Here is a 243,793-nt window from a genome sequence, read left to right as displayed (position 1 = left end):
TGTCTCTAGATTCAGTGACCTCAACTCCATTCGCTACTCCGCACAATGGTAACACACTGGATTAGCACACTTACATTTTTACACTAAATTACTAACATTTCAAATTAGATTTGTAATCGACACTCATAAGGGATTAATTATTAATATTCCTTTCAACAACTCCCCCTCCCCATCCAGATGCTGAAGGTTTGTTGTTTGTTGCTTTGACCACGTTGATACTGGTCCTCACTTTGTGGTCACCCTGCCCCCTCCCAAGATCTTTCTATGCCAAACCTTGGTCATTCTGGTCATTCTTCATTTTGTCAGTGTAATGAATTTGGAGGTCACCGGGGTTTTATTGTAGAAAATCCACAACAATCCATGGATAATGTTAAAATGTTTTTAAGAATAAGCTTTAAAATAATTAGCCATTGATCATTACATAAGGCAGACATACCAAATAAATTTGTGTTCATCTTTAAAAAACAAAGTATTGTGAAATAGTTGTCACTGGGCATTAATTAGCATGTGTAGGAATTATAAGATGTGAAATTAACAGGGACAGGCCATCTCTACGGTCATCCTTTCGGTGAGAAATTACGTCTCCAGCATCTAGCTGTCGTCCACCACCATCATGGCTATGTAGTCCTTGTAATGAATGGAGTTCGATTCTGGGTCAATGGCAGCAGACAGCATTTCTTCCATTTCTTCCTGAGAAAAAGGCTCACCTGGGAAAGATAAGAAGGGAGATTCATCACTGACAATCTTCTGATCGTTTTCTTTCTCTTTCCACCAGCCAGCTTCATTGCCCTGCAGCTGCACAGGCCCCCGCTGGGTCGCTGGCTCCCCTCCTGGGGCCCTGGGGTCAGCACATCACGCCAGTCCAGTGGTTCCAAGAGCATGCTGCCGTGCCCCTGGCAGATTTGGGGCTTATTTTACCTTGCAGATGTCATAGCTCAAGCAACCTATAAAATTGATCACTTGAGCCAACACAGCAGGAGAGCATTAAGACATCCTGAACAAGGTTGTTTCTTTAAATTAAGGCTATTGGGATTGCCTAAGGATTCACCTGAAGTCCTAGTTTTCTAGGGAGTCTAATCATTACGTTCACAAGGGTGTGAGGAGGGGACCACATGGTCTCGATGCAATTGCTGAAGAGCAGAGGCTCGAACTGCAACAACTGTGTCTCTGAATAGTCCCTAACCAGGTCCGGGCAACTTCATGATGCCAGCTGAGCCCAGGAACAGATGCCATTCATCCACTGTGTCTAAACAGCCCTCTTTGTTATAGTTTGGCCCAGTGTTGCTGTAAAACGAAACCAAAAGTGGCATAGAAAAATCTGTGGCTTTCGCTGGATTCAGAGAGCAGCTGAGGATCATCTTGGACATTGGTTTCACCAAGATGAGAAGCAAACTCAGGATGAATGTTGGAAATGTCACCGACTATGTAAGAAAGAACTTTGTCCTGATATTAAGCAAAAATACAGAAACATCCAAATTGCCACCTTCCCCCCTAAAGAGTCTTCTCTGAGCAGATGAGTTACCAAGGCCTGAGGATCACTTACCTTCTGAGCTTGTCACCTGCCACCATGAACAATGCTTTCTAGGTTGGAATTCAGCTCGTACTACAGAAATTATTCAAGTGGTGATCGTGATGACAATGATGACAGACTATCAAACAAGGGGAGTGTGTCAAGTTCTTGAAACCATACTTACATCCTAAGAAAAGAATGCCTATAGAGCCTATGGAGACAGATTCTGAAACTTTCTTACACCGGGCTAAATCCACTGCCAACGAATTCTGATGGGCACCATGGAAGTCCTTAAAAGAATACTAATAACAACCATTTATTGAGAGCTACTGTGTTCCAGACACTGACCTGTGTGCTTCAGATACATTAACTAAGTTAACCTCCCAGGCACCCAGTAAGAACAGCTATCCCACTTACAGAAGACACCAGGAGCACCTGGAAGGCTCAGTCAGTTAAGTGTCTGACTCTTGATTTCAACTCAGGTCATGATCTCAGGGTCATGGGATCAAGCCCCGCACAAGACCCACATCAGGCTCCCTGCTCAGCGGGCAGTCTGCTTCTCCCTCTCCCTCTGCCCCTCCCCCTGCTCTCTCTCAAAAGCCCCAGTAGCCCCCCCTGTCTCGTCAGGCACACCTCTCTCACTCCTCTGATGAACTGCCAGCACCAGACAGACCTTCCAACAATCTCTCCTGCACCGCGAGGCCCATGTGCTCAGCACCCTCCAAGGTTTCTGCGGTGCCCACACAGTGACTTCCAACCCCCAAGCCCACACCTCAACAGGCCAGCCCACAGATCTCCCCAGATTCGTCTCCTGGTGTCTGCCAGCAAGACCCTCTGGGCCTTCTCCCCTTACAGACTCTGTGATATCGCGATATCACACTCACCCTTGCTTCCCTGCTATTGTTCACACTGTGTGATCAAGATGCATCTCTCTCCATCGGCCCCTTCACACATTCTTCGTTCACCTGCTCATTCATTCTTTCATTCGTTCATTCAACACACATTTGTTGAGACTGACTGGGTGAGGGCTGGAACGCATAGGACAATCTGCTCTCAGTAACTCACCCATACAAAGTCTACCATCCTGAGAATCCACTGTCTTATGTTGTGAATTGTCTTACGTCACTTTTCTTTCCCCCAGTAAAATATCCTGGAGAAATGGAGATTTTAGTACCTCTCACTGCCCTTAGTGCCCCTCACCTCCGCACAGCAGGTCACCATATTAATGACAATGAACTCTTTCTGACCAATTCATATTGCCTAATATAATCCAGGATTCACTCCCCTTAAAATGTGAACTCCTAAGTGAACTCAAAGTGAACTCCTAAGACATCTGTTACAGTGTCACAAGAGGTTGGTGGCAGCTGTGACAGCCATGTCATTCTTGCCCTCGCTGCCTGTGGCTCCACATCATAGTGAGTCAGGCAGACGTGGTCCAGTCAGCTGCGCAGGTGAACGCAGTGTTGGTCTCCCCTCCTTGCAATTAGTTGCACTTCGATTCCATCTCAAGTGATTACAACTCTGAATCACACTGGGCTCGATCTGCAAACCAGTGAACTGAACAAAGGATGGGAGATTGGGGAGGTGACCAAGGGAAGCATGGTTTCAAGAGAACCCACCCATTAGGCCACTGACATTCAGGGAAAACAAACTTACACATCAGCCGAAGCAGAGAGAGAGCGCCTCAAGGAAACATGGCGGCACGGATAGGTGTGCCAATACGATGGCTGAGTGTGTGTGCGTGTGTAGGTCAAGCTCAAAGCAAATACAGAGTTCCACCAGCATAAAAAGCTGTAAGTTTTTGTGTGGATTCCATGCAATGGAGGCCGTATTATCTGTAAGTTCATCAACTGAAAAGCTGTTTAAAAAGGAATTTTTATATAATCCAGTTCAAATCTTCAATCTAGTAACAGGCATTGATTTATAATGATTGACAGTCCATGTTTTCCAAGAGGCATAGCTTTTATTCTGAAAAATACTCTAAGTGAATGGAGTGGCTTCAATTTACAGAAGTATCTTTAATCGTTACAAAATCCTATAAGGCAACAATCAATCTTCCTTAACCTACCCTTTGTCCACTTAACCCCACAAAACAGAAACCACACCAATACCAAAATAATAGGAATAGTAAATAACTCTTTGAACCAGAATGATTGATTTAAGAGTGTCTCCTAGAATTTTTCCATAATTGTTGTTAAATTATTTATCACTTAAATAAGTCACAGTTATAAAATAAGGAATAAATTACTCTTACCTTCTTCAGTCATATACTTGATCAGTTCTTCCTTAGTCAGAAATCCACGTTTAGATGGATCTAACACCTAAGAGAAAAGAAAGGGCAGATATTATAGCTTTTGTTTGGTGAATAAATTCTACAGGATGAATTTTTCATATGCATACATATATATAAAATCTGGAGCTTACGTACCTCAAACGCTCGAAGAAGGGTATCTTCTGGACTTGGTCTGTATCTAATTATGCAGTAAAAGGGGCACATACCACAGTATTTAGCTCAGTCTCTACACAATAAATGATCACATAAAATGAAATAAAAGCTGCTAAGATACAAGGATAATAATATTTCCCTCACTGAAACATGTTTGGATTTCTAGATCTGAAAGTCGAAAGTACTCCACACCCACAGAAGTTCAAAATCACTGGCCTATGTGATATCTATTAGCCTTTTTCATCGTTGTGAAAATCAACTTATTTGGAAACAAAATTTCTACAATAAACCAACTGTGGTAAGGTAACATTACACGTCCCTTAGAAAAAGAGGTAGGGTGAATTCTCACTGATAGCTCACAATAGAAGATAATAAACATGTTGTTGACTTATGACTTTTGTGGCATTTTTGCTCTGTAATTACACTTTGCTTATAAGATTAATACAAAAGTAGTTGATATTTCTAAGCACATTTCACCTGGCAGTTCAGAGGTATAGTGAAAAGTCAGAGGGAGCTATCCCAGGATAAATATTTGGTTGAGTATAATATACAAAGTGAAAAAGCCAAGTGTTTTGAAATTAATGGAATTCTAATCATTACTTTCCCTTAACAATTGCATGTACCTTCTTACCTTCTTTCCAGTAGTACTTTGGTCATCACTGGAAGAAATTTTTCAAATCGAATGTATCCAGTGGGTTCTTCTTCCTCTACCTAAACATTCAGCAAAATATAGCCACATGTTACTTCAACAAGTATATTGAGCAACTCCTTTTCACTATGCCAAGGGCTAGGAATTTGATAATGAGCATTCTTGGGCATGGTCTCTGCTCATAGAGTTTCTATTTGGTCGTGGAGACATAGATTAACCAAAAAACAACAGAGCTGAGTGTCTAATTATAAACACAGTGAAGTGAAGGAGCTTGGGTCTATTAGAGTGGAGAGCAAAGGAAAGTTCTAGGCCAGATCAGGAAAGGCACTCATGGGGAAATCACACCAGAGCTGATTTATAAAGTGTGAGTAGAAGCCAGCAGGGACAAGACTCCAGGCAGAGGAGGCCTTGGAGGCCAGGAGGCTAGGGGGCGTAGGGAGCAAGGAAGAGAATGTTTCCAGATGAGGCTAGAGGGAGAGAGAGACACCAGACCTTGCAGCGCCTTATGGTCCATGAAAGTGGCTTTGGTTGTTATCCTAAGACCAATGGGAGATCCCTGAAACTCTGGTAGATGTGCGTGTGAAAGATCACACTGGTTGTGGGCAAGGCGGCTTCTGTGGTGGACTCAGCAGCTGTGATAGAGCTTGGATTAGAGTGGTGGCCATGGGGAAGAAGTGAATGATTTCAAGAAATATTTAAGTAGTAAAAGCCATAGGACCCAGGGACACCTGGATGGCTCAGTCTGTTAAGTGTCCGACTCCTGGTTTTGGCTCAGGTCATGATCTCAGGGTCGTGAGATCGAGCCCCGTGTGGTGTTCCACGCTCAATGGGGAGTCTGTCGGAGGTTTTCTCTCTCTCCCTCTCCCTCTGCCCCTTGACCCAGTCATGTGCGCATGCTCTCTCTCTCTCTCTCAAAATAAATAAATCACACACACACACAAAAAAAGGGCAATAGAACCTGGTGCTGCATCTATTATGGGCAAGGATGAGAAAGAAGAGAGGAGTCAAGGATTCTGACTTGCACAAATGGGATGGAGTAATGCTTTTCCCTGTGATAAGGAACATGGGATAAGGGACCAGGTTAGGGGACCAATCATATCTCAAGGACAAAAGTACATATCAAATCACTGTAATAATTACTAAATGCCTACATGGTTAATGGAACTTTGTTATACCACCACTAAATAAGAGAATACTACACCTGAGAAAGAGAAATTTGGTATCTAGCACTGTTAGATGAGAAGGAGAGACTCCTGCCCATAGGTTCACTTTGATGGTGTGGTTGAATAAAACACTATTGATCTGAACTTTCATGTCAGGCTATTTACAAGGAGCTAGAAAATTTCTACTCCCTTTCAAAAATCCCATTAAAAGGCTCATCTATCCCAATTCAACAGAGGACCTTTTAAAAGATTTATTCTTTGAGCAAAATATAAGAAATCTGTAAGTTGCTGCTAAGTGGAATACTCTGTTGTCCAAATGACTGTTTTCCAGTATTTATACTGGATGCTCTCACCTAGAATGAGCAGAGCCCTCGGATTCCACTATCAACAGAAATTGTCATCCATCTAATGACGGAATGATACTCCAGAATCTCTGAGCCCATCAATACATGAACAATTGTTTCAGCTGCCTCTACGTATGAGGCAAGATTTTGCAAATTAATGTTCATCTGGCTCCGATGTGCTTGAGTCACACTCTGTAACTACCTACACAGAAATGTGCTCCAAAAGCTAGAGCAATGGTTCCAAATCACCATGGAGCAAACAGTCTTGACCTTGAGAGATCAAAACCCCTCTGTATTTTATGAGCATCCTCATCAATCTACAAATGGTTTGTAGTGTTTCCAAAGGGAATCCACCTCTCTAGCACTCTCTCTACCACGCAAGAATTCACAACACATAGTATGTGCCTTGTGATGCTCCCCGAGCTCCCACAGGACTTCCACGAGCCCCCAGGGCTCTGAACGCCAGGGTGAAAATGGCAATCATTCTTGCCCCATCTATCTGTGAAGAGCCAAAACTGCACAAAAACAGCAAGTTAAAGCAGATCTCCAGCTAATCGGGATAGCAGAGGAGGCATACATTTTCTTTGACTTTTTTTTAAAGTCAAAGAGAAATAATGAATAAACAGAGGGCTTGTGGTTACAAAGGAATAGGAAAAATAAGCAAATCCACCTTCATCTTGGGCAGATTGTGAAAATCTTTCTATGACCCAACACTGTCCTCTAGAGGCCACATCTAATCCCTTCCTCTGTACAGAAAGACATGCAAGGGCATAAAACCAATACAACTATATGGCCATTCTTAATACGGTGTTAATAACCTGTTTAATATATACTAGAAAATATTTTATATTATAAAAGGTTTCTTAGGATTTAACCTTTTGGGGGCGCCTGTGCGGCTCAGTCGGTTGAGCGTCTGCCCTCAGCTCAGGTCACGATCCCAGGGTGCTGGGATTGAGCCCCGCATTGGGCTCCCTGCTCAGCGGGGACTCTGCTTCTCCCTCTGCTTCTGCCCCTCCCCCCTGCTTGTGCTCGAGCACACTCTCTCTCGAATAAATAAAATCTTTAAAAAAATAACCTTTTTATTTTAGAATAGTTTTAGATTTAGATTTAGAAAAGTTGCAAAATAGTGAAGAGTTCCCATTATATCACCTACCCAGTTTTCCCTGTTGTTAACCCTTAGATCACTATGGTACAACTTTAGTTGGTTTGTTGTCACAATTAATGGAGTGATATTAATACATTAGTATTTACTAAACTCCATGATCTATTTGGATTCCATTTGTTTTTCTAAAAGACATTTTTCGGGATGCCTGGGTGGCTCAGTCAGCTAAGCATCTACCTTTGGCCCAGGTCATGATCTCAGAGTCCTGGGATTGAGTCCTGTGTCAGGCTCCTTGCTCAGCTTGGAGCCTGCTTCTCCCTCTGTGTGCAGCTCCCCCCTGCTTGTGCTCACTCTCTCTCTGACAAATAAATAAAATCTTTTTTAAAAAAGTCATTTTTAAAATATGGTAATTCCTCTATCATAATGAGGAAACAAGATTCTGGGAATCTGGAAACAAGAGTGGGGACAGGGAAGGATAAGATGTGATTCTATTATTTCTGGTGCAGACAAGCTAGTTAACCTTATGAGGCCATAGTAAGACAAGACAAAAACACTACTTTCCAGAAATGTTACACAATAATGGCTCAATGGTTATTTAGACCCATATATTAAAATGCCTTTAAGGGGCACCTGGGTGGCTCAGATGGTTAAGGGTCTGCCTTCGGCTCAGGTCATGATCACAGGGTCCTGGGATCGAGCCCCACATCGGGCTCCCTGCTCAGCGAGGAGCCTGCTTCTCCCTCTCCTTCTCCTGCTCCCCTGCTTGTGCTCTCTCGCTGTCAAATAAATAAATAAAATCTTTTAAAAAAATAAAATAAAATGACTTTAAGATTTCATAGAAATGTATCACGTATCGAACTATATTCGTGTGTGTGTGTGTGTCGAAGGGGGAGATGTAGGGAGAGAGAGTGAGTTAGGGGTTGAGGGTGTCCTCCCCAAACTCGTATATTGGTGTCCTAACCCCCAGTACCTCAGAATGTGATTTATTTGAAGAGAGGTAATTTACAGAGGTAATCAAGTTAAGATGAGGTAATTGGGGTGGGCCCTAATCCAATATGACTGGTGTCCTCGTAAAAAGGGGAAATTTGAACACAGAGACATGCACACAGGGAGAATGCCATGTGAGCATGAAGACAGCCAACTACAAGCCACAGCAAAAGGCCTGGAACAGATCCTCACAGACACCAGAAGGAACCAACCCTGCCTGTGCCTTAACTTTGTACTTCTAACCTCCAAAACTGTCAGTTAATAAATTCCTGTTGTTTAAGTTATTTGTGATACTCTTATAGCAGCTCTACCAAACACACACACATACCCACACACACATACATACACACACACACACACACACACACACATTCTAAGTATCCATGACACATTGTAACCCAAAGACTTTGAATCACTATCAAGCTTAAGTCCCATTAATTACCAATTGGAGATTAACAAAGCAGATATTCGAAATTCAGAACTGATTTTACAGAATTGATACAGAGAAAATAATGCAGCCCGGATCTACTTTCTCCAAGAAAAAACTCAATTAACCGACTTATAACGAAATGAACTCAAGAAAGACCCCCAGGTAATAGGGGACATGTTGGAAAACACTAGGAATTCATGGCCATTTCTTCACTCTGAGCAAAGCCATAGTGGGAAAACCCACTTCTACCCTGTACTGGAGAGTTTCTTTACAAAAAATGGATGTTGCCTTTCTCATGGAAAAATATCACAATCTATTCAGCATGTCAGACCAAGAACAGTTTATAAAAGATTCTGACTAATCTGCCCCCCTCGCGTCCTTCTCGGTAGCAGGTCTACCCGACGCGGCTGCCGTGAGGTTCACATGAGACATGACAGGAGGTTCTGTGAACTGTGAGTCTTTTGTTATGATTATGATGATTTCTATCAACAGTGCACACACACCTGGTTCTCTATCGTGCAATGACACCTCCTCCCGAAAGAATCAATCTCTGGTGCTGAAATTTCCAACACAGCCTCCTGGACCCACCAAATGGACCTAACTTGTGTCTGTAAATGCCACACGGCCTGTGGCGAGAACGTGCTTCATTGCGGGGCCGATCTACTACCCTGTGCCTGGCCCTGGCCCCGGCCGGGAGGACAGGGCATGCGCCTCCCCCTCCGCCACCTCCCTCTGCCTCCCCCTGCCTCCCCCTGCCTCCCCCTCCGCCGCCTCCCTCCGTCTCTCCCTCCCCCGCTTCCCCCTACCTCTCACTCCGCCGCCTCCCCCTGCCTCCCCCGCTGCCTCCTCCCTGGGTGCCTCTTTGGACTGGCTGATCCGACACGGGGGAGTACCAGCTGGCCACCAAACACACCCCTCCTGTTCAAAAGACAAAACCAAGCCAACCAATAGATCTTGTTACCGCCAACAGGAACGAGGCAAGTACATTATAATCTGGTTTGCTTCAGCCACGAGGAGGGATGAGGTGCTGAAAAGGAGGTAACAATTGGCAAGTAGCCTCGGCAGCATTTAGGAATGCAGAAATAATAAGCCACTTTGCAGGAAGACCCCCCCCCCCAGCTCCGCCTTCAAGTACCCCACTTACAGTGAATTCATCTTCCTGGCAGCTGTTCGCCTGGCCAACCAGGGCCCTGACCCGCGGGGCTGCTCCCTCCCAAGAACCCGGGCGGAGCAGGCGGCCTGAAGAGAGCACACCCATTCCCGGCCCCACAAAGGGCCCCGTCCTGGAGGCCACCACAGCGGCCGCTGACACACCAGTCTCTCTGCCCCCTCTTCCCAGCATGAAGGCTGCTCAGTAAATATATATGGTGTGGGATTTTTTAAAAATATTTTTAAAAAATCAAAGCCTGATTCTCACTCCACTTTGGCAAAAGTCCATTTTCTCAATGTTTTGCTTCTGCTGAAGTCAGGCACCGGAGGTGAAGTGCCCACCTTGTCTGTCAGGTGTTTTGATGGGACCACGGCCCAGAGTTCTTTACCCCATTCCCACGGTGAAATCATCAGGCCAACTTTTCTCATTAAAGCATTATTTTAACGCCAAACTCACTGAGTAGGGGCAATAAAACACGCAGTGAAAATTCATTTTTCCCCAGTGACACAACCCTCAGTCAATAAATTGAACTATTTCATGCTTCACAAATGCAAGATAATATCAGTAGTTAAGATGGTTTATAAAGCATCTACATTTCAACTAGTTCCAGGTCACCAAATAAGATATACATACCATTTTTTAATTATTTGTAGTAAAAAAAAAAAAAGCTATGAGATATTTCAAGTTAGACTCTAAATAACATATTCAAATTTTGACATAAATCATGTTTCAAAATGAAAACAGGACAATTTAGAAAATACTTCTCTACCTTGGATGGAATAAAATAATAACAAAAATTAATTGGCATTTGCCAAAAAAAAATTACCTTTACAAATGAAAAATCTTTTTTTTTTTTTTTTGAGATAGAGAGCGAGCATGAGCAAGGAGGGGCAGAGGGAGAGGGAAAGAGAATCTTAAGCAGGTTCCACGCTCAGTGCAGAGCTCGACAAGGGGCTCAATCCCAGGACCCTGAGATCATAACCTGAGCCTAAATCAAGTGTACAACGCTTAACCAACTGAGCCGCCCAGGCGCCCCCAAATGGAAAATTTAAAAAGTCACCGACTTTAGAAAATTTATTTACTACAGACATTGCAGAGGCTGTTGGACAAAAATTAGGATATGTGATTCTTTCAGGTTAGAAGTCCCTTTTATTAATATAAGTATCAAAAAAAAGTTTGAATCATCTCTCAGCTAGACCATCAGAGATGCTAAGAACCAACAGGTGGCTAAACCAGATAATTGATAATGTCCCTTCCACCTGTGAGTTTCTACACCTTGAAGCTATGGGGGAATTGGTGGCTGTCAAGCCATTAATTTCCCTATTTCATCCTCTTGTGGGGGGAAGAAGTCAAGGGGTTCCAGCTAAACTAACTATACTATAAGATTACAATCATGTTGAAAACATGCACAGGAAAATAATATGGAAGGAAGTGCACTAAAATATTACAATGGTCATATTAAGATGATGTATTATTGGAAAGGATTTTTCTCTATTTCTTTAAAGATTTCCTATATTTCCTATATACATAAAAATTTTGAAATAAAAACATATTAATCTCCTGTTATGGCTGTTTTATATAAAATTATGAAATGCATTTATTCATAAATACTATGTATTTATGTGAGAGGGAAAACCACTTTTATAGATTTCCCTGGGTTTTGTTTCCTGCTGCTGATCGCTGCTTTAGCACCATTTAGTGTTTTTCTTCTAACTACAGATATTTTCCTTGTACAACACAATCCCCTCAACACCCCTCCCCCAATTTACCTATTTCCATTTGGAAGTCATGGCTGGTAGCCATCACCAGGTAATCTCCAAAGTACCTCTTGGTCTACAGTTCTTTTTTATTTATTTTTAAAGATTTTATTTATTTGAGAGAGAGAGCAGGAGGAGGAGCAGAGGGAGAGAGACAAGCAGACTCCCTACTGAATGCGCAGAGCCCGAGGTGGGGCTTGATCCCAGGACCCTGAGATCATGACTTGAGCCGAAATCAAGAATCCGCTGCCTAACCGACTGAGCCACCCAGGTGCCCCAATCAGTCTACAATTCTTTAACTCCAGCATCTAACATCCGCACAAATTAGAACAGATCTACTACATTCTCCCATCTTCTCCCATGCCAGGGTGCTTAGGAAAAATAACAGACAACAATGTTTCACATCACCTGCTGCTTCAAAACCAGAACATAATTACCTCACCCTTTCCCAATCTCTGAGAAGCTTGGCACAGTTGGATTCTGAATGCTGTGACATCTCAGGGCTCATCTGGAACCAGGATGATGCAGTTATGGTTCAGACGGACGGACACGGCCACTTTACAAGTGTGTGGATTATATAGATTTTACTCTACTAACTAGACAGCCATTTCTGAAGTTTCAAAGACAAAAATTTCTGAGAATACTTAACCAATTAAAAATGAGAAACTGTGATTTGGGACCTCTGGGGCTTATGGTATGTCTGGTGTGGTATGATATTTTTCATCCAAGATGAAAAATGCAGGAAATGACTCAGTAGAATCATTACATTGTTTTAGCTGGTTACTAGGGAATATTGAACACGTTGACATCATAAAGGCTTCTCACCACTATTAATTTAACATTAAATCATTGACCACAGAAATGCAACTGAACTTTCATTTGTGGGTGAGTTTCTTCATTTAGTTAAATGAATGAGACTGAACACAATCTCAAATATTTAAATGCCTATGTATTTAAATTTTTGATCTTCACAATTTTAAAGTGTTTGAAACTATCTTGAGCCAAATCAGGATGGAGTTTTTTCAGTGTTCTTGTGTCTCTGAATGCCTGGTACCTGGCACATGGTAATTGCTTGATAATTATTTGATAAATGATTGATTACCAGCTTGCAATAGTTTTTAACTACTTTTACTACTGGAAACTTGGAATTTTTGAGCCCATGAATCAGATCTATTGTAAAACTCTTCTCTCAAGTGTCTGCAGTGCTTTGCAAGCCTGAATTTTCCACTATTCTCATAGTAGGTCTTGCAAGAGCAAAAAGAGACATTGTAAGAACCGTAATTATAACCAGAATATTGCTCGGCCCACAGGAAATGGTACAGCATGTTCTTGAACCAGAATATGTCAGACTTTGTTCTTGGTGCTAAGGATGCACTGATGTACAAAGCATAAATCCTTGCCTTCAAGGAGTTTTTATGACAGAAGGGAGTTTTAAGACAGAAGTAATCGGTAATTTCAGATTATGTTGAACACTACAGATGAAACACAAAGGGTTGTACTGTCAAATCAGATTTGCCAGAATGAGAGATCTTACCTAGTATCAAACCTCCAAAGATAAAGAGTCATAAGACACCAGTGAGGCATGGGGCAGTTCGGGATGGCAACATCATCACCGAGATGCTTTCTTGCCACATTAGGACTCACTCTGGCCCAGATTTAAACGTCAGGTCTCTAAGTGCTGTGGATACTTGGAAGAAGAGCAGCCCAGAGCATGGGTAAGGGCAAGAACAAAGACTTTGTGTAGAAGTATGCAGGACATATTTGGAACCAACATGTGAGCAGGGACAATGGCAGGAAGTGTCAGGCCTGACCACCTAGAGCCTTGTCAGCTGTGGTAACAGTACTTTGGGCCCTTTTCCTGAGTGAGTTGGGCACCTCAGAAGTAGGGTTCTGAGCAGTGGAGTGGCGGGCTCTGACTTAACCTTTTTTAAAAGCATCCTTTTTGCCCCTCGTGTGACAAGTAGACTGCAGAGGACCAAGCGCAGGAGCAGAGGGTTCAAAGACCGCCATGGTAGTTCAGGGAGATGGGACAGTGGCTTGGACCAAGGTGATGGGTGTGGAAGTGGTGAGAAGGGGTCAGTTTATCATCTGAAGGCAGGATTCAGTGTCAGTACACATACAATGGATCTTTTTAAAGTCCAATTTTACAATCTCTGGTTTCCAAAACCACATGTTATAGGGATTTATCTTCCCATGCTTGTCCCCTGTGCCTGGGGTCCCAAGGGTGGGGGTCTGCTCCCTTCCCTCTCTGCACCCAAAACATCCCTCCCTTCCCTGGGTCAGTCCCACAGCTCCACTTGGCTCTCGATCATGTCTCCCTCCTTCCTACCCTCTTGGATGTTGCCTCTTCTCTCTGGTTAGCTAGGGAGAGTCTGTTCTACCAGTTTTGGGGCCATTTTCTGGGCTTTTTACATGGATATGTGTGTTATCTAGTTGTATCTGTGGGACGAGGTGAGCTTAAGGTCTTCCTACTCTGCCATCTTCCTCAGAAGTCCCATGTTTGACTTCTTTTGCTTAACATGTTCTTGTTGAAATTCATCCATGTCATGCGTGTATCATATTTTGTTCCTTTTTATCACTGAGTAGAGTAGTGGTCCATAGGATTTATCCATTCCCCAGTCGATGGACATTTAGGTTATTTTCAATTTGGGGCTGTTATGATTAGTGCTATCAAGAACATTTGGTTACAAATCTCGTGTGGACCACAGACTTTCATTTTTCTTGGATAAATAGTTACCAGTAGGATTGCCAGGTCATATAATGAGTGTATGTTTATCTTTATAAGACACTGGCACAGTTTTCCAAAGTGATATTCCTACCAGCAATGTGTGAATTATAGCTGTTCTAGAATTTGTGTACTAATATTAAACACTGTGCCAGTGTTTAATATTTTCAGAATTTAAAATTTTAGCCATTCTCGTGGATGTGTATGGCACTTCATGCTCCCCAACAGGTACAGATGTTCATCATTTTTTATGTGCTTGTTAGCCATTAATACATTTTCCTTTATGAAATGTCTATTCAAATCTTTGGCCAGTTTAAAAATTGGGTTGATTGCCTTCTTAATATTAGTTAAAACAGATGTTAATATATTCTGGATACAATGTCAAATAAATTATTTGCAAATATTTTCCCTCAATCTGTGATCTACATTTACTTGGTTTGTTTTTAACTGTGTCATTTGATTGGGCAAAATTTTTTAATATTGATGAAGGTAATCGTTATTTGTTGTGCTTTTTTTTTTTTTTTTTATGGTTCATGCTTTCTGTGTCTTATCTAAGAAATGTTTGGCTGACCCAACATCACATGGTTTTCTCTCTGTCTTCTTCCAGAGAAGTTTATAGTTTTAGCTCATCTATTCAGGTCTATGATCCACTTCAAGTTAACCTTTTTGTGTGGAGGAAAAGAGTGCCGAAGTTTGTTTTCTTTCTATTCAGATACCCATTTGCTCCCATACAATTTATTGAAATGATGATCCTTTCTTCGCTGGATTACTTTGGCACCTCTGTCAAAGATATAAGTATGGTTCTATGTCTGGATCCTCCAGTTTGTTCCATTGGTCTACAGGTCTCTTGGTACACAAATATCACACTTGTCAGGATTATTGTGGTTTCATGGTAAATTTTGCAGTTAGTAAAAGGCCACCCTTGCCCTTCCTTTCCAAAATTATTTTGGTTATTTTAGCTCCTTTGCTTTTCCATTCAAATTTCAGAATCAGCTCATAAGTTTCTTCAAAAAATCCTGCTATAATTTTGATTGAAAATGTACTGAATATATTAATCAAAGAATTACCCTCTTAACAATGTTATCTTGCAATCCATGAACACATATATTTATCCATTTAACTCTTAATTTCTCTTTATAGTGTTTGCTGTTTTTGGTGAATAGGTCTTGCCTTTATTTTGTTAAATTTATTCATTATTCTATTTTTAAGCTTTTTTAGTGGCGTTGTTTACTTAATTTCATTTTTCTTATTGTTGATTTCTAATTATAGAAATAAAATTGATTTTTCATGTTGACCATGTAGGCTGTGATCTGGCTAAATTCACATACTAGTTCTTGTTGTGGCTTTTTGGTAAGTCTCTTAGGATTTTCTACGTGAAAAATCATGTCTGAAACAGAGTTTCACTTTTTCTTTTCCAAACTGCATATCTTTTATTATTTTTTCTTACCTTATTGTACTAGCTGGGGCTTCAAGTAAATGGTGAATAGGAGTGATGAACGCAGGCATCTGTGCCTTGTTCATGATTTGAGTATGAGTATGATTTTAGCCTTGAATTTTCGTAGCTGCCCTTGGCTGGCTTGACAAGTTTCCTTTTATTCTTCGTTTGTTGAGTATTTTTCTCTTCAATGGGTACTGAATTTTTTCAAATGCTTTTCCTATATTTACTGAAATGATCATATGGTCTATCTACTTTGTTCTGTTGATGTAATAAATAATAAAGTACATTGATTGATGTTGAGCCAACCTTAAATTCCTGAGATAAACTCCACTTGCTCATGATGTATTATCCTTTAAACATGTTGTTGAAATTGATTTGGTAAAATCTTATTAAGGACTTTTTACATCTATGTCAGTAAGCTCTGTTCTTTTTTGTAATAGGATTGTCTGGCTTGAATATCAGAGTAATGCTGGCCTGGAAAGTGTTATCTCCTGTGATGTTTCCAAAAAGAGTTTTGTGTAGAATTGGTATTATTTCTTCCATAAATGTTTTTTTTATTTTTTATTGTTATGTTAATCACCATACATTACATCATTAGTTTTTGAGCTTCCATAAATGTTTGAGAGAATTCTCTAGCAAAGCCATCTGAACTTCTAGTTTTCTTTATGGGAAAGTTTTTTAATTATAAATTTAATTTTCATAATTGATTCAGGGCTATTCAAATTCTCCAGATTTTCTTGGGTCAGTTTTGGTAATTTGTGTGTCTCAGGGAATTTGTCCATTTCATCTAAGTTGCCAGGTTTATTAGCATAAAGTTTTTCTTTATTATCCTTTTAAAATGTCTGAAGGATAATGATAAACCCTCCTTTAATTTTGATGTTGGTAATTTGTCTTGATTACCTTAGCTAGAGGTTACTCCAATTTTATTTGAAAAGACTAGTTTTTTGCTTTTAGTGATTTTCTCTATTTTCTATTTCACTGATTTTTGCTCTTCATAATTTTTTTTCTTCCATTTATACTAGGTTTATGTTGCTCTTCTTTTTCCAGCTTGTTAAGATGAGGATTTAGGCAATTAATTTTAGGTCTTTTTTTCTTTTCCAGTGTAAACATTTAAAGTTCTAAATTGGTGTCTAAGCACTGCTTACCTGTATCCCACAAAGTTTGACATGTTGTATTTTCATTAACATTCAGGGCAAAATATTTTCTAATTCCCCTTGTGATTTCTTCTTTGATTCATGAATTATTTAGAAGAAGGTTGCTTAATTTCAAGTATTTGAGGATTTCCTAATTATCTTATTCTCAATTGATTGCTAACTTAATTCCTTTTTTAATTTTTTTAATTTACTTTTTTTTTAGAGAAAGAGAGCATGAGCAGTGGGGAGAGACAGAGGGAGAGGGAGAGAGAATCTTAAGCAGGCTCCACACTGAGCACAGAGCCCGACATGGAGCTTAATCTCACGAACTTGAGCCTAGATCAAGAGTCAGACACTTAACTGACTGAGTCACCCAGGCGCCCCTCAATTCCATTTTTAAAATCAGAGAACATATCCTATATGATTTTAATTTTAAAAATTTACTGAGACTTGTTTTATGGCCCAGCACTTAATCTACCCTACTGAATGAATATTCCCTGTACGCTTGGAAAGAACATGTATTTTGCATTTGTGGGTGTATGTCCTATAAATATCAATTAGGCCAGAGTGACTAACGGTTGATCATCTATGTCTTTGTTGATATTTTATGTAGTTGTTCTATCAATTATTTAGGGAGGGTTGTTATAAGTTCCTTCTATGATGATGGAATTGTCTGTTTCTCCCTCTCATCTGTCCATTTTTGTTTCATGTCTATTGCAGCTCTGTTATTACATACACAGACATTTAAAATTTTTATACCTTTCTGATAAATTTACCTTTTTCTTTTCCTCTTTTTATTTTTATTTGCATTTATTCTGTGCAAAATTTACTCCCGGGCCATAAGTTTTTGTTTCTTCAGTTTCTTCTGGGATATGTTTTTCTTCTGTGCAACCTCCTCTTCTGGTTTAGGAACAATCTGCTCTTTTTCAGTAAGGATCATCTCAATGTGGCAGGGAGAGCTCATGTACAGGTTAATCCGACCATGAGCCCTGTATGTTCTATGCCGCATCTTGGGGACTTTGTTCACCTGGATTTGCTCAATGACCAGAGAATCAACATCTAAACCCTTAAGTTCAGCATTACTCTCTGTATTTTTAAGCATGTGCAGTAAAAATTCAGCACTCTTCTTGGGCCACCAACCCTGTGTCCAGCCCCACTGTGTGGCCTGGGCACACCTACCAACTCCACCACTATAGCAACGGAATGGCACACTGCTTCTGTAAAGTGACGTCTTTCAGATACTCAGTGGCCTTTCGGATATGCATACCCTTGATGGCCTGGGCAGTTTCACATGTGTTCTTAAAGTGAACAGTAAGATTTGAACCTCTTGATTTACATGATTTCGTAGGGTTTTCTGGGTCAAGCGAATAGCGAACCATTTTCAGAGGTCACCTCAGGCCACTCAGGGGAAGAGATAAATGGACCTTTTAAAAAAATCACTGTACAATGTCAAAATCTCACCAACATAGGTCTTATTTTCCAAACTTTTTTTTTTTTAGCTCTCCTTTCTAATTAGTTTAAATTCTCCACAATTCCATTTAGGTTTGAACTTCAAAGGCTGTCGACCTCTCCACGCCCTTCCCACTGGTACTGAGATGCTGTCATGTCCTCCCAGCTCCCACATGGAAGATCCTGGAAGGATATAACTTCTTAGAAAAGGAAGAATTGTTTGTAACCTGTATGTCAATAAAATTTGGGTATTAACCCTTGTCACAGTTGTTGAGTTTTGTGATATTCCAAATGTGCAGAGATTATTTGGGGCAAGTTGGTAATTGTAGAATATGAAGTAGAGGGATCAATGCTGAGCGATTTTTAAATGATCTATTTCAAGAGCAACATCAGATCTCGTATCGCTCTTTGGAAGTGAGGGGCTGAGAGTCAGTATGTACTTCGACTAAAACTCAAGTAAATGGCAACTAGAGACCTGCACACAGGTTTTAACGTTTTATCAAAGAATTTTATTTTATTATTTATTTATTTACTTATTTGACAGAGAGAGAGATGTCGAGAGAGGGAACACAAGCAGGGGGAGTGGGAGAGGGAGAGGGAGAAGCAGGCTCCTGGCTGAGCAGGGAGCCCGATGTGGGGCTCGATCCCAGGACCCTGGGATCACGACCCTAGCCAAAGGCAGACGCCTAATGACTGAGCCACCTAGGTGCCCCATTGAAGAATTTTAGAGAATTATCACATTATTGCATTTTAAAGCAAAAAAAAAGCAGAAATAGTTTCATTTCTGAAACGACTACAGAGCACTTAGCAATAGGACATTCACCCCTAGAGCTTTACTACCTGGAGCTCTGATTTTGTAAATGTATTCAATACCTACAACTATCTATGTGCTTTGTTCCCCTCACTTATTTGGGAAACCACAAAAAGGAGAGTCACGCCCAAAACTTCTTATGCATATCGCTATAATTTAATTTGAATAAGTTGTGCACAAGGACAGAAAAATGTGTATAGGGCTTAGATAGCACAGTGATCCCTACTGGTACAACTGCTCTAATCGTGTACAATTTTCAAAGGTTGTGTCAGTATGTCTAAGAAAGGGGCAAAGACAAATTAAAACGTTGGTACCCAAGCATCTACTGTGATTAACTGCGCAAACCCGTGGGGTTGCTTCAGCAGACAGCCACCTATAAAGCAAGCAAACCCAAATATGTATTGAGAGCCCACCAAGTAACACATGAATCCTGACAGTTATTAGATTTAATCCTCATAAAGATACACTTTACTATTGTTGCATTCCTTTTGTGGCTGTGGAACCAGGCTTTGAAAGGCCACATAGCTGTAAGTGGTACCTATGGGCCTCGAATGTAGACCTCCTGACCCAAGATGTGGTATTTATTCTAATTTGCCACAGAAACTTACAGATGAAGAGTTGGCAAACTTTTTCTGCAAAGGACCAGACAGTAAATATTTTAAGCTTGCGAACCATATGTTCTCTGTCGCAAGGACTCTCAACTCCTCTTGCAATGAGAGCACAGCCAGAAACAATATGTAAATAAATGAGTTTAGCTGTGTTCCAATAAAACTTTATTTATAAAAACAGGTGGTGGATGGGGTTTGGCCCAGGGGTTGTGGTTTGCTGATTAAAACAGACAAAAGGAATTAGGCTCTAAAGGTTCTGCTTTTTTATTCTCTGGAGGCATTTTTCCTTACTCTTCCACCTACTCTACTGAAGTATATGCAGTAATTATGATTTCACTGTAAGTTCATCTTCCAGTTCCTATCTGCTCCATGGTGCCAACTCTCCTCTTTCACTAGCACAAATTCTAGCTTTGTCGATAAACACTGTCAAGCAGTGATCAACACCTTTTTTTAAAAATGTGAGGACCAACTCAGGAAAAATAAGATTTTTCTCCTCTGAGTAAAAATAGTTTTATTGGATCCCCAAACAGAAAAACAATGTAAAGATTTTGTGCTTTACTGAATATTTTTAAATGCTAATGAAAAACCAGTCCTGCTTTTTAGTTACAAGATGCTAATACGTGGGCAACAGAGTCCTCTTTTCAATCTTCCACTTCTTAACTGTATATAGTGCTTTAGGATTCAAAACAAGTCTTCTACATTACTTCATTTACCTTTGAAGTAGGTGTTCTCATGGAGAAACTGACGCGGTTAGGTAACTCACCCCAATGCCATGCTGGGCACAAAAATCAACCAAACCCCCACTTCCTTGCCTGCCTCCCGTCTCCTCCTGCTCGAAGCCTGGCCTCCACCAAAACCCACACACCTAGATCAGCAGTTCTGAACAGATTCTTCTCCTGGTGGGGGCCCAGGTAGCTTTGTTCCCTTCAGGCCTCTGCTTTGTTGAACTGAAAACTGCACTTGATATTAGACCAGACGCTTTTCTGGAAAACCAAACAGGGCATGGAGCTCTCTGGTCTCGGGCCACTCATCACTGCTTTTTGGGGTAATTCTCTCCAGAGACTCATCTATACTATTACAAATAACCGTTTTTAAAATTCTTGGACCATTCCGTCAATATCAAGTTAGTTCTTATTATTTCATTATGTGTACTATTTCTTCTGAAAGTTAGTTTTATTTCCCCTCAATAAATATAAATCTCTTACAGTCTCTACTTCCCTTTCCATCCCCTCTGAACTGACATTCTTCACTATGTTCCTTCCATCTGTCAGTGTTCTCTCTGCAGTCAGTCCCCTGCATCTGATGGCCTTTCTCCAACTAAGTTTTTTTTTTAAATATTTTATTTATTTATTTACTTATTTGAGAGAGAGAGAGAGAAAGCTCGAGCAGGGGAGGAACAGAGGGAGAGGGACAAGCAGACTCCCCGCTGAGAGCAGAGCCTGATGTGGGGCCCCCTCCCATGACCCTGAGATCATGACCTGAGCTGAAACCAAGATGCTTAACTGGACTGAGCCACCCAGAGGCCCTCTTCAATTAATTTCAAAGAGTGTAAATAATATCTAAGGCGGGCTCCTTACTTGAGCCATTGCATTACTTGGTCAAAGCCATTTCTTCCAGATCTGATACTGTTTCAGAACTGTTGCCTGGCCAATCTGCAAAGCTGCCCCAATGTCTTCATCAAGCACATTCTTTAGTTTAGGACACGCCCAGTTGCAGTTAAGGGTTTTAAGATCCAAGGAGCAGGGGGAGTAGAGAGCCCACCGCACGCAGCCCTGCTGCCAGCCGGCTTACCTCTGCGAGCAGGTCATGCAGCTGTCCTTCACTGGGGCAGCACCCTAGCGACCTGACAATTGTTCCGATCTCTCTGTGGGAAAAAAATGGTCAATAGTTTCAGAATTTAAACTTTGAAAAGCAAGTGCGGTGTCTCTCTAAAGGACTTCAGGGCGGTTGTAGCCCAGCAAACAAAGTCACTCAGTAAGTACTGCCTTGTGAGGATAGAAGATACTTTCTGGGGAAAGGAAGAGGCAGACAAGCGAACCAAAGGGAGAAAGAAGTGTGTGCATTGATTAGCAAACGCAAGGCCTGCCTGAGCCAAAACCCAGAAAGTTCTAGAAAACGGAAAGAACGGAGGAGTAAGAAAAAGAAATGTCAGCCACTTACTAGCCGAGTTTAAGTTAGTTAACTGTTTTGCACCTCAGTTTCTGCGTCTGTAAAAGGAGGACAGAGGTTTGTGCTGAAGTTCACGTGGCCTCTAGTGCGCGCTTGCTCGAGTTCAGATCCCAGCTCTGCATGGCGCGAGGCAGGTCGGGCTAGTCTCCGACTGCATAAGCCTACCTGGTGGGCAAAATGTAGCGTCTTCCTTCAAATACTTAGAATGGGGCTGGGAACACCCTCAGTAAAATATAAGAACTATCGTAATAAAAGCATAGCTCTTGGAGGAGTAGCCACTCCATAGATATTAGTTACTCTCCTGCCCCCCCATAACAATGTAATTTAATTCGGCAAATAACCTAAGAAGAGTCTGAATTACATTCAGTATTCTCTAGATGCTAAGACAGGATTTGTAATAGATTATTAAGTATTTCCACTTAAAATTATTAAAATTAAAGTTGTAGTATTTGGATGTGTACTTGATTTCACAAATATTCACTCAACTAGGATATTTCATTTCTTTACCATTCTGGATAATATCGGTGGTGTTATATTTACTATTTTACTGAGAAAACATTTTAAATAAGAATGTCTAGGTTCTTCACTTAAAGAGGTTGCAGGATGAATATCAAGAGGAAAACTGAAAGTCAGTAACTGTGGAGGATGGGATTAACTTTCATTTATTGGTTTTCCTTCACAATAAATGAGGACCAACTTAACATGTAACGTCTTCCTGTTTCCTACCTGCCCAAGCACCTCAGTCCTAACACTTGTGCACTGTTGTTCACGCCCACATCCCTCATGAAGGCAGGACGTGAACATGATGGTGGGACTAGACGCTGAAGCATTCTATAAGACTATACTTCCAAGAAGTCCCTAAAGATGTCCCATGAATCTGGCTAACACCACTGTAATAAATATATCATTGTAACATCAGACTCCTGCTGTATACGTTCCAACTGATAGTTAATGAGGCAGGAACCAAAACATGATACGGTCAGTATTCACAGATTTAGCCCCTCCATAACCTTCCAGGCCTCTCTATGTGCATCAGAGAACCACAGGAAGTCCGGAATCAGAGGGATCCGAGGAAAGGCTGTCACCCTGCAGGATGGGGAGGGCGGGGAGGGGGAGCACGGGGCTGGGGGGCACAGGGCGAGGTGAGGGGACTGGAAGCCTTTGCAGGCACGCATGCAGGACAGTGGTCCTACTGAGCACTGGGCAAGGGACCAGCCCAAGTGACAACAGGCGGTAAGTGTAAAATACGCACGAATTTCAAAAAACCAAGTACGGAAAAAAAACTGTCAAATATCTCATGGATAATTTTTCAATTGACACATGTTGAAATGAAATATTTTAGACATACGGGGTTGCATAAAACATAGCATTGAAATTAATTTTACCTGTTTCTCTTTTACCTTTTTTTAAATATGGTTACTAGAACATTTTAAATTATAAATCCAATACCCCCCATTTCTGGAAATGGCTAGGAATAGCTGCCATCATGAGTCAGCCTGTGAGAAGAGAGGTATGTAGACAGAAAAGAAGAATGACTTTGTGCTGTGTCAGCAAGGTAATCAATCCCCCTGTGCCTCTCCAAGAAATGGTAAACCAGTTTGAAATGAGCCCTTTGTAGCTGCCAACACCCAGGACATGGGAAGGGCTAAGGCACTAGCTGCGGGTGGGGCATGATCCACCCCCAGATGGCGTGGGCAGGAAGAAGGTCTTAGAAGAGTGTGCTGACGGGAAGAGACCAGCCAGGGGTCCAGCAAGAACTCTCCAGAGACTGGCCCTGACCCAGCGGTCCAAGGAAGAGGGCCTGCATTAGACACGAGGGAGAGGGGCCATAGGGCTAGGCGAGAACTCCACAGATCCACAGAGGGCCGTGTCAAGGGAACTAAGGAAAGACATGGGGGAAAAGTGGGCATCATCTTGGTGTCACATGCTGCTGAGAAGTCGAGTAAGTTCTGAGAGACGCCCATTGGATTTAGGAAAGGAGACTGGTGGTGATTTTTTTTTTTTTTTTTCACTTTTCCAACGAGTATTTATTATTAGTTAAGCCATGATTCAGAATCCCAGGGTGGGGATCACCGTGCACCCAGGTCCCCCTTCACCTCCCTGGGAGAAGGAGGGAGGACAGAGGAGAGGTGGGTGAAGCCAGTTCAGATCTTCCCAGGAAATGTGCCTTCTGCCCGCCGGTCGTCCCAGGCTGATACCCAGGATATGGGGCAGAGGGACTTGTACACACGACGGTACCATTCGCACACGGAGACATCACCCCCTTTAGCAGTCATTGCCTTCTCACAGCGGTGGAAGTCCAGGTAGTTCTGCCAGCAGTTCCTGGTCTGGTTCTGGTTGGGGAAGCGGCTGTCAAAAGGGGCGGTCTGGTAGTTCTTGATTTTGGTCTTGATGTCTTCTGCCATGGTGCTGATTCTAAACACACCACAGCAGCACCTCGCAGCTCAATGTGACCCCTGGTGGTGATTTTTTGACGAGGGAAGCTGCCGTCGAAGATGGTGGAGAAATCTGATTGCACTGGGTTCAGGAGGATGGATGTGTGAAGTGAAGGGGAGGAAGGGATGTCTGGAGGGGACATTGGGTCAAGGAAGATTTTGTAGGACCAGAGAGAGGGGAGCGCGCTTGGATGCAGATGGGCCTGGCTCAGGAAGGTGGCTTCCTGGGGAGATGGGAGGGCTGGTGCTCGGCACTCAGTGTGCACACAACCACCTGCGCACCCCCCACCCTCCAGGTCCTGCCACCACCGGCAGGCATCAGAGGGTGGCAGGTCCTTCCTTTCAGCCAGAAAATTCTCCTCTCTCCCCTTCGGCTCCCCTTTGAAGGACCTATCACCCTCCTCGCCTCTCCTGAGTGACTCCAGCTAGACTGTCTCACTTTGCTGAGGGAGACCACAGAAAACAAAGCTCGTTTGATGTCCCTCACGCACCAAGCTGCTTCTTTCTCTCTAGTCCTAAAACACGAAGGCCTGACTGATGTAAGAGGAAAAGGCAAAGCTTCTTTGGCTGACAAGTCCACAGTGGCCTAAAGAACAATACAATAACTCAAGAACACACCTGTACCCCTACAAACTAGCCCTCGAGCTGTGTTTAGTGGTTAATTCATCTACACGCAGCTGCTCAATATTCTTCGTTAACCCTTCAAAATGGCCATTTGCCCCATCGTAGATTCTGGGCCCCTTAACTTTCCATCCTGCTCGCTCTATCCATCTATCATCCCTTGCCTCAAGCTCCATACCGTGGATACACCTAATCTCAGCAGAAGAGCCCCCAGACCTGTCCCTTACTTCCCAGAACAGACGCCGATTGTTTGGGCACCACGGCTGACCCTCCTACCACCTGCTGGGGCAGCTCAGGCTGCAAGCTACACACCACAGCCTGGGCAGATGAAAACATGGCATGATTGCACACAGTTCCAGAGGCTGCCAAGTCCAAGACCAGGACGTCATCAGGTGTCTGGTGAGAACCCTCTTCCTGGCTTGCGATGGCCACTTTTCTCTGTGTCCTCACATAGCAGACAGCGAGCCTGCTCTGGGTCTCCCTCTTCTCCCTCGATAAGTGTACTCTTAAGCCCCTCGGTCTTGGTTCTTGTTCTGGACACACTTGCATTCCACTCAGCATCTTCATCCTCTCCTCTACTAGTTGCTTCCTCTTTTGCCCTAAAATATTCAGATATCTTCCTTCCTTATGTTGAAGACATTCTGATAGGTGCCTTAGCACCTTCGAGTATGCTCCCTCTGCTTCCTTCACTACTCCTTGTTCTAACTTACTCCTCTTCCAACTGTCAGCCCATTGCCTGCTGTCCATTCCAGGCCCAGACGCTCCGCAGACCTGCCATGCCTAGCTCTCTGCCACTCACTCAGTCTGTCCTGCCTCCGTGAGCCTCTCCACTCCTCTCTGCCCCTCAACTGCCCCCGGCCTGGACCCTGCTTACAGGATGACCTCACTGTTAAAACCGTTCCCAGAGCCTAAGAGAAGAAGCAGCACCTCAGGTCCAGACAGAGAGAAGGCCACTGGTGATCTCAGCAGCAGCACCTGCAGGGAGGGAGGGACAGAAAGCCCGCGGGGTGCCAGCGGCAGTGGTGGGGGGACTTGAGTAGCAGGCACAGAGAACACAGCAGGGGAAGGTGGCAGCTCTAGAGGGGCACCCACAACTGCTGGCCAGCACTCTCTGCACTCAAACTCTGCCCCCATGGATGCCTTTACTCCTTGCAACGGCCCCTTGCAGGGGGGGGTGCCTCGTTCTCTCCATTCCACAGATAAGGAGACAACCCTGGGATATTCAATAACTTGCCCGGGGCCACATACGGCCAATCCCAGCAGTGACCCCCCGGGAGCTGAGGGCCAAGGCTGCGGGTCCGACCACGGGGCAGCACAGAGGGACGGCAGAACCAACAGCTCCTCTGGGACTTGGAGAAGGAGTCGTCCCCGCAGTTCACTCATACCCTACTACCACCTGCAGGCTGCAGGGGAGCGTTGGCCGCACACAGCCACGCAAGGGTTTGGCTCTGCTCTCAAACGCTTCAAATATTCTCACCCACTTACTTCTGACAACAGCCCCGGGAGGACGGCGCCTACTATTATTCTACCGATGAAGAAAATGGGAGCACAGAAGGGGTAGGTAACTTCCCCGTTAGCCTAGTAATTCATGGCCACGGGATTCCCACACGCAGGCTGGACCCCACCCTCTTCACCCCTGCGTGCTGCTGCCCCTCAGAAACCTGGCCGAGGATTTCGTGAGACTTACAGGAGAACTTGACTATAACAAGACGCTTCCAAAGAAAACCGGAGGCTCCACCCTATGGGAGCCTTGAAGACAGATCCAGGGCTCAAAACTGATGACCCGAGGGACAGATGTGGCCAGTACATAAGGTTACGTTCAGCATAGCATTGGTCTCTTCATTTAGATGGGGCCACTCGTACGCGTCCTCAGAACTGTCCAAGCCTGTGCGCCTCTCACATTCAGGTCACAGGCCTGGTCCCTGGGGAATCTGGGTTTATCACTCCTGGAAAACAGCTATTTACTCTAGGAATTTACCAGCAAGAAGCCTGGGAAGGAGCCAAATGACCTCTTCAAGTTCTCCCCAGCTGCTCTGATTCTATTATATTTAAACACACACACACCTCTGGTTTATGTAAGTGAATGTTCTAGTTCTTAGAACATATACACTGGAGTATTTTGGGGAAAAGTCATAATGTCCAAAGCTTACTTTCAAATAGCCCAGCAAAATTAAAATAATAATAAAATGTGTAAATGTGTATACAATGTAAATACGTGTGTATATATATTATAAAAGAGAGAGAGAACATAGGCAAAAGCAAATGTGGCAAAATGTTCATAATTGGTACATCCCTGTGACCACACACAACAGTTCCGTGGGCCACTCTTACTATTTGTCTATAAGTGTAAAATTTTTTCAATAAAAAGTTTTCATTGAAAAACAAAACAAAACAAAACAAACAAGACATGGGCACCTGGCTGGCTTAGACGGAAGACCGCACGACTCTTGATCTTGGGGTCATGAGTTCGAGCCTCACACTGGGTGTAGAGATTACTAAAAAATAAATGAACTTTAAAAACAAACAAGCATATGTGGAATGAAAATCAAAGTAGTAAGAAGTAATAACAGAAATCCTGCCTCATATAAACTATTTAAAACAATTAGGCATATACCATCTATCATTTTGGCTTCAGAACAAGTAAAAGTATCTGGAGAAGACGAAGCCCTGTACGGTAAATTGCTCCGGGCAGGTACAAGACAAGAGGAGGGAGGGGAGGGAAATTATAGGAGAAGCAAAGACGCCTCTGAGCTCCTCTTGTTCTTACTCGTTCCAAAATACAAGGCCAGAGGCACAGAAGACAGATGATCCCAAGAGTTCCTGTGGCGTTAGGATTCTGGTGCCAAGTACACAGGAATGCAAGCGGGGGGGGGGGGGGGGGGGGGGGGCGGAGAGGGGCACGTGGGCCTCCAGAACCCCAGATGGTGCCAGGATGGGGCTGGGGTTCTGGCTGTAAGGAGGAAACCACGTAGCTAACCTGTCAGCCTCAGGAGTAGTGAGGCTTCTAAAGGTGAGCTAAGAAAAACAGGAAGAGAGAGCAAGGAAGAACAGAGGCCAGAAAACCGTGAGGCCATGAGTTCCTGAGAAAGGGACAGGGGTCTAGAAAGGAGGAGAACTGAAAAGGAAATGGGGAGAAGGAGGCAAAACTGTAGCTTTCAGAGACAAGCAATAGAAATTCCAAAACTTCACGATGAAAATAAAAGTTCAGAAATAAGAAATAACAAAGATACTAGACAACTGGAACATTAAACAAAACTATGAAATAAAGCGACACAATTACACACATTAGGGCTGATTAACCTATTTCATTCTACTAAACGGGATTTTGAATCAAGTGAAATGATTGAAAGTTATTTTAAAGTATCTTTTAAGGGGCTCCTGGGTGTCTCAGTCAACTAAGCATATGACTGGATTTCAGCTCAGGTCATGATCTCAGGGTCGTGGGACTGAGCCCCACATCAGGCTCCGCACTCAGTGCGGAGTTGGCTCGAGACTCTCTTTCCTTCTGCCCCTCCCCCTGCTCGTGCTCTCTCTCTCTCTCTCTCTCTCTCAAATAAATAAAATCTTAAAAAAAATAAATTTTTACAATGCTTGTAACATTTTTAAATCATTAAAGTATTTACAATTATTAAAGTAACCTTTTAAAGCAACCAGTTAGAAACTTCCCAAAGTCAATGTAGTGAAATAAAACTAAAATAGTTTCTGAATTTTAATAATTCCTTCCTGAAGTCTTTTTATCAAGCTTTTGGAAGAGAGCGCGGAGAAAAGGCAGAAACAAACTCATTTGTGTAAGGTAGTGGGTGTGCTGTTACCAACCGGCTCCTCAGGAGAGAAAAGCCCTGATTAGCAGCATTTGCATTTCCACCGAGTCAACACAACCACAACCACAGGGCGCCAACTTCAAGCTGCCCAAGTTGCTGGGGAAGTCGCTGGGGAAGCAGGTGGGAAGAGATGCCTCTGGGATCCCCAGCTGCCGGGAGGCCCCCCACGTGTACTAACTGCCTCCCAAGCATGAGTCAGAGTAAACCATGGTACTGCAATCAGGTGGAGGTCAACTTTGAGTATTTAGTACTTTTTTATCATTCATAAACACATTCATGTTTCATTTTACACAGAACAGCCTGAAAAAGTATAGATCACTGCATGAGTTTGCCCGTCGCCCTAGCTCAGGGGTCAGGTGAATCTGTGTGCCGGTCCAATGTCACTGTAAGTGCTGCCCAAGTGAGCGCCTTGGGTTTTTAGTATAATTTCCTTGTAAGTTTATGCAATTTACTTTTTATAGAAATTAGTTGGTAACAGTAGCTTGCAGAATTCCTGAAAACATAACAGTCCGCTCTTGTGCCAGTCAGCATGATTTGGCTCCAACACTGATTCTCCAAGTCCCGACCACTTTGCTCAGACAGCTCCTAGCCCTGCGGTCCCTAGGCAGGTTCATCTTCTGAACAACCCACTCAGTGTTCTGCTGTGCCTACAGAACGGAAGTTAAATACATTCCTTGTAAAAAACAAAACAAAACAAAAAAACCCACAGTTTTCCTTGGGAAAAATTTTTTTCTTTTAAATCAATTTCATGGGATTTTCTTTTTTTTTAATTGATGACACCTCAATTAAATCAACTACTTCTTATAAAGTCTTTAACATCTGCAGAGCCATTCCCTCTGTCGGAGTGGATGTGGTCTTATATTGATAAGAACTACAAATGAGGGGCGTCTGGGGGGCTCAGTCGTTAAGCGTCTGCCTTCAGCTCAGGTCATGATCCCAGGGTCTTGGGATCGAGCCCCGCATCGGGCTCCCTGCTCAGCGGGAAGCCTGCTTCTCCCTCTCCCACTCCCCCTGCTTGTGCTCTCTCTCTTGCTGTCTCTCTCTGTCAAATAAATAAAATCTTAAACAAACAAAAAAGAACTACAAATGAACTCCAGAAGTCTTTATGGTTCAATACTAAGAATCTGTTTCTGCACTTGCACTATATATAACGTAGTAAACATGGGAACAAAATCACTTCAGAACACATGAGTCACAATAAGGTTGCCCAATAGAGGTATCTTGCTTTAATTCATGCACAGCTTGTGGGTCGGGCCCAGGCTGGTTCCCCGCAGGCCTTCGGCGGGTGCAGTATCACGTTCCTGACACGAGGTGGCGCCAGTGCCACGGAGCTAGGTGGTGAGTCCTCCGTTTTAGGGCGGTCTAAGGTCAAAACCATTCCAAGTGAAGACCTGACTCAGGACAATGGACGCAATTCTCAGGGAGAAAAGAGCAGGCAAAATACTTTACCTCTCCTATGATATTAGCTGATATTCATCTAAGTATAAGAGAATGTTGAAAACAAGTCAAAAATATCTGAGAAGAAACAAAAGCAGGATTTGAAAATGACTTTCATTTATTTCATAAATATTTGCCAAACACTACCGTGCACCAGGTACCATTTACAGCACAGCAGACAACAAAAAGACCTTGTCCTCGCAGAGAGCGTTTTCACAGATTGATCTCCTTTCGCAAAGCCATGAAATGAAACCGAAATAATGGCTAAACCTCCTTATTCAGACAAGGGCTCTACTCAAAAAAAAAAAAAAAAAAAAAAAAAGCCTTATTTTTCTGAAGGTCCCTCTAATCAAGTGCGGATCATTTTTCCACTGCTAAAAGATGCTTTCCAAAAAGCTTTGGGTTCTAACTTGTTACGGTATTATTTCTCATACCGTCCTATGTGCTAGAGTTTACAGCCTGAGGGAAGAACTCGGTTTCCTGTGTATCTCAGAAAAAAGCTCTATAAAATATCGGACACTACTTTTACCCTAGGCAACCAAGTGGGGGAGAAAGCCTGCACACACACGTCTATGCACGAGCTTCAGGCAGTGGTAAACTCTACGAAGAAATCACCCCCACCATCATTATTACCATAACTGCATTGGTCTGCTGGGGCAGCCGCAACAAACCGCCACCGCCACAGCCTGGGGCGGGGGGGGGGGGGGGGGGGGGGGGGCTGAAACAACAAGGATTTATTTGTTCACGGCTCTGTAGGCAGGAAGTCCAGGATGGAGATGGCAGCAGGGCGGGTTTCTTCTGAGGCCTCTCCCCTGGGCTCGCAGATGGCCACCTTCTCCCTGTGTCCTCACACTGTTCTCTGTGTGCATGCGTCCCTGGTGTCTCAGTGTGTCCAAATTTCTTCTTACAAGACTCCAGTCAGACTGGGTTTTGTCCTGCTCCAGTGCACTCATTTTACCTTAATCCCCTCTCAGCAAATCAGACTATATGGGGAGGTGCTGGGCATTAGGGACATGACTTCCGGGGGACACATCTGGGCCCATCACAGTACTATACACCTACCACCACCACCTTTCCTGGCCACCACTTCTCACCTGGACCACAGAAGTCACCCTCATGTAGTCTCTGCTTTGGCTCTCACCAGCCACCTGAATCCACTCTCAGAACAATCTTTAAAAAAAATTTTTTTTTAATTTTATTTATTTTGACAGAGAGAGAGATAGGGAGAGCAGGAACACAAGCAGGGGGAGTGGCAGGCAGAGGGGAGAATCAGGCTTCCCGCTGAGCAGGGAGCCCGATGCAGGACTCGATCCCAGGACCCTGAGATCATGACCTAAGCTGAAGGCAGGCACTTAACTGATCGAGCCACCCAGGTGCCCCCAGAACAATCTTTTAAAAAATGAAAATCATAGTATGTAATTCCCCTGCCTAGAAGCTTCCCACTGCACTAATAATGTCTGTGAGGTTCTATCTAATCTGGACCTGCCAACCTCTCTGACTTGGTCTCACACCCTGGTCTACAGCCGCCCACCTTGCCACTCCACCCTCCTGTGCTGGTCTCCCACACACTAAACCCTTGCCCCTTCAGAGGACCTTTATATTTACTCCCCAGTTCTTCACATGGTTGGCTCCTTCGAATCTTAAAGATCTTAACTCAAAAATGACCTCCAGAGAAACTTTCCCCGACCAGAGGTCTACACAGTTTTATCCCACCTCACTACACCCTCATTTGCTAATACATCATCCTCCTCTATCTTCCTAATAGCATTTTATAACACTGTCCTGTTTTATTTACTTGATAGCACTTATTACTATCTGAAATCTGTTTACTTGTATATTGTCTGTTTCTTCACTCTAAAATGTAAGCCCCAGGGGGCTCAGTCAGTGAAGCAGCCAACTCTTGATTTCGGTTGAGTTCATGATCTCAGGGTTGTGGGATTGAGCTCCCTTCCCCCTCCCCCACTCTCTCTCTAAAAAAATAAAATAAAATAAAATAAAATGTAAGCTCCATGCGGACCGAGGCCCTTCACTGCTACATTCCAACACTTAAAAGGAACTCACACATAATAGGGGCTCAGTATACATCTGTTGAGTAATACATGAATTTGTAGAACACTTTGCAGTTTGAGAAACGCCTTTCAATTAAAAAGAACTTTCATATGTATTCACTCATTTAATTCTCACGTCAATCCATTTTATAGTCCCTATTTTAAAAATAAGGAAACTAGGACTTGGAGAAGGCATTGGACTCACCCTCTAGGAACATAACTAGTATATGGAGCAAAACTGGAAGTTAGTTCCACTCTCTGACTCCTGAGATTCTGTCGCTCAGGACTCTTTGCAATAACATCTTCTTAGGACAAATCATGGTGGTTAATGTGATTTGAGGTGAAAACAGTGGCAGAGAAAAAGACCCGGATGCGAAACAGAACAAACATGGCTTCTGCATATTTCTCATGGATGTTTTGGTTATAACAAGAGTTTAATAAATGCTTACTAGATTCATTAACTAAAACATTTTCCATTGTTGTGAAAGGTCTAAATAATTCCAAGTTCTACATTGCCAAATGGCTGCTCACTGTCCAAACAAAACCAACAAAAAACTCACTGTCCTGGAGTTTTCAAGAAATAACACTGAAACATTTGGCAAACACAACAGTAATCCTTGTTATGAGTAAGATCAATCAATGAATGCTAAAATCAGTGGGCAAAGTTTGAGGAGAAAGGATATTTTGCATCGTCTTGCAGTATCTCCCCCAAGATATTTACTAGTTACAAAGGGAAAAATAGTAACTTTATAGTGGGGAACCTTGATAGTGGGAAAACTTAAACAAGTGAACAAGGTTAACATCACCAGTAGTGAAACCTAAGCACATCAAGTACCCCCTGACATGATGCTCTGAGAATACTCCTCTGGTATTCCTGCCCAAAATGCCTTACCTCAATGTGTGCATGAGAACACATCAGACGAGCCCAACCTGAAGGGCGTTCTCCAAAATCACTGAGCAGGGCTTTTCAAAAGTATCAAGGTCACAAAAGAGAAACACTGGGGAACTGTCACAGGTTGGAGGCCTGAAGACCCTTGACAACTAAATGCAACCAGGATTCTGGGTTGCCTCCTGGAGAGGTCATGGGAAAGCCGGTGAAAGTCCCAGATCTTCACTTCGGTAATTGTGGGACGTCTAGTAAGGACGTGAACATTAGGAGAAGGTGGGCAAAGGATACACAGGAATGCTCGGCACTATTTATTGTGTTTCTGTAACTCTAAAATTAATTTCAAAATAAAATGTTTTTAGAAACACTGAGAAGTTTTAAAATAACTTTGATTTAAAATTTTTGAAATAAAAAGTTTATTTTAAAATAATTTATGACTTTTTCTCTATGATCAAAGAATGGAGAGTTCTGGTTCATCAGATATATTTAAAGACTTACCAGTTTTACACCTCAGAGATATTAGCCATTTGCAATATAAGTTTTCTCAGATAGTCGTTCATCTCTTGATTTTTTTTTTTTTGAAGGTATTTTTGCTTGAAATTTTTGGGATGTGGCTGAGTGGATCAGTCTTTTTACTTTAGGATTTTGTTGTGAGTCATTTTCCCCATTTCAAATTCATAAAGAAATCCACCTGTATATATTTTTAAAGATTTGTTTGTTTATTTAAGAGAGAGCGCACAAACGGGAGGAGCAGAGGAAAATAGAATCTCAAGCAGACTCTGCGGTGAGCACTGAGAGCAAAACCCAATGTGAGGCTTGATCTCACGACCCTGAGATCACAACCTGAGATGAAACCAAGAGTCTGACGCTTAACTGACTTCTTCCCTGTTTCATAAGTGAACTCTCCATATGCACTTGGGAATATTTCTGGGTTTTCTGTTCTATTTCATTTTCTTTTATGCCACATTCTTTTCAGTGTAAAGGATCTGTAATGTTTTACTATCAAATAAAGCTAAACTCACCTCCTTTCTCTTCTTTATCAGCAATTTCCTGGCTATTCTTGCTTATTTATTTTTCATATGAGCATGACATTCACTTGTGTAGCTCCAGAAAAGACCTACTGGTATTTTAACTGTGGCTATGTTGTATTTGTAAGTTGATTTAGGATTACTTGACATCTTTATGAGTTCAAGTCTTCCTGTCCAAAAAACATGGTACATCTTTCCATTTGTTCAAGTCTATTTCTGTATCTTTCAGGTTTTCCTAAGCTAGCATTTGTAATTTTTTTGTTATATTTATGTCTATAAATTTTAGCTTGTAGATGGGTCTTATCTTCCATTATATATCACCTGACAGGTCATTGTATAGTTGTAGGCTCTTGATTTCTGTCTATTAGTTTTATTTCCTACTACTCTATCAGACTTTTTTTTTCTGAGATAATTTGGGTCTCTTGGGTTTTCTAGAGATTTCATGATTTCATATCTGCAAATAGGGACAGTTTTCCTTCTCTCGTCTTTAATTTTTTTAAAGATTTTATTTATTTATTTGACAGAGAGACACAGTGAGAGAGGGAACACAAACAGGGGGAGTAGGAGAGCGAGAAGCAGGCTTCCCACGGAGCAAGGAGCCCGATGCGGGGCTCGATCCCAGGACCCTGGGATCATGACCTGAGCCGAAGGCAGACACTTAAAGACTGAGCCACCCAGGCGCCCCTCATCTCTCTTTTCTACCTTTTACCATGTCATGTCCAATATTTATGCCTCCATTATGACTTACCTAATTGTGTTAGCTAAAACCTCTAATACTAAATTGGGGGTTCCTGAGTGGCTCAGTCAGTCAAACGTCCCACTCTTGATCTCAGCTCAAGTCTTGACCTCAGGGTTTTGAGTTCAAACCTCATGTTGGGCTCCATGCTGAGCATGGAGCCTACTTTAAAAACAAAAATAAAAACTAAATAATAATGGCAAATATGGATATTCTCGTTTTGTTCCTGACTTTAACAGAAATGTTGATTGTCCTTCCTCATTAAGAAAGAAACTGGATTTTAGGCTGAGATACACATATTTCATGTGAAGATATACATATTTCCAGATCTACTTTACTGAGTGTGATGGTTAATTTTATGTGTCAGTTTGATTGGGCTTCAGGGATGCCCATATAGCTGGTAAAATATCATTTCAGGGTGTGTCTGTGAGGCAGTCCAGAAGAGATTAGCATTTGAATGGTAGACTGAGTAAAGAAGATTGCCCTCACCAATGTAGGTGGGCATCATCTAATCTGATGGGGGCCTGAGTCGGAAAAAAAGGCAGATTTGCTGTCTTTGCTTGAACAATCTCCATCTTCTCCTGCCCTTGGACATCGGTGCTCCTGCTTCTCGGGCTTTTGGACTCAAACTTATACCATCAGCTCCCCTGGTTCTCGGGCTTTCAGACTCAGACTGAATTACATCAATGGCTCTCCTCGTTCTCCAGCTTACACCCAGTAGTCATGGGACTTCTTGGTCTCCATAATTATGTGAGCCAATCCCTATAATAAATCACGTTCCCCCCTCTATATAGATACAGATGCAGATACGGATGTAGGTATAGATGATACAGACGTATCCAGCGGCTTCTGTTTCTCTGCACAACCCCAACACATTGAGTCTTTAAAATTATGAATGTGTGTTGAATTCTGTCGAATGCCTCTTAAGTGTCCATAAAGATGATCCTATGATATTTCCTCTAGGGTTTATTAATATAATTAAATATATTAATTCACTTCCCAACATAGTACTGTTCTTCCACTCCTGGAATAAATCCCATTTTGCTTTAATCTGATCTTGCATTTTGTTGCTGGCATTTCACTTATAATCTTTATATAGATATTCATAAGTAAGATTGTTCTGGAGGATATTTTTAGTTAAGTTGTTGTTATCTGTATTATACTTATCTCAGAAAAAGAATTTGGAAGTTTTCATTCTTTTCTTATTTTCTAGAAGAACTTGGTACAAAAGTTTTTTCCGGGTTTGATAGAATTCTCCTATGAAAGTATCTGGATGGAAGCCTTTTGGTGAGAGAGCTCTTTGAAAACTTCCCTATCCATTCTATGGAATTTAGTATGTTTCGATTTTCTATCTTTTTTTTAAATTTAATTTTATTTTATTATGTTATGTTAGTCACCATCATTAGTTTTTTATGTAACGTTATCAATTTTCTATCTTTACTGGGATCCAGTTTTTGTTCATTTGTTTTGCTTTATTTTTTGTCAATTAACTTTTTTAAAGGGTATAATTCGGTGGTTTTTAGTAAATTCACAATAGTAAGCAGCCACTACCACTACCTAATCGTAGAAGAGTTCCGTCACCCCAGAAAGGATCCCGGACCTGTCAGTCCCTTCTCGTTCCCCTCCCCTCACCTCCTCGGGATCACTAACTACTGCCCCTCTCTATGGATTTGCCTACTATGGACATTTCCTAGAAGTGTCATACCACACATGGCCTTCTGTGTCTGGCATCTTCCACTTGGCATAATATCTCCCAGGCTTACCCACCTTGTAGCACATGTCAGTTCTTCATTCCCCTTTGTGGCTGAAGAATATTCCAGTGTATGGATACACCACATTTTGTTTATCCATTCATCAGTGGATGGACACTTGAGTTTCTCCTTTTTGGCTATTCGGAATAATGCTGCTATGAACATTCATGTGCAAGTTTTTGTGTGAACATAATTTTTCATTTCTCTTGGGCATATGCCTAGGAATGAAATTTCTAGGTCATATGGTAACTCTGTATTTTAACTTCTCAAGGAACTACAAAAATGTTTCTGAAAGTGGCTGCACCATTTCACATTCCCACCAGCAGCATATGAGGGCTCTAATTTCTCCACATCTTCACTAACATTCACTATTTTACATTAAAAAAAATTATAGCCACCCTAGTGGATCTGAAAAATTATAGCCACCCTAGCATTTCTTTATGGTTTTGATGTGTATTCCTTTAACAACTAATGATGTTTGGTATATTTTCATGTGCATATTGGCCATTAAATATGTTCTTTGGAGAAAGGTCTATTCAAATACTTTATCCACTTTTTAATTGAGTTATTTGTATTTTTATTGAGTTGTAAGAGCTCTTTGTATATTCTGGATGCTGACATATGATTTGCAAATATTTTCTCCCCCTCCTGTGACTGACTTTTTATTTTCTTTAAGGTAAAAAACAAGTTTTTAATTTTGATTTAGTCCAATGTATCTATTTTTTTTCCTTCGGTTACTTATGCTTTAGGTGTCATATCTAAGAAACCACTGACTAATCTTTGGTCACAAAGACCTACACCTATGTTTTCTTCTAGAGTTTTATAGTTTTAGGTCCTAGCGTAGGTCTCTCATCTACTTTGAGATAATTTTTGTATATGGTATGTGGCAGGTGACCAATTTCATTTATTTGCATGGGAATATCCAGCTGTCCTAGCACCATTTGGTGAAAATATTATTCTTTCTCCATTGAATTGACTTGCCAACTTTGTTGATCAATTGACCATAAATGTAAAGGTTTACTTCCAAACTCAACTTTGTTCCATTGAAGTACATGCGTAAACCTCATATCACAGAGTCTTGATTACTAAAGTTTTGTTTATTTTTTTAAGTTTTTTTAAAAAAGACTTTATTTATTTATTTGACAGAGAGAGATAGCAAGAGAGGGAACACAGGCACGGGGGAGCTGGAGGTGGAGAAGCACGCTCCCCGCTAAGCAGGGAGCCCGACATGGGGCTCAATCCCAGGAGCCCAAGATCATGACCTGAGCCGAAGGCAAACACTTAACCAAATGAGCCACCCAGGTGCCCCAGCTATAGCTTTGTTTAAATATTGAAATTGGGAAGTGTGAGTTCGACTTTGCTCTTCCTTTTTGAGATTGTTTGTGGCTGTTCTAGGTGCCTTGCAATTCCATATAAATTTTAGGATCAGCTTGTCGATTATTGAAAAAAAATTAAAAGGCAGCTGGGATTTTGATAGGGATTATGTTGAATAAGCTGGTCGATTTGGGAAATATTGCCAGCTTAACGATAGTAAGTGTTCGAATCCAGGTGTACAATTATATTTGTACAAATTATATTCTACTAGAAAATTGCCCTTTACAGCTAGATTTTCAAATGTGCTTATATAGACTTGTACAAACTATTCTCATGATATGTTTAGATTTCCTGTTTTGATTGTCATTTCACCCCAGTCATTGGTGCCTTTTTGTGTTTTCTCCAAAAAAAAAAAAAAAAGCCAGTGAATTTCTTTTTTTAACCTTTCATAAAGAACCAGCCTTTCATTTTATTTATTAGTTCCTACTGTTTCCGTTTCCCAGCGCCGTTATGCTTTTATCTTCACCAATCCCTCCCTTCTGCTTTCTCTCAGCTTATTCTTTTTCCCTAGCTTTCTGAACTGAATATTCTATTCATTTTCTTATGCTGTTATTTTGCTTGATATAGGCATTCATGAGTTTTGATTTGGTTGTATCTCATGGATTCTAATGCCATTTCCATTTTCATATCTCATTTCCATTATAGTTACTTTCCAGAAGTTTTCAATTTCATTGTCCTAAAACTTTTTTTTTAAGATTTTATTTATTTATTCATGAGAGACAGAGAGAGAGAGGCAGAGGGAGAAGCAGGCTCCCAAGGAGCAGGGAGCCCGATGCGGGACTTGATCCCAGGACCCTGGGATCATGACCCAAGCCAAAGGCAGATGCTTAACCATCTGAGCCACCCAGGCACCCTCATTGTCCTAAAACTTTAAGAGTTGTTATAGACTTTAAAAATTTTTTCCAGATTGAGCTCCAGATTTGGATGTGGATGAGATTTCCCAAGAAAGGGTATAAAGTGAAAAGAGGGATGGGGATGAACCTCCAGGGGACATTAATAAGTCATCCAGAGGTATAGTGTCCCCAAAAGGAGCTGAGAAGGAAGAACTGGAGATGTTGGATGAAAACAGAAGGTGAACTCAGGGAAGACAAGGGAAGAGACAACTGGTGGCCTCAGGAGACAACAGTGTGAATGGGAATGGGGATGGAGGTAGAAGTCAAATTACAAATTGCACATGAAGAATGAACAGAGTGAAGGTTCTCAATAAAAGCAAACTCTTTTTCTTTTTCTTTTTTTAAAGATTTTATTTATTTATTTGACAGAGAGGGACACAACAAGAGAGGGAACACAAGCAGGGGGAGTGGGAGAGGGAGAAGCAGGCTTCCTGCGGAGCAGGGAGCCCAATGTGGGGCTCGATCCCAGGATCCCAGGATCGTGACCTGAGCTGAAGGCAGACACTTAACAACTGAGCCACCCAGGTGCCCCGCAAACTCTTTTTCTTATCAAGATTCTTAACTGTGAAGAGAAAGACAGTGATAGGGCATTAGCTGGGGGGTTTACTGGGTAGAAGTTTTTTTGTTTTATATGAAAGACATGTATGTAGTGGGATATTTTGCAATGACAATGAAAGCCTTTCCATCCAATTCATGGTACCCTCTCCCCCCAAACCAAGGTGGCTAGCGCATTCCATGTTCGCTGCTTCAGGGAGAGGAGAACTCGGCACAATACAGAGATCAGGGTGAATGCCGAGGAAAGCTGACTTACTCGTGAATGTGTGGCTAGGCGCTCATACCATCCATGCCTGCCCCTCTGCAGACTTCCCTGTTTCTGCTTTGCGTTAGGCTGTGGGTTCAGGAGAGCCAATGGGTCTCCTTAGGTTGGAGAGCTCTCGGTGCTCTAAGAGCCGCAGTCCTGCCGCTCTTCTGCATGCAGTCTGGGACTATCTGGGTGATGTGGCAGCTCTGTGAGGCCACCACACACACGCACTCTGTTAGCCAAATTTTCCCCAACCTCTAATTAAGATTCCTTTGAGCAGAGCATGGGAATTCCTCTTACCCCATATCCTTGTTTGTACCTGCTACTGAAAGAATTTGTGTCACCAGGTGGCGCCTGGGTGGCTCAGTTGTTAAGCGTTTGCCTTCAGCTCAGGTCATGATCCCAGCCAGGGTCCTGGGATCGAGCCCTGCATCGGGCTCCCTGCTCAGCGGGAAGCCTGCTTCTCCCTCTCCCACTCCCCCTGCTTGTGTTCTCTCTGTCAAATGAATTTTAAAAATCTTAAAAAAAAAAAAAGAATTTGTGTCACTGAAGCTTGTTGGAAGTCCCTGTTCAAGTCTTTGCTCATTTCTCTCTTTATGGGGTTTTTTTTAGAAGGTCCCAGGTGATTCTAGTATATGCCCTCAGAACTGGAAACCATTGCTCTAGTCTACATGCCAATCTATCCACCATCCTATAGCTACAGTTTTCTTTCTAAAAGCCCAAATCTGTTACTTCTCTGCACTTAAGGATTTCTAAAGCCCACATAACAAAACCCAGGCTCCGTAGGGCACAAACAAGACCATTTGCTGAATGGCCCCAACCCACCTTTACACATTCATTTCTAATAACTCCACAAATGAGTAACATACACTCTGCTAACACTATTGGCACTGACTATAGACAAAAGACGATGTTGTGCACATTAAAGAATCCAAACATTAAATACATTTTGTCTTCAATACGTTTTTAACTTAGGAGAGGCAAGAAAAATAAGCTCTTAGTGAAAAACAAAAACAATTTTAGAGTTGGGTGAGCAAAGGAAAGATGGCCAAAATGAGCTGTCAGTGAAAGGCTGGAAACTATTACAAAATGCACCGGTAGTTTTCAGGAAAAAAAGTAGACACTTGAGTATCACCTCTCAGTAATTCAGAAAATGAAACAGAAGAAGGCTATGGGTTAGGAGCTGGTGTAGCTACCATGCCTTTAAATTAACCAGAAGCCGACTTGAATTACAGCACTTGCAGCCTGGCTTCTGGCCTGGTTTCATCACTGCATTATGCAGTGACACTTCTAAACACTTGTTTCGGAGTCCCTCAAAGACACAAATAATGAATTCCCATGCTCCTGGGGACCCTGCTAACGTAACCAAATCTCCCTTTCACAGCCACTCGAATAGCATCCAGAACAGTCCCGTCTTTCTCACCTCCCCCAGGGAAAGAACAGATTTAGACATCTGGCCATACTGTCTCTATAGATGAGATGGATGAAGTTTCTGCCGCTCCCTCTGTGTAGAATTTGTAGAACACTGAATTCCATGGCCACAATTGTGGCCACAGTGGTCAGGACGGAGTCACTTGCACTGTGTATGACACAGAACCCTTGGTTACTAACCCCTACTGCCCTCCTCACTTCCCCCAAGGAGATCTGGGGCAATTTCAAACAACTCCCAGACTTTTTTATGCAACCACAAATATATCTGATCTCCATAGCCTCTGATTCGTAGGGTAGGCCGTAAAAGGAGACATTTTTCACGTCATGCTTGACAGGAGTAGTAAACAATGATGGCTCTTCCTCTAGTCATCATCAGCCCTCTTCAACCAGCTACAACCTAGGACATAGCTTGCTAAGATATTTAGGGGTCCCAAACCCTTCCTTGGGTTCCTGTGGAGAAAACTCAATAATGCTACTCTGTGAGGATAATGGCCACCACTACAACAAACGTCAACACCCCGTGGCTTACTACACTTATGAAGGTGGCTTCTGTCAGATCCAAAATGGGTTTTCCTGATCGAAGAATGGCTTTGCTCCAAATAATCATTCAGGGACACAGCTCCTTCCATCTTGTGGTTCCATCAATTTCAACACACGGTTTCCAACATCACTCGGCTTGTATGTGTCCAGCCAGAAGGGGAGAAAACATGGAGGACCACATGGGAGGTTTTTAAGGATCAGGTCTAAAAGTGGCACACTTCACTGCCACCTCCATTCCACTGGCCAAAACGCTACGTAAACCATACTTCCCAGCCTCCCTCTATCTTCAAAGGAGTGTGGGAATTATAGTTTAGCTATGTGCTCAGGAAGAGAGGTAATAAAATTAGACTACCCGATCTCTACCACAGTCAACCACCGTGGCATGAATCACTAGCACTACCAGGGACGAGGAGAATTAGTAGCACTATTGGCCTAGATATTGGGTTGAAATGGCCTAATATGAGGCTTATACAACCTCATCAGGATTTGGGGGTAACTGTACCAGATAGGGAGCAATCTGTAGTCCTTGTGAGAGTTCCTTAACATGCAGGTTGTGGTGCTTTGTACCATTTGACCTGCTTCCCTAGGCACAGCTGTTTTAACCAGAGATGGTGACTTAGCCAAATATGATATCTCTCCACAGACCTACAACAGAAAGCCCTATGACACTATCATTAGCACTCTGCTCCATCATTATTGTATTTTACCATATTTTATTTCCTATGTTAAGGGGAACAGGTTGAGGCTGCAGGAATATGAACCAGGAAGCCACAGAGGGTACACACCCAGAGGCCCCAGGAAGTACACCCCCTGAGACCACCAATCCTCAGCTGACTATATGGCTGGCTCCTGATGTTTATGGCCATACACCAAAATTCGTACTTGATCTAGACAATACGATAAACACAACAGACAGATATCTATAATCCAGAGTCAAGCAAGTCAGCCTCCCAAGCTATTAAATACAGAAAAGGTCCTCTTTATCACACAGCAAATGAAGTGTCTTAACAGGGTAGTCCGAATCCAAGAGTTATTTGTCTGTCACGTGCTATCCTATTAATCAACTCCCATTTATAAAGCCCGGGGTATGGTTTACTGAGCTTTCTGATGCCCTCCAATACACTAAAGCTTAGTGCATTTATGCACTTAGACTAAGAATAAACTGGAAAGCTACATCCATTCTGGACTCCTGAATGCTACTGAGAAGTCATTAAAATGAACTTCATCACGGGCTTGATCCCAACCCAAGGGAACAGTACCATACAATGAAAGTATGCAACCATTTGAGTAAAAAAGGGGGGGGGGTAAGAAAATGATATATATGTATGCATAGAATATTTCTGGAGTGATTCCTAGAAATTAGTACTTTAGTTGCTAGTACTTCGGAGGGGTCCTGGATGGCTGGTGGAAGGGAGTTAGATAGACTTTTATCTGTACTTTGTTCTCTCCGAGTTTTTAACCATATAAATATATTATCTATGTAAAAAATGTTTTTTTAAAGATTTATTTATTTTGAGAGAGAGAGAGAGAGAATGAGCAAGGGGGGCTGGGGGCGGGGACAGAGGGAGAACTTCCTGCTGAGCGCAGAGCCCCAGGTTGGGCTCCATCCCAGGACGCTGAGATCAGGACCTGAGCCAAAATTAAGAGTTAGCCACTCAATCGACTGAGCCACCCAAACACCCCTAAAAAATGTACTTTTAATTTTAATCCCCTTTACTGATTACTCCCTTCATATCCTGTCACCAAGATCCACTATTCTCCCTTGCATCTTTCTTCCCGCTTACCATCTTTGACCAGCTCCCCTTCCTGTGACAGTGAGAGTGAGTTTCTGAGTCTGTTCAGGCTGCTCTAACAAAATACCATAAACTGAGCGCTTATAAATGACTAATATTTATTTCTTTTAGTTCTGAAGGCTGGGAAGTCCAAGGTCCTGGTGCAGGCAGATTCGGTGTGGTGAGAATGCGCTCCCTAGATAGCGTCTTTTTGCCAGAACCTCACTTGGCAGAGGAACAGGCTAGCTCCCAGGTCTCTTTTCTTAGGGTGTTAATCCCACCAACAAAGGCTCTGCTTTTATGACCTAAGCACCTCTCAAAGGCCCCACCTCCTAATACTATCACAGTGGGGGTTAGGATTTCAACACATGAAACTGTGGGGGGGGGGGTACAAGGATTCAGACCATAGCAGTTTCTTATTCACCCCACCCCACCACACCCCACCATTCGACTATCAGAACCTAATTATGTAGATTGAGACACCCTATCTCCCAACAAGAAAAAAAATCTTCTTCTTCAGGAAAAGGTAAGAGAAAAGAATTTGGGCTTACAGGATTTATTTTCTGGCATTCTGAGAAAGGGCTACAGTCTTTGTACAATTCCACATTAATACCTTTAGCCCTGACATAACAGTAGCATCATATTATAAGCAACCCAAATGGCCAAAATTAGGAGATATGTTAAATTATGGTATAGTGATACATCGCAAGGTGTTCACCTTGCAGCTATTAACAATGATGACATAAACTTATGTCATTCAAGTACAAAATATCTGAATATAAAGCAAACATCTTTTTTTTTAAGCCAGGACATTTTTTTTAAAAGATTTTTTTATATTATTTTAGAAAGAGAGAGAGTGAGAAAAAGCACGAGAGGGGAGACGGTCAGAGGGAGAAGCAGACTCCCCATTGAGCAGGGAGCCCGATGTGGGACTCGATCCTGAGACTCCAGGATCACGACCTGAGCCGAAGGCAGTCGCTTAACCAACTGAGCCACCCAGGCACCCTAAAGCAAACATCTTAAACACTAAAGAACTTGCAAAAATACCCAAGAGCCCTCTCTGAAAAAACAACAACAACAACAACAACAACAACAACAAAAACTGACAAGATGAGAATCCAGATGGCAGATACAAATCAAAGAATACCTGAATGGAGGGGAAATGGTGGTCAGCAGTAATTTCATTCAAATATAGACAAAATATACTTTAAAATTTTGTTAATACTAAACAAAGTATGAGTATTCTACCTTAGTGTAAAAATAATAATATAACTGAGATACATGGGGGGACTGAGAGAGGGAAAAAAATGGAAGGAATTTTAAAAGTGCTAATGTCGGCATCCTCCACAGGAGGGAGTCAACTGACACTTTTTACACACAGTATGGGACGCCTGGATGGCACAGTCGGGTGAACATCTGACTCTTGATTTGGCTCAGGTCATGATCTCAGGGTCATGAGGTCCAGCCCAGAGTCGGGTTCCGCGATCAGTGAGGAATCTGCTTGTCCCTCTCCCTCTGCCCCTACCTCCCCATTTCTCTCTCTAAATTAAAAAATAAAAAATAAATTTAAAGAAAGAACACACACAGTGACTACAATCTCTTAATGTTTTCCTCATTATCTTCTCTGAATTTAAAATAATGTCTCTCATGACCAGGAAACACTTGAGAGTCCATAATTTCTTTAAATTTATTTTTTTCTTTTGTTAATTCAAGTAAAATTAAATTAATACTTTTTATTTTTTTTAAAGTAGTATGATCTTACTTTTATAGGCTAATCTCTTCCTTCGTGCATTTAATAAATGTATGTATACTGGGCACCTACTATGCACCAAACACAGTCTTAGGTCCTGAAATATAGCAGTGAGCAAAACAGACAGAAGGTCCTGCCCTCAGGGAGATTATATTCTAGATTTTTTTCTTGCATATGTTTTCTTTTTCCTTTCTTCCTATTCCTTCTCCTTCCTTTCTTATCAACTCCCCACCCTTCTAACCATGTATCTTATTACACATGAGTAAAAAGACATCTAGAACTACACTTGTCTAACATTAACAACTGTTCTTTCAGGAGGTAGGATTTGGGATGATTTTTTAAACTTTAAGTGATTACTTAATCACAGTTCGTCAAAAGGGCCATTATAAGCAAACCAATTTTTTTAAAGATTTATTTATTTAGAGAGAGAGAGACCACTTGTGCTGGTGAGCTGGGGGAGGGGCAGAGGGAGAGGGAGATAAGCAGACACCCTGCTGAGCAGGGACACCCCCCGCCCCCACACACACACTCAGGGCTTAATCCCAGGACCCTGAGATCACAACCCGAGCCGAAATCAAGAGTCGGACACTCAACACACTCGACCAACTAAGCCACCCAGGTCCCCATAAGCAAACCCAATTTTTTACAAAGCAACTGGTAAGTGAGATGGTGAAAAGACAAGGTATAAACCACTCTTGAAAAAATATTTATTTTTATGAGTAATTGTGAAATATTACAGAAAAAGTAGAGAAAAAATATAATGGCCATATATCCAATACTGAGATTTAACCAATGCTAACCTTTTGCCACATTTGCTTCAGATATTTTCCCTAAGAATAAAACATGACAGAAAACAGCTAAAGTCCCACTCTCCATCCCTTCCCCTTGTGTCTTCAGATGCCACCACTATTCTGAGGATAATATTTATCATTCCCATGCATGTCATTGTACTCATAAACAAGAGACACTATTATTTTATAGGTTTAAGACTTACATATATTGTATTAGAACGTTTGCTTCCTTCTGTAATTTTTTAACTCAACATTGTTCTTAAAATTTATCCAAGTTATAATCTAGTCTAGTTCATCATACATCTCACTCATATGTGTGAACTATGAATAAATGGACCCCAGTTTTTACAATTAATTCCCTATCAAGGGGTCTATGGGTCCAACAATTCCATTCCTCTTTTACACTGTTTTTCCATCACATAAATACAAACCCATTGACCTGTACAGTTTTTCAAAAGCTCTTTTGAGTCTCAAGCTTTCTCAGGTAATAATTGTTTAGGGAAACTGCCCATGCAATCTCTCCATATTGCTCACCCTTTTTACTACCTGATTAAATGTATTGTGAAATGTTGTTATTAACTTATCTTCAAACATAGTATTAAATCTGAAGAGGTAGAAATAATATTTATGGTACCTCCAGTCTTCTTTGGAAGAGTGATCCCTAATCCATCACAAAGAGATTCTTATTACCTACTTCTTACTGAATTTTAGACAAGACCTAATACACTCAAAGTTCCTGCCAACTGCTTAAGAAACTCAAGACTCCTTATCAGTGTAAAAAATGAACAGTGGGTGTTGTGTGCCTCAGAGACTCATGTTGAGTTGAGATGGAAGCACTGGAAAAGAGACTCACTGCATTAGCAGGAGGACACCTGGGACAGCTGGGCTACAAAAAATTTGCTCAAAGACTAAGAAAACAACAAGAAAATATTAGGAAAAATCTCCTATAGTGGAAGCAAGAATAAAGTAAACACAGAATAGTCTAGAATACCAATGACGTCACTGTGCAAAGGCACTGAAACATAGCAAGGGCACAGATGGGTGTAGTTGGGGAAAGGGGGATGACCAGCACTTTTATTCCAGGATTGGATCCTACATCATCTTGGCGCACCAAATTCTTGAGGATGAATCCATTCTGGAATTGATTAGAATGGAGTGTTAAAAACATATATAACTTGATCTGACCTTATATACTTTTCAAAAACTCTTACATATTTTTCCATTTGCTACTCTTAACACTCCTGTGGTTTAAGTGATGCAGGTATAAGGAAAATGAATAAAAAGAGGGTGACACATAAAAATCCAATCATAGTAATCAAAACAGTATGGTACTGGCACAAAAACAAACACATACATCAGTAGAACAGGATAGAGAGGCAAGAATATGCGATGGAGAAAAGACAGTCTTTTCAATAAATTGCATTGGGAAAACTAGATAGCTACATGCAAAAAAAGATGAAACTGAACCACTTTCTTACACCACATTTAAGAAAACCCCCTCAAAATGGATTAAATCTAAATGTAAAATCTGAAACCATAAAACTCCCAGAAGAAAACAGAGGCAGTAATCTCTTGGACATTGCCCTTAGCAACATTTTTGTAGATATATCTCCTCTGGCAAGGGAAACAAAAGCAAAAATAAACTATTGGAACTGTGCCAAAATAAAAATCTTTTTCACAGTGAAGAAAACCATCAACAAAAACAGAAAGGCAGCCTAGCGAATGACAGAAGATATTTGCAACTGACATATCCAATAAGGGGTTAATATCCAAAATATATAAAGAATGTATACAATGGAAAACCAAAAAAACCCCAGGTAATCTGATTAAAATGGGCAGAGGACCTAACTAGGCATTTTTTCCTGAAGACATACAGATGGCCAACAGGCACATGAAAAGGTGCTCAGGGAAATGCAAATCAAAACCACAATGAACTACCACCCCACACCAATCAGAATGGCTAGTCTCAAAAAGACAAAAAAGGACAAGTGTTGGCAAAAAAGGAGAGAAAAGGGAACCCTCAGGCAGTGTTGGTAGGAATGTAAATTGGTGCAACCACTATAGAAAACAGTAAGAGACCCTCAAAAAATTAAAAATAAAAATACCATATGTTCCAGCAGTTTCACTACTGGGTATTTACCCAAAGAAATCAAAATACTAAATCAAAAAGATATCTGCACCCCCATGTTTACTACAGCATTTTTTACAAGAGCCAAGATATGGAAGCAACCCAAGTATCCATCAATAGATGAATGGATAGAGAAGATGGGATCACACACACACACACACACACACACACACACACACACACACACACACACACACAGGAACATTTCTTAGCCATAAAAAAAAATGAAATCTTGCCATTTGCAACAACATGGATAGACCTAGAAGATATTATCTAAGTGAGATGAGTCAGACAGAGAAAGACAAATACCATATGATTTCACTTATATATTGAATCTAAAAAGCAAAGCAAATGAACAAACAAACAAAAACCAAACAGGCTCTTAAATACAGAGAACAAACTGGTGGTTGCCAGAAAGGAGGTGGGGGGGAGGGTGGATACAACAGGTGAAGGAGATTAAGGGGTACAAACTTCTAGTTATAAAATAAATAACAAATGAAAAGAACAGCATAGGGAATTAGTAATAAAGTAAAAAAAAATCAAAGATAGAGCCAGCAACTGACTCCACCAACTTCTAGTATACTTTTATTCTGTTAGAGTCAAAGATGAAAGAACATATATTAAAAAAACTAGACTGGTTTGTGATTCAGATTTGAGTGACATTCAAATTAAATTTATCAGCTTCATGGAAAAATTAACTCACTTCTTTACTTTAGAGACATTCCTTGTGGAATGTTGTTTTTTTCTTTTTTACCATACTAGCTTTATTCAGGCCAACTTAAATTTATTCTATTAAAACTACTCTGATGATTTTTGTTTGTTTCCAAAAGTCAAATCCATATTCATTTTTTTAAGATTTTATTTATTTATTTGACAGAGAGACACAGTGAGAGAGGGAACACAAGCAGGGGGAATGGGAGAGGGAGAAGCAGGCTTCCTGCTGAGCAAGGATCCCGATGCAGGGCTCAATCCCAGCACCCTGGGATCATGGCCTGAGCCGTAGGCAGACGCCTAACCACCTGAGCCACCCAGGCGCCCTCAAAAGTCAAATCCATATTCAAATGGTGTGTAATTTAACCATTTTTTTTAAATTTCTGAACACCAGAAAGTAAAACCAGTCAAAAGACAGGTGGCATACATTTCACACACTATGGCTAAGATCTTTAATATATAAAAAGATAAACAATTCAATAAAAAATGGGAAAGGCCATGAACTGCCAGTTCAAACAAAAGGAAATATAAATCACTTTTATTTTTTTTTTTAAGATTTTATTTATTTGACAGAGAAAGACACAGCAAGAGAGGGAACACAAGCAGGGGAAGTGGGGGAGGGAGAAGCAGGCTTCCTGCAGAGCAGGGAGCCCGATGTGGGGCTTGATCCCAGGACCCTGGGATCATGACCTGAGCTGAAGGCAGACGCTTAATGACTGAGCCACCCAGGCATCCCCATAAATCATTTTTAGATATACAGAAACATGTCCATAATTAGAGAAATGAAATTAACACTGAGCTTCTATTTTTCAGGTATCACATTAGCAAAAATTCTAAAGTTTGATAATTAACTTCCTTTGAGAGAGAGCAGGAAAATAGGCACGCTCATAAAAGGAAATGAGAGCATACATTGTCAATATAGCAACCTCTAGCAAAAATATTCATGCACTTTGATATACGTAGAATTTATCCTAAAGAAAAATTCTTACTTTTGAAAATAAGATGCAGAGTAAGATATTCTCAGCAACATGGACTAGCATAACAAGAGCCTGAAAACAACCTAAATACCCATTGAGAGGAGATTAAGTAAGTATATTATGTTTCATCCATACAATGAAATGAGGAAACTCTTATGTACTAATAAAGAATAATCACAAAATTATGATAAGTGAAAAAAAGCAAAGTACAGAATAATTTAGTTTCTCACCACTTATGTAAAAACATACACACACATCCTATAACTCAACATCAAAAAAAACAAAAACAAAAGCAAACAATACAATTTAAAAATGGGCAAAGGGCTTAAACAGACATTTCTCCACAGAAGATGTACACATACAAAATGCTCAACAACATTATTCACTAGGCAAATGCAAATCAAAACCACAACAGGGGGACGCCTGGATGGCTCAGTCGTTGAGCATCTGCCTTTGGCTCAGGTCATGATTCCAGGGTTGTGGGATCGAGCCCCACATCGGGCTCCCTGCTCAGCTGGAACCTGCTTCTTCCTCTCCCACTCCCCCTGCTTGTGTTCCCTCTCTCGATGTCTCTCTGTCTCTCTCTCTCAAATAAATAAATAAAAATCTTAAAAAAAAAAAAAACCCACAACAGGATACCACTTTACACCCATTACAATAAAGATGGAAAACAGAAAATGACAAGTGTTGGCAAGGACATGGAGAAATTGGAATCCTTGTGCTTTGCTGGTAGAAAGGTAAAGTGATGCAGTTCCCGTGGAAAACAGTATGGTGGTCTCTTCGAAATTAAACATAGAATGACTATATGATCTACCAATTCTACTGCTGGGTAGACATCCGAAAAACTGAAAGCAGGAACCTGAACAAATATCTGTTCACCAATGTTCATAGCAATATTGTTCAAAAAGCCAAAAGGCAGTAACAACCCAAATGTCCACGAACAGAGGGATGGATAAACAAAATGTGGTATATATGTACAGTAGAGTATTACGCAACCTTAAGAAGGAATGAAATTCTGACTCATGTCACAACATGGATGAACCTTAAAGACATTATGCTAAAAGAAATAAGCCAGACACAAAAGGGCAAATGTTGTATGACTTCACTTATATGAGGTACGTAGAACAGTTAAACTCATAGAGACAGGAAGCAAAATAGTGGTTACCAGGAGTGAGGGAGAGGAGGAATGGGGAGTTATTGTTTAAAAGGTACAGAGTTGGGGCACCTGGGTGGTTCAGTTGGTTGGCTGCCTGGGTCTTGGTTTCAGCTCAGGTCATGGTCTTGGGGTGGTGGGATCGAGCCCTGCATCGGGCTCCATGCTCGGCACAGAGTCTGCTTGTCCCTCTCCCTCTGCTCCTCCCAACCACTCACACTCTCTCTCAAATAAATGAATAAAATCTTCAGAAAAAAAAGTTAAAGGGTACAGAGTTTTGGTTTAGGAACATGAAAAAGTTCTGGAGATGGAGAGCAGTAATGTAAATGTACTAAAGTCACTAAACTATACACTTAAAAATGGTTAAAATGTTAAATTTTATGTTATATATACTTAACACAATAAAACACACACACACTCGTATTTGCACGGACTTTCTCTGGAAAAAACCTGTAACAACTCTTGCCTTTAAAAAGAGGAGCTGGAGAGGGCACTTGGGTGCCTGAGTCAGTAAGTGTCCGGCTCTTGGTTTCCGCTCAGGTCATGATCTCAAGGTCCTGAAAGGGAGCCCCCACGTCAGGCTCCACGCTCAGCATGGGGTCTGTTTGTCCCTATCCCTCTGCCCTTCCCCCTGCTTGTGCGCATGCTCTCTCTTAACGCTTTCTCAAATAAATAAATAAATAAAATCTTAGGAAAGGAAAAGGACTGGATAGCCAGGAGTTAGAGGTGAAAAGATCACTACTTTTTGTACCTTTCGGATCTTACCCCACGTCTATATATTATCTATTCAAAAACTTGATTTTCAATCAGTCTTTTGATTGAAATCTCAACACAGAGCAGGAAAATGTACGTAAGTCAACAGGTATTATGTTCCAGGTTTTACATGAGACAAATTAAAATGCCCCCAATTACTGTGATTTTTTAAAAACCTGCCTCGATGTTTTTCAAGGTGCCAACTTTCAAAAACTATTTAACAAGGAGAATGAACCACTTCAAAACTTAAAAGATCAAAACAGAATGCACAGAAATATGTAAAAAATTCTTATGAGAAGTTTGTTATGTATAATTACTAATCCAGAGTAAACAGAAGAAAAACAACTCTAAATTGTTGACTTTAAGATTATAAAGTATACTACTACTAATAATACCTAATTTGTTCTAAGTTTTAAATCCCAAGCTAATTTGTTCTGAGCTAATATTGTTCTAAGAGCTTTAAAAATGTCCACTGACAACAGTGGTTCTCATATTTTTGGGTTTTAGAACTCCTTTTGCATTCTTAAAAATGGTAAGAAATCCTCAGAAAGCTTTTCCTTATGTGAGTTGTATTTATCTATATTTGCCATAAAAGAAATTAAACCTCAAAAAATTTTAAAATATTCACTTAGAAATCTTTTTAAAATACTTTAAATTTTTCTTTCAGAAATAACAAATAAATCCATTACAAGTGTAGGTCAATAACATAATTTTATGAAAAATAACTATATTTTCCACAAGAACAAATTTAATTAGAAGAATGGCACCATTTTACATGTTTGCAAATCTCTGTAATGTCTGGCTTAACAGAAGACAGCTGGATTCTCCTATCTGGTTTGGCAACCAATCTGTTGCAATATCACACATCATGTAACTTTTCAAAAACTCCAATATATACTTGTGAAAAAATGAGAATGAAAATAGCAAATACTGCCTTAGATTTATTGTAAAAAATAGTTTTGACTTCTCAGACCCCTGAAAGGAGGTGAAGGCGAAAAGTAAGTTACTTAGAGAGCCAGGAGTGGAGCCCAGGGGGTCTGATTCTGGACCCCGGCGGGGGGGGTGCCCCTCGGAGCCAGGAGGAGAGCAGCAAGGAACCCTTTCATGATGTTTTACGTAGTGGTACAGTTTCAAATTCAATCTTTCAATTCGTGCAAAGCAGAGGTTGGGAGAAGGGAGAGTAACAGCCACAAAATTGATCTGTAAAGGGGCCCAGGTCTGTCCTACAAGGAAAATGGCATCTTACCTACAGGGTAGGGGAGACACAGCCAAACGTGCTGGAAGCCCCTCTAGGAACAGCTCTCTCCTGCCCAAACCAAGCCATTATCTATGTCTCTGGACTCCCACTCCATCCAACGCTTCTCTACACCACTTGAATTCTGCCTTCAATTCTTTTTTTTTTTCCAGTTTTCTTGAGAAAAAAATCAACATATATCGATTGCTGTGTAAGTTTAAGGTATACAGCATGATGGTTTGATTTATGTAGGTTGGGAGATGATGACCACAAGAGGTTCAACTAACATTCATCTGCTTATACAGACACAATTAAAAAATAAGTAAGGGGGAAAAAGGGTCTCCTTGTGATGAGAACTCTTAGGATTTACTTTCCTTGCAGCTTCCCTATAAACCATACAGCGGCGTTAGGTGTACTCATCCTGTTGTACATTACATCCCTAGTACTCACCTTGTAACTAGACGTTTGCATCTTTTAACCAGCTCCCTCCAATTCCCCCTCCCCATCCTCCACGCCCAGTAACCACAAGTCCCATTTCTTCTTCTGAGTTTGTTTTTTTTGATGGTTTGTATTTAGATTCCACATACATGTGAAATCATAGGTTGTTTGTCTTTCTCTGACTTATTTCACTTAGCATATCCCTCAGGATTCAACCATGTTGTCACAAACGGCAGGATTTCCTCATTTTTATGGCTGAATAATATGTGTATGTGTGTGTGTGTGTGTGTGTGTGTGTGTGTGTGTACACCACAACTTCCTTATCCATTCATCTGTCAATGAACAATTGGGTTGTTTCTATGTCTTATTTTTTTTCAATTAAATGTTTTTCAATTAATTAAAATGTTTAAAAAGAAGAGTAATAAAGAGCCTAGTTCTATCAGATACTAAAACACATTTTAAATTTACAGCAATTAGGGGCACCTGTGTGGCTCAGTTGGTTGAGCGTCTGCCTTTGGCTCAGGTCATGATCTCAAGGTCCTGGGATCAGCCTCACATGCTCAAGGAGGGCATCTGCTTCTCCTTCTCCCTCTCCCTGCTGCTCCCCCTGCTTGTGCTCTCTCTCTCTCTCTCTCAAATAAATAATAAAATCTTTAAAAAAATAAATTTACAGCAATTAGTATTGGACTGACCTAGCAGAAGATTGAAAAGTAAAGTGATAGATCAGAATACATAGCCCAAATTAGATTCAACTATAGAAAATGCAGTATATTATAAAGTAGGTGTAACAATTCATGATGTAAATAAAATAAACTGTTTAGCAATTTGGAGGGGGAAAAGGTCTATATTTTGACCTTCACTTTTAATCACACGCCAAAATAAATTCTAGCTAGATTAACTGTTTCTACAAGAGTGGGCAGAGGCTGGGAAAGGCAGGACCAGATCTCATTCATCACTGCGCTCCCGGGGGCTCGTCCGGGGCTGCTGGGCAGCTGCCCAAACACAGGGAACTACCTCGAGCTCCGACTCTGCTGCTAGCCCCTTGTGCCCTCTTGGGCAAGTCACTTTGCTCCTCCGTCCCATAAAGCGTGCACAGTAATGACCCCAGCTGCACGAGAACACCCATTACGAGCTTCAGAGTACTATACAAATTAACAGAAGGAATGAAGACTAGGAAGCTACATCCATCCCTGTTGCTATGATTCGAATATGCGTAGCATTAATATTTTAGAAAAATAATGCCAATTTTCTTTGTAATCTTCTTTACTTAATAAAGTAGACAATTTAGGTTGTAAAAATATACACTTTCCCTTGGGGTCTCAGGAAAATTTTTAAAATTTTGAATGGGAAAAAGATGCATCCCATAAGCATGTCTATTTTTCCTGAATTAGCACTTTTACCCAAAAAAGACCTGGCATCAGTGCTCTAAGAGAGCTGGGAGGTTTTCTTTTCACTGCTTCTTTCATGGGGCCCAAAGGCAGGAGACAGGTCCAGGAGGTCCGCGAAGGGTGAGGAGGGGTGGGGGAAGGGGGGAGCGGGGCAAGGCAGAAGACTTAGAATTTTAAAACCCTGAAATGACCTTGAGCAAGCTATTTACCTTTTCTTCGTTTCCAGAAACTGGAGATGCCAACTCTTACCATACAAATAAAAAGACTAAGATGAGGTCATACACACGAGCGCCCTGCACCCAATTACAGGTCTTTTGTCGGCCAGCAAGCCTTGAGTAAATGCTGGCTTCTCTTCTCTGCTGCCCTTCTCTCTCATAAGCTCTCCTGGTCCTCCTCCCACTTTCCCTGGCCTCTCTCACAGTCCCTCTCTTCCCTGCCCCCAGGAGAGCTCTGCAGCTTCAGTGAGGGGTCTGAGGCAAAGGCCATCCAGGGATTTGGTCGCGCATGTCAAATGCTCCCCACCCCATCCCAAACCCTATCACGGCCACCAAATCCCCTCCGCCCGGTCATTTTCGTCCTCAGGTACTCGCACTCCACGGTCGCTCTCTCAGCCCGCACCAGTGCCTGAGCACCTGGAGCCCCGCACGTGACCCGCACACTTCCTTGGCAATAGCTGAGCCAGGGCTTACAAAGGGCCGAAGACAGTGATGGTTCTGGAACGTAATTCTCAACCTTATCCCCTGCTGTAAGGCCCATAAACACAGACGAGGTATAAAACTCAGCTTTATAAGGTGCTACTATAAAGTAATCAACTGGACTGCACCTCTCAGTCTCCTCTCCTGCAATCATACCTTGTGCCTCCAGGTGTAAGAAACTAAACAACATGTATAGTGACAATATGTCGCAAATAAAAGAAAATTGTATACTGTTCCTCCAGTTTAAAGCACTTAGGCCCTTGACCAGTCCTGGAAGTGAGGGCACCAAACTGTCCCTCTCCAGTTCCACTCCGTCTCTTCCCACAGCCCTGCTGGCCTCTGTGTACTAGGCTCTGAGTTTTGAGACTGTAATCCCACCAAATGTTCCTCATTCAGCTCGCTGCTCTTCTGGAAGAACCGTTTCATGGCTGCTCCGTGGATCCCACAACTTCTGTTCTTCTCCTGGATCATCTCCCTCTGCCTTTTTTTTTTCTTTCTGGTCTCGAACTATTCCATCCCCTTTACTCCATTCCTGATCTACCAGTATTCATGTCTCTCTCTCATCCTTTATGTTCTTTTATTTGGGTTCATTTTGTTATTTCACTTGGGGAGTGCATCATCATTTAAGCATAATTAATCTTTCTAATTCATGGCTTGATAATACATATTTATTTTATCTTAATTTTTAAAGATTTATTTATTTATTTGAGAGAAAGAGAGCACAAGTGGGAGGGGCAGAGGAAGAAGGAGAGAATCTCAAGCAGACTCCACACTAAGCACAGAGCCCAGCACGGAGCTCAGTCTCACAACCCTGAGATCACAGCCTGAGCTGAAACCAAGAGTCTGAGGTTTAACCAACTGCACCATCCAGGTGCCCTATACTCATTTTAAAAAGAAATTCTGCTCATTCACTCAACAATTATTTACTGAGCACCAACTAAGTCTCTAGCACTAATGCTCCAGCAGAGTTCACCTCCCTCACAGAACGTACAGTCTACAGGTTGAAATGGCCAATGTGGATATCCTTTTCACCAGACTATAAAGAGTAAGAAACAGTATTGATTTGAAGCAATCATAGGAAAATAAAAAATTTAAATAGCATAATAAGGGGCACCTGGGTGGCTCAGTCGGTTAAGAGTCCAACTCTTGGTTTCAGCTCAGGTCATGATCTCGTGGGTCGAGGGATCAAGCCCCACGTTGGGCACCACATTCAGCAGGGAGTCTGCTTGAACATTCTCTCCCTCTGCCCCTCCCCCTACTCACATGCCCCCACACACTCTCTCTCTCAAATAAATAGATATATAGCATAATAAATCCAAGGACTGAAAAACAGACAAGAGCCCTCTTCTACCGTAAGAGTTGTATCAGTAATTTAGAATTAGAACAAAGAAAACATTGCCAAACCTCACATCCACTGTATTATTCGCCTCATGGTCAAACACTTCAAAAGCCTCCTTGATTTTTTTGTGATATTCTGCTACGGCTATCTCTGCAAAAGACAAAGTAAATAAAAAGTGTTTTACTTTACCTTTGAATTCAAAACAAAAATTTCAACCACTAAGCTAGAAGTTCTCAGTGAGGAAGAGCATGTAGAACTCTTTCCTAATCTTAGCATCATGTAGCATGTTCATCTTCGTCTAGAGATAGCAAGGAATGGACAGACTCTCGTTTCCTGAGGCACGAAACACACATAACACAGTACCAGAGGTGCACTACTCTTGAGTACACAGTGCCATGGATTTCGTGTGTATGTAGTCATGAGGCCACCACGCAGATCAAGGTATAGAATGCTTCCAACACAGCCTATCTTTTGTCACAAGTAGTCTGGGCAGAGTCCCAGCCCAAGAGGCAGAAGGAGTCCAGCTCTACGGATAGAGTGTGGCTCACTGGTGTGCCTGCCTGTGCACTTCAGGAGGGCTGAAGTTGGGGAGTGGGAAGCATGCAAAAGCAACACAAGACACTCTCTCAAAGGGCTTTCAAACTAGTTTTGAGACTAAGACTTACTTATAAGAAACGATTAAAAAGTCATTTATTCAATAAACATTTATTGAGTCTCTGCTAGGTGCTAGACACTATTCTAACTGCTAACATTATAAGAGGGAAAAAAACAGACAAAAATGCCTACCTCCACAGAGCTGTTTTTATTGAGGGAGATATATAAGCTTCTACATATTTGGTAAAAAATACACTGTTAAGTCAAATGGTGCTGGAAAAAATAAAGCAGGTAAGGGACACAGAGTGCTGGGCGGGCGGGGTCTTGAGAAAGGAGTGGGGTGGTGGTTTCGGAAGGCCTCCTTAGTGATAAGGTGTCTTCTGCACAGGGGGGAAAACCCAGCCTTATGAATATCTACAGGAGGAGTTTTTAGGCAAATAGAACCGCAGAGGCAGAATGGTAGAAATAAGGTCAGAAAGGTGTGATTTTAGGGGGGGGAGGACAAGTTCTATATGGTCTCTGTATACTGCTTTAAAGATTTTGTCTTTTACTTTAAATGAGATAGTGAACCACCGGAAGGTTCTAAGCAGTGACGTGACATGGCCTGGCTTATATTCACTTCAGTTATAATGTTAAGAATATACCAGAAAGGAACAAAGGTGGAAGGAGAGACCGGTTAGGAGGTTATTGCAGTATTCTAGAGAGAGTCTAATGGTGACAGGACAAGGATGGAAACAGTTGGAGATGGTGAGAAATGATAGGATTCTGGATATATTCTAAAGGGCAGAGTTGTCAAGACTTGCTGATAGGTTTGATGTTAGATGCAGAGGAAAAGAAAGGGGTTGAGGTTGACTCCAAGGTGTTTGGCTGAGTGGAAGAATAAAGGGAAAAACAATGCAGTCAAGTCTCAAAATTTATTTTTCAAATAATAAGTAACATAGGACGCCCAGAAAGGGAGAGATTGAGTTCATATACTCATTTTAATTATAAATATATTACCATCAAATTGCAGAAAATGGGAAAAAATTTACTCATATTCCCTACAAGTAACATTACCCTAACATAACCACTCATCACTTTGCTATATTTTCCTCCAATCTTTCTTCACACACAACTTTTTATATGTATCATTTAAGAACTACCATTCATTCACTCAACAAAAACTTACCGAATGAAACACTATGTACCAGATTCTGTGTCAGGTGCCGTACCTACATTTATAACCAGAGATAAGTATCGATCAAAACTCAGAGAGGTCTGGAGTGCCTGGGTGGCTCAATCAGTTGAGCATTAGACTCGATCTTGGCTTGGGTCATGATTTTGGGGTCGTGGGATCAAGCCCTGCCTCAAGCTCCTCGCGCTGGGCGTGGAGCCTGCTTAGGATTCTTTCTTTCCCTCTCCCTCTGCCCCTCCCCTCACTCGGGCTCTCTCTCTCTCTAAAAAAAAATAAGACACACACACACAAAAACAAATAAAATACAATAAAGCTCAGAGAGGTTAAGCAACTGGTGCAAGATCACAGAGTTGCCAAGTGGCAGAGCTGGACTGAACTCGATCTATCTCACTTGAGAGATCCTGCTCTCTCCCACACTCTACCCCCCACTTCACTAACTGCTAGTACTCATTAGTTTAAAAACCATAACTCTTAATCACTTCATAACCTATATAACCTTCCATTTTAACAGTACGAAAGGAATATACCACAATTTATTGATATTAATTTTTCTTTATCATAAAAAACATGACAATGAACCATGTCTGCTAATTTAATAAGCAAAAAAATAACTGTTATCTCATTATTTAAATTTATACTTCCTTGATTACAAGTGACTCTGAATGATGATCCATATGCTTGTATGTGACTTCTTCTTTCTATGCTGTGAGCTATCTGTTCCTGCTCTCTGCTCACCCCTACTAGGATCTTCCATTTTTTTCTTAGCAATTTGTATGTGCTCTTTAAATAATGAAGACTTAACCCTGTGTCATAATTACTGCAAACAATTTTTCAGGTTAGTTGTTTGCATTTGTTTTCCTAAAATAAAACCAGTTTCATATCCTTGCTGATCATCAATATCATACATGATTACTGGAGGAAAAAAAAAGGATATGCAAGAAAGAGTTTAGATTAAGTAAAAATCACTTCAAATCCTACCATGCAGAGTTAGCTACTTTTATTGTTTTCTCCTAATCTAATTTTCACTCAACAATAAATTGGGAGCATCTTGTACTCTCAAAAGAATATTGATTACATTATCATTTTTAGTGACTGTTTGGTATTCCATTATAGAGCTTTATCATAATTTAGCCAACCCTCTAATTGTAGACTTTCAGTTGTCTCCAATTTTCCATTGTTATAATTATTCTTTAGTGAACAAGCTTGCCCAACTCATCTTTGTGAGTTTGTCTTATTATCTCACTGAAATACAATGAGTTGAATACAGCTGGATTTGTGTGGGGTATTGGGAAGGTTCTAATTAGTCATCATATTGTCTTAGAAGGGGCGCCTGGGTGGCTCAGTCGTTAAGTGTCTGCCTTCGGCTCAGGTCATGATCCCAGGGTCCTGGGATCAAGCCCCGCATCGGGCTCCCTGCTCCGCGGGAAGCCTGCTTCTGCCTCTCCCACACTCCCCCTGCTTGTGTTCCCTCTCTCGCTGTGTGTCTCTGTCAAATAAATAAATAAAATCTTTAAAAAAAAAAAATTGTCTTGGTAAAGTCTCACTGGTTATAACACTGCCAATGCACAAAGCTGATATCTGCTTTTTAAATTTAAGGTCATTTCATTTATTTTTTAAGTTTTTATTCAAATTCCAGTTAGTTAACATGCAGTGTAATATTAGTTTCAGGAATACAATACAGTGATTCAACACTTCCATACAACACCCAGTGCTTATCACAAGTGCCCTCCTTAATCCCCATCATTTATTTCACCCATCCTACTGCCCTGCCCGCCCCCCACTCCCCTCTGGTAACCATCAGTTTGTTCTCTATAGTCTGTTTCTTGGTTTGTCTCTTTTTTTAATTTTCCCTTTGCTTGTTTGTTTTTTAAAGTCCTAATAAGGCTAAAATCATATGGTATTTGTCTTTCTCTGACTTATTTCACTTAGCATAATACCCTCTAGTTCCGTCATTGCAAATGTCAAGATTTCATTTAAAAAAAAACTTTTTTATTATTATGCTATGTTAATCATTTTTTGATGGCTGAGTAGTATTACATTGTGTATATATACCACATCTTCTTTATCCATTCATCAGTCAATGGACATTTGGGCTGTTTCCAAGATTTGGTTCTTGTAAATTATGCTGCTATAAACATCAGGGTGCATGTATCCCTTTAAATTAGTATTTTTGTATTCTTTAGGTAAATACCTAGTAGTGCAACAGTTGGATTGTAGGGTAGTTCTATTTTTAACCTTTTGAGGAATCTCCATACTGTTTTCCAGAGTGGCTGTACCAGTTTGCATTCCCATCAACAGTGCAAAAGGGTTTCCTTTCTCCACATCCTTGCAAACACCTTGTGTTTGTTGTGTTTTTTCTTGTGTTGTTGAGTTTAGCCATTTTGACAGGTATGAGGTGGTAACTCATTGTGGTTTTGATTAGTATTTCTCTGATCAGTGATGTTGAGCAGCTTTTCATGTGTCTGTTGGCCATTTGCATGTCTTCTTTGGAAAAATGTCTATTCATTTCTTCTGCCCATTTTTAAATTGGATTATGTCTTCTGAGTGTTGACTTTTACAAGTTCTTTATATATTTTGGATACTAACCTTTTATCAGATATGTCATTTGCAAATATCTTCTCCCACTCCAAAGGTTGCCTTTTAGTTTTTTTTATTGTTTCCTTCAATGTGCAGAAGCTTTTTATTTTGATGAAATCCCAACAGTTTATTTTTGCTTTTGTTTTCCTTGCCTCTGGAGACATATCTAGAACGAAGTTGCTACAGCCAATATCAAAGAGGTAACTTACCTGTGTTTTCCTCTAGGATCTTTATGGTTTCAGGTCTCACATTTAGGTCTTTCATCCATTTCGATTTTTTTTTTCTGGTGTAAGAAAGTGGTCCAGTTTCATTCCTCTACATGTTGCCGTCCAGTTTTCCCAACACCACTTGTCTTTTTCCAACTGGATATTCTTTCCTTCTTGTCAAAGATTAATTGACCATATAATTATGGGTTCATTTCTGGGTTTTCTATTCTGTTCCATTGATCTATGTGTCTGTTTTTGTGCCAGTACCATACTGTTTTGATCACTACAGCTTTGTAATATAACTTGAAGTCCAGAATTGTGATGCCTCCAGCTTTGCTTTTCCTTTTCAAGATTGCTTTGGCTATTCAGGGTCTTTTGTGGTTCCATACAAATTTTAGGATTGTTTGTTCTAGCTCTGTGAAAAAAATGCTGCTGGTATTTTTATAGGGATTGCATTAAATGTGTAGATTGCTGTGGGTAGTATAGACATTTTCACAATATTTGTTCTTCCAATCCATGAGTATAGAATGTCTTTCCATTTCTTTGTGTCCTCTTCAATTTGTTTCATCAATGTTCTATAGTTTTCAGAGTACAGGTCTTTCACTTCTTTGGTTAGGTTTAGTCCCAGGTATCTTACTGGTTTTGGTGCAATTGTAAATGGGATTGATTCCTTAATTTCTCTTTCTGCTGCTTCATTACTAGTGTATAGAAATGCAACACATTTCTGTACATTGATTTTGTATTCTGTGACTTTACTGAAATCGTGTATCAGTTCTAGCAGTTTTCTGGTGGAGTTTTTCAGGTTTTCTATATAGAGTATTATGTCATCTGCAAATAGTGAAAGTTTTGCTTCTTCCTTGCCAATTGGGATGCTCTTTATTTCTTTTTGTTGTCTGATTGCTGTGGCTAGGACTTCCAGTATTATGTTAAATAACAGTGGTGAGAGTGGACATCCGTGTCTTGTTCCTGACCATAGGAGAAAAGCATTCAGTTTTTCCCCATTTAGTCTATTAGCTGTGGGTTTTTCATAGATGGCCTTTATTATGTAGAGGTATGTTCCCTCTAAACCTACTTTGTTGAGGGTTTTTATCATGATGTTTAATTTTAAGGTCATTTAAAAAGTATATTATCTTTTATTTTTAGGTAGTCACATCAGATGAGTTTTCTTCTTATCCTTTAAATTTTTGAAACTTATCCTTTGAGGACCTTCCTTGTGGAGGTCCTGGGACAGTGGCCCACCCAGAGAGGGTACAGAAGTTGCACACCCTTGCCCTCATACCTCACCCTATGTATCTCTTTCATCTGGCTGTTCCTGGGTTAGGAGCTCAAGAAGAATATTGGAGGTCAGTCTAACTCTTGAATGGAGTTAAATACTTCCTACAACGTGTGCAATGTGTGGTTCTCTAGCTCTCGCCTGATGAGTTCTGCAAGGCAGAGAGCCCCACTGTGGGCAGCCAACCTCAAAGCCAGACAAACAGTTCTAGTGTAAAATCTGCTCTATATTATACTAGTGTCACATCCCTAAGTCAAGTACAAGTGATTTTCATACCACCTAAAAATTCTTCAGTGGGGAATTATTCTAACATTTAATCTGCGTCTAAATAAAGGATACATGCACCCCAGTGTGCATGCAAGACAATTCTACAGGTGTGAAGAAAACATTACAATTACATTTAGAAAGAAAAAGAAAGGAAAGGAATTTATACTTTGAAAGGACCAAGAAGGAGAGGGAAAATCATCCTTTTTCTGGAGATTTGGTGAATACTCAATTCTATTTTTTTCTACTATTTAAAAATACATCTTACTCTTTCATACATATGAAATTTATTTTGACTTGATTCAAAGTGACAGACTAACTTCTAATCTTAGTTTAGTAATTGCTAATTTACTAAGCATTTGATTTATTTCCTCCTACTTTATAATGTGATCTGGTGTCCTATTTGATGGAGACTACTTCTATGGACTATTCTACTGATTCCATTCTGATCTGCATTTCCAGTCTTATGCAATTACCATACTATTTTATTTGTTGCCACTGCATTGGTCTTCTTTTTAGGAATGTTCATTAATATTTTCACCAGTTTATTCTTCTAAAAGAAATTTAGAAATTCAAATAAAATTTAGAAATTCCAAATAAATATCATTGGGAGTTGTACTACTATTGCAACAAAGTTTTATGTTAAAAAAGAATTAACATTTTTATATATGTCATCTTCCATCTAGGAGATATATATTAGGTATATACCCCTTTTTATAAATTAAATAAAAAATTAAATATTGCACATTAAGGTTTTCCTCATATAAGTCATATACAATTCTCCAAGAAGACTATACCTGAGTATTTTATGGGTTTTGAAGATATGGTGAGGGAATCTTTTTTTTTCATTTAATTCTTTATTATTTTTGGGACATTCTTTTTCCTTTGATAAAAAGAAGAGCAGTGACTACTGGTAGAAAATAAAGAGCCTTTCTATAAAATGCGACAAAAAGAAATTGTAATTATTACTGAAAATGCCAATTCGGTTTAAAATATTCAAGAGAAGCCAGACAATAGTCTTCACAATCTTGAAGCAGACCCACTTCCCTCTGAACCAACGATCTGCTGTACCTCCCAGATAATCCTTCAGAAAAGTCTTTCCACATCTTAAACTGCACAGCTGAGAACACCAAGATGTATGTACAGAACGGGAATGTGAGCGGGGCCCCCTGTATCTGGTCTTGCTCCCCAATTACTACAATGCAGTCGCAGGAAAAGGTAGGGCAGGAAACGCGATCCAGTGATGCCCGGGTGTCTGGAGGGCATCTTTTTTAACTGTAATTTCTGGCAGTTGAGGTAAACGTTGAGTGTTTTGTTGCTGCTATTTATGTAATATGCACCTATTTCCTGATACTTTTTATTATAATCCTTTTTCAGGTAATTAATTTATATTTTCTGATAATACATTTTGTCTCTTCCTTCCAAAATTTATACTTTTTATTTCCTCTTCATGACTTATGGCACTGACCAACTACCAAAGCAACTTTAATGCATAAAGCGGTAATGATAATTTTTGGTTTTTAAAAACATTATTACTTTTAATAGATTCAAGAGCCAGTCTTTGACCAGCAAACCTTGTGCTGACTTGTGTCCCAAAACAGGTATCACTTACAACTGAAGGCAGCATCTTTCTATTTCTCCATCTAACTTTGCATATTAAGAATGGGCACTAACTTTTAAATCCCTCTTTTCGATATTTTCTACAGTGTGCTCTGTTTCACACCCATTCCTCAAGATGCTTCTAAGTCCTTTGAGAATGCACCGTTCATTCTCCCTGTCAACTATCTCAGGGATTTAAGGAATATTAGCAATATTTTGCTCCCCATTTTTGTTCACAGTCCCTTACTCCTCGCCCATTATATTTTTTCCAGGTCCTTTAATTAAGAAAAATTTCAAACATTCAGAAAAATTGAAAGCTTGAGGTAGGGGGATGGGTGAAATAGGTGATGGGGATTCAGGAATGTACCTGACATGATGAGCACCAGGTGATGTATGGAAGTGGAGAATCACTATATTGTACACCTGAAACTAATATAACACTATATGTTAACTAACTAGAATTAAAATAAAAACTTTTAAAAAAACACAAAAGTTGAAAGCTTAGTACTGTAAACAACTCTACAGCTACCACCTGCATTGAACTATTGCTAATATTTTGCCATTTGTTTGTCCTCCTTCTGTCTCTGTCCCTAAATAAAGAGCAAACATTACAATACTTCATCCCTACATGCTTCAGCATGCATCTCCTAAAAATAAGGACATTCTCCTCCATAACCCCAATATAACTGTGACATTCTTTAAAATTAACAAAAATTCACTAAGATCATCAAATAACTATTCCATTTTCAAATTTCTCCACTGTACCATAAATTGTCGCTTTGAGTTTTTTCAACCTAAACTCTAATCAAAGTTTGTGTACTGCATTTGGTTTTTGTTTTGGTTTTAGGGGGTATTTTTGGTCCCTTCTAAAGTGAAACAGTCCCCCATCCTTCCCTAACCTCCTCTCCTTCCCACCATGAAATTAGCTTGGTAAAGAGACCAGGCAATGCAATGTCTTACAAAATGCCCTACATCCTGGACTTACCTAAGAGCTTCTTTGCTTTATCCTGTTAAAAACTACTACTTCATGGGCGCCTGAGTGGCTCAGTTGGTTGAGCGACTGCCTTCGGCTCAGGTCATGATCCTGGAGTCCCGGGATCGAGTCCCACATCGGGCTCCCTGCTCAGCGGGGAGTCTGCTTCTCCCTCTGACCCTCTTCCCTCTCGTACTCTCTGTCTCTCATTCTCTCTCTCTCAAATAAATAAATAAATAAATAAATCTTTAAAAATAAAAAATAAATAAAAACTACTACTTCATTAAGTTTCATTCCTTCAGGACATGTCACCTACTACTAACTCCTTCTCATTGCTGTCTTCTACTGATTCTCTGATCACCGTCCTTCAAAGTTCACACCCCAACTAATTCATTTTCCAACAACCCAACCTTACAGTCCTATTTTATCATCAACACCCTCTGATTTTCTGTATGAAACACTTCTGAAATCTGTGTCTCTCCTTCCATTCCCACTGTCGATGCTTAAGTACGGATCCTCATCACTTCTGGCCTGGATAAATATCGTCATTTCCTGTCTTTTTGCCTTCAGGCTCCTCTCCCTCCCTTCCCATTCCATCCTTCAAACCATAGTCCACACTTTGTTAGAATGATCTTTCTAAAATAAAAATTTGCTCATGCGGCTCTACAATCTTTCAATGATTCCTGGGATCCATGCTCGTGGACTGGAAGACTTAATATTGTTAAGTTAAGGGCGCCTGGGTGGCTCAGTTGGTTAAGCGACTGCCTTCGGCTCAGGTCATGATCCCGGAGTCCCGGGATCGAGTCCCGCATCGGGCTCCCCGCTTGGCGGGGAGCCTGCTTCTCCCCGTCACCCTCCCCCCTCTCCTGTATTCTCTCTCTCTCATTCTCACTCTCTCAAATAAATAAATCTTTAAAAAAAAAAATATTGTTAAGTTAAGCTACTTATTATAAACTTGGATTGTGGCCCCCAAAATTCATATGTTGAAGTCCTAACCCCCTAAACTCACAATGTGATCTTATTTGGGATAGGGTCATTGCAATTGTAACTATTAACATGATAAAGTCATACTGAAGTAGGGTGGGCTACTAAGCCAATATAACTAGTGTCCTTATAAAAAGGGGACATATAGACAGAAAGATAGATACATACAGAGCAGAAACACCATGTGGAGATGAATACAGATATCCGAGTGTTGCAGCAAAAGCCTAGGAACACCTGGCCAGCAACCCATCATAAGATAAGAGAGAAGCATGGAAAAGACTCTTCATCACAACCTTCAGAAGGGAACCAATCCTGCCAACATCTTGATGTCAGACTTCTAGCCTCCAGAACTGTTAGACAATATATTTCTGTTGTTTAAGCCATGCTGTTTATGGCATTTTGTTACAACAACTCTAGCAAATTAATATACTACCAAAGTGATGTACACATTCAATCTAATCTTTATCAAGATTCCAGAGGCACCTGGGTGGCTCAGTCGTTAAGCGTCTGCCTTCAGCTCAGGTCATGGTCCCAGGGTCCTGGGATCAAGCCCCGCGTCGGGCTCCCTGTTTGTTGGGAAGACTGCTTCTCCCTCTCCCACTCCCCCTGCTTGTGTTTCCTCCCTCGCTGTATCTCTCTCTGTCAAATAATAAATAAAATCTTAAAAAAAAAAAGATTCCAGTGGTGTTTTTTGCAGAAACAAAACCCATCCTAAAATTCATATGGAATCTCAAAGGACCCAACAATCTTGAAAAAGAAGAACAAAGTTAAAGGACTCACACTTCCTGATTTCAAAACTTACTACAAAGTTATAGTAATCAAAACACTGTGGTACTGGCATAAAGACAGACATATAGACCAATGGAATAAAATGGAAAGCACAGAAATAAACCCTCACATATGGTATATTGATTTTTGACAAGGGTGCCAAGAAAACTGAATGCAGGAGGACAGTCTTTTCAATAAATAGTACTGGGAAACCTGGCTATCCATATACAAGAGAGTGAAGTTGGATCCTTATCTTGCACCATACACAAAAATTAACTCAAAAGGAATCAAAGACCTGAATATAAGAGCTCAAACTATGAAACCTTTAGAAGTAAACAGGGAAAAATCTTCCTCATATTGGATTTGGCAATAGATATGACCCCAAAGTCATAGGCAACAACCAAAAAAATTCATAAACTGGATATCATCAAAGTTAAAACTTTTGTGAATCAAAGTTGCTATCAAGAGAGTGAAAAAGACTTTAAAATTTTTGAGGAACTTCCACACTGTTTTCCAAAGTGGCTATACCAACTTGCATTCCCACCAACAGTGTAAGAGTGTTCCCCCTCTCCACAACCTCTCCAACATTTGTTGTTTCTTTCCCTGTCCATTTTTGCCCTTCTAACTAGTGAAAGGTGTATCTCAATGTGGTTTTGATTTGAATTTCCCTGATGGTTAATGACGATGAACATTTTTTCATGTGTCTGTTAGCCATTTGTATGTCTTCTTCAGAGAAGTGTCTTTTCATATCTTCTGCCCACTTTTTGATTATTTGGTTTTTGGGTGCTGAGTTTGAGAAGTTCTTTATAGATCTTGGATACCAGCCCTTTATCTGTAGTGCCATTTGCAAATATCTTCTCCCATTCTGTGGGTTGCCTCTTTGTTTTGTTGACTGTTTCCTTTGCTGTGCAGAAGCTTTTTATCTTGAAGTCCCAGAAGTTCATTTTTGCTTTTGTTTCACTAGGTTTTGGAGATGTATCTTGAAAGAAGTTGCTGTGGGCGATGTCAAAGAGGTTACTGCCTATGTTCTCCTCTAGGATTTTGATGGATTCCTGAAATAGAGCTACCCTTTGACCCAGCAATTGCACTACTGGGTATTTACCCCAAAGACACAGATGTAGTGAAAAGAAGGGCTATATGCACCCCAATGTTCATAGCAGCAATGTCCGCAATAGCCAAACTGTGGAAAGAGCCGACATGCCCTTCAACAGATGAATGGATCAAGAAGATGTGGTCCGTATATACAATGGAGTATTACTCAGCCATCAGAAAGGATGAATACCCAACTTTGACATCAACATGGATGGGACTGGAGGAGATTATGCTAAGTGAAATAAGTCAAGCAGATAAAGTCAATTATCATATGGTTTCACTTATTTGTGGAACATAAGGAATAGCATGGAGGACATTAGGAGAAGGAAGGGAAAAATGGGGGTGGGAATTGGAGGGAGAGAGAAACCATGAGAGACTATGGACTCTGAGAAACAAACAGGGTTTTAGGGGGGAGAGGGGAGGGGGAATTAGTTAGCCTGGTGATGGGTATTAAGGAGGGCACGTACTGCATGGAGCACTGGGTGTTATATGAACACAGTGGATCGTGGATCACCACATCAAAAACTAATGATGTATTGTATAGTGACTAACATAACATAATAAAATTAAAAAAAAAAAAGAGTGAAAAAGACAACCCACAGAATGGGAGAAAATGTTTGGAAAGCATATATCTGGTAAGGGATTAACATTCAGACTGTATAAAGTACCCTTATAACTAAACAACTAAAACAAACAACCCAATTTAAAAATATGCAAAAAAGTTGAATAGATATTTCTCAAAAGAAGTTATACAAATGGCTCATAAGTGCATGAAAGGATGCTCAATATTAGCAGTCATTAGATAAATGCAAGTCAAAACCACAATGAGATACCATTTTATACCCATGAGAATGGCTATTATCATAAAAATGAAAAATAACAAGTATTGGTGAGGATGTGGAAAAATTGGAACCCTCGTGTATACTGCTGGGAATGTAAAATGGTACAGCCACTGTGGAAAACAGTATGGAAGTTCCTCAAAAAATTGAAAATCAGATTACCATATGATCCAGCAATTCTACTTCCGGGTATACACCCAAAAGAACTGAAAGCAGTGACTCAAGCAGAACCTTGTATCCCAATATTCATAGTGGCATTATTCACAATAGCTCAAAGGTGGAAACAACCTGAATGTCCACTGACGGATGTATAAACAAAATGTGTTTACACACACACACACACACACACACACACAGTGGAATATTACTCAGCCTTAAAAACGAAGGAAATTCTGACATGCTAGACATGGATGAATCTTAAAGGCATTAAGCCAAGTGAAATAAGCCAGACCCAGAAGGACAAATATGACTCCACTTCCATGAAGTACTCAGAATGGTCAAACTCATAGAGACATAAAGTAGAGTGGTGGTTACCAGGAGCTGGGAAGAATGGGAAGTTATTATCTAATGGGGAGTTTCTGTTTGGGACGATGAAAAGTTCTGAGAATAGATGGTGGTGATAGTTGCACAGCACTGTGCATGTACTTAATGCCACTAAACTATGCACTTGAAAATGGTTAAAACGGCTTAAAAAAAGTTCTAAGAATGAAAGTTAAGTAATTAACCTCTCTAATGAAATTGTTCTAAAATTGACAGTGGTGGGGCACCTGGGTGGCTCAGTCAATTAAGCATCCAACTCTTGGTTTCGGCTCAGGTCATGATCTCAGGGTCAGGATTGAGCCCCAAGTTGGCTCCACACTGGATGTGGAGGCTGCTTAAGATTTTCTCTCCCTCTCCTTCTGCCCCGCCCCCTGCTTGTGCATGTGTCTGTGTATGTGCTTATGCGCACATGTGTGCTTTCTCTCCCAAAATAAAATAAAATAAAAATAAAATTGACAGTGGGGATAGCTACATACACCTATGAATAGACTAAAAACCACTGGATGCACACTTCAAAGAAATGAACTGTATGCATGTGAATTGTATATCAATAAAGCTGTTATAAAAAAGAGGAGAGGGATATTATAATTCTTAGAGAAGATAATTATGGAAGGAAACATTTCCCTTATTCTAATGAGTAGTGTGTATGTCTTTAAAAAAACAACAAAGTTATTGAAAAATGAAAAATAAAAATATGCCAATAGCTTCAGAAGAATCCCAATAATACATTTTATATATGAAGGCAATCCATTTTATTTTTTCCTTCCCAATCTGTATACCTTTTATTTTTCTTCTAGTTGTCTTAGTCTGGGCTGAAGAACAAAATACCACAGACAGGGTGGCTTATAAACAACAGAAATGTATTTCTCACAGTTCCAGGAGCAGGAAGTCTGAGATCAGATGACCCACACAGTCCGGTGATGAATGCTGTCCTCCAGGTTACACACTTCTCACTGTATCCTCACATGGTGGAAGGGGCTAAGAGGACTCCTAGGGTCTCTTGTATAAGAGCACTAATCCCATTCATGAGGGCTCCACCCTCATGACCTAGTCATTCCCAAAGGCCCCCACCTACTAATACCATCACCTTTGGGGGGTGGGATTTAACATATGAATTGGGGGGGCAAACATTCAGAGCATAGCACTAGCACATACAGTGCCATGTTGAAAAGAAGTGGTGGGAGGGGACACTCGCCCTGTTCCTGATCTTCGTGGGAAAGCCTTGAGTTTCTCACCATTAAGTATGTTAGTTGTATGTTTTTGTAGATATCCTTTATCAAGTGGAAGAAATTTCCCTCTATTCCTAGTATACTGAGAGGTTTTTTTTTTAAAGATTTATTTATTTTAGAGAGCACAAGAGAGAGCGAATGGGGGGGGCAGAGGGAGAGACTCTTCAAGCGGACTCCCCGCTGAGCACAGAGTCCGACTCGGGGCTTGATCCCATGACTCAAGAGATCATGACCTGAGCCAAAACCAAGAGTGGAACGCTTAACCGACTGAGTCACCCAGGCGCCCCGAGAGTTTTTTTTATCATGAATAGGTGTCAGATTTTCTCAAACACTGTTTCTACACCTATTAACATGATCATGTGATTTTTCTTTTTTGGCCTGTTGATGTGATGAATTACATTAATTGATTTTCGAATACTAAACTGGCCTTGCATACCTGGGTAATGGTGTATAATTCTCTTTGCACACTGTTGAATTTAATTTGCTAATATTTTGTTGAGGCTTTTGCATATATGTTCATCAGAGGTCTGTAGTTTTTTCTCCTACAATGTATTGGCCTGGTTTTGATATTAGGGTAATGCTGGCCTCATAGAAAGAGGTAGGAAGTATTTCCTCTGCTTCTAGTCTCTGAAAGAGATTGTAAGAATTGATATAAATTCTTCCTTAAATGTTTGGCAGAACAAACGAACGAACACAATCTAGGCCTGGTACTTTTTGTTTTGGAAAGTTGTTATTGATTCAGATATAGGCCCTTTTAGGTTATCTATTTCTTCTTGGGTGAGTTTTGGCAGCTTGTGTCTTTCAGGGAACTGATCCATTTCATCTAAATTATTAAATTTGTGGGCATGGAACTGTTTATATTATCTTTTTATTATCTTTTTAACTTCCATGGGATCTGTTGTGATGTCCCCCCTTTCACCTCTAATCTTAGTAATTTCTATTTTTCTCTCCTTTTTAATTAGCCCTGCTGAAGACTTACTGATTTTATTGATCTTTTCAAAGAACAAGGTTTTGGTTTTGTTGATTTTCTCTACCGATATCCTGTTTTTTATTTCATTGATTTCTGCTTTAATTATTATTTCTTTTCTTCTTCTTACTTTGGATTTAATATGGTGTTCTTTTTCTAGTTTCCTCAGAAACTTAGATGATTGACTTTAGATCTTTCTTCTTTTCTAACATATACATTCAATGCTACATATTTCTCTCTCAGCACTGCTTTCACTGCATCTCTGGTAAGTGTGTATTCTGATAAAACTGTGGATTTATTTTCACGTAGTTCAAAATACTTTAAAATTTCTCTTTATATTTCTTCTTTGACCCATGCATTATTTAGAAGTTATGTTTAATCTCCACATATTTGGGAGATCTTCCAGTTATCATTCTGTTATTAATTTCCAGCTTAATTCCATTGTGGTATGAGAACAGACACAGTTATGATTTCTATTCTTTTAAATTTGTTAAGGTATGTTTTATGGCCCAGAATGTGGTCTATGTTTTTCTTTTTCATTCATTCCAGAGAGAAAGAAAATCCCCAAACAGACTCCGCACTGAGCACAGAGCAGGGCTCGATCCCAGGACCCTGAGATCATGATTTGAGTTGAAGCCAAGACTTGGCTGCTCAGCCAACTGAGCCACCCATGTGCCACCCAGGTGCCCCAGTGGTCTATCTATGTTCAATGGGAACTCAAGAAGAAAGTGTATTCTGTTGTTGGATGAAGTAGTCTATGGATGTCAATTATATCCAGTTGATGGATGATGTTTTTGAGTTCAACTAACCTCCTTACTGATTTTCTGCCTGCTGGATCTGTCCATTTTTGATAGAAGGGTGCTGAGGGGTGATGAATAGTAGATTCATCTATTTCTTTTTTTTTTTAAGATTTTATTTATTTATTTAAGAGTGAGAGAGAGAGAGTGAGAGAGCATGAGTGGGAGGGAGAGGCAGGAGAGGGAGAAACAAAGTCCCCACTAAGTGGGGAGCCCGACTCGTGGATTGATCCCAGGACTCTGAGATCATGACCTAAGATGAAGGCGGATGCTTAACTGACTGAGCCGCGCAGGTGCCCCGATTCATCTATTTTTCCTATTAAATTTTTCCTATTATTCATCTATTTTTCCTATTAAAAATTAGGCACATACATGTTAAGAATTATTATGTTTTCTTGGAAAATTGACCCCTTTATCATTAATATAATGTGCTTCTTTATTCCAGATAATTTGCTTTCAAGTCTCCTCTGTCTGAAATTAACATAGCCACTCCCAATTCCTTTTGATTCATGTTAGCATGATATATTTTTCCATCTATTTACTTTTAATCTATGTCTTTATATTTAAAGTGGGTTTCTTGAGGACAACATATAGCTGGTTCTTGGTTTTTCATCCACTTTGATGATCTGTCTTTTAATTGGTACCTTTAGACCACTGACATTCAAAGTGATTATTGATATAGTTGTGTTAATAGCTACCATATTTGCTGTTTTCTTTTGTTGTTCTTATTCTTTGTTCCTGTTTTTGTCTTCCCCCCTTTCCTGCCTTTTGTGGTTTTTAGTGAGCATTTTATACGATTCCATATTCTGTCCTTTGATAGCATATATATTATACTTCTTTTTTTAAATTCTTCTTAGTAGTTGCCCCACAGTATGCAACATGCATTTACAACTAATCCAAGTCCACTTTCAAATAATACTACCATTTCACAGGTAATATACCTTATAACAAAATAATCCTAATTCCTCCCTCCTATTCCTTACTTATATCATTGCTGTCATTCATTTCACCTTTATATAAGCAAACATGAGCATGCACATATACACATACATAAGACATATACATAAGCACACATAATCAAATATATTGTTGCTATGATAATTTTGAACAAATTGTATCTGTTAAATTAATTAAGAATAAGAAAAACAAAAGTTTTATTTTACCTTCACTATTTCTTCTTCAATGCTCTTCCTTTTATATAGTTCCCAGTTTCTGATGTATATCATTTTCCTTCTCTTTAAAGAGCTTGTTTTAACATTTCCTGCAATGCAGATCTACTAAAAACAAATTCCTTCAATTTTTGTCTGAGAAAGTCTTTATTTCTCTTTCATTTATTTGAAGCATAATTTCTTAGGATAATCAATTCTAGGTTGGTGGGGGTTTTCTCTGAACACTCAAAATATTTCACTCAACTCTCTTCATACTTGCATGATTTCTGAGCAGAAGTTGTATGTAATTCTTATCTTTGTTCCTCTATGGGTGAGGTGTTTTGTTTTTGTTTTTTTTTAACCTCTGGTGTCTTCCAGGATTTTTTCCTTATTTTTGATTTTCTGTAGTTTGAAAATTACATGCGTAGGTGTAGTCTTTTTGGCACTCACCCAGTTGGTATTCCATAACTTTCCTGGATGTGTGGTTTGGTGTCTGACATTATTTAGGGGAAATTCTCAGTTATTATTGTGTCAAATATTTTTTCTGTTCTTTTTCTCCTTCTGATATTCCCATTACGTGTATGTTACACGTTTTGTAGTTGCCCCACTGTCCTTAGATATTCTGTTTTTTTTTCAGTCACTGTTCTCTTTTCTCTTTTTACTTTTTAAAATTTTTTTGATACAGTCTCAAGCTTAGAGATTCTTCCTTCCTCGTGTCTACTAATAATCCCACTGAAGTCATTCATTTCTGCTACAGTATTTTTGATCTCTAGCATTTCTTTTTGATTCTTTCTTAGGATTTCCTTCTCTCTGCTTATGTGGCCCGTCCGTTCTTGCATGCTGTCTAGTTCATCCTTTAGAGCCCTTAATATATTAATCGGTTTTTCAAAAAATTCCCTGTATGATAATTCCAACATCCCTGCCCACGTCTGATTCTGATGTTTGCTCTGCCTCTTCCAGTGGTGTTTTGTGCCTTTTAGGATGCCTTGCAGTTTTTTCTTTATAGCAGGACATGATGTAGCACGTAAAAGGAACTACAATAAGTAGGCCTTTAGTGATGTAGTGGTAAGGTGGGGGAGTAGGGGGAGTGTCCTAGAAGTGCTGAGATTAGGGCTCAGTCTTTTAGTGAGCCTATGCTTTTGGACTATGAGCTTCACAAGCGCTTCCCTGTTGTTTCTTCTCCCATTAGGTGGGACAATGGGATGAGATGGCTAGAGTGAGCTGGAGTTGGGTATTTCCCTTCCCCCAGGTCAGTTTAAGCTCTGTTAACACCCCAGCAGGTTGGGTTCTAGTTAACTAGCTTCTTCTTGTTAAGAACGGAGTGCTCTGGAGTATTTCAAAATGGTTCCTTTTTCCCTCCTCTTACTGAAAGCACAAGGGGATTTTTCCCTGATATTTACTATAGGAACCTGTCAAGCTCCTGGAGGTAAAACTCATAAAGTGTGAGGTCTCCCTATGACTTGTCCACATTGCACCTCCAGTAGTTCATCAGTTACAGTTCAGGTTGTCCTTCCCCAGGACTTGTTCCCACAGCAGTTTCTACTTAGGAGTCTCTGCCCTGGAGTCTTAAGCCATGACTCTCTGTATTCATCTGTCTGTCTTTCCAATCTTGGGGGCAGCAGTTTGCCCAGTGTCTTCTCCTTTCTCATGGATGCAAGAAGAGTTGTTAATCTTTCAATGTGTTCAGCTTTTTACCTATTGTTAGGGCAGAGTGGCCAAGCAATCTATTTTATTATGGCAATATATACACTGGCATTAAATCGAACACATCCCTGTAAAATAAACATTTTATTTGGCAGCATCTTAGCTGCTCAATGGTAGATTTCCAGACATTTACTTCCCTGGCAAGAAATCCCAGCATGAAAATGTTTGCTTAAAATTTTGTAGTGATATTTAAAAAAATTGTAGTGATAGCTTGTTTTAAAGCATTAATAGCCCAAAGTTTCTCACCCTTGTCTATGATAATTCCCTTTCCCAATCTTAACTTTCCCAAACTAGATTGCTTAACTATTGACCAGAAAACCTGTGTGAATTGCCGTAATTCAGTGGTAGAAATATTCTCAAAAGCCTTAGTATAGGAGAGATAGAGAAGAATTTTCCAAAATACTATCTGATAAATATGGTGCCATTATTTCACACCCTTCCATCATCTGTTAATATACGTGCAGCCAAAAGATATTAGCTCTGAATAAAAATTGCTGTACGACAGCTTAACAAGAGGTTCTTAGCTACCCTGCCATGAACCAGTAAATTGAGAGAAATATCTCATCAGAATTCTTTATATGCATTCTATTCTACCTTTCCAACACTGAAAGAGAAAGTTACATACCATATTGTAGGCCCTGTCTCTATCGTGCTACTTATCATGTAGAATACATTTTTGTGCCATATGCTGCAAATCGTAAGTTTAAGCTGCAAACATATATATGCTGCCATATCTAAAGTACAAAGATTAAGGAAGAATTAACCTGAATCCTTTACAAACTCTTCCAAAAATGAAGATGAGTAAACACTTCCAAATCATTTATTATGAGGTCAATATCGCCCTGATCCAAGCAAACAAAGACATCAGAAGAAAACTACAGACCAATATCCCTTATAAGTATAAACACAAAAATCTTCAACACAATACTGGTGTACCAAATCCAGCCACATATAAAAGGGATTGTACACTATGACCAAATGGGATTAACCCCAGGAACTCAAGGTCAATTCAATACCTGAGGAATTCCAGGTAGTTAAGCCAACCAGCAAGCAAAAGCAAACTAAAGCATTGCTTTCCCCTTTTTGCCCTTTTCTGGCTAGTGTTTGTTTTTGTTTTTTTACTATCCCTGACTTCTTTAACTACATTTTTCATCATAAAAAGAAAAAAGCCTGATTGTGTATATTCTTTTTTTTAAAGATTTTATTTCTTAGAGAGAGAGAGCACAAGCAGGGGCAGAGGGAGAGGGAGAAGCAGACTCCCTATTGAGCAGGGAGCACGATGCAGGACTCTATCCCAGGACCATGGATCATGACCTGAGCTGAAGGCAGATGCTTAAATGACTGAGCCACCCAGGCGCCCTGATTGTGTACATTCTTGCCAAAATATAAGACCTATCTCCTCATATTTGGCTAAAATACCATGATAACATGTCAGAAAGCTATATTAACCTATTAATATTTTCATGTTAACCTAATGAAAGCTTTAGAAAATTCCATTGTTGTCAGTAAAAATATAAACTATTCAAATAAAGTATAACAATATGTCTTTCCAATAATGGATGTGAATGTTTGCAAAACGTATTTGGCAACTTACACTGCTCAAAGCAACATTTTCAAAATAACAATCAAAAATGCATCTGATTTTTAAATATTTGATGAAAAAAACTTTTATCTAGAAAAAATCTTGAGGATTATTGGAATATAACAAATGAGGTACCTGAAGAAATAATTCTAAGAAATATATTTTTTATCTATAAGTTTATTAGAGTGATCAAATGTGTTATTGCTAATTTTTTAAAGTATTTTGGTAATCAAAGTGCTTTTCTCTATTTGTATATATGTAAATTATTATAAATTGGTACTAACTGTGGTCCATTATATCTTCATTAGTTATTAATTAACACACAACAGATTAAGATTTTATACACATTTTGAGAAATTACCATGAAGTGTTTGGCTGATGACATAGGTCGGTAGAGAAAAGATCAATTAAAAACAACAGAGTCCGAGTTGAAAGAGAATTTAGAGTCAGTTAGCCCTTTCAAACCAATGAAAGGATCCCCTCTGAAACATGCTTATGTGGTCATGGATTGGGGTTTGGTTTATTGTTCTCTACTTTAAAGACTGATCACTTGTTTTTGTTCTTAGGAAGCCCTGTATTGACTATAACCACCATTAATGAAAAATGTATTTACTGAAGTCTTAGCAAATTTTTAAAAATCCATATTCAGTCCCTCTTCACAAAGCACAGTCTTATTTATATTTAACTCTTGTTAAGTTATAACATGTTAATAGAAATAAAGCCATAATTAATAATGTGCTCTGGAAATAATAAATTTCTTGCCACAGAACATGTTTAACCTACAACCTTCACATGTATGAGAAAATGGTTGATAACTGAAGTAATTCTATTTAATTCATGGTTACATCTAATTCAGTATCAGAAGTGTTATCTCAAAAATTAAATACAGCTGAAATGAATATGTAAGTTTTCAGTAAGGTATATGCAATTTTGCCCAGCTGAGGGGAAAATATTAGCAATAACATATTAAATTTCACAGAAATGTCATGTTCAGCAGGTGTTCTAGAGAATGTTACCTTTTATAGAATGCCCATTTAGCAAAAAATGGAATGACCATATGTGGAAATAAGCACTTTTACAAGATGGTCAGATGGTGAAATTATACCAGAAATACCAGTTAACAAGCACATGTTTATGAAAGAACCACCACGATATAGGCCTCATTTCAGACTATATTATAAATTTTTAAGTATACTGTATACTGATTGAAGGTTTCTCTGTTTTGATAAAATAAGAATCTTAAAGGTATTTTTTGAGAGTGTTAATAAACAGGAACACTTTTTGATTATAGTGTACCCCCCTTCCCTCTGCATTCTTGGGGGGGTGCTTTCAAGGTACTACTTCTTCTTAAGTGTGCTTTTAAAAAATTACATCTTTCACAGGAGCCTGGGTGGCTCAGTCGGTTAAGCAGCCAGCTCTTCTGCTGCCAGAGCCAGCCAGACACCCTGTTTGGGCGCCTGGGTGGCTCAGATGGCTAAGCGTCTGCCTTCAGCTCAGATCATGATCCCAGGGTCCTGGGATCGGGTCCCGCATCGGGCTCCCTGCTCAGAGGGGATCCTGCTTCTCCCTCTGCCTCTCTCTCTCTCTCTGTCTCTCACGAATAAATAAATAAAATCTTAAAAAAAAAAAAAAGAGCCAGCTCTTGATTCTGGCTCAGGCCATGATCTCAAGGTCCTGGGATTGAGCCCCACATGGGGCTCCGTGCTCAGTGGGGAATCTACTTGAGGATTCTTTCTCTCTCTTCCTCTCCCTCCATCCCCCCGCCCCACTTACATGCTCTCTCTCTCTCAAATAAATCTTTTAAAAAATTATGTCCTTTACATTAACTTGATCATTTTTTTCTCTTCCTTAAAAAATAATTCAAAATTATAAAAAGCAAAATTGTACTATAATGCAGGTTCAAAAAAGAAACTAAAAAACATGAGGAAAAGTTCAAGTTTGAGCTCCTAAACATCCTTACATTGAGATAAGACAGAATGCAAGGTAGGGACAGGGTCTTTTTTTGTGTGAGACACATTAAAGGAATTTGGATTTTATCCTAAGGGCAATAAATATCAACTGAAGATTTATAAAGCAGGGAGTATCTAGCCAGATTTATAATCAAGGAAGATCATTCTTCTGCTATGAAGGTAACTCAGCTGGAGGCAGAGATCGTTAGGGGATTCCTGTAGTGATCCTGAGGAGAGGATGAATGCCTCCCCACTGTACCTTCTGCTTCCCAAAGCGTCTTAATTGCTGACTGTTTCCTTCCCCCACCCTTATTAGACAGTAAATTCAATAAAGTCAGAGGCTTCATCTGTTCTCAACACTCTTAGGTCACTAGGATACATAGCTTCCTAAGCATCAAAGCAGACACAAAGCGAGTACTTAGTGCTCAATAAAATTTGTTGTATGATCAAATGATAAGAAAATAAATGAAAAAACCACAGGGACGCTCAACAGTGTGAATACCCACGAAGCACTGCCCACAACAGCCCAGGGCAAGTTTCCAGCCTCGTTCTCCCAAGCCCCACAACAACAGACCTACACCACTGTATTTAGCCATATGTGAGAACTTGGATACAGCAATTCCATAATTCTTGAGTGGAAAGAAGGAAGAGGATCATGGGGAAGAAACAGTAGCTCAGACCATTTCAGATGGTGGTACCAGTAAGTTAGTTACTAACGGAAGGTGTGGTGTGAGAAGGGTAAAGGAGACGTCATGCTTGCTTCATTCATTAGTTCATTCATTCCTTTACTCAATTAACAAATATTTGTTGAGTAGTCACTAGGCACTGTGCTCTACAAAACATATAGAAAAAATGTGGCCCATATGCTCTGGACTCACTGCTCAGATCCCAGCTTTCCCAGGTGCTGTGTGATCTGTGTAAATTACTCAATCTCTCTGTGCCTGAGTCTCCAATCTGTCAAATCACGCTAATGATAGTTACCTATACTATAGGGCCCTTGTTGTAAGCATTAAATATTATATGTAAAGTGCTTGGCGCATAGTGCTTGGCAATAACGTAAAAACATAAGCTATTTTTATTATGTTAAATTGGGAATTTGTAACTTGGAGATGGCCTTTACTTTGTATCCTAACATGTGAAAGATGGGCATATTGGTTTCGTTTCCAGGATGGGTGTGGGGAACACGTCTGAACAAACCAATTTAATACTTGTACTGCATGCCAGACACAAGGTTAAGTGTGACATCTGGGAGGATTTCATTTAAAAGCTAAAGATCTGAAGTCAGACAAAACTGATTGAATCCCCCCTCCACCAAAAAAAAACAAAAACAAAAACAAAAACAAAACAAAACAAAACTGATTGAATCCTCGAACTTTTTTTTTCTTTTTTTTTTTCAGTAGGCTCCACACCCAGCATGGAACCAACTCAGGGCTTGAACTCACGACCCTGAGATCAAGACCTGAGCTGAGACCAAGAGTCAGATGCATTACTGACTGGGCCACCCAGGCACCTTGAATATTCAAACTCTTATTAGTTTTAGCAAATTACCAAATCTCCCTAAGTCTAGTTGACTCATCTATAATATTGGGATAATAATAACAATGATAGTAATACTAGCAGCTACCTTGCAAGGCTGCTGTGAGGATTAAGAGAAACAATGTATGCAGTGACCCTGGCACATAGAAATGCTCATTAGATGGGAGCTGCTGTTATTATTTCTAACAGAAATCATCTAGACTACCCTTTGATATCCTTACCTCACATATGAGGTTACTGAGGCTTAGAAAGTCAGATAAGTGACTTGACAAATACCTAGTAAGGGGGAAATTGAAGATTCAAGCACAACTCTGTATGGCTTCAAAGATTCTATTTTTTTAACTACGTTATGCTGCTTCTCAATGCTTTGAAAAAATTGCTTGGATTATAAATATCATATAGTAGAGTTGACATTTAAGATTGATATATATGTAATTCTTCATAAAAAGCTTTGAATCTTTGAAATGTTTATAAGTTTCCTAATACTTGTATATAGTTGTAAAAAAAAGGCACAAAAGAATTGTTTAACTTTACATTAAACAATAACGGCACATAATAAAATAGGACATGGGTATCCTAAATTTTTGTTTTCTACTGAAGATAACTGCCCCAACTATGGCCAGTTTTATGGCCTATTTTCAATATGTTCCCCTCATAGAGTCTTAAAAATTCTAGGTCATGCAATGATACTGAAGAGTTCTACCCAGACATGAAGGTTTGCAAATAAGTCTGATTACATTTACACTTACCCAGCTTCAGGAAACATTTCATAACAATAATGATATCAAACAAACCAAAAGCAGTAAAAATTTGATGCAAAACTTTAACAAACAAAATAGGTTGATTTTCATCCTTTATTGAGACAACTTAGTGGGGAATAAAGCAATAAAAAGAAAAATAGCGTGAACAGAAAGAATAAAATGAGGGACATACAACTTGAATTGAAAACAGAAAATGAGGGGAAGGAGTACATAAACTATACAAAAAAAAGAGTACTTTTTTATTCTACTAAAATGCAACCATTTGGGAGGTTCTCATACGATTATGATCCAAATCTAAAAGTCAAATTGAATCCTTGTGTCATTTTAAACTCTAGTACATCAAGATAAACTAAATCCCTCATGATATATTTGCCATCCTTTAGCAGAAGAATTTGTCTCAAGAGATAACAACTACAAAGATACAAATTATTATAAAAACATTTCATGAATTTAATGCAGAACACACTGAGTTTTACCACTTCATGTTGTGACCTACCACATCCATTTGTCTAGCTTTAAGCCCTTTCTCACCCAAGTGACAGTCCTATATTTCTACTACAAATCTCACCTCCTCAAACTCAGCCTATCCAAAACCAAAGTAATCTTCCATCAGACCCTTCATGCGTCTTCAGATGGAGGTCCCTCTGACTTATAGTTGCGAGTGGGCCATCTGCTCGTGCCACTGGCTCTGGGACAGGCTGGCACACGACTCTGTTGACATTACTCTGCCACTGGCCCACTCTCTCTACTCCTTTAGATCCCTTTCTTAGATCACAGGTATTATCATTTTGACCCAAAATCTGAGAAAGGACCATGCTTGAAAATAACATTAAGTATTTGTTGAATGAAAGATGACCTTGGAGAAAGCGTAGGACAAGGGAGTAGAAGCTGGATTGTTAAGGGTGAGACAGCAATGAAGAACACACAAAGTAGTATTTCTTGACCTAACTGAAACCTGGCATTGAGTACAGCTGTTTCTTTTAAGAATTTAGCAAGGAAAAGGAGGAAACTCACATAACTGAAAGACTGGCAAGACTACGAGAAAAAAATGTATAGAGATTTGAAAATGTTTGTGGGCAAAAAGGAAGGAATCAGTTAAGGCAGAAATCTAAAATTAAATGTTCTTATTGCTTGCAATCTTGTACCTTCAACTTCATCTTTCACATGGTTGCCAAAGTGGCATGCAAAAATGTGTATCTGATCACATCACTTTCCAGCTAAAATCCTTCAGAAACTCCCCCATTACCTGCAGGATAAAGTCAAAGACCCTTAGGAATACTAGAGCTCCATGGTCTAAACAATAACCTGGCTCTCTTGACACCAGATGCCGTGATCCTCAAGGATGAGAGAACCAGGACCAGGCCAGTTGTATGGCAAGCATCCAAGACCTTGATAATAATACGTATCTATAAGCTCTGTCCCTGGAAATTCGGATTCAGTATCCTGGGGTAGAGCCAGGAATCTGTATTTTTACAAAGCTCCTCAGGGGATTTAATGTGTGGCCAAGTTTGAGAACCATCTCATTAATATAACAGGGTAGTTTTAAGGAACACCAGGCTTTGCAGCCAGAAAGAATGCAAAATAAATCCCTGCTCTAACCTTCATAGACTAAGCGGCCATGTGCAAGTGATATCGTTTCCCTAAGAATCGAAGTTATTTTTCTTCTCTACAATGGGAATAATACCTTACAGAATACTTAGAATACGTATGTAAACACTCCATAAATGTTAACTGTTAATAACTATTTAACACATAATTGCTCAAGCCACCCACCTCCTCCTCATTCCCTCCTCTGTCCCTGCTCCCATCTCTGCCTGGTACTCTCACCTCATTTTCTCCCTGCTGACCTTAAACCTTGAAGATGCTGCTCCTGCAGTTTCCTCCACACCAAGCTTCAGTCCTCCCCCTCCCAGGCCCAGTCTTCCTTCTTTCATTCTCTAGGCTGGGCCAACCACCCATCCTCTGTGATTCCTAGCACCCTGTGCTTACTTCTCATCACTCATGCAGTATTTACTGAGCACCAACTATGTACCAGATGCTGAAGACCCAGCAGAGAACAAAGGTATGTTGACATTCTAATGGATAACCAGAAAGTAAACAAATTACATAAATAATTCTGATTATGATTAAATAATTGCACTGCAACCAATTCTTTGTGTCTATTTTTCCCTATTAAATACTAACTCCTTCAAAACTGTATCAAATTCATCTTTATATCTCTAGCATTCAACAAGGTCTGGCATAAAAGAGCTATTAATAAGTAATCTTAACAAAGAGGTTCAGTCAGTGGAGCGTGTGACTCTTGATCTTGGGGTCGTAGGTTTGAGCCCCATTTGGGGCAGAGAGATTATTTTAAAGAAAATTTTAAAAAAAGAGAGAGAGAGAGAGAAGGCTTAATTAATGAAAAAAAGTCCTGGAGAAGACAACAGTGGATGAGATCATGAATACAAATAAGAAAATCAGGGGCACCTGGGTGGCTCAGATGGTTAAGCGTCTGCCTTCGGCTCAGGTCATGATCCCAGGGTCCTGGGATCGAGTCCCGCATCGGGCTCCCTGCTCCTTGGGAGCCTGCTTCTCCCTCTGCTTCTCTCTCTCTCTCTCTCCCTCTGTCTCTCATGAATAAATAAATAAAATCTTTAAAAAAAAAAAACAAATAAGAAAATCAGCCTTGAACAAGAGCAGGAACAGCTAGCTCTTTTACTAAAATAAAAAGAACAGCATGAAAGGAGAGTGTTGAACATGTGTCTAAAGGTAGAAGCAACAAGTTAGGGGTTCGGGCCTTATGGCTACCATTTCTGAAATACAAAGCAAGATCCTCTACTGAGAATCAGGGGGCTGATGCTGGAACAGACAGCTTTCAGCAGACAGCCCCCCATCCCCAAGCCATGAGGGGCTAAAGGAGACATCCATGGATGCCCCTCCTTCCTCTTTTTCCTCCTCCTCTTCTCCCCCCCTTTTTTCTCTCTTCTTCTCCTTCCTCTCCTTTTCATTCAGTTCTTTTTTGGCACTCAGAATCCAAATACTCTTCCTATTTGGATGGAATCGATGTTGGGTATATTAGTAGAATACAATGCCCTCTCACTAGGTAAGCTGAAGAGGCTAGATCTTCCCACTCTGTCTTCTGGTGCAACAGGCATGTGAACCAGCCTCAGCCAATCAGATGTTCTTGTGCAGGATTTTGAATCTTAAGGAGGTAATACAAAAATGAGGGACAATTTTTAAATTACCTGTGGGGCTGATGGAACCGATAACAGCAAGAATTTAGTAGCAGTGGTCCAGAGCAGTGGTACCAGCAGTGGCATAGTAACTAGACTGTCCTTATATCATTTACACTTTAGCTCTAGTACAGGATGCTGAACCTTCTTGGTTCTTGCCTGTTTTGTGAGCTCCCTGCTATTGTCTAATAAATTCCTTTTCTTCTTACATTAGCTAGAATCAGTTTTGCTTGATAAACTGGGAGTGAGAAAGAGAGGAGAGGGATCAAGGAAACTAGAGCTCTTGGTAAGATTCAATAGCATGTATTTTATTTATTTTTTTAGAGGGGGGAAGGGCAAAGGGAGAGGAAGAGAGAATCTTCAGCAGGCTCCATGCCCAACGCAGAGCCCAACATAGGTTTCGATCTCATAAGCCTGAGATCACGACTTGAGCTGAAATCAAGAGTCAAATACATAACCAGGTGTCCCCAGTAGCAAGTATTTTATATGTGAGGAAGCAGAGCACCACTGGAAATCTAGGAGATTATAGTCAGTCAACGGAAAGAAAGAGCAAAGATTTCAAAGTGGCTCGTAAGATTTAGCCAGGAGAATAGGATGTTGAAAAGGAGTGGGAATTAAGGTCATCGAGGTTGAAAAGAATAAGGAATTATGAAACTAGTGTGTTGGATGAGTGGTCTAGCTGGTCACTAAACTCACCCAGAATGATGGTGGAAATTTGGGATGAAGAGAAAACTGTTCAGTACCAAAGGCTTTGATCAACAAAGAGCAAGTTAGAGGGAGATGATAAATGACAGTGACAAAAAGAAGTGAGTAAGATGGGATAAACTTCAAATGAAAAGAATTTTTTTTTAAAGATTTTATTTATTTGTTTGACAGAGAGACAGCAAGAGAGGGAACACAAGCAGGAGGAGTGGGAGAGGGAGAAGCAGGCTTCCCACTGAGCAGGGAGCCCAATGTGGGGCCCGATTCCAGGACCCTGGGATCATGACCTGAGCTGAAGGCAGACGCCTAACACCTAGCCACCCAGGCGCCCCTGAAAAGAATTTTTATATAAGAATGAAAGAACAGGGGCGCCTGGGTGACTCAGTCGGTTAAGCATCAGACTCTTGGTTTCTGCTCAGGTCATGATCTCATGCTCCGCACTGGGCTCCGCACTGGGCGTGCAGCCTGCTTGAGATTTTCTCTCTCCCTCTTCTTCTGCCCCTCTCTCCAGTTGTGCTCTCTCTCTCTCAAATAAATAAAATACATAAAAATAAAAATATGAAAGAGTAGTAATTTGGAAGTAAAAGTGGGCTAATTCATCTCATTACATGAAGACAAAAAGACATGGGAGAATGAATAGCCCTTACTCAAGATGGCACCAAAACAAGTGGTGTTCCAGAAGGAAAGCCAGGGTTAATTAAGAAAAAGAGATGAGGGGAATGTTCTAGAAGAGAGGATTTGTAAAGAAGTTTGTTCACATTAGACTAAATCTGAAGTTCCAAAGGACTCCATGGAAAGTGACAAGAAGAAAATCAGTAGGAGGATGAGGAGGGCAGGTAAAGGTCAGAGCTATGTGGAGAAGGAACTACAAGAAAAGATAATTGGCGGGCGCCTGGGTGGCTCAGTTGGTTAAGCGACTGCCTTCGGCTCAGGTCATGATCCTGGAGTCCTGGGATCGAGTCCTGCATCGGGCTCCCTGCTCAGCAGGGAGTCTGCTTCTCCCTCTGACCCTCCCCCACCTCATGCTCTCTATCTCATTATCTCTCTCAAATAAAATAAAATCTTTAAAAAAAAAAAAGAAAATTGGCCAAAGATGTCCACATATGAAACAGTGGCCATATAGCTAAACGTAAGTACACTGAAGAAAATTCATGCTTAAAACAAAAACAATAATCCTATGGAATATTTATCCACTCTCTTACCCAAGGCCTGGGCTCCCAAGTCTTTTTTTTCCAAACTTAGGTTCAAATCTATGTTCTCCGGTGAGTTCTGGAACAAGCTATTTGATCTCTTTAAGCTTCGATTGGAGGTAGCAGCTCCTTTCAGGGGTGAATATACAAGATGAACAGCATGTGATAGTCTCACACGATGCTTGGAACCTGTAGGCACTGATAAATACTCACTGGCCTGTGGAATTCCTAAAGGCAGGAGGAACAGGGCAAACAACCTTTCCCATTATACTGGGGCTCATCGTGTGACTAGAATATGGCAGAAGTAATGATACATCACTTTTAATGTTAGGCTTTTGTCTTACTGTCTCTCTCTCTGTGTTCCCTTCTATCTCTATCTCTAATAATTAATAGATAATACAGAATTTTGGTACCTGTAAGTGAGATGCTACCAAAACAAATCCTAAAAATTCAGGAGAGGTTTTGGAGTCAGGTAGTGCTGGCCTTTGAGCAGGCTGTTAGAGCTTAAAGGAAAGTGAGGAAAATCACATTGGCAACTACAAAGGGGGACCCTTTTTATGAACTGCAGAAAAATTCCTATTAATATGGAAAGTAGAAAACATGCCTAATGAACCTAGTGGTTGAGATGAAAGGATCTCAAGGAAAAGTATTGAAGGTGCTCCCTGGTTCTTTCTGGCTGCATGTAATAAAATGCAAGAGGAGGAAGATAACCCAAAGGAAAGCCTGTTAAATAAAAAGGAGCCAGGAATTGCTAGTTGTGAAAATTCCCTGCCTCTCCAGATGGCAACAGATGCTAAGATAAGAAATGGCTTCTGGGCAAAAATCAAATTTGGGGCACTGCCAGGAAAACACAGTCTAAACATGAAACAGAGTATGTGGCTATAAAATCCTTTGTTAAGACCTCAGAAAGATCAAACATAGTGTCTCGGGGCTCAATTCAAAATGGCAAAAAAAACATTTCAAGGGTTCAAGGGCATGTCCCACAGACGGTTTCAATCAAACAGTAGGGTTTCATGTTTCTTGACTGTGTCAGCAAAGGCCCAAGGGAGAGAATGGCTTGTCTCAAATAAAGTTGGGTATGGGTTTTTGTCTAAAGGAAAACAAGATTCATAGGAGACCCATGAAGATTCTAAGATTATTATATTTCAGAAACACCTTCAGCTTGGACTGACAGAGGATAAATGGTACAAAATGCAAAAAGTCTTTGGACTCCCAAAAATTCTATCAGCAGGAAACAGGTTTAGAAAACTACTCAACTGAAAACATGTACTATTTATCATAAAAGAGAGAGAGGGTAGACAGAGCCCAGACAGTAGAGCTAAAAGCCACCTAAGAATAATTTGTGAACAGTAGAAACAAGTCCTGGTCAAGAACCTTCCAACATTCGTGCAGCTGGCTTTTATCCACCAGTAACTCCTGTGTGCCTCCTATTTTCCCCCTTTTTTTATAGAAGTGTCCATGGAGGTTATCCTTACCTATGCTGCCACTGCACGTGGGATGGTAAGTGGCAAATAACTTGTCTCTTTAGTTCACAAATCTACAGCTCGAGAGAATCCACTCAAGAAGCTATACTTAAGTAGCCACAGCCAAGGAACCTCAGCCACACCCAAGACTAGATTTAGATATGACATTCTGGACTTTTACCTCATGCTGTAATGGGATGAGACTTTGGCGGGCCTTGGAAGTGCGTGAGTGTACTCTACATGTGGGAGGAATGTGGATCGTTGGGAGTCTGAGGGAAGTCTGTGCTAGCTAGCCTCTGAGATGGTTCCCAATGACTCCAACCTCTTGGTATTCACACTATTGCGCAGTCACCTCCAATATTACATCAGTGTTAGTTTATGTCACCAAAAAAATATGGCAAAAATAATATGTCACTTCTGAAATTAGGTTATACAAGATATTGTGGCTTCTGTCTGGACCTCTATCTGTCTCCCTGTCTCTCAGATGATTCTCTCTGCCAGATGCCAGGTTGTGAGGACACTCAAATGGCCTATGGAGAGTCCCATGTATCAAGAAATTGAGGCCTCTGGCCAACAACCATTAAGGAACTGAGGCCTCCTGCCAACAGCCATGTCAGTGAGCCCCAGACTTATAAGAAAATCTGAACCAGAATCACCCACTAAAGCTACATCTGGAAACTGTGTGAAATGGTTAAGTGTTTGGTGGCTTAAGCTTCTAGGTTTGGGGGTAAATGGTTGCATGGCTATCTTTAACTAATACAAGGACTGTGTCAAACTCATTCTTTGATTTCTGTATTTGTAGTTGTTTAACAAATTTTGCTAAATCAGGTTAGTTTTCCTTTTCCTTCCCTCTCTCATCTGCATTTGCCACTTTCTCAATTTTATAAAGAATTCAAGGTTTGACAAATTATTTTGGAAGTAGTATTTACAAACTTCTCCTCACTAAACAAAGGCTTCATTGTGTTCTACCGTGGCTGTTGTCTACACTTCTATGGAAATGTGGTCCAATAGAGCTCCAAAGTGAGCTGGGTAGGTTTCTGTCTTGTTATAGTTTGCTATTTTACTGTAAACAGCTTTTATAAGTTTTACAGAAAGGTTTTCCTCGATGAAAAAATTTTCATGCCTAAAAAAAGTGTGCAATCACAGACATGTCTATAAAAAGATGTCTGTCAACTACATTTTATGGTTTAGAAGAAAGCTTATTGCAGTTTTCAGCTCCCCACCAGCTTTTCCTATCTCTGTTTTTTCTGTGGTTTGAAACACACAGTCACAAAATGTGAAAGGTCTTCTATGAAAACCAACTGATTTTCTTCTTGAATTAATCAGCCCAGAAAGTCAATTTTCATAACTTCTTTACTTTCTGCACCACGAAAACCATTAAAAAAAAAAAAATCTCCCTTTTTTTTCTATAAACTACATGAAAATGATTTGAAAAGCACCAAAAGTGAAGAAAAAAACAGTTTCCTTATGGATTCTTGTTTACGGATTTTAAATAAATGTTAAAACGTTTACATAATTTTGCAGAAATTTGGAACATTAAGTTTAAATAGCAGGTAACAGGATAATGTTGACCAAACAGGCCCTACCTCCTACTAATCTATTTTTTCATCTGTAAAGTAAGAATAATACCTCATAGAGTTGTTATGAAGATAAATGTAATAATGTATATAAAAGGATTACCATTTAAAAAAGGAACCACTCATAAAGTTTGTTCATAGTAATTAAGCTCTCAATAGATGCAACTAGAATGATAATCAGGAAGACTAATACTAAAAAGAAATTGTTCATTAAAAATTATTTTATTAACTCCACAAGAAGGAAACTAACAACCCAAGGTTAAAAATAGGCATTCTCAGGGTGCCTGGGTGGCTCAGTCAGCTAGGCATCTGACTCTTGATTTTGGCTCAGGTCATGATCTTGGAGTCCTGGGGATGAGCCCCACATGGGGCTCCACGTACAGCAGGGTGTCCACTTGATGATTTCTCTCCCTCTCCCTCTGTCCCTCAGCCCGCTCTCTCTCTCTCTTGCTCTCTCTCTAATGAATAAATAAATCTTTCGGGGGGAATAGGCATTCTCACTACACATACACACAAACAGACAAATGCACACACACATATGTAAGTGGGTGATGGTGTTCACTGACTAGATGAGAAATATCCTTTCACAATGTATATATATATATCAAATCATCTCAATGCATATTTTAAATATCTTATCATTTTATTTGTCAACTATACCTCACTAAAGCTAGGGTGGGGAATGGGCAAAAGTTCTGAACAGATACCTCACTGAAGAAGATATACAGATGGTAAATAAACATATGAAAAGAGGCTCAACATCATATGTCATTAAGGAACTGAAAATTGAAACAACAATGTGATACCACTACTCACCTACTAGAATAGCTAAAATCCACAAAACTGGTAAAACCGAATGCTGGCAAAGGTGTGAAGCAACAGGATATCTCATCATTGCCTGTGAGAATGCAAAATGGTATAGCCACTTTGGAAGGCAGTTTGGTAGTTTCTTACAATGGTTAACACAGTCTGAACATACATGACTCGTCATACTCCTTGATATTTACCCATATGAGTTGAAACCTTTTGTCTTCACAAAAACCTGCACTTGGATGTTTATAGAAGCTTTATTTATAATTGCCAAAAATTGGAAGCAATTAAGATGTCCTTCAATAGGTCAATGGATAAACTGTGACCCATCCATTTATTATAATATTATTCAGGGATAAAAAAGAACTATCAAGCCCGGAAAAGACATGCTGAAACACTACATATTTCTAACAACCAGTCTGAAAAGGCTATGTACTGTATAATTCCAATAATATGACATTCTGGAAAATCAACAATATAGAGGCAGGAAAAAGATGAGTAGCTGTAAAGGGTGTGAAGCAGAAGAAGACGACGGAATATGTGATGGAATTTTTTAGGGTGATGAAACTATTCTGTATAATACTACCCCAATAGATACATGACATTGCATTTGTCAAAACCCATAGAACAAAGAGTGAACCTTAAGGTATGCTAATTAAAACGAAAGTCATTTAGGAGGTCAAGGCAGTCCCAAGTCCCAAGAAACTACCTGTATAACAAATGTATGAGACAATCTCACTGAAGGAAGAGGGAGAGGAAAGTTCTGACCTAAGTAACTTTGGAAATGAGTGGGATATGTAAGACTAAAGGCAAAAGGAACTGCACATAAGAACTGTGCTCTAGTTGATAATGCTGCTTCCCACAGGGGCATGCGTTAACAATTCTGACCCTGCTATACATGTATACTGGAACTGAACAATAAAGTAAATGTTAGGTGTGTGGTGGGAGCCAGGTTTCTCACTGCCAGAGTGAAAATTTACTGATAAGCAATGGTAGGCTAGAATGATCCATGTAATCATGGATTGGAGCTGGAGATATCGTTACGAATTCATGTTCAGCTAAATGTTGATACTGATGGCTACAAAGATAAATCTTTTTAGATATGTGTATATACACACGTTAGTAGGAACACATATTTTATTGATCTGTCAGCAGGGAGCACCTAGAAGCAATAACATTCCAGTAGCAGTGAGCAAGCCTAGCACCCAAATCTTGGTTTCTAGTACCATTCTCCAAAAAAAGGAACTAGGGCTTTTTGAGAAATGGCTGGTCCTAGGACTAGGGCAAGAAATATAAAGAATGAGCCCAGAGTATCTTACTGCCAGAAAATAAGGAAATACTTTTAAATATTTAAATAAATATTTAAATACTTTTAAAAAACAAATTACAGGGGTGCTTGGGTGGCTCAGTTGGCTCAGCGTCTGACTGTTGATTTCAGCTCAGATCATGATCTCAGGGTCCTGGGATCAAGCCCCACATTGGGCTCTGTGCTCAGTGGGGAGTCTACTTGAGATAATCTCTCTCCCTCTCCCTCTGCCCCTTCTTCTGCTGGTTCTCTCTCTCAAATAAATAAATCTTTAAAAAAAAAATTACACTGATGGTACTATATCAAAGGGATACAGAAGCCAACTGAAAGAGCTCCCAATAGCCAAAACTGGGACAATTTGAGCAACAAAATAAAGTAGTACTGGATTATAACCCAGAGTATAAAATAAATATCCATGAGTCTATACTGTATATATATATATATATATTATATATATAAATATCCAATGATCGAGTAAACAAATAAATAAATGAGACAAATCTCTTGTGCAGAATGATTCCAAATAATTTATGTAAATTCTCTACCCTCAAGGAGGCAGAGCAAAACTCCCCACTCTTTAAGTATGAGCTTTGCGTAGTGACTTCCTTCCAAAGACTACAGTAGGGGAAGGAGGAAAAAAGAGTATCTTTACAGTGGAAAAACCTGACAAACACTTACCTCAGCCAAATGATCCAGGTAAATATCAACAGTGACATAAACTGAGACTCTGTACTCTTGATGCAATGTTAGGGAAATGGCACTTTACCTCTGTGGTTTTCCTCCCCAAATCCCATAACCCTGATTTAATCATGAGAAAAACATTATACAAATTCCAATAGAGCAGCATTCTACAAAACAGTGGACCACTAATCCTCAAAACTGTCAAAAACAAGAAGAGTCTGAGAAACTGCCACAGCCAAGTGGAGCCTAAGGAGACAACTAAATGTAATGTAGTATCCCAAACGGTATCCTGGAACAGAAAAGGGACATTAGGTAAAAATTAAGGAAACTTGAATAAAGTATAGGCTTTTTTTTTTTAAGATTTTATTTATTTGTCAGAGAGAGAGAGGAGAGAGTGAGCACAAGCACGGGGAGTGGCAAACAGAGGGAGAAGCAGACTCCCCACTGAGCAGGAAGCCCGACGTGGGACTCGATCCCAGTACCCTGGGATCATGACCTGAGCCAAAGGCAGAGGCTTAACTGACTGAGCCACCCAGGGGCCCTACAGCATAGGCTTTAGTTAATTAAAAAAAAAAAAAAAAAAAACTTGTTAACACCTTACTTTGAACAAATTTTGCCACCACTTCTAAATTGCAGCACAGTGTGGTTGAGATCATACACTCTAGAGCCAGCTGGTTTAAAGAACAAATGCACCACTTATTAGCATTGTAACCTTTTGAAAGTTACCTAACTGCTCAGATATTCCGTTTTTCTCACCTGTAAAAAGGAGAATATCAAGAATATTTATCTCACAAGGTTATTTTGAAATGTACTATCGGAACTCTAGTAATATTCAATCAAAGTTACCCATTATCATTTCTAAGTTTTTCTAATTTGGGGAAGTTGCTTAGTATCTCAGGAAAGTAAGGTTTACAGATTTGATTGAGAGAAACTAAGTTTTTTTTATTTAAATTCAATTAGCCCACATATAGTACATCATTAGGTTCAGATGTAGTGTTCAATAATTCATCAGTTGCCTATAACATCCAGTGGTCATCACATCACGTGCCCTCCTTAATGCCCATCACCCAGTTATCCCATCCCCTCACCACCTCCCCTTCTGCAACCCTCATTTTGTTTCCCAGAGTCAAGAGTCTCTCGTGGTTTGTCTCCCTGATTTCATCCCAATCAGTTTTCCCTCCCTTCCCCTATAATCCTCTGCGCTATTTCTTATATTCCACATATGAATGAAACTATATAATTGTCTTTCTCAGATTGACTTATTTCACTTAGCATAATACCCTCCAGTTCCATCCACGTCGATGTAAATGGTAGGTATTCATCCTTTCTGATGTCTGAGTAATATTCCATTTTATATATGAACTACATCTTTATCTATCCATCTGTTGAAGGACATCTTGGCTCCTTCCACAGTTTGGCTATTGTGGACATTGCTGCTATGAACATTGGGGTGCAGGTGCCCCTTCTTTTCATACATTGTTGGGTCATAGGGTAGCTCTATTTTTAACTTTTTGAGGAACCTCCATACTGTTTTCCAGAGTGGCTACACCAGCTTGCATTCCCACAAACAGTATAAGAGGGTTCCCCTTTCTCTACATCTTTGCCAACATTTGTTGTTTCCTGTCTTGTTAATTTTAGCCATTCTGACTGGTGTAAAGTGGTATCTCATTGTGGTTTTGATTTGGATTTCCCTGATGCCAAGGGATGTGGAGCACTTTTTCATGTGTCTGTTGGCCATTTGTATGTCTTCTTTGGAGAAATGTCTGTTAGTGTCTTCTGCCCATTTCTTGACTGGATTATTTGTTTTGGGGGTGTTGAGTTTGTTAAGTTCCTTATAGATCTTGGATAACAGCCCTTTATCTGATATGTCATTTGCAAATATCTTCTCCTATTCCGTAGGTTGCCTTTTAGTTTTGTTGACTGTTTCCTTTGATGTGCAGAAGCTTTTTATCTTGATGAAGTCCCGCTAGTTTGTTTTTTCTTTTGTTTCCCTTGTCTTTGGAGACATGTCTTGAAAGAAGCTGCTGCGGCCAAGGTCGAAGAGGTTACTGCCTGTGTTCTCCTCTAGGATTTTGATGGATTACTGTCTCACATTTAGGTCTTTAATCCATTTTTAGTTTATTTTTGTGTATGGTGTAAGAGAATGGACCAGTTTCATTCTGCATTTGGCTGTCCAATTTTCCCAGCACCATTTATTGAAAGGACTGTCTTCTTTCCATTGAATATGCTTCCCTGCTTTGTTGAAGATTAGTTGACCATAGAGTTGAGGGTCCATTTCTGGGCTCTCTATTCTGTTCCACTGATCTATGTGTCTGTCTTTGTGCCAGTATCATGCTGTCTTGATGATTACAGTTTTGTAATATAGCTTGAAGTCAGGCATTGTGGTGCCCCCAGCTTTGGTTTTCTTTTTCAACATTCCCCTGGCTATTCAGGGTCTTTTCTGTTTCCACACAAAGTTTAGGATTGTTTGTTCCAGCTCTGTGAAAAATGTCGATGGTATTTTGATAGGGATTGCACTGAATGTGTAGATTGCTCTGGGTAGCATACACATTTTAACAATGTTTATTCTTGGGGCATCTGGGTGGCTTAGTTGGTTAAGTGTCTGCCTTCAGCTCAGGTCATGATCCTAGGGTCCTGGAATGGAGCCCCACATTGAGCTCCCTGATCACTGAAGAGTCTACTTCTCCCTCACTTTGCCCCCAACCCACTTGTGCTCACTCACTCTCACTCTCTATCTCAAATAAATAAATAAAATCTTTAAAAAAAAACGTTTATTATTCTTTTGATCCATGAGCATGGAATGTTTTTCCATCTCTTTGCATCTTCCTCAGTTTCTTTCATAAGTGTTCTGTAGTTTTTAGAGTACAGATCCTTTACCTCTTTGGTTAGGTTTATTCCTAGGTATCTTATGGTTTTTGGTGCAATTTAAATGGGATTGATTTCTTAATTGAAAGAAACTAAGTTTTCTATTACTCACTCACATGAAACATATATAGAAAGAGAAAATTGGCAAAAATTTAATTTCACACAGAATTATTAGCATTAGTTTCCATGAAGTCATAAACCATATTGGAATCTGTTGATATTTCACTATAATACTATATATTATTATAGTGATCACTATATAATACTACATATATTTTAATACTATAATTCTTGTATTGGGTTAAATAAATCATCTTTCTTAAAATATTAAATAAAAATGTATGTTTTATACTCCTTTAAAAATACATTCTTTATATTTTTTAGTTGTCTCTACTCCATTAGGTTACATAAACATACAGAAGACTTGTTTATTATAAAAGAAATATAGCTAAATTAATATATCAATATAATATAAAATGCATTTTATTTGGTGAAATTGCAGTTAGAGGCAAGTTAAGACATTAGATAGTAATTCCTTTTTCTATTTAATCCCATATTAGGTGTTACCAACAAAAAGAAATAAAAGGCATCCAAATTGGTAAGGAAGAAGTAAAACTTTCACTATTTGCAGATGACGTGATACTATATATATAAAGAAAACCCTAAAGACTCCACCAAAGAACTACTAGAACTGATAAATGAATTCAGTTAAGTTGCAGGCTACAAAATCAATGTGCAGAAATCTGTTGCATTTCTATACACTACCAAAGAAGCAATAAAAAGAGAAATTAAGAAAACAATCCCATTTACAATGCACCCAAACCAGTAAGATACCTAGGAATAAACCTAACCAAAGAGGTGAAAGACCTGTACTCAGAAAACTATAAAACATTGATGAAAGAAGGACACCTGGGTGGCTCAGTCAGTTAAGCATTTGCCTTCGGCTCAGGTCATGATACCAGCATCCTGGGATTGAGTCCCATGTTGGGCTCCTTGCTCAGGGGGGAGGCTGCTTCTCTCTCTGCCTGCTATTCCCCCTGCTTGTGTGTTCCCTCTCTCTGACAAATAAATAAATTTGAGAGACACAGCAAGAGAGGAAACACAAGCAGGTGGAATAGCTGGGAGAGGGAGAAGCAGGCTCCCCGCTGAGCAGGGAGCCGGATGCGGGGCTCGATCCCAGGACCCTGGGATCATGACCTGAGCCAAAGGCAGACGCTTAACGACTGAGCCACCCAGGCGCCCCATAAATAAAATTTTTAAAAAATGGTGAAAGAAATTGAAGAGGACACAAACTATGGAAAGACATTCCATGCCCATGGATTAGAAGAACAAATATTGTTAAAATGTCTATACTACCCAAAACAATCTACATATTTAATGCCATCCCTATCAAAATACCAACAGCATTTTTCACAGAACTAGAACAAACAGTCCTAAAATGTGTATGGAACCACAGAAGACCCCAAATAGCAAAAGCAATCTTGAAAAAGAAAAACAAAACTGGAGGTATCACAATTTGAGGTTTGAAGTTATATTACAAAGCTGTAGTTATCAAAATAGTATGGAACTGGCACAAAAACAGACACATAGATCAATGGAACAGAATAAAGAGCCCAGAAATAAACCCACAATTACATGGTCAATTAATCTTCAACAAAGGAGGAAAGAATATTCAATGGGAAAAAGACAGTCTCTTCAATAAATGGTGTTGGGAAAACTGGACAGCAACTTGCAAAAGAATGAAACTGGACCACCTTCTTACACTGTACACAAAAATAAACTCAGAATGGATTAAGGACCTAAATGTAAACCATAAAACCTAGAAACCATAAAAATCCTAGAAGAGAACATAGGCAATAATCTCTCCGGCATTGGCTGTAGCAACATTTTTCTAGATATGCCTCCTGAGGCAAGGAAAATAAAGGCAAAAATAAACTATTGGGGCTTCATCAAAATAAAAAGCTTCTGCACCATGAAGGAAGCAATCAACAAAACTAAAAGACAACCTAGTGAATGGGAGAAGATATTTGCAAATGACATATCTGATAAAGGGTTAGTATCCAAAATATATAAAGAACTGATACCACTCAACACCCAAAAAATAGAATTCAATTAAATATGGGCAGAAGACATGAACAAACATTTCTCCAAAGAAGACATCCAGATGGACAACAGACACATGAAAAGATGTTCAACATCACACACCATCAGAGAAAAGCAAATCAAAACTACAATGAGGTATCACCTCACATCTATCAGAATGGCTAAAATCAACAACACAGGGACGCCTGGGTGGCTCAGTCGGTTAAGCGACTGCCTTCGGCTTGGGTCCTGATCTCAGGGTCCTGGGATCAATCCTGCATTGGGCTCCCTGCTCAGAGGGGAGTCTGCTTCTCCCTCTCCCTCCACTGCTCCCCCTGCTTGTGCTCTCTCTCTCTGTGTCAACTGAATAAATAAAATCTTTTAAAAATAAATAAATAAAATAAAATCAACAACACAAGAAACAATAGGTGTTGGCAAGGATGTGAAGCAAAAGGAACTCTCATACTCTGTTCATGGGACTGCAAACTGGTGCAGCCACTCTGGAAAACAGTATGGAGGTTCTTTTAAAAAGTTAGTAAATAGAACTACCCTACAACACAGTAATTAAGCTACTGGGTATTTACCCAAAAAATACAGAAACACTAATTCAAAGGGAGACATGCACCCCTATGTTTACTGCAGCATTATTTATAATAGCCAAACTACGGAAGTAGCTCAAGTGTCCATCAATAAATGAATAAAGATGTATATATATGTATATATGTATATATATATATGGAATATGTACAATGGCATATTATTCAGCCATTAAAAAGCATGAAATCTTGCTATTTGCAACAACATAATGAAGATAGAGAGTATGATGCTAAGCGAAATAAGTCAGAGAAAGACAAATACCATATGATTTCACTCATATGTGGAATATAAGAAACAAAACAAATGAGCAAAGGAAAAACGAGAGAGAGAGAGAGAGAGAGAAATCAAGAAACAGACCTTAACTATAGAGAACACACTGATGATTACCAGAGAGGAGGTGGGTGGGGGGATGGGGGAACCAGGCGATGGGGATTAAGGAGGGCACTTGTGATGAGCACAGGGTGATGTATGGAAGTGCTGAATCACTATATTGTACACCAGAAGATAAGATAACACCGTATATTAACTATACGGGAATTAAAATTAAAAAATTAATTTTAAAAAATTCCATATTAGACACTACCAACGCCAACGATTTGACATTGTATTTGCTTTTCAGCAATGGGAATGCAAACGCTAAAAATTAGCTATCGTACCAAATTAAAATCAAACCATAGAAAGAAAAAAAAAGTTACATTTAATTTCAAAAAAAGAAACTAATGATAATAAATACAGAAGGAGCTGTCATAACCAAAATAAAAGTCATATCACTTAAGGTTATAGAGCAGAGTATTTTGTTTGTTTGTTAAGTGGGACTTGAACTCATAACCCCAAGATCAAGAGTCACACACTCTAATGACTGAACCAGCCAGGTGTCTCTATAAAGTGGAGTTATAAACAAATAGTACAGCTCAGTTCTTTCCTAAACCTAAGATGTCTTATACATACTTAAATATTTAACCAGGTGCTCAAAGCCCCAGCTACAGAAATTAACATGAAATAATAAGTCCCAAGAGGAATCCTTACCATGAGAACTGTATAAAACATACAGCAAAGTAGGTAAAGAAATGCCCCTAAGGTTAATTAACAAGAAGCACAAATAACATTATTGTTCTGTTTGTCTCAGGTACTGCCATACCTATTCCAGAGATACTCTGTCTTTAAAAAGTCAAGAACCCAATTTGTCCTTTTTTTTTTTTTTTGAGGAGGGGAGGGAGTAGTTCTTACTGAATTCTTATTTTATAATCAACTTGATCCAAAGACACTATACCACTAAAACACCTGGCTTAAAACTGTCATACTGTATTTACTCATCTAGCTTTCATTTAGCAAATGTTTTTTTACCGTATTTTTTTTTAAGATTTTATTTATTTATTTGAGAGAGAGAGAGCATGAGCGGGGTGAGGGGCAGAGGGAGAAGCGAACTTCCCGCTGAGCAGGGAGCCCCATGCAGGACTCGATCCCAGGACCCTGGGATCACGACCTGAGCCGAAGGCAGACGCTTAATCTGACTTAGCCACACAGGCGCCCTTAGGAAATGTTTATTGACCGTCTACTACAAATATGTTCCAATTTAAAAGGAAAACAAACCAGCTACAGCAAACTAGCAGTAGATGTGCTAACACTGGGGGCAAGCGCTCAGCACAGTACTAGGTAAGCACAAGGGGGCATCCAGTCTAAGGTAGACATCAGAAGGAGTCAGAAGTTGAAATGAGGAGGTGCTAATTCACCCATAACTCTGTCCTCCAAATCTCAACAACCAATACAAAGAAATTAAAAATCTTTAGACTCTAAAACCTTTGTCATTGCCTCTGCTGTCACCTAGTCCAAAGCACCACCACTGTCCTCTGCTCCCATCTGCCAGAGTACAGGCAAGGGACCTTTTATTTATTTATTTTTTTAACGGTTTTATTTATTTATTTGAGAGAGAGAGAGAGCACGCACAAGCAGTGGGGAGGGGCAGAGGGAGAGGGAGAAGCAGACTCCCCGCTGAGCAGGGAGCCTGACACTGGAGCGATCCCAGGACTCTGAAATCATGACCTGAGCCCAAGGCAGGCGTTGAATGGACTGAGCCACCCAGGCGCCCTAGCAAGTGGCCTTTTAAAAACATAAACCAAATGTATAATCTCCCTGTTTAAAATGCTTTAATGGCTTCCTTTTCCTCTTTAATAGAGGTTAGCACCCACTCCCCTCCAACCTGGGCATCAAATAGGCCTGGCCTCAGCCTACTCTGCAAACCTCAGTTCCCATCACTCCTCACCACGTGACTCCATTCCAGCTACCCTGGCCTTCATTCAATGCCTCTAATAAGCCAGGCTCCTTTATTGCTTCGGCCTCTTGAATTTGCATTCCTTTTGCTGAAAACTAGTAAGAGGGACTGCCACACTCAAAGCCCCTGAAGAAAAAATTAAGTGTCCCTCTTCTGGAACCCTGAACTTTTTTGACATACTTATCCCAAATGCAGTTAAATAATTATGTTATTATAGGTCTTTCCTCTACAGTAATATCGTCTCTAAGAGGGCAAGGCCCACATCTAATTCTTCCCCCAATGTAGAGCACAGAGCCTGACATGGAAAGTAATGATTGATAAAACACGTATAGAGTTCTTACTATACGTGAAGCTCTCTGCTACATGCTTTGCCACCATATGAGGTAGGTTCCACTTTACTCAGTTGACTTGTGAAGAAATTAGAATAGATCAGTACCTACCCAGAAGTTACCCGGCTCTTAAGTGGCAGAGTTAGAATTTGAATCAGTAAAGATTTACTATAGACTTCATGGTTTTGTTTGTTTGTTTTTAAAGATTTATCCATTCATTTTGAGAGAGAGAGCAAGAGCAAGCTGGGCAGGGAGAGGAGGAGAGAGAGAGAATCTCAAGTAGATTCCCCAGAGAGCCTGACTCGGGGCTCAATCCCATGACCCAAAATCAAGCAACTGAGCCACCCAGATGCTCCTAGAGTTCATATTCTTAGCCACGAAGCGACACAATTTATTAAATGAAGCCCACGATGAGGAAACATGTGCACAGGCCTACCACTGCCATGATGGGAACAACAAACTGTTCATTATGAAGAAGTGTAGAACGCGTGGAGGGTGGTGCCAGACATGTGATCAGAAAAGGACCTGGCCCTTTCCGAGCTACCCGGGGAAGGGTCCATACGGCGTTGTTTTGCGTTCCCGTCGTAACTTAAAGGGAAACTTTCACAATGTCCGGAGCCCTTGATGTCCTGCAAATGAAGGAGGAGGATGTCCTCAAATTCCTTGCAGCAGGAACCCATTTAGGTGGCACCAACCTTGACTTTCAAATGGAACAGTACATCTACAAAAGGAAAAGTGATGGTATCTACATCATAAATCTGAAGAGAACCTGGGAGAAGCTTCTGCTGGCAGCTCGTGCCATTGTTGCCATTGAAAACCCAGCTGATGTCAGTGTCATATCGTCCAGGAATACTGGCCAGCGAGCTGTGCTGAAATTTGCTGCTGCTACTGGAGCCACTCCTATTGCCGGCCGCTTCACTCCTGGAACCTTCACTAACCAGATCCAGGCAGCCTTCCGGGAGCCGAGACTTCTGGTGGTTACTGATCCCAGGGCAGACCACCAGCCTCTTACAGAGGCGTCCTATGTTAACCTGCCTACCATTGCTCTGTGTAACACAGACTCTCCTCTGCGCTATGTGGACATTGCCATCCCTTGCAACAACAAGGGAGCTCACTCAGTGGGTCTAATGTGGTGGATGCTGGCCAGGGAAGTTCTGCGCATGCGTGGCACCATTTCCCGAGAACACCCATGGGAGGTCATGCCTGATCTCTACTTCTACAGAGATCCTGAAGAGATTGAAAAGGAAGAGCAGGCCGCTGCTGAAAAGGCTGTGACCAAGGAGGAATTTCAGGGTGAATGGACAGCTCCAGCTCCTGAGTTCACTGCTACTCAGCCTGAAGTCGCAGACTGGTCTGAAGGCGTGCAGGTGCCCTCGGTGCCTATTCAGCAGTTCCCTACTGAAGACTGGAGCGCCCAGCCGGCCACTGAAGACTGGTCTGCAGCTCCCACTGCTCAGGCCACTGAATGGGTAGGAACAACCACTGAGTGGTCTTAAGCTGGTCTTCCACAAAGGCACACAAAATGGAAATAGAAATGTAAAAGGTTGACGGAAAATAAACAGTTTGTGAAAAAAAAAAAAAAAGAAAAGGACCTGGAGAAACAAAATATCCTAGTCTACTCTGTTAGAGTTTAGTCTGTCCTGAGGCAATGGGAAAACATTACAGGGTTTTAGGTAGAGGATTCATAACCAGATAACCAGATTTTCAGTATGGGAAATGAAAACAAGTAAACCATTTCGGAGGCTTTCACAATCCAGTAGATACAGATAAATGTGTATGTGTCAGGAAATTGAGAGAATTTCTATCTTATGGCTTATACCTTCTCTGCCATATAGGAAGTGAAAAGGTTTGCAGAGTGAATAGGGAGCTGAGGGGATTAGAGAGATGAGATCATGAAGCCATGCAGATGACCCAAACCCTTTCTGAAGCAATCAGGGCCAGGATAGACAAAGAGAGACTGATGGACTGGTCTAGATGAGAGACTAGAGGCCTGAGAGTCAGTGCAGTATGTGATCCGGACCAAACCTGTAGTGGAGGGGTAATGTTAGTGCAGGCACCCTTGACTGCTGGGGCAATGGACAAAATTGGGATGTGGACTGTAGAATTCGATGAAAATATGGTGTCTATGTTAAACTTTGTAGAGATTTTACAGAACAGGCTACCTTTGTTCCTAGAAAATACACACCAAAGTATTAAGGGATAAAGTTTCACAATGGTATGTAACATATTCTCAAAAGTTTCAAGTAAAAAATACACATATATATAACATTATCATACAGATATTACAATGTATATCACAACATACATTATTATAGTATATATGAGAGACTGATAAAAATGTGGCAAAATGTTGAAATTTCTGAATTTGGGTAAAGGGAATGTGGGTATTCTTTGTGCTATTTTTGCAATTTTTCACCAAGTTTGAATTATTTCAAAAAATTACAAAGTTATTTTTTAAATAATCAATATTGAATAAGATACCGTCCAAGAATTTAAGATGTCAAAGGCGTCACAATTCTAGATTATGGCGGTCTCCGGTTTAGCTATGGAGGTGTGCAGCCAAAGTATAACAGATCGAAGTCACTGAAACTGAGGCCATATTTGAGATAATTCCCTCTCATTTGATTATATCCCAGTTTCATATGAAATTCCATCTTATTTACTGATTTCTCTTGAAGTTTTTTAATCTCTGGATTCCCTTTCACTTTTCTTTTGAAGTTTTTAGTACTTAAACTACTTTATAACGTAATCATCAGTACAAATCTGAGAATTTCAAATCCCCATCTCTTTGACAACCTATTCGACATACTACTTTTCAGGTTTATTATCTTGGGTTCTATTCAGAAGATTTAATCTATCTGATGATAACTGAGTTTCACACAAACTTTAATAATATTTCAGCTACTATATCAAACATGGTAAATAATAATAATGATGGCACATCACCCCCTACCATCCACAGTGCTGGCATCCCTAAATCCTGTCTCTCTGATTTGAAGTCATCAGAGAGGGGCACCTGGCTGGCTCAGTTGGTTGAGTATCTGATCTTGATTTCTGCTCAGGTCATTATCTCAGGGTCATGAGACTGGGCCCCGTGCCCGGCTCCGTGCTGAGCAGAGAGCCTGCTTAAGATTTTCTCTCTCCTTCTCCCTCTGCCCACCCCTACCTCTCTAAAAAAAATAATCAGAGAGTCTCCTGCATGGGTGGAAGGGAAGTGATCACCTGGTTATTCCAAGGGATGCGAGATCCAACCACTTGCCTAGGGCTTCAATCCAAACCTCCCATAATTAGCCTCACACATGCCTTCAGTGATGGTTGCTGCTGCCAATCCTGAGCCTCCCCAGGGTCCTACAGCTCCACTTGGTTTGTTCCTTTTTGGCTCCTTCCTCTATAGACTTACTTTTCTTTCCTTTGGTTCTGCTAGGCTAGTGGCCACTCGTCCATCCATTTAATAATTTATTATGCCCGGGGCGCCTGGGTGGCTCAGATGGTTAAGCGTCTGCCTTTGGTCAGGTCATGATCCCAGGGTCCTGGGATCGAGTCCCGCATCGGGCTCCCTGCTCAGGGGGGAGCCTGCTTCTCCCTCTGCCTCTCTCTGTCTCTTATGAATAAATAAATAAAATCTTTAAAAAAATAATTTATTATGCCCTCTTCTAACCTTTTTTTATTCTCTTCTTCTAATGTCTTTACAAACTGCTATTATCTCCTCTCCCACTCTCCCTACCCTTGTAGGTCTATGCCTTTTTTAAGTCCTTTACTGTCATTCTAGTGGGGTTTCAAGAAGGGTAAAAATAAACATGTGTGCTCAATCACCATGGTGAAGTGGAAGTGTCATTCTAGCTTTTTATGAGGTTAGATTAAATATGTTTCAGTCTGAGTGCCTTTCCAAATGTAATGGGGGTAGCTCCGAGCTATTTTCAATATTTTTTTAAAGGTTAACTGAAAAATACATTTACCCATAATGAGACCATGAAGGGTGACATTAAATTTCTTTACTCAATGTGTTACTCCTGGTTCATTCATTCATTCAACAAATATTTACAGTGACTACTACATCCTCCACACTGTCCTAAATTCCAGGGATTCAGCAGTAAATGAAACAGTCTCTTGACTTCATGGAGTTTCTACTACAATAGGATAGACAAACAAATACATATCTTTCACTGATCATAAACTCTGGCAATTACGTGCCTTTGATTACAAAAAATTGAAAAAGAATTAATTAGTATAAAAGGATCACAAGGTACTCATAGAATTTAGAAATTAGTTACCTCTGTTAGTACCTGGTTAGAACCAACAGAGGTGAGATTAAGTGAAATTATTTTCCCAAAGCGGGTAGAGGATGGGGATCAAAGCTGATCAAAGATCAAAAGATCTTTGTAGACCAACACTGACTGCAGCATTATTTATAGCACAGAAAATTTGGAAACAAGCTAAACAGCCAACAGTCAGGGAAAGCTTAACTAAATATGTTCCATAAATAATGATGAATGCTGCTATTATAAATGATGTGTTTGAGAGACACTTATGACATGGGAAAGTGCTTATAACAGTAAGTGAAAAAGTTAAATATAAAACTATATACAATATAAACTATATGAAACAAACGAAAAACAAATCTGCCAAGAAAAATAATCTGGAAAGAAATGTTAAAATGGCAAACTTTATTCTAGATTGTGGATCAATGGTTTTTAACAGCAGCCCCATCCTATGGTAACTTGGTAGAAACACAAATTCTCACACTCCCACCCCAGACCTCTGCTTTAGAAATTCTGGCCTGGGGGCTTAGCAATCTATGTTTTAACAACCCCTCTCTGTGATTGTGATGCTCACTTAAGTTTGAGTACTGCTCTAGATAATGAGATGATGGATGAATTTTATCTTTATTTATTTTCTTCCTTATATAAATTTCCACTTGACTTCTCTATGTGAGGCACAGAGGCTAAGGACATTGGCTTTGGAGTCAGACTTGAATGGAGCCCTTGCTCCACCATGTAGCTAGTGACCTTGGATGGTATCTTACTCAATATTGATTATTTAAAAAATAACTTGGTCTCATCTTTCAACACTTCAACTATTTCACTCCACTCTGACCTGGCTTCCATGGTTTCTGACAAAGTCCAGGTAAGGTGATTGTTTTCCTCTGGCTTCTTTCCAGATTTTCTTGTTGTCTTTGGTTTTCTGCAGTTTGACTAGGATACGCCCAGGCATAGATATTTTGCTCTTTACCCTGTTTGGTGTTCTCTTAACTTCCTGGATCTGCTTTGGTGTGTCTCGGGACATTTGGGGAAAAAAATTGTCCATTACCGCTACAAACATTTCTTCTGCTCCATTCTTTCATTCTTTTCCCTCTGGTATTCCAATTGTGTGGGTTTTACACCTTTTGAAATTGTCCCACAGCTCTCGGATGCTGTTTTTTTGTTTCATTCTTTTTTCTCTTTGCATTTCAGCTTCGGAAGTTTCTATTGAAATCTTCAAGTTCTATCATTCTTTCCTCAGAAATGTTGAGTCTACTGATGGACCCATCAAAGGTTTTCTTCTGTTCCACTGCATTGGATTTCTAACATTTCCCTTTGATTCCTTCAGAGTTTCATGTCTCTGCTTATACTACCCATTTGTTCTTGAATGTTGTCTTTTTCCATTAAAGCCCTAAACACATTATTCATAGTTCTTTTAAATCCCAATCTGATAATTCCAAGATATGTATCGCAGATCTGAGTTTAGTTCTTATGCTTACTTGATCTCAGATGGTGTTTTTGCTTTTTGCATGCCTTCTAATTTTTTGTTGAAAGCCAGATGTAACATTCAAGTAATAGGAACTAAGACAGTCAGTCAAGAGGCTTCATAACAATTTGGCTAAGAATAGGGCTGTGTTTAATGTTTGCTATAGCTGTGGGTGCCAGATTCCTCTAAGGACTCCTCCTTAAATAGTGTGTACCACACACATTTCAGCTGTAATCCACTATTATTGTACTACAACTCTGTGATGTGGTGGTAAAGTGTAAGTAAAGGGAAGCATTCTACCTCATATTCAAACTTTAGTCTTTTACTGGACTTGTCTCTGGGCTGTGACCTTCACAAGTGTTTTTTAGCTTCTCCCGCTCCCCTCAGATGAGATTTTCCACCTGGAGTGTAGGTCTTTGTTATGCGGAATGCTCTGAGGAGATTTCAAAATGTTTACCTTCCCCCTCCCCCTGCTAGAGCAACATGGGGTCTTTCTTGGCTCTTTACCAGGTGACCCGGTAGGTTTCCTGGAAGCAAAACCCAAGAGTATGTGAGGCATCTCCTAGGACTACAGGCTCCCAGGGAGTTTCTCACACTCGGTATTTCACGTAGCCTCCAGCAATTTGCCAAAATTACCAAGTGTTTCTTCCAGTTTATAGTGATAGAAGTGATGACTTCCCAAACTCTTAACCTGTTGTGGCTGAAACTGAGCCCGTTTCTTCATTTGTAAAAAGGATATTAACAGAGGCATCTATCACATAGGTTTGTTGGAAGGATTAAATGACCTAATTCACGTAAAAGCATTTCATCCAGTGCCCACTTCAGAATTTAGTGCTTATTAGACTGGGAACTCTTTGAACTGAAGTTCAGAGAAATTAAGTGACACACCCAAGTAAAATCTGAAAAAAAGCAGTATGCAAATTCAAGCCCAGGTTTTAGAGTCCAAATTTATTGCCGCATTTAAAAAATAAGTTATTTTATTACACTCTTAGTATCTATAAAACACATACTAGAGGTTTACAAAGCACTGTCAGGTATAGGATGTAGTAAACATGTGTTCACAAATGGGTAAGAATAATTTATAGTTAGTGTACGGATTTTAAAATATAAAAATAGTGGGCGCCTGGGTGGCTCAGATGGTTAGGCATCTGCCTTCGGCTCAGGTCATGATCCCAGGGTCCTGGGATCAAGTCCCGCATCGGGCTCCCTGCTCAGTGCAGAGCCTGCTTCTCCCTCTCCCTCTGCCATTTCCTCTGCTTGTGCTCTCTGGCTCTATCTCTCTGTCAAATAAATAAATAAAATCTTTAAAACTATATATAAAAATAGTTTTTATATTTAGGATATTTAGGATTTTAAAGCTTTTGGAGAAATGACATTAAAATTGTGAGACTTTCCGGTTGAGTGTTGGACTCTTGATTTCAACCCACGTTGTGATCTGGTAATCCAATCCAGCCCTGCTTCAGCTCTGCGATCATTGCGGAGTCTGCTTGTCCCTATTCCTCCCCCTCTGTCCCTTCCCTTTCCCCTTCCAAGCCCAACTCACCCTTGCTCTATCTAAAATAAATAAATTGGGGTGCCTGGGTGGCTCAGTAGGTTCAGCATCTGCCTTTGGCTCAGGTCATGATCCCATGAATCTTCAAGATTCAGCCTTGTGGTAGCATTAAGTCAGAATTTCTTTCCTTTTTAAAGACGAATAATATTGCAGTGTATGATTACACTGCATTTTGTTTAACCATCCACTGATGGACACTTGAGTTGCTTCTACCTTTTGACTACTGTGGCTAATACTGCTATGAACATGGGTGTACAAATAGTTATTCAAGTTCCTGCTTTCAGTTATTTTGGGTATAAAGCCAGATGTAGATTTGCTGGATCATATGGTAATTCAATATCTGAATTTTTGAGGAACTGCCATATTATTTTCCACAGCAGCTGTACCATTTTACATGCCCATCAACAGCACACAAGGGCTCCGATTTCTCCACACCTCACCAACACTAATTTTTCTAATGGGTGTGAAGTGCTATCTCATTGTCCATTTGACTTTTTCAAGTATGAATTTTCTTGACCGATTTTTATAGGTAAGTACAAAGATAAATTTCAGTCCAATTTTTCTCCAAGTTTTATTCTGAATTCGAGGAAATAAGTTGTCGGTAAGTTAGTTTTCTTCTTCAGTTAGTCTCTACCTAGATTGTTATCCATCTAAAACAAGGAGAAAACTATTAAATGGCCCCCAAAATAGGCGTGAATGCATCACGTGTGATCGACAATTGGTAAGACTTAGATTTAAGTTTTTCTTAACTCCTAGATTCCATGCCACACATATACTAATAGCTACTTATCTCCTAGAATGTGCCAAGCACTTCCCTTTCTATTTATTCAGCATTTCTTTACTGCCAGGCATCATGGTGGGTGCTGGGGGATATAAAGATGAGTAAGACGACACCATCTCCATTATACCAACATTATGAAGTAGGTAAAATCTTTCCCACTTTACATTTGAGGAACTGGAGGCTCCTATGGTCTAGCATCTTGGCTAAGATCAGACAGAGCTTGGGGAAATTGAGGTCTTACTCCACTTTTCTACTACTCCATAGTATACCCTGTACTATCAATAGTTCCCTTGTTAAAAAGTAATATCCACCTATAGTTTGTTTTTTACCTTAGATTTTCAAATATTGGGTTTTCAGAGGAATGGCACAATACAAAGAAATAAACAAACAAAAAGTTGTAAAACCTCTACCATTTAGTAGGAGTTGATAGTTGAATTGGAGGCACTTTACCAAGTAATGCAAAGAAATGAACAATATTTTTATACAAAAATAGTAAATCCTAAGCAAGCTTTAAGTATCTGAGGCTTACTAAAAAAAACTGACAAAGTTCCTTTGGCCTGCCAAAAGTTAGAGGATTTTATTCCTAAGCAGTTTGTTTCCTAGACATGATTCTAATTACAAACAGAAGTTCCTTGCAGTCCTATGTAAAATTCTCGAGGAGATAGAAACAATAAGATTAAAAGATTCAAAGAATCAATAATTGCGTTGATTCTCTATTTAAACAAAACTAAACAGAAGGAAAAGGAAAAAAATGTTCTGGCTGAGCAAACTTGGGAGAAATAATAGAACTTCAAAAACAATTTTTGCTATCCCATTTCAAACATTCTTTCAGTAAAACAAAATTAACTCTTTAAAATTAACTTGATTCTAAAATTTAAATTCCTGGGGCGCCTGGGTGGTTCAGTCATTAAGCATCTGCCTTTGGCTCAGGTCATGGTCCCAGGGTCCTGGGATCGAGCCCCACATCCGGCTCCCTGGTCCGCGGGAAACCTGCTTTTCCCTCTCCCACTCCCCCTGCTTGTGTTCCCTCTCTCTCTCTGTGTCTCTCTCTGTCAAATAAATAAATAAAATATTTAAAAATAAAAAATAAATAAAAAATAAAATTTAAATTCCTTTCTTTGTTAGCTAACATAACTATACGCATTTTTTAATCTAGGAAAAAATAAATTTTTTTTTAAGATTTTATTTATTTATTTGTCAGAGACCAGAGCAAGCACAAGCAGGGGGAGGGGCAGGCAGAGGCAGAGGGAGAAGCAGGCTCCCTGCTGAGCAAGGAGCCTGATGCACAAGGAGCCTGAAGCAAACTCAATCCCAGGACCCTGGGATCCTGAGCCAAAGGAAGATGCTTAACCGACTGAGCCACCCACCCATCCCTAAGAAAAAATAATTTATGTTAAAGCACAAAAATGCTACAAAGGAAGAGAACTTCAGTGTATATAATCTTATAGGAAACTATTATAAATAGAACATAATAGCCTGTCATAGTTAATTTTTATTACCAAGGTTCTCAGTACTTTTACCAAGATTAATCCCTAAATGTTGAAGAGCTAGATATGATATAAATCCAGAAGCTTAATCTTCCTTTATAACTTTAAAAAATCTGAAGATTAAAGATGAACTATTCAAAATATATGAAAATCTTTTTTTAAAAAAGGCGGGGGTGGCGCCTGGGTGGCTGTCCTTTAAGCACCTGCCTTCAGCTCAGGTTATGATCTGTGTCCTGGGATCGAGTCCCACATTGGGTTCCCTGCTCAGCAGGGAGTCTGCTTCTCCCTCTCCCTCTGACTCCCCTGCCCACTTGTGCTCTCTGCCTCAGATAAATAAAATCTTTAAAAATAAAATAAAATATATGTACATTTCTATAAAGGGGATTTTTATAATTGTTGTTTTTTAAAGACAGGCCAGTGAATACTTTGGCTCTCAAAAAATGCTTGTTGAGGGGGTACCTGAATGGCTCAGTCAGTTGAGTGATCGACTCCTGGTATCAGCTCAGGTCATGATCTCATGGGTCTGGGTTGTGTAATCGAGCTCAGCATGGGGAGTCTGCTTGAGATTCTCTCTGCCCCTCCCTTCTCTCTTTCTCTCTCTCTCTCTGAAATAAACAAACAAATCTTTTAAAAAAGATGTTTGTTGAACCAGAAGTAATAGAAGCATACTGCTTACCTGTAAGAATGAGAAAAAAAAAAAAACACTAAAAATAGTATATGTACTTTTGGGTATAGAATAGATTTTTAGGAAATAGCAAGTAATGTTTTAGCTAAAACATAAACATCTTTAATTAATTCAAATATTCCAAATTCAATTATTGAGTTCCTACCAAGTACTGAGCACCTCCTCAAGACATTGAGTGTAACAGATCAGAAAATGGTCCCTTTCCTTATAGCAGCAATGTCCACAATAGCCAAAATATGGAAATAGCCCAGATGTCCATAGACAGATGAATGGATAAAGATGTGGTGTATACAGACAGACACACACACACACACACACACACACACACACACACACACACAATGGATTACTACTCAGCCATCAAAAAGAATGAAATCTTGCCATTTGCAACAACATGGATGGAACTAGAGGGTATCATGCTAAGCAAAATAAGTCAGAGAAAGACAAATATCCTATGATTTCACTCATGCGGAATTTAAGAAATAAAACAGATGAACATAGGGGAAGGGGAGAAAAAATAAAAAACAGAGGCAAGACATAAGACACTCTTAACTGTAGGGAACAAACTGAGGGTTGCTGGAGGGGAGGTGGGTGGCAGGATGGGGTAACTGCATGATGGGCATTAAGGAGGACTCATTATATCTAATGAGTACTGGGTGTTATATGAAACTGATGAATCACTAAACTCTACCCCTGAAACTAATAATACACTATATGTTAACCAAATTAAATGTAAATAAAAAATTTAAAAAAAGAAAAAAGAAAATGGTCCCTTTCCTCTTAAAGCTAACAGGGTACTGGATATATCCTCCAAAACTATCCTTTCTTTTGTGTGATTCCATGCTCATCAAGGACCTTTTTGAAATATAAATTCACCCTCACCAAAAGCTTAATACTCATAAAACAAAATACTACATTGCTGAGATCAGCTTTCTGGTTAAAGTATCAACATACCCCTATGGAATTCGTAATTAATTAGTTAGCTTGTGTGAAACCCCTAAGCTTTGATCAATTCTGATTAACTGGTTAGGTGTAATTTCTCAAACTTCAGAGCTGAGAATCAAATACAGGAGTGCAGTTATGTCCATACGAAGATGATAACTGCCAAAGGAGTTGCTAGTTTACCCTCAGGCAACATGGTGTCATTTCATCATGTCCTACCAACTGCAATATAATCAACTCATAAAATTGTTAAGAATAGGGGCGCCTGGGTGGCTCAGTCGTTACGCATCTGCCTTCAGCTCAGGTCATGATCCCAGGGTCCTGGGATCAAGCCCCACATCGGGCTCCCTGCTCAGTGGGAAGCCTGCTTCTCCCTCTCCCACTCCCCCTGCTTGTGTTCCCTCTCTTGCTGTCTCTGCCAAATAAATTAATAAAATCTTAAAAAAAACTGTTAATAAATAAAACATGCCACATAACACGGCTTCTCAAACTTTAATATGCATCTGGATCACCTACAGATCTGCTAAAATGCAGACTGATTCAGCAGGTCAGGGGCAGGGACTGAGATTCTTCATTTCTGATAAGCTCCCAGGGATGCTCAGGCTGCTGTCCACAGACCAGAAGGGGATATAACACACCTGGAAACAGGTCTGGCCAACAGGCTGCCCAGCCCAGCTAACTGTTCTCTCCTCTCCATGGATGTCTTACCTCCTTTACTGATCTCACCTTTCTTGAAAGAAGATAGCTCTTTTCACCTTTGCATCCTTCAAAATTCTCACCTAATCAGAACACCTTCCATAGGCATTAAATATATGCCAACGGAATGAATGACATCCAGCTTTTGTCATTACTTCTATACTTACGAACAGAACTGTTTCTTCCTCTGAATTCTAAGTAGAAAAGTATTTTTGAAAACTGAAAAATCAGAAAAGCTATTTTTCAAGTAAAGAAAAATTGTATTTGCAACATGATCCAGTGCATTCTCGTGCTGACCTAATCTTAAAAATATATATATCCATAATTAACGTTAACTTATTTGCTAATGATTTCTTTTTTTTTTTTGTAAATAATAACAACTAAATCATCTGGTTTTCTGGGGGAGTTTTAAAATTTGTCTTAAAGCGGCGCCTGGCTGGCTCAGTTCGAAGAGCATATGACTCTTGATCTCCCGTCCGAGAGGTTCAGCCCCACACTGGGTGTAGAGACTACTAAAAAAAACAAAAATAAACTCAAAAAACTAAAAATAAAACCCTTTAAAATTAGACTTTAAAAAGAAGTAATCACTTCCTTCAGGTGTACTTTTTAAGACCGCACAATAAAAAAATTAGGCCATCTTAGTAAAGGTAACATCTAGAACACACTTCCGACTCTTCAGACTAACAGTCCTATAAATAAATCAAATAGTATTACTCTTAACCACAGGTAGATCTTTGGCACAGTTTCCACTGTTTCTCCGCCGATTTTCTGTGATTTTTGCCAAACAAGTGACTGACTCCCTCGGGGCTGGTGTCTGCACTTGTAAGTGTTAAGTCGATTACACTTGGCTGCAGGCTGAGAAAAGTCCCACGTGACGGTGTTTGCAGTACCCCAGAGAGGAAACAGGAACGGAGTATACTTTCAGTTCTAAGATGTTTACCTCGACGGTTTGACCGGTTTTTTACACGACTGTGCCAGTGAGCACACATACACAGAGTGTTACTTTTGAGCGACCGAGGAAGGGGCCCGAGGCTCGGGTTGGCACCGGCACAACGTCCAGGGTCGCCGCTCAACTTGGATGGCCAGGGTTCCGCCGGCGCGCCCGCAGCCCAGCCGCCGCCTCCGGGCTGCTCTCCGGCCCTCCTCACGCGGCCGAGCGCGGGTGCTCCGACCAGCCCCCCACGGGCGCGCGTTTCCGAGGCTGCAGGCGCGGAGGGGGCGCCCGCGAGCCGGAGACCGTCCCCCCACGTCTCCTCACGTCCCCACCGAACAGGCAAAATGGAGGCGGCGGGCGCGTTCCCGCCGGGCGGGGCTTCGGCGCGGCCCGAGAGTCCGCCGGACGCGGGCGGCCAGAGCCGGTCCCTCCCCCGGGCCGCCCCGGGTGCCCGCAGCCCGGCAGCCGCCGGCGTGGCGCCTGCGGCACAGAGGCCGGGGCGAAGCCGTGGAGGTGGGGTGCCGGCGGCCGCGAACAGGGACGCCATTATCGGCCTCGCCCGGTGGAGCCGCGGCTCGCTTCTCCCGAGGAGGGGGGCGGTGGGGGAGGGGAAGGAGGGTGGGGACAAGAGGAGGGAGGGGGCGGGGCTCAGGCGTGGGCTGGGAGGCTGCGGGCGCCGGAGAGGGCGGCCTCCGCTGCAGGGCGCGTCAGTGGTCCCCTGCCCTGTGGGCCCTCTCCCCGCGGGGCAGACTCCATTGGAGGGCGGCCCACCCCGCCCGGCGCGCCAATGCGGGCCCGGGTCGCGGCGGGCGGCTCTTACCTGTGCCTTCCCTTTCTTTATCGTCCGCCATCTTGTTGCGGAGCCGTCGCCCGGGAGATGCCTGGCGTCACCCTAGGACGCGGCGTCCTTGCCCCTCCAGCCCCCGCGCGAGTCTGGCCTGGGGCACCGGCGGCTCCGAACCCCCAGGGCGGGGGCTGGGGAGCGGGGGAAGGCTCCGAGCGCGCGCCCGCCCCTCCCCCCAGACGCGTCCCCGTCCCCTCCCCCTCCCGGCCCACTCCGGCCTTGGGGGACGAGGGAGTGGCAGAGCCCCAGGCCTTGCCTTCCCTCCTGACCCGCGTGGGGACTCGCAGGCCCGGCGCCCTCCCTGCCCGTGGCTACGACGTGGCGCCGCGCGGGTTTTTCACTACGGACTTGAAAACGCGGCCGGAGAGCCGGGGTCGGACCTCGCGGCTGCCCCGGAGGCCGGGACGCCGGGCGGGCGCGGGGGGCACCCCAGCCGGCACCCCCGGGGCGGGCGGCGGCGGCGCGAGCTCGGGGCCGCCGAGCAAACACGGCGTCGTCAAGGCGGCAGTTGCTGACACAAACTGGAAGGTTCTCATGGCAACGGAGACGTGCCCGCCCGGCCGCCTCGACACCGACGTTAAATGTCCTAGCTCGTGAGGTTTGACGTGACCTCCAGCTAAGGTTACTACGGAGAAGTTGTACCTCCCGCGTTTCTGCAACTTGGCAGCTGTCGCAGGATGTTAGATTTTTGTCTCGGCTTAAGGATAAGCTCGTTCTACTAGAACGTTTTCTTTCTGAAATGATTTTTTGAATTTTGTGGTTCAAACGAATATAAGATTTTAAAGCTAATCTTGGATGATTTTTAAGTGCATTCGCGTGCTAGCTTAAAGGACGTTATGTGAAAATGTATGAACTGTTAACTAAATGTTGAAGCCTTCAGAGTACAAGGTACTAGTATGTGCTGATTTTCTTAACATACTTGTCATGCTCCTTTTATTCTGTTCCTGTAATCGCTCAGTAAGCCCGAAAGCAAACTGTTTTTAATTAAAATAACTATTTTTTCTATAGAATATACTCATTTGGTGCTATTACCCGCATTCTCTTTGAAATTGATGCGAAACTATTGAATCATCGCAAAATGGCTTCTGTTAGAGGATAGGTACTTACATAAAATGAATACGGTTGTTTACAGTAAATTCTGGACTTCCCAGAATACGGGAGAGTAATCATTAGCGTTCACATAATATTTAAATTTCGTAGTCATTATAGTCTAGTAGTTTGTTTTTAAAGACGCCCTCTTTGCATACAGATAATGAAGGGCTTTGAAATAAACGTAGGAAAACCTCAGCTCTGGGCTCAGGTTGACTTCTCACTCACTGTGCCTTGAGGCTGTTTGCAGTTTCCTTTTTCTGGAATGCCTCCCCCCCCCCGCCCCCCCCACTCCCGGCCCCAACATTCACCCTCCCACAGACACGCGTCTGCTCCCTCCCAGTTGTCAGTGACCTCCTTGAAGGTCACCTACTCCTTGAAACTTAAGCTTTCCGGATCAACCTCCTCCTCTGTGGTCCAGAACTCATATTCTAGAGCCTCTTCCATTGATTTGCAATGACTTTGTATATTTGTATTGTAAGCTCTTGAGGACAGGAAACACTTTGTCCCCATATCCCCAGTGCCTACAACAATTTTTCAGTTCTTGTGTCTGAAATAATAAAAATTAAACTGGAGTTAGTCTTGTCACTGACTTGAATTGATTATTTAAATTATTCCAAACCATATTAATCTCTACTTCTCTGAATTCCTACAGCAGATTTAAGACAATACTGTTTCTCTAAATTGGGATGAGTAAAACAGTGTATATTAATTAACCCCTCCCCTCCAGTTAGGTTTGAAGACAGAAGCCTGATCATATAAATCTTTTACGTGTATCCACAGTACCTTGCCTAATTTGGGACACGTATTAGGAGATTAATACATATTTTTCAATTAATTAGCTGATACACATAAAAGTGTATCATTATTCTGGAAAACACAAAGTGAAAAAAAAGTGGGTATCCAAATGACAAAATAGAGGCCCACAATGCCAATGAGTAATTATCTGTGTTATGCTACCTGACCTGACTTTCCACTTTTCTTTGGTTGTGGAAAACTGACTTCTAATTATGTTACAATTTTAATTCTTTTAAAATATTAGCTTGTTTTGGACAACAGCAGACTAACCACAACCATTTTTTCCCTTTAGGATATATTTGTTTTTTAACTATGGCTTTGAGTAACTATGTAATACTGTATGCCACTCAAGCGGTCTTTCACTTATTCTCAGAGTCATTTTTCATGAGTTTTTCTGAAATTCCAAACTGGAAAATTATTTTTGGTCCCACTCAGACATTATACAATCTTAGGGCTAAATCAAACTACTAGCCTATTAAAAAAAAAAAAAAACAAGGGCATAGTTTTAGACAATGACATGCTTGATTATTGATAGTGGGGCCAGATGGATATGTACAGGTTATGTCCTTTTGCGTGTTTGAATTTATAGTGAGTTAAATCTGTTCACACAGGCGCCGGTTCCATGCCGGTGAGGGGACACAGATATTTCTTCTGAATACAATTGACTCAGTTACCTAAGATGTGGCTGAAATGGAAAGGATAAGTGGTGTGAGTAAGGCAAAATAAGTCAAAAAAATCTTTATACCACATCTACTTTCCTATTCTGGGGATAATTGAAACCTTGGATTAGGAATAATTAAAAAAAAACAAAAACTCGATTTTCCTTGGGCATTGCCATGGACTGACATGATCCTAGGCAAGTCATTTATTTCATCTCTTTAAAACTCCATTAACTTGTGGCACCTGGGTGGTTCAGTCAGTTAAGCGGCTGACTCTTACTTTTGGCTCAGGTCATGAGCTTAGCGTCTTGGGATCCAGCCCCCAGTGGGGCTCTGTGCTCAGCGCGAGTCTGCTTGTTCCTCTCTCTGATCTCTCTCTCTCTCAAATAAATACAATCCTTTTAAAAAATAAAAAGTAAAATAAATAAAACGGTTAACTCAGGGGGCGCCTGGGTGGCTCAGTCAGTTAAGTGGTCTGCCTTTGGCCCAGGTCAGGATCTCAGGGTCCTGGGCTCCCTGCTTAGCAGGGAGTCTGCGTCTCCCTTTCCCTCGGCCCTCCCCCCTCACTGCTGGTCTCTCTCTCTCTTTCTGTCAAGTAAATAAAATCTTTAAAAACAAAACAAAAACTCTGTTAACTCAGAAAAATAGAAATGGCAATGTCCAAACTCCCTGGGAGTTTGGAGCACTTGCAAGGAAATCCACATTCTTTGAGATAAACCCCCACTTCCATGTAGGAAGGAGCCCTCAGAAGTCGAACTCCAACTTCTTTCCTGAGATTCAGCTTCTCCTGGGAGAGTTTGCTTTTCCAGTGCTTTCCTACACAACAGGAGGTGGTCTGATTCCAGGCCTCACACCCTTCACTACGAGAATCTGCTCCCTGCGTGACATATGTAGTCTACATGATAGAGCTTGGCATCTTCAGTGTGCTGCCCCTTCCTGGTTTCCACCTTCCCATTTTTAAACCTCAAGCAGGAGTGGCTTTAAGCATATCTCGACTCCTTGAGCTCTAGACCCAGGAAATGATAGAAAGGCAGTTGCTTCCCTGGTTTGTCTAATTCCAGTTTCCTAAAGAAAGTTACAACACCTCCCTAGATGATTAACATCAAGAAGGTCCAGCCCTGGGGCGCCTGGCTGGCTCAGTTGGTAGAGCACGCAACTCTTGATCTTGAGGTGGTGAGTTTGAGCCCCGCACTGGCTGTAGAGATTACTTAATAAAATCATAAAAAAAAAAAAGTCCAGCCCTTCAAGATACTATCCCTACCTATAGGTGAGTAGCCTTACCCTGGGATCTCAAAACGAAAACCTCATCAGAATACAACAGAATAACGGTTTGGTTTCATTACAGTCATAGCAATAAGAATAACTCTTCTAATTACTTTGTATACATTATCTCTTAATCCTTATGAGGCTGGGCGCCTGGGTGGCTCAGATGGTTAAGCGTCTGCCTTCGGCTCAGGTCATGATCCCAGAGTCCTGGGATCGGGTCCTGCATCGGGCTCCCTGCTCCTTGGGAGCCTGCTTCTCCCTCTGCCCCTCTCTCTCTCTCTCTGTCTCTCATGAATAAATAAATAAAATCTTTAAAAGAAAAATCCTTATGAGGCTGTTACTGGTATCCCTGTTTTACAGATGAAAAAGCTACATCTTCCCATTAATGGCCTGCTGAAAGGTCTCAGTCAACAAGAGAGCTGCCTAGGAATCTAGTTCTGATTCCAGAGCCCCTGTGCTATACCGCTTCTTAATATATCATTGTTATATCCTGTTTAGTAACCTGAATATTTAGAGAAGGGCAACAGTCCTGGGCAGAATTAGTCACCTTCTTCCCCACTTTTTTTTTAGCACTGCAAAACATCAACCAAAGCAATGGACAGACTCTTAGGGACACTTGAGGGAACCAGATAATGCCATACACATTGTCCCCATCTGGACAAAGACTTGAGGTCCTAGCTTTCCGATGGCAGAAGAGGAGGCAAAACTCACTCTTTCTGAGAGTGACCCCCATGACCCAGTGGTCTGCTCATCTTCTCGTCCCTCCCCACTTCCCTGCAGACTGAGATTTCAGGCCTCTGGAGAAGGAGGGAGAATTGTGTTACATTCTTGGCCCCGGACAAGAGCATTTTCAGAGCCAGAGATCCTCTGGGCTTTTCAGGGAGACCCAGAGCAGGAAGCCAGGACTGCAGCACTTGCGGGTATCTTGAAAATAAATGTTACGTGAAACCACAGCTCTTACAGCATTTAGAAAAATCACACTCCTGGACCTATGTTTCTCAAAAGCACATGTTTCTTTCTGTTTCATTTCAAAACACACATTGACACGGCAAGTCACTGTTTAATTCATTACTTAAACATTTCCTGTCCTAAGCGGCACTTTTCAGGGACCCTTAGCGCTAAGCAAATTTTGGTGAGTCTCTGTTTTCTTCTTCATTGAAAAATAAGACCGGAGAGTTGAAGGGTGGTGGAGCTGACCCAGAGAGTCAGTAAATGTTTATGACTGCTCACATAAACTCTTACCCCCGAAAAGTGTGAAACATAGAGAAATAGCGTAGAATGATGCCGGTAATTGACTTGGGAATGATTTTTTAGTTCCAGCTCCAAAAAATAAATCTTGGAAAATTAAGTTTCACTGATGTCAACATTTACATAAGGAGATAATGCAGTGTAGAAGAATCAAGCTAATAGATTAAACAGACCCAGGATTGAATTGAACTACCCATTAGCTATTTGACTTTGGACATGTTATTTCTCCTCTGGAAACTGTTTCCCCACCTGCGGTTATGTGGACATATGGAGACGATTGACCAGTGGGACATGAAGCCACCTCTACAGCTCCCTTAACTTCTGGCCTGATTTTATTTCTTTGGACTATGGCCAGCTGAGTCTTCAATGGCTCCCGGGCCAGTAGAGATACTATTTGGTGCACTTACAGTGTTCTAGGAACTTCGCTGCGCAGTTTACGCGGACCATCCAGCTTACTCATCACAATACCCCTGTAAGAAGGTGACTAGTATGATACCCATATTAAAGATGAGGAAACCCAGAGTGAAGATCCCCAAATTGCTTCTCTAAAAGGAAAAGTCACTTTTCTACTGTTGTGCCCCAAAGTCTCTCCTGATTTTCCTGGATTTTTCATTTCCTCCCTCCGCCAGGTCCCAGGGACTGGCCTGCTTTCCCTGCTCTTGAAGGAGGCGTTGTCTGCCAATGAGGCGAGGGGAAGGGGGCTGGAGCATTCCTATCTCTCTGGCACCACCATCCTTGCTACCCTTAAATACAATCGTGGAAACTTTTTTTTTTTTTTAATTTCAAGGGTTTCACTGCTGACCTATGAGGAAATAGAGGGATATATGCATCCTGGAATCCTAGCAATTTTTTAAAGACATGGTTCCTGATTAGTAAAGCTCTCTACTCTGAGTCTCTAAGATGGTAAAAGGGTGTGCCTGGCCCATGTGGCTCTTTTCCTTCACCCTATCGTTTCAATGCTACCACTACCATGATTAATTTTCCTTCCCAGAGTTTACGCAGATTAACGCCAGTCCATGTGGCTCTTACAGGACAAAAGAAAAATAGCCTAAGGGATAAATAAATAGTTCTAGATGTAGGTATATATGGATTTCTTTTTTTTTAAGATGTTATTTATTTATTTGACAGAGAGAGACACAGAGAGAGAGGGAACACAAGCAGGGGGAGTGGGAGAGGGAAAGCAGGCTTCCCATGGAGCAAGGAGCCTGATGCGGGGCTCGATCCCAAAACCCTGGGATCATGACCTGAGCCGAAGGCAGACTCTTAACCAACTGAGCCCCCCAGGCGCCCCCGTATGGATTTCTTAATTGCTGTATATAGTACTATTTTTTTGTATTATAGACAATTCCAATGCCATTTGTAGCCTTAGAATTGAGAAGAAATTGGCTCCATGCTATCCCTCACCTTGCCTGCATAGGCCTGGCCTATGATTAGGACCACTTACTAAAATGCCTGCAAATAACAATCAGTTGAGACTCAACATTCTTATGAATTGGAAGCTAACTGCTTCTACATTTCCACCTTCTCTAGTAACTCCCCCAGAACAGGGATCTGCAATCCCACCCCCAACAGACACTATCATAAGCAAACAATACAAACCTACAAAGATTAAAAAGCCTCTTGCATTTTTTTAAAGATTTTATGTATTTATTTGACAGAGAGAGACACAGCGAGAGAGGGAACACAAGCAGGGGGAGTGGGAGAGGGAGAAGCAGACTCCCCACTGAGCAGGGAGCCTGATGCGGGACTCAATCCCAGGACCTGGGATCATGACCTGAGCCAAAGGCAGACGCTTAATGACTGAGCCACCCAGGCGCCCCTCTTCTTGGGTTTTGCTGAGTTTTTCTTCATACTCTTCTTTTTTCAGGTCAGCTATAGTTTCAAGACGGTAAGGGAAGGTGTGAGACTTGAGAGTGAGTGGCGGCAGCTGGAGAGAGGTTAGAAAGGGAGTTATTTTTAGGAAGGCTTGGGTGGGAAGGGAAAGTCTATCTCACATGAGAGAGGCGGGCAGGTGCAGCCTGCACCAGGGGAGGGCTGGCTACCTGGGAAAGGGTTGACTACTTCTCTAGTCCCACTTACTTCACATACTCCTAATCCTTCTCCATCAAGCCATAAAAGGAAGTCAGCTCAAATGCCTGGGAGGGCAGGGGGATATAGCCAGAGGGCGCCATCTTGTTCAAGTTACCCTCCCTCTCCAGTCTTCAGGAGGAAGATTCACTCACTACAGAAAACATGAAGTGCCTACTGTGTCTGCAGGACAGTCTATTAGGTATGACATGGATTTCACTAACGTGATAACTGATACCTGCTCTCTGTTTGCTGAGATACCTTTTGAGCTGGTAGTTTTAAGCTAGCGGTTTTTTGTTTGGGTTTTGGTTTGAGTTTGGGTTTTTTTTTTTTAAGATTTATTTATTTATTTTGAGAGAGTGAGAATGAGAGAGAGAGAGAGAGTACATGAGAGGGGGGAGGGTTAGAGGGAGAAGCAGGCTCCTCGCTGAGCAGGGAGCCCGATGCGGGAGTCAATCCCAGGACCCCAGGATCATGACCTGAGCCGAAGGCAGTTGCTTAACCGACTGAGCCACCCAGGCGCCCTGGGTTTTTTTTTTAAAGATTTATTTATTTGAGAGACATGAGTGGGGGGAAGGGGCAGAGGGAGAGGGAAAGCCGACTCCCCACTGAGTGGGGAGCCCGACGCAGGACTCCATCCCAGGACCCCGACATCATGACCTGAGCCAAAGTCAGACACTTAACCGACTGAGCCACCCAGGTGCCCCATGGTTTGGGGGTGGGGTTTTTTTTTTTTTTTTGGTCCCAAATTTATTATTGACCCCCAAAACTGAACTCTTCACCCACCACAGCTACTTTCTCCTTCAAATGATGTATAGTGCATACTATACCCTTACCGTGGCCATAGTGGTTTATATCTATAATGTGTGATCAATTCTCAGTTAGCCAGAACACCAAAGAAGTATGTCATTGGGGGGAGGGGAAAAATTGGATTTCTTTGGATTAGACTAATGGTGTCCTTCTCCAGGAGGTAAGAGGTGAGTTAAACCTCCACGTGAAGAACAGGAGATTGTGAATTTAATTTGACAAAATCTATTCACTAGATTGTTTTACTTCAGTGCCTCGAATGGGTCTTAAGGCCTTTGAATTCATTGACCTTTAACTGAGTAGAATATTAACTAGAAACTTAATACTAATTATAGCTATCTCATAGAGGAGAGGGCTATGTATTATATTTGTTCTAATCATACAACAATGTGCAAAAAAAACAAAACCAAGAATATAATAAATACTTTTAAAATTAATGCCCACAAACATAAAACCCTTCCTGAATCTTAAATAACTATGTCTGCACAGGATGAAGGCTTATGTCTATCTCTTTTTAATGCCCCTCTCTTCAACATGTGAGTGCTCAAAAACTGTGACCCTTTCTTTAGGTTAATTATTTTAAAAAATGATCACTTTAACAATGAACAGCATAATGAGAGGGCCCTGAATTTTCATTCTCTTTTTCTCTGATGCTATTCAGGAATATCTACTGATGGAATTGCTGTGGAATATTTATCAGACCTCTTGGCCTCCGTGTCTTTAAAATGGGTATTACATCTTTACCACTTGATTACACGTATGCTTTGAAATCTTAGGATGGTAATTATTATCTTTTCCATGAAGTATCACTTACCTACTAACAACACAAATAGAGTTTGAGGATCAAACATGTTAAATAGGATCAGGATATTGATAATGTTAAAAGCAAATTTCATATCCAATCCAGGGTCTACACACTGTTTCACTCTTGTCTGTCCAGCCTTGAGCTATCCTGGCAATTAATGCTTCTTCATGGTCCATAACAATACCCAACATTAAAGTGAAGTGGACAAGAATAGTATCAGTTAGATATAATCCCAGTTTTATTTTTTTAATGAATCTTTATTTTTATATTATTATTATTTATTTTATTTTATTTTTTTAGAGAGAGAGAGAGAGAGTGAGGGGGGTGGGAGGGGCAGACGAAAAGGGAGAGAGAGAATCTTGAGCAGGCTTCACACCCAGTGTGAGCCCAATGTGGGGCTTGATCTCACAACCCTGAGATCATGACATGAGCTGAAATCAAGAGTCGATTGCAACCAACTGAGCCACCCAGGTGTCCTATATAATCCCAGTTTTATTTTTTTTAAAGATTTTTATTTATTTATTTGTCAGAGAGAGAGAGAGAGAGCACAAGCAGGGGGAGCAGGAGAGGGAGAGGGAGAAGCAGGCTCCTCACTGACCAAGGAACCCCATGTGGGACTTGATCCCAGGACCCTGGTATCATGACCTGAGCCGAAGGCAGACACTTAACGACTGAACCACCCAGGCATCCCATAATCCCAGTTTTAAATACGACTAAGCCTTGGGACACCTGGGTGGCTCAGTCAGTTAAGTATCTGACTTCGGCTCAGGTCATGATCTCAGGGTCCTGGGATGGAGCCCCAAGTCATGATGGGCTCCCCACTCAGCGGGGAATCTGCTTGTCCCTCTCCCTCTGCTCCTCCCCCTGCTTGTGCTGTCTCTCAAATAAATAAATAAAATCTTTTTTATTTTTTATTTTTTTGAAGATTTTATTTATTTGTCAGAGAGAGAGAGAGTAAGCACAAGCAGGGGGAATGGCAGGCAGAGGGAGAAGCAGACTCCCCACCAAGCAGGGAGCCCGATGTGGGGCTGGACCCCGGGATCCTGAGATCATGACCTGACCCGAAGGCAGATGCTTAACTGACTGAGCCACCCAGGTGCCCCTAAATAAAATCTTTTTTAAAAAAAGAGGATTAAGCCTCAATAGCATTCTTTGTTTGTTTGAATTTATTAATAGACTTTATTTTTAAAAGCAAAAGAATTAAGCGAAGTTCCCATAGACCTCTTTTCGGTTCCCCCACCATTTCCCCAACATTAAAATTTTATATTAATGTAATCCTATTCTTTTTATTTTATTATATTTTTAAAATTGGAGACGGTTATTTCTTTGGTGAAAAGTATTGGTGATTTTAAGCAGTTGGACATATTAGCTACTGACAGAAGAAGTACTTTCGTGCCATTTATACCCAGACTAAGATTAGTTTATTTGGTGGAAATTCCCATATTTAAATAGCTAATCAGCTAGCTGGGGGCACAATTTGCAACCAAACATGACAAAGAAAGCACTAAACTTGCAATATTAAACTACAGACCAAGGTTCTGCTCTTAACTGTCCCCTTGACGGGTGGCTTTGGCCCAATCTCCTAACCTCCACGGAACTCTGGGTTGGATTAGAAAAGCCAAAAGAGGTCTTTCAAGTTCAAAATTTCATTCATTTATTAATCCCCTGTTGCCCAAATGAGTGGCAGACTATGTCAGGTGGCTCACAATTTTTTTAAATTTACATAGCTGGGTTTTTTAAATAATGGACTTAAAAATCTAGTACCTCAAACCCATGATTTCAATAAAAATTATTCAACTGATGTCAAATTAGAGAAAACATTACCTAATTGTACAAGTAACATGGATATGACAGAAACCAGAAGTGAAGAATAACTGAATAGAGTTTGGGAACACCGGATTAATCAATGAACTAATCCATTCAAGAAACTGTGTCGAACTCGGCCTTGTCCCTGAGCTCTTCTTTTTAATCTGCATTATCTATATATTCTGGCTCCGTTAATGAACAGGTACCTCAGAACCGACAGGGGGGAAAACAGTACAATAAGAAAGGTACTAGAAAAGAGAAAGGCCCAAGGGTGAGGGAGCACAGAGCGGAGCGATTAAATCTAATTCCAAAACACCTTCAGTATTTCTGGAAATTAGACAAAGTCTATAGGGCCAACTTGTGAATAGAGAGAAGGACTGATTAAACCTATCCTAAAGTTTTTCAGGCCATAATCATTTCCTCGTCTTATAGGGCATGTAACTTGATGTACTCACTGTGAAGCTATCCTAGGGTTTTAGTTCATTCATAGCTTTCTCAAGTCAAATGCTGTCATGGCTCTCTCTGGAGGCAGCCCCATCCCCATGGCACCAACCCCACTGGACTTCTCTTTGGGAGGAGAGAAGACATTTGACTCATTTTTACATGAAGTTTTTAAGTATCCAAAGCCTGTGGCTCTTTCTTTAATCCACATGCTGAACATCTAAGTCCAAAAAGAGTAATGCATCTTATTTGTCTTCATGACCTGTATACCTTTTTGCCCAATGCCTGAAACAAATACTTGCTGGACCAAAAATGTAGGTAAGTTATGAATGAACTGTGATCCACTTCTGCTAAATGCACACTTAAGGTACCAGTCATTCAAAATGTTGTCATGTTTCCCTTTTTTTTTAGATTTTCCCTGTCCTATGCCTATGTGTCATAAGGCGAAGAATTTAGAGCATGTCTGCTTTCTCCGCTAGGAGTCCCAGGCTAGTGCTGTAGACCTCAGCTCTTTCAGAGAGGCGACAGAAGGCACCTCCCTCGAACAACTGTTTCTGTCATGTGCAAGCTTGCCATTGAAGATATCTGCCATTCCACGTAATATCCTGTATTCCAAGTTTCAGTGAATGATCTGCTTTTTAAGGGGCACCTGAGTGGCTCAGTCCATTGAGAACCTGCCTCTCGATTCCAGCTCAGGTCCTGATCTCATGGCCGGGCTCCCTGCTCATTGTGGAGCCTCCTTGAGATTCTCCCTCTCCCTCTGTCCCTCCCCCTGTTCTCGCTCTCTCTCCCTCTCAAATAAATAATTGAAAAAATAACAATAATCTCCTCTTTAAGTTTGGGTTGCATTCCTTGATGAATGCCTATTGTTTCTTTGCCAAAAAAGCAAAATCTTTTTTTTTCCTTTAGCTCTTGGGAAAAATCAGTCCTTGATTGTAGTAATCAGCTTATCCCAGGTACTTAATGATATCTAGCCCCTCTGTTACTTTTATAAAATAATAACTAATATTTAGAGTCCTATGTGCTAGGCCCAAAACTACACTTTTAACCCTCACACACAACCCTACAAGGTATATACTACGATCATTCCCTCTTGACATTCTAAGAAACAGTGGCCTGGAGAATTTTGTTTGGAGAATATTTTGTTTCATGTTTTACAAATAAACCTCTCTCAGACTTTTTTTAAGGCAAAGGGTTATTGTTCCTTAATTGATAAAGCAATATAATGGTGAGTCCTTCTGTAAGTTTTTTAATCCTTTATATGGTACCCCAAGATTTCAGTTCTCAAATGTATCTTTATATCTGTATTTTTATGGGAAGATTTGCTTGATGTGATGTTCTATTTCAAGTTATAATACACACCCATCTGTCATTCTCTTCTTGCTGTTCATGGAGTTTTGTGAATTAGGGACACACGTTTCATGGCTTCCTCCCTAAAGAATCACACACACAGCTGGGACACCCTGGCAACCGCAAGAAAGCAAATGGTGTGCTCGAAACAACATCTTTAAAGTAGGGGACCAAAGCAGAACCGAAGCTCCGGCCTTCTGAAAGCCATTGTGCTTCTGGGGAAGGAGTCCTTGGCACAGAAATTGGAGTTTTTATCTGACTTACCAGCTCCCAGGGTTTCAAATGATAGCGACAGAGCAGGAACCCAACTTTCTAAGTCTGCCACTGTGAATTTGCTGGACACAGAGGGAATAGTTCTGAATGTGGCTTCTGTGCCCCATCCTTTCTAGTTACCTACCAGCCTCGCCATGCAAGACAGGAAATATCCTCTCTCCTCCACTTGAAGATCTTAAGGAAAGGCATGCGGTTGTAGTGTATCTGGGATGTGTTAATCAGTACCAAAGCCTCGAAATGAACGGGTTTGCAAATGATGCCATTGCAGATAAATAAGGAGGGATAGGTCCTCTTCATTTATTTGCATATGTATATATATATATATATATATATATATATATATATATATATATACATGAATGCGTGCGCATATATGTATTTTCTGCTGCAGAGAAGGGCTAGACCGAATTTGAAATGGAGGTGGATAATTGCGTACAAATGCATAATCGGTTTTTGCCTGCTATTCTTTTTCTGTTGCAACCAGTGTCACTGCATTCGGTGACTTGGTATTAGATTGAATTTCTGCTCCTGCTATGTTTAGAATCTATTTTTAACTTGGCCAACTGATTTACTATGGAGCCATGTGAGTGTTGCTATTTTTAAATATATAATAGTTGTCCCTGCAACCCATTTAAAGCCCCAGAGAAGACCATTGTATGCCTACCCCACTGCACCATACATGTTCTAGGATGTAAGATAATGATTTAAAAAAAAAATTTTTTTTACTGAGTTCCTGCCGAATGAGAGGCAACAGGCTGCCTGCTTTCAAATGTTTTCTTATTTGATGCTCAAAAAAAAAAAAAAAAAAAAATCCTGTGTTGCTAAAGACTGCTTGCCTTCCCAAGCACATTGTAACTCGACATGTAATTGTAAAGCGATGCACTAAGTGGAATGAGCACGGGCATTGATGCCAGGTGATCCTGAGTTCAAATCCTGTCTTTGTCGCTTGTTAGCTCTGTGAACTTGATCAAATTCCCCAGCCTGAGTCTCAGCCTTTTCATTTGCCAAACGGGAAAATAGCCCAGTAGTTGTGAAGAAACACTGGGCTGGTGTAGTATATCAGCCACTTCGACAGCGTCTGGCACCAAACAGCAACCCCGTGAAAGGTGGGCATTGTTACTTTTTATTATTCTGAGTTCCTTCTCGTCCTAGAAGAGAAAAGGTCAAAGAGCTGGGGAGACACATCAGTTCAATGCTCACTACGCGGCCTCTGGAGCCCTTTGGCTAGGCAGTCTCGATCTGAGGGGCTGGAAGTTGCTGCGATCACCCCATTCAGCTTTGGAACAACCGCCAGACCTTTCGGTTGGGGCCTTTTGCCCCTGGGAGTCCTCACACAGCTGCTGGGACCTCGCAAGTGAGTCCTGGTAATTGTTTAACAGAATATTAGCTTTGAGCGGGTGTGTCTCGGCCTGCTTGGTCTCCATACAGCTCAGAAAGAAGCAGCAACATACACATACACGGACAGGGGAGATCCTGGCCTCCTGTGTCTACACCCCACTGGGTCTGGGTTAGAAACACTCGGTTTTCAGAATTGAGATTTCAGAATCCCCGTCATGGCGTCTGGGAGACCGACTGGATGCTTTCGGGGTCAAGGGCCAGTGGAGCTTTGCTAAGTGGTCTGAGGTCACACCCCATGACTTTGAAACAGCCTTGGTTTGCCTAGTCCTGCTCCGGGAACTCCTTAAGAGAGCCTCCTCTACTGTCTGCGACTGGACTGTCCTGTTAGGAGGCACTGATACAGCTCCCCCAGTTTGGGGTAGGCGTCAGGAGTCGTGGGCTGCTGAGTTTGGTGAGGAAGGAGGCGTTTGTAGGGCCTCCCGTTCTGCCAGGAATTTCGCAAGGGCGGTAGTACCGTTGCACCAGGTAAATTAAGAGGAAGATTCCCGGCCCCGCCCCCTCCCCCCCCCCCCCCCCCCCCCGCCCCGTGTTTGCTGAGCATGAAATCTCTTGTAGTTTGAAAGCAGACTCTTTGGGGGCGCCTGGCCGGCTCAGTCAGTGGAGCGTGTGGCTCTTGATCTCGGGGTGGTGAGTTCAAGCCCCATGCTGGGTGTAGGGATTACTTAAAAATGAAGTCTTAAAAAAAAAAGAAAAGAAAAAGAAAAACAGACTCTTTTATATGACTACTTCAAGAGACAACTCATTTTCTTCGGGCTATCTGAACTAACTGGAAAGAATTATGAGTCCTCTCGCACTAAATATCCACTGATGATCAACGTCTTCTGCGCAATATACTTAAAAGAAATATTTGTGGAATGTAATTTTGATTGTCTGGTTCTAGTGCTTTGCAGGTCTTAACGGACTTTCTCAAGCAGTTCTATCCTCAGGTCCTTATCCACTCCTGCAGCGCAAGGATATCAGTTTTCATTTTTCTGGCATTTGCCAAATTACCTAACACAGGTCTCTGTCATAATGTCTGCTTCACAACAGTTGCTGTGACAAGGGACATTTCCATGATGCTGGCTCACACCTAAAGACAGAAACATTTTCTTTTTTTCTTTTTTAAGGTTTTATTTATTTATTTTTCAGAGAGAGAGAGAGTGCGAGTGAGAGCACAAGCAGGGGGAGGGGCACAGGCAGAGGGAGATGCAGACTCCCCCGCTGAGCAGGGAGCCGGGACTCGGTCTCAGGACCCTGGGATCATGACCTGAGCTGAAGGCAGATGCATAACCCACTGAGCCACCCAGGCGTCCCAAGACAGAAACACTTTCTAAGCAAGTATTTTTGCATAAAATTTCACAGACTGAAGGGCTCTCATTTTGTGATATAAAACTTTGTGAGTCATCCTTGGAGATGGTGGATTTTGGGTTTTTTTAGGATTGCATTTTTAAGTAATCTCTACACCCAGCCTGGGGCCCAAACTCACAACCCTGAGATGGAGAGTCGCTCCCTCCACTGACTGAGCCGGCCCAGGGCCCTGGGGATGGTTGATATTTTTAATGTCTCCCTCTTGTGCACAATTTTCTTTGGAACACTCTTGTTTTATTTGCCTTAAACAGGCAGTCAGGATTCATGTAAATTGTTGATTGTTCATAGAATACAATCTTGTCAACAAAAATCAAATATAAAACCACAAAAATGTCTTCTATATAAAAGTTATACGGTGGCCCAAAATATTTTGAAAAACTAGATTTTGATACCTCAACATCTAAATTGAGTTTACTATCCTGTTCATTATATTTTTTAGGCGTCCGTGTTTTAAAAGTCGATGTGCTCAGTAAAGTTTTTGCAATGGGTCAGGCATCTTTTTAGAAACAACTTACTGTTAATTGGAATGGCTGGGAGGCAGTGTTTAGAAGTTGTTATAAAATAAATCTATTTTAATGTGGTTCATGTAACTGGTTTAACTCATATATATTATCAGACTTTAATGGGACTTTTCAGGAACTTTGGTTTCTTTGTTATCGAAGCTTTGAGATTTTATAAAAAGAAGCTTTCAATGAAAAGGATAGTGTTATTTAAGATTCTTTTTCCACTCCTTAGAAAGGATTAACTATTTTTTGAATCAGTAATATATGCATGGGGCACAAAATTCAAAAGGTACAAAGGCTGTATAGTGAAAGGAAAGTCTCCCTCCCTGTCTTCCACCCGCCTAAAATCTCTCTCTAGATATAGTTACCAGGTTTTTTGTGTTTGTCTACTTTTTAAAAACCACACACAAATATTTATATTATTTAATTAATGTCTTGTTACCTTCCTTTTAGAATAACCAGGAAACCAGGAAAATGTCATAGTGTATAATCCTTCCAAAATTCTACACAAAGTCTTTATTTTACATGTGAAGCCCAGAGAAAATAAAATTTGCTTATTTTCTTTGAGCCTGGGGAAAGTCTTCTATTGCAGAGGAATATAATGACAGTGAAGTAAACCCTGCCACAGACGATGAGAGAAAGAACCAAATGACTATATTGTATATTTTAACTAAGTAGAAAATGAGTTCATTCAAGCTAAAGATCACAATAAAATATTTTTAAATTATTTGATAATTTAAGTTTTGTATATACTGCTTCATTCTCTGATTTACAAATCCCTGAACCAAAGCTTTCCATGAATTTATATAGGATTTGAAAAAAGTCCAATTTCCCCTCACTGGAAATCCTTCTCTTCCTATGATTTTTTTTTTTTAGATGCCACTTTCAAAAAAATACATTATATTTAAATACATTATGTCTGGGGCGGCTGGCTGGCTCAGTCAGCTAAGCATCTGCCTTTGGCTCAGGTCGTGATCCTGGGATCCTGGGATCAAGCCCTGCATCAGGCTCCCTGCTCCGTGGGGAGTCTGCTTCTTTCTCTCCCTTTGGCCCTCCCCCCACTAATGCTCTCTCTCTCTCTCAAATAAATAAAATCTTTTAAAAATAAATAAATAAATACGTTATGTCTAATCCTCATAACAACCTTGTGAGGCTGGCTTTGTTGCTCTTTGTGGAGATGGGGAAGCCAAGGCTCTAAGACTTGCCACTGGTTCATAGTATTGAGTGCAGACCTGGGGCACACAGCTTGCTCTGATGACCCAAGTCACTGCCCACAATGTCGTTTGAAACACAGAATCTCCCAGTCTGGAAGAAGGGCGCATTGCTTGGCAGTGTGGATCTCATTTCATTAAGGTATGTGCCAGAAACCTGAAGACACATTTGTAAACAAATTATGGTCAGAGAAACTCTGTGAAAATAGATTTAGGTAAAGTGCGAATGGATAAAATGGCCGAAACCTTCAAAGAGTGGATTAGCAGCCAACGTATTATTCTTGGGAGTAGGTACAATAGGGTTCTGGCCTTGGCCTTGTTCTGATCAACATTTCATTAATGGTTGGGACCAGAGCAGGGACTGTAATATGATAGGATATGTAAACCTATTGAATAAATGAATGAATGAATATTTGTACTGTGTTAGCTGTCACAAAGTTTCAAGTCACAAGAATCATATCAAACAGGTAATTTAAGATTAAAATATAATAGGCAAATGTGAGAGGTCAGGGCTAAAACAATAAAATTTAATAGGGATAAATGTTAAATTCTAAACTTAAACTTCCATAATCAGTTTCACAATGAGAAGAATTTTGCATGAGAAGACATGGGCATTGAGCTTTGAAATGTGGAGGGAAGGAAGGAAGGAAGATTGGTTTGTACTTTCATGGATAAAAACCTCAAAATGAGGGCACCTGGGTGGCTCAGTCAGTTAAGCATCCAACTCAGGTCAGGATCTCAGGATCGTGAGATTGAGCCCCACATCAGGCTCACGTGGAGTCTGCTTGAGATTTTCTCTCCCTCTCCCTCTGCCCCTCCCCCAGCCTGCTCGTGCGCGCTCTCTCTCTAAAGTAAAATAAACAAATAAAATCTTTTAAAAAAACCCTCAAGATGAGGCTGATAATATGATTCAGCTACTGAATGAAATTAATGGACAATTAGGGAACAACATAAGGGAGGGTATTTCTTGGGTTTGCTCTAAAATAGATTCCGTCAGGAATATGTTTCAAACTCTGGGTCCCTCATATTAACAGGAACAATAGGGACCTAAAAAGAATCCATAGGAAAGCAACAAGGGTGCTGAGCAGAATTAAGTCAGTGACACATGAAGAGTAGTGATGGAACCAGGGATTTTAGTCCAGAGACCAATAATTTGGGGAAGCATGACGGCTAGCTTCGAGAATTTGAATGGTGTATGGGAAAGAAATCATATTTGCAGCCTACTCCTGGACCAGAAAGTCACAGTTGGAAGAATCCACCTCCACCCGTCCTTCTGCAGCTTGAATCACATATGATCTCTTATACACATATCTGAATGAGAACAAAACACAGAGTTATTGATCTGGAACATAAACTCGTGGTTTTCAGGGTGCGGACTCAAGACCAGTGGCACCAAATTTACCTGGGATCCTGTCAGAAATATAAAGCCTTTGGACCCCTTCCCAGATCTACAGAATCAGAAACTGTGGAGGTATGGCCCAGCATTCTGTGGTTCAATAAGTCATCCAGGTGATTCTGATGCATGCTTAAACATGACGACCATTACAGATCATCAGATGTAGGTGTTTGGCCTAAAATCTCGAATGCTGTTAGGTTTGAAAATCTTCCTTCTCCTCAGTGATTCCAATTCACCTATCTTTTGAACAGATCCAACCATTCATCAAATCCATTCTGTGTAATAGATACTTGTCAGTTTTTTGGCTACACAGTTTCCAATGAGAATTGATCTCCCATTTTATGAGTAGTAGGGGGAGACCCAGTGTTCCACTATGTATGCCAAAGTGTCCAGATGCTCCCTCTTCCAACCCTCTGGAAGTAGGGAGTGGACGTGTGAGCCAGGATGACAAATTCGTTGCCCCCCTGCCCAGAACTCTGGATCTTGAGCATGTGACACAAAGGTCAAGAGACTGTTATGAACCTCCATTGAGCAAGGTTTAGGGACAGTAGGTGGCAGGAATGCCTGATGCCCATCCAAGAGGTTCCTATGGGATGACCTTGGTTGCGGGTGCTTTTGCCTCACTTCCTGAGATTTGTGTCCTTTTTCTGAACCTGGTTCTATAGTATGGATTCCATAGTGCATCTTATATCCTTTGAATACAGTACTTTTAATGAGTTAGGCAGAGTTCATTTCTGTGGCTTCCAACCAAGAACCAGAAGGATATATACCTGCTCATTCCCTGCCCATCCCGTATTCCATGAGGCCCTTGGAGTGTGTTCTCTGCTTTAGACAATGACAAAACTAGGTAATCACTGCTGGCCAATGTTAGCAAGGAGCAGGAAAAAATGGTTGAAGCCAGTGGCTAGACTTTGGGGTTCTTATGCCCCATGACACTGTGTCTTCAGTAGAGATCTCCAGTGTTTCCTGGAATAATCCAACATTGCTTGATTTTATAGGAAATTTTATTAAATTACCAGTGGCTATACCACCAAGATATGAAATATTCTCACCAAAGAAATTGAACCTGACTCTAATCAAGCTTCTAGAGCTAGCTTTCATTTACAGGAAATGGGAGAAAGGAGCAGGAGAGACAATGGAACAGTGAGTTAAACGGCACTAGAAGGAAAATCCAACCTGTGGGATATTGTACCAGACAACGAGACCAGTGTCTTCCTTAAGTCAATGGCATTGAGAAAAGAGGTATGGAGGAGGGAAGGAGATCACCTTACACCCAAAGAAACCAAAGAGATGCAACCACCAAATGTAATATGTACATCTTCTTTGGATTTTGATTCCAACAAACCAATTGTGACATATGAAGAAGAGTACACTTACAGTCAAAATATGAAAAGAAAACAGTTGCTCCCAAGCCCATTATCTACATGGTGCCATAAAGCACATCGTTGATTTTCCATAAATGTGAAATAAGATGATTTGCATGTAATCATAAAAAAATACCCTGTGGGATAGAACACATTAGAGGTTAAGACTTGTGAGATCTAATTATGGTTATTGTTCTGTGACCCTGAACAAATTACATAATACACTGAGCTGTAAATGGGAAGAACCTTATGAAATGGCTATTTGAAGTCCCTCATAAAAGCTCTGGTAAAGAGCATGATGATCATGAGTGCTATGGAGCTGCCACGTTAGAGGAATGGTCCAGGGGTGCCTTACACAGCCTCTGAGATGGTCCTCGATGATCTCCTCCGCCTCTTAGTCACATCCTGGTAATCTCCCCTCCCTTTCAGTGTGATGTCCCTTCAGAGATTTCGGTTATTAAAAAAGACGACAAATGCATAATGAATGGGGGAGGGGGGCATCAGCCTGTCTTCCTACTTAGGGGCAGATTTTACCTAAAAACAATCTCAGATCATGACCATGAATTGATGATTCTGTATCTCTCTGCTGCTAGAATAGAAGGTAACGTTCATGGAAGAATATGTATCTGAATGAACCATAGGTGCATCAAGAAAGAAAGAGGGCCAGAAGTACATCTCTTTTTAAAAAAAATTTTACTGGGCGCCTGGGTGGTTCAGCTGGTTAAGCGACTGCCTTCGGCTCAGGTCATAATCCCGGAGTCCCGGGATTGAGTCCCACATCGGGCTCCCTGCTCAGCAGGGAGTCTGCTTCTCCCTCTGACCCTCTTCCCTCTCGTGCTCTCTCTCTCTCATTCTCTCTCTCTCTCAAATAAATAAAATCTTTTAAAAAAATAAAAATAAAAAAATAAAAAAAATTTACCATCTTAACCATTTTTAAGCGTATACTTCAGTAGTATTAAGTATGTTCCCATTGTTGTGCAACAGATCTCCAGAACTTTGCATCTTGTAGAAGTGAAACTCTATATCCATTAAACAACTGGTCGTCTCCCCCTCCCCCGACCCCATCTCCCTCCAGCCCCTGGTAACCACTGTTCTACTTTCTGTTTCTATGAATTTGACTACCGTAGATATCTCAAACAAGTGGAGTCATATAGCATGCGTCATTCTGTGCCTGGCTTATTTCACTTAGCAGAACGTTCTCAAAGTTCAGGATTTCCCTCCTTTTTAAGGCCAAATAATATCCCATTGTATGTATATGCTCCATTTTGTTTATTCATCTATCTATTAATGGACATTTGGGTTGCTTTCACCTCTTGGCTATTGCGAATAATGCTACTATGAACAGGAGTGTGGAAGCATTTCTTCGAGACTCTGCTTTCAGATCTTTTGGGTATATACCCAGAAGTGGGATGGCTGGATACAGTAGTTTTATTTGTGATTTTTCGAAGAACTGTTTTACTGTTTTTCATGTGGCCACACTGGTTTACAATCCCACCGACGCTGTACAGGAATCCAATTTCTCCACATCACCCAACACTTATAATTTTCTGATTTCTTGATAGTAGCCATCATAGTGGGTGTAGGTGGTATCTCACTGTGGTTTTGATTTGCATTTCTCTAATGATTATTGACGTTGACCATCTTCTCATGCACTTATCGGCAAATTGTATATCATCTTTGGAGAAATGTCTATTCAAGCCCGTCGCCCATTTTTAAATTGAGTTTTTTGATTTTTCATTATTGAGTTGTAGGAGTTCTTTATAAATTCTGAATATGTTTTAAAGATTTATTTATTCATTTTGGAGAGAGAGGGGGAGAGAGAGAGCGTGGGGTGGGGTGGGGCAGAGGGAGAGAGAGTCTTAAGCCGACTCCATGCTGAGTGCAGAGCCCAATGCAGGGCTTCATCACACAACCCTGAAATCATGACCTGAGCCGAAACCAAGAGTCAGACACTTAACTGACTGCATCACCCAGGCACCCCTAAATATTCTGAATATTAACCCCTTATCTGACTTGCAAATTTTTTCTCCCATTCCGTAGGTTGCCTTTTCACTCCATTGATTGTGTCCTTTGATGCACAGAAATTTTTAAGTCTGCTGTCACCCAACTTGTCAGTTTGCACTATTGTTGCCTATGTATTTGTCCTCCAAGAGATCATTGCAAAATCTAGTGTCATCAAGTTTCCCCAAATGTTTTCTTTGAGGAGTTTAGCTTGAAGTCTTTAATCCATTTTGATTTAATTATTGCATGTGGGATGAGATAAGATTCCAAGTTCATTCTTTCCTGGATGGATGGCCAGTTTTCCCAACACCAGGTGTTGAAGACTGTTCTTTTCCCATTGAATGGAGTTGACACCCTGTTGCAGATCATTTGACCATATATGTGAGCGTTTATTTCTGGGCTCTCTGTTCCATTCCATTGGTCTATATTTGTCCTTATGCCAGTCCACACTGTTTTGATGTGTAATATGTAGCTCTGTAATATGTTTTGATATAAGGAAGTCGAATCCTCCAACTTTGTTCTTTTTCAAAATTGTTTTGGCTATTCAGAGTCCCTTGCAATTCCATATGAATTTTAGGATTTTTTCTATTTCTGGAAAAAATGTCATTGAGATTTTGATTGGCATTGCATTGAATCTCTAGGTTGCTTTGGGTAATATGGACATCTTAACATGATTAAGTCTTTAATCCATGAACACAGGGTTTCTTTCCACTTATTTGTGTCTTCTTTAAATTCTTTCAGCAATGTTTTATAGTTTCCATTGTATAAGTCTTTCACCTCCTTGGTTTGGTTTACTCCTAAATATTTTAATCTTTTTGATGCTACGGTAAATAGAAATTTTTTAATTTCCTTTTTTTTAGATTTTATTTATTTATTTGACTGAGAGAGAGAGAGAGAGCACAAGTAGGCAGAGCGGCAGGCAGAGGGAGAGGAAAAAGCAGGCTCTCTGCTGAGCAGAGAGTCCGATGTGGGATCCCAGGACCCTGGGACCATGACCTGAGCTGAAGGCAGACGCTTAACCGACTGAGCCACCCAGGCACCCCTTAATTTCCTTTTTTAATCGTTCACTGTTAGTGTATAGAAACATTCCATTTTAAAAAGACAGTAATGGGGGCGCCTGGGTGGCTCAGTCGTTAAGCGTCTGCCTTCGGCTCAGGTCGTGATCCCAGGGTCCTGGGATCGAGCCCCGCATCGGGCTCCCTGCTCCGCGGGAGGCCCGCTGCTCCCTCTCCCACTCCCCCTGCTTGTGTTCCCTCTCTCGCTGTGTCTCTCTCTGTCAAATAAATAAATAAAATCTTAAAAAAAAAAAAAAAAAAAAGACAGTAATGTACTCTTTCTGTTCAGGATTTCATATTCCTGAGATTTTGTTTTTTTACCAATGCTTCAGAAGAATTGTTTTATGGGCTTGATGTGCATCTGGAATAAGTGAAGAATGCTGTGAATATCAGAATGTTAGTAACATATGCCTTTGCCTAAAAAGCTGAGCAAACTTGGGAGTTCCAATTGGATGTGGTCTGATTTGTCTATTTACCTACAATTAGAGAAATCCATAGGCTCATTGACATTTGGAAAGTAACTTGTTTGCACAGCCCCAAAGGCAGAGGGGTTTTGACGGCCCTTTATGATTATCCCACCCCAGGCCTTTGAAGGGAAACACTGGACCTTGTATCAGTTAGGACTCTTTCTGTCGTACTTGACAGAGAACACTTTTTAAACTGCCTCAAGGGGAAGAGAGGACACACATAACTCAAGTGTCTATAGGTAGAACTGGATTTTGGCTTGGCTTGATCCAGGAGTTGAAATAATGTTACCAAGCTCCAGGGCTGGCCTTAAACCAGAGCCAGAAGGGCCCCTACTCTGAACCCTGCAGTGAAGGGCCTGGCTACCCCAAAGCTGGGAAAGTGAAAATAATAATAATAATAATAATATAAAATAAAATCCCACTCAGTCTTCCAAGAATATTTTCAGAATTTGGTAAACGTCAAGTGGAGGGAAACCCCAGGAGGGGGGTGCAGTGCCATCCTCAGTACAGGAGTCCCCCTAGGAACCAGACAAAACATTCTGGTGCTTTAGTTCGGCTGCCCAGAGTGGAGGTGTGTAGACCTATGCGTGTCCACACGTGGCTGTTGAACATTTCAAATGTAGCTATTCCAAGCTGAAATAGAAGAGTGAAATACATGCTGGAATTGGATGACTCGTACAAAAGAACTCAGTAAAATATCTCATTAATAAGCTTTTGCAGTGATTACATGTTGAAATGATAATACTTTCACCTGTTTCTTTTAACTTTTTATAATGTGGCCGCTAACTTTTGTTTAATGACCTCTGTGTCTGATATGATATTTCCATGAGATTGCTCTGGTTGAGGCAAACCAACTTCCCCGGAAAACGCCATGCCCTCCCTGCCCTCTGCTCTGATCGCTTCAGGAAGCTCCTAGAACTACTTGGAAAATTGGGGCACCTGGGTGGCTCAGTCGGTTGAGTGTCAGACTCTTGATTTCAGCTCAGGTCAAGATCTCAGAGTCCTAGGATTGGGCCCCGCATTGGGCCCCACGCTCAGCAGGGAGTCTGCTTGAGATTCTCTCACTCTCTCTCTCTCTCTCTCTCCCCCTCTGCCCCTCTCCCCACTCATGTTCTCTCTCTAAAGTAAATAAAAATCTTAAAAAAAAAACCATAAAAAAAAAAGAACTACTTGGAAAATTGAGGTGTGGGGTAGGGGGAGGGAACCTGCCTGCCCCAGCTCCCTGAGGCATTGGCAGGTCAGTCCCCCTCCTGGGAGGTTGCCCAGCACTACCTGGAGTCCTGATCTCGCCCTGACTGACTGGTACCCTTCCCCTGGTGGCTCATGACTCATCACTGATGGGGCATCTCTAGAGCTTCTGTTAGGCTTATGGGGGCAATCCCAGGGCATGAGCATGTTCATGTTGACACAGAATCACATCATCTCACTGCCCCATGAGGTCATAGGGTGGAAGAAGGGCTCTCTATGGGAGAAGAGTCACAGCTCCTGGCAGGTGGGATAGAACTTAATGAATAGAATCACAGGGCTGGAGATAGACGCTCCCAAATTCAGAGCTTTCGAGTAACGTTGTCTTTTTCTTTCTTTTTGGAGTATGAGAATTGAACCAAACCTTGAGGCAGCTGTCAGGAATGGGCTTTGGCCCCAACCCACCCCTGTGGTAACTCAGCCTCCACACTGCTTAACCTGGCCAGAGTACATTCTGTGGTCTTGCACGACACACTCGGCTTGCACTACACTGATCATTTTTTCCTCCTATTATTTGATCTGCTACTTAAAGTGCTTTTCCAGGTGTTCCCTTTCTGACCTCCCTGCTGATCAAGAAGCTTACCTTATTCCTCAGGACTTCAGTCTGTTCCCTAGTGTCCTGGGCACGGCAGACACTCAATTACTATTGACTATCAGCGGGATCTCTTCTCACCAGACTCCTCTGGAAATCAAGGTCTTTGCCAACAACACAGGCCAGTCCCCTCCATCACTTCCAGGTCCCTGATAGCCATGAGCTCCCCATGAGCACACCAACTGGCTTGAGAAAGATACAAGGCAGCGAATGGTCATGATGAAAGCATTGCTCTGTGTCTCAGATTAAGAACCAAACCAAAGCAAAGCCAAACTTTAAACAATCTCTGTGGGACATCACGATGAAGGAGCCAGGTTTACCCACCAGGACGCGATTCCAAACCCCTGCCCTGCGCCCCTGTGTTGGCTGGTTGGCCTGCCTCCCATGATACACACCTGCCCTTCCATGAGCTGGTTATGGATAGCTACTTGCATCTTCGTCAGAGTTGGCTCAGACCTCCATCTGAACTGTGTCTCAGCCAACCCCTTCTCCGCCTGCCCACGACTGCAGCCCGAGTGCCATTGTCTGTTGACTGGCCTGTACCCAACGCTCAGCCTCCTAACATGGCGCTGCCCTTCGTCCTGTTTTGTGTGAGCCCATCTTCCCCAGGGCCGCCTGTGTTTTCTAAATTACAGATATGATTGAGTCACTCCCCAGCTCAAAAATATCTAACAGTGAGGGGGTCTCTGGGTGGGTCAGTTGGTTAAACGTCTGCCTTCGGCTCAGGTCACGATCTCAGGGTCCTGGGATCAAGCCCCGCATTGGGCTCCCTGCTCAGCGGGGAACCTGCTTCTCCCTCTCCCTCTGTTTCCCCCTGCTTATGCTCTATCTTTCTCTCTCATCTCTGTTTCTCAAATAAATAAAATCTTTAAAAAATATATGTAACAGTGCTCTGTAGTCTATAGATTAAGTCCCAAAGCCAAAGTGCTCCGTGAAGCATGCTATAATCTGACACCAGTAGAACTTTATGGCTTCCTGTCTAGTGATACTCCAGCCCCCAGCCTGCCTGCCTCAGCTCTTCCTCCCCACAAAACCTTCAGCCAAAAGGAATTCCTAAATGTTTTAAAATCTTGTGGCTTTTGCTCCTATTGCCCCCTTAACCTGAAAAGCCCTCTTTCTTGCATTAAATAATGACTAACATTTGTGCAACATTCCGGCAAACACTCCTTTGAGAGCTTTGTGTCAGTGATGGAGAACTGTAGCCAGACTCCTGGGTTTTAATTCGCCACTTCTTTGCTGTGTAATCCTGGCCACTTATTTAACTATAGCTTCCTCATTTTTACTTATTTTTAAAGATTTTATTTATTTATTTGAGAAAGACAGAGAGAGCTCACACAAGAGTGGGGTCGGTGGGGAGCAGAGGAAGAGGGACAAGCAGAATCTGCAATGAGCATGGAGCCCAACACAGGACTCGATCTCCAGACCCTGAGATCATGACGTGAGCCAAAACCAAGAGTCAATGCTCAACCAACTGAGCCACCCAGGCGCCCCTGATTCCTCATTTTTAAAAATGAGATAATAGTAGCATCTTATCTCTCAGGCTTGTTTTGAGGACTAAATAAATTAATTTATTTAAAACCCTTAGAATGTTGCCAGACACACAGCACACACTTAATGAGGGTCAGCTGTTATTTACTGTCCTCGTAACACTCCCGCTGTTAAGCAAGAAACGGCCCAAAGCCTTGGAAATTAGGACTTAGGTCTTCTGATCAAAAGCTTATAGTCAGTGGATTTTGCCCTCGTGCATTGCTTTTCCACCTAGCAAGAATCCTACTCATCTTTCAGAGACCCAGCTCCAGAATCTCTCACTTCTGCGTGACCCTAGGACACACCAAAGTATTGAGGATGCCATAGATTTTAAGACACACTGTCATTTTGTGTGTCATTAAGGAAAAAACGAAGAACACACCTGCCAATAATAATTGGGAGACACCAAGAGTCATAAGAGGCATCTTGGTTGTAGGGATGTCACTGCGCACCTTCGAATTGGTGGGATGAGGTACCTGCTCCCTTACCTGGCTTTAGGTAGCAGGTTGCGCATCCCTGCAGGAAACACACGTTGCATTGCATTCTACTTGGTTGTTAACAGGGCTGCTTTCCCTGCTTAGAGATGAGTAACTTTACGGTAGGCAATAATCTTTCTTCCTCTGACATCCCAGCACCCAACACGGTGTTTGGCCCAAGATAGATGTTCAATACTCAGTTGCTTAATATAAATTGAAATCCTCACGAAAGATCATATTAGACACTGTGCGGGTCTACTAGGAACGAAAAATGTGTGACAGACTTTGTATAACAATAAAACTTCATGGAGCCAACAGTTTGACCAGGTATACCTTGGCAAATTGGTCTTCCTGCTTCAATGCATAGAAAAATGAATGATTTCATAGGTTGCCTTCCATAATGTCACTACGTTCCATAGGAAATAGGAAACTTACTTGCCTGTAAGTATTATAAATACATACATATCTTATATATGTTTTCAAAGACAGATGGCCCTTTTGCCAGCAAGAAAAGACTAACAATATTCCTAGTGGCCTGAAGATGTCTACTTTTAGATTAAATATCATGAAGAAAGTGTTCGCCCCTACAGACTTCTGGGACATGCCCATTCTTTTGCTTTCTTTCCCTTATTCTGGAAGGTTTGAATGACCTGCCTTTTAAAGTTTAAAAATAGATGCTCAGACTGGGCTTTGAAATATTTCAAGAATACAGCATTACAGGAATCCCAGATTCTATAAAAATTCTATCTGCATGTTCATCCCTACAAACACTGACTTTTGTCATCCCTGCGGAAGCAGTAACACTGATTTTTGGTTTTTCCTTTCCTTCTCTTTCTCTTTTTTCTTTTTCTTTCTTTTTTTTTTTCTTTGCTTACCTTTCATCAATCAATTAATCCTTGGGTGCAAAGAGAATTCCAAGTAGTGCAGAAAGCTTGCTTCTGGAGTCTGCTCTGTTGATCATAAGCAGGAACACAAACTGACTCACTGGGAAAATCCGAAGAAGATGAGCTTCCTCCCCACTGACAAGGATGTCATTTTTTTTTTTAAGATTTTATTTATTTATTTGTCAGAGAGAGAGAGAGAGAGAGAGCATGAGCAGGGGTAGGGGCAGAGGGAGCAGGCTCCCCGCCGAGCAGGAAGCCCGATGTGGGGCTTGATCCCAGGACCCTAGGATTATGATCTGAGCCGAAGGCAGATGCTTAAGCAACTGAGCCACCCAGGTGTCCTGACAAGGACATCTTTAAAAGGGGTTCTTGGCTGGCTTTCTTAACATAGATGACTGTTGATTCTGTTTAACCTCTCTGTCTTTGGTTGTATAAAACCAAAGGAAGTGTAAATTGGGTGGTCTATGTAATGCTACGTGTATGTCTTGCCCATATTCTTCTTCTAAAATGTAGGTGTTCTTTGCGCTTGTCACCTTGCTTTGTGTCACATAGCCATGACCAATTGAGAAACAGCTCTAGCGAAAGCCAGTGAGCTATGAAGGGAGAATAGGCGTAGTCTAAGAATCCCACCCAACAGGAGGAATCCAGAATAACAGTGATTAGCCAACCTCATTAGATCTTTCATCTTGGGGAATTGTTTATGTAAAGTGGAGAGAAGGCATTAGAAAATGAATCTAAGGGGCACCCAGGTGGCTCAGTTGGTTAGGCATCTGCCTTTGGCTCAGGTCATGATCTCTGGGTCCTGGGATCAAGCCCCACGTTGGGCTCCCTGCTCAGCAAGGAGCCTGCTTGCCCCTCTGCCCCCCGCCCCCGCTCTCTCTCTCTCAAATAAATAAATAAAATCTTTAAAAAAAAAAAAAAAGGAAAGAAAATGAATTTAAGAAAATGGCTTAGTAGAATGGGCGTGTCACTAAAGCAGGGTGTGAAAGGCTTTCACTCCTGAGGAGGGAATGAGATGACCAGGCCCTTAACAGCTGTCATGGTTTCCTGGAAGGCCTTGCTTGGAGTTACTGTTTCTTACGAAGCCTGGATTTTCTGCTGTGGCACATTTTCTTGTTTCTTTACTTTCCTGGTATCCTGATATATTTAAAAATACCTTTTAACATCGTAGATATGATATATGCACATTAAACAAACCTCAAACAATAAAAAAATGTATGTTGGTATAAATGAAAACCCATGCTTTCTCCCATTTTAATACCCCAAATATAACCATAGTTAAAATTGTTGGTGTAATATTCTTGCATACTTATTTTATTATAGTATATTCTCTAACTCTCTTTCTTTACTCAGCAATAAATCATGGATATTTCTCCATGTTAAAAAAAATTGGGGGGGGTGCTGCCTGGCTGTCTCAGTTGGTAGAGCATGTGACTCTTGATCTTGGGCTCATGAGTTCAAGTCCTGTATGTCATGTGGAGTTTACTTTAAATTTTTTTTTAAATATATAGAGGGAGGGGCGCCAGGGTGGCTCACTCACTTGAGCATCCAACTCTTGATTTCAGCTCAGGTCATGATCTCAGGGTCCTGGGATTGAGCCCCACATCGGGCTCCGTGCTCAGCAGGTAGTCTCCTTGAGGATTCCTTCCCTCTCCCTCTGCCCCTCCCCCCAAGTAAATGAATAAATGCTTAAAATATATAGAAAGAATATATCTATATATTTATATATAGAGAGAGATTTTATTCTTTGCAACAGCTGCATAGTATTCCGTTGTATGGATAGACTACATTTTATTTAACCATCTAATACCAATGGATATGGGGGCTGTTTCAAATTTTCAAAATAACAATGAACAATACAACGGTCACCTTTTTCTCACACATGATAATGTATTTATGCAAAGATTCCTATACAATAAATTCCTAAAAGTAGAATTTGGAGGGTCAAAGGGAATATGCACTTAAAATTTTAATAGATGTGGCCAAATTGCTTCCTTACTAGTTGAGATCATCTAGGGCTCACTCTGTTTCTTGTCATCTAAAGCATGGCAACGTGGATTTGGCTGTACCAAAGGTCTGTCACATCACAGTGAAGCTGACTGTGCCCAAATTAGTAATAGCTAATAGAATCTATTCTTCATCAGCTGGGGAGCAAAGATGTGTCTTGTCATGCTGCCCCTTGGTCTGTCTTAGGGAGCCCTTGCTCAAGCAGCTTCCACTGGAATGAATCCCTTGTACATTTAGAGAAGTCCCTGTGGTTGTCATCTAGAACTGCTATTTGCTGCAGTCTGTCTGCATAAAAGGCAAGAGTCACAAAGACCCATGCATTAAGTTCAAATGTATTATTTAGTGCAGCAGCATGCACTGATGTTAAGGCTTAAAAAATGAAAGTTTTATACTGCAAAACCTGCACCATGCAGATTTTATGTATGAATGCATAAAATTAGAAGTCATCCTTGTGCTATTTGGAAGGGACATGTCCAGTGATATTCAAATAGACAAAGCAAAAATTGAACTAAGAAGTCTGAGCATATCCTTTCAAAATGTATGAGACCAAAGAGGTGCCTGGCTGGCTCAGTCGGTGGCATTATCCAACTCTTTATCTCAGGGTCATTGAGTTCCAGCCCCATCTTGGGCATAGAGATTACTTTTAAAAAAATGTAGCAGACCAAAGTGCCAATAGAGAACCAAGGTGCAGGCTAAAAGGAAGGTCTTCTTCATTCAGTGACTTTTTTTTTAAGATTTTATTTATTTATTAGAGAGAGAGCGCGCGTGTGTGTGCGCACAGCGGAGGAAGGGGCAGAGTGAGAGGGAGAAGCAGACTCCCCACTGAGCAGGGAGTCTGAAGTGGGGCTTGATCCCAGGACCCTGAGATCATGACCTGAGTGAAGGCAGACCCTTAACTGACTGAGCCACCCAGGCACCCCACCTGTTTTTTTTAAAGATTTATTTATTTGAGAGAGTGGGGGGGGAGGGGCAGAGGGAGAGAATCTCAAGCAGACTCCATGCTGAGCAGGGAGCCCAACCTGGGGCTCAATCCCATGACCCGTGAGATCATGACTTGAGCTGAAACCAAGAGTGGGACACAACCAACTGAGCCACCCAGGCACCCCCATTCAGGAACCTTTATTGAGAATCTAGAAGGTCCTTGCTATGTAGTAGGGATTCAAAGACAATTAAGAGATGGTTCCTTACCGCAAGAACATTACAGATCTATGAAAGAGTGAAACAGGATGGGACAACTAACAGGGCCTGAGGGACTTGGGGTAGATTTCACAGAGATGATCTCTGAATAGAGACTTAAGAGATAAGTAGACATTTTCCAGATCAAAAAAGAAAGGGAAAAGCAGTCTAAGTGAAGGGACAGGAGATGTAAAAGAAGCTAGCAAGTCTAGGGAATGTGCAAAATGGTGATGCTTTGCTCAATGCTTTGTAAGACGATGATATTATTATGGGTCTGTTCAGAAGTGTTCCTGTTGATGAGCATCTTTTATGAGCCAGATATCTCAAACTGGGTCCTTTCTCTTTCTCCAAGATGGAACTATTGCCTGCAGGTGGCCATTGAGACTTGGAACAAGGTGAGTGTGATCAAGGAACTGAATTTATAACTTTATTTAATTTTAATTAACATAAATTTAAAAACACTCAATTCAGTTGTCAGAAAAATTATTAAATGTATCTGGGATAATTCAGGTATGTGAATGCATTTTCTCAACTGTAAGTTTTGTGCACTCTAATTTTGGGCCCTGAGTATTTCTGATGCAAAATTCGCATCTGAATTGAGATATGCTGTCAGGGCAAAATATACCCTGGAGTTCAAAGACTTAGAGAAAAAGAATGTGAAATGTCTTATTGATAATTTTTGTATTATTTACATGTTCAGATAATAATATTTTAGATATTTCAGAAAAGTGAAATCCAGGGGCACCTGGCTGGCTCAGTCAGAAGAACATGCAACTCCTGATCTCAGAGTTGTAAGTTCAAGCCCCACATTGGGTATAGAGATTAATTAAAAAAATAAAATCTTTTTTTTAATTAAAAAAAGGAAAAGTGAAATCTACTATGAAAGTCAATTTCACCCATTTCTGTTTCCCTTTCTAATGTGGCTACTAGGAAATTAAAAATTATGTGTGGCACTTACATTACATTTCTATGGATATTGCTGCTCTGGATTCTCATCATATCGTGCCTGCATCTCTGCCATAGCTTCCTACCTGTTCCTTTCTGCATTCCTCCTGTTTAACCCATCCCCCACACTATTACCACATTGCAAAATACTAATTTTATGAGACCAGAATGCCAAACTCCACATCACTCCTCACGTCTGGGGACATCGACTCCCTCCTTTCTCCTCAGTCCAGGTTTTGTGGGCCTCCTCCATTTCCTCTGGCTCTCCCTTCCAAATGGCCGGAGCCCCGGCAGCCACTTTGTATCTTAACAACATAAGAGTGGGACAATTCACAGCGCTCACCCAATGTCTCTGGAGTTTCTGGAGTTTCTGGAGTTACCATCTTGAATTTCGTGTCTTTAGTTTTTCTTTTTCATGAAAGAGAAACCTTCATTCTATTTAAGCCACTAATTTGGGTTTTCTATTCATACATGGCCAAACTTAATTTGGCAACTGCTTCAATTTTTCTTAAAAGCATTGTACAGACACAAAGAAACAGGACAAAAACACGAAACATGCCCATGGCTCACTTAAAATATCTGGGCCTCAGTTTCCCTACTTTAAAAATCAGTTTGTTTATTTATTTATTTATTTATTTATTTTTAAGAAGGGGGAGGGACAGAGAGAGAAAGAGAATCTTAAGCAGGCTCCATCCCAGGGCTCAATCTTATAACCCTGAGATCGCGACCTGAGCTAAAACCAAGACTGAGCCACCCAGTCTTTATTTTAAATCAGTTCATTTAAATAAATGATCTCTAAGACCATTTCCAGGCCTAAAATTTTGTGTTCACATTAATGTAGTCATCATATATATCAGTGCCTATTATTTACCAGATACTATTTCAGGCACTGGGATGCAGCAGTGACCAAGAGGGTAAATCAGTTCTTCCCTGACAATTGCACTGTGATTCAGTTAGTGCTGATCTTTAGGCCCAGGGTTGCCACTACTAATGCACTATGCAAACAGTACAAGTCACTCAACTTCTTTGTTCTGGTTTGTCTCATCATCAAATAAGTTATAATGCTTTACCTCAATAACAATAGCCAATATATGTAGAAATTAATCCACTGTATTTGGGGAGTGTAATTTAATGTTAGCCCCAAACTGCCTCAGCAGCCAGCAACATCCTGATGTCTTTCCATATACTCCTGCACTCACCATCCTTGCTTGTTTACCAACCTAACTGGGCAAAGTATTTGCAAAGTGGGCAAAGTGTTTGCCCTAATCAATATCCTTTAGTGACTGGTTCATTAGATCATTTCTCCTTTTTTGGTGCAGCCACTCTGGAAAACAGTACGGAGGTTCCTCAAAAAGTTGAAAATAGAGCTACCATACGATCCAGCAGTTGCACTACTGGGTATTTACCCCAAAGATACAAATGTAGTGATCCAAAGGGGTACATGCACTACAATGTTTATAACAGCAATGTCCACAATAGCCAAACTATGGAAAGAGCCTAGATGTCCATCAACAGATGAATGGATAAAGATGTGGTATATATATATGATGGAATATTATGCAGCCATCAAAAAATGAAATCTTGCCATTTACAATGACGTGGATGGAACTAGAGGGTATTATGCTAAATGAAATAAGTCAATCAGAGAAAGACAATTATCATATGATCTCACTGATATGAGGAATTTGAGAAACAAGACAGAGGATCATAGGAGAAGGGAGGGAAAAATGAGACAAGACAAAACCAGAGAGGGAGACAAACCATAAGAGACTCTTAATCTCAGGAAACAAACTGAGGGTTGCTGGAGTGGAAGGGGATGGGAGGGATGGGGTGGCTGGGTGATGGACATTGGGGAGGGTATGTGCTATGGTGAGCACTGTGAATTGTGTAAGACTGATGAATCACAGGGGCACCTGGGTGGCTCAGTTGGTTAAGCATCTGCCTTCAGCTCAGGTCATGATCCCAGGGTCCTGGGATTGAGCCCCACATCCGGGCTCTCTGCTCAGTGGGGAGCCTGCTTCTCCCTCTCCCTCTTCCCACTGTTCTGCCTACTTGTGCTCTCTATCTCTCTGTCAAATAAATAAATAAAATCTTTTTTAATTAATTAATTTATTTTTAAGATTTTATTAATTTATTTGAGAGAGAGAAAGAAGGAACAGAGGGAACACAAGAAGGGGGAGAAGCAGACGGAGAGGGAGAAGCAGACTCCCTGCTGAGCAGGGAGCCTGATGTGGAACTCGATCCCAGAACCCTGGGATCATGACCTGAACCAAAGGCAGATGCTTAATGACTGAGCCACCCAAGCGCCCCTGAATAAATAAAATCTTTTAAAAAAATACTGATGAGTCACAGACCTGTACCCTTGAAACAAATAATATGTTATATGTCAATAAAAAAAATCATTTCACCTTTTTATTTTTTTCAGTGTTGGAAGAAGATAACCTTGGCAAAATACTATGAGAAAAATGACAAAATATGAATTTCTGTGATCTTAGTTCCACATGGCAGGTTGAAAAAAGCCTAATAATTATTTTTTTTAAGATTTTATTTATTTATTTGACAGAGAGAGAGCACAGATAGTCAGAGTGGCAGGCAGAGGGAGAAGTAGGCTCTCGCTGAGCAGGGAGCCTGATGCGGGGCTCGATCCCAGGGCCCTGGGATCATGACCTGAGCTGAAGGCAGACACTTAACTGACTGAGCCACTCAGGCGCCCCCCAATAGATTATTTAATGTATTTGGTCAGTTTATATCTTTATTGGAACATTTGGGGTTGAATTAGAGGTAAATACACAGAAAACTAAGTAAGTGAAACAGTGAGGCAATAATTAACACTAGGAAAAACAAAAAACTGTACAGAAAAAAATTAATTAGTTGTAAACAATATTAATACAGTCAGAGTGATGTAAATGGTACATGCTGATTCAGCATAAATTATGACATGAATATGTTGGGAAGATGGAGGGAAGGTGACGGAGCAAGAGTGGGGAATCATCCCTCATACAAGAAAACAAATAAATTCAAATAACCAAGAGAGACAGGTATAGGACTCAAAGGTGGTTTGAGGTGGTTTAACCTCTGGAGAGAGGGAGCAGGGAGTTGGGAGAGGTGGGGCAGGAGACTGCTGTTTTTATTATAAGTCTAGTAGCACTTTTGACTCTTTAAACTAATGTAGAAAAATTAAATCTAAAAATCATCATAACCTATGCAAATAAATCGCCTGGCTTTTCCAATAGCCTAATATGTCAAGTCACATTTTTCAGCCTGACCACGAAGTCTCTCCATAATCTCTCTCCACCCTCCATATCTTACCTCTCTCTAAATTCCTTTCCATTTTGCACTCTTGGTTCCAGTCAGGTACTGTTCACTTGGTCTTCAAAACATCATTCACCAAGCCTGGGATGCTCTCTCTCCCATATGATCTAAAATCTTACCAGTGGTTGGAACAAAGGAGCACAGGTATGAAGGTTATCCCCTGAGAACAACATTAAGAAGCACAAAAACATAATGGATGAATTTAGTCATTGGTAGATTGAGGGTCTGAGAAGCTGAGGGGGGATGGTCTATGTGCATCTGTAAAAAGGAAATTTCCAAGTCATTCAATGTAAATTCATTAAGTGCCTACATGTATCAAGTGTCCTGGCAGTGTATAACAGTAAGCGGTATAGTTAAATACCAAGAATTCAGGGGGACAGAGGTATTACAGTTAGTCTAGAGGACTACAACTTTCTAGAAAAGAGGGGTCAATGAACAACCACAAATGTCTCATCTACTAAACAGACAGTTTCTGCAGAGAGGGGACACTACAGGCTTGATGATATTAACAGAATTGTTTATCTAAGATCTTTGTGTTAAGCTCTGGGCTAGGTGCTTTATACTTGTTTCTGAAGTGTCACCAATGGTTCAGAAAATCCTGATAGGATTCCTTTTATTATTTCCAGTTTTCAAAGGAACAAACTGAGCTTTATAAATATTAAGGTCTCACAGCCAGTGTCAAAGGTGAGATGTGAATTCTGGCCCAGCTTTAGTGCCTCTTCTGGTTCCACTACACCCTCCAACCTCCCCGGCCAATTAAACCATGCATACTAAGCAAACTTTGGATTTAATTTGACTTCACATGTAGGAAAAAAAATGCTCTAGTTAGGTAATAAACCCTTACTTACAACAAATATATTCGGTCTGACATATATTGAATATTTGTTGTGTGCCAGGCACTGTGCCAAGCATTTACATGCACAAAGAAGATACTGTCATCTCTATTTTATAGAGAAAAAAACTAAGGCATAAAGAATGTAAATTGGCTTGGAAGCACACAGCTGAGAGAGAGCTTGTGCTCTTAATCATTCCACATATTACCATCTAACATACACTATACTGTGGCAAACAGAATTTCTTCATTTATTTTTTTTTAAGATTTTATTTATTTATTCATGAGAGACAGAGAGAGAGAGAGAGAGAGAGAAGCAGAGGGAGAAGCAGGCTCCCCACTGAGCAGGGAGACCGATGCGGGACTCGATCCCAGGACTCTGGGATCATGACCTGAGCCGAAGGCAGACGCTTAACCATCTGAGCCACCCAGGCGCCCCAGAATTTCTTCATTTAAATAATATTTAGTGAGCACCCACTCCATGGTTTGGGGCTTGCTGGGGGAATATCAGTGAAGTACAGGACCTAGTCTCTGTCTTCCAAATATTTCCAATTTAAATGAAGAGGTATGATATACACACAGTCAACTAGTAAGCAGCATTCAAGGTTTGTATAGAATTAAGTCCTCAAGTGATGAGTGCGACCCGTAAGAGAATTCAGAGAAGGGGAGCTCACTGATTGCCTAGACAGAGATGAGGTGAACGGTGAACAGAACCCAGCAGGAGAGAGAGAAGGTTCTAGCACAGGAATAAGCAATGGCATCCTGGGGGACAGGAACCAACTGGCCCCACCATGGAGGGTCATCGTGTGAAGCCACAGGATCCACAGACAACTTCCTTCAGAGGCTCACCTCAGAAACTCTAGGGTTCAGGAGGGCCCCTCTTGGGGTTGCTGCTTCCATGTTCTTTCCAATTCAATGTCAAACAAGGAAGTGTCACCAAGGTTCCATGAGCTTCTAAGTTTGAGCCCATTACCTCCTAAGTAGCCCGCCCACCCCCAACAGAGTATCAGGCACCAGGAGACGATAAGCTACCAGAAGGTAAAAAAACAAGAACAAAAACATGTCTTGCTCCTCACCATACCTCAGCACCTCTGAGAGAGACTGCCTCTTGCGTGTGCTCAATAGATGTTTACCAACCCCAGGAGGAAGGACCCTGCTCAGGACAGCTGTCAGAGGGTCCCCAGGGCTAACAGCGTGACAGGGGCGAGAGTCTCCTCCCCTCAAATCTGGCTCTCATCAGGTTATTGTGAGGATCCCATGATGTAAATGCACACAAAGCGCCTAGCACAGGCCCGCGGTGTGCCTCGGTCATAATCCAATACAAACAACACAATACTACTACCTCTAAGGCGGTATCATTCTTCTTGCTTAGCCCACCAGGTCCTTCCTCTCACTCCGGTACCAGCCTCTGGCAGGTAGCGAGCGCATTTCTGAATTGGGCAAGACTTCATTTACGGAGTTGGCGTAGCTCTGCCGTAATCAGTTCCTCTTCAGCTCCTTCCTTCTAGGGTGACTTCTGTTTTAAAATAAATTTCCAAGCCTTTGTTATGCAATTTTCAAACAGATATAAAACTGGAGGGACTAACACAGGGAACCCCCCAGGGGCCCATCACCCAACCTCAATAATCACCAGCCGGAGACGGGTGTCACCCCATCTGTATCACACCTACTTTCTCTGACCAGCTCAACGAGATCATTTGGAAACACATTTCAGGTGTCATATAATTTCATCCAGAGCCACTTTAGTACCATATCCCTAAAATATGGAGTTTTAACATAACTATATCTGGTCATATTACCACCTCTAAAATTGTTAGCGATGACTCCTTAATATTATCCAAAAGCCAACCAGCATAAAAATGTCTTTGATTTTCTCACACATTATTTTTTTTACAGCTTTTTATTTTTAAAGTCAGGACCCAAACAAGGCGCAGACTGCATTTATCTGTTGCTTCTCTGGTCTCTTCAAATCTATAGGTTTCCCATTTCCTTCTTTTCCCCCTCAAATAAAGTTTGAGGGGGAATAATAATAATAAACTTTCCCCCTCAAATAAAAATTGAAGAAAGAGAATAATTTGTCCTGCAGAGTGTCTCACATTCTAAATGCTGCTGATTGCTTCCCCATGATGTCATTTAATATGCTCCTTTGACCCCTGGAACATCTTGTCGCACCAGAACCAAGGAAGCTGTCAAAGACTTCTGGGATGGGATGCTTGGGTGGCTCAGTAGGTCTGCCTTTGGCTCTGGTCATGATCCCAGGGTCCTGGGATCAAGTCCCATATCCTGCTCCCTGCTCAGCAGGGAGCCTGCTTCTCCCTCTGCCTGCCCCTCCCCCTGCTCGTGCACTCTCTCTGATAAATAAATAAAATCTTTTAAAAAAAGAAAAAGACTTCTGGGGTTGTGTTAGAAGGACACAGGAGCACTGGCCAAAGGTGGGATATTTTAAGAATCAAATAAATATATAAAGAACTGCAGTATATTGAGATACAACAAGTATGATAATATCCACAGGTTACTAGCAATGCTCCAAAAATAGATTCATTGCTCACCTTTGAAGGATGTTAAGGAAGCAATTGTTTCTGAGTAAATAAAAATAAAGAATCAAGCATTTTTTCTACCTTTCCTGTATGTATTGCGTCTCAGGGTCATCAAATAATCGATGAGAAGAGATCCTGCTAATAAATGAAGGAGGAGTGATAGAATTAAAATATTACCATTTTGCAACCACCAATGAACAAAGGATTTCAAAAAATGATTATCCTGGGCTGCTAAAACCATAGGTGAAGAGCTGGGGGGAGCTTCATAATGAACCCATCAGGTTGACAGTATCTGTCAATAGATGCTGTCATCACAAAAAGAGAAGCCACCAAGTATTCTGTGTCCTTGATGTGACACAGTAGGAAATGTGCAGCCTATGAAGTATTTATGGCAAAAAAAAAAAAATCAAAAACTGAATCTGATCAAGCCTTTATACATAACCACCGGTTGAAAGGTGGTTTGTACTCTTCATACTTATTCTTTTCTTCCAAAAGGAGTAAATGCTAAAGGAAAGGCCGCCCAAAATCATTAGGTATATGTGAAACCTCCTAACGGGAGGTACGGTAAAAAAGTGGTGAATGCACGTCCCTAAAATGATAAAACAATTACTTAGAACGGCTCTGCACAGGACAAGTGAAAACTGCAGAGCTGACAGGGCTTTAGCCTTCTGGATGCGCATGGAATATCTGTTTTTGCCCTCACCTGTAAGATGAACTTCCAGTCACCCAGGCCATGCCTTTAAAATATATTGTTGCTGTGTTCAAGAAACGATGTTACCTAGGCGAGGGGGCATCCAACAGCCGAATCGTCCGTCAAGAATCCCAGTTGGTGGCCGACCCCGGAGGCATGGGTTTGTTCCGTTGCAGGCGGGTGCGTGCGGCGTGGGCGGGTGTGGACAAGGGTTTGCGCGGGTGTGGACGCAGGTGTGCGTGGGTGGGGCGCTGGTGGGTGCGGGTGTGGGCACGGGTGGACGCGGGTGGCGTGGGTGGGGCATGGGCAAGTGCAGGTGTGGACGCGGGTGTGTGCGGGTGCAGGTGTGGGTGCAGATGTGCACAGGTGTGCAGCGGGAGCTGCTGGAGCGGCCTGCAGGCGGAGCGCTCGTCCGGTGGGCTAGTGCCCCTCGGCGGGGTGAGGCTGTGCGCTTCCCAGGGAGGGCTGGGCCACGCACACGCTGCTTGCCTCGTTTCTTTAATGCCGTGCATATGGATAAGCCTAGATCCAAAAACCTGGGCGCCATAAGCTTCCTCCCATTCTCCAGTATCAAACTCTGTATTCCTGAGCAAGGGCACGCAGATTCAAATATCATTTTAACAGGTAACTTAATGAAAAAACAAAAACAAAAACAAAAAAACACAGGTAACTTAATTATTACATGTATTTTGAAAACCACGATTCTCAAACGTTACCAGGGGCCGGCAGTTCCTAACATTTTGCACATTTAATTGGAGGTATTTAGTACTCCACTTTCCACTTAACACTGATACTTATCTTTTTTATTTATGTTAAAGATCACATGAAAACACATGAATTACAAGGTATTAAATTACGATACAAAAATGATCCCTGGGTTCTCAAACTAGTACAAGTACAGGAAAATGTCAAAGTCCACTGATGCTTTCGTTTACTTTCATTTTAAAATGCACACAATAAAGAGCCAAATAATATTTTACAAATAATTTTGAAAAAAGTTTATTTGATCCCAAAGAGTAGAAGTCACATCTTTTCCTGCTCTCTTAAATTCTGGCACAGTCTGGCAAATCAGTAAGATCCAAGAGGGATCCTGGCATTTTTTTATTTTGGTTCTCTTTGCCATTCTCATGGAAATATGGTAAATGTAATTTCCTCTTAATGGCGATAGTTAGCCTAGGTTCTGTGAATTCATATTTTTTTCTTTCTTCTTCTTCTTTCTTTTTAGGTAGAGTGGGATACACATTGGGGCTGAGTCTGAGCATATTTGACTTGGATGGGTTGAATCCTAAGGGCAGTTCTCTTGCTTGGGATAAAAGTAAAGGATTAGTCCCCTGGTTTGCCGTCAGCTCAGGGCAGAGTAATTATTCGAGGCCTGACATTTAATACACCAGTGATCACAGATATTGCCACCGAAAGCTTTTCCAACAAAGCAGGAACCAAAAAACCTTACAGCAATGTCTCACTTCCACTCACAAAAGTGAGGGAGCTGTGAGGTGAAAGTAAACACAGCCCAGTGGGACACTATCAAGTGTCCCTTAGACACAAGCAGAAAAACAGCAAAGCAGAGAGAATCATCTATGTAAGTAGGGGCTCACATAGTGCATGGCACCTCCAAAGGCAAAGTGAAAGTCAGCTGTGATGAGTTGTCCAGGGTAAATTATTTTACCCAACCCTGTGGGACCCAACCTCATGGGAATCGCGTCTACGCCACAATCTCTAGGCAAGGAATAAACTGGGATGGAGGGAAAAGTAAGAGATATCCTTCCATATGTTATATCTGCATATTTTTTTCCCTGCTAAGATACCTTACCCCTTATCTCTCTTTTATAAAATAGTATAATAGGATTTGGGGGAGGGGAGGGGACATGATCATTATGTATAGCCCCTGTCATTTCCAGCTCTTGTCTTTTACCACTTCGTTAGCGGTGCTTGCACCAAAATATTATTAATTACTTGAACCCACTCATTATCGTGTCATTGATTTTGTTTTGACAACCACAAGGAGATATTCCTGGGGCTCTGGGTCCAACCAATACCATATTGTTAAAATGTCAAACGTACATTTCACAAGCAACTGTTGCTAAGGAGTTCTGTTTAAAAGGTAGAAGTGATCATTGGTCACGGATCATCCTTGTCATGACATCAGTATGCTGGATGCTGTTGCCCCTCCCTCAGTAGATCAGGAAGGCTGGTAGCTGCTCAAGGTCATGGCCATCCCCTCTCCTTCTTCCCTTCCCATGTTCTAGTCCACTACAGGATGTGCTCTGAGGGTGTTTGCCAAACAGATGAAAGGTTCACGACTCAACGTAATTCAGTTTTGTTTTTTTTTTATAAGCAGTGGGCCCTGGTGAGAAATTAGGGAGCACAACTAAAAAGAACGCCTTTAAAATTTCAGCTCTGCAAAGGCTGTGGGAGGAGAGGAAGGTCCTACCTGAAAAAAATAAAACTTGTTCTGAAAAATAAGTAGAAAAAGAACTAAAACCTAAAGTGGAGAAATGAAATTCTGTGCTTGATTTATTTATTTTTTTAAGATTTTATTTATTTATTTGAGAGAGAGAGAGAATGAGAGAGAGCACATGAGAGGGGTTAGGGTCAGAGGGAGAAGCAGACTCCCCACGGAGCAGGGAGCCCGATGCGGGACTCAATCCCGGGACTCCAGGATCATGACCTGAGCCGAAGGCAGTCGCTCAACCAACCGAGCCACCCAGGCACCTGTCTGTGCTTGATTTAATGTGGCATCCTTGTCCACAGTGCACTGGTGATCTTACTGGAACATAGGACATTAATTGATCACGTGTAAGTTAAAAAAAATAAGAATAATGATTAGCGGGCACCTGGGTGGCTCAGTTGGTTGGGCGACTGCCTTCGGCTCAGGTCATGATCCTGGAGTCCGGGGATCGAGTCCCACATCGGGCTCCCTGCTCGGCAGGGAGTCTGCTTCTCCCTCTGACCCTAACCCCTCACATGCTCTCTCTCTATCTCATTCTCTCAAATAAAAAAAAACTTCAAAAAAGAATAATGATTAGCTTAGAGTCCCTTAAAATAATTTGCTTTTAATTATATGTAAGTAAACACTTATCGTGCTGAATTAATTAATTTTGTGATAAATTAGTCTTAATATATACCAGTGCAGGACATTATTCTATGCTTGATGATTAACCAGAAAATTTTTCTTTTTTATGACAGAGAGCAGAGAGCTTGAAGTACTGTAACACGCAGGCTAGGTTGAATTCTTTGACATGCAAATAAGTCATCAACTTTTAGAGCTGGAAGGAGTCTTGTAAATCTCATGCTCCAGCATCTTCAGTTTATCAAAGAAGGAATTGAGACCCAGAGGGGAATGAGGACGTTCACCTAAAGAAACAGAAGGTGATCAGAAGGCTCTAGCCAAGAACTCCGGCCTGTCCTGGTCCTGGGCCCAGAATCTACGTTAATTATCCCTTATTTCTCTCAATGGGTTTTTTTCCCCTCCCCTTTCAAAACCTTTAAAACACAAATTTCAGAGAATTTCTGAGTAATAACAATAATAGATGGCTTCAGAATGTCCTCAGATTCACAGAAGCATTTTAGACACTAGATGCGAAATCACGGTCCCTGATACAGAAGAGATTTCACTCTTAGAGACAAATCCATAAAGGAAGAAAAACATAAAAGGCGCTGTGTCAAACTTGCTCAAATGAAGCCTTTTTGTTGTAGTCATGAGCACCAACATAAAACGACCCAACTCTATGGTCAAATCAAGATGTTGCTCAGGGGCGTGGAACAGTCGTTTTCAAACTTTTATTGTTAGAATCTTGCCCGGAACCCTTGGACGGGTAACAGTTGAAAGTGGAGCTGCCGGGGCCTGAGGTCGAAAAAGAGAGTTCCAGCAGCTCCGCCCTCCTCTAACTTCCCGTACTGTACCCGAGCTTCTGCGGCGGCGCTGTTGGATACATCAGCGATTGGAAGGAAGTTTCTAGAAGCATCGGTCAGAATTCAGCCCAGAAGGCAGTGGCGGAGCCCGTGGTGGCCAGGAGGTTTCACGACTGGTTGAGTCACTGCAGCACAACAGGTGTGAGCTAACGCCACTCTGTGAGGATAAGTGTAAATACACTCATCTTCCCTTTTCCCCAAGTTCTGTGTGTCTTGCTCTTTCATTCTTCGTGGCAGGTGTGGAAGAGTCACTTGGGAAGCTCATTGGAAACGCAGCCTGCCAGCTTCCGTCCCCACATCCACGTGGGTGGCTCTGGGGGACAGCTCATCAGTCTGTGCTTCTAACAAGCACGTCAAGTGAATTGTGCACCCCTCCTGAGAAACTCGGCTTGGAAGCATCTAACGAGATGCCTTACGTGTGGCACTTACATGTGATACCTATTTTCCTGAATTTAACTTAATTTTCACCGTGTCAGTTTAAAAGGGGTTGCACGGATTCAGGTCCTAATGATTATGCAAATTATCACACATTTAAGTAGTAAATGCAATAATGTGTATTAAATTGGGATGGCTCTAAAGGCTTTTTGACCACAATGAGATATATGGGGCCTTATGGAAAGTACTTTTGTAAGCAGGAGCTCGAATAATTAACATGTTGGAAAACCACTAGTAAAGAAAAAAATATAAGGGATCTTCTTTCCCGTGATACAATTTTTCTGTTTGCAATCAACAACGACATCATACCTAGTGGTAAACCCTATAGACCTTCATTTAAAAATCTAAAACAACTGTGGACAGTGTGTACCCTCTCACCATATTATTCAATGTTGTTCTGGTGGGTATTTTTGGGTTTGGGGCTTTTTTTTAGATTTACCTATATCTTTTAGAGAGAGTGTGTGAGAGAGAGCACGAGCTGCAGGGGCGGAGAGAGAGGGAAGGAGAATCTCAAGCAGACTCTACACCAAGAGTGGAGCCTGATACACGGCTCCATCCCGCGACCCTGAGAGCATAACCTGAGCCCAAGTCAAGGGTCAGACACCCGGGGCGCCTGGGTGGCTCAGTCGTTAAGTGTCTGCCTTCGACTCAGGTCATGATCCCAGGGCCCTGGGATCGAGCCCCGCATCGGGCTCCCTGCTCTGCGGGAAGCCTGCTTCTCCCTCTCCCACTCTCCATGCTTGTGTTCCCTCTCTCGCTGTGTCTCTCTCTGTCAAATAAATAAAATCTTAAAAAAAAAATAGAAAACATTAAAAAAAAAAAAAGAGTCAGACGCCCAACCAACTGCACCACCCAGGCCCCCTGTTCCGGTAGTCCTAACTAAAAAGACAATGAAAAAATGAGTTTAATTATTGGAAAAGAGCACATTAAATTACCCTCTCTCTCTCTCTTTCAGTTCCGATGTCTGTGTAGTTAGAAACTCCAAGAGAATGAACAGAAATGCTGTTAGAAAGAATAAGAGAAATTCAGTAAAGTGACTGGTTATAAAATCAATATTAAAAGATAGCTTTCCTGGGGCACGTGGGTGGCTCAGTCGGTTAAGCCTCTGCCTTCGGCTCAGGTCGTGATCCCAGGGTCCGGAGATCGAGCCCCGCGTCGGGCTCCCTGCTCGGCGGTGAGCCTGCTTCTCCCTCTCCCACTCCCTCTGCTTGTATTCCCACTCTCGCTGTCTCTCTCCATCAAATAAAATCTTAAAAAAAAAAATAAAAATAAAAATAACAACCAAGAGTGTAAAATGTCTAGTTATAAACAAAATAAGAAATGTTAAGGAACCTTTACAAAAAAACCTGGAAGTCTCTCCTGGAGCACATGAAGGGAGACTTGTATAAATGGGGAGGCATGTCCTGTCCCCAGAAGGAAAGACGTAATATTAAAACTCTGTCACTTCTTCCCAAATTAATGTATACATTTAACTCAGTTTCAACAAAAAAACTCAAAAGAATTTCATTAGGAATCAGCCAGGGGTTTCCAAAATTAATCCTCAAGAGTAAATACATGACAATATCCAAATGCAATAATCACATTTACCAATTGTCTCTTTTAAGGAACCTTGATATTTACTCCTTTTCTCTTTCTCACTTTGTAAAGTTGAGTCAGATGGTCTCCGTTTAGTTTCCATTCTGTGCTTGGGAAACTGAGGCACAGAAAGGCTGACTTGTAAAAGGCCACCTCCCCTGAGGACCCCTCGTGTGATCACCATGCTTGCTCCACTTGACCAGTGCTGTCTCCAATATTAGAATCCTTTCCCCAGCACTTTTCACTTTTTTTCTTTTCATTTCACCCAATTTTCGAGTGGGAAAATATCCCCTGGAGATAATAAAGCCCCACCCAAGCACCACTACTTGTTTCCCTCTGATCCCCATTTCTTTGATGGTAGTTACTTACGTACCTGTCACTGTCGTTTCCGGGTCCCTCACAGTGTATCTGGCTCTTATCGTCCCCTGCAAACCCACTGCTGTTCCCATCTGTCGTGTTGTCCTCGATCCAGAGGAAAGCACAGCTTTCCCATCAGAAGTTATTGGTGCAAGAATTCTGTGTGCTTTACCTGTATTTGGTCACCTCCGTTCCCTCACCTGTTTCACTTGTCACTGTGAAACCCTAAGTCGGTGTAATATCCAAATTTCTCTTTGTCCCCAAAGACCTTGATAATCACCAAGAAAAATGGCGTATCTTCACACAATAAAGTTTTAAATAACACTGTGTTACTGAAAGCACTAAATATTCTTGGTGGATTTGAACTGTGTCAGCTTGTATGTATAATAATAATAATAATAATAATAAAGCACTCACTGTGTACCAGGCATTGCCCTCTAAGCTCTTAAATGCATTAACTCGTGTAATCCCAGCAACCCCATTACTCATCCAGCATCCCCATAGTGCAGATAGAGATCACGGAACGGAGAGGTATAAATGACTTGCTTAGAGTAAGAAGCAAACAAACGAGAACAACCATAGCAAAACAATTGCCAAAAGACAGAGCAGGCGAATATTTTTCTCCAACGCAGGTTATAACCGGAGCAGTTAATACCAACGACAACGCACATTTAAAGGCAGGAAGTTGCAGATTGCATAGCATCTTCAGACCTGTTATTCACTCAAGGTACTGTGCTAATTTTGCATCGTAAAAACCCATCATTGGAAATTAAGAGAAATACATCTGTGTATTATGTGGGACAAAGGTCACCCACCCAGGAGTATGAAAATTCCCCCAAATTACCTTCCAGGTATTTGAAGACAAATATAAAAAGCTTGCCAGGCTTCTTTTTCTCTCCTGGGGAATGATCGTGGCACATCATTCACAGTGGAGGCCTCTGTTGCTTTCGGAAGTCTTTCTGCCTCGCCATGGGTTGAATTTCCACACACGAACAGCTGCGGTGATGCTTCGGCTGAGCAATCAGCCCAGCCATTTTTCCATTTTCCATTTATTAAGTGCTATGTGCCTTGTATGTGGTTGCTGCTCAATAATACCTTCCTGTCTGGACGGGTGGAAGGACAAATGGACAACCTCATTCTTCAGGGTATCCCTCCTGATTTGGGCAAAGGGTCCATCATCAGGATATACAAGAGGACTGGTCTCTGAGTGCAAAGAAGCTGACTTAATTCAGTGACCATAATGGAAAGTGTAGCATTGGAAATGGTGATCATATGAAGAAAGAGAAAGGACAAGGCAGTACCAGTCTCAACAAATTTGGGTGTTTGATTGACTCCTGTTCCTTGCATTTGCCTCTCTCCCCTGCTTCCCCCATGCTCAGCTCAGCTGTGGTAATGTTCTTGTCCTTCTGGATTTATTGTGCTGTTCCTGATTGATTGTTTCTGATTGATCCCTGCCCTTTTGGTATCAAGAAGTTCATTTAATTCATAGCAGTGTAAAATAATTCTTAATGGAGTGATATTATGGCTTCACAACTTTTACCACGTGAAAGCAAAATGAAGATCCTGACAGGAATCTTTCATAATATCTTTCCTTGGGAGTTTCTTCTAAAAAGTGCATCATGGGGTGCCTGGGTGGCTCAGTTGGTTAAGTGTCTGACTCTTGCTTTTGGCTCAGGTCATGATCTCAGGGTCCTGAGATCGAGCCCCGCGTTGGGCTCTGTGATCAGCGGGGAGTCTGCTTGGGGATTCTCTCTCTCCCTCTGCCCTGTCCCTGTTCATGTGCTCGTTCTCTCTCTCTCTCAAATAAATAAATAAATCTTTAAAATAAAATAAAATAAAATGTGCATCGTAAAATGGCAGTAGGAAGATGGACATCCTTTCCACACATGACGTATGAGTGTTGTCTTCCTTCACTTTCCTTGTGAATGTATTAAATGCCACTGAATTGTATACTTTGAAATGGTAATTTTATGTGAGATGAGTATCACCTCAGAAGAAAATAATTCACCTCACATAAAACTCACCATTTTAATCATCTTACAGCACATTTACAACGTTGTGCAATCATCACCACGATCTAATTTCAGAACAATTTCCTCACTCCTCCCCCCCAAAAAACTCATATCCGTTAAAAGCAGTGACTCCCCATTCCCCCTCCCCCCAGCCCATAACAACCACAGATCTATGGTTTGTCTCTACGGATTTGCCTCTTCTGAACATTTCATATAAATGGAATCATACTATGTGGCCTTTTTTATCTGCCTTTTTTCACTTTGCATCATGTTTGTGAGGTTCATCCATGTTGTCGTATATGTTAGCGCTTCCTTCTTTTTTAATTTTTCCATGAAAAGGCTTTTATGCATTCATTCAGTGTTCATACATTCAGGCACCATTCTGAGTGATAAGGTCCCTACGTTTCATCGACCTTAGATTTTAGTGGGGAAAGACAGACAAGGACCAAAGTCAGTGGGCACTGAGCCTCCGTAGATAGCTGAACCCAAATGTCCCGAGAGAAAGCGACTACACGGCTTGTTTACACTAAGTGATCGAGAAAGGGAACTCTGAAGAGATGTTTAAGATGAGCTCCAAATGATTCAACGGAGCCAGTCAAGCCAAGACCAGAAGAGAAAGTATTTCAAGCAGAAGAAACCCTATGGTACAAATTAACTTGGAATGTTTTAAGCACAGAAAAAAAGACAAGTGTGCCTTAGCATCTAGTGGGCAAGGGAACACACAGTAGAAGAAGTCTGAGAGGCAGGTAGGAGCCGGATAATCTGGTGCTTGGTAAACTTGGATGAGGAGTTCGGATTTCATCCTAAGTGTGAGGAGAAAGCACTAGAAGAGAATTCATGACATGATTTGCCATTTGGGGACTGGACTGTAGGAGAGCAAAGTCCTTCCTTCATTTTCATGGCTGAATAATATTCCACTGTATGGATTTACCACATTTTGTTTATCCATTCATCTGTTGATGGACGCCGGAGTTGCTTCCACTCTCTGGCTATTTTGAATCATGCTGTTATGAACATTCATGTACTGGTTCTGTGTGAATATATGTTTTCAGTTCTCTTTAGTCCATACCTACGAGTCAAATTACTGGGTCATGTGGCAACTCCAGGTTCAAACGTTTGAGGGAATGCCAGACCATTTTCCACAGCAGCTGTTCCATTCTGCATTCCCACAAGCAGTATGTGAGGTTTCTGATTTCTCCAAATCCGTGCCAACCCCATTAAGGACTTGTGACTTTATCTTAAGAACAAGGCCACGTTTATTTTCATCACCACCGTCCTAGTGGCTGTGAAGTGGTACCTCGTCCCGGTTTTGATTGACATTGCCCTTATGACCAGTGGTGTCAAGCATCTTGTCATGTACTTATCAGCCAGTCAGTTCCTGCTTATCCTTCAGGCTCACCTTCTCAGAAAGGACTTTCCTAAAAACCTATCAGAGAAGAGAAGATTCATTCTCCCTCTTACTATGTGCTAACGTTCTGTTGGTGTCCTTCAGGACACTTACCATATTCCATTATTATTTGGATTGCTGTTTGCTTCTCTTTGCCAAGCGTAGTTTCTGGCACTTGGTAGGGGCTCAATAAATATTTATTCAATGAACAGATCAATCAGGAGAGTAATGAGAAATGGAAATCAAGCCATGTGGTTGCCAATTGGGAAGTGGTGAGAAATACAGGAAATTGGGCAGATGAAGGAGCTGATGCAGAAAAAGTAAAGGTGGGAATAGAGTTAGCAGGAGAACTCACACACTGAGTTAAGTATGAGAAGCAAGCTTAACCTAACGGAACAAAACTAGGCAGAATCTGTCTATAGTAAAAAATGCTCAGACCCTTTAACTTACTAGCTCTATTTTTAGAAATTTATCCTGAGAAAACAATCAGATACGTAGGAGCACTTAAGTTTGAAATCTTGATTGTGGCATTTTTAAAAGAGATTTTATTTTTAAGTAATCTCTACACCCATCATGGGGCTCGAACTCACAACCCTGAGATCAAGAGTCGCATGATCCCCGACTGAGCCAGCCAGGCGCCCCTATTGTGGTATTTTTTTCTACAATATCAGAAAGTTAGAAATGCCATAAATGCCCCCTCGATAGGAAATGGTTACATAAGCCCTCCGCCTGGCGAAATATTATGCTGCCATTGTTGATGAGAAAACAAAAACAAAAGGATATGAAGCACTGACTGAAAAAATATTTTAAAGGGCTGGGCCAGGGATACAGCCCTTGGTCTGAAGGAAGTTTCCTGGGAAAAGGTGAAAGAAAGGAAATTGAGAAAAATGATTTTTAAAAAGATTTTATCTATTTATCTGAGAGAAAGAGAGCGTGAGCAGGGGGAAGAACAGAGAGAGGGACAAGCAGACTCTGCACTGAGTGCGGACCTCATCGTGGGGCTCGAACTCACCACCTTGAGCTGTAACCAAGAGTTGGATGCTTAACCAACTGAGTCCCCCAGGTACCCCGAAATCAAGAAAAATTATGATTCTTGAGTCAGAAGCTAGACAGACACAAGTTAATAAGGAAATAATCTATTTTTGTAACATTTTTAGCCCAAATTGAAACTGGAACCCAAATAGGAATGACCTCACTCATCGTTCGGGTGGATGCCTCATGAGCACCTGCCACGTACCAGGTGTCGTTAGGTGCTGGGAACACACTACCACAAGTATACAAAGCCACAGACGCTGAAGCTGAGTGAGGGAGACAAAAATTAGGTTATCGATAATGATTGGTTAATTACAAGTACTCAAAGTGTTGTGACGAGGGACAGCAAGATGTTACCAGACTATAACAGATCTGCCTAGACAGAGGGGATAGGGAAACATTTAAACTGAAATCTCAAGAAGCTGCAGGCATTTTCAAGACAATAGGAGGGGGATAAGGAGAGGAGGAAAGTGTGTTCCAGGAGAGGGGAACAGCATGTGCAAAGTCGTGAGGTGGGAGAAGTCCAATCTGACTGAACAGTGGGGGTAGGGTGAGGAGGGGTGTAGAAGGGGGCTGGCGAGACCAGCAGGCATCAAGTCATACAGGGTTGGTGGACCATGTCCATGATTAAGGACTTGGGACGTTATCCTAAGACCAAGGCCATGACACTAAAAAAGAAAAAGAAAAGAAAAAATTTGTGGGTGTCTTTTTGATGAGTGACATGGTGAAGGGTTTTTTCTTTTCCCCAAAAGAAGGGAAGTTCTTTTTGGGAAGTTCATCCAGCTTTTGTTACATGGTCACACTCCCTCAAGCAGTTTATTAAATCAGACATATCTCCCTCTAAATTTCTATGGGTCCTTTTTTATCAGATTGATTTTACAGTCTAAGATGGTTACGGCAAGTGTTAGCTTTAATTCTCAAAGGGCAAGTATTTCCCCTCCAGGAACATTTAAAAGAACACTTGCACAGAACCAAATGGCTTTTCAGACCCAGAGAAGACATGTAGATAGATAACCCCGAAATGAAGGTTCAGACATTCTCCTTTAACAGACTTCGGGAGAACACAACCTCTTTTTTTCTCCTTTGACTTTGTGACCTGACTAATGTCCTGTCCCAGCCAAAGGCCAGTGCAGTTTGTTTTGTGAGATGAAAAGCCAATGTTCCTGGCCTGTTTCTTCTGCAACCCCCCGGGTCTTTGTACCTAGTCTGTTTTCTCCCTACCAAACATTTCAGGTGACCAAATGCTTACCAGGGGTAAATGACCAGATGGAAAATGCTTTTGAGATTTTCTGGTGAAGTTTGGGTTTCCCTTTGGACTAGTGGTTTTTTTTTTTTTTTAAGATTTTATTTATTTATTTGACAGAGAGAGAGACAGCGAGAGAGGGAACACAAGCAGGGGGAGTGGGAGAGGGAGAAACAGGCTTCCCGAGGAGCAGGGAGCCCAATGCGGGGCTCGATCCCAGGACCCCGGGATCATGACCTGAGCCGAAGGCAGACGCCCAACGACTGAGCCACCCAGGCACCCCTTAGACTAGTGGTTTTTAATTAGGGTGATTTTTTTTTTCCCCCATCAGGGGACATTAGGCAACAGTCTGTTCGATTGTTACAACTTAAGGAGGGGGGTCCTACTGGCATCTACCGGTAGAAGCCAGTGATGCTAGTAAACATCCCACAATACACAGGAGAGCCCCCTCGTCTTGTCCAAATGTCAGCTGAGGTTGGGAACGCTGTTTTAAGTAGGAACCAGTGATCTACCCGACGTGGAGAGGGCGCATTTTCTCCCCCTTCCCTTCCAAAAGTATCCTTTTTAACAGACCGCATTATGCTAAGTGAAGTAAGTCAAACAGAGAAGACAAATACCATATTTCACTTGTTTGTGGAATCAAAAAAAAAAACCCACACAAGTGAACAAATGATACAAATCAGAAACAGACTTATAAATACAGAGAACAAACTGGTGTTTGCTAGAAGGGAGGGGGTGCGAGGTTGGGTGAAATAGGTGAGGGGGGTTAAGACGTACAGACTTCCAGCTATAAAATAAATAGGTCAAGGGGATACAAAATACAGCACGGGGAGTATAGCCAATAATATTGTAATAACTCTGTATGGTAACAGTAACTAGCCTTAGGCTGGTGAGCATTTGGTAATGTGTGTAAATGTCGAATCACTATGTTGTACACTTGAAACTACTATAACACTGCATGTCAGCTTGACTTCAATTAAAAGAAATTAAAAATTAAAAATATCCTTTTACATAGAAATACGATAAGGTATTATAAGGAGTCCACCTACATCATATTCCGGAAAAGGCAAAACTGTTGAGAGTAGTAAGATCAGTGGTGGCCATGGCTTAGGCGCAGGGAGGGGTGAATAGGCAGAGCACAGAGGACATTTAGGGCAGTGAAAATACTCTGCATGATACTATAGTAGTGGATACACGTCATGATACATTTATTCAGGCTCCGAACGTGAACCCTGATGTTCACCGTGGACTTTGGGTGATAATGATGTGTCAGTGTTGGTTCTTCAGTGGTAACAAATGTACCACCTGGTGGGGGATGCTGATAGTGGGGGAGGTTGTCCCTGAGCAGAGGCAGGGGGCACATAGGAACTCCCTGTACTTGCTGCTGAGTTGTTTGTGAACCCAAAACTGCTCTAAAAAATAAAGTTCATCTTTGGGGCGCCTGGGTGGCTCAGTAGGTTAAGCTTTCAACTCTTGATTTTGGCTCTGGTCATGATCTCCCAGATCCTGGGATCTTGTCAGTGTCAGCGCTCAGCGGGGAGTCTGCTTGGGGATTCTGTCCCCCTCCCTCTCCCTCCCTGTCTGCTGCTCCCCACCACTCCCGTGTGCGCATTCTCTCTCAAATAAATAAATAAAATCTCAAAAAAAAAAATAAGTTCATCTTTAAAAAGCTAATTGGAAAAACAAAATAATGTTTAAGAAATTTGGTGAATTTTCTACTCTGACATGTTATTTAAGAAAAGATTTTTTTTTAAGATTTTATTTATTTATTTGAGAGGAAGAGAGAGAGCACAAGTGGGTGAAAGAGCAGAGTGAGAAGGACACGCAGACTCCTCCATGCAGAGCGCAGAGCCGGATGCAGGGCTCCATCCCAGGACCCTGAGATCATGACCTTATCTTTTGTCCAAAGTCAGATGCTTAACCAATGGAACCACCCAGGTGCCCCAAGAGAAAAGGAGATTTTTTAAAATTTGCAGCTAATATTATAATTAAATCTATCTTTCACTATAAGTTCTGAAAGATGAGTCCTTATGAAAGGCAAGATTCCAGGGTCAAGGTCTGGGTAGGACAGCAGTCCCCATGGTGTGGCTGATGGAACACTTTCTGCTGGACTTTGATAGGCCTTACTTGAAGAAAAGTGTCGGGGAAACCCTGGGTTAAATAGAGTAAAGCATCTTTTGGGTTTTTTTTTTTTTCTTTTCATGAAGAACCCCTTGGGGCCTTCCAGATGCTAATGTTCATTGTGGATTCCTACCGGGGTTTATTGTATGCTGCATTTCCCAAACTTCTATGACCCTAGAACCCTTTTCTTAAGGAACAATCTCAAGGGACTATTTTGGACACTAATGAAGAAGATCCAGGAGGGGCATTCAGGTTGGTTAACACCATGGTCTCCGTGGCTCAGGCTTCACCCCGTCCCCTGCTGCCATGTTTGTGGGCCCCTTGCCTGCTTGTCTGGGTCACGCTCTCACCACCTCCAATACCAGCATCCCCATTCCCCTGAAAGTCAGCGCGCTGTGCTCACTTGAGGGTGTCCCCAGTCGAGGGACACCCCATTTTCAACCGTGTTGCTACAAGAGCCTCCCTCCCTGGGCGCCTGGCCCCGAGCTGCAAGCTTGCCAGCCCCGCCTCGTGAGGCCTGAGCACGTCTGGCGGCCTCTGAGAATGACAGGCGTGGAGTTTTATTCTCTTCCCATGATAGGGGAATTTCAAGTCCTTTTCATGGTGTTGGGTTCAGGTTCCTAGTCAGCTTCCCTGGGCCTCCTCCTGACACACTCGCGCTCGCCTACAGGACAGGGGAGCTCCCGGGTTTTTGTGGGTGGGTGTGCTTGTGCTACCCTGAGTCTTTCTCCCAGGGGGCCAGCAGAGCAGGTGGTTCCCTGGTACACGAGGGCTGCCAGGGTCCACACTGCCTCCCCCTTGGTGCTCAGCACTTGGGGCTCGGCTGTCTGCTGTTGCTGGGACCGGAGTTTTGCTTCTCTGTCCTGCTTCTCCAGTTGCGTGAAAAGATGAAGCAATCTGTCAGACAGATCCACAACTTTCTCTTTGTCTTGGGAGGGGACAAGGGAGATTTCGGGCCTTTGTTTTCTTAGTATTTCCAGCGGAATATCCGGTCGCCTCCCTTGGAAGTATTTCCCCCAAAGACTAGGTAATATTGGAACCTGACCGTCTGCGGTGTTTCCCTCCATCAGACGCTTAGGTTGTAGGTCAGGCACGGCGCTGGGCGCTGGGGGATCAGTGAGAGACAGTCTGCACCTGGAGGCTGAACCAAGAAGGAAAAGAGCAACTTCAGGAGAGGGAGAAGGTGCCGAGAGGTGTCCGTGCACAGGGGCCGGGAGCTCCAGGGAGGAGCCTCCCACCTGGCAGCCTTGGCTGTCTCCCCCCCCCCCCCCCCCCCCAGCAGCAGAGGCCCTGAGCGGAGTCTACAGGACTTTGGCCAGAGCTCCCAGAGGGATGCCTTTCCTTCAGGTTACTAATTACTATTGCTACTTGCAATGTGTTTTGAGCAGCACGTGTCGTTGGCAGCCTTTTCTTTATTTTCATCTTAAGACCTTAATTAATTTACAAAGATCACTTTGGATACTTAAAGTTGTTATTTTTTAAACTTTTAAATGGGCACTGTTTTAAGATTTTATGTATTCATTTGAGAGCTGCTGCAGGGGCCGTTCCCAGGAGCCTGGGATCATGACCCGAACCCAAGGCAGACCCTTAACTGACTGAGCCCCCCAGGCGCCCCTTAAATTAGCGGTTGGTCGGTTATTTGATTACACTCCAAGTTCATACACTTAAACTTTGTTTAAGAATTTCATTTTTGTCTCTTTATAGCTATGATGGTTTAATCGCTTTGAATTCTTAACTATTTTAAAATTATATTTTGGGTTATATGACCTGAAAACAATATACCAATAAAGGTAGCAAATCTTCTTAACGAAAACAAAAAACCAACGAACAAAGATTTTAAGGACTACGGCTGGATGGATGGCTGCCGTTGCCAAAATGCTCATTTTGGCAAAAGCCGTGAGAGGGAGAACTCTATCAAGGTGTCTTAGGAGCCACAAAATAATAAATCCCATTTGTTTGACATCTGAGAGTTTGTTTGCAAGGCACTTTGGCACGAATTGCTGCGTTTGGTGCCGACAACGATCTTACAAAGTGTTGGGGGTTGCTGTCCAAACACGGTGCGGACAACATCTCTGCTGTCTCTGAGGCTCTACTAAATGACAGAAAAATAAAGCCAGAGACTCAGAGACAGCAGAAGAGAATGTAACAGTGGATGAGAGGTAATAATGCATTTTGTGAATAGGGAAATCAGATGAGGAATGGTGGCTCACATGAAAAGGGAGAAGCAAACAGAAAACCCAGAAATAAACCCACAATTATATGGTCAATTAATCTCCGACAAAGGAGGATGAATATACAATGAGAAAAAAGACAGTCTCTTCAACAAATGGTGTTGGGAAAACTGGACAGCCACATGCAAAAGAATAAAACTGGACCACTCTCCTCCACCATACACAAAAATAAACTCAAAATGGATTAAAGAACTAAAGACCAGAAACCATAAAAATCCTCGAAGAGAGCACAGTCAGTAATGTCTCTGACATGGGCTATAGCAACATTTTTCTCGATATGCCTCCTGAGGCAAGGGAAATAAAAGCAAAAATAAACTATTCAGACTACCTCAAAATAAAAAATTTCTGCACAGTGAAGGAAATAATCAACAAAAATAAAAGGCAATCTATTGAATGGGAGAAGATATTTGCAAATGACATATCCGATAAAGGGATAGTATCCAAAATATATAAAGAACTGATACAGGGGTGCCTGGGTGGCTCAGCTGGCTAAGCATCTGACTTTTTATCTCAGCTCAGGTCATGATCTTAGGCATCATGAGATCAAGTCCTGTGTTGGGCTCTGCGCTGAGTGTGGAGCCTGCTTAAGATTCTCTGTCTCCCTCTGCCCCTCCCCCACAACACTCACTCTCTCTCTCTATAAAAAAAAGAAAGAAAGAAAGAAAGAACTGATACAATTGAATACCCAAAAAACAATTCAGTTAAAAAACGGGCATCAGATGGGGCACCTGGCTGACTCAGTTGGTAGAGTGTTTGACTCTTGATCTCGGGGTTATGAGTTCGAGCCCCATGTTGGGTCTAGAGATTGCTTAAAAACAAAATCTTTTAAAAAAATGGACATGAACAAACATTTTTCCAAAGAAGACATCCAGATGGCCAACAGACACATGAAAAGATGCTCAACATCACTCGGCATCGGGGATATACAAATCACAACCACAATGAAATACCACCTCACACGGGTCAGAATGGCTCAAATCAACAACACAAGAAACAAGTGTTAGTGAGGATGTGGAGAAAAAGGACACCTCGTGCACTGTTGGTGGGAATGCAAACTGGTGCAGCCGCTGTGGAGAATGGTATGGAGGTTCCTCAAAAAGTTAAAAATAGAGCTACCCTATGACCCAGCAGTTGCACTACTGGGTATTTACCCCCAAAATACAAAAACACTAATTCAAAGGGAGACATGCACCCTGTGTTTACAGCAGCAGCATCGACAACAGCCAAGCTATGGGGAATAGCCCAAGTGTCCATTGGCAGATGAATGGATTAAAAAAAAGTGAAAAAAAAGGAAAAAGAAAATGTGGTATATATACATGGTGGAATATTGCTCAGCCATAAAAAAGAATGAAATCTTGTCATTTGCAATGATGTGGGTAGAGCTAGAGAGTACTATGCTAAGTGAAATAAAGTCAGTCAGAGAAAGACAAATACCATACGATCTCACTCATATGTGAAATTTAAGAAACAAAACAAACAAGCAAAGGAAAAAAAAGAGACAAACCAAAACCAGACTCTTAACTGTAGAGAACACACTGCTGGTTACGGGGGTGGGGTGGGGGGCGGATGGGGAAATAAGGGAATAAGAGATGGGGATTAAAGAATACATTTACATGATGAAAATTTAAAATAAATAAATAGAATGATTTTTTAAAAGATTTTATTTATTTATTTATTTGAGAGAGAAAGAGAGCACGAGCAGGGGAGGGGGAGGGCAGAAGGAGAGGGAGAAGCAGACTCCCCACTGAGCAGGGAACCCTGTCACCCAGGTGTACAGCCCATTGTCAAGCAGAGGAATGGCTCTCCTTGGAGAAACTGTTCAGCTAAAACACTGAATTGCCAGCCAAGAGAGGTGGCCCGGTCGCCCTGCCATGAAACAGCATTACCAAGTAAGTGTCAGCCATGTTTCCTTTCAGCTTCTTAGCACATCACTGTGTAATGCGACTGCTGGATGTGGAGTGAAGACTCCGCTATGAAAGGCAGGACCTAAAATAAACAAGTACGAAAACAAATTGGAGAAAGCGAAGGCAATGACAGAAACGGGGCCAAAAACACTTTCAGAAATTAATTGGAATTCTCAGAGAGAAAAGACAAAATGAGAGCAAATTTTTAAGAATGAGGAAATGTCCTGTAATGTAGAAAGATGGGCAATAAGGAAGAAAAAATTTTATTTTATTTTCATTTTCATTTTTTGGAAGAAGAGATTTTAAAAAGTGAAAGGATTAATTCAGGTAACCCAATAGCCAACTAATAGGGATTTAAGAACTAAAACAGAGAAAGGAGAATAGAAGTCATAGATTTCTCAGAATAGGAGAGCAGGCCTCTAGATTCGAAGGGCCCATCCAGAAAAATGAAGGAGAACAAAATCTACATTCAGTCCTATCTTCATACTGTTTCAAAACACCAGAGGTCAAGGGAAAATGCCAAAAGTGTCCCGAGAATAGCAACAAAAGTAAGTCTCAAAAAGAATGGCAGGGGAATTCTCAAGAATGGCATTGCATACTGGAAAGACCGGAGAGCAATACCTTCAAACTTTTGAGGAGAAAAGATTTTCAACCCAGAATCCTCTACCTCACCCACGTATTAATCATGTGACAGAAGAGAATGAAGACATTTTCAGCCATACAAGCTCTCAGCACTTCCCCTTCCTGCGCCTCCTCCCCAGGAAGCCACTAGAGGTTGTGCTCCACCAAAATGAGGCAGTAACCCAAGAAGGAGTCAGGAAGAGAGGGGGCCTGCCACAGGGGAGAAGCAACAGGAAGCCTCTGGACAGAAGCCGCACTTGGAGCGCGCACCAGTCCACCAAGACACAGGGAACCTAGACGATGGAGGCCAGGGGCATTGGAAACAGATGGGTAGACCGCGTGATGGATTTAACCACATAGACCATCTCTCCGAGGGCTTTGCAACCTAACTGAGAAGTGTGGCAGGAAGGAGTGGTAATGATAGGAGAAGCCAACCAAGTGAGCAAGTGAGAAATAAGAAAGGGAGTGTAGTGGTCAAGAGTCAGATGGCTCAACAGTGAACAATACTTACACGATAGTGACAATAAGGCAAAAAATAAATATTGGCTTAACGAAGATTTTGATATAATTATGTTTAGGTGATTGAGGAAGTAGAAATGGGAAGGAGAGAAAATAGAAGATGGAAGAGAAAGTCAAATTGTAGCATGTCTGAGATGGATACCCGTATAAGCATATTAATTCTTCTGGAGTTATGAATAGTGAGAAGAAACTGCTAGAAGAAAGGAAAGAGAGAGGTGCCTGGGTGGCTCAGTCGGTGAAGCATCCGACTCTTGATTTCGGCTCAGGTCATGATCTCAGGGTGGTGGGATCGAGCCCTGAGTCAGGCTCCATGCTGGGTCTGGAGCCTGCTTGAGGATTTCTCTCCCTCTCCCTCTGTCCTTCCTCCCCTGCCTCCTCTCGTTCTCAAAAAAAGAAAAGAAAAGGAAAGAGGCTGCTCTCGGCAGAATGACACTGAACCATGAGCTGGGTTGGGAAGCATTATGGTTACCACCAGCAGGTAACAAATTGGCCAGAACTGGTGGCTTTAAACAGTAACAACCACAGTAGGCATTGGCTCTCAACGGCTCTGGGGCTCAGGATTTCAGGAAGGGCTCTGCTGGGTGGTTTTGGATGCAGGAAATGGAGTGGGGCCAGAGCAGCTGGGGCCTAGCCACGCCTGAGAGATGCCCTCTCTCAGGGCTTCCCTGTGGGATCTCTCCAGAGAGGCTAATTTGAGCTTTTTCTCATATGGCTGCTCAAGGTCCCAGAGGCGAGTGTTCCAAGAGAATAGGATATCACATAGCATCTATGATAGTTAATTTTCTGTGTCAATTTGACTAGATCTTGGAATGTTCAGCTATCTGGTTAAACAGTATTTGTACCCGTGTCCATTAGGGGTTTTCTGGACGAGATTAGCATTGGAGACAGTAGACTGAGTAAAGAGGATCACCCTTCCCCATGTGGGTGGGCATCATCTAATTCTCTGAGGGCCTGAGTAAGACAAGAAGACTGAGGAAGGATGCATTCACTCTCTGACTGACCGCTTGAGCTGAAACATCTATCTTCTGCCCTTGGAGCTCCTGGCTCTCAGGTCTTTGAACTACAACTACACTGCACGGGCCTTCTCCAGTCTGCAGAGGACAGATGTGGGGCTGCTCAGCCTCCATAATTGCAGGAGCTAATACCTGATCATAAATCAATGTCTCTGTCTGTCTGTCTGTCTGTCTGTCTGTCTCTCTATATATATCCTACTGATCTGTTTCTCTGGAGAACCCTGACCAATACATACTACTCTGCCAGTCAAAGCAGTTATGAGGGTCCTCCCTAGTTAGAGAGGGGGGAAAGAGACTCCTCCATTTCCAAGGAGGGGTATCAGGTCTCGGAAGAAGAGCATCGTGGGATGGGAGATATCAGTGTGGCCGTCTTCGCAAGAATCGCTGTTTTTTTTGTGATAAGCCTTGTAGTATTATTTGACCATTTAACAATGTGTGTGTTATTTTTATAAAAATGCAAATTAAGTGTTAAGGATATTCCTCTCATTCTTTTAGCAAGTGAGGGAAATGTCTCAGAGAGGTGAGAATAATGCTCGAGAGGGGGCTGGGATTTGAAACAGATCCTTCGCTCTTAGTTCGATGCTCTTTCCTGCTGACCAGATGACCAAGGAGAGTCACTGTCATTTATATTAATAACCACAACCCTACCTCAATTATAGTAGTTAATAAGTGGGCTGGCCAGCCAACCTCAGCATTTTCAGCCTTGCTGGTTCGTTAGCCTGAATATTAATGCAAACTCTGAATGCAAATAATCAGATCTCAGCTAAGCAAGATCAAAGTGAAGACATGGATGCTAACATGATGCTTCAGGCACCTGAGAATCAAATTTGGTTTTTCAAGATAGTGGACCCTGGGACCGGAGTTTCTCTTAGTGTCCCCCAGGGTGACACTGCCTTAGGCTGGGACTCTTTATTTTTTTTTTAAGATTTTATTTATTTATTTGACAGAGAGAGAGAGAGCACAAGCAGAGGGAGTGGCAGGCAGAGGCAGAGGGAGAAACAGGCTCCCCACAGAGCAGGGGAAGCCTGCTGTGGGACTTGATCCCAGGACCCTGGGATGATGACCTAAGCCGAAGGCAGTCGCTTAACCAACTGAGCCACCCAGGCACCCAGGCTGGGACTCTTTAATACCCACTTTAATACCCACTTAACACACACACAATTGCCTGACTAAAACACAGAACAAAACAGAAACCTTTTAAATAAGTCTCCACGTAGATGAGTAATGCTACCCTTGTCCATTCTCTAAATATCTACCTGCACAAACCACTAGATTTCCCAGGAGAGGCCACTGACCTTGGACCTGTGATTGCTCAAGGCATGAGCTATCAGTCCCCAAATCCACTGCCATTGCTGGCACATTGCATCACTCGGGTCCTGACTCCCTCCCGAGGAGCTACCCCGCTGCTCCCAGACCACAGCCAAGAACCAGGGCGTCACTCCTGCATGGCTAAGTATGTGGTCAGGTTTGAACCTGGTCTATGAAGCAACAATGTCACATTAAAAAAAAAAAGAGAGCTGTGATCTGAAGCAGGGAGAAGAGGAAGAGACCCCAAATTATACAGTTGAAATGTTTAAAGGAAGCAGGTGCTGCTTGTCTCATTGAAAATGATCTTTATGACTTTTTAAAGATTTATTTATTTATTTGAGAGAGAGAGGGAATGGGGGGAAGGGCAGAGGGAGAGAGAGAATCCTAAGAATCCATGCTCAGCACAGAGCCCAACCAGGGGCTCGACCTCATGGCAAGATCATGACCTGAGCCGAAATCAAGAGTTGGACGCTTAGCTGACTGAGCCATCCAGGTGCCCTGAACTTTATGAATTTCTGATTGGAAAGACAATGTATCTGGAAATCTGGATTCAAGCTCTGTCGGGGGTGAGTGGGACTTAAGCGACTACATACAGCAAAGAGTGGAGTAATACCAAAAGCTGCACAGGGCATAAAGTGGGGGAGGGGGAAAGCAAGCAGGAGTGGAACATTGTACCTCAGCAGCCCCGTTGCAAATATAAGGGCTTAGGATAGTCTTCAGAAGAGTCCCAGCTAAAAGCCTCAGGAAGAAGGGAAAGAGAACAGGGTTCTTATGGCACAGCTGGCAGAGCTGAGTTGCTGATGAGGCAGCCGTGACATGTGAAAATTACAACCAAAGAACATGGGGCAGGTATATGAGGCCCTCCAGCCCCCCGGCATAAAGACATGAGTCTTCTAGAGACCCAATTAGGGCTACAGGAAAATGCTGGGGAATGAAACTATAGCACCCAGACAGAAGGACCCTAACAGGGGCTTTGAGCAGCACCGAAGAGGAATCTGTTAGAAGTCAGGGCGTGCACAAAGCTGAGTATCAGGAGGTAATGTCCTTACACTTTGTTACAGGCTGAACTGTGTCCCAGCCCACTCCCCAAATACATGTTGAAATCCAAACCCCCCAAGGGCGCCTAGATGGCTTAGTCGGTTGGGCGTCTGCCTTCAGATCAGGTCACGATCTTGGGCTCCTGGCATCAAGCCCAGCGTCAGGCTCCCTGCTCAGCGGGGAGTCCGCTTCTCCCTCTCCCCCTCCTCCCTGCTTACGCCCTCTCTCTCTCTGTCAAATAAATAAATAAATCTTAAAAAAAAAGAAATCCAAAACCCGCAGTAACTCAGAATATGACTATATTTGGATATAGGGACTTTAAAGAGGTGACTAAGTTAAAATAATTCCGTTAGGGTGGGCCCCATTCAATCTGACTGGTGTCTTCATAAGAAGACAAAGTTTGCACACACAGACGGACCCCAGGAAGATGTGTGGGCAGAGAAAGACCACGTGAAGACATAGTGAGAAGGTGGCCGTTTGCACGCTGAGGAGAGAGGCCTCAGAAGAAACCAATCCTCAGGCACCTTGATTTGGGACTTCTAGCCTCCAGAACTGTGAGAAAATAAATTCCTTTTGTTTAGGTCACTCAGTCTGTGCTATTTTGTCACAGCAGCTGGAGCAAACTAATACAAGATGCAAATAAAGAATATACTGCCTGGCAAATTTGTTTACTTTTCCCAAGCATGAAAAGAGAGTTCTCTATGCCACCAATGCCCTAATTAAAAAATAAAACACGTTGTGATTGGAGGGCCATAATATAAATGAGACACTCGGAGGTCTTGGTTGGGATACAAAATTTGCGGGCTGGTTGGCAGGCAGGGATTCTTCTTTGTGCCTTCTTTGGCTCCCAAGAAGCAATTTTTAAAGACCATAACAACAAAGAAAATTAAACCACTAAGTATAATAAAGTGAGATGGTAAAATGCCTTTATAAATACCATATTCTGAGGAGCCAGAATAGGGAAAATTGCAGAAGGGAAACATATCCTCAGGGATTTGAAGCCGGGTCATCTGAAGCACTTTAAATATCCTTCAAAGACCTCAGATTTTATCCTGCAGGCATGACGAGGCATCAAAAGTGCCGAAAGGTAATCACATTGGTCATTGAGAAGGTTGCTTCTGAAAGCCAGAAGGAGGGGGTGTGGGGCAGGTGGGGGCGCAGAAGTAGGGAAGCAGCTAGGAGGTTTCATCATCCCAAAGAGAGATTGAGGGGCCCAGAATGAGGGCAATGGCCACGAAAATTGCACCAGCATATGGATTGTTCCGGAGACACTCAAAGGTGAAGCAGAAGGCATTGGTGGTTCATTGCAATGTGTGGGGCTAGGAAGAAGGAGTCGTCAAAGGTGAAGTCAAGTTTTCCAACTTAGGTAGTGTGTTAGTTTCTTATTGCTGCTATAACAGATTATCACACACCTGGTGTCTTAAGCAGCACAAATTTATTACAGTTCTGGAGGTCAGAAACCTGACATGGGTCTCATGGGAGACTGCATTCCTTTCTGGAAGCTCTAAGGAAGAATCTGTTTCCTTGCCTTTTCCAGCTTCTGGAGGAAGCCAGCAGCCCTTTGCTTGGCTCACGGCCACCACGGTCACCACGGCCACCGCCAGCAATGGCAGATGAGTCTTTCTCGCTTTGCATCTCTGATCCTTCCATTCTCACATCTCTCTCTGACTGCAGCCAGGAAAGGTTCTCTGCTTTTTAAGATCTCACATGAGGGGCACCTGGGTGGCTCAGTCAGTTAAGCATCTGACTTTGGCTCAGGCCATTATCCCAAGGTCCTGGGATCAAGCCCTGAGTCGGGCTGCCTGCTCAGCCCCTCCCCCTACTCTCTCTCTGTCTCTTAAATAAAAAAATAAAAATCTTTTTAAAAAATCTCATGTGATTAGACTGAGCCCACCTGGACAATCAAGTTAAATACTCTCAAAGTCTGTAACAATCACATCTGCAAAGCTCCTTTTGCCGCCTAAGATAACAATACACAGGGTCTAGGAATCAGACATGAACATGTTAGACAGACATTATTCTGCCTATCACAGATATCAAAGAGAAGACTTTTTCAAACTGACCCATTAGTGGATTGTGAAATCTACTTAATAGGGAACTACCAGTATTTTTCTTTAAAGGGGAACAGAAATTAATGGAGTGCAATGCAGGTACTAAGAGTATTAATGTTTTGCAAAATTTCCATTTCGTTTTTTATGTGTGAATGTACTGGATTGCAATATAAAATGTATTTCTTACTAAAGGTCATGGGCAAAAGTGTTTGAAAGCCATTGACTTAGACAAGAGGCTTGTGAAAGTGTTGAGCAAAGCAGGGCATAAAGCTAACAGCTAACATTTACCGAATGTTTGCCATGAGCCGTGCCTGTTCTAAATGCTCGACATTCATTAATTCATGTAATGTTTCCACTCTCCAGTGCGGCAGATACTGCCATTATCTCTATATTGTGAATGAGAAAATGGACAGAGACAGAGTGTCTTGCCTAAAGTCACACAGGTACAAAATGGTAGAGCTGGGATTTAATGCCAGGCATACTAATATAGTGTGTATTATATGTAATATATATGGTATCATTAATACCAGCCCCCAGCTTCGAAGACTGTATACTTAACACCACTCTGCAGGGCCTGGGGAGGAAGGCAGTCCTGCTTCTCTGGTTCATCCTGCTACCCTGAGAACCTTTGCCCATGCATGCCATCCTATTTAAAATAGAAAAGGCCAATGACTGTAGAGCAGAGAACAAATTTCTCATGGGTATGGGTGTGTATTGGGAGAAGGAAGTTCACAGTGAGCTACCCTCTACAGGCTGATAAGCCTGAATTTCAACCTAGGTGTTGGAGCATAAGTGTAACATACACCATTAAGACTAATATGTATGAAATGAATAATTTTTTAAGATTTTATTTATTTATTTGAGAGAGAATGAGATAGAGAGAGCATGAGAGGGTCAGAGGGAGAAGCAGACTCCCTGCTCAGCAGGGAGCCCAATGCGGGACCCAATCCCAGGACTCCAGGATCATGACCTGAGCCGAAGGCAGTCGCCCAACCAACTGAGCCACCCAGGCGCCCTGTATGAAATGAATATTAATATTGGCCCCCAAGCAATAAGGATAAATAGACCAATAGTAATAATAAAGGTCAATAGGTAAATATTCTTAGAATAGAGACATGCAATATGCCACACATCATATATACACAGATACAAACTATATTTTATTTCAATGATAATTATTCTACTTATTATCATAGTAATCAAATAAAAATTAAGTGACTAACCACCATTCTCTTTGCTGTGAAAATAAGATAAAAGAGAGCTGATCCTTTCCCTTGGAGAAAGGATAAGAAATAAAATATATTAAATGCTCATTTTTCTTTTTAATCAACTTTGTCTCAAAACACTTAGCAAAACACTTAGGAAACCTTATTTCCCCATCCATAAAAGAGACGAAATCCTAACTACACGAAACTGCTTTGTAAACCAGGGGGTGCTAAGATGTGCATTAACTATATTTTTGATTTTATTTACGTATCAAATGTTGATATAATACTTAATACAAGCCTGGCATTGTTTTAAGTGCTTTGCAAGTTAATATTAGTGTATCTCATGCTCACAAAAACTCCTTGAGTATCTCATTATTCTCATTTTACAGATGAGAAAACTGAGGCATAGAAAGGTCAGGAAACTTGCCTCAGTTCACAGAAGGTAGTAAGTATGGGAGATGGATTCTACTCTTGCAGCCTGGCTTGAGGCTGTGCTTGGGAGCACTTTGCTATGTCGCGCCTATCGGGAAGATGGTGCTAGAATGGGAATCTACCGGCGTGTCCAAGGCATCAGATGCATGGAAGTCAAATGCGATCTCCGCACCCCTTGGCTTCGTTCCATGGTGTCTACCTTGGAAAACCAAGCCTTGCAGAAGACTGCTCCTGCTGGTCAGGCTGTTTGACACAGGCCTTGCAAACAGAATATTCTTTATCACCGCAACTGGGCTCATGCTTTGATGTTCCCTTCTCTACAATGCTGCCTAATATTTTCTTACACCATATCTTCTTATCTACTCCCTTACATTATGAAAAGACTGAAGTTAATTCAGTGGAAAGTGAAAGAAACCACCAGGCAACTGACCATCATTTAAACAACAGCCAGTGGGCAAACGGTGTGTGGTTGCTTTTTGAGGCGCAATGAGTCTTACTCACCCCCCAAGGATGCCCAGAAGGTTTGGGGACAGGAGGGGGGTGTGTGTCTGGGGATTCCAGGGCGTGTAGCCCAACCCATCTGCTAAGCCCGCCTTATCCCTGCTCATCTTTCTCCTCGGAGACAAGTGTAACTCTTTTCCAGGACTTGGACTTTGTCGAAGGCATGGAAGGTATAAAATAGCAAAATTTGCTTAGACACGTGGGAGTGAGAGCAAGAGATGAACAGCTAAAAATAGCTGGCCAAACAAGGATAAGAAAATTGAGGAAACTGTAAAGTCAGGCAGGGATGGCTATTAACGTGAAGGAAAGAGAAAGGAGAAGAAAGAGCGAAAGAGACCCCATGTGAGATTTTGTGTGGAGCATTTTGTAATGGGGAAAGCCCTCCTTAAACACTAGATTATTGTCATTGCCTTACTTTCGATTTAGCAAACATTAGTTTGAGCACATACTATGTGCTGGCAGCTTGGGATATGAAGATAAATAAGACCCGTCTGGGGGCACCTGGGTGGCTCAGCCGGTTAAGCGTCTGCCTTCCGCTCAGGTCGTGATCCCGGGGTCCTGGGATCGAGTCCCGCATCGGGCTCCCTGCTCCGTGGGGTCTGCTTCTCCCTTTCCCTCTGCTGCTCTCTCTCTGTCAAATAAATAAATAAAAATCTCAAAAAAAAAAAAAGACCTGTCTGTCTAGATTAAATGTGTTTACATAGAAAGGGTGATTGGGTGTGAAATTTGAGTGTATTTTATAGACTATTCTGTAAAGTCCGAGAGTGCACCTTTCTGTGTTACCTATAGTAGGCACTCTCTGAATATTTACTGAATTGAAATATTAGAGTTGAATAAGACCAAACTCAAAATAGTCAACTATGCATTCATTCAACACAATTTTTTATCGTAGTAAAACATACATAACATAAAATTTACAGTTGAACCATTTGTATGTGCATTTCAGTGGCGTTAGTACATCCACTTCATTGTACACCCATCCCCCCATCCATCTCCAGAAGTGTTTCATTATCCCAAACAGAAACCCTGTATCCATTAAACAGTAACCCCCCCAACACCCCCCATTCAACGAATTTGGGTCTATTCCTTCATTCCACCAATGTTTATTGAGCACCTGTGATTCAGCTCGAGCCCAGTCCTCATTGTGGGAGGTCTGGGTTACAGCTGGCAACAAGACAGCTGTGTTCTGCCTCCTGAGGATACGATGCAGGGAGACAGCAAGGCCAGTGCCAATGGGTAGAAAGCTAACATTTGGTGGGTGCTCCCGACGTCAGCAGGCATTTGCATTGACAACACTCCTTTGAGGCAGGTTTGTATTAGCAACAGTAAGTGTTCAGAAAGGGAGGTGTGGGCTGTGGGGGGCTGTAAACTCACTCAGGAGGACAGAACTTGGTCAGGGCATCAGAATTATGTTGAGACCCCGGGGGATTAGCCAGGCTGAGAGTATCTCCAGCCCCGGAAGGATACCGAGGCAGGCCCTGGGAACAGAAGGGTCCCCCGGGCCGAGGAAGCTCAGAGATGCCAGGGAAAAGGCTGGGGTGGCGGCAGGAGCCACCCCCGGGGGGACCTGGGCCGGTGGGGGCAGGGGCTCAGGCTCTATCCCCCGGGGCAGTGGGAAGCCACCAAGAGCTTTAAGCAGGGCCTTAAAAAGATCAATCACTCTGGCGAATTGTTAATGAGTGATTCACTTTTCTACAAGCTCTTTATTATCATGCTGATGGCAAGTACAGCTGACTTCCAATCACCCTTGGTAGAAAAATCACTACTATTTACAATGTAAAATCTTCGTTTGAAGTTCCCGTTCTGGGAATTCACATTTAAGTAAATGATGTGACCCGATCCATGGTCTGATGAAGGAAGAAACTGGAAGTGTGTCCCAGCTTGCCCCCCATCAGACCTCTCCGACAGCGGGAGGAAATCAGGGCATCGTTCAGAAAGATACAAGGTGTGAGCCTAAATCCTAACTGGCCATCCTCTTTCGACCTGTTGATTCCAGTCTCCCGCCCCCCGCCCCCGCCCCGGGGCCAGGAAGGTAAATTCCCTCAGTTCTCTCTGGACAAAAGTAAATTAAGATTCTGTTGACAAAATGCTTAATTAGCGTGCCTGGGCACTATTATCAATCATAACTCCAGAGTGAAATGTGCTTCAGGCTCATCTGTTAGAGGATCGCGGGGTGGCTTGAGTATTTTTGTACGAAAGGCCATTTCCAGAAGCTCCGTTTCTGGAGGGGAAGAGACGGATATGTAAGCACCAGCAAGCAAAACTCCTTTTTTCCCCCCTCAATTGTGCTGCTGTCCTGCCTTAGCGCCCAACCGTGGATCACTGAGCGATGGCTAGGTGAGAGTGGGTGGTGGAGCACATTCATCCCCGTTCCCAAAAACATACCTGTCCCACTTGATAGGCAGTCAGTAACTTTATCTTCACATTTTAAAGCACTGTACTGTTGTTTTTAGTGCCTTATTAGTTTTAATTTTTTGAATTATTCACAATAATAATAATGATTCTGTAGGAGTAATGTGACTAAGGCATCTGCTTCTCTTTTTTCTTTGGCAAGAGTGGTCCTGGACCCTGCGCGCAGGTAAGCACTCAAGAGTCAAGAATCGCTGCAGACCGTTTGTTTAAATGTGACTTTGCAGCTCTATGGGACGCCTGGGTGGCTCAGTTGGTTAAGCGGCTGCCTTCGGCCCAGGTCATGATCCCAGGGTCCTGGGATCGAGTCCCACATCAGGGAGCCTGCTGCTCCCCCTACTTGTGTGTGCTCACGTGTTCTCTCTCTCTGACTAATAAATAAATACAATCTTTAAATGTGACTTTGCAGCTCTAGAAGAAGGGTCAGCCTCGCCTGGTGTTGACTCCCAATCAAAAGGGGTGGAGCTTACCAACCCAGACAGTCATAGCTCTCTTACTCCCAGGGCTATCAAACTAAATTGTAAAGTCTTTCAATAAACACTGTTACTACTCAATTTCAGATTGAGATTGGTAAACAAAAACTTTCCCCCAAAGTCTGTTTGATAAGTAATCATTATACAAATACCATGCATTTGTATAGCATTTTATAGTTTAGCGTTTTCACATATGTGATTCTTACCCCTCAGGGGAAAATAGGACCTGATCATTTTACAGGTTAAGAGACTGAAGTTGAGAGAGGGAGAAACAACTGAAAGTTGGCCAAAGACACGTTTTTGTGTCTGGCCGGTAAGGGATAGAGCCACTTGCTGAGCAATGTGGATCTGCAAAGGTTCACTGATTCCACACATCACCTGTCCTGAATGCTTACCTCTCAGGCTAGGCTAAGAACAGAAGATGAAGTAGACATACGGCAGAGACCCCTTGAGAAGGTCAGTCAGTGGGAGACAGACACAGAAAATGATCATTATAAAACCATTAGGCAAGAATGACATCAGAGGTTCTGGAAGCTTGGAGGAGGCATACATAGTGCAGTAAAGAGCAAGGGAGGCTGGGGTGAGGGCAATCAGGAAGGTCTTCTTGGAGGAGGCAACACCCGAACTGAATCTTAAAACAGAGTAGAATAAGCAAGGCCTAGCCTCACACAAGCTCAGAATCGCTGTGAGGATGACATAATGACACCCTGATTATGCACATTATATGAGAAGTAATTAAGAGATGGTGCAACTGGGCAATGACTTGGGGAGACGACAGAGAAGTTGCAGATCGTCATGCATACATTCTGTCTGTCCCTCGCTCCATGTGGTCCTGTAACAGGGCTCACTCTTTTTTTTTTATTATTCATTCTATTTTATTATGTTATGTTAGTCACCATACATTACATCATTAGTTTTTGATGTAATGTTCCATGATTCATTGTTTGCATATAACACCCAGTGCTCCATGCAATATGTGTCCTCCTTAACACCCATCACCAGGCTAATCCATCCTCTCTAAAGCTCTCAGTTTGTTTCTCAGAATCCACAGTCTCTCATGGTTCGTCTCCCCTTCCGATTTCCCCCCCTTCATTTTTCCTTTCCTGCTATCTTCTTCTTCTTCGTCTTTTTTTTATTTAACATATAATGTATTATTTGTTTCAGGGGTACAGGTCTGTGATTCATCAGTCTTACACAATTTACAGCGCTCACCATAGCACATACCCTCCCCAATGTCTATCACCCAGCCACCCCATCCCTCCCACCCCCCACCACTCCAGCAACCCTCAGTTTGTTTCCTGAGATTAAGAGTCTCTTATAATTTGTCTCCCTCTCTGGTTTCGTCTTTGTCTCATTTTTTCCTCCCTTCCCCTGTGATCTTCTGTCTTTTTCTTAAATTCCTCATATCAGTGAGATCATATGATACTTGTCTTTCTCTGATTGACTTATTTCGCTTAGCAAAATACCCTCTAGTTCCATCCACGGGTCACAAATGGCAAGATTTTGGGGTTTTTTTTGTTGGCTGCATAATATTCCATTCGTACATATATACCACATTTTCTTTATCCATTCATCTGTTGATGGACATCTAGGCTCTTTCCATAGTTTGGCTCTTGTGGACACTGCTGCTATAAACATTGGGGTGCACGTACCCCACCAGATCACAACATTTGTATCTTTGGGGTAAATACCCAGTAGTGCAATTGCTGGGTTGTAGGGTAGCTCTATTTTCAACTTTTTGAGGAACCTCCATACTGTTTTCCAGAATGGCTGCACCAGCTTGCATTCCCACCAACAGTGTAGGAGGGTTCTCCTTTCTCTGCATCCCCGCCAACATCTGTCGTTTCCTGACTTGTTAATTTTAGCCATTCTGACGGGTGTGAGGTGGTATCTCACTGAGGTTTTGATTTGTATTTCCCTGTGTGATGTTGATGCCCAGTGATGTTGAACACTTTTCATGTGTCTTTTGGCCATTTGGATATCTTCTTTGCAGAAATGTCTGTTCATGTCTTCTGCCCATTTCTTGATTGGATTATTTGTTTTTTGGGTGTTGAGTTTAAGAAGTTCTTTATAGATTTTGGATACTAGCCTGATATGTCTGATATGTCATTTGCAAATATCTTCTCCCATTCTGTCAGTTGTCTTCGGTTTTGTTGACTGTTTCCTTTGCTGTGCAAAAGCTTTTTATCTTGATGAAGTCCCAACAGTTCATTTTTGCTCTTGCTTCCCTTGCCTTTGGCAATGTGTCTAGGAAGAAGTTGCTGTGGCTGAGGTCGAAGAGATTGCTGCTTGTGTTCTCCTCAAGGATTTTGATGGATTCCTGTCTCACATTTAGGTCTTTCATCCATTTTGAGTCTATTTTTGCATGTGGTATAAGAAAATGGTCCAGTTTCATTCTTCTGCATGTGGCTGTCCAATTTTCCCAACACCATTTGTTGAAGAGACTTTTTTCCCATTGGACATTCTTTCCTGCTTTGTCAAAGATTAGTTGACCACAGAGTTGAGGGTCCATTTCTGGGCTCTCTATTCTGTTCCATTGATCTATGTGTCTGTTTTTGTGCCAGTACCATACTGTCTTGATGATTACAGCTTTGTAATAGAGCTCGAAGTCCAGATTTGTGATGCCACCAGCTTTGTTTTTCTTTTTCAACATTCCTCTGGCTATTCGGGGTCTTTTCTGGTTCCACACAAATTTTAGGATGATTTGTTCCATTTCTTTGAAAAAAGCTGATGGTATTTTGATAGGGATTGCATTAAATGTGTAGATTGCTCTAGGTAGCATAGACATTTTCATAATATTTGTTCTTCCAATCCATGAGCATGGAACGTTTTTCCATTTCTGTGTGTCTTCCTCAATTTCTTTCATGAGTATTCTATAGTCTTCTGAGTACAGATTCTTTGCCTCTTTGGTTAGATTTATTCCTAGGTGTCTTATGGTTGGTTGCAATTGTAAATGGGATCGACTCCTTAATTTCTCTTTCTTCTGTCTTGTTGTTGGTGCATAGAAATGCCGCTGATTCCTGTGGATTGATTTTATATGCTGCCACTTTACTGAATTAACAGGGCTCACTCTTGACAACTGAGGCCCACCAGTCAGGGCTGCCATCCTTCCTTCCATACATCACCTCTGCTTGGGTTACAGATGCCCCTTTGTGCCCCTGTCCACTTCAGAACACTCCTTGGCACTCAGTTTCCCCCTGGCCCAATGGGATAGAAGTGAGGAGGGAAATGGGAACAAGTCCCCAGGCCTTCCACATTGCTAAGGACCACTTTGATTCTATGACTTGATTCACATGTCTTGTAGTCTGTATGCGGCCACTTTGCTGATGGGGAGGGAAGAAGCTGGCTGAGGGCTGAGTGCCTTCATGTACAGGTGTCCAAAATGCCCAAAAAACTAGGTCCTGCACAGCGGTTCTCCCCTAGTAAAGACTGTGCCCACTCCCCCAAATATTTTCTGTCCATTCTAATGGTGGGGCTGTTTAGAAAATTAACCCAAATGGTCATATTTGCCAAGCCTGGGTGCTGGTGTCAGAGTCCAAAGGAACATCCCCTGGGGTGTCTTGAAAGGGATGCATCTGACCTGGGTCCAGTGGACTTCATGCCTCCAAATGGCCTCCTAACTGGTCTTCCTGCCCATGACCTCTCCATGACCCTCTAGCCCCGGGCTTACCAACAGTTGGCCAAAGACACGTTTTTGTGTCTGGTTTTTGGCTGGCGTAGTGTCGGCCGCCTCTAAAATTCAGGAGATGTCACATAAAAGTGAAGGTTTCCCACTTCCCTTACGAAATGGGAAAGCCTGGCGACCCTGGGTCCCATTCCCACAGGCCATAGGTGGTGCACTTTAAATAGGGGCCTTTGCTCCGTACCCCGAACTGAATACACACCTCTATCATGGCACAAATTACCCCTGTAATGTAATCATTGCTTTGTCTCTTTCTCCCACACTACATACTGTTGAATCTCGCTGCCACACAGCATGTCAGCTTTGACTTCGAAACCCTAATGCATCCAGTTGGTGCAGGAGAAGGTGCTTGGACCGGGGGGTCAGGCAGCCCTGATTTGATATCTCAGCCTTGCTGCTTATCAACTTGGCCAAGTTCTTTAACCTCTCCGATGCTCAGTTTCCATATCTATAAATTGAAACTAATAATTCCTACCTTGTGGGATTGCTGTGGGGATTAGAAATATTGGGTATAAAATGCCTAGTGCAGTGGCGGGTACCTAGCAGGTACTCGCTCAGTCACTGGCAGATCCTATCCCAAATAAATGAATCTGGACAAACACAGCAGACTTTTTAAAAAAAAATTTTTTTTAAGATTTTATTTATTTATTTTTGAGAGAGTGAGCGAGCAGGAGCACAAGCAGGGGGAAGGGTAGAGGGAGAAGCAGACTCTCCGCTGAGCAGGGAGCCTGACATGGCGCTCTATCCCAGAACCCCGGGATCATGATCCCAGAACCCCAGGATCATGACCTGAGCCGAAGGCAGATGCTTAATGGACTGACCCACCCAGGTGCCCGGAAACACAGCACACTTAAGAAACAACCCATCTAAAGTGTGCCTGGGTGGAACAAAGCGAAAGCAGGGAAAGGAAGGAAAGAGTATATATACACAGCGTCCAGGCAATTAGGACAGTGCTGGAGGCACTTTAAGTTTGATTTTTTTTTTTCCTTCTAAACGCCCGAAAATGTTCAGTGGAAGACTTAAATATCAGCCGGCAGAAGCCTGCAAATGCTAGGCGGCTCTGTATATAGGATAATGAATATAAGATAATCTTAGCTAATTACTGTTTACTGGCAAATGTCATACCACTGGCTTCTTAAGTGTGTATGTGAGGCTTGGTTTGGTTTTGTTTTCGCATGTGTGAATGTCGGTGGGTGGGCAAGCGTGTGTACAGACCTACACCATGGGAACCCTATGGATAGCGGCTCAGCAGACGGTAAGGATGGCTGCTCCCCCACGCAGCTGTACTCGTGAGTGCACCCTAGCTAGCTGGCATCCGGGTTATCTCCAAACTGCAAGCTCCCAGAGGCCTGGGCCTGTGTCAGTCAGGTCTGTTTTCCCTGCACATGGTATATAGTACTGGTACCTAGCAGGTGTTCAGTAAATATTTGTTAAGTAGATAAATGGATCAATTGGGCGCCGACTCTCTCGGCTCCCTGATCTCACTTCCTGTCCTTTTCCTCAGTTTTCTAGATTTGCTGTTCTTTTCCTCCGCCTCTTATAGATACTTGCTGTTACCTTATTTCTTAGGCTTTCCTGACACCCCCCACCCCATTTACAGCTGAAAAACTCACCCCCATATCAGCATTCAGTGCTGTTCTCCTGATTTGCATGTCCCTGTAGGACTTGTTACCACCTTGATTTTTTTTACCGCCCAACTCTCCCTGGGAGAGTGAAGGCATAGTTACACAGTTTGCCGCTGTGTTCCTAGTAGACCACTGCCTGCTTTAGAGTAGGTGCTTAAAAATATTTGCTGAGTGAACTGTGTGGCAAACTACAGTGTATAGGTATGTGCCTTTGCATCAACCTAAAAATGTAAGCTGTATATTCTGAGCATCCTAACTTTGCCATCGATCTGTGACCCGCATGTCATCGACTAATCACTTCTTGCGATTGAGACTTCATTTGTCCCTCTTCCACTCTGTATTCTTCGTAGTCACTAGGATTTCAAAAAGGGGGAATGTCAAGATTCTTCTAAGTCCCTCAGTGATTTAGGGGAAGTGATTTGTACTTTTATTGGTCTCGGGCAGAACAGGACAGTCATGACATTAGAAGTGTAAAACAATAAGTAACGTGGCTATTTGTACCTGAAAGTAGTAAAATATTGAATTGCAGATTTCACCTGTTTGTAAAAAGGACAAACAGTAATGAGAGGGCTCCGACCATTTGCAAAAGTTGTTTTTCTTTCAAATGTTGTCTAAGAAGGCCCAGTGTAATGAAGGAGCGCTGGGGTGGGAAGGGGTCCCTCAGCCTCCCAGGCTGTAAAATGGGCAGACCTCTCAGCTCTAAAGAGCTCTAAAAGTCTATGAAGCTCTTGGAGATAAAGCCACGGAACTTTTCATGTCCATCTACTCTTATATTTCATGCTTGTTACAACTGACTTAACATACCAAGAACAATTATTATAAATTGATAGACATATAAACTTTCATAGTTTATTTACTTCCAATTAAATGGAAATGTTTTTAATATCACTAAGATTTAAAAATGTGAAACTATCTAAGGACGCTTATAAACCTTAAAGGGCCATTGTACTAACTACATTTAAAATTGATTCATGAAGGGATTGATTATCCAGTTTGTGAACATGTAAGCCCCCGGTAGCTCTCTTCCCATTCTTCCCAAATAATTCAAAACTCCAGTTTGTGAGTAGTTTATAAGCTCCAAGGACATGATAACCAAAGACTAAATGAGTTTTTAGCACTACTTCGAAGTTCCTATTTTGGGTGCCTTCTACCGCCACTAACTTTAACTGAGAATTACCAGTACTGTACAGAGTCTATTCACTTAAACTCTAATCATTTCACAAATGTTAATATTTCATCTTTATAATGACTGCATGGTAAAACACATGCTTCTTAAAAAGCTATGGAGGAGAAACTTTAAAAATGAAATTTATTAATCGGTTAAATCACACTAGCCTATGGGACAGTGTTCATATTGTTCCAATTTCAAATTAACATTGGGGTAGCGTTACTGTGCCAGCTATGAAGCACCAAGTAGTGGGTAAAACTGACCTCCTTAGTCAGAGATACTGGAACACTGGCTAGTCACTGTGCAGATATTCTGGGGTTTAAGATGTTCCCCTCTATCACAAATCTAAATTCTGGCATCCCTGTGCAAAACCTCAAGAGCACGCCTTTTATTTAGCAAAGAGAAAAATTAAACTTCTATTAAAATATGCCAAAATAACAGATTTCAAGAGTGATTTTTTTTTTTTTTTTTAACAAAATCCCAGCCCTTTGTCATGAGCTTTTATTAGTTTCAGCATGATTTATTCAGGAGTATTTCTACGGGATTAGGAGCAGAAGCAGAGTGTATGATCTGGCTGGGGTCTCATTGTTAGGTATTGGGACGTCCTGACTGGATGGCCAAGTCCTAAATTGGACGGCATTAATCTTGCAGAGGTCTGTCTCTCTGGGTAGGTAAACTCAGAAGGAACATTCTGATGCTTATTTAACTTCTTTGGCTCTCAGCGGCATGAGAGCAGCGGCCCCGAGGAGGCTTGCCCAGCACGTCTTTGCAGCATGGAGTGGAGAGGATCACGCTCCCAAAGCCAGCCCTGCATCAGGGGTCGGGGAAGAGACAAAAGAGATGCTCTGCCCTCGCCCTTCCCGAACTTAAAATCCAGTGCGCAAGGCAGGACTTAGGAAAATTAAACCAAATATGAAGTGGAAGAAACCCCCTCGCGTACAGTAACTGCCAATTTGTGCCGCACAAATCAACACGGAAATAAGATTTCAAGGAGTTTTAAACAAATAGCTGGAGAGAGAGATAAGAAGGCAAATCTAAGATGGAAGAAAAGGTGGAGGGCTCGAGTGGAACATGCTAAGTCGAGGCCTGCACGCCCCTGGGTGAATCCGGCCTCCAGGATGGAGAGGCAAAGAGCAAGCCGAGTGCTGCCACCAGAGAACTGGGAAAACCAACAGAGGCTGCAGTGGATCGGTTTAACTGAAAGGCGGTTTCCTTCTCCTCCATTTGCTCGGTCCCAATTGGAAGCGCACTGCGCGGCCTGCGCCGCGCTCTCGGCGGGTTCGGCGTGGGGGCGGGGAGGGAAGTACGGTAATGGGCGGGGCGGGGCGCGGGCGCGCTCCGGCTTTCCTCCTGCGCAGCGCTCCCGTCAGGGCAGGGGGCGGGGCGGCTATATTACGTGCGCGGCGCCGCCCCTGCGAGAGGACGTTGCGTGCTCGCTCGCGCCAGGCGAGTCTCCGCGTCTCCCTCGCGAACTCGGTGAAAGGAATTGGCGCCGTTCGACACCAGGCGGGTCCGCTCTGCAGCACGAACCCACCTCCAGCCGCAGCCGCAGCCGCCGCCCGGGCCGAGGAGCAGCCGCAGCAGCCGCCACCAGTGGCCGAGTGAGCGGAGCCGAGTTTGAGCCAGCGCCTAGCGGTGAATCGGGGCCCTCACCATGAGTTCCTCGCCTGTTAATGTAAAAAAGCTGAAGGTCTCGGAGCTGAAAGAGGAGCTCAAGAAGCGGCGCCTTTCCGACAAGGGCCTCAAGGCCGAGCTCATGGAGCGACTCCAGGCCGCGCTGGACGACGAGGAGGCCGGGGGCCGCCCCGCCATGGAGCCCGGGAACGGCAGCCTAGACCTGGGCGGGGATTCCGCCGGGCGCTCGGGAGCAGGCCTCGAGCAGGAGGCCGCGGCCGGCGGCGACGAGGAAGAGGAAGAGGAGGAAGAGGAGGAGGAAGGGATCGCCGCCCTGGATGGCGACCAGATGGAGCTAGGGGAGGAGAACGGGGCCGCGGGGGCGGCCGACGCGGGCCCGATGGAGGAGGAGGAGGCCGCCTCGGAAGACGAGAACGGCGACGATCAGGGCTTCCAGGAAGGGGAGGATGAGCTCGGTGACGAGGAGGAAGGCGCGGGCGACGAGAACGGGCACGGGGAGCAGCAGCCTCAACCGCCGGCGACGCCGCAGCAACAGCCCCCACAGCAGCGCGGGGCCGCCAAGGAGGCCGCGGGGAAGAGCAGCGGCCCCACCTCGCTGTTCGCGGTGACGGTGGCGCCGCCCGGGGCGAGGCAGGGCCAGCAGCAGGCGGGAGGTAAGAAGAAGGCGGAAGGCGGCGGAGGCGGCGGTCGCCCCGGGGCTCCGGCGGCGGGTGAGTGCTGCGTTGTACGTTGCGCGCGGCGGGAGGCCCGCGCGGGGTGGGGACCGTGCCCCAGGCCTGCCGGAGCCCCGCCGGGGGGAGGGAGCCCCGGGCGGGGGCCGCCGCGGGGGAGGCACGGGAGGGGGGAGGGGCGCGGGGGAATCCCGCCCGCCCTCTGAGGCCTCGGCGGCCTCGGGCTCGGCGTGTGCGACGGTGGCGGCGGCGCCTCCATTATGTGGCTGGAGAGCCGGGGGGGAGCTGCAGCTGCCGCTGGAGGGGGAGGAGCCGCGGGCGGGCGGCGGGCGGGAGCCCCGTCGGCTCGCGGTGGCGCCGCCGCGCTGCGTGCGCGCGGTGCGGGCACATGTCTCGGGGGGAGGGGAGAGGCCCTCGGGCCCGGGGCGGGCGCGCTTTGGCGGCGCTGGGCCGCGGTATTGTGCAAGGAGCCCAGGGGCTCGGCGTGACGTCACTTCCGGCGGGAGGGGCCGGGCGGGGAGAGCGGGGCGGAAGATCAGTACAATGCGGCCGCGGGGAACGCGGGCCCGGGTGGGGGAGGGGCGGGGAGGGCGCGCGGGCCGGCCCGGCCCCTCCCCCCTTCCTGAACTCTCTTCGGGATACACGTGGGCTCGGGGCCTGCGCCGCGCTGGTCTCCAGGAGCTTTCTCGAACCTTCGAGTAGGCTGGCAAAATTAGGAATGTCTTTGGAGTGCGTCACTAACTCCAGGCCGGTTCCAAGTTGATTGTTCTTTGAATTCGCGTTGGATTCGTCGATTGAAAACGCTTACAAAAAAGAACGGGAGAGTCGGGCTTCTTGCGTCCACAAACAGGAGGGGGATTCCCCCCCCCGTTGGGTCGCGGCTTGGCCCCTTATGTTAGGGGTGTTGTGTGTTATAGGAGACGGCAAAACAGAGCAGAAAGGCGGAGATAAAAAGAGAGGGGTGAAAAGACCTCGAGAAGATCATGGCCGTGGATATTTTGAGTACATTGAAGAGAACAAGTATAGCAGGTAGAGGATGCCGATCTAGTTTTACCCGTCCCCGTTCTTTCCTGGGTAGGAAAAGCTGAATCAGGAGACAATTCTGTCTTTCAGAGCCAAATCTCCTCAGCCACCTGTTGAAGAAGAAGATGAGCACTTCGATGACACAGTGGTTTGTCTTGATACTTGTAAGTGAAGCTGTTTCTTCCCTTTCCTCCCCCAGTTACTGAATGTGGCGATTTTGGTTCCAAAATGTTAGAGAACTTAACGCAGTGTGCTGAACTTAAATGCAGAAAACTTAGCGTAAACTGTTTCTCGTAAAAGCAGGGAGACGATGAGTTGAATTCAGATTCTGGTAGCTTAAGTGTTTAGCATAGCATCCGTTGTGTCGGATTGATAATTTTACAGGCTCCAGCAGTTTGGTGGTATTTTTTATGACTAGAAAGTTCGCATTTGTAGAAAATGTAAAATTAATGCCAATTTTGGGTTTAGTCAGCTAAGGGAAACTTGTAAGATTACCTGTAATTTGTCCTTATAGGCTCCTACAATAAAGTAATTTCATTTTTTTGATAGAATTAAGTGAGCTATTTGGGCTAGTTAATATGTATTAATGACTTTTCCCATTAGCACACAAGTATATTCCCTATTCTAAAAGATTGTAATATTACTTTTTCAATAACTGCTCTTTTGTTCTCAATTCCAGTTCAGTAGCTGCTGCTTTAACATAAGTTGATTTCTTCCAAAGACCTGGGGCAGCAGCAGTGGGCTATCACTGGGCTACTAGCTTTCTTCAGCAGCGAATGGTATCAATGGCAGCGCTGTAAACACTGCTACTTTACCCAGTTGGGTTGCAATTGAGTATGAGGAAGTGTTGTAAACCTCTAAATGGGCCTTGGCTGTCAGATGTGTGGTTTTGTATAAAAACATTTTGTTAATTTAGTATTTGATCAGAATGCACAGTTTTTTCACTTTGATAAATAGAACAAAGTGTAGAAATAATTGCTTGAAAAGTAGGGTGGTAAGGTGTGAACCGGCCATAGATCTAGGGAGTTAAAAGTTTAGATTCCTACGTTTTTGGATTCAAATTACTTGTAATTAGGTTTGTGAGACTGTAAATGTTAACTTTTATTTCTTATTAAATATTCTTTACAGGTAGTTGAGCTAAGGGAGTCTTTTAAAAGAAAAAAACTGCATGTGGAAAAATAGTTAACTTGAGAATTTTATTTTAAATAGTTCGGTTGTTTAAATACAAACTAAGTCGGAATTGGCAAGGTAGTGAAATAATGATTCCAGAAGTTAACACTTATTCAAAGTAGATGGGCTTTTAGCTGATTACCTAGGAACGTCAACTCATGTATTGCTATCTATATTGGGTTCAAACACAGTTGTTGAATCGAAAATTCTATCAGTGATAGGAATTTTGAGAGTAAAGCCTCATTGAAGGAGAATTCCAAACTGTAAATTTAATTTCCTTTCATCAATAAAAATTTAAGAAAACAGCTTTTTAATTTGAGGTGAGAACACAAAGAGGGTGCATGCTAATGAGCCACTGACCCAAAGGCAGCTAGGTTAAAGACCTTTCGGATTTGGGTAATCCGGGGAGTGGATAATCCTCCATTGTTACTGACCAACTGGCAAGCCTGGGGAAAAGGGACTTAAAATACTGTAATACTAACAGTGTTAGACAACCAGGTTTGCACTTTGCTAGGTTGAGGCTGCCTTCCTCACAAGTTTGAGAAAGAATTTAGGATCTAGAGCTCCTGTAAAATTACAAAGTGCAGGATCAACAGCTCATACTCCTGTATTTTAAAATATGTGGTCATGGCCTCCCTTCAGTTTTTTTTGTGGCACTGGTAAATTCTACCTGGTTCTGGCATGCTTCACTTTGATTTCCTGCTATCCTCTACTGCTTGCCTCTAAATCAAGGTAAAGAGCAGAGCAGGTATGTATCCCTGTCACATTGTCTTGATTATTTTATATACTTAAAATACACATTAAACCTTGATGTTTTTGGTTTTGTAGGCAGTTTACTCTTCGGTTCATAATTTGGTGAGAGTGACTTGGTGGGAGTGGGGCTTAATAAAGTGAAGATCAGAACGCAGCATGATCTGTAGAAGCCGTGTGTTCCATGCAGCTTTAGAACTATGCAAGAATGTAATAACCAGGTTTTGTCTATGTAGCAGATGTATTTACATTGGATGTCAAAAGAAATAATATGGTATTTGATATAATTGCAGATAATTGTGATCTACATTTTAAAATATCAAGAGACCGCCTCAGTGCTTCTTCCCTCACTATGGAGAGTTTTGCTTTTCTTTGGGCTGGAGGAAGGGCATCTTATGGTGTGTCAAAAGGCAAAGTCTGTTTTGAGATGAAGGTAAATGCAGTTTTGTGATTATTTTTTTAAGAACCTTTGTGAGTTTCCATTTGCCTGACAAAGATGTCAGTGGAATTTATCTTTGAAGCTTCTGTGGATTAGAAGAGGGGCTTGGAAAACCTGTTTTATAACAGTTAACCGTATCTGTTAACATCAGAAATTTGTGTTGTAGAGTCAGCCTGTTTTTATTTGGGGTGCTCCTTTTTTATTAGGCACTTGAAAGGCTCACGAAGGGTTTAAAAAATAGTTTGGTTAGGCTTCAAGTTTTGTTCCAGAGTAAAACATGTTGAATGTATATTTTAATTGGATTTGAGTCGAGAATCTGTAATTTTTAAAACATTAGCTGTTCTTTTAAATGTGAGTCAACCAAGGACTTGACTTGAACTTTTTTAGTTCCAGGTTCCAAACTCCTCTGTCAGTTTTTAAAGTTCTTGTAAATGTAGGGGATAGATGGTGGGGTAGAATTGGGTGTCTTTGTATTAGTAACTAGAGAAGAATTAGCCCACTACCCAGATGAAAGGTTTATCTTTCTCGTAATAATTTATGATTTGATTTCCAGGTTACAGAGAAGATCCCAGTAAGGCATTTATATACAAAAGACATTGACATACATGAAGTTCGGATTGGCTGGTCACTAACCACAAGTGGAATGTTGCTTGGTAAAGTTCCCATTTGAGTAGTATGTGCTGATGTGTGTTTAGGGTCTGATTTAGTAGTTAGACTCCCAAGGCATTCTAAACCTTCTGCTTGTTTTTAATCCATTTTGTTAGTATTTTAGACATGAACGATACTAGTAGCTTGTAGTAGGTAGCTGACTTTCAGGTTTTTTTCCTTTACGATTACTTGTTTTATGATCAGTGGGTTAAAAGTCACTATCCCATGGTAATGAAGTTTTTCAAATAGTTACATAACCCGCCTGGCTCATTAATTTTTTTCATCTAGATAAAGTGTAAGTGGAAGAATGTTAAATTATATGCTCATTTCTCTTGATTCACTCTATCTTGAATGTTAAAATATGTGGGTCATTGGACTGTTTCAAACAATCGATTTCATGAAAGTTAATTATTTTCTTAGGTGAAGAAGAATTTTCTTATGGGTATTCTCTTAAAGGAATAAAAACATGCAACTGTGAGACTGAAGATTATGGAGAGAAATTTGATGAAAATGATGTGATTACATGTTTTGCGGTAAGTCGGCTAAATTTCTGTGTATAAGTGAAATTATTAGGATTTTTTTTTTTTTTTTAAGATTTTATTTATTTGACAGAGCCAGTGATCACAAGTAGGCAGATAGGCAGGCAGAGGGAGAGGGGAGAAGCAGGCTCCCTGCTGAGCCAGGGGGCCGATACAAGACTTTGATCCCAGGACCCTGGGATTGTGACCTGAGCCAAAGGCAGATGCGGAACCGACTGAGCTACCCAGGCGCCCCCAGCTAGGAATTTTTTTTAAAGGTGTATCAGTGTTAGCCTTCAATATTAACCGTCTTGACTGAAAACTACTTAACATGAAGTTGACCTGAAAATCTAGTCTGTTAAGGTGGCATTGTTTCTGCTTCTAGATACATGCGTTTCATTCTTTATAACTGTTATAAAGCTCCTTAACGTTTAACTTAAATATGCTTTCTATAGGATAAGCTTCCTCATTTAAATTTTGAAGTTTAGAAGTTTTTTTTAGAAAAAGTTTATAGGACGCAGATTAAAACAGTTAATTTTTTTCTGATTCAACAGAACTTTGACAGTGATGAAGTAGAGCTCTCCTATGCAAAGAATGGGCAAGATCTTGGCATTGCCTTCAAAATCAGTAAGGAAATTCTTGCTGGAAGGCCACTCTTTCCGCATGTTCTCTGCCACAACTGTGCAGTTGAATTTAATTTTGGTCAGAAGGAAAAGCCATATTTTCCGATACCGGAAGATTATACTTTTATCCAGAATGTCCCCTTAGAGGATCGAGTTAGAGGACCAAAGGGGCCTGAAGAGAAGAAAGATTGTGAGGTAAATGGTTTTTTTGTTTTTGTTTTTGTTTTTTTAGGCATTTGAAGATTACTTTTGTTTGGCAAAAATGACATTTGGAAGATCTGTATGATTGCTCTGTTTCATTCTGCTAGGCCCATTGCTATCAGCCAGTGGTTTTTCTCTTAGTTAGCTGTGTTCTTTTATGTAGAGTGTTGAGTTTCCAAAAATTCCTTTGTTTTTAGGGCAATGAAAATTTATATATATGATCTAAACTGGGTTCTTGTGCATTTAAAAACGGGTAAGGAGTTCTTAGGTGTCTCTAGTGATAGTGAAATACCATTCCTTTCCGTTATAGGTTGTTATGATGATTGGTTTGCCAGGAGCTGGGAAAACGACCTGGGTTACTAAACACGCAGCAGAGAATCCTGGTAAATACAACATTCTTGGAACAAACACCATAATGGATAAAATGATGGTAAGTAACATATTTAGGGTGTGATCTCAGCATTTTAAAAAGAGCAGAAGTATTCTTTTGCCAGTTGTCTTTATGCATTTTGTTAGTGTTTTAGAGATAGGAATTTGTCAAAGTTAAATTGGGTACTTAAAGTAGAAGGACGTAAGGTAAACTACCTTTATGTGTAAGGTAAAGTGCCTCCCGGTGGCTAGGTTTTATTTTTTCTATAAGATTTTTTGAACTATCAACGTTCAGTAGCTAAAGAAGAAGTGAATAGCAGAGGATCTTATTACATGGTAAAGTGACCCTTTTCATAATGATAATGAGGAAAGGCAGTGTTTAAATTAGCAAATGTCTGGTTTCCACATAGATCTAAGCTGATAGTAGAAAAAATAGGCTTCACTTACAAGTTCAAAGGACCTTTTTAACTTTTTAAAACAGGTGGCAGGGTTTAAGAAGCAGATGGCTGATACTGGAAAACTGAACACGCTGTTGCAGAGAGCTCCCCAGTGTCTTGGAAAGTTTATTGAGATTGCTGCCCGTAAGAAGCGAAATTTCATTCTGGATCAGGTAAGCTGGAGCTTGGAGGTTGAAAAAGGAATGGATTGTTGGGTTTGGTGTGGAGCTAATATTTGGGTTTGTAAACTTTGTTTTCAAGACAAACGTGTCTGCTGCTGCCCAGAGGAGAAAAATGTGCCTGTTCGCAGGCTTCCAACGAAAAGCTGTTGTAGTTTGCCCGAAAGATGAAGACTACAAGCAAAGAACACAAAAGAAAGCAGAAGTTGAGGGAAAAGACCTACCAGAACATGCAGTCCTCAAAATGAAAGGCATGGAACTTAATTCTATTACTGTGTTAAATCTTACGTGATTTAGGTCTGTGAACTTGAATGAACATCATCTGCCAGCAATACTGTGTGACAGAGTCACGTGTGCTCTATATAAATGAATGTGTTTATTTCTGTTTCTAGGAAAACGTTAGTAAACCAGGAGTAGACAGCATAGTGTGGTTTCAGAGAACGACAGCCACTTGAGTTTAGGCTTCAGGGTTGTGGAGTCTTGGGATTTTAAGCTAATCTGATCTCTTATTCCTTGTAGGAAACTTCACGCTGCCCGAGGTAGCTGAGTGCTTTGATGAAATAACCTATGTTGAACTGCAGAAGGAGGAAGCCCAAAAACTTCTGGAGCAATATAAGGAAGAAAGCAAAAAGGCGCTTCCGCCAGAAAAGAAACAGAATACTGGCTCAAAGAAGAGCAATAAAAATAAGAGTGGCAAGAATCAGTTCAACAGAGGCGGCGGCCACAGAGGCCGTGGCGGCTTCAACATGCGTGGTGGCAACTTCCGAGGAGGAGGCAAGTTGGCTTGGAGTGTGGGCCTTGTTGGCTTCGGGGTGGAAACGAGTGATGAGAGTCTCGTTGTTTGGGGTCTGCGTGTGGTTTAGCGGAGTTTGGCCTAGGACGTTCGACTCGGGTTGATCTTGCTGCCCTAGGAACTGGTTGAAAATGTTGTGACTTGATAAACACACCTAGGTTATATGAGTGGTTAAATTAAACTTTGTGCTTGTCTTCGAAAGTGACTTTTTTTCCTCCAATACAGGACTGGTCCGGAGGAACCTGTGGTCCCATGAACACGCTGTTAAACTAATGTTCTCTTTGTAGCTCCTGGGAACCGCGGCGGCTATAACCGGAGGGGCAACATGCCCCAGAGAGGTGGCGGCGGCGGGGGCAGCGGCGGCATTGGCTACCCGTACCCTCGCGGCCCTGTGTTCCCCAGCCGAGGCGGCTACTCCAACAGAGGCAACTACAGCAGAGGTGGGATGCCCAACAGAGGGAACTACAACCAGGTGAGGATTGAAGTCCCTCCAGGCCTGCTGACTGTGGGACTCAGTCTGGGCCGGGGGGGGGGGGGGAGTAGGGCCTCGGCCCCAGCCTCAGTAAGAATCAGAAGCGGCGCGGTGACAGAAGAGAGGATGAGGCCCACTGAACTGTGATTTTCAGGTGAACTAGCGTTGAGTCAGGGGATGCCTTAGATAAATAAATGGTACACCTGAGAACAAACCAGTGGAGGGTGCCCCGAGCTTCCTGGTTTCTAGCAACCGACCCATTTCTGTGCTGCTGCCCCCCACGTACAAACCTAACAAGCTGTGCTGAGTTCTCAAAGATGGCTTTTTCTCTCACCCCCTCCCCAGAACTTCAGAGGACGAGGAAACAATCGCGGCTACAAAAATCAATCTCAGGGCTACAACCAGTGGCAGCAGGGTGTAAGTAACTTCTTCTGTGCTATGGACACTAATTGTATTTGAAGTTCCTAAGAAGCAGTCTTGAAAAACTTGTCCAGGGATTGGAGTGTTGATAAGTGTTCAGGGCAAGGTGTGAATATAGGTGGAGTTTGCTGTAATTTAACATTATATGATAAAATACTCTTTAATACAGACGGTTCTTTTTATTGTTAGCGATAATTGTATAAACTAACCAAGTCATGATGTGTTTCCTTTTTGTAATGTGTTTATTGATAATAATGGGATATTAATACTAACTAAATCTGGTTTGGTAGAAATCAGAGGTATGACAGGTATAAATTTGTTTCCAGCAATTACTCTGAATTAGATTGTCATTTCCTAAAAGCAGTTTGAGTGGCTTATTGATGTTTTTTCTTTAAAAAAAAAATTTTCTCTTACAGCAATTCTGGGGTCAGAAGCCATGGAGTCAGCATTATCACCAAGGATATTATTGAATACCCAAATAAAACGAACTGATACATATTTCTCCAAAACCTTCACAAGAAGTCGACTGTTTTCTTTAGTAGGCTAACTTTTTAAACATTCCACAAGAGGAAGTGCCTGCGGGTTCCTTTTTTAGAAGCTTTGTGGGTTGATTTTTTTTTCTTTTCTTTTTTGTACATTTTTAATTGCAGTTTTAAAGTGAATCGTAAGAGAACCTCAGCATTGTGCACGATAAGAGAATGTGTCAGTATTTCAGGGTTCTACATTTTATCTGTAAAATGTGACTTTTTTTTTTATCACAACAAAAGTAAAATGTTGCTTTGTACCTGGTGTCTTTTATTAAGAATTTACTCCCCCCATTTCTCACAGAGATAACAGTCGGGAGTCATTGTCACAATATAATAGAAATGTTAGCAACCAGATTCATGTAAGGACTAAGTAGTCCTCATGAATTGCATAAGACTCTGTACTGCTCATAGTACACTCCATCCTCTCTGTAGTTTGCTGAGTAGTGGAGGGGGAAGGCTTCAAGAGTAGTTTCCGACAATAACTGGGAAGGCTTTTTCTTTTTTTAAACAATGGAATTGGCATAATTGGGAATGAAGATAAAACTTGGAACCAAGATAGAGAAGATGGAGTGTATGTAGAAGGGCTGTTAAAAATGTAAAACTTGGTTGCATTATTTGTGGAGGCTCAAACTTGTGAAGGTTCAATACCATACTTTTTCCATTTGTTCTGCATTTTGATTCTGAAAAGAAAGCTGGCTTTGCCCATTTCTTATTAAAAAAACTTGTTGTAAATCCAGTTGTCTAATGGGATCTATATGAAGTTAGCTATGTCTGTATGCCCTTCTCCCACAAAATACTGTATAACTAGTGTGCTTGTAGTAGTTTACTCCACCATCTTTGTAAGCTAATGACATTGTGAGTCACCCATTTATATCTTAATTTTTAATCATGTCAGTTCTTGAATGGGTATCTCCTTAGCCTGCTGATTTCTTTTTCTTTCTAAAGAAAGTGGGTGGAGAAATTAATTTAGACGTTTGTTTGCAATAAAAAGAATTCATTTTACTCTCGTTTTGGGATTCTCGCCATCAAGGTTCAAAATCCCTTTATAAAACTCCCAAGAGGAGAAAATTAAGTGTGTGCTTTCTGGACAGCTTATTCTTTACTCTGTACTTGGAACATTTAGGTTTTAAAAACTTAAATGTATACTGACAATTGACTTTGAATTATGAAGTAAAGTTGAATTCTTCCTTCCCCTCCCCCCCAGATGACTTAACATTTTAATGAGGGGAAATGGTGTACTGGCTGGGAGAAGTTAACACTCCGTTTACCATCTTTACCAAATGCTAATGGCTGTCCTCAACCGAGTATCTTATACGCACCTATCTAATACATGAAACTCTGGGAACAGATGCTTTTAGAAGCCATCATGCGAGCCAGTCGTTGATTTCACTACTGCACAACACTGCTAACTTAACGTAGCTATGTGACAACATTAGATCCCCTAATTGTAATTCTATTGGGTTTGCACAGAACACTTAATCTTAAAGGACCCTCACTGATGTGAAGTGAGGAATCAGGAGTCAAACTGTAGAACTAAAACTCGACTTCAGTCTAGTGTTTTGTTGGTGTTTTAGGTTGCTTCTGCTAAGTTTAGGTTTGTTTATATTTCTGTTTGCTTAGATTTTTGTTGTAGCCATTTTAAATCAGATCTTTAACTTCTTCATACTCCTAGGAATTTTGCTACAAGCTGAGCTGGAGTTGAGTTTTAGATGGTGGTGTAGGTTTAGTTGATAAATTTTTGGAACAAAGGCTAATCCTGTAATTACCGTAAGGACACTTAATGGTACAAGGCAGTGTCTCAAAGGCTTTTGGTTTTTAGCAGTTAGCTTACTGGTAGCAACTGCTGGCATGAACTCTTTCTCGGTGTACCTTATAATTATGAGGATTGCATAGACTGACCCGGGGGAAAAGTTCAGCCTTTGTTGCTAATCAGTGTTTTAGGTACCTTTGAAGAATCTTGGATCTATTTTCTAGTTTAAAATTGCTTATTTACAGAATTCATATTCTAATAATCGCAGTGGGAGAGAGTAATGGCCAAATAACACGTTGGTAGACTGTCATGCCTTGTGTAGCCCAGAAAATTTTGGGAAGAAAGGTGAATAGATGGAGATACTGTCCAGGAAAACATTAAAATTTCCAGAAGCAGTCTAAAGATAGACCTAATATGTATGGGAAGAAATAATCTTAGTGTTTTAAGAAATTCAGAAGAAGGGAGTGTAGCAGATAGCAAGCAAGCAAAAGGAAGGAAAATAAGGAATGCCATTTGGCAGAGTAAGATCTGTCAATGAGAAACTTGGTTTAGTCTTTGCCCCTCCTCTTGCCTGCCTCTCGCCTGCCACTCTGTGGCAAGCAGAACACCAGATAAACTAAAGACGTGGTTCTGAGCACGTCTCAGCTATGCCCGTGAGACTGCAGTTGCTTTGAGTGGTGCTTTCCCCAGAAAGTTTTGCAGGGAGTCGAACCGACCATCCTGAGTCAGGTGTTGGGTAAGATTGGTCAGCTACAGTCCGGTGCAAACAGCATGAATAGGTTAACCAGGAAAGAAGGCAAAACACTGCAAGATAAAAATGAAGTAACCCATGCTGTCCCGTAGAACATTTTCTTTGTTGCTGGTAGGTTACATCTTGTCACTCTTGTCTGGCCTTTGACAGAGGGCTCTGGCTTGGACTGAGGAGGCCAGGACTAACCTCTGGCCCTGATACCCAGGTCTGTCACACAGTAAGATGAAATCTTAGAATGAAGCATGAGTCAAGTCAGTCTGACATTGAAATGACGAAGCCATATTAAATGCACAAAACAAGAAGCTCACATTTGCCTAGGATAGATCCTGTCCAACGATAAGGGGAATGAAACTAGAGGTCCTGAGCACTAATGTGTTGAAGCTTCTTAAAAGACCGTTGTCTTTAAAAAAGTACTTAAAAATTTTTCCAGGAAAGTATTGTTTTTCACCTTCTGGAGAGTTTACATTCATGGACAGATTACGTTCTGTAATGTTTGCATCAGTTTGAGTTGAATGATTTTTCTATAAGGTTAATATAAATTGGCTTTTTATCCTAGGATAATTTAAGTCCCATTGCACAAATAAAAATGAAGTATTTCATAGCTTTTTAAGCAGTGGTATAGACTTGTCACATACAAAGACCTGATGGTAGGTCTGTGGGAGTCTGATACTTTTAAAAAGCTGAAACCAGAATAAGCTGCTACTGAGGAAGGCGTAAATCTCTTTCATAGCCCAAGTCTTAGTTTCTGATATTAAACATACATGTGCATCTTAAAAACGTTTCCATAATTCCCTCTTCACATGTAACTATAAAATGTGTTTTAAAAAGTGGGTGGAACTTGTAGCAGAGAATGATTCTCCGCTCCCACCCCCCAGAATATTCCGTGAGATACTGTGGAAAGATGAATACGGTATTTTCTGTAAAGCCATTTTCTCCTAAATTTTTTTAAATGGTTTGAATCTAAACTTTTGTTGTTCATGTTTCTGGGGCTCTGAGAGAAACTTGGTTTCAGTTTTAACGTTTTCAGTAATAGTAAAAGCAAGGATATGTAGTGTCCCAGCCTTGGCAATAGGTTGCAGTAGTTAACGCACAAGAATTAAAGGATATTAAGTTAGGGCTTTGAGAATCACCTGCATTGGCTCTCTCTAAACAGCAATTTGGATTTATTAGTCATTGGAGAGCAGTCTCTTCAAATTGTTAATTGCCTAAACTTACTTAAAACTACAGTGCCCTTTTGATGTGTAGAACCTTTTGTTGGGATGATTTTTAGATTTGAATCTTTTTAGCCCTACTGTTGTTCAGCTGCTTCACTAACCTTTACTAACCTTGATATTTAAAATAAACCCTTCAGAACTATTTTGGAAGTGACCTAAAAGTGTGCTGATGTGGGGGTAGGACAAAAAACCCAGGATCCCCAGTATCTTAACATTCCAAAGTTTTTGTATATGTGAAGTCAAATAGTTGAAATAACCTACCTTAATATTTTTACTATGTTTTGCTAAAAACATGCTATTTTACTTGGTCACACTTTGTTGATTTCAACATGTGGGCAGCTGGAGCCCCCCAAAATAAGAGCTCTTTAGATAGGTGGGAAGTAAGGATGTACTGTCCCATTCTAACCAGTTGACTAAAAATATAGGTGATTGAATATATTTAATTAGGTTGTCTAAGGAACTTAATTTAGTCTGTAAGGCTTAGTAGATTGTAAAATACTATATTCATAACGTTAACCTAGAATTATTTTTAAAATGTGACACCTATGTCTCATGAGGTTACGTTGGGGATGTGCTGTCCATGTGGAAAGCTGAAGAAGGGCAGGTTTTTGGCATGACGTAGATAACTGGGGAATTTCAGCTGTGATTGTAGATCAGTATTTGTAAGGGAACAAATAGATAAACTGCTAGGCCAACACATCCGTAATCACTGGTTAGGTAAGTTATCGAGACGACCTTAACTATGTGCTTAAATTTGTATTTACTTAGTTATTGCCTGGGAATATTACAATTGTTTTCTCCCTTCTCATGCCAGGATTCAACATACACTTGAATCTTGACAAGGAGCCAGGGGTTTTGCTTTTAGACAAAACGATCTTTGGGTATGAGAAACAATATTCTATAGTCGAAGGTGTAATGATAATACCGTCGAGGTAAATAGAGCACTGTCTTGACGGAGAAGTGGGCTATTTGCTGCCCCGTTAGCGAGTGCGTTGTGCACCCGTGGTGTAGCTCAGCCTGCGCTGCTGGCAGTTTTGCAGGGATGAGAGGCTAGAGAGCCGACCTGTCTAATAAACGTGGAGCTGTGGCTGATGGCATGTGCTTTCCTGCCATTTCTGTAACAGTCCGCGACCTTAGAGGAAGTCAGGTCTGCTTTGTACAGTAAAATATTCTGTACTTCCCAAGCACTTGAGAAGCAGATCCACAAATTTGCATCCGCGAAAAAATTAAGAAACAAAACAAGCGCCAAGAATGATGAGATGAGCAGTATAGTCCGCTAACCTGTGACTTAAAAGCTTTGAAGAATTAGGGCATACAGAGAGAAGGAGAGGTAAAATCCATACTTCTGAAGAATGGTTGGGGTTTATTGAATGGCAAGTAACAGGTAGCTATTAATAGAAGGTATCCTTTTGGTTGTCTGTAGTTAAGGGAGTGGGAGCATCGTGGTCAAGTACAGTAAAAGGTTCCAACTTAATATATATATTTTTAAAGTAATAAAGCAAAAAAAAAATGCTGATTTAAATTTCATCTCCTTTTCCTTAGTCTGTCCATGTGAATGTGCTGTGTGGAAGAGTAAAAGGGCCCAACTAAATGTGTTCCAGTGATTCCAATAGGTATTCCAAATTAATTGCTGCTTGTACATTTAACACTTGTTATATTGGGCTTCCAGGATCACCTTAATTAGAACTCCCTTATTTAAAAGGATGGGAAAAGGCAATAACTGGTAACCCAGATTGGGTAGATTGTATAAACAGGAAAAAAAAGGTTTTCTAACTTTCCTTTGCATACCTGAAATGTGAAGTAGTTGGTGGTGTAATGTTAAGCAGTTGGCGGTCCTCTTGCCTAGGTTTAAGATTGTATGCAAAAGGAGCCGAATCCTTGTAAGGTTCTAATGGTTCAAATTCCTTGTTTTAACTTTTTGTGAGACACTCATTTTAATACTTACCACTTGCAGAGCTTAAATACTTTAAATATTTTAATGCAGAAAAACGAGTCTAGGATACCTGTGTCCTTGTTTTTCCCAGCCTTCTGCGTCTGTGCGAAACGCACAAATACTTACTAGCTTATAAACACTTGGAAACTAGATTGAAAGCCTTTTGGAGAATAAGGAGATAGGACTCCATTACCAAAATGGAAAAATCAACTATAGGAAGTAAATTTAAACTGTAAAGACAGAGGGAATAAAAGGCTCAGTGTGACCTCTGATTGTGCCTCCAGAGCATGTAATTTCTCATTGCCCTGAAATTATTTAAAGACTTGGTAAGAAGCTTAGAGGAAATCTGCTATTCTTCCCACCACATACTCCAGAATAATGTATCTTGGTGAAATGAGAGGACCTGGGTGCTATACTGATTTGAAATGTAGCTGTCAGGATTTGAATACAGTTCTGTGTCAACTAAAAATCTAATGGCTTCTGAAAGAGCAGACAGCTTGGTTTCAGACCAAAGGTAAAAATCGTAACTATTTTGTTCATTTGAGGGAAAAAAAAAGTTAAAACTAGAAGAACATCATTTCAAAAGTAAACTTTGAATTCAGATGGCAAAGCATAGGTTTCATTTCCTATGACTTGTCCTCACAGTCTAAAGGGAAGAAACATTTCTATGGAAGCCGATCCATTAAGAAACCAGTGTTTGCAGATTACTTTGATTTACTAAGGACAGGCCATCTAAGGTGGTTTAACAGATTTTATTTGTTAACTTGATCTAAACTTTTAAAAAGGGAACAGTAGAAGCCTTTTTAAATTCGTACCTGTTTATAATGTCTCTGGTAGTTTTGTCAAGATAGAAATACTTGGGGCAGTCATCTGTATTCTAGAAAACTGAAGAGTAAGGCAAATGTAGTTGTTGAAAATTATTACTTGCAACACAATCTGTAGTGCTCATGTTACCAGCTTCAGAATGTAATACTTTAAGACCTTTGTAGTAAGTTTTTGTCCCTAAAGCTTCCTATTTTAAGAGAAAAAGATGGAGCTTACTGCATAAAATGAGCTGTGTAAGATGCCAGTATTTGGGTGGTAGAGGATATTGGTATATTGTCCTGAATGAATGACCACTGGACCCTATTAAGATGCTTCCAAAAAATATTCTAGAGGACTATTAAAAATCAGAATTCTAGCAATCGCTTTAACTTTTCTACTTAAGATTTTGTTTACCCAAGTAAAGTACATATATATATATTAACATGAATTTTAAAGGGGTGCCTTGACCCCCATCCACTACAGATTTTTATCTAGGAATAGAAGGATTCAAACCCTATTTGATCCCTAGCTCTTTGCTGAAAAGTGCATAAACAGGAATCCTGAATTTATTATATAGACCTCCTCGCATTATATAATCGAAGCAAAGGGAAACCAGCGATGGAGTAGAGGTACGTAGACTAAAAAGATGCTTGCGAATCAAATGATGGTATCAGGAATAGTTAAAGTTTTTTGTTGCCAAACTCGGTCATTATAAATCACAAGTCCAGAGAAAAGCTTTAGTTAATTTTAAATTCCCTGAGGTCCTTTTACTGTGATGGAAAAGCCAAGTAGTCAAGGAAAAAAAGGGAGGGGTGAGGGAAAGGGGAAATGCATAGAGTACTAGAAAGATTTAACAAAGTATGATAGATAAAGCCACAAGAAGTTTTTAAAACTACTAATGACCACAATTCTATTTTAATCAGCTATTTAGCTGGTATCTACTGCTATATCACCTAGTGTGAAGTTTTGGAATTAATGGAACAATGAAAGAAGCAGTGCAGCTGGAGGCTCCCAAGTGGGCACGGAAGGTAGGTTACTCTTGCGGTCTGTGATGTGGAAAGCATGTTTGGGTGAGGGGAACCTGGACTCTGTCTCTTTGCTAGTGGACATTTAGTAATACAGTTCAGCAAACATGCATGGACGGTTTCATGCCAGACACTTGGCTGGGAATGTAAAGATTTAAAACGGACAGAGTTCTTGATGGGAAACTTAGGCTCCACTTGGAGCACAAGTCCGTGACCAGTAAAAATGCCAGCTAGTAGCATGAGTACCTAAATGAGGTGATCCTCCTTCCCAGAAGTTAGTGAGCAGGAGAAGGGACTGGGAGAAGCAGCAGAAGGAAGGCATTGTTAAGTGGAATGGGAAAGTTTGAGCAGAGGCTGGGGGTGCATGGCAGAGGGGATGGGCACAGAGTACACAGTTTGAGCTTGGAGTTGGGTGGCCGAGTATAAGTAGATTGGGCTGGAGGCTACAAGTGGAAGTATGATCTGTTCGGGGGCTTTCTGGGAGGTGTCCAGCAACAATGGCCTAGGGACCTGGAGTGTGTTCCATAGCCCAGTAATCTGTTAGTGCATTTGTAACCTCTTAATAGTTGGGGAAGAAAATAGGTATTAATAACTACATAAACTTATTAAATGATATTTTAAAAGTTATCCAAGTAAGTACTTGTCACCACTTTGTTTTTATCCAGGTCTCCAATTTATGCAGTCATTCTGCTGTGAAAATGAACTAACCTTGTTATTGGTGAAGGCCTTGGAAATTTTTGCCAGCCGAGAGAGTTTTCTCTTACTCAGGGTAAGATGTAATCATAGTATGGGAGAGCTAGGCGGGAATTCAGTTAACTTAATCCAGTGGCCCAGTTTCATACTTTGCATCCATTTGTAAACTGAAGCTGAGAACCTGAGTGGCCTGCACAGACAGCTTGTTAAAGATCAGGTTTGAGGAGTACTCCTCAGATTTCCCCCTACTCTTGCAGATACGGCGTTGCCTTTTAAAATACAAGTGACTGGTCAATTTGAGTAACATAGACTGGATTCAACTCTGACTTGTGTCAGAGTGTACACATGGTATATGGTCTTGGAAACTGCCTTTTCCTTTCTAACAACCTTTCCTGATTACTGTCCAAGTCCTACCTTTGGTGGCTACTAGATGATGAGGATCCATAGAAATGTCTTGGGGCATGTGCTTGACAGCGACAGCCTGTGCGCCGTGCCCCTTGTAAGGACAGCCACAGGAAAGGCGGGCCTGGGAGGGAAAACGGGACTGAGCATGCACTCCCCACTTACCCCTTGAGAAGTCGTAAGAGAACACGATAAAACTCCAGGATAGCTTCACCTTCTCTGGCTGACCATGATGATCAAGTAATAGGAGCATTAATAATGCCAGAATCCTGTCTGGTGGTCTTTTTTCATTATCATTTCAAAATCAGGAACACCTCTCGCTTGTGTTTTGTGGTATATTTTTTTCTTAGGAAGTAATGTTGACATTAAAACAACAAAAATTCATTGCTTTGGAAAGGGAGAGTGTTTTTCCTGAATGAATAAATGCTATGGGCTTGGTTGGGTGCCTTGTTTTTTTGCCTCTTTTAATGGCAGCGAATTGAATTATAAATGACTGACTTATGTTACTAATGTAATATGTGTGTGATCCTCTGGTGGTTTTGCATCAAACAAGTTCTTAAAATACTTCTATACATACCTTGTGTCTGTCCACTTAAAAAAATTAAAACACTGCATACATCCAAAGAAATTTAGAGCATTTAAAAACAAGCTTTACTTTCGGGGAGATCACCTACCTGTTGTAAGAAATGGAATAGGGTCAAGCAGTGAGGACATTTTTAAAAATAGCAATTTACAGGGGTGCCTGGGTGGCTCAGGCGTTAAGCGTCTGCCTTCGGCTCAGGTCATGATCCCAGGGTCCTGGGATCGAGCCCCACATCTGGCTCCATGCTCGGTGGGAAGCCTGCTTCTCCCTCTCTCACTCCCCCCTGCTTGTGTTCCCTCTCTCGCTGTGTCTCTCTGTCAAATAAATAAAATCTTAAAAAATAGCAATTTACAAAGTTAAAAAAAAAATCCATTAGTGTTATGTCTTACAATAGCACTGACTAGAAACCAGGAAGTATTGCCTCATTTTTAACAGGGTGCAGTAATACAATTGTGATTTTTGTTTTTAAGGTGAGTTTGAAAATCCAACTGAGATTCGATTCGATTTCTTGAAATGCCATTATTTACACTCTCTTCTCTGCACTAAGTCTCACAAGGCACCAGATGCTTTGCTGGCAGTAGGTTGAGGACCAGAATAAGCTTGTGGGCATTCATGTAAATGTTTAAAAAAAAAAAGAAAAGAAACTACAACCAACACATCTTTATTTACTTGATTGAAAGTCTAATGGTACATATGAGGTTTAATCGAGTTGCTCTCCATTTTATTCACACTGACTCCACGGAGTTGTATTTTCAAGCATGATTCCGCTCAACTGCTGCTCTTGCTAGGGCTTTGTTTTCTTTCAGGGTCAAGGTGGGTACTTTCATACAAAATCTTATTTTTAATCCCATCTCTGGCAATTCTTTCCTGGATTCTTAGCTTTGCATAATTATACCTACAATGGAACCTTATAAGAAAAGAACACAAATGTCATTTTTAATATAAAGTTTCTCTAGAAACCAGCTTGAAATTTGTAGTAACAAAATCTAAGATGTTATAGATGACTACCCCAAGATTTTTTGAAAATACAACCATTCTAATTTGGAGTGCTATTTTGGGGTGGTTTGGTGTCAGAAATACCTAGTTATTAAGGTAGGTTTTACATAAAATGAGGCTTTTTTTAATTACCTCTAGCTTAGTTTTACTTGTAGAACCTCATCTAGTGGAACTATATATATACTGTGTACTCTTGGCTCTGGCTTTATTTTGCTCAAGAAAACATTCATGCATGTGTTTTGTTAGTTGTGAACACATCTTTAAAGCCTTTTCGGATGTGACGTCATGAGCAAGAAATGAGCATCGGGGTTGAGGCCTTCCTAAATAAAGTAGAAATCGTAACTTGGTATTGATGAAATGTCATGCATTTATCTGCTCGTTTGACAAATGGTATACAATGTGTCTACACAGACATACTTAAAGAGGTTTCTTCCTCACGGGTTGGGGGGTGGGGTGGGAGACCGATAGCTTGAAAAGAGCATGTGTTTGAAGTAGATCAATCTATCATGATCCTGGAACTTCTTGAATTAGTACACATACCAGCATCCTAAAGTCACCAGGATAAATCCTCCAACTCCAACGTCACATGATCTTCTAATCCTACCTGTCAAAAAGCATAACCACTGTAATTAAATTCTACATTACATATTAGTCCATTTAGAAAATGTTGATCATACGTAGAGAAAAACAAGATACTCACTAGTCAACAAAAAATGTCCAAGGCCAGCCACAACAGATCCTAATGAACCATACAATATTGAATCCCGTGCACAGGGAATGTTTTCAACATCTAAAATTCCTAGGAGCTTAAAGGGCTAGGATAAAATAGAAAAGAACCTGGATTGAACAAGGAAATACTTAATTTCAGGGTGGTTTGGCAAAGATTAGAGTATGTGCTAGGATGATAGCCGCAAATCTTGCTTACCATCTTTGGTCATCTGGCTTTGGCCTACAGTCTGTAAATGGGAAACCTTGAGAATCTGACCAGAAAACCCCGTAACAGCAGGGCAATTTAAACCTAAACCAATTAAATTGTGTTAATACTGCAATTTACTAATTGGTCCGGGAAGAACAGCATATGCCATTTTATGAGCCCTTTAAACATCTGTATGAAATGATCTGGGAATCTGGCGATCACTGAAATTAAAAAGCACCACCGTTCTTCCAATTTGGGAAGCATAAAAGGGGAAAAGAACTATTCTAACCATGTTTGCTTATAGTGTTCAACTTCAGATTTTATTGGTATTAAAAATGTGTGCAGTCTCTCCTGGTCTTGTTTCCTTACCTGTGATAAGAAATTGCACTTGATTTGATTCTTTGATACGACATGGCAGCTACACCTAGGCGGGGAGGGTAGGTGTGACGGGAAAAGCTGGAAATCCAGAGTTGGGTTTCTGTCTCTGCTCTGCCACTAACTGGGATCACTTGTAGGATCTATGTATTTTTTTTAAATTTCCGTGGCCCTCCATCTGTAATGAAAGGCATCGGGCTAGGTGATAATTTTAAGTTCTTCAAGTGCTAAAACGAATGATTCTTACATTCTTTCACTGCAGTCTTCATGGGAATTTATGGACTTGATTTTCCTGGTTAAAAAGATACTGCCAGCTTAAGCTTCACATGTTCTAATGTGAATGCCAAATGGAACGGTTTTAGGGGTCTGGGAGGGCAGGACACATTTTTTTAAAGTCACACTTGTTTCACTGGCATTCCTATTAAGGACTTAGAACTAACTTTCCTAAATCTTGATTAAATGCAAGTTTTCAGTAATGCAGCTCTTTAAAAAAAGGAAGGCAACTTGTCCCTTTAAAGGTTTCAATGAATAGTAATACAGCGTGAAGGCGACTTTGCTAAAACGGGAGGATTGTGTAGGATGAGGGGACACTTAGTAAAGGGGAGACGGAGGAGGGGGGATGGGTTAGCCCGGTGATGGGTATTAAGAAGGGCATGTACTGCATGGAGCACTGGGTGTTCTACGAAAACAGTGGCTTGTGGATCACCACATCAAAAACTAGTGATGTGCACTGTATGGTGACTAACATAAAATTTAAGAGTTCAAAAAAAGAAAAGACGTGAAGAAGTGGGGAAAGGACCATAAAAGGGAAGTCAGATTACAGGCTGAATTATGAAGGATGTTCCTGATTGTATGTGTGTTAGTATTCTTTGGCTCAAACTGCTGCCAGAAAAGACAAAAGTGTGATTTGGTCCATAATAAAGCAAAAATTGTATTTTGATTATTCTTTTTTTTTTTTTAACTTTTGTCTCTCCCTGTTCCGTTCCCCGCCACCCCATCCCTAACATTACTTGGTGGACATAGCTGTGAAAGCTCTTCAACACAAATCTTAGTAAGAGGGGGATTTAATTACGCTTCTAGGCAAGAAACGATCAGCTCAAAAGCCAAGATGAACATAGTCCTGGCAGGCAGGATGGTTGTGAGCCACTCAGTGGACAGCTGGACTCCACATTCCAGTCCAGGGCTAATGCACCCACCTTCAGAGCAGACTTTCTTAGGGGAAGGTCGGAGGTGGTGACTAGTGTCCATTTGAGGTCTTAGAAGCAAGTGAGAGCAACACCTTCCACCACAGGGTAGGCAGTCCTGATGGCTTTCACATTTGGGCAGGGGGCCGTAAGTAGAATAAAAGGAACTATTGGGCTGGCCACCACACACATCACACCATGGCTTTTTCGTGTGGAGTCCCTTCCGTAATGGAGTCCTAGTGTGACTCCAGGATATCCCCAGATCTGCAGACATTTGTGGGGCACTTGGATAAAATGCTATTAACCTCAGTTCTTTACAAAGTAGAAAATACACTTGCCAAATACTGAAACAGTGCTGCTCAAATCAGCTAGGAGACCATCTTTCTCAGTTCGTAGGTTTTCAAATCTGCTCCCCTCAGATTCTGACTCGGGTCTGGGATGGGCCATGGGGAGGGAATCTACGTTTAGAAAATTTGAGGGCTTCCCCCCCCCCCCCGCCCCATGAACCTATCAGATTGAGGAAACACCTTTTAGATACTGTTTAGGAAAATGTAGGTCGCCTGGGTTAGCTCAGTTGTTGAGTGTCTGCCTTCAGCTGGGGTCATGATCCCAGGGGCCTGGGACTGAGCTCCGCATTGGGCTCCCTGCTCAGTGGGAAGCCTGCTTCACCCTCTCCCACTCCCCCTGCTTGTGTTCCCTCTCTTGCTGTGTCTCTGTCAAATAAAATCTTAAAAAAATGTTTGGGGTGCCTGGGTGGCTCAGTTGGCTAAGTCTCTTTTTTGGCTCAGGTCGTGATCTCAGGAGTTACAGCTCTGCGCTCAGCATGGAGTCTGCTTGTCCCTACCCCCCACTCAATCTTTAAATGTTTTGTAAAGGCCTTAAAAAATAATCAGCTTATTTTGGGGTGTCTGGGGGGCATAGTAGGTTAAGCGTCTGACTCTTTTGTCATGATCTCAGGGTTCCGTGGTGGAGCCCCAAGTTGGGCTCTTTGGCCGAGAAGGCAGTCTGGTTGAGATCCTCCCTCTCCCTCTGCCCCTTAACCCTGTGCGCTCTAAAATAAATCTTAAAAAAAAAAAATCCGCTTATTTAAAAAAAAAATGCCTTAACAGAAGTTACATATGCTTTTTAAAATGGAACCTTTTAAAACCCAACATGTGGATACAGGCCAAGGATGCTGCTGCCAAACATTCTCCATTATGTTTATCAGCACCAACTCCAACAAAAGTGGTCTTATGTCAGTAGTGCTGAAGTTGAGAAACCAACACTGGTCTAATTAAACAATTGCCAGATTTAGATGTGGCGGGGGGCTGTTGGTGCCAGACCCATTACATCCCTTGTTCTCCACTCTCAGCCTCTCATGTGAGAACACCTCTGAGCGAGTGCAAGTTGACCCGAACCCCCAAAACCTGTCCTTTCCACTGCCAACCCTTTGGTTTGTTCATAAATGAGAAAACCAAGGCTCGGGGGGAGATGTTTTCCAAAGGTCATGCATCTCGGGGGGCAGGCCTAAGTACATGACTGTATCTGCAATTTGTATCAAAAGGGTGGGGGGGGGCGCCTGGGTAGCTCAGTTGGTTAAGCGACTGCCTTTGGCTCAGGTCATGGTCCCAGGGTCCTGGGGTCGAGTCCCACATCGGGCTCTGCTCAGCGGGGAGCCTGCTTCTCCCTCTGACCCTCTCATGCTGTCTCTCTCAAATAAAATCTTAAAAAAACTGGGTAGGAATGCACGGACTAAGAGCATACTCTTCCCTTCACTAGTAGAGAATTCTCAGCCTCTTGGTAAAGTTGGAGTTTACAGATTACTTAAAAGCAAGTACAGGAAAACTAACGAAGAACCAGTCCTAAGCACATACAATACTTTTAGAAAGTACACTGAATTGTAAGACTCTAGAATGAGTTCAAGCCATAAATCCCTTTTAAGTACTTCCATTTATGATGTTCGTTTCACATTTTTATTCCCTACGTAATCTGCAACCTTAATGTTTAACTTCTGCCATCAAGCTTAAGCCTTAAACTAAGGAAATTTTAGACTTGTTGACTAAACGTTTTACGTTTTTTTAATGTAAACTACACCCAACATGGGGCTCAAACTCACAACTCCAAGATCAAGAGTCCCACGCTCTGCCAACTGAGTCAGTCAGGCATCCCATGAAATTTTTAAGCTTAGATTTAGAAAGGCAGCTGTTCCAGCTCACTCTAAGATGCTCAAAAGATTTCTAAGCTGGAATGCCAGTTTAATAATTTAGGAAAATAGACTGATTTAGAGCCGCCCCATTTCCCACTGCCAAACGTCTCAGCATTAGTGTTCATAGTCTTTCCTCTTGCTGCACAGGGCGAACTGGCCGCCCCCCCCCTTTTTAAAAGATTTTTATTTGAGAGAACGAGAGCGCATGAGTGGGGGCGGGGGAGAGGGAGAAGACCCCGCTGAGCGGGGAGCCCGATGCGGGTCTCGATCCCAGGACCCCGAGACCATGACCTAAGCTGAAGGCAGACGCTTAAACGACTGAGCCACCCCGGTGCTCTTGGCCCTATTCCTATTTATTTCTTAAAATTTTGTTTGACAGGGAGAGCAAGCGAGCACGCGGGAGGCAGAGGGAGGAGCAGCAGGGAGCCCGACGCGGGGCTCCATCCCAGAATCCTGGGTTCATGATCTGAGCCGAAGGCAGATGCTGAACTGATTGAGCCACCCAGGCGCCCCCCGCTCTTCCTATTTAAACCTAGTCCTAACTGCAGTTGATTCCCCTAGAGGAGTTTGCTTCTAGTTACCCTTTTCCTCATTTGCAATATTATTTTCTCTCTCCAGTATAAACAAAAACAAAACTCCTCCTCGCTTGACCCTCCTCCCCTCCACAAACCTCCTGAGCTACTATCCTATCTCTCTGCTCCCTTTCACTGCAAAACTGAAGTCAACCTACGTGTTAAAAGCCTCTCCTTCGCTTAACTCCCTTCAAAGAGCATTCATCCCTATACCACTGCAGCAGCTTGGTCGAGACACTGTAAAATCCACCATATTTCCATTAGCACACATGGCACAGATAATCATGTTTTTGAAACATTTTCTTGGCTTCAAAGAGGACAAGACTTCCTGGTTTTCCACCTCACTGGCCATTCCCGGCAGTTTTGCGGCTGTTCCCTCCTCTGACGACCTCTCAGGTTGAAGAGTTACCCTCACCCACTCAGAAATGTAGGCTTTCAATTAAATGCCTTTTACATGATGATGCCTCCCAAATTTGCAAATCACACCTAACCTCTCCCAAGCTTTTGTCTCCTAATCTTTAGCGACACCTTTTGTATGTCAAAGAAGGGCCTTGATTAGAACTATTTTTCGGGCATCACTACTCAACCAATTTGCAGACCAAAAACTTACGAGTCATCCTTGATTTCTTCATCAAACCCATGTCCAGTGCATCAGCAAGTCTGGGATATACCTGAACCAAATACATCTTTAACTAAAACACTTCTCACTTCCGCTGCTGCTACTCCCAGGCTACCATCATCTCATAGGATCTTAAAAGCTCTTGATTCCACTCAGGTAACTAGATCATTGTCCTTGAAAACCCTCCATGCCTTACAACTGCTGGGAAGGCCCTGCACAACCTGGCACCCACCCTCCTTTCGTATTCCTTTTTCTCTTTTCCTCTAGTCTAGGTACACTGGTTTTTCCTCTGGCAAGTCGAGATGGTCCCTACCTAGCACATCCTGCCTTTCTCTAGAATCTCTGCCTAGTTGGCTCAGTAAATGAAATTCTCATTTCTTTTTTGATTCCTGCAGTAGAATGTGAGTTCCACAAGGAATATTTTGCCTGTTTTGATCAAGGCTATATCTTTAGCTCCTAGTTTAGTGCCTCATACTCAGTAGATACTCTACTTTTTGAATGGATTTATTAATCCATCCAGTTAATTTAAATAAATTTAAAATTTAGCTATGGCACTTTCCTGGTAGGCATGTACCAAATTTCATATTTTAAGGTTTCCTGGAGAGCAAAGAATGGGAGCAAAGAGTTTTTAAGGGTTAGTTCTATCAGCTTGATAACTTCCATTTTTACCTTAGGTTTGCTGATGCTAATAATCCCTGGTTTGCACTGGAATGATCACTGAAAAATTCTTTAAAAACTGCAGGCTTCCTTTTCTGACATTACCCTGGGCTACTAGTTCAGTGATAGCTTGTTATATAAATTTTATAATCTCCTTGGTAAGCTTTGATACATACTAGTATTTCATGAGCAGTTTGTTTACAATCCTTTGGTTTTGTTTTGTTTTTTAACCTCGCCACACAAATTGGGTAGTGCTCAGTTTTAGGGCTTGTACCTATCCATTTCACCAACTACACAGTATTTTGTTTTACTAATGATGGACCAATTAAATAAGTCAATATTATTCTTTCATTCGATTTTTTAAAAATTTTCAATGGCTAAACCGTACTTCTGACCCTTAAATGATGGCAGTTACCTCCTATCAAAGGTGACAGATACAAGAGAGCTAAAAGCCCCGTTTAACCTCCCCATGTTTATAGTTATGGTGCCTCTTGAAATAGACAATTTTAAGGTAAGGATACACTTGGTTACATTAAGCATATTCCAAGTAGTATATGAGGCATTAAAAACAAAAGGCACCAATAAGTGTCGGAACTGACACAACGTGTTTTGATATTAAATCTGGAGATAAATTATGGAGTGTTTGTTCATATTAACCATTTGATCTTGGCCAGATTTAAGTGGAAAAGTCCTCAGAGAAGCAGTAACTCTGAATGAATAGGAAAAAGTTCCAAGCTGAACAGAGCGTATCCTAAAACCGTAGTTTAGGTGCATTCCGGCACACAGTGGGTCTTGAGTAAATAGTTGTTCATCACTGATCCAATCAATGTTAATATCTCTATAAGGTTTTGTGAAAACTGTTTTCTTCTATTTTCTGAACATCTGTTACTTGTTAAGCAATGAGGTTATAAATTGGGTTCCCTTAAGGAGCCCAAGGGGCAGAAGACAGAAATCGGGAACTTGCTGTAATGATGCAGTTGAGTAGAAGGCGCCGGGGAGGAGAGGGAACAGGTGCATTTCAGTCTGCTCTGGGGAGTCAGGGGGCCCCCTAGGAGAAACCGCCCTCCCTTCGTGGCCCACCGTCTCCAGAGCCTCTACAGAGTAGAAGAGCCGGACACAGGCTAACGGGCTAGGTGAAAGACTTTATCGTCCAGGCCAAGGAATTCGGGTTTTATGCGGGAGCAACGGGCTGTGACGACTGGATCTTAAACAGAGAGGTGAAATGGTGTGGTTTACAGGTTAGCGCACACGAAAGGGAAAAACCTCAGCCTTTACATCCACTCCTCCCGCTCTGGATATGCATTCCCCGGAACCTAACCACGTTTTCACTGCTCCGCAGCACTTCTGGGTCCCTCCGTTGCTAAGTGCTGACAAGTATACCACATCAGTCTGTCCTCGGGGAGCTCGGAGACCACGCTTCACCTGCACCAGCCCCTTCCAGCGCACAGCTCTCCTGCACGGGGCTTCAGTTCCCTCCTCCCCCTAGTCCCGGCGAGGGAGCTAAAGCGTGTCGGGGTTGGGGGACGGGAACCGTCTCTCTGCCCGCAACGCCGGAGAAGCCAAGGACGGGGCCTCGGCCCGAGGTCTGCAGCCCGCCGCCCGCCCCCGGCCCGAGCGTCCCGCCACCGCATTACCTTCCCCTTGGCGGGCTCGCCGGGCTCCGGTGTGGAGGCCATGGGATCTGGTGGGTTCCTGCGGCCCCGCCCCGCCCCGCCCCGCCCCGCCCCGCCCGCGCCGCGAGCCGAAGCCCCGCCCGCCGGCCGCCATTTTAGGGAACGTTTCTGCATCTCCGCAGTGGCCGCGCTGGGCCGTAGCCTGGGCTGCGGAGCCATCTCCTTTGTTCAAACTAACGGCTTTGACGCCTTCTCCACAACGGGCTATCCGCAGCTCGGGGGGCCGGGGCAGAGAGAGGAGGACGGCTCGTGAAATACCCCTGCACCAGGATCCTCGACGGGGCGGGGGCGGAACAGCGCCCTGGCGCCTCGAGCCTGCGCCGTTTCCCGCCCCAGCCCCCTCCTTCCGCCCCAACCGCCATTTCTAACCGTCGGCCGCGGGCTCGCGCCCGCGTGCCTGAACACCGGGCGCGCGCGAGGGGAGGGGCCGCGGCCGCGGCGGGGGGAGCGGGCGCGCCGCCGCCGCTTTGTCCTGCGCGCGGGCCCCGCGGCCTGGTCGGCAGCCCGGCCCGCCCCCAGCCCTGGCCCACCGGCCCGGAAGTTGGCCTGCGCTCCCTCGCGGCCCGCGTCCCCTGCGTGTCCTTTGTCCTTCCGGCTCCAGGACGAGCCCTGGGTGCCGCCTGCAGCTCCACCCGGCGCCGGCAGCCAAGTAACCCCGAGCGCCAGCCCCCTGCACTTCGTGGTCCCGCGCCCGCCTCGCCGCCTCCCCTTTTCGGTCCATGACTTAGCGGCTTTAAAAATAGCGCCGCCCCGCTCACCCGAAGGAGACTGGGGACAAAATGGAGGGAGCTCTCGTGGGCGGACGTGCGTCAGGGCGTGCGGGCCCGAGCGGGGTGGGAGGGCGGGTGCGGACGGGGGGTTCGGGGCGGAAGAGGCCGGGCGGTGGATCTGCCCGTGCCTTCTGTTCGCCCTCTGGTGAGTGCCCCGCCGTGGCCGCACGCCTCCCATCCTCTGCACCTTATGTCGCACGGGCAGCCTTTGTGCCCTTCCCGGTGCGCGCCTCGGCATGCGTCTACGTGGCGTGCGCGGCGGCCATGTGGCAGTCCCGGTCACCTGGCTCCGGCTCACGACCTCGCCTTCGCCTGACCCCTTTCTGCCGTCCGGGTGCCACGCACGGTGGAGGACTCGAGTGTGGCTGAGGATTGGGTTTGCCAAGTGAGTTGCTCTGGGGCGCTCGGACAGTTCCTACAGACTGCTGTTGTACGTACTAGGGCCCGGAGGAAAAGGCACCCACCCCTGCGATCCCGCTCGGGGGGGGGGGGGGGCGTTCTCCCCTGAGACTCCCGGGCTAATGTGCTTTGAGCTCTTGGTCTGGAAGGTAATATTCCATAAAGGAGGGAGGAGTTCTTGTGAAGTAGTTCCTAATTACGTTGTGAAGGAAGGAGAACTGGAAAAGTACCAGGTGAAACATGTAAATCGTCCTGTTTCTTATTGTGACTTTGAAGATTGTAAACCCATGTTGTTTGTAAAAATTGTAAACTCATTGTCTTTGAAAAGTATTTTTGTGTTATTTCTATTAAAAAGTTTTATTTTCACGAAATTGCGTAATACTTGCACGTTTGTTTTTCACAGTTTACAGAGAATGGAAAGTAAAACATTTTTTCCACTCTCATCCCTCCATTGTCCCCTAAGGTACACTCACCAGTTTTGATGTGTCTGTTTCCAGACTGTTCTTTTTTCTTTTTTATTCACTGAAACAATGTTGGTATTTAGAATTAAAAAGCGGAAGTCTCTCCATGCGATCCCTGCCCCTCTTCATGCGTACGCATGTGTCTGTGTATGATCCACATACGTCTAATTACGCACTATGTGATTTGCATTCAATACTTTTTACCATTTAACACTTCGCAATTTTTTCATGCAAGTACCTATAGATTTTCTTACTCATTTTAAAGGCCGCTCATCAGGCCTTCATCAAACCTCATCTTCCTTCTGATTGACATACGGAAAATTTCCGTATGTGTGTGTTTTTTTTCCCACTAATCTCTCCGCCCCCCCCAAATCTTGAGGAGCATCTTTAGGTTTCTATCTCTGTGCACATGTTTGAATATTTCTGTAGGATGGATTTCTGGAAGTGGCCTGATCCGAAGGGGTATGCACATTAAAAAATTGAATACCTACTGCTAAATGGTCCTCCAAAATACTACCAATTTACATTCCCAGTGAGAGTGAGAGTGCCTGTTCTCTTTTAACCTTTTTAACACTGCATGTTATGTTTTAAAATTTCTGCGGAGGGCGCCTGGATGGCTCAGTCGTTAAGCAGCTGCCTTCTGCTCGGGTCACGAGCCCAGCGTCCTGGGATCGAGCCCCGCTTCGGGCTCCCTGCTCCAAGGGAGGCCTGCTTCTCCCTCTCCCATTCCTTGCTTGTGTTCCCTCTCTTGCTGTGTCTTTCTCTGTCAAATAAAATCTTTAAAAAAAAAAAATTTCTGCTGATCTGTTGGGTGAAAAGTGCAATCTTAACTGCTCTAAACTTTACTAGTATGGGTGACATTCTTACAAATGTTGATTGGTCATTCTTTTTCCAAGAATTTGTGTATCAGTTTTGTGCATTAAAGATAGTGATTACTGTATGTGATTTCCTTATTAGTTTATAGCAGCTGTTTACAGTTTTGGCTTTTAACTCAACAGTTATTTCTATTTCATTTGTTAATTTTGTTTATAGAGACTTTCTTTTTAACTTTTTTAAAACTGGAATCTGTCAATTTTTCTTTATGACTTCATTTTGGGTCTTGCTTGTAAGCCTTCTCAGAGTAAGGGACAGGCGGGCTAGGTAGGGAGAGATAGATAGGGGGCTATGTGATCAGGCTCACAGAAATCCCAAAATGTGGAGGTGTGGGGAAACCAGAGATATGGGGACAAATCGGACCACCCTACCCTAGGTGTGTGGGGTGGGTGTCTTTATGATAACCACCTGTGACCAACAAAGAATAACCAGACCCTAAAAAGGAAGTAAACCACTGAAGGTGTTATCAATAGAGATTGTTAAAAGGATTTAAGTTCCCTGGTTAGCTTTCTATAAAAGACCAATCCTAAAGGCCCTCGTTGGCAACCCTGTGGGGACCCCTCTCACTCTTGAGAGCTTTTTCTGTATCTTCACTTAAACTTCTATTGCTTTACTCACTCTCCGTTGTCCACGAGATTCATTCTTCGACTCCGTGAGACAAGAACCAGCTCTCCCGCATCATCTTGACTCCCATAATTAAAAATGCTCTGATAATTTTGAAATTATCTTCATACACTCCCTTTCTCAATAATTTTATTTATTTACTTTTTAAAAAGATTTTATTTATTTGACAGACACGGCGAGAGAGGGAACACAAGCAGGGGGAGTGGGAGAGGGAGAAGCAGGCCTCCCGCGGAGCAGGGAGCCCGATGCAGGGCTTGATCCCAGAACCCTGGGATCACGACCTGAGCTGAAGGCAGCCGCTTAACGACTGAGCCACCCAGGCTCCACTCATTAATAATTTTAATCATTTATGTCTTACTTCTTAAAAGACCAACTTTTGGCATTATCGACCAAGATTATTTATTTTATCCATTTTATTTTTTATTTTACATTTTTTCTATTTACCTCGTATCTTGTTCTTTAAAAATTTTATTTTGTGGGATGCCTGGGTGGCCCAGTCGGTTAAGCATCTGCCTTTGGCTCAGGTCATGATCCCAGGGTCCTGGAATCAAGTCCCACATTGGGCTCCCTGCTCAGTGGGGAGTCTGCTTTTCCCCCTACTTGTGTTCTCTCTGACAAATAAATAAAATCTTATTAAAATATTATTTTATCTTTTTTCTAGCTTTTTGAATTGACTCACTACTTGTTCTCCATCTTTCTTGGTTTCAAATGAATGTATTTAAGGTTATAAAATTTCCTTTGAGAATCATTTTATCCCATGTTATGTCCTAGACTTTGACAGGCAATATTCCTATTACCCTTTTTTTCTTAAAATTTTAATAGTTTCAGCTTTTCTTTCCAAGTAACAAAGTGTGGATATGGTTTTGGAATTAATTTTCAGTTTTTTGGTTTTGTTTTACACTGTGGCACATGTATTTCTACTTTTTGTAATTTATTGATTTGTGTATGTGTGTGTTACCGAAGAGATCATTTTGTACATGTCCCATAGGTATTTGAAAACTGTGTGTTCTGTATTAGTATTAAGTTAAGGTTATTAATTATAATAGTATAATGGATATAGTATAAATATATGTATATAGAAATTATTAATAGTGTAAAATTAAGCTTATTATCATTCAACCATCTTTTTGTACGGTAAGGGTTTTTTCATTGCCAGCAACAGACTCTGACTCTAATTAGCTTGAACAAGAAATGTACTGGGAAGATGTGGAGAAACTCACTGAAATGATAAAAAGTTGAAGAGCCAGGTCTTGAAAAGGACAGCATCCAGAACAGTTCCGGGGGTCTCAGAAGCAAGAGGTAAAGAGGAAAGTGACCCGGGCGCCTGGGTGGCTCAGTTGGTTAAGATACTGCCTTCGGCTCAGGTCATGATCCTGGAGTCCCGGCATCGAGTCCCGCATCGGGCGCCCTGCTCGGCGAGGAGCCTGCTTCTCCCTCTGACCCTCCCCCCTCTCATGTACTCTCTCTCTCTCATTCTCGCTCCCTGAAATAAATAAATCTTAAAAAAAAAAAAAAAAAGGAAAGTGACTCTTCAGGATAACAATGACGGCAAGGAATCACGATACGAGGAACATGATACTGGATCTGTTCAGCCTTCTTCCCACCATGGTGCTTTGCTCTGTCAACCATGCAGTCTGTTTTAAGACTCCTTGTTTGTTTGGCAGTGGATGGTGCCCTGAATGAGGTGGTACTTTAGCATCGTGGGTGGAGTGGAACCGGAAAAACTCTTCTCTACCTGTTCCTTCCCTTGTGGTGGCTATAAATCCTCTGGCTCACTGCCCAGAGTCTGTGCTTTCATTTTCTCAGCTGGGAGAGAGTGTCCAGTATCAGTAATCCCATCCTAGAGAGCAATAGTCATCTGCTGGTGGGAGGAAATTGGGAATAACATTTTAGGGGTTTGGCAGGGCCGTGCTGGCCAAACTCACCTTTTGAGGTTCTCTCTTAGGCTTGTGCGGGGTTTTTAAATCTAGTGTACTGGCTTTAATAATCTGATCCCAAGTCTTCTGTATTATCAGGAAATTCCTACGGTCCTGGTTCGCTGCTAGTGCATTCTCCTGTCTTTCCAGCAGAGGTATCAATTTATTTTTATATTTCTTTCGTCATTTCAATAGGTTTTGGAGAAAGGAGTGGTAGAAAGTTGTGTTGTCAGACCTCTATAACCAGAAGTCTGAATTTTCCTCCTCGTCTTTCCTGTTTGTGTGTATGTGTGTGTGCACGTGTGTTGCATATGTGTGTGTTTAAGCTGAATGGACTCAGAAGTGCAGCTGCCTCACTTTACTTTGGAGTTCTGCACCCCACAGACAGCGACTTGGATCTCTTTCGGCCCTTTATTCTGGTAGTTTACCTTTGTATTTTTAAATAAAATGCTCATTCTCTTATTTGTTGATTTTTCAATTTTAGGCATTGTCTATTAATAACGACAATTTGGCTCTCTTCTCCACCCCTTTCCCCGCATCCTCTCAACATGGATGCATCAGATTTTAACAGTGTTAAACCAGCATTCAGTGTAGGCATTGTTATGACAATGTAAGTGTCCGTAGCTGAGCCGTGTAGAGTACTAGGATTCCATTTCTTTTCTTGTGAAAATTTTTATTTTTATTTTTTTGGAGTTAGTAATTGCTTAATTTGTTTATTTGCTTAATTTTGTTGGAGCTAGGTCTTACTGGCTCTTTTCTGCATAAGAAATGATCTGAATTTAAGCATATAATACTCATTTGGTTCTTGGGACAAATGAATATTATATGCTCATTTCTTTTTCATAATGGCTCTTGAGAGCTGATGGTGGGCATCTCTTGTCAACTCTGTTCAGTGACTTCGTGTTGGTAGCTTAAAATCAGCTATAATGGAAGTATTTATGCCATGAAAATCAACAAATGCTACAAATCATGGCGTTTTTCTTTCTTCTTTTCTCTTCAGAGAGACGGTTTACCAATACACCACTGAATGCACCCATCACTAATTTTTCTCTCAGAATTATCCTACAGAGTGATAAAATTCCTACCATGTAGTCAAACACATTGTATAATCTGCCTGTCAGGGTTTTTTGTTTTGTTTTGTTTTGAAGACATCTCTCCTGGAGCTTTCCTCTTCATGATCCAGTTCAGAATGGTTCCTTTCTCAGACTGATTCCCAGCTATCATCTTGGAGACTCTCATTACCTCTTGTCGGTGATCACCTGCCTCCTCAATTCCTCATCTTCCTCTTTGTTGGCTTACTCATTTTCGAGGACTGTATCCTCTAATGGCTTCCTGGAAAAAGGTTGCCTAGAAGATAAACATTTGGGGATCATCATGCCCCCAAATATTTTTTCTCCTGTCAACTTTGATACTTAGATAAAGTTGCATTTCTAGAGTTATTCTTCCACTGGAATCATTATCTTTCTTACAAGTAATCCCCTACATAATCATAATGCCATTTTCACACCCAGGGAAAATAAGCAATAATTCCTAATTCGACTAGAATGTAGCACATAGGGACGCCTGGGTGGCTCAGTCAGTTAAGCGTCTGCCTTTGGCTCAGGTCATGATCCCAGGGTCCTGGGATCGAGTCCCACATCGGGCTCTCTGTGGGGAGCCTGCTTCTGCCCACTTCTCCCTCTGCCTGCCACTCCCCCGCTTGTGCTCATGCTCTCTCTCTGTCATGTCTGTCAAATTAAAAAAAAAAAAATCTTAAAAAAAAAAAGAATGTAGCACATATTTAAAGTTCCCCAGTTGTTTAGAGAAGTTTTTCCCAATTGTTTTCCTGATTTACAATGCTTTTGTTTTTGTTTTCAAACAAGCATCCAGTACTGCTTTTGATTGTTAAGTATCTTTAGTCTTTGTCTAGGACAATCTCCCCATCTTATTTTTTCTTATGACAATGAATTTTTGGAAACTCTAATAAGAGAATTGTTTTGCAGAATGTCCCACATTCTGGGTTATCTCTTGGTATCATTTAACTTGTGTGTTTACTATCCCCTTTATTTTCTATAAACTGGAAATAAAGCCTAGGGTTGCACCATCCAGTATGGTAGCCACTAACGTCAGGTGGTTGTTGTACACTTGAAATACGTGCGGCCAATGCAACTAAGAAGCTAAATTTTAATTTAATTTCACTGGAAATAATTTGAATTAAAATTTAAAATTCATGCGTAATTTCCTTATTGGAAAAATTTTAAGTGTGTTTGGAAAAACTTAGGTATGCAAATCTACTTTTTCTATGGTAAATTTTATGAAATCTTAATACAGATCAAATATTTCCAATGAAAATTTAGCATCTGAATTGAAATGTGCTTTAAGTGTAAAAACATGCACTGGAGTTTGAAGACTCACTACAAAAAAAAAGTAATACATTAATTTTTTATATTGATTACATGTTGAAATACTAATTTTTTTATATTGGGGCTAAATTAAGTATATTAAATAAATTTCACCTGTGGGTTTTTTGGTTTTGTTTTTACTTTATGTGGCTACTAGAAAATTTAATATTACACTCGTGGCTCACATTATATTCCTATTGACATGCATGGTCTAGTAGCCTGATAAAATTCAAGTTAAACATTTTTTTTAAGATTTTATTTTTTTATTTGACAGCGAGAGAGGGAACACAAGCAGGGGTAGTAGGAGAGGGAGAAGCAGGCTTCCCACTGAGCAGGGAGCCCGATGTGGGGCTCGATCCCAGGACCCTGGGATCATGACCTGAGCCTAAGGCAGACGCTGAATGACTGAGCCACTGAGGCGCCCCTCAAGTTAAACATTTTTGATAAGAATATTTCTAGATGATGTTGTGTATTTCAAATTGCATCACTTCAGGAGGCCTCTATGTCAGATGGTCCCACTATTAGTTATGCTAACTTTGGCCCCTGGTTAAGATGGAGACATTGTAAAGATTCACTTACCTTTTTGCAATTAAAAATCTATGCAAATATCCCCAAAATCTGTTCACCTAATGGTTTTGGCATTTTTTTTTTGTGATCCTGCCTTGAACTGATGATTACATTGGAGGTTGTCAAATGGTGGTTTTCTTATTTTGTCAGTCCATCTCTGTTTATTAGCTGGCTTTGGTCCTCCCCTTTAATAGATCTATATTGATATGACTTTAGGTATGTATGTATCTAATGTGTTACAATTAATTATAGTCATTCTTTTTACGCTCAGTACACTTCTGTGTACATTCCCTGCCCCAGACCTGTAATCAACCAGACCTGTCATCAACCGTTTCTTCAAAGAACTCTTGTTCTTTTAGTGGGGATTACATTGCTTCTTAAAGCCACTTGAGATGAATATTTTTTAAGCATAGGAAAAACATCAATGGCATTTTATTCAAGATCCTTACCTAATGCTTTGTACACACATGTTATTCCATCTATGTAGCTGATCACAGAATTTAAGCGTTACATCGCAAACCATTATTTTCCTCACTGCATGGTTAAACTGAATCTTGGATAGCCTTAGCTTTCACATCTTTGAAGTGAGGCTAAAACAGCCTCCTGCACCCATTCACACTAGTGTGTACAAGGATTGTCAGCTCTCCCAGGCCTCTGCGCCTCCTAGCATTATCATCTCCCCGCAAGTAACCCCCACACCATTTTTTAAAATTTCAGTCTTGTAACTCCCCAGTTTATTTGGAAACACTCTTTTCTGAAATATATTTATATGCATTTGAGATTAGTTATCTCAAAGGAAACAGAAGTTGCGCAAATTTTCCTATAAATTTATTAAACACTGATGAAAGTACTTATTAACTTACTGACATATTAATATTCAAGCACTTCAACATAATATAATTCCTTTTTCAATCTTTACAGTGATTTTTTCCCACCTAAGCCAACATGCATTTCCATTTGGTGTATGTGTGTATATGAAAACAGACCCACTCCTCAAAATAACCGTAAAATAAGCCAGCATGCAGTGTCCTTCTTTCTGTATATATTAAAATTTCAGAGGTACGGTGGTGCACATGGGAACAAATAAGCCAATTTCCTTATGAAATAAAATAAGCATATGAAATTTAAGAAGTATTAAGGTGTTAATGATCAATCCACTAAGTCTTTCTCTCTTTCCTGTCCTTTTAATAGACAACTGTGGTACTATGGGTTATGGGTGTATGAATTAAAACACTTCTAATCTAGATCGTGAGCTCCCGTGGATGGGGCTATTCACATATCTTTCTTATTCAATAAAAGGCCCTAATGTAAAAAGATGAGAAGTAATACAGGTGAATAGAAGGCATTTGTTCTTCATCAAATTATCTACATAAACGTCCTGAAGAGGTAGCATAGATTATTTGTGTCAGTGAGCTCAGAGGTTGACCTGAGCCTTGACAAGCTTTTATGTACTTCATTATGTTCTATTGTGCTGGTCTACTATTTTGTTTGGTCCACTATTTTTGTAATTGGGGCAAAGTGGGAGGTTCAACTGGCCGGAGAATACTTAATAATGTACTCCAGAAACTGTCTGCATCAAAGATTTTTATTTATTTTTCTGCCCAACACGGCAACTGATTTCCATCTACAGCTATCTTTTTAAGGTAAGAAACAGTAAGTCAACGGGAGAAACACCTGTGGCCTTGAGCTATGGAATGTGATTTCCCATTCACCCTGGGCCTGAGAAATGCTGAGCCTCACTGTGGGGTCGTCCAACCAGTGCTGGTCTTCAGCCATGAATGGGTGCAGCAGCATCTAATACACTGCCACATGCACAGTCTCAAAATCGGAGTCGTTCCCATAGCAGGGGTCTTCAATAATACGTTGTTTTTGTGGATCAGAGCTCCCAAGTAGTTCAGTTTTAGCTTGGTGGTCTTGAACTCGATTACTTTTTCTATTCCAGCCTTTCAGATTGCTCCATACATGCATAGTTAGTGTATAATTGAATGAGGCAAAGTCTTCTTTGATACAAAACATCCATGTGTAACAGATTGAAATGTAAAAACCAAAACAGAACTGATTCATCATAAATAATTTGAGAAGTACTGCTTCTGCTAGCCCAATTTTTCTTATATTTGTTTTGTGCCCATAAATCTCCTGGAAGTATCGTTAAAATGAAGATTTAATACCGTAGGTCTGTTGTGGGGCTCGAGATTCTGCATTTCTAGAAAGCTCCCAGCCAATGCTGATATGGCTGGTCTTGGGACCTCACTTTGAGTACACTCTGAGTACAATCTAAGACTGTAGATTCAACTTGGATTCGCATATGAAAGTGAGAATTCTCACATACGAAAGTGAGAATATTCAGAGCAGTATGTCTGTTAAAGCATAAATACCAAAAACAATCTAAATGTTCTTGAATGGGAGAATGGTTAAATTAATTGTGGTGAAGTCATCAAAAACATATACATCAGTGAAAACCAACTAGATTAAGGTCAATGTGGATGATTTATACAAACAATTTTAAACAAAATGTAAATTGCACAAAAATATGGAAAGCATTTATATAAAGCTTAAAATTATGCAAAATAATACCATATATGTAGGGATGCATATATATGTAGTAAAAATATAAAGATACACCTAGAAATGATAATACCAAATTCAGGCAAGTATTTCCACTTGTGGGGAGTAAGGGGTATGTCACCGAGGACAGGCAGCCAAGAAGATTCTAATCTATTTTATAGTTTACTCCCTAAGCTGGGTGATAAAGGTAAATGTTGTATTTTGTACCTTTGAATGGCTTTAAATATTTCATAATTACATTTAAGAAGCAATTTAAATTCATCCAATGTAAGTTTACCCAACTTAAAAACATTCATGAGGGAAATCTCCAATATATGCTATACTTCTCAAAGGTCTTGTGGGGTAAGGGCAGAGCAGAGAAATAGAAGAGCTCCTTTAAATTGGGAAAAGAGATCTGAAAGAGGAAAGAGGGTGGTTTTGAGAATTTTGGCTCCCCTCCCCCCAGATTTGTTTATGGCCAGTTACAGTCAAACTCGGATACTGAGCTGTTAATAAAGAATTCCTGTACCCTGTCGTTCCTGAGCATGGTTAATCCAGCACCCACCTATTACACAAGAGCTGACCGCCCTCCTTCAGGCACCACCAACTCCTGCGTAGATTACTGGCAACCCCCTGGTTGGCCTTTCTGCTTCCACTCCTGACCCTCAGATGGTCTTTCCCTCATGATGGCCAGGGTTATTCTTTCAAGACAAATCAGAAAAGTCATTTACGTACTCGCAACCATCATTGCCTGGCTCATCATGGTATCTAGAATGAAGTCCACAGTCCTTAGCACGACCTTCTCGGCTTCCATGAGCTGGCCTCTCCTACCACTCTGACCTCATGTACTGCTCTCCCCTCTTGATCCCACACTCAGGGGCCCCGGCCTCCATATTGTTTATCCAATGCACAGACATTCTTATTTCAAGGCCCCGAGTGCCCTTTCCCTGCCTGGATTTTCTCTTGGGTCTTTCCTTCCCACCATCCAGGTCTCTGCTCAAATGCACTTCCTGAAAGAGGCCTCCTCTGACCATCCCATGAAGGGGGCACTCCTCCGACATTGATCTCGCTCCCTTGAGCCACTTTATTGTTCTTCCTAGCCCTGATTGTCACAGACATTGCATTAGATCTCAGTTTATCGTCTGCCTCTGCTTAGGCTTGACTATAAGCTCTTGGAGAGCAGGGACTTAACTATTTCTTTTTTTCTAAGATTTTATTTATTTATTTGACAAAGTGATATAGAGAGCACAAGCAGGGGGGGAGCGGAAGGCAGAGGGAGAGGGAGAAGCAGGCTCCCTGGTGAGCAGGGAGCCTTATGTGGGACTCAATCCTAGGACCCTGGGATCATGATGAAGGCAGATGTTTAACTGACTGAGCCACCCAGGTGCCCGGGACTTAACTATTTCATTCTGTGCTTTATCTCCAGGGCTTGGGATGGTGCCTGGCACATAGTAGGTAGTCCATAAGTCTTTGTGGAATAAGCAGATGTATGAATCAGTGAATGAGTAAGCCAGGGACTTTTGATTACCTGCTGGGGCTGAGCTGGCCACATTTAATCTACTAATTGGCAAAACTCAGGAACAATCTTGACATATTTTATCACCAGTTTAGAAACCAATAGATACTTGATAAAACATATTGGTCATTGATTGTTCTTGGAACTTATGAAGTTATTAAATAGCCCCCTTTCCCAGCATACAGTTGAACAAGTTTGTATTAATAAGCAGGATTTATACATTCTCAGGAAAGTATTAACATTTTAGTGCTCACCATGCTCTAGGTACTTTGTATATGTTATGATTTCATTTATTATTCAGTGTGATCTTTCCCCCCCAGCAACTCTATGAGACAAATGTCATCATTTTGTACAGAAGAAATCTGATGTTCAGAGAGGTGAGCTGTTTGCTTAGAGTCGCAAAGTTGGTTCCACAATCCATGTAGCCTTACATTCGACATAAAGTTGTCTATTTTTTAAAAAGATTTATTTATCTATTTAAAAGAGAGACAGAGAGAGCAGGGGGTGGGGCAGAGGGAGAGGGAGAGAAAGAATCTCAAGCAGACTCCCCACTGAGCACGGAGGCCGATGTGGGGGCCTTGATCGCACAACCCTGAAACCATGACCTGAGCCAAAATCAAGAGTCTGATGCTTAACTGGACTGAACCACCCAGACGCCTCTACATACAGCTGTCTATTGCATGATCATGTGAAGGTTATTAGATGCATCACTGAATGTTAGTGCTGGGAGGAAACTGAATCCAGACTTTTCCCTGCACAGCCAGGATATTGACTGGATACTTGTCCACTCACCTCCTTACCAGGAGAACCCATCTGAAGGCTCATGGCCTCTTCTACCTGCCTCTCTGTTCCAAGTATGTACAGCCTTTCCTACAGTTCTTCGCAGATTCTGTATTTGTGAATTCATCTCCTCGCTAACTTTTATTTGTAATCCTCAAATAAGGTCCTGTGTCATTCACAGCCACACAGAGTGGTGAAAATTCTGAGTTGTTCAACATGCACGCTCCCAACCAAGGTGGAACAAGGTGGCCCTCTGCTTTCTTCCATTAGCTCAGATACTGTAAGCGACCCTTTCGTGGTCTCTCGAATGCCACGCTTTTTTGCATCATCGCTCTGCTTTCCGTGAGTGATTATGCTGTTTAAAGTGGCCCCCGAGTGCAGTGTGCGGTGCGATCCGGCATCCCTGAGCGCAAGAAAGCCGCGAGGTGCCTTGCGGAGGGAAAACGTGTTAGATACTCTTTGCTCAGGCGTGAGTTACGGGGCTGTTGCCCATGAGTTCAATGTTAATGAATCAACGATGTGAATTAAGTAAGGTGTCTTTAAACAGAAACACCCATAAAATACGGTTATGTATTGATTGGTTGACAAAAATGTCACCGCCAGAGGCTCACAGGAACCTAACCCCGTATTTTCCCTAGGAATTCGCTGTCGGCAGTGACTTTCCTGAACATAACTGTGGTGAATAATGAGAATCGACTGTATTTTTGTAACACACTGTAGAGCTGCATCTGGGCACAGAGGCTGGTAAGAGGGAGTGGTGTTAAAAACGAAGGAACAAATAAACCCCAACCCCAAAGAGAACTACTTAGCCGTAACTTAAAAGTATTTACAGTACTTTGTTGCTGGTAAACCTTAGTCAAATCTCTGTGCTTTAGTGAATGATCTGTCTAGAATGGGGAATGTAGAAACAGTATTGGTTTTTTTTTTTCTAACACAGGGAATTCTTTTTTTTTTTTTTTTTTTTTTTTTTTAGAGATTGCTGGGGAAGGGGTAGGTGGTAGGAGAGACAGAGGGAGAATCCTAAACAAGCTCCACGCCCAGGGGGGAGCTGGACTTGGGGCTCGATCTCATGACCCTGAGATCATGACCTGAGCCAGCATCAAGAATCAGACACTTAACCCACTGAGCCACCCAGGCGCCCCTAAAAACTGTTCTTGCTGTCAGTTTCTGATTGCATGCTCTAATTTTATTATCCTTATTTCTGACCTTTTCTGAGCGCAGCCGTACATTCTCATGGTTAAAATAGGAGATAACTGTAGTTCGGTGGAAAGAGCACTCAATTTGGAGTCAGAAATTCTGGGGATGAGTCAAAACTCAGATGCCTACTGGCTGTGTGATCTTAAGCAAATCTCTGACCTTTTCTGGCTCTCTTTTCTAATCTGAAAAAAGAAAGACAATAAATAGCCAATATTAGCTAGCTCACAATTCTTAGGTGTTCAAGGCCTTTTCCCTGAACCTTCATGACCCCGTGAGGGAGGCATCGATACTTCATTTTATGGGGGAGGAGAATGAAGCCCAGAGAGGTCAAGTGGCTGGCTCAAGATCACACAGCTGGAGAAAGCAGAGCTGGGTCTGGGAGCCTTCCCCACAGCCCCCACCTCGGTGGCGCTCACCAGCTGCCATCTCAAACAATGCTAGCTGCTGGGTGGCATACACTTACATATATAATACATAATCCATGTAAGATTATCACTATTTTTTTCACTAGGTTAGCATTTTGAATGTTAGTATTTCAAAAGGGAGTTTTCCCTTAAGATACATGGTTTTCAAAAAGTTTGTTGGAATCATTAAGTATGCTTTTATTCTTCCAGGGACCAACTTTTGGTGGGGGGACGGTCAAGACTCATATCTGATTTTAAATTGAAAGTGAATTGAAAAAGAGAATTTTAAGTGGACATTTTCTTTAGAGTGACCCTTTGGTGAACTTATCTTTTGCATTTAAAGATTTTATTTTTTATTTTAGAGAGACAGAGAGAGTGCAATTGGGGGGAGGAGCGGAGGGAGAGGGACAAGCAGACACCGAGCTGAGCATGGAGTCTGACGTGGGGCTTGACCCCACGACCCAGAGATCATGACCCAAGCTGAAACCAAGAGTCAGATGCTTAACCAACTGTGCCACCCCTATTTTTTGCATTTAGAGTAGGATTTTTGTGTTTGTATTTGGGGGTGATTTTTCAAAGGCACAGATGTGAAGTCATAAGTCTGAGAACTGTTTCGCTGGCAGCAATATAAACCGACTACGCTGTTAGAAGAAAGACCAAAGAAGAGGGCTAACAAGACAGCACACAATTCAGGAGCCACTGACCTCCTGTGCAAACTAACACATCAGCCCTTGGACGCGCCATCCCACCCTCAAAAAAAAAAAAAAAAAAGCTTGTCACTAAAGCAGAAACTAAAACTTTCTATGGTAGGTTTCACTCATTCATTGGCTTGCAGATGTTTTTCGATCATCTGCTATGGGCCTGGCCCTCCTCTAGGTCAAGGGCATGCAGCAGTGAGTGAGACGGATCCATCCTTCTCTTGGGAAGCTTACTTGCTGTGAAGGGAGGCGAGTAAAAGCAGGGGAAATGACTTGACCTGATGGTGAGTGCCATGAAATGCCACTGTTGGGCTGGGGCACTCTGTGTGTGTGTGTATGTGTGTCTGTCCGCCTCCAACACACACACCCTGTTCACGCAGGGGGAAGCAAGTTACCATGTTATAAATAGCCCTCTGGAGAAGCCCAGTGGAGAAAATGGTAGCCTCCGGCTGGGTCACCAGCCAACTAAAGTCTGCCCACCCAGGTCCTCATCCTGAAGATGACTATAACCCTCGAGAGGGACCTGCAGCCCGAGCCCCTCCTGGATTCCTGCCCCTCACAGGCCATGTGAGATGGTAGATATTTGGGGTTTGAAGCTGCTGAGTTTGGGGGTAATTTGTTCTGCAACAACAGATAAAAATTCTGGTGTTCAATCCTTCTATTCGTGTCCTTGGCCAACCTCCAACAACTGGGCAAATCTGAGCATCCTTCCTTTGTGAGCTCAGAACCAGACTGCCTGGTGCTGCTAAGAAACCCCATAGGAGTTTTCACGCTACCCAATGTCTTTTGGACCGTCCACACAACTCTACGACATTCTCCTAGGAAGTTCTCTCCTCTTCAAACATTCTTCCCTGTTGTGAAGCCTCGGACCCCTTCACCTCACTCGTGCCCCCTGTGGGTGCCCTCCCTGTCCAGCTGAAGGGGGACCACGCACCTCCTGCACCCTCACCCACCTCCCCTTTTCTTCTGTGCCAAGGGGAGAGCTGTCCTCTCTTCATCTAAGCCTGGTTTCTTTGTTGGGAAGCTTCATTCCATCCCCTACCTTCTCAGGCTCCTTCCTCAACCAACTTCTCCTTATCCACTGGCTCAGCCCTATCAGGATCTAAGCAAACTCCAATCTACCTCCTCTGAAAAAGAAAAATCCTCTTCCAGCCCCGCATCCTTCTCTTGCCTACTTCTGGTCTCCTCTGCCAGGCAGCAAGATGCTTTCAAGTTGTCTGTTGTTCACACTGAGCAGCTTTATGGCCGAAACTTCAGTTACTGTTTCGTCCATTCAGTCTGGCTTTTAGCTGGACGAGGAGATTGAGCCCCACAACAAGCTCTGGCTTCTGCCCTCATGGAAGCTATTTATGCAGAGGTTATTCATGATCTCCATGATGATAAATCTAGAGGCTCCTTTTAATTAAATTAATTAATTTTACAGATTTATTTATTTATTAGAGAGAGAGAGAGAGCATGAGCAGGAGGGGCAGAGGGAAGAGAGACTCTCAAACACACTTGATGTGGGGCTCAATCTCATGACCCTGAGATCATGACCTGAGCCGAAACCAAGAGCTGGATGCTTAACTGATTGTGCCACTCAGGTGCCCCAGAGGCTCCTTTTTATCATGGGAAAATAAAAACTTTGTGATGGGAAGTTTCAAACACATGCCCAAGTAGAGAGAACAGTGCAGTAAATCTCCATGTGCTCAGCACCCAGCTCCCACAATTAGCAGCTCATGCTCAGGTCCCCGCTGCCTCCCACCCCACCCCAGGATTATGTTGAAGGAAATATCAGATAGCATATCTTCTGTCCCCAAATATTCAGTACATATTTAAAAAATATAAGAACTCTCAAAGACCATTTTCATGTCTTCACCTTGACCATCCAACGACATCTAACATTGTGGTTTATTCCTCCGTAAACTTTTTTTTTTTTTTACTGAGGTATAGTTGACACACAATTACATTAATTTCAGGTGTACAACATAGTGATTTGGCAAGTCTGTACATTGTGCTGTGCTTGCCTCAGGTGTAGCTGCCATCTCTCCCCAGATGCTGCTATTACAATCCATTGAGTGTCCTCCCTTTTTTTTTCTTCAAATTTTTATTTAAATTCTTATCCGTTAACATATAGTGTAATATTGGTTTCAGGAGTAGAACTTAGTGATTCATCACTCTCATATAACACCCAGCGCTTGTCCCAAGTGCCCTCCTTAATCCCCATTGCCCATCTAACCCATCCCCTACCCACCTCCCTCCATCAACCCTCAATTTGTTCTCTATAGTTAAGGGTCTTATGGTTTGCTTTCCTCTCTTTCTTTTCCTTTCCTCTGTGTTCATCTGTTTTGTTTCTTAAATTCCACATATGAGTGTACAATATTTGTCTTTCTCTGACTGACTTATTTCAGTTAACATAATACCCTCTTAGTTCCATCCACGTTGTTGCAAATGGCAAGATTTCATTTTTTTATGGCTGAGAAATATTCCATTGTCTATATATACCACATCTCTTTATCCATTCAGCAGTCTATAGACACTTGGACGGCTTCCGTAATTTGGCTGTTGTGGACATTGCTGCTATAAACATTGGGGTGCATGAATCAGAATGTTTGTATCCTTTGGGTAAATACCTAGTAGTGCAATTACTGGGTGTTTTGTCCTCCCTAAACCTTGATGATACTATGCTTTCTTACTCTTCTTGGTTGCTCTCTGGCCTCCACTTTGAGATTTTCTTTGTTGGCCTTCCCCCCCAACCCCATCCCCTTGCTTTCCTTGGGTCTTCTCCCTGGTACTGATGCCACGTCACACACTGCCCAGCAAGCTGGGCACTCGCCAGGCTGCACTCAGCATGTGCTCCCTGGAGCAGACCCTCCTCTCCTCTGAGTTTCAGGCTGTCTCCAGCTCCTTGCCTGACAACTCCCCCTAATCTCTCCCTCGGACTTCCGCAGCATGGCTTTTGGAACTAAGCTCACCATTTTTCCCTCCTCTCTGTGGTGATCTCCCTCGTTAAGAGGCACCACACCCACGCAGGTGCTCAGTCCAGAAACCCAGGAACTCTCTTTCCCCTCTCCCCCTTATTTCCTCCCATCCCTACCCTGTAGCCCATCATCCCATAAATCTAATATCTACTTGCTTCCTCCCCGACCTTCCTGATCGCCAGCAGAGTTACTATGATATTCTGGCTGGATTCCCAGATTCTTGTAGTTTCCTAACTGGTTTTCTGGCTTCCACTCCAGCCCCAGCCCCACCCTACCCCATGTGCAGCCATGACATTTAAAATCCTACCCCGTAATCTACCACATCACAGCCTTTCAGTGACTCTTACTGTTTTTAAGGTAAAGACCAAAATCCTTGACAAGGTTCAGGAGTCCCTCACCTCCTGGCTCCTGGCTCTCTAGTCTCAGCCAGTGTGGATCCCCAGCTCTCTAGTTATTGCCAAGGTTTTACAAGTATTTTCTGTAGTTTATTGAAAAAGCTGGATTTAGGGGGCACCTGGGTGGCCCAGTAGGTTAAGCCTCCAATTCTTGATTTCATTTCAGGCCATGATCTCAGGGTCATAAGATCAAGCCCCAAGGCGGGCTCTGCACTGGGTGTGAAGCCTGCTTAAGATTCTCTGTCTCCCCCTCCCTCTGTCCCTCCCCACCCCCCCCACTGCTCACATATGCAAGCTCGCTCTCTCAAAAGAAAGAAAGAAAGAAAAGAAAAAGCTGGATTTAGTAAGTAAGTATAATATTTAATAATTTTAGTAAATTTAATTTACTAATTTTAATAATTAAAAGAAATTTTAATTGCTAAGTTTACTCTGTGGACCCATTCTGCCTCTCTCTTGGATGAAATTAATATGTCCCATAGCTTTTTTGGTTTCTGTATCTGTCACCTGAATATTTAAAGTCCCATTAAGAGTTAGACTGACCATCATGGGATGGAGCCCTGCACTGGGCTCTGCACTGGGTGTGGAGCCTGCTCAAGAGTTTCTCTCTCCCTCTGTCTCTCCCCCCACCTCTCTCTTAAAAAAAAAAAAATTGGGCGCCTGGGTGGCTCAGTCATTAAGCGTCTGCCTTTGGCTCAGGTCATGATCCCAGGGTCCTGGGATCGAGCCCTGCACTGGGCTCCCTGCTCCGCGGGAAGCCTGCTTCTCCCTCTCCCACTCCCCCGCTTGTGTTCCCTCTCTCGCTGTGTCTCTCTCTGTCAAATAAATAAAAATCTTTAAAAAAAAAATTAAAGTTCCCTTCAGCTGATGGTTTTAGTAGCTATTGATGATTGTGGCCTAGACCCATTATTTAATTAGTGGCTATCATTGCTTCTGGATTTATTAACTGGACTTATTCTCAAAGAAGACCTTCCTTTCATCGCCTGTTTGGTTACCTTGAAATACAAGCTGAATAGGAAGGCAGGATAAGTGCTTGACCCTTCCTTCATTTACCAACTTTCAGGAAAGTGTGTTGGTACTTTAATAACCTCAAAGACAAGCAATGCAGGCTTTTTCTGGTGGTGGTGGGTGTCGGGTGGGGGGAGTATGATCACTGTCACGAATGCTTGGATTTTTATAATTTTGTTGTTTTTAATCCACTGAATCATTAGTCTTTTTGGCATTCAAATTGTCCCATTTTTGGCCTCATCAAGTTGGATCCTGTATCTTTTTTTTTTAATTTTAAAGATTTTATTTATTTGTCAGAGAGAGGGAGAAAGCACAAACAGGGGGAGGAGCAGGGAGAGGGAGAAGCAGACTCCCCACTGAGCAGGGAGCCCAATGTGGGGGCCGATCCCAGGACCCTGAGATCATGACCTGAGCCGAAGGCAGACGCTTAACCAACTGAGCCACCCAGGCGTCCTGATGGAGATATTTTTATTACTACTTTTCAGACGAAGAAACTGATTCTCAGAGAGGTCAAGTAACTGTCCAAAGTCACACTGTTAGGAAGTGAAAAGTCCAGAATTTAATCACAAGTGTGTCTTGTCTAAAACCCTGTATTTTTTTTCTATTCTGCCATGTTACCTGGTCAGTAATAACCCCATTAACATGTGTGATACTTCAGTCTAGAATTTGTTCTGCCCTACTTCAGGAGAGGGTTAGTGTGTTTATTTTCTACGTCTTAAGACTACATCTGGCATGTTCTAGCAGCTTTCTTGGTAACGGCCCAAACTGGAACCAGCCCAAGTGCTCATCGGCAGTAGAATGAGAAGGAAAGAATACAACGTGGGTGAATCTCAGAAATAGAAGGTTGAGTGGAAAAAAGCAGACATGAAAGCATAGACGCTGTAGGTGACCGTCTGTGTAAAGTTCAAAAGCAGACAAAATAGATCTGTGGTCTACAGGTCAGGCACCAGGTTGGTGGGGACAGCAGTGCTGGGTGTTGGCCGCTCTATTTCTTGATTTGGGTGTTGGTTCCAGGAGAATGTTTGCTTTCTAAAAAAAAAATCAATATGACATCAATGTTATTATCCTTACCTTCCTTACTTAATGGAAAAGGAAAACCGAGCCTTGGAGAGGTTAGATGATTTGCCCAAGGTCGCACAGAAGTGGCTCAGCTGGGACTCTAACTCGGTTCTCTGCGTTTCTTAACCACGGCAAGTGCGTCAGAGGAGGGGCTCCTGAGGAGGCAGTCCGGGTGCAGGAGGGGGCATCGGGGCGCGAGCCGGGAAGGCCAGGAGGAAGCCGAGGGGTTGGGACACCGTGGGTACCCAAAGCAGGGGCAAGCCCAGAGCACAGTGTATGCCTGAGGCTCCTGGGTATGTCCTCAAGTGAGAGAGGCTGGATTCTGGCTCTGGGTTGAGGCATGGCGTCCCTACACGGCACCAGGGAGTAGGGACAAGCCTTGGTGTCCGCGGAGCAAGGATTCCTCAGCAGTGATGCTCCAAACACGGTCTTGCAGCCTATCCCCTCCTCTTTCCTTTCCCCTCCCTCCGCCAGCATCCCACCTCTCCACCGCTGAGGTAGTGTCCTCACGGCGGGAAGGACGTGTCTCTGATGAACTCAGCTGTCAAATCTCAAAAACTCACCAGAATGAGGGCGCTTGGGTGGTGCAGTCGGCTAAGCGGCCAACTCTTGGTTTTGGCTCAGGTCCTGATCCCAGGGTCGGGGGATCAAGCCCCATGTCAGGCTCCAAGCTCAGTGGAGTCTGCTTGAGACTCTCTCTCCCTCTCCCTCTGCCCCTCCTGCACGTGCTCTCTCTCTCTCAAATAAGTAAATAAATCTTAAAAATAAAAAAACTAACCAGAATGAGTTTTCTAATGCATTCTAACAAGTGTATACACATACACACCCACGTGCCCTATATCACACCTATGGCTGGAGATGTATGGCAAAATGACAGGGTAACAATTAGGTTCTTAAAGGCCAGGATTCACTGTTGTATTATCTATTGCAGCCTTGTAGAAAAATTGTAAAACCCAAAGCATCTTTTTCTCTTGGTCTATGAACAATTCATAAGCTATTTCCTTAGCGCTACAAAGCCCCTGAGGCCCATGATTTATTGAGAGAAAGAGGCTGTATTCACGCCGTTTGAGAAAAGCGGCTACTACAAGGGAGCCACTCTTTCTCACCTCAGACGCAGGCCCGTCAAACCTAGCCTGGGCTCAGAGCAATAATGTTCAACGAACAGCCACCCTTCCCACACTGTGCAACAGGAAGGACGGTTCTTGGATTAGTGGTCTCACTGGCCCCATCTTTGCTCTAAAGCCTTGGCCCTTCAAAGACCGTCTCTCATTCCTCGTTGGCCCTCAAAGGCTGCCGTGTTATTCGCTGTCCTCCCAGAGCTGGGTGACATGTTTGATGGAGCATCTGAGTATTCCCTCAAGAGTTTCTGATCCAGGGGCGCCTGGGTGGCTCAGTGGGTTAAGCATCTGCCTTCGACTCTCAGGTCATGATCCCACTGTCCTGGGATTGAGCCCCGCATTGGGCTCCCTGCTCAGTGGGGAGTCTGCTTCTCCCTCTCCCTCTGCTCCTCCCCTCCCCCTGCTCATGCTCCCTCTGTCTCTCTCTGTCTCAAATAAATAAATAAAATCTTAAAAAAAAAAAAAAAGAATTTCTGACCCCGCCACCAGTGTCCTTTCATCTCTTATTCAACACGGCTCTGAAAACCATTCACCTTTCCTGCCCCATATGGTAGGTCCTAATGTTTTGTTATGATGGCTCATGAGGGTTTATTATAATGATTTATTAAAGAAATTAAAACTTACTCTAAAGGAGGAGACAGCTACAGTATTTTCAGTATCTCCACTGTATTTACATGGTGGATCTAACTTTCCAAATGAAATTTGCCGGTACTGACACTCACTTATGTAGATGGCGATCAAAGGACAATGAATAATGGCTTGCTTTATCCCAATCCTCACGTGGCATTACAGAAACCTTGAAAAAATAAACAAAACAAAAAAACCAAACCAAGCCCAAATCCCTCTTTCCCAGTGCAAGCGCAGACAGCACACCCTAGTGGCCAACCCACATAATTGTCACTACCTTACCAACTACCAGACGAAGTTACAAAACCCTCTGTGTGCTTGGGTTGCTGGAGGAGATGCCACAGACTTCTGCCATCCAATTTCCTTATGTGATTTTAGGGCTTTTTGTTGGAAAACAAAACACAGATGCAGAAAGTCACACAAAACAAACATATCGCTTGATCAATCATAAGGTGTATGTTAGTTTTTAATTTAATACTTAATATTCAAAATTGAGTTGTTAAATTAACATTGAATTTAAGATTGACATCCTAGTGTATTGATATTTAATTATAAGGCATATATTCATGAACCATTATAACACCCTTGCAACTACTACCCGGGTCAAGAAAACTGAGAAGACCCTCCATGTGCCCCATCCTGATCATACATTTTTCCCCCAAGTAACCAGTAAGATAATAACGTGCTTGTGTTACCTTGTCCTCCTTTCCCCCAGGTGACTACCCTGGGACTTTACAGTTGTCCATTTAAAATTTTTGATATGATTTTAAGTCTCTAAATCTTCAGGTTTCTCCTTGATCCCTTTCTCAGCCTTACGGTTTATCTGCTGAAAGAAACCCCAGTTCTTTGGCTGGTGAAATGCCCTACGGTTTGAATGTTGCCGATGACATACTCTGGGTGTAGTTGAGCATGTTCTGGATTTCCTACCACTTGGCAGCTGGATCAAGCTGAGGCTTGGTGGAGACTTAAGTTCATCCCTTTGGCAAAACCATTGATGGTGACATGATCTTGAATCAGGAGGCACAAGACTGGCTGATTCCCTTTTGTTATGTTAGCAACCATTGATGCTTAATGCCTAAATCCATTAATTCACTGGGAGTGCAGAGTGGTAATATTCCATTTCCATCACTTCTTTTTCATTTATTAGTTGTAATATTTTCATAAAGAAATGCTATCCTTCATCTACCATTTGGTAGATGGTACCAATTGTACCACTGGGTACGATTCATGTAGGGAAGGTAGGAAAAGTGCTTCATTCTTTCAGATTATGTACCAGTTTTTCAAAAGAAAATATTGGTTCCCTCGCATCCTCCAAATGTGATGATTTAAGGTTTTTGTTTGTTTTTTTAAAGTAAGCTCTATGCCGTGGTGCTTGAACTCACAACCCCGAGATCAAGAGTCACACACTCTCTTGACTGAACCAGCCCAGTGCCCCAAGTTTTTAAAAAATATATAACTATGAACCTATGGATTTAAACAATTTCAGTGCCTTTAATTAGTGAAGCAGAAATTGCCCCATCTTTGGCAAGTGGATGCCTCTTACAATTGGCTCCTGAATCCTTTTGACAACATCTAGTGGTCTACCATAGTTTTGTTGCAGTCTGATATGATTAGGTGATACGATGGGACCAATGTATACATTTCCTGCCCCAAACCAGGAATCAGCCATTTCTTCAAGAAACCTTGGTTTCTGTTAGTGGGAAATGGCATTTCAAAATAATAATCAGTATTAAAGATGCTCATTGCTACTGTGTTGGTTACTATTTCCTTTCTGAGCCTTTTCAGTGGAGGTTATATATAATAATATAATATAATAAACATAAATAGCCCTTGTGTTCATACTGATGCTTCAAATTCAGAACTACAAGGCTTTTGCTTAACCTTTCTATCTTACAGCTGTATAGCCTTCTTTCAAAATTGAGTAGATGATTCTCAAAAACATAAATGGATAATAGAATATCCCATACTTACCCATTTGCTTTATCCTTAATACTCACACAACAGTCTTAAAACAATAAAAGTAATATCACCACTGCCAATATGATTACTCAAAACCAGGGGCACCTGTCTGTTAAGCATCTGCCTTCAGCTCAGGTTATGATCCCAGAGTCCTGGGATCAAGTCCTGTGTTGGGCTCCCTGCTCAGTGGTGAGTCTGCTTCTCCCTCTGCCCGCTCCCCCTCATGCTCTCTCTCTCTCTCTCCCCTCCTCAAATAAATAAAATCTTTAAAAAATATGGTTACTCAAAAGAGTATTTTTAAAAAAAACCCTTTTTTGAATGCTCCCTCACCTTGTTCTTGTCCTATTTTTAAAAAAAAATTGTCAGAGCATGTGGCCGTTACAAATTATACTCACTCTCTTTTAACGCTCT

General features: G+C 41.9%; 5 protein-coding genes across 12 annotated transcripts; 2 read left to right on the top strand and 3 right to left on the bottom strand.

Moving 5' to 3' along the window:
• Positions 1–365: 365 nt before the first annotated feature.
• EFCAB2 (EF-hand calcium binding domain 2) lies at positions 366–115,766 on the bottom strand. Of its 5 annotated transcripts, XM_027612209.2 has the most exons (9): positions 114,067–115,766; positions 110,449–110,594; positions 90,323–90,404; positions 56,869–56,953; positions 21,494–21,566; positions 4,588–4,667; positions 3,939–3,981; positions 3,765–3,831; positions 366–707 (listed from the first exon to the last, which is right to left on the bottom strand). In XM_027612209.2, exons 3-9 carry the CDS (start codon positions 90,399–90,401, stop codon positions 592–594), a joined length of 543 nt encoding a protein of 180 aa, XP_027468010.1. In that variant the 5' UTR covers positions 90,402–90,404; positions 110,449–110,594; positions 114,067–115,766; the 3' UTR covers positions 366–591. The 5 variants fall into 5 exon arrangements, 4 of the variants coding, with proteins under 4 accessions (XP_027468010.1, XP_027468012.1, XP_027468013.1 ...); XR_003523131.2 differs by lacking the exons at positions 90,323–90,404; positions 110,449–110,594; positions 114,067–115,766 and adding exons at positions 1,544–1,649; positions 113,253–113,826; XM_027612211.2 differs by lacking the exon at positions 110,449–110,594.
• LOC113932787 (cytochrome c oxidase subunit 6B1) lies at positions 23,864–24,322 on the bottom strand. Its single transcript, XM_035722099.1, has one exon. It carries the CDS (start codon positions 24,274–24,276, stop codon positions 24,016–24,018), a length of 261 nt encoding a protein of 86 aa, XP_035577992.1. The 5' UTR covers positions 24,277–24,322; the 3' UTR covers positions 23,864–24,015.
• Positions 100,958–102,028, top strand: LOC118355998 (40S ribosomal protein SA). The gene has a single exon (XM_035722098.1). It carries the CDS (start codon positions 101,054–101,056, stop codon positions 101,939–101,941), a length of 888 nt encoding a protein of 295 aa, XP_035577991.1. The 5' UTR covers positions 100,958–101,053; the 3' UTR covers positions 101,942–102,028.
• A 75,584-nt stretch (positions 115,767–191,350) lies between the features above and the next one.
• On the top strand, positions 191,351–201,529 carry HNRNPU (heterogeneous nuclear ribonucleoprotein U). 2 transcript variants are annotated; one of them, XM_035722361.1, is made up of 14 exons: positions 191,351–192,267; positions 193,146–193,257; positions 193,342–193,415; positions 195,465–195,604; positions 196,164–196,263; positions 196,679–196,791; positions 197,331–197,594; positions 197,911–198,030; positions 198,451–198,579; positions 198,668–198,836; positions 199,105–199,359; positions 199,666–199,850; positions 200,196–200,267; positions 200,687–201,529. In XM_035722361.1, the coding sequence occupies exons 1-14, from the start codon at positions 191,577–191,579 to the stop codon at positions 200,738–200,740; spliced, it is 2,478 nt and encodes an 825-aa protein (XP_035578254.1). In that variant the 5' UTR covers positions 191,351–191,576; the 3' UTR covers positions 200,741–201,529. The 2 variants fall into 2 exon arrangements, with proteins under 2 accessions (XP_035578254.1, XP_035578255.1); XM_035722362.1 differs by having other exon boundaries at positions 191,577–192,210.
• An 8,675-nt stretch (positions 201,530–210,204) lies between these two features.
• LOC113932762 (cytochrome c oxidase assembly protein COX20, mitochondrial) lies at positions 210,205–220,675 on the bottom strand. Of its 3 annotated transcripts, none has more exons than XM_027612142.2 (4): positions 220,087–220,675; positions 211,649–211,763; positions 211,489–211,552; positions 210,205–210,859 (listed from the first exon to the last, which is right to left on the bottom strand). In XM_027612142.2, exons 1-4 carry the CDS (start codon positions 220,135–220,137, stop codon positions 210,721–210,723), a joined length of 369 nt encoding a protein of 122 aa, XP_027467943.1. In that variant the 5' UTR covers positions 220,138–220,675; the 3' UTR covers positions 210,205–210,720. The 3 variants fall into 3 exon arrangements, with proteins under 3 accessions (XP_027467943.1, XP_027467940.2, XP_027467944.2); XM_027612139.2 differs by lacking the exon at positions 220,087–220,675 and adding an exon at positions 219,091–219,157; XM_027612143.2 differs by lacking the exon at positions 220,087–220,675 and adding an exon at positions 219,091–219,157 and having other exon boundaries at positions 211,489–211,548.
• Positions 220,676–243,793: the final 23,118 nt, after the last annotated feature.

The sequence above is a fragment of the Zalophus californianus genome, chromosome 10 (assembly GCF_009762305.2).
Source record: "Zalophus californianus isolate mZalCal1 chromosome 10, mZalCal1.pri.v2, whole genome shotgun sequence".
Taxonomy (NCBI): domain Eukaryota; kingdom Metazoa; phylum Chordata; class Mammalia; order Carnivora; family Otariidae; genus Zalophus; species Zalophus californianus.
Note: the sequence above shows the minus strand (reverse complement) of the source record. Positions and strands in the feature narration are given on the sequence as shown.

Coding starts and splice junctions, on each gene's coding strand:
- LOC113932787 (XM_035722099.1), bottom strand. CDS start 24,276: ATGGCAGAAGACATCAAGACCAAAATCAAGAACTACCAGACCGCCCCT.
- LOC118355998 (XM_035722098.1), top strand. CDS start 101,054: ATGTCCGGAGCCCTTGATGTCCTGCAAATGAAGGAGGAGGATGTCCTC.
- EFCAB2 (XM_027612208.1), bottom strand. CDS start 113,793: ATGGCGTCCCTGTTCGCGGCCGCCGGCACCCCACCTCCACGGCTTCGC. Junction 3,982..4,587: donor AAAGTACTACTGGAAAGAAG/GTAAGAAGGTAC, acceptor CTGCATAATTAG/ATACAGACCAAGTCCAGAAG. Junction 708..3,764: donor CAAGTATATGACTGAAGAAG/GTAAGAGTAATT, acceptor TATCTTTCCCAG/GTGAGCCTTTTTCTCAGGAA.
- HNRNPU (XM_035722361.1), top strand. CDS start 191,577: ATGAGTTCCTCGCCTGTTAATGTAAAAAAGCTGAAGGTCTCGGAGCTG. Junction 196,264..196,678: donor CACAAGTGGAATGTTGCTTG/GTAAAGTTCCCA, acceptor TTATTTTCTTAG/GTGAAGAAGAATTTTCTTAT. Junction 197,595..197,910: donor AAGAGAAGAAAGATTGTGAG/GTAAATGGTTTT, acceptor TTTCCGTTATAG/GTTGTTATGATGATTGGTTT.
- LOC113932762 (XM_027612142.2), bottom strand. CDS start 220,137: ATGCCGAGGCGCGCACCGGGAAGGGCACAAAGGCTGCCCGTGCGACAT. Junction 211,764..220,086: donor GGCTGCCCGTGCGACATAAG/GTGCAGAGGATG, acceptor ATTTTATCCTAG/CCCTTTAAGCTCCTAGGAAT. Junction 210,860..211,488: donor CTGGTGACTTTAGGATGCTG/GTATGTGTACTA, acceptor TTTTCTTATAAG/GTTCCATTGTAGGTATAATT.